The sequence below is a fragment of the Liolophura sinensis genome, chromosome 1 (genome assembly GCF_032854445.1).
Source record: "Liolophura sinensis isolate JHLJ2023 chromosome 1, CUHK_Ljap_v2, whole genome shotgun sequence".
NCBI lineage: Eukaryota > Metazoa > Mollusca > Polyplacophora > Chitonida > Chitonidae > Liolophura > Liolophura sinensis.
The window spans coordinates 57,151,226-57,393,529 of NC_088295.1; the positions used below are offsets into that span (position 1 = coordinate 57,151,226).

A 242,304-nucleotide genomic window follows, 5' to 3' on the forward strand; every position below is an offset into this window, starting at 1 on the left:
ACTCTAAAGGCATGCATGAAAACGAGACTATCAAATAAGAAATCGTTCAAGGTTATTTATGAAAAATATAAAGCACGGTGATTGCTGCGTGCACTTTGTCTAATTACTTGGTTGATCAGGAGCAAACTTCAACTACAAAATGCCACTGATCAACAACGGACATTGCCTGTCTAAAACAAAACGAACCAAGCCGGTTATTGTTTTCTTCTTTGGTATAATACGTTACTGTTTCTGTATCTTTGTAGGCCTACTCGCAAAGTAAAGAATTAGTTCACAAGCACTGCAGCGTAACAGCAGATCATGTTGTGTGTTTTACACAGCTTGGAACATGCTTATGTAGGCGGGAAATGCTGAGCGACCACGCTCATGGGACCAGTGTCTTTTCAGATCTGCTGGCCCTTCTCAATATTAACAGGTCTTTAACTTAAGTGAAATATGATCAAACTGTTCTACGATTTATTCTCATATGCATGAATAACATTCGGTAGAAGCCATATTTTTAGATGAATTTTTCCCCATAGATATACTGTATTGAATTATGTCTCTTGCTTTAGCAACTGGGACCAGTTTTTTGCATCTGAAGCTACTTGGAACTTCTCTATTCAGTACCTGTCAAATGTAACCCAGCAGTTTTGAACGAAAATCTGCTTGGAGACCACAGTGTTGTTATTGTGTTGATAAATGAACTAGCAGCCGATTGATCGATGGCGATGACCGGACGCTGTATTTCGCTTAGATACACAAGATGGCTGATTCCTAGTCAACCGGATGTTACAGGGAGTAATCATTATTTGTTAGACACTACAGAGACCAACAAATAGAATGAAATACTTTACAAGGAAAGGTACCAGCTGCAGCATAGTCTGTGGAGACCAGAAGCCAATTCATGATATATGTATATTGTGTGTACCTCCTTAGGACACAAGCACCAACAAGCAAGAGAGAAACTGTGACACTGATACAAGCAAAAACAAAATGGCAAAAATGCACCAAAGTTAATTTGACACTCTTATTCAAACGAAAATGGAAGTCAACCTGATATTTTTTATTAAAACTGCCCAAGCATTAGCTTTTTAAAACGAAAAGGTACTTAATTATCTGCCCAAAACTACGCTTACAAAAATATGTATCTGGAAAAAATTGTCTTTGTTTTGCAATACACCATGCCTGTATTTATATTTTATGGTATTCAAAATTAAATACTTATTTCACAATGAATAAAAAGAAAATGAATCTATATCCAGAACCTATCCTCAATGAGATTTATCATGTCTTTGTTGGCCTCTTCACCTCCCCCTCCCACCCACAACTACCAGGTAGGGCACAATAACATCAAAAATGCCATTCAGAACACTAATGCCAGCTGGAGGAGCAAACAAACCAAGCGATAGGGCTTGTTGTTTGATAAGCTTTGCATATATCATAGTGAAATGCTTAGAAGGGAAAAAATAAAATGCACCTGCTTCATTGTAACTGAAAAGCGGAGGTAAATCATCGTGTTGTCAAAAGAAATCAACAGAAACTACAAATTATGCAAAAATGACAGCATCGGAGTGACATACATGTATCAGGCTTCTTGCAAAAAAATTTGGTCATGATAAATTGGACATAGATCGATATAGGTAAGAACAATAAAATATTTTGGTATGATTAACTGGTTCTGACAATGACTTTTTTACTGGCATAATCATTTTGTCTACAGATATGGATCAAATTATACATACATATACCATGATGTCTGATTTAAGATTTGAGGAGTCTATAATGGTCAGTTTCAATAAAGATTTATTCAAGCCACTGCAAGTTTTTACCTAACACTGCTATTTTATTTTTCCATGCTGCGTCAACTGGCACCTAATTTGGTTGTAAAAACGGTTGCATCGGGCATCTTCATCGATGTTAGTTGATTTTGTCCAAACACATGATTAAAATTCGATTAAAAAGTAAAAATGCTTGCTTTAACTTGAGAATTAGTTTTGTATATCCCAAAACTGATAGAAACAATTTCTATTTCTTCTGTCTATAATTTGAAGATTCACTGTAGTAAAACCCCCTTACAGGACAACAGAACATATATATATGTATATATATATAAATAAAAATGTTACAACAGAAATTTTAACCAATGACAACAAATTTTACATAGACAAGCAGTCAAATAGACCAATGAAATGTGATGAAACAATGACAAGAGACAGTATTACTGATTGGCTGCTGCGTCTTCATCCTTGTACACTTTGGCCAATATGATCCTGTCTCTCATCAGTTTAAATAACACATAGTAGTTACAGAAGATCATCAGAGCCATGGAGAGAATGTGACTCCATTCTGTGCACTGTAAAAGTCGTATGAATAAATATCCCACAAGAAGCCATGAAAGGATGAGTAACCAGTTTATCACCCGTACCGGTTTGTGGAAGAGAAACTGAAACAGAAGTGCAACACAATCTGTAACCATTGAGAAACATGACTGAATAAATTTGAATTACTTTTAGAGGAAAATAAAGGTCACAAAATATGGTTTAATAAACTAAAAATTTATCAATAACCTAGTGGCTTGTTTTGTTTGATTCTGTGAGTTCTCAGAACTGACATTTGACACAAAGGTGTTTTCAGGCTTGGAAGGTAGGATGATAAGATGAAAAATGTTTCAGCAAAACATATTTATAATATTTTATGACATTTATCTGGTCATTTTTTTGACATTTTTGGTCATTTACTTATGGCGCTGAAACTGATTTTTCTAGCAGGATATCGTCCTATCATCTAAAGAACCTCAGAACCTCTTTAATCAATAGAACTACCCCAATTAGACAAAATGAGTGACAAATTCATGGATGAATTATTACATCTGATACAATAAAACACTTATTCAATTTCATTTTTTAAAAATTTAATCCATTGTGTATTCATGCCACACATAATACCACGTTTCGCAGACTGCAATGTTTAATCAGTTTAACTTGTTTAACTAAATTCCTAAATGAAGGCTTCGAAAATATCACAACTAATATTTGGATAATCAATCTATAATCTTTAAATAATAAAATTTAATCACAAATTTAAATGAAATGCAATATTACTCACATAAAACCTCCCATGCATACTGTTGCCAGGCTCAGCAGTTACATTTACACCTTCAGCTTTAAATAAACCTCTGACATGCTTGACAAGCGCCCCCTGTGGCCACACTTGCAGCTCTGACCATCTGTCAAGGAAGACAAATAGAAAATATGTACATGCAAAAATAACACTGTACAGCCGCAATGTTCACATAGGCAGACTGCTTGTCACAAATTCACTAAAGTTTCCATTTTAGGTCATGCTTCAGTACACAACATAGGGCAAATAGCTTTTTCATAATGAAACAGATCCTTAAAGTTGAAGAAATTATTAACTAGAACTGAATAGTGAATTGACAAGTTTGGCTTCTGTAAATTTAACAGAAGCTCAACTGAAATATAAACCTGGTTTAACAATTTGGGGGGAAAAATGGTTACAGTCAACCATTCAAACAGCTCCTAAAAGGTCTTGTAAAACACCAATGAAATAAATAAATAAATAAACCTCACAGGTTTGATTGGCCCAAGCTTCCCGTCTAAACAAGTCAGTCCCAAGCTGTGTAGAAATGCACCATTCTCTACTGTTGCTTTGCTTTACTTTATGAGCACAACTTTCTTGAAACAGTGACATATTGTAGAGGGGAACACAGAGTGCACCGCTTGGACGGACTTGTTTTGGGCAGGCAATGTTCCCCATAAAGACAGCACTTACGCATTATATGGCACATGGGCATGCCTGCCCTCCACTTTCTGCCATCTGCCCAGGTGCAGGGCACATTTATGCAGCAAGTCAATGTATTTGGGGGTGAGGAAATGGACAATCAGCATGAGAAAGGCGGAGACCCAGGCCAGACAGACGTGTTGCCCCACCCACCATGTGTCATAGTAAAGGGTGTTCTGAAAGATTAACATCAGCATCAACTTTTGCACTAGCCAAAAAAGGCATTTTTTATACATTGCATAACTGCTTGTTACAAGCTACTCTTTCATACGCATAAAGGTTGAAAAGGTTTTTAACAACTGTAAGAATTTAGACCCAAATTTGTGTTCTATTTAGGCAGGCTCCTGTCAAGTAACAGGGCTGTAGAGTAGAACCAGTATGATTGGTAAATGGTAGAAGTAACTTTCTACCTTGAAATCTATTATGGTATTTAATAATCTTGCTTTAGAAATCCCAGTTTTGTCACAATATTCAAGTCTGCTATCCATCATCAGCAGTTTTATTGTAACATTGCCACTAGTCTTTAGCGTAAAACACGAATTGTGTTTCCTTCCACCATAAATCTAGCCGCTGTTGAATGAGTGAAATGTTCTTGAGTAGGGCGTAAAACACCAATGAAATAAATAAATAACTAATCATATACATAAATAAAAACATGGATTGCTGGCCAAAGACCATACTTTGGGGCTTTAACAAAAGACAAAAATCAGAGCTTATTTGGCTTATGCCCAATGAAACCAACAAAGTTATGATTAAGTACACAAGAAAACTGAAACCATGCTGCTGAAAAGAGTGAAATCACACATAAGTTGAGATGAAAAGTTTTCAATGAATCGAACTTGAACCACAATAACCATGCCAGTGTACAAAATACACCAGAAAGCACAAACAAGTACATGCAGCTCCACATTTAAATAAAGGAAAGTTAAGGATTTGGGAGATGCCAAATATTATAAAAAAAAATTTGTAAAAAAAAAAATAACAAAAAACAAAAAAAAGTTTCACTGATACTATCAGCTATCTGTTTGCTGAGTTTCTTACTTATGTATATCTACCTGTTTACTACCTGATTAAGGGCTAGAGAAGGCACAAAAATTATTCTTGGACAAGTTTTAATGTTTAGAATTTTTGGGTCAAAAATTCAGGGAACCCACATGTCAAACTTTGAAAAGCCTAGCCTGACAACTCCACACAAGAATATACCGTGCCACCATGTAGTTCTTGTTCCTGCAAAGGCAGGACAGATTCTCATTCAAGAGTATACATTTTTTAATCAATCCACTTATTCCAAAGTCACCTTGCATCATATCCAATCTACCTGGCCAATAAACAATATGTATAATCTACAGTAAATCAACTACAATTTCATGGATTTTTTCACCAAACAATCACCCTTCTGTACCAAACAATCACCCTTCTGTACCAAACAATCACCCCTCTGTACTACAATGTGATACTTTATGTGATGAACAGTCAGTTATATCGTATGTAACTTTGATGTTTGATGAGGTTTTCACCTTTCTGTGCTACAGTACAAACAGCAGGGGTGAAAAAATTAAAATGAGTTTGTAATTTACTGTAAAAATTAAAATATCACCAGAATAGGAGAGTTTGGAGTTCAAACTCTTTCATCACTGGAGGTAACAAAGTCATACTGTACCATGTGACCCATCAGAAATGTTAGGTAGTTTTTTTTTTATTACATTTACTATAGCATGACATCTGAAAAAAACTTTCACAAAGTTATTTACAGCACACAAACGATGGAGAAAATGGCAGAACTGAGCATTTGTAAAGTTAAGACATGCCTGCCAGTGAGAGTGTCTCCAGAACACTGTGGGATAGGTGCATGGTAAATTAATGTCAACAAAAGTGGCCTAGCGTTCTTGACAAGTCACAAGATACATGACACAAGATGTCTAAGTTGTGCAGAGGGGACAATATTAACAACAATGACTCATGCAATGACCCAGGTCACTTACCCAACAGCTATCACAATTATTTTGGACATGCTAGAAAAAATGCAATCACCAAGCATAAATACATATCTTTAGCAGAACAGGGGTTTAACCTCTAAAACTATGATAATGTAGGAAGTGTTAAATGTTAGTAATCGTTATGTATATATTAAGAATTGCAATATCAAACTGCACTATCCAATATCAACACCATAAAACCAACACCAAGAAAAATGCTTCAGAAGGGCTGACCTTAAGATCAGAGATATGAGTTTCTCACTATAGTTATTTTATAGCTTTTCATAAATGTTCTTCATTAGTATCTTTCAGAAGGTGCCAAATCCAAGGGCATGATTTTGAAGTGTACCTAATATGCAAGTTTTCATGTCAAATTTTCAAAACACATTCAAATATTTATAGATGTTATTCAAGACCAGATTCATACATGTAACCATGATATTCAAGATACAGCTAACAGAACATCAGAATATTAGCCATTCAAATAAACCAAAGTACCCTATTTCTTCTAAATTTTGGGACACCTGGTCTGCACATTTTAGCCAACAGACATGTAATTCCAGCAGGAATGCTGAGTTTCTTTTTTCTCACATGGTTAGACCATCTCATGAGCAACACACTCATATCGTTATGTTTCCAAAAGGCTGATAAAGAAATGTAATATTCTACTTTCAACACTACTAATATCTGTCCCCCAAAAAAAGGAAGAATTAGGGTAAACGGATCAACTGAATGCTGCAATTTCGTAGTGATTAGAGTGATTAAAAAGAAAAAGGAAACAATAACAAAAAAGAAACAGTAAGCATAAATACAATGAGTTCCAGTTCGTTATAAGATGCTCCAATTTTCACAGGGAAAAGGGGCCCCATCAAGGCAGAAAAGAATGGTAAAACAAGCACCTTGCAAGATCAGGACAAAATATCCGATCTGGGTACAACAGCCCATTTTATCTTGACAGGGTTTGGGTTTGAACATTTTGGGTGCACAAAAGGAACTTGTACATTATCGGAATTAAGAGGTGATGAATGCTCAAATGCTGTTTTACAATGCCTAAGATAGTGAACAGCCTTTAGTTTCATTTCATATTGACAATTTTGCCCAACTCATAACTAGAAGCATAAATTTATCACAAAAATTTATCTCTTTACATGTAAATGTGAGAAAATATTCATTGTTTGTTCATTAGTCAAGCGGCCTCTTCAGACTATAAAACACAATTTTAATAGCAATGCAATTAAATTTTTTTGTATGGACACCCAAATTTCAAACACCGAACCTGGGGTATTGAAAGCCACCTGGGCAAATCTGACAAAACATAAACGAGTAACCCAAAATTTCCTTTAGAATTACCTGTGCAAAACAAAGAGGCACAAAAGCCATGTAGTAGGCTGTTAGCATGGAGTTAAAGAGGACTTGTTTGACTCTGTTGTTGAAGTCTGTCTTAAGAGTCTCCACCTCCTCCCTGACTACATCTGGCATCAGAGTACAGGCGTGCAGCAAGGGAGACACCTTGTCCGTGCCTTCTTTAGGTTTATGTTTCACCTGTGCTCCTAATTTGTCGTTAATTATCGAGGGCCAAGCGAGTGTGCGCAAAAACAATGGCTTCAGGGTTGGGCCAAACAGCATAAGATAGGTCGCGGTTCTGTATAAAGAAAAAAATACATGCTTTAAACCGCACACTTTCTTCAAGTAATAAATTCCAGTTACATATTATTATTGTATAATGCCCTACTCAGCAAGTTTTATTTATTCTACATGTATATGACACAGGCCAGTTTCATGGCAGGAGGAAACCAAAGTGCCCAGAGTATATAAAACCAACACCCTTTGGCAGCTACCTGACAAATCTCCCTACTTAAAACCGCAACCAAAATGAGAGCTGGGGGACCTCCAAGGCTCAGTTAGTTAGCGTAAAACACCAATCAAATAAATAAAGAAATGAGAGCTGTATTCCAACACAAGATCTCACCAGTCAAGGGCCTGATTGCACAGAGCCAGTGTTTAAACCATATAAACCAGTGAGGCGTAAATATTTCCTGCTGCATTTTTCACTCATTATATTGATTTACTTATTTGATTGGTGTTTTATGCCATACTCAAGAATATTTCACTTATACAATGGCAGCCAGCATTATGGTGGGAGGAAACCTGGCAGAGCCCATGGGGGAAACCCACGACCATCCACAGGTTGCTTCCCACTTACAGCCAGAGAGGAAGCCAGCATAAGCTAGACTTGAACTCACAGCGACTGCTCATTATATTGACGGTGGTCAGTCTTATAGATGGAGGACTGGAGTGCCTAGGGTAACCCACCAACTTTTGGTGAGTTCTCATGTGACGTGTTACAGTAAGTTCTCAAGTGACGTGTTACATTTAGTTCTCAAGTGACATGTGTTACAGTAAGTTCTCAAATGATACGTGTTACATTAAGCTCTCAAGTGACATGTGTTACAGTAGAAGGCAAACTTGGTTTCCAGCAAACTTCATGCATGATCACACCTGAGAACACAACTGACCGATTACTGCAGCCAGGAACCCGAGAACAACTGAAGCAGGTAACGTTAAAAATTCTCAGTTCGAGATAGGAGATTGGAAGGTGAGCACTCAACCATGACTCACTCTTGTTTCTGCTACAAATTTAATAGTTAATAGAATGACACCATAAATTTCAGAATTTCCTTTATCTTCCATGTGATTCCTTACCAAATCACAGTGAATGTGAACTGAGAAGAAGGAATCGGGGGAAATGAGGACAATCTTTACCAATCCGGTGTACTTACGGATAACACAAAAACAAACAGTAGAGTACTGAGTGCTTGAGGACAACGTGGTAAGCCGTCAAACAAAACAAGGTCACCACAGCCAAGACTACCACCAACTTTATCAGCTGAACAAGCCAGAATAAAAAACCTTTCCGAGAACTTGACCCATAAATCTGAAATCAAAGAGAAACATATTCAGATGCTATCAGCAAAATTTAATCTAGAGCCGCTTTCACAAAACTTCCAAACTCTGATTTCTCATAACTTTCTCCCAAATGGCTTCGTCGTAGGTTAAAGATCAGAAAACCACGTGAGTTTTTACGAAAGATACGAAAAATGATTTAGCTTTTGTGAAAAGTGGATACAGGATAATAATAATTGTGAACTGCCTATGAACATGATTACTTGCATGTATATAAAAGCCAGCACAGTTTTCTACTTATGAACTAACACTTACCACACTATACATTTTATAATTCATTCCGTACTAAAAGAGATATACAAAAAAAAATAAAAAAATAAAGGTATGGCATGTCTTTGTCACAGGATATCAGTTTGTCATCTTACCTCTTGAACAAAGCACCACACCAGCCTTCTGCTCATCAACGTGGCTAAAAATCCCACCAAATATGGATCTATCAGATAGAAGTTCTGTTAAAACAAAAACCCTGGGCCTTTAAACAAATTTCACACATAATACAAGTATGTGATAAATAAAATTGTTTCTAACCTGTTTTATTCCATTCCTGAAACTTACTAAGAGGTTTTTCACAAGAACTTGTGCAGGTAATGCCTTGACCTTCATTTTTAGAATTTTTCAAACTGTATCAGTGGTTGTTTAGAACAGGGTTCACTGACATCAAAACGTTATTAAACTACCATATACCTTATGAGAGGTGATCTGTGGTCATTTTTAGGTGTTTTTTATTTTCAGCCCTATTATACACCCATACTGAATTTTTTTCATGTTTTAAATACTTGGTGCTGCCACTGTTTTTATGGGAAAAAGTACGTCAATGGTTTTCTCTGCTTTGATTTATTTATTTACTTGATTAGTGTTTTATGCCGTACTCAAGAATATTTCACTTATACAACGGCGACCAGCATTATGGTGGTTGGAAACTGGGCACAGCCCAGGGGGAACCCAGGACCATCTGCAGGTTGCTGGCAGACCTTCCCACATACGGCCTGAGAAGAAGCCAGCATGAGCTGGACCTGAACTCACAGCAACCACATTGGTGAGAGACTCCTAGGCCATTACGCTGCGCTAGCGCGCTAACTAACTTCTCTGCTTTGAATGGCACTCACAGCCAAACATAAGTCAACAGTAATCGGCATTGTTCTATCAAGTATTTTTTTTGAAATTGACTTTTTTAAAATTATGTTGATTTTCTCTATCTGATTGCATACTTTTGAGTTTTTGTCATCAATATCAGCTTTTATATATTTCTTTACATATTAACAGTAGTAAAGAGCAAAATCTATGAAGCCATTACAGTGATCTTAATGACTTGCTAATACTGTGTATAAAGTCTATCCTAAACACTTACCAGGGCATACTTAGCATGGGAGTTAGGTAACCACCAGACAGTCTTGTACAAGTGGACGTACTGCAGTAACATGACAATCAAGCCGAATGCATACAACATCACCTCAAACATAAAGTTCCCGTCTCCAGGAATCTCGGGAAGATGGGCATGTTTTGGAATGACGGCCATAGACGCCAGCGGAATCATGTTTTCCCTTTCATCACCAGTGTGACTGAAAAACAAAAAAGCAAACATAAAGAACCTGAACAGACCAAAGCAGGAGCAGGCATGACTATGACATATCTGAATCTTGCTTAATCTAATGCTCTGTGTACTCTGACTTCACTATTATATGGTGAGAAATTCTGTTTGGTCACATAGCAATTTGCTAGTGCCTAGTGGTATATTAACTTTAGAGCTGATGTATGAGTGATATGAGCCTGATTATTAAAGGACTGGCACACTGGAAGTAGGATCTACTGGGGCAAATTGGAATCTACAGTCAAGTAGGCAAGAGTTTAATGGGATGGGAAATGTGTCAGATCGTTTTTGGCCAGATATAAAAACATGGAGATATGACTGTGTTAGAATTATAAAGGATCTACATGTGTGCATGTTGTACAGGACTAATGTTTAATGACAGTGGGCAAAGGTAATCAGAGAAAAATGAATTTATTTGATCTAACTACATAGAATTGGTTGATGATTGTGGTCACTTTTCACTGACATTTCTGCGGCTAATTACATCCCATGGTGTCGTGGTGTTCTGGATTCGGTAGCTATCATTTAAAAAACAGTTCGGAAACCAGTTGGATACGGTACATTTTCTTTGTTCAGTTTTTAATTCTCTCCTGGCAAAGGTTTGAAAATTACAGTTATCATACTTATTCTAATGTTCCCTTACAGCTACACAGTAATAAAACACTAAATTAAATGAAGAAGAAACATATGTTGAGCATGCACACACACACATGGAATATACAACGAGGTAAATACATGTAAGGGTAACTAGAACAATGGACATGCACACTGAAGTTGTGCTGCAAAACCACAGCTTGTGCTCGCTGAGAACACCTTCGGGCTTCCACATACCAAGTTCACGTCTAGACAAACTTGCAAATATTCATGACATTGATTATGTGAACAGATGAATGGTTGTTTATCTCAGAGTTAAGGATATCCTGATGTAGCATTTGTCAGAAAATGTGCATATTTGCATTTGACTGTATCTTTGCCTCTAATTTACACAGCACAACAATCAACCCATTAAAATATTCATCAATACACACATAGTATAAGGAACATATAGAGACAATACACTAATTATATTCTTTTTAATTATATGGCATTCTCTTGTAAGACAATGACATGGACAAGAATGTGCAGAGCTTTCTAAATTTTAAACTTAATGATGCAGAATATGAGAACAAACAAGCCTTGTGCATCCCTTTAGGGCACCCTACCCAAATATTTGATTTTTTCAACAGTGTCAAATTAATCATCCAAAGTTTACGCTTTACTTTTGTTAAATTTCTTTAGCTGTTTAATGATATTAAATCACAGGTGGGGTCAACGCTTCAACCCATGATTGTTGTTTTACATGATAGTTTATACATGTATATGAGAAATACAAAGAGATACACATGTTTAGTACATGCCATTGCCTTTGAACATAATTCGATTAATATTCATCTCTAGTGGTTTTATATATCTTGTATATTATTCACTATTTGGCAACAATTATTTTGAGCCTTTAAGTGTTTTGCTATGTTCAGTGTTAACCGGGATATGGTCAAAAACAAATCTGCGGTTATCTGACATCAGGAGACCCTTAAGCCTGACTGGCAGCAGGCAACGTTTGGCAGATGTTTGAAGGTTAGAAAATTCCAGTCTTCCAGAAGATCTGTCGTCTCTTCATCTTCAAGTCTAATTTCAGAGGGCTTGGAACAGCTTCTAGCAGCGGAAGAGACCAAAGTAAAAAGAGAAGAAGATGACAAACCGATTCCATCTCCTGCCTTCATAGTCTGGATAATTCTGAACAGGTGCGTTGTTGTTGCAAATTCAGACATCATGAACAGCTGACACGTTTTGAGATTTTGCCTACCTTCCACCACTTCCACTTTTATGAGGCCCAGATGGATATGATGAAGCCGACTGGATCCTAGACAGGATTCGTCTTCCTCCTGGCATGACTGACCCTTTTTCCACGAATTAATTTCCAATATTCGGCTGTTTACATCTTCCTTTTGTTAATTACAACTGTCCGGAAGTCGGCTTAGATGCGTACATTTCTAACTACCGTGGATAACCAACTCGTACGTTTCCCAGACGGTGTGCCTTCTTAAAACTACCTGTCCAATATTTTCCATGCAAGTGAGCACTTTATTTGAACTTGGGTCGAGAAGAATGTATCATCTGATAAAGAAAAAGAAAAAAAAAACGTCCAGAGCTTCATCTCCATTTTTCCCAGCGACTACCCTCACCATTACACGCTTAGTACATATGTACCAAAAAACTTTCACAACCTACTCTCAACTCCAAACTTGACATATCACCATATAATCTTGATAACAATAAAATTTGACTTTGCAGTATCACGTTGTTTTCTTCTAACTTTGACTTCGTTATTTTATTTTTGCTGTCTGGACAAAAATGAAAGTTACAGTCGTGAAACAAAGCATATTACTCATTTCGCCTTTTGCCAGTCTTCTGCCACGATTCAAGATGTCTGCACATGATCTGACAGTCAGTTTTGCAATGTCAACACTTTCTACACTCGTGATTTTTTACTCTTTGACTGTCGTTGTCTCTCACTTCACAACTGGATAGCGTTGGGTATGATTAAATCATGATTAACTGGAATATTGCATATGATTCTTCATAGTATACGTTTTGAATTGTTTGAATGAAACCTTGACCGGTTGAACAACAACAACACACGTGTTTTCCTGTTTAATTTTTTTTTATTATTTAAACGTAGATGTTTGTTTAGGATGTGAATGTAGACCTTGGCATAAAGTCTGTTGAAATAAACATCATAATGACTCTCAGACAGAAAAAACAGCATTGATCGACCTCATAGTTTAGTATAATAACTGAGGAAAGCAATTCTGAAGGATTTATTTACAAGCAGGGTCGGCATTTCAGGAGATCCGCGAGTTTGTGCAGGTATGGACAGTATATGCTGGACTGAATATACATCTCGCATAACCAGTTCTGTAATGCTCAACGGCACTGTTAGCGGCCACCGGAAAATCACAACTTTTACCTGCATTTGTTAGTGAGAGCCCCCACCCTGTCTCAGCCAAAGCTACGTGAACTTGCAAGACTTTTGAAATGCCAACTTGGCTTAGTACACTAAGCTGTTCAATGGATCATCTTGATCACAGTTAATTTAGGGCACATCACAATTTGAACTGTCATGTTACATGTAATTCCACCTTCTGTGCAGTAGGCCTTGGAATATGCCTAAATTTAATACAGATAAAGAAATAAGAAAAGACCGTGCGTAATGCAGGCCTACTAAGGGCTTGTCATATTTGTTCCTACATCAAAGTGGAAATGAATATTTTGACTCTCATGGTTATCTTTACTCCTGATCTCTCATTTATGTTTTGGCAGGCTTTCTTCTGCAATTATGGCTGCTTAAGGATGATTCAACATGGCATGTGGTGTGTGAGGGCCATGTACCACAGTGATGGCTGTGGAGGACAGTAAAAGTGTTGTGAGAACTGTTGTCAAAGAAAGTCTGTGATAAACCTAGTCTTCATTTGTGATCTCAGCTTTGTTTATATCTTAATTTATTGCTCTTTGTTCTGAATCAGCATTAATTATTATCTTTACACCAAATACTGCAAATTCAGGGATACAAGGATGTACATAAAGGAAAGATTGATCTTTCTGAGAAAAAGATGAAAGTTTTATTATTTTGCATTTGAGCTCCCGAATTGGAGTTAGAATATAATCATGCCGTTGGCACATTTTGACATGGAATGTGGGCCAAAATGTCGGTCTGAACGGCATGCACAAGATTTGAATGCTGCCATTACTCGAGGCAGCCTCCGAGAAATCCAGGCATACTTCAAGCTTTGCCACAATGCTGGATGCATGTCAGACTCTTTTAGAAGAACGGCCTTGCACCTGGCTGCATCATGTGGGAAGTGTGAAATTGTTGACTGGTTGCTGACGACAAAGAAATCAGATCTGTCTGCTAAAGATGAGGAGTCGGGATGGACGGCCTTACATCGAGCTGTATTCTATGGTCAGCTGGGGGCAGTGAGGATACTGCTACAGGTGGGTATTCACTGTCTGCCTTACAATTTATTTAAAATCAGATAGTATGTTGACTGGTGCTGACTAGTATCTTACACACTAGTTTTCAACTGCTCACAGATGTGCTGCTCGATGAAAGCAGCTGTCCTGGACAGAGATGATACCTAAGGAAAAGAAAAAGTAGATGTAGTGACCAAATTGAAAGATTGAGTTTATGGTTACTGGTTACATGGTAGCTAAAGGCTTATTTAGCTAAGTGAGCTTCATGCAACTGGCCCCTAGACACCCGGCAGTGTATGTCATATTTAAATGGAATGTGACCCTACTAAGTTTGTATTTCAAAATTTTTCTTTTATCTCCCCCTACTGTGTTCTTTCCACCTGTAGGCAATGCCTGATCTTACAATTCGAGACCGAGAAGGTCTTGGACCTTTAGACATCATACAGAAAGATAGGCCTGGCTATGTGACCTACTCATCTAAAGGTAATGCCTAGAAACAAATAATGGTTATGTTAGATAGAATGTTAGAAATTAGTTAAGTAGCACCACTGTATATGACCTAAAAGTTTTGCCCTGAGACTGGTAAAGTGAATCCCAGGATTCATTGCATTGATTGTGGTTCTTACTGACTGGGCGCCACGAGGAGCATCAGCTGTGGTCAGGGGGTTATGTGAACAGTCCCCGAATGTATTAAACAAGCTCATGCTTCACTGAGCAGTCAGTCTAAGAGCTCTTCCTGTACAAAGCTGTAGTAGAACTTAGCACCCGGTAAATCCTTACTTGCCAATTACCAGTAGATGACTCAAACTGTGTTTAAAGCGACAGTTTGCAATCACAGGGCTTGAAATCTCCACCTGTCTATTATACTCGTTGATGGTGTGATTTTTTGCCGCCGAAAGGCAAAAAAATAATCTTACCTGTCTCTGACAACACCTGGGCATATTTGCATACTTGTAATCATAAAAGATGGACTTGATTTTGATATATAGCCAATCAGTGTTGTGCGAACTTCTAATATGTCAACAACATGGACAAATCCTATCTGACTTCCGTTATGCCGAACTTGAGCACAGTGCTACCGAAAAGGGGTCAAATTTAATTGTGGTTGTTTTGGGAGACTATGTTTTCTGTCTTTAATGAGGGGCGAGGTGCTGATTTCAAAATGCGAGAAAGGTAACTCTTTTGCAATAGGAGGACAGTTCCGATTGTAATGAAACCAAACATGTGTGCAGACTGACATACCGGTATTAAATTGGAATTACATGGACACAGGAAGCTGATGACAAACATTTCTCAGTGAAATTCGCTTTTAGCTGAAATACATTTGTTCACATTTTCGTTGCACAATGAGAGCTCTAAGCAGAGCCGGTGTGAAGTGACGTCCACCTATTCATCTGCAGTGTACATTGTGGATGTACATTCCTGGTTTGGTGTGGTCATACTTTGAGACAGGGTTTGGAATTTAAAGGTTTGTTCTAAACAGCGTGTGTCTTGATGCTTGCTTCGATTTCATTCATGAGTATATTTAGAGATGTACATGTAGGCCAACTAGTCAGGAGACCTGCACACCTCAGTGTCAGTGACATGACCCCACGTGGCCAGGATTAGCATCCAGAGCTGCCAAGTGCCATGCAGGGTAATGATACCGGCGGGTGCCTAATTGCTGTCATCTTGCAGCCAACTCGAAAGCACATGACAGAAACTCACGTGCGAAACTTCAGGTCATTTACCATAATATGTTTTAAGATTTAATTTTTTGTGTTGGTTTTATCTAAAAGTTGTTCGTATTGTTGTCAGATCTCTATTAATAATCAGATGAAATAGGTGTGTTTTAAAAATTCATTCAAGGTTCAATTTTTAAATTTTATCTATGGTAGTCCACATGTATTTTTAGATAACGTTAATTTGATGTGATTGTCTTCAGTGCCTTAGAAATCATTGATTAGCACCTTATTCCCAGGATCCCTTCTGTGATCAAGATAGGCTGGCCTTGACTTCACACTCAAAGGCTTAGTCAATTCGGCATATTCTGTGCCAGTAGATTTCCTGTGAACACAATTTTTTTTCTTCTGAGTGACATGCACAAACACCCACGCCGTTAATTTTGCCAGCCCAACAAATTTGTGAATAATCACAAAAATTTATATCAAAAGTTTGTAGATGATACAAGCATAAAGCTGAAATTGGTAATTATTACAAAGCACATCAAACTGTTCTACTTTGCAGATGAGAATGAGGTTTACTCATGGGGAGACAACTCCAACCTGACTCTGGGTCATTCGGTAGAGCAGAGGCGACCTGTGCCAGAGGCTGTGGATACTTTCCGAAAACTACAGTTTAATGTTCAGCAGGTGAATTGAAATGAAAGAATACTCTCCTTGCACCTTTCTTGTTTATATCTTATACAGTGCAGTTACCTTTGTGTTGGGTTTGAATAACCTTTTGAGTATGACATTCTACACAAATTGGTACTTGATAAAATTTGCTAATAAATTAAGATGCAAATGACTCATTTAATCATTTTTGTTCATGAATTGATATATAAAATGTATATTTTTGCCATTTAAGTAGTATGTTAATGATGTCAGTCAAGGTATGAGTCAGTCAAGGAACCAAACTCCTCAACAATTTTGGCCACAAACATAAAGTACTGCACGTTTTGGCATATAAGAAGGCGTTGTCATAATTTCTGTGAAGTTCATAATTGTCCCTTTACCCCAACAATACATGTTGGAATTCAAAATATGACAAATTATGTCAATTTGTCAATTACTGGTCACATTTATTGAGGATTTAGGAATTAACGATTTCTGGTCAACTAATGTGTAGCATGATTATGTGTTTTCCAGGTTGTGTTGTGTAAGTACCACACTGTTTTCCTGACAGCCTGTGGTAAGGTGCTGACATGTGGTCATGGTCAAGGGGGAAGACTGGGTCATGGAGATGAACAGACCTGTCTGGTGAGATCACTGTTGGTGGCACATGTTTGTATCTGTTATAATATCATATGTCACAAGTTCTTATCATGTGTCACAAGTTCATATCATGCCACAAGCTGACATCATGTACTGCAAGTTCATATGCGTCACAAGTCCATATAATGTGTCACAAATTCATATCATGTGTCACACTTTCATATCATGGATCACATGTTCATATCATGTACCATAAGTTCATACAGTGTCACAAGTTCATAACATGTCACAAGTTCATAACATGTCACAAGTTCATATCATGTGTCACAGGTTCATATCATGTGCTACAAATTTTCTGTAAATGATATCATTTTTATGTAATGTTGAAAACAGCTCTATAAAACCTAGAAAACAAAATTCTGCTGTGTTTGTGTGGTTGGGCATCTACAGTTCACAGGGCCTTTTTAGCAGTAAGTGGTTCAATCCCAGACATAGGGAAGGAATTGCCCAGCATCCACAGTTCACAGGGCCTTTATAGTAAGTAGTAAGTGGTTCAATACCAGACATAGGGAGGGAATTGCCCAGCATCCACAGTTCACAGGGCCTTTTTAGCAGTAAGTGGTTCAATACCAGACATAGGGAGGGAATTGCCCAGCATCCACAGTTCACAGGGCCTTTATAGTAAGTAGTAAGTGGTTCAATACCAGACATAGGGAAGGAATTGCTCAGCATCCACAGTTCACAGGGCCTTTATAGTAAGTAGTAAGTGGTTCAATACCAGACATAGGGAGGGAATTGCCCAGCATCCACAGTTCACAGGGCCTTTTTAGCAGTAAGTGGTTCAATACCAGACACAGGGAGGGAATTGCCCAGCATCCACAGTTCACAGGGCCTTTATAGTAAGTAGTAAGTGGTTCAATACCAGACATAGGGAAGGAATTGCTCAGCATCCACAGTTCACAGGGCCTTTATAGCAGTAAGTGGTTCAATCCCAGACATAGGGAAGGAATTGCCCAGCATCCACAGTTCACAGGGCCTTTATAGTAAGTAGTAAGGGGTTCAATACCAGACATAGGGAAGGAATTGCCCAGCATCCACAGTTCACAGGGCCTTTATAGTAAGTAGTAAGTGGTTCAATACCAGACATAGGGAAGGAATTGCTCAGCATCCACAGTTCACAGGGCCTTTATAAGTAGTCAGTGGTTCAATACCAGACATAGGGAAGGAATTGCTCAGCATCCACAGTTCACAGGGCCTTTATAGTAAGTAGACAGTGGTTCAATACCAGACATAGGGAAGGAATTGCTCAGCATCCACAGTTCACAGGGCCTTTATAGTAAGTAGTAAGTGGTTCCATACCAGACATAGGGAAGGAATTGCTCAGCATCCACAGTTCACAGGGCCTTTATAGTAAGTAGACAGTGGTTCAATACCAGACATAGGGAAGGAATTGCTCAGCATCCACAGTTCACAGGGCCTTTATAGTAAGTAGTAAGTGGTTCAATACCAGACATAGGGAAGGAATTGCTCAGCATCCACAGTTCACAGGGCCTTTATAGTAAGTAGACAGTGGTTCAATACCAGACATAGGGAAGGAATTGCTCAGCATCCACAGTTCACAGGGTCTTTATAGTAAGTAGTAAGTGGTTCAATACCAGACATAGGGAAGGAATTGCTCAGCATCCACAGTTCACAGGGCCTTTATAAGTAGTCAGTGGTTCAATACCAGACATAGGGAAGGAATTGCTCAGCATCCACAGTTCACAGGGCCTTTATAGTAAGTAGAAAGTGGTTCCATACCAGACATAGGGAAGGAATTGCTCAGCATCCACAGTTCACAGGGCCTTTATAAGTAGTCAGTGGTTCAATACCAGACATAGGGAAGGAATTGCTCAGCATCCACAGTTCACAGGGCCTTTATAAGTAGTCAGTGGTTCAATACCAGACATAGGGAAGGAATTGCTCAGCATCCACAGTTCACAGGGCCTTTATAGTAAGTAGAAAGTGGTTCCATACCAGACATAGGGAAGGAATTGCTCAGCATCCACAGTTCACAGGGCCTTTATAAGTAGTCAGTGGTTCAATACCAGACATAGGGAAGGAACTGCTCAGCATCCACAGTTCACAGGGCCTTTATAGTAAGTAGTCAGTGGTTCAATACCAGACATAGGGAAGGAATTGCTCAGCATCCACAGTTCACAGGGCCTTTATAGTAAGTAGTAAGTGGTTCAATACCAGACATAGGGAAGGAATTGCTCAGCATCCACAGTTCACAGGGCCTTTATAGTAAGTAGTAAGTGGTTCAATACCAGACATAGGGAAGGAATTGCTCAGCATCCACAGTTCACAGGGCCTTTATAGTAAGTAGTAAGTGGTTCAATACCAGACATAGGGAAGGAATTGCCCAGCATCCACAGTTCACAGGGCCTTTATAAGTAGTCAGTGGTTCAATACCAGACATAGGGAAGGAATTGCTCAGCATCCACAGTTCACAGGGCCTTTATAGTAAGTAGTAAGTGGTTTCATACCAGACATAGGGAAGGAATTGCTCAGCATCCACAGTTCACAGGGCCTTTATAGTAAGTAGTAAGTGGTTCAATACCAGACATAGGGAAGGAATTGCTCAGCATCCACAGTTCACAGGGCCTTTATAGTAAGTAGTAAGTGGTTTCATACCAGACATAGGGAAGGAATTGCTCAGCATCCACAGTTCACAGGGCCTTTATAGTAAGTAGTAAGTGGTTCAATACCAGACATAGGGAAGGAATTGCTCAGCATCCACAGTTCACAGGGCCTTTATAAGTAGTCAGTGGTTCAATACCAGACATAGGGAAGGAATTGCTCAGCATCCACAGTTCACAGGGCCTTTATAGTAAGTAGTAAGTGGTTCCATACCAGACATAGGGAAGGAATTGCTCAGCACCCACAATTCACAGGGCCTTTATAGCAGTAAGTGGTTCAATCCCAGACATAGGGAGGGAATTGCCCAGCATCCACAGTTCACAGGGCCTTTATAAGTAGTCAGTGGTTCAATACCAGACATAGGGAAGGAATTGCTCAGCATCCACAGTTCACAGGGCCTTTATAGTAAGTAGTAAGTGGTTTCATACCAGACATAGGGAAGGAATTGCTCAGCATCCACAGTTCACAGGGCCTTTATAGTAAGTAGTAAGTGGTTCAATACCAGACATAGGGAAGGAATTGCTCAGCATCCACAGTTCACAGGGCCTTTATAGTAAGTAGAAAGTGGTTCTATACCAGACATAGGGAAGGAATTGCTCAGCATCCACAGTTCACAGGGCCTTTATAGTAAGTAGTAAGTGGTTCCATACCAGACATAGGGAAGGAATTGCTCAGCACCCACAATTCACAGGGCCTTTATAGCAGTAAGTGGTTCAATCCCAGACTTGGGGAGGGAATTGCCCAGCATCCACAGTTCACAGGGCCTTTATAGTAGTAAGTGGTCAGCAGTGTTTCGTAGGCCAGAACCCAGGGAAACGAATGACCATCCACAGGTTTCTGACAGACCTTCCCATGTTCGGCCGGAGAGGAAGCCAGCATGAGCTGAACTCACAGCGACCGCATTGGTGAGAGGCTCCTGGATCATTGTGCCGCACTGGCGTGTTAACCCCCTTGGCAACGGAGGCTTCTCTCCAGAAATTAAATTGACTGCTGTCATATAAGCGAATCATTCTAGATCAAATCAAATGTTTGAATTCCAGGTACACATTCCTATGTTAGATTTTGTGTTGTACAGATACCACGTGTGGTGGAGGCCATAGGGAAGGACATGTGCATCCATGTGGCAGCTGCTAGAGGCCACACTGTGTTCCTCATGCAAGGGTAAGAGTGGAGGGTGGAGGGATTGAATGGAAAGATATTGGCCATTGATTGATCATAAGCCTGTAAGAGCATAGGGTAGAGGTTCTGTATGGAAAAATACTAACCATTTATTGCTTGTGCAAGAGTATAGGGTATAGAGCCTGAATGGAAAAATACTGGCCATTACTTGCTTGTGCAAGAGTGTAGGGTCTGAATGGTAAAATACTGGCCATTGATTGCTTGTGCAATAATGTAGGGTATAGGGTCTGAATGGAAAAATACTGGCCATTGATTGCTTGTGCAAGAGTGTAGGGTATAGGGTCTGAATGGAAAAATACTGGCCATTGATTGCTTGTGCAAGAGTGTAGGGTGTAGGGTCTGAATGGAAAAATACTGGCCATTGATTCCTTGTGCAAGGTTAAGAGGCGGTAAGAGTAAAGGATGCGAACTGAATGAACTGGCATTTGCTTCCTCATTTAAGGGTAATAGTTAGTATATAGGCAGGTACTGGCATTTATTAGCATCATTGCATGACCGTTGTTCACCGTTTCTTGACCGGCTTGACAATGTCTTACCTTGTAGCTTAGTATATGTATTACAAGTTATTCCAGTGACCCTACATATGCCCTCCTGGGATGAGGGCAAATTTTACAAAGCCATGTTGGGCTGAAGCCCAGGACTGTGATCTTCTTCATAAAACAAAATATTTGAAACTGGACGCAAGAATTTGGCCAAAATTGTACCACCACAGCAAAGCATCAGCACTAAAAATTGTATTAATTTAATGCATAGTTTAAAGAGTTTAATTGGTATTACAATTTTAGGCTAAAGCCTGTAATTGTTCTGGGAAACAGGTCCCAGTTCCAGTCTTTTTTTCTCTATTTTTCTGAAACTATGCTTGAGTACTTGTAAATTTTGAGTTGTCACAAGGTTCACATTTGCTGACTGTATGACTGTGTGTTACTTCTGAATGCTGTCTGTTGTAGGGGGACTGTTTACACTTGTGGACTGAATGATTGTCACCAACTAGGACAGTTTCCCCTACCCCAGAAAAGCCTGGCCCCGAAACTGGTACAAGCATTTGTCTGTTAAAGGATACATGAAAAGCTTATTTTTTATTAGTTATTTTCTTCATTCGGAGTATATGATGTGGCCTAACATATGAAAGTTCCAAAAAGCATCTCAACTTCTTGTTGGAGTGTTAAAAATGCTTTAAACTGCAGTTGTCCTAAGGTCCCCAGCAGTCAGTCTGGACATTAATTAGCCTCCTATGATGTTGTTAACGGTGATAGGTGCTAACGACTTTGTAGGGGCGAAAGCCTGAATTGTAGGCACTAAGGTCATCACACATTCACAGTATGTTCATCAATAATGTCATTTCTGAATATATCCTATGGAAAATTAACAGAAACAATTCACAGAAAGTATGCATAAATTAGAGGCGTTATTAAAAATTAAAGGCGAAAGCATAGAAGCTTTTGTAGAAAAAATATAATAGATGAATATGGCTTTGAATGTGGTAATAAAATTAAAAAAAATTCTCAAATAAATCCGAGCTATGTTGGGCATTAAGTGTATGTATGATTTGTTGTATGATGTAAAAATTATGGTTTTATTGATATGTTGAAAAATTGCAGTATTCTGTCATTACAGTCCAAATAGAAACACAATGAAATTAACCGGATGGGTTTTGCACAGCTGTCAGAATGCATAGTATCTAAAAGTTTTGGCTACATGTACATTTGTGTGATCGCAGAGAAATAAGACCTGATCACCTGACATCTCATCATATCCATCTACACAGTCTCAAACTATTGTTGGGATGTACGTCCTGTTTACAGGTCAATCATAAAATGTTGAAGGGTAAACGAATCAGTGGCATATGTGCTGGCCGTTTCCACACAGTGATAACCACATCAGACTCGCCCAACGCTGTGTACACATTCGGACTGAATGCAGGACAGTTGGGTGAGTAACTGTTTGCTGTTATGATTGTCATTCGTTCCAAAAAAAAAAAAAAAAACAAATTAAAATTCAGGTTGGTCATGGTTTTCTGTGAAAATCACAAATTTTTTTTCACACAATTCAATACTGTAATCAAATACAGTAAAATTTTCGAATTTTACCCTGGGCATCTATCTGACCAGATTATGTGTTTTGTCCCAAAAATAAATTCACAATGTTTTTCATTCACATGCTAACAGTAATGATTTGAAGTCAGAATAAATATTCACAAAAGAAATGTATTCATTGGAAAAATAGTACTCACAGGAATTCTTGTATTGATGGATTTTAAAGTCAGTTTTTTGATACATTTCTCAGTGGTTCAAATGTTTATATGTTTTTTTTATTATTTAATACATAAAACATAGATAAAATCAGCCTCTGAATCATTCACTGTTGAATATGGTATGTGACCCTCAGGTCACCCTAAGGGAGAGGTGTACCAGAGCCAGCCCAGATTAGTGGCCTACCTCAACCATGAGCACTTCAGCATTGAGATGGTGGCGTGTTCTGATGCAGCCGTAGTCTGTCTGACCACCCAGGGAGATATTTATGTGCTACACAAATATCAGTGCCGTAGGGTTGCTAATAGGTAAGTCCTATGTCCTTTATTGTGCAGAGACCATTTTTTAATTCTCTTTTTTAATACCCTATAATCTTTTCCTTTGAAATAATAATTTGTTGAAGGTGATATTTATGAATAACTTTTCAAGCTCTTTCATCTGAAATGAGCATAAATTCATGGGGGAGAAGTGGCGTCGGTGTTGGTATTCGAGTAAGCTTTTCTGTTTGGGTCAGTTTAGTATTCAGATTTTATGTTTGGTCTGCTAGTCTCACAGTTTTCACATCAGCTTAGTGGGACTGATGAACATGATTCGGACATATACTCATTTTGATGATAAATCTGGGATGTTTGCATTTTTATTCAAATTATCAAGTTTTGGACTTGAGGTTAAGGTTTTTTTGTTTGGGTTAGCTGTTGTGGCAGTTTTTACAAAATCTTGTATTTTTATTCTAATTAGCAGGTTTTTGACTTTGTCATTTTATCTTAGCCAGCATTTAAACTGAAGCCATTACTGGCAAGCTGTCAGGTTTCTCATAACCCTTGTATCATAGCCAGCACTATTCAGTTTTCTTAGCCAGGGTAAGGTTTTATGTTTGGGTCAGATATTCCAACAGTTTTCACATCATTTTTATGAAACTTGGTGGGAATGATGAACAGGATTTGGTGATTTGCTGCTTTTGAATAATTAGAGATATTTGCATTTTTAGCTTGCTGCTATGAAGTAAGATTTTGTGTTCAGGTCATCTGTTAAACTTTTCACGACATGTTCATGAAATTTGTTGGGCTTATTACACATGTTTTGAAAGTGTTGTCATTCTGCTTGATTTTTCTGTTTTTATAAAAGCTACCATGTTTTGGACTTGCTGTGTTCACATTCACTTCAAAGGTGTATATGTACGCTCAGAGTAAGATTTTATGTTTGGGTCAGCTGTTGTCAGTTTTCAACATATCTTCATGAAACTTAGGCTGCCATTTGAACTGAAGCCATTACTGGCAAGTCTTTGGGCTTCTGAATACCCTTCTTATGTTTTAATCTCCTTCAAATTTGAGGAGTTTTTCACGTAGGTAAACCTTGAAATAGTGCAGTGGCTTGCCCTAGGGAATCTGGTTTCCTGCACCCTAAACCAGGATCACTGTTGTATAAGTGAACATTCTTTAACAAGGAATTACAGAGCAGGGGGGATTTATTATGCATGTAAAAGTTACTGGTAAAATGTATGTGAAACGTTTTATTGTACATCTGATGTTACACTTCACTCAGTATTGATTCTGATCAAAGTCTTTGTTGGCTTTTAACTCAACATCAGCAACTCTGCAATGCCTTTTTAGTTTTCAACCATGAACAAAAAATTTCAAAGTATAACTTTGGAAGCTTCTTGAAAAACTAAATAATATAATGTTGAAGACTACAATGCATTGTTTAGGTAGGAGCAAATATGAACATTGAATTTTGTTTTAGGGTGTGAGAGTATATCTTGTTAGCTTTCATTGTCTGTGTTCATTTTCTTGTTTTTTTCTTATGTTTGATTCCCATGGTTCATTATAAAAGGTTCATTCTCATGGTTCATTCTCAGGGTTCTTTCTTGGGTTTCATTTTCATGGTACATTCACACAGTTGATTCTCTGTGTTCCTTTTCTTGTTTTATTCTTATGTTTGATTCTCATGGTTCATTCTCAAGGTTCATTCTCATGGTTCATTCTCAAGGCTCTTTCTTGGGTTTTCATTTTAATGGTGCATTCACACAGTTGATTCTCTCTGTTCATTTTCTTGTTTTATTCTTATGTTTGATTCTCATGGTTCATTCTCAAGGTTCATTCTCATGGTTCATTCTCAGGGCTCTTTCTTGGGTTTCATTTTCATGGTGCTTTCACACAGTTGATTCTCTGTGTTCCTTTTCTTGTTTTATTCTTATGTTTGATTCTCATGGTTCATTTTCAAGGCTCTTTCTTGGGTTTTCATTTTAATGGTGCATTCACACAGTTGATTCTCTCTGTTCATTTTCTTGTTTTATTCTTATGTTTGATTCTCATGGTTCATTCTCAAGGTTCATTCTCATGGTTCATTCTCAGGGCTCTTTCTTGGGTTTCATTTTCATGGTGCTTTCACACAGTTGATTCTCTGTGTTCATTTTCTTGTTTTTTTCTTATGTTTGATTCCCATGGTTCATTATAAAAGGTTCATTCTCATGGTTCATTCTCAGGGTTCTTTCTTGGGTTTCATTTTCATGGTACATTCACACAGTTGATTCTCTCTGTTCATTTTCTTGTTTTATTCTTATGTTTGATTCTCATGGTTCATTCTCAAGGTTCATTCTCATGGTTCATTCTCAGGGCTCTTTCTTGGGTTTCATTTTCATGGTGCTTTCACACAGTTGATTCTCTGTGTTCCTTTTCTTGTTTTATTCTTATGTTTGATTCTCATGGTTCATTCTCAAGGCTCTTTCTTGGGTTTTCATTTTAATGGTGCATTCACACAGTTGATTCTCTCTGTTCATTTTCTTGTTTTATTCTTATGTTTGATTCTCATGGTTCATTCTCAAGGTTCATTCTCATGGTTCATTCTCAGGGCTCTTTCTTGGGTTTCATTTTCATGGTGCTTTCACACAGTTGATTCTCTGTGTTCATTTTCTTGTTTTATTCTTATGTTTGATTCTCATGGTTCATTCTCAAGGCTCTTTCTTGGGTTTTCATTTTAATGGTGCATTTGCACAGTTCATTTTCTTTGTTCATTCTCCTTTTTCAGATGGCAGGACATAACAAAGATAGAAGTGAGCGGTGGACACCTTGACCACCAGGCTGACCGGGATTTGTTACGAGAGTATGGAGGCACTGAGCTGACCATAGCTCTTCTCCACTCGACAGGCAGGGTACTTAAAGATTTCCTTAAAACAGACCAACATGGCAAACATATTTTTGTTTGCCTTTGTTTTGTTTTTTTTTGGACGCTAACAAAAGTTAGTCATGCACTCAATGACTTTGTGGTTTGAGCTACTCTTTTTGGAATGTATTACTCCAGATAGATCCAAAGAAACCAGAATTGTACCAGAAACATCTATTTGGACTAATACATTTCAAAAAGAGTAACTCCATCCACAAAGTCATTGAGTGGCTGACTAACTTTTCTTAGCCTTTGTTTTTTTGGACGCTAACAAAAGTTAGTCATGCACTCAATGACTTTGTGGTTTGAGCTACTCTTTTTGGAATGTATTACTCCAGATAGATCCAAAGAAACCAGAATTGTACCAGAAACATCTATTTGGACTAATACATTTCAAAAAGAGTAACTCCATCCACAAAGTCATTGAGTGGCTGACTAACTTTTCTTAGCCTTTGTTTTTTTGGACGCTAACAAAAGTTAGTCATGCACTCAATGACTTTGTGGTTTGAGCTACTCTTTTTGGAATGTATTACTCCAGATAGATCCAAAGAAACCAGAATTGTACCAGAAACATCTATTTGGACTAATACCTTTCAAAAAGAGTAACTCCAACCACAAAGTCATTGAGTGGCTGACTAACTTCTGTTTGCCTTTGTTTTTTTGGACGCTAACAAAAGTTAGTCATGCACTCAATGACTGTGGTTTGAGCTACTCTTTTTGGAATGTATTACTCCAGATAGATCCAAAGAAACCAAAATTGTACCAGAAACATCCATTTGGACTAATACATTCCAAAAAGAGTAACTCCATCCACAAAGTCATTGAGTGGCTGACTAACTTTTCTTAACCTTTGTTTTTTGGACGCTAACAAAAGTTAGTCATGCACTCAATCACTTTGTGGCTTGAGTTACTCTTTTTGGAACGTATTAGTCCAAATAGATATTTCTGGTACGCAGTTTGATATGGTGTTTAGCCTGTGTACTAAAGTGATTTCTACTGATTCTTCAGCCTTATCAAGCACCTCTGCAACCAATATTTTGAAAATTCTGGGAGAACTGTAAGGTTTAGAGAAACAGTTGGCACAATTTTATAAAGCTTGCATCTTTTTTTTTCGAGACAAATAAATCAGTTTTAGCATCATTTTCATAATAATTTTATGCTTCCACTGAAAAAAGTGCTTTAGCGGTTGAAAGGGTTGAAGATTTACAGTATATGACAGCATTCAGGTTTACGGGTGGAGGAAACTGGTCTGCCCGGAGTGAACAAGCCACCCTCACCTCTTGACAAAGCTGCCGGCAACAAGACCTGGATTTGAACAAATGACTTCATTGTCGAAGGGTCCATGTAGATATGGGGAATCAGGGTTATTGAGGACCACTGGTGTAACTGGTTTCCAGATTTCTCTCCCCTGTTTCTTTTAGTTGAGAACTATATGGTCGAATTTACTATGTGGACAGCAACACAAACCACCAGGAAAGTAAAAAAGTATGTTACCTTCAATTCAAGTATGTTATTACCACCAGGTATTCCTGTGGAAACAGTCGAGCCTGACAGTGAAGCGATGCCACTGGGCTATACGCCGCCCCCTAGTGGTGAGTGACATGGCACTCAGCTCCCAGAACCTGGTTGTTGTCACAGAGGACGGGGAAGGATTTGTGGGTCATGTTAGTCAGTGCAAAGCTCAGGCACAACCAAAACAGCAAGGTACATAAATGTATGAATGTGAGGTGGGAATTGTAATGCCAGGGCTCTGAATTGTAAAGCAAGAGTTCTGAATTGTTATGCCAGAGTTCTGAATGCAAATGCGAGAGTCCTGAATTGTAATGCAAGAGTTCTGGATTTTAATGCCAGAGTTCTGAATGGCAATGCCAGAGTTGTGAATTGTAATACCAGAGTTGTGAATTGTAATGCCAGAGTTGTGAATTGTAATGCCAGAGTTCTGAGAGTTCTGAGAGTTCTGAGAGTTCTGCATTGTTATGGCAGAGTTCTGAAGTGTAATGTCAGAGTTCTGGATTTTAATGCCAGAATTTTGAATTGTAATGCCAGAGCTCTGAATTGTAATGCCAGAGTTCTGAATGGTAATGCCGGAGTTCTGAATGGTAATGTCAGAGTTCTGAATGGTAATGCCAGAGTTCAGAATGGTAATGCCAGAGTTCTGAATGGTTATGCCAGAGTTTTGAATTGTAATGCCTGAGGTTTGAATTGTAATGCCAGAGTTTTGGAAATGCTTGAGTATCAATGACATAGACAGCCAAAACAACAAGGTAGATTTACCAGCCTGACAACCGAAACAATGTTTATTAAATTATAGACAGCATAAGAATCATCAACATGTAAGATATTAAGGTATCCTCTCAATTTGAATCTATGGATTAAAGTAATATTTCTGGTGACCCGTGATTTGTTTTCTCTTTTCTTTTCTCTTGTTTATCAATCAATAGCTCTGGAGTAACAAATGTAAATCTTCATTATCAGGTGTCACTGTGTCAGTTCCATCTTGCTTGATTATGTTTAGAATCGGCAGGAGGAGATAACTTTGCCATGATTCGCCTAATGGACCTGCTACTTAAGGATGAAGTGGAGGAGGTACAGGTTCATCGCATTCCGTTGATTTTCAGGGCGACGCGCGTATCTACAGACAGGAAGGGGCGCAACTACGTTGTGACTCAGACTACTCCGAATTCATGGTATGAATTATATTGGCGTCTTCTCAGCTGTTCCTTCTGAATGTGTGATTAGTCGTAACTGATTGTCTCTTACAGGGATAGTAGTCGAAATCAAAAATTCTTTCAACTAATTGTGCCCCCTTAGCTGCCTCATTCTTGCATAGAAATTTATCTTTACCACACATCATGAACTGAATGAGGTAGTAAATTTCGCCATTTTGAAGTTGTACCTTGAAAGCTACTCAATTCTCAAGACCTGTAAGTCTTAAAAGCAGAGGTAAGTGATAAGAATCGAGATAGCCTGAGCTGCTTTCTAAAATTGTGAAAAAAAAATGCATTGTGTTAAAACAACTGCTCTTAGTTTTTGGGGGATTGTGCAGAAACAAAAGTTTTCTGTGGTTTCCAATTTTTGCCTTGTGTGACATAATGTAAGAACACTTAGCCTCACCTATCACTCACATGTAGCCACAAATGCGGTCAGTCTGTCAAATGCATTATTCCAGTATAACTGCCACAGTCAACATCATATCTGCATGATTCATTGTCACCTAAGGAATATTATTGGGGAAAATTTACCCGAAACTTTTGTTTTTGAGGACTCCTGACCTAACAGGGGTTAAATAATATTATTCATTGTAAGTCTGTATGAGCTGGGTTGTTAGCTCTGTTTCATGGGGTATTGTTCATGTCATATAATTGTATTGGCCTGATTTCTCGTGAGACTGAAATAGCTCTTTGATTTCAGTTTGACTGACGTGCCATCAGTGTCTTCTTCCAGCATGGTGTCTGATCTCAGAGCGTTACTGGAGGAGGCTGATCCAGCAGACACAATCCATGATGTACTGATCAAGGTAAACTTCAGCCAATCACAGTCTCTGTATGCTAACATATGGGGAGTGAGGGAGCGCTTAGGGTTAAACGTCATACTGAACAATTTTTCAGTCATATGATGATGAAGGAGTCCTGCATCCTTGTTGCAGGATGGATTTCCTGCTTCATTGTGATGACTTGCCAAAGGCAGGTAAGCCGCCCCACTCGAGCTGTTATACTGATACGGGTCGACCGGTCATTGCAGTATCCCTTTAATGCTGAATGCCAAGCAAGGAAGCTAAGACTTCCTCTTTTATGGTCTTATGTGTGACCTGACCCCGATCTACTACCACCAAAGCGGATCCTCTACCACCTGAGCCTTCTGGGCTAATGTATTAACATATGGTCCCAATAATTGGTACTAAAAAATGGAATAGATTTCATTTGGGGAGTAAAAGAAGAATACTTGTTTTCCCCTACTTTACTGGAAGAAACTTTATCTTGACTGTGAAACATATAATATACATAAAGTGAAAAATAACGATAGCCTCAAATAGAAATAAAATAGACTGTCCAGAAATACTTTAAATCATTTTTTTTCTAACCAAAAACAAATGTTGTTGTTCGAACCATACTTTCCAAAGTTTTTAATATTATTCTGGGCGGCTGAAAATTCACTAAAGCTAATTTTAATGACCCTGAGGTTGTTCATCAGAGATGAATTTACAGAAAAGATCTACATGTATTTTCAAAATGGTCTGTAAGCAGTGAACTGAATTCTTATGAGGAAAGTGATGTGATTAGAAAAAAAAAAGGCCACCATCATATTTTAGAATTTTTAAAATATTTAATGCGTTCTGTGGTGAAAGATACTAAACGAGAGTTGGGGACAGTTTGCCAGGCACTTTAAATGGCACTTTAAATGGCACTGACTTTGACTCATTGTGCAAGTGTATCGTTTTAAGCATGAGTGGTTTGGTGTTATTTGATGTTCAGATTAACAGAACATCTTTGAACTGATTAATTTTAATTAATTAATAATTAATTTTAATTCATCTTTGAACTGACTAATGTGTCAGTTTTGTTAATCCAGGACAAACATAATGTTGAAATCATGAAACCATCCCCCCACCCCAAAAAAATTTTGATGATGAATGTTTTAACTGGCAGATTCCAGGTAAAAAAACTAAAAATATTTTTCGTAGAGATGATAATCATCATACTAATTTGTCAGTACTGTTAAAAAGGCATGATATCTTTCTGCGTGATAGTGGAATTCCACTTTATACTTATTGCTATAAAAGAGAAATTTGTTGAGAATATGACCTTAACACAAATTGTACCTATCTTTTCAACTTTTTGTAGGTTGGACATGACTACTTTCCAGCACATAAATACATCCTTGCATATCGCAGTGAATACTTCAAGAAGCTGCTTAGTATAGAACAGGATGACGACGACGAAAAGGTTGCAGAGATAGCTCTAGATGATGATGTTCACCCTGCAATTTTCAAACAACTCCTACTGTTCATATACACAGATACATGCGATCTTCTGCGGATAGGCGCGCGCTTTGAGTTGATGCAGGTTCCATGTCTCAGCGCCAGAAATGACATCTTTGATTTTGAGCCGCACTTTAGCGTCAGTGAGACCTCAGCTGTAGAGAAGACATGCCCTGAGGCTGGACAGAAAACAAAAGTGAAACGAAAAAAGAAAAATGGACTTAAGAGTCAGTTGTCTGGTGAGGCCGAGAAAAAACCACAGAATGGTAAAAGTCCCATTAAGATGCTTCAAGACTTGGCCAAGAGATACAGTGTCAAAGCTCTGTCCAAGCGGTACGGTTGGATTTTGGCATTTATTCTGTGGATTTGAAAGGATGAAGCACTTCCTGGTTAAAACATATTTAATTTGAAAGCATACTGTTCAAAATCTCTAGAAAGTATCATACTTTATTTTTCCAATGGGATTTCACTGTCAGGTATTTGGAATATAAGGAATCCCCAAGTCAGTTTAGTTTTCAAAAAAAATGAGAACACCGATATCGGGAAACCCTAATGTAATTCAGACATTGAAACATTTTTATTGGAAAAATCAAACTGAAGAAGGCTATTGTTTGTATTTAAACTTTTGGCAAGGCATTGTGGAAAATGTCTCCCAGATGACAGAACGCGATCTTTCTTTGGGAATTAACATTAACCGAGTGCTGTTTTATCCCTTAAATTTGGATTGTAGGTGTTAATATGTGAAGAGTCTACTGTGTTGTAACAGTAATGCTTTAATAATCAAGAAACTAATGAAGTCTATTGTCTGTGGCACTAATCTGGTTTTTTGCTGAGACCCTAAAACTTGATCTGATTTAACTTGTATATTTTAATGTTGCATACTAGACATAAGTTACAGATATTTGAAAAGTTTTGAGTGGTAAACTGAAAAAAAAAAAACACCTTCTCCAAAGTCAAACTTTGCTGATTTGACTAGTTTTGTAGCTCATTGGTTGAGTATTAAAGTTTTTTTTATATTCATATTTATGTTACTTTTTCAGGCTGGAATCTGTGAAGTTTGTTGATGGTATTGTGCAGTCCAGTGGAAAGTCCATCCCTAAACCAAATTTGAAATTTGATCGGAAAAAGCTGTAAGTTTTCAGATAAAGAAAATCAATATATAATATAATATATATATATTCATATATATATAATATATAATATGAATGATTTTGATGATTTTTGAACAAAATTCATGATGTTTGTGGACTGTTGGTTTAAAGGTGGTGTATTTTACAAAAGTTGACTTCAACACATGTAACATAAGTAATTTTTGTTTTACTTAGTATTTGCTTAAAATTTAGGTTCGCTTTGAAAACTTTCTGTTCGTTTCAGTGTATTCTTTCATTTATAAGAGGCCTCTGTGGCTCAGTTGGTTAGCGCGCTAGCGCAGCGTAATGACAAAGGAGCCTCTCACCAATGCGGTCGTGGTGAGTTCAAGTCCAGCTCATGCTGGCTTCCTCTCCAGCCATATGTGGGAAGGCCTGCCTATCTCTGGATGGTCGTGAGTTTGTGGGTAATGTACAAGTAAAGTATTCTTGAGTACGGCATAAAACACCAATCAAATAAATGGATAAATAAATCTTTCATTTATAAAGACTTCCAAATGTATCTTCATTTGCAAAGAGTTCTTCTCTCTAACAAGTGGTATTCGGTGCACATGTGTCTCACTCTGTGTACCTTGTTCCCAGGGCCTCCCTGTACGATGTTGCCATAGAAGGAGAAGATGGGCATGTGGTTCAGTGTCACAAGTGTATAGCTGTGGCCAGACTAGAGTACTTCCACAGCATGATGGCCAGGGGATGGATTGAGGTAAGAGCTGGGGAAAAAAACGCCTGTTGAATATGGATTGTACTAAAGGAAAGTCTGCTTGTCTGGCAGCTAGCTGTCTGGTTTATTGGCGGTGGAACAAAACTAGCATTGTACTTTCATTTCAGACATAAAACATAGTCTATGAAATATTTCAGACGGCGGACATCTGAGCATTTGCCGTTTTATTCTCACCATCACGCATACTCTTTCACACAGGGTGGTGAAAACTTAGTCTAAATAACATGGGAGTTAATACAAAACTCACAGCTTCACAGCCTTATAAGTCCAAAACCAGGGTTTGTAGACATTCACAATTTATATATGCTAAGCATATTGTTCTCTTGTCTTACACACCATACTTCTCAGAACATTGTCCAATGTTGTTCATTTGTCTGTACCTTCACATGTTATCTTTCACCTCATCGTTTGATTGCTGCTGACTTGTACGAGTGAAATGCCTGAATGTCCGCGGTCTGGAATACCTGAAATACGTGCAGCACCCAGGTGTCAAGGGAGGCTTCTTTTAGAGTTATCAAATTTCTTGACTTTTTATCTTTGCCTTTTTAATCTTTAGCGAGTTATGCCCTATTTTGTGATATTTTTTTCTTTTTTCATGTGAACACTGCATTTAAAGAACTGCTTTTTTCCAAAATTTTTGAAATAGGACGATCTTGTGTATTTCCATAATTAACACCAATCCTGATGGCATTGTCTGTTATTTGTTCTCTGATCTTCTGAGGTTCTGAAACTTTGACACATTGAATTGGTCGAACTCTCTGCCTCTGTTTCAGACATCCAACACTGCAGCCCTGTCTCTGCCCATACCTGGTGACTATCTGGAGACCATTTTAGATTTCCTCTACGCTGGAGATGCACCAGGAATTCGAGGTTTGTGGATGACATATTGAATAAAGCCCCATTCACATTTAGCTGTCTATTGTAAATTCGTGTTCATTCACAAGTATTTTGTATCTATTCTGCCTATTCTGATTTTCGAAACCGTTTTAGTAGTTTTTAGGAATATTTATGAATCATTACAAACTTAAGACCAGTTATTTATTATTTATTTGATTGGTGTTTTAATATTTCACTTTTTTCAAGAATATTTCAGTTATACGACGGCGGCCAGCATTATGGTAGGTGGAAACTGGGCAGAGCCTGGGGGAAACCCACGACCATCCGCAGGTTTAAGACCAGTTATGAAATTCTTTTTGAAATTATCGCTAATATGTAAAATAGAACACAGATTCATTGGGAGCGGTCACAAATCAATACTAAAGACCACAAATGGATTCTGCTACGACGACAATTTTTGACGGTTTGGCAAAAAATTCGTCTGTGGGAACGGGGCTTTAGGCAGCCATAGGCATCCATATTGAGTCCACATTTACTGATCCAAGCAAATATTAAAGAAAATATTGCTAAGTGTCTCAATAAGGCATATAGGTAAAATGTCTTGGGTTGTGGCAACACTACAAATGGTGCTAGTTATACAGTCCATTTTGTAGTTGGTCTGAAATTTCGTCCGTAACTGTTCTACTTTAATATTTTGTCCAATGCTGATAGTCCTTGACTGTCAATTTTAGAAAGTTTTTGACCTGTTTTTAGAAAAATATAAGGTTCAACACAAAAAGTAATATAATGACTGTAATGCTTACACAAATTAACTTTTGGGGCAAATTACAGGACAAAAAAATGCAATATCCTTGAAAAAGGTATAAAACCCCAATCAAATAAATAAACAAGTTTTCCAAAAGCCTTTCATGTCGTCAGGGCAAAGAAAAACAGTTGACCTGCAGATATCAGGCTACTATTATAGCACATTTTGATTCTAGCAAGTGTGCTAAAATATTAAAATATTTCAGATTAATATGTATAACAAATCATTGTTCTGTAGTTTGTGCTTGGTTCGCTTATTGGTACTGAATGTTCATTGATTCAGCCATCAGAGGTGACGTCTACAAAGACCATTAGGCTTTCTAACAAGAAGTTTTGTTCTAGCCCTGCCCTACAGTACCTGGTTCAAATGCTTAATATGTCAAAAAATTTTTTATTTTAAATTTTAGAACTTGGATGCCTCTGACACCACATCATAATATTTTACCTGTGACACATTTATTGTACTAAAGAGTAGATAAAAAATATCATCATTTCTTAACTACATGGATGGCTGACTGTTTACAGGTTGCAGTGACACAGAGAGACTGTGTAATGTACTAGTGGTGGCTGACCAGTTGTTGATAATAGCCCTGAAGGAGATGTGTGAAGTAGCCCTGGCTAGTCTCTGTGAGTATTAACTGGCAGTTGTACAGCTGTATGGATTAAACTACTCCCTCTAGCATCACAAGTACAATTGTACTGATTTTCCTGAAGTCCATGTAATATATTAAGGTAGTCCCAAACTTTTCGAAATAAGACGAGAAGCTATGGAAAGTTTTTAGTTTTTGGCCTGATGATAATTAGTTTACGTCTTGGTTGTTTTTGCTGTGCTTTCTACGCTCACTTTACATCACTGCCATAACCTGACAGGCTGGGCCTTTAGAGCCTATGGGACACACGTACATGTAGGCTAAGCTTCAACACTAAATATCCTTGCACAGAACTGTCATCAGCATTCATCAATAAAATTATTGCATACTTTAGGTGTTGCCCTAATTCCTCAACCTTTTCTCATATAAAAGATCAATTTCAGTGCATTTTGTGTTCATTTGTAATTTAATCTTGGAGACAAAACTACATTCTTGGAACGGCCAGTTTCAGGGTTTCATAAAAAGTATAATTTTGTCAGACAACACAGATTAATGTCTTCAGAATAAACTTGAAGCTTGAATAAACACTTTATAAACATGCAGAAAGGTAAGAATTACAATAAAAGGGAATGAATTCCTGTAAAGTATTATCAAAAATAAATATTGAACCAGAGAGTTTGTGTTGTCTGTCATCACTTCCTGCCTGGTCACTGTGGCCCGTGACCTCGGCGTTGTTCAAGATTTTATGTACAAAATTTTCTAGTGGTGGCAGAGATGTAAATGGAATGTGAAGAGCAGCGCATGCAGTGTAAGGAGTATGATGAACTGTTCTTTATACAGACCAGTTTTATTCTCAGTGACACTACGGAATGCTGGAGACATGCTGGAGTTTGCCTCCATGTACAACGCTACACAGCTGAGAGCCACCTGTCAGCAGTACATCTGTCTGAACCTTGCCAGTATACTGGAGGCCAGGTAAGAAACATCAGACTAATTGGAAGGAAGTGTAAGAAAAGCTCAGTCAGATTTAGTCATTTTTAATAAAATACCAATCTTATCCTGGTTTTATTCTTAATACACTTTTGGATGCCATCTGGGCATAGTGGTTAGCATGCTAGTGCAGCAAAATGATCCAGGAGCCTCTCACCAATGTCCTCGCTGTGAGTTCAAATCCAGGTCATGCTGGCTCCTTGTCCAGTTGTAGGTAGGAAAGTCTGCCAGCAGCCTGCAGATGGTAATGTGTTTCCACCAAGCTCTTCCTGGTGTCCTGCCACCATAATGCTGGCCACATGTCATATAAATGAAATATTCTTGAGTATGGCATAAAACACCAATCAAATAAATCCTCCCGCTAGCGCAGCGTAATGACCCAGGAGTCTCTCACCAATGCGGTGGCTGTGAGTTCAAGTCCAGCTCATGCTGGCTTCCTCTCTTGTCGTACGTGAGAAGGTCTTACAGCAACCTGCGGATGGTCGTGGGTTTCCCCAGGGCTCTGCCCGGTTTCCACCCACCATAATGCTGGCCGCCATCGTATAAGTGAAATATTCTTGAGTACGGCATAAAACACCAATCAAATAAAAATAAATAAATAAATAAATCCTCCAAGATAAATTGAATCAAGTCTTAGTAATGTGATTTGACTTGATCATTCATCTTCAGCTTTGTTGAGTAAGGTGGGGTGCATTTTACCCAGCTGTAGGGATTATACATTTCACTGTCTTATAGAAATAAGGTGTTTTTGTAGAGCAGGGCCTGATTTCGTGAAACTTTGAAAGTTCTTTTGCATAAGCGAAAGTGTTTGCTTTAGCAAAATAATATTATACTTATGAAGTGTTTTGCTTGAGCTTTATTGAGAGACACCCCCATTGGACGTAGCCAAAAAACAAGCTACATACTGAACTTTAGAAGTTTTGTGAAAACAGACCCAGGTAAAAGAACAATTAAAAAGATATGTAGAGATGATGATACAGTTATAAATGTGGTGTATTTTTGACACATGTTCACTCTCCCTGTTTTGTTTTCAGGGGACTTGAAGTGCTCAGTGATGATGTAATGGCAGAATTGACCCAGTATAAATGTGGTGTATTTTTGACACATGTTCACTCTCCCTGTTTTGTTTTCAGGGGACTTGAAGTGCTCAGTGATGATGTAATGGCAGAATTGACCCAGTATAAATGTGGTGTATTTTTGACACATGTTCACTCTCCATGTTTTGTTTTCAGGGGGCTTGAAGTGCTCAGTGATGATGTAATGGCAGAATTGACCCAGTATTACAGGAATATGGTAGGGTGGAAAAACAACATCATGTAGCCATTTTATTGTGTATTTATTTATTTTTTTATTTATTTGTTTAGTGTTTAAAGGCGTACTCAAGAATATTTCGCTAATATAATGGCGGCAAGCATTATTGTTGGAGGAAACCGAGGCAGAACCTAGGGGAAACTCACGACCATCTGCAGGTTGCTGGAAGACCTTCTCATGTATGGCCGAGGATGAAGCCAGCATGAGCTGGACATAAAGGGGGAGTCCTGGGTCATTGCACAGTGCTGTAAATCTGTATATTAAAAGTGTACATAATTGAATCCTTCTTTTATTTATAGGTATTCTGTCTTATAGTTTATGAGGATTTTTTTGTTTTGTCTCCTTTGCATTGCAAAGTGTACTTTTGTGTTATAAGTACATGAATATTGAAATTATTTAACATACATTTTTAAATTATCAATTTTGACCCAAGAAGACACAGTATTTGTACACCTCATAGTCATTTGACTGAAAAATTGCACAACATAGACATTTTAGCATACATACATGTATACATTTTAAATTTTGAAGTCTTTGTCCCAAAGCCACAGTGTGAAGTTTAGCAAATAATAATTGTCAGTTTACTCCGGCTCTGAAATCATGTGAAACTGTTATACTACCTGTACCTGTTTATAGGTGCCGGCCATGTGTCGGCGTCAGATCACACCCTATGACGAGGGCCCAGGGAGAGACTATCTGGAGGCCTTAGCAGCTGACTATCATGGGGATGAGGAGGAGTTTGGGGCAGGGGACAGCGCCAGAAAGAAACCTAAACCAAAGAGGAAACGGGCACGGCAAAAGAGCACTGGAGAGGAGGCTGGTGCAGGCAGCTGCGCGACTAGCCTGTTTGGTAGACGCACAGACAGACAGACGTCCATCAGTTCAGAGACCAGTGTCAGGTCTGAAGAAGAGGAGATGGACGTCATGGGAGAGGAGCAACATGAACTGGTTTGTGATCTGGACACTTTCATGAAACTTTGTTCACATAGTTTTTTGTAAGTTTCTTTATATATCACTTCACTTTATGGCGCTATAACCTAGAGAACGTCTTACACAAAAACAAGATTGAAAAAAAATGAAAAATTTGAGCGAATGTTTCGTGAATGTGGTTTGTGATTTTGAGAAGTGGTTATGTTTAAATTAACTTAAAATATTGATATCTGCCTTTTTTATTGGTTTTATTGTTGCTGAATGCAATAATTAAGATTTTTTCAATTATTTGATGACAGTCATTTTTATGTGTGGGGGAAACCAGAGTGCAAAGGTAAAAGCCAACAACCTTTGGCAAGTTACTGACAGGTATGCACATCAGTTTGGTGGAAGACAGGTTTGACAACACAAATGTAGTCAGGTGTGGTCGACCACCTATTGTCTTTAATACTAACCACTGGCTGTCGATAATTTCATTTGAAGTTCAATTTTTAAGGCATCATGCTAGCTGCAAGTCAGAAATTCTGGACCAATGAAATCACTGGTTCCCCTTGCTTTGATTTGGTGCGTTACGTCATGAAATTTGATAACGATAATAAACATGCTAATCTGAACTACATTGTAAAACCAAATCAGATAAATTCATCAGAATAAATTAGATTGGTTTATATTGTGTTTCAGGCGAAACCATCAGCTGATCACCATGTGACCTCAGCCCGACCTGCCCAAAAACGAGTTGAAAACAACCCATGGAACATGGCCTCCAGTCCTCCTATGTCAGAGTTACCTACCCCTGACAGCCCTCAGTCTGGCGTCAGCCTCCGTGGGATCATGACCGAGGAAGGGGATGTTCATAAACCGGATGGTGCCAGGTCTGCCAGGTACTACTTTGGCTTGTAGTTGTGAACTTGACAGTAAAATACTACATCATTTCTCTGGTAAATCATTTCTAGCTCTCACTTGGAGTTATTTGTAGGTACCTTGTGAAGTTTTTTGTGGTCCTCTCCAAGCAGTCTGCCTTCAGTCATACACCTGACCCGCAGTCATCTGAGTTAAAAACTCTTGAGCCAGGTGTTAAATATCAATCGATCAATCAGTCTATCAGTCAGTCATGACTGATTTCTTAGAGAAGGTGGTTCTTGTGTATCATGTTGTACAAATTGCCCGGAAACATATAACAATGGTATACATTTGTAATGCATGTTCGCTGTAAAGTCTACTGGCCGACTACCTTCAATTTTTGTGGAAGGCCTGTTGGTTGAATGGTCTAGGCAGTTGACATGTATTGCTGGCGATTTGGTGCCTAACTCTGAGGTCCATGGTTCGAAACCCGCAGTGGCCTCGGCCATTTTCAACACTAGAATCTGTGCGATATTCAGGAAGCGTAATCCCTATTAACGATAAAACTGTTACTTAATCCACTTTCTAAAATGACATCTATACCTGTCTAATGGTATAGCAGTGTATGTCAAAGAAGTTGGCCAGAATGTTTGCAATAAGAAGAGGGGCAGTCACGATCCCACCAAGGAAAATGTTTGCCTTTAGGTTTGGAAAGTTCATTTATAATGTAGCTTATCTATTGAAATTCATGTGCAGTGTCAGGCATTATCATGTTGTATTAATGTCGCAATTTCGACTCTTTACGGAAAGAAAAGATAGCACTTTGTTTTCTCTACAATTACTTCTTATGTGCGTTTGTTATACTCTTAAGGATTTGTAATATGTAAAGTAGATATGTGTAACAAGCCTACATTATACATGTACGTGATCCTGGGTTCGATATATTTTCAAGAACTTCGCCAGTTTTTAAAAGTAGATATTCCTGATTACCATGAATATGAATATTTTACTCCTGCTTTGTTTACTTTGTGAAAGTCAACTTTTTTTCTACAGTGTTGCTCTAAAAAAGTCAACAAAGCTGTCTCAGAAAGAAAGGAAGAAACTTCTGGCTGCCAAAAACCGAGTACCCTCAGTAGCAGAGACGTCAGCGTCTAAGGGCCCTGTCGCTTCTCCCTGGGGTGGAGATGCTGGGCATGGGACCAGTTCTGTAGCGACACCTTGGTATGTCTAGGCAAAGTTTGAGATTTGGTACATTCCGGCCAATTTCAGCCAAATTATGGCTGGTTTTGTTGTGTTGTGAGTTTTGAGACACTATTATTCTGACAGCTTCATTAGATAGGGAACATGTATTGTGAAAACAGTGCTTCCAGAATGCTTGTGTTTGTAGCCATTCTTTGACAAAGGGTAATTCAGCTCTGCTCTCTCAGATATTTATGGGTTTTTTTAATGTTTCTTTAATGTTGTAGACATCTGAAAGATTGACAACTCTGGCGGTTCTTTCTACCAGTGTAGACTTATTTCATAAAAAATAGTGTCTATTTGTAGTGTGGGTAAGCTTAGGCGAAAATAAAGTAGTAAGCTATATTACACTTTACAGTTCCCCTGAAGTTACCCACCCATGTGTCATTTTTTATCCTCAGGGGAGGAGTGAGTCGGGTCGTACAGTCTTTCAGGGATCTGATATTAGAAGACAAAGAGCTGGCAGTACCTGCTTCTGTGTCTATAGCCCGAGGTGCAGGACCCTCTCTCAGGACCCCCACATCTCCTTTAGCTGTGTCTATGCCAGCCCGCGGAGTGCCACCCACACTCAAGAGCCCCACCTCTCCAAATAGTGGAAGCATCATCAGGTTAGATTCTGATATATGTAAATCAGTCTTGTGAAGTGAGACCTTCTATTGGGTTGGTGTTATTCTGTATTCAGTCTAAAATTTTGTTCAGCTGTAAGGATTCTGGAAGTTCTGTTGATCTTACAGTGGTGTTTTGAAGTTTGTTTGAAAGACATGATGATATGCAACTGCAAAAAAATTCTACACATTACGTGTGTGTGACCAACTTTGAAAATCTTTCTTGTGCATGCTCTACTCGGTATCTTTCACTCATACAACCAATGACCTTCATAAAAGTAAAATACATTCTTGTGCTGTAGAGTGTGGTGTAAATTACCAACCAAACAAATAAATTTATTAATTTTAATACCATGGTTCAGGGAAGCCAAACAGAGAGATAACAGAAAATTTAGACTGTAAACATACAAAAAAATCTTTCATTGTTCTCTGTTACTACAGCTGGGGGTTACCTATCAGTCCTGTACAGAGAGGCCGTACTGCCAGTGCTAGTGCAGCTCCGACCCCGGTCTCCCCTTCTTCCCCAACGGACAACCCCTGGCTTAGTAAGACCCCTCCAACGGCCGCAGCCTCACTCAGTTTCTCCGAGATTGTCCGTGACGAGATCAAGAGACAGGATAACCTAGTCAGAAATACCAATAAACCGCTTGGTCTAATACAGGTAAAGCCCTCAAAACAATATTGACCACTTCAACATATACCTAAACATACCATATACCTATATTTTACCTAAAAATCAGCATTTTTGAACCAACACATTTTGCTTGATTCTGATAGGTTCATCCACCTCATAGTGTAAGTTTGGAGGTTTTTTTTGTGAGGTGTAATTAATTTCTTTTCTGTGGCTGCTGTGAGTTCAAGTCCAGCTCATGCTGGCTTCCTCTCTGGCCGTACCTGGGAAGGTCTGTCAGCATCCTGCAGATGGTCATGGGTTTCCCCCGGGCTTTGCCCAGTTTCCACCAACCATAATGCAGGCCGCCATCAAATAAGTGAAATAATCGTGAGCACAGCTCAAAACACCAATCAAATAAATAAATAAATAATTTCTTTTCAGAAAAACGTAATGTTGACATCAAAAGTATCATTTGAAGGCCCTCATGTGGTTCTTACAGTGCACTTTAACATACAACTTTAGGTGGAATACAGTATTTGACTTTATGCCAAAATGGAGAACTTCAGCATGTGTCGTTCATAACCCAAGAAGATCAGATTGTGATACATTTAAAGGATTAGTGTCCAGATTTACGTTCTTGTTGTAATATGTTGACTGAGCAGAGTTGAATGTTGTATTTATATCAAGTGATTTCTCTAACTCGTATTGATGCTGTATCTCTCTTTAGATTGAGGAACGAGCAATACAAGAATTACTTCAGCATTATCGGGCAGATGAGAATGTTGATGAGTGTATTACTGTAGAGAGGGTATCCTCAGCTGCGGCTGCGCCCCTGTGGGCAGTGGACAGAAAGTGAGTCAAAGGGCCCGGCACATCATATTGCTTACCGTCTCTGCACACTTAGTCTTAGTGTGTAGACTAAGGTCTGCCAGATTTAATTTTGTAAGACAACCCAGAATTTGAAGATCACGTGATCATGTGATCCTAGCATGTGTCAGATGTAATGTATTGTACTCTGTCAGTGACTAGTATGTTCTGGTTGTACAAAAAACATTACGCATGATCTACAGAAATACTCCGGGAAGCTAAAAATGACACATATACAACGAATGCACGGTCGCAGACAACGACTCAAAAATAGGCAGTTATCTGCGCCATAACATTTTGTTGAAGTTTTAATTTACAAGTAGGTCAATTCTGCGTAGCGCTGGCTTCATCACACATTCAGTCACTCCCCAATTTACATGATTGTCATAATTATACAGGGAAACCTTAACTCTGTGGTTTAGGTGTAGGGAAACCTTAACTCTGTGGTTTAGGTGTAGGGAAACCTTAACTTTGTGGTTCAGGTGTAGGAATTTACATCATTGTAGGTGCATTAGGAGTGGATGGAAATATAGTAATGGCTGTGGACTGGAATCGTTTTGTGAAACAACACATATTCATTTCTTGTTTAGAATGGGTGCTGCCACACGATCTTAAAAGGACAGATTATGCGGGCAAAGCAATCTGAACGCAGTCTCTTATTATACCAAAGAGATAAATTTATCTCGTAAGAAATGTATTATACATTTAACAAATATTTGTGTCAACAACATGTAAAATACTCTTATAAATAGGTGTAGATATCAATTTGATGTATATATTTTCTACAAACTCAGGATGCGAGATTTCACAGGCTGTACCTCTTGTATATAATTGTATTGTATATATAAGTTTTGCATCAGATTATCTTAGTTCTTCAATCTTTCCAACCACTACTGCGACCAATATTGTCAGACATTCTGAGAGAACTATGGGATGCAGAGAAATAATCTGCACAGTTTTATCAAGCTTGAATCTTTTTTGGTGTCATTGGTGTCAACAGATCATTTTATGGTGTCATTCTCATAATAATTGTATGCATAAATTCCGCTAAAAAAGTGCTTTGGAGGTCGAAAAGGTTGAAGATTTAGAGTAATGGTGACTTGAAACTACATACACCCCAATTCCTCAACTTTTTTCATATGAAAGAGCAAATTTCATTGCGATATATGCACCTTTCTAGTTTGACTTTGGAAACAAAGCTACATTGGTCGGGATGGTTATATTCAAGGCTTGACCAAAAGTATAGTTTTATTAGTTCACACAGAATAATATCCTTGAATAAGGGTCTTGCAAACATGCTAAAAGGTTGAAGAATTACAATACAGTGTATATGCAGTGGCATGTATAGAGCATTCATGTAGGGGTCTTGACTTCCTGAAGGAGATTGCATATGTGTATGTGAAATGTTTTATGTTCCACCCCTAAACCGGTTTACAGCCATGTAAGTGGAATGATACTTATATTTTTAATGCTTTAATTTGGTACATTTGCCTTGTCATGTATGTGCAATTGATCTGTTCTGTTCATGCCTACGTGTTGGTGTGTATTCAGACAGTTCTTCAGGTATACTGCTTGGTACTTGTAAAACCCAATTCATCTGGTTTTGAAATCATTTTTTCTCAGATTGTCCTCCATTTTTTTGTAGATTGGTAAATTGGTGCCTGTAGTTTTCATAAAGTGTGCTAAAATCACATTTTGATGCAAGTGAAAAAATGGTCCTTGGTGCTTTTTGAACTGCTCTGTTATGGCATTAAGATGCATAATGAAAATACAAAAAAAAAAAAACACTGCAGTGGCTGTGTGATGGAGTGAAATATTCTTGAGTATGGCATAAAACACCAATGAAAAAAATAAATAGATAGATAAATAAATATGGGAAATCCAAAGTTCAGTCCTGAACTAATTTTTGCACAAGAACTTAAAATGAGCAATATTTCACTTATAACACGGCGGCCAGCAGTATGGTGGGTGGAAACCGGGCACAGCCCAGGGGAAACCCATGACCATCCGTATTTCCTGAATAGATTTGCAGAATAAGGGAGGCAGTTCTTGTGAGCACTGTCAGTATAGTGTGGCGGTGTAAGGTCTGGGGTCTTCTGCCGTTATGTTGGCATGTACACTGGCCGGGACAAAGTGACATGGCCGCCAAATGATCCAAATAATGTTAAGAGTAATGTTAAATTAAGAAAATATCTGCCGAGCTTCATGACTGCCAATCTTTTGTTTTCCTTTATACCAAAGGGTTGTTGCCAGATGTTAATAATGTACATATAATAATGTGACGTATGAAAGTGATGAAATAAAAGTTTCTGTTATATCTCACTTTTCACTGGTCTTGGTTCTTTTACTGCATTATTAGTAAAATTCGAAAGTCAAATACTTTTATATAGTGATTTATTTACTTCTGTAAAAATGGAAAATGGACACCACTCTTCAGCCTTAACATACAACAAATTTCAAATCTCACACACACAATTTTGTTCAAATTCTGACAATTAAATGAAATAAAATTTTAAATTATGTTCAGTATGTCCACCACAATGAGATCCATTTGTTCCAAATAAAGGGATATAGACCGACTGAAAATTTGTCTCCACACTAAAATGCATGCAACATTCTGGAGTTGCAAGATCTACCATTATAATTACTGCATACTGCAGGAATACTGCTGCCTGCTTTTTTTATATAAATCCACACTCAATGGCGATTTTTGTAGCCTACATACATCTACATGTGAATGTGTATTATCTGGAACGCAGATGTAGTAGGTATTCTGTCGTACAACTACATGCTCTGTGACTTGGAGTTTCAGTCATAATTGTGAGAACAGCTTTGTGCTGTACAACCACCAACAAGAGAACAGCTTTGTGCTGTACAACCATCAACAAGAGAACAGCTTTGTGCTGTACAACCACCAACAAGAGAACAGCTTTGTGCTGTACAGCTGTGGACTGAACAGCTTTGTGCTGTACAGCCACCAACAAGGGAACAGCTTTGCGCTGTACAACCACCAACAAGAGAGCAGCTTTGTACTGTACAACCACCAACAAGAGAACAGCTTTGTGCTGTATAGCTGTGGACTGAACAGCTTTGTGCTGTACAGCCATCAACAAGGGAACAGCTTTGGGCTGTACAACCACCACCAAGAGAGCAGCTCTGGGCTGTACAAGCACCACCAAGGCGGGGCGAGTAGCAGCAGTTTATTTATTTATTTATTTATTTATTTATTTTTTAGCCAGCCCTTCAGGGCCTCACTTAATCTGATACTTAGCCCATCTCCCATCCAAAAATGGTTCTGCTTTGAAAATGGTTCTACTGCCACTCATGCAGGACACAGCTCAATGTGCCTGTTTTTATCAGTCTTTCTTGTTTAAAGCTCTACATCGAAACAAAGGAAAACAAAATCACTTTCACACTCCATACACGTTATTTTCTGAACAGCAGCATTCTTTCAGCACACTTCCGCCCAACCAATCTCGCATATTCTTCCACGTCTCTTTGGTCACTGGCAGTTGGCTTCACCCTTCTGTAGATGGAGTATGGCATAGCCTGATGCTCATGTAGTATTAGTGTCTTGTCCACATTGATGACACCGTCTTCATCCACTGTAACACATGAACAAGACACCAGGTTAACATCAGTGCTCTGTTTGGACATAATATATAAATGAATGCATGAATGCTTGGGGTTTAACCTCATACTTGACAATTTTTCAGTCTCCTTTGAGGTGAACTCTGTAACTGCTTGCCCACCGAAGCGGTTGACTTGACACACATGAATAAAGAAACTTTTGCTCAGTGCAAGCATCTTTAAACCAAAGTTTTCATATTATTAATACATTAGCTCAGTTTCAGAGTACCTTTCAAGTTTGCTTAATAACAGATTAAAAAAAAAAGACAAAAATACAACACTTTCACTCACTGGTCACTATATTTATATCCACTTCATACATGACACATCTAATCATACATGTACGCCCAAAAGAAGTGGTCACTCAAGACACTTTTATTCCACTTTCAATCTAATGTGAGCATGTTCTATACAAACGGGCCACTGTGGGTGAAAGAAATCTGAAGGCTGAACAACTGTTGTTCTGTCTGTTGGCAGACTTGTTCTGCACTGATGACATTCATGAAGACAGTTAGAGAAGTGTGATGTTTGGTTTGTCTATTTTAGCAGTTTGTGACAAATAGGAACTTAAATACTGAAAAGGAGAAATCATCCTCACAATTTCAATAGGTGTCCTGCTAGGGTGGTGTGGACCCCTAATAAAAGTCTAGCAGGTGTGTCGACAGCATTTATACTCAACATCATGTTCAACACATTGTTACTCTTCTTTAACTGTCTATCTGTAACACAGCTATATATACGCCATCAACATTCACCATGTTGGCACAATACAAATTACAAGCAGATTACATATTAAACCTTTGCTTCCAACCTAGAAACCAAGAAAGAATTCCAGGATGTGATCAATATCCTTAGTGATACATGGTTTTGAGCTGTGACATAAACTGTGGTGTGTCTATGTGAAGACAATGAATCATGCAAACAATGGTCTTTCCTTCACAGGTATGCCCAAATCATCAAAAATCTGAATTAAGCAGTGTGTGTACCCTTCAATAAGGAGCCCTAGTCCTGTTCGCACAGATACAATATCTTGTATACTCCTCACAGCAAATGTGCAGCTGCTACGCTCATATCTTGAATAATGCCTACGTCACCGGGGTCACTTACGATAATAAGGCCACGCCGATTTTATTTTGTGTTTTACCAGTGAGCTTACACTAAAAAATCAAATGGAATAAAAATAAAATTGAAAAGCCACCTTTTCTTTTATCCAACATAAATATTTTATATAATTTCCCTGTTTTTTCAAGACCATCCAATCATGTAATTATGTGTTTACAGTGACAATCACTGGATCAGGCATATCAGGTGTTATTTCCCATAAATTAGACGACTTTTCAGTTTTCCTTGATATATCCTCTTCCACCACCGAAAAAATATTTATTCTACCGAAAAATTTAAATCGTCATGACCTATATTATAGGACTGTGCAAGGACAATAATTTAGAGGTGAGACTAAACCTAAACAAGCCTGCATGTGTTGCATGTGGTTACACTGTCAATACCGATTACTGTCAGCAATGTAAAGTGAGGCATATGGTCTCGTCACTGGATGTTGTGTAGCTTGGATGAGAGTTTGCACACCATGTCAGACGTACCTTTGTCCCTGTCCTCTTCCAGCCTGCTGTATTTGTTCTGGTCTAGTTTGGGCAGACACTTCTCTATAGGCTGCCAGCGGAATGTCTCTGGACACAGCAGGAAGGACGGGTTATACTGACCCTGTGCAAAAAATCGACATTCGTTTTAAGCCATACTGAACAATTTTTCACTTATACGAAGGCTAAGAGTTTTATGGGTGGAGGAAAACGGAGTGCCTAGGTAAACAACCTACTACTGGAAAACTGATTGAGAAATATTCCCACGTGTGACAAACAGACTGTACACCAAAAGTGCACGATGGCACAAAAAACCTGTGGGCTGCTTACTGTCAACAAAGGCCTCTACATGTACGAACAGTGAGAGTTTGGGAATTTACAAATTCCTGTTCATGCCGAAGGCCGGGACTGAACCCACACCTGAAATGCCTCAGCATTGGGAGTCACACCTTACTCTATGAGCTACATTATGCTTCCTGTAGAACAGAATATCGCGGTTGAAGAGCTACTTTTTTTACAAAAAAAAAACATAAAAGAAAGTAAAATTACAAGTATCAAAATAATCTAGACTGCTTTCCTATTTTCAGGCAAACTGTACATTATAAGAATTATTTATTTCTTTATTTGATTGGTGTTTTACGTCGTACTCGAGAATATTTCACTTATTCGATGGCGGTCAGCACTATGGTGGGAGGAAACCGGGCTGGGGAAACCCACAACCATCCGCAGGTTGTTGCCAGACCTTCCCACATACGGCCAGGAGGAAGCCAGCATGAACTGGACTTGAACTCAGAGCGACCGCATTAGTGAGAGGCTTCCGTGTCATTACGCTGCGCTAGCGCGCTAACCGACTGAGCCATGGAGGCCCCCGTTACAGGAATAAAGTGGCTGAAAACCATAGTCATGTTTCATTTAACCTTGTTATCAAATAAGGATAAGACAAAGAGATTTTCTGGGATTACCAACTTATAATTCTTTTCCGGCGCAGTGAAGGAAAATGCTTGAAAAAAATGTACCTAATATTATGACTTACAAAACATGGCCGAGACAAACTAACATCAATTTTGTTTGTTCATACATACCTTATACCTCATCTTGGGACAAGAATGGATGTAATACCCCATATAATAATACTTCAGGTCAGGATTCTGTTGAGTTAGTCTTCTCGTGAATGCTATCTCTCTGAGCAAGACAACACAGAATGACATCATCATATTTAGTTAGGCATTTGTGAGGTATACTGGTACGCACAGGCATCTTCTATCTTACTGAACAAATCGAGGAGAGATCTCAGTTGTTAATATCCGAGCATACAATTGTAGTTTCATAAAATACATGCAATGACCACAGCAACCAGCAGTTCAAGGATACATGAAATGTTTGATTTATCTGATTGATATTTTACGCCGTACTCAAGAATATTTCACTTATACAACGGCCAGCATTATGGTCGAAGGAAACCGGGAAGAGCCCGGGGGAACCCACGACCATCTGAAGGTTGCTGGCAGGCCTTCCCAAATATGTGAAATGTTCGGTTTTTAAAGTACAGTTCCCCCCCCCCCCCCCCAAGGCCCAGGAGGCAGCCTGGAAATTAAGGAGTATGCACCTGTGATGCACATTTACATAATGTATCTGATTATGATTATTTTGATAAACGGCTTGCTTACAAACACTTAGAATGTGGGTAATATGTTATTAAAAAACCTCAGATAAGTTAGTGATCACTGGAATACCTGGCCAAACATCTGTATACAATGTTTTTGTCCAATATTACAGAGTTTCATGCCCAAACACAATCCACTTTATGCATTTTGGAGTGGCGCACATTCCAAGGGAGTTGTTGACATCTGTCTAAACATCTGCTTTCAATTAATTTGTCAAACATTAAAAAACTTCATGTCGTAACCAGAAGAATACTTAGTTTCATGCATAAACATGAGCCACTTACTGTAGAGCGGTGTAGGTCCCCAGGGATAAGAAATGATATTCAGGGTCATAATACACATAGACTGAGGAGACACAGTAAGGTAGGATGTCCACAACCCCCACGGCTATGATCTTCCCATCCAGGATGTACTGCTGGTGATATGCCCCGTAACCCTCCCGTAACGAGTCATCCATGTAGCGCTGCAAATAAGAAATGGCACACAGTAATATCATTTCAAGTTAAGAGCTACAATGTGATCATCTAATGTCCATTAACATTGCTCACCACTTGATTGATTGACTGATTGATTGAGTGACTGACAAATTGTTGATTAACTACACACCATGGAATTGTTCACTTATCGTGCAAGATGGTGGAAACTCGAGCGCTCGGTGAAAACCACCGACATTTGACCCGTGACTGACAAACTTTCCCACATGCGACCGACCAACTTGCTTGCCATAGTGGTTGAAGACAAGTGGAACCTAAAATTCTACCCCAAACATCTGCATTTTTAGAGGCAATAAATGTCAAAATATATTATTTTTTAAATAGGATATCTTCCCACCTTCCAACCAAACCTCAAAACACTATCGGGGCCTCCGTGGCTCAGTCGGTTAGCGCGCTAGCACAGCGTAATGACCCAGGAGCCTCTCACCAATGCGGTCGCTGTGAGTTCAAGTCCAGCTCATGCTGGCTTTCTCTCCGGCCGTAAGTGGGAAGGTCTGTCAGCAACCTGCGGATGGTTGTGGGTTTCCCCTGGGCTCTGCCCGGTTTCCACCAACCATAATGCTGGCCGCCGTTGTATAAGTGAAATATTCTTGAGTACGGCATAAAACACCAATCAAAAAAAAAAAAAAAAATCAAAACACTATCCTAAGATCAATAGAACTTTCAAACAGGATCAACAGAGCTCTCGGACAAAATCAATGGAACTCTCAGATTAGACAAATACAACTCTCAGATTAGACAAATAGAATTCTCAGATTAGACAAATACAACTGTCAGACAAAATCAATACAACTGTCCGACAAAATCAATAGAACTCAGATTAGACAAATACAACTCTCAGATTAGACAAATAGAATTCTCAGATTAGACAAATACAACTGTCAGACAAAATCAATACAACTGTCAGACAAAATCAACAGAACTGTTAGACAAGATATATAGAACTCTAATACAATCAGACAAAAAATGCAACTTAAGTCATGTGCAAAATGTTAGGTCATTCTCATATATCGAGATGTTACATTACATCTTAAATCAAAATTCACTTTGGTGTAAAACACCAATCAAATAAATAAATAAATAAAATTCACTTTGTGTAATCAGCCAGCTGGATGCACAAGTTTCCCTGTATTTAGTCAGCTGTGGTGCCAACCTGCAGTGATGAATCTACTAGAAACTGATGGAATCCCTTTTTCGTGCATTCATCCGGGGCGTCCTCATGTATTGTCATCTGATATTTCCTGAAGATTTCGTAAGACGCCGCGTCTGATTGCCTGCTTTCCTGAGAAGCAGGATTCGTCCTGATTAGTTTGATCTAGAAACAGACAAAGTAAGTTCAAAAGAAACAAAAAAGAAAAGTATAACTACCTGTAAAGAAGAATCCACCAAAAATCGTTTGTATTGCTTTTTGTTAGGCTTCTCAGGTGGGTCATTGTGAATGGACATCTGGTACTGCATGTAGATATTATGCGATTCGTTGAACGTTTTGTTAAACTCGTCACTACAAGGCGTGGACTTAACAAGCTTTACCTGAAATAACAGAGGGTTACATTTCACGCTGTGCAGAAAATATTCTGACACGCTCACAAATCATGTAACTTAGAACTGCAAGCAACCTGCAGATGGTCGTGGGCTGTGCCTGGTTTCCTCCCACCATATTGTTGGTTGCAGTTGTACAAGTGAAATATTCTAGAGTATGGTGTGAAATAAATAGAACTAAGGCTGTTCCAGAAATATTTATTTATTTGATTGGTGTTTTACGCCGTACTCAAGAATATTTCACTTATATGACGGCGGCCAGCATTATGGTGGGTGGAAACCGAGCACAGCCTGGGGGAAACCCACGACCATCCGCAGGTTGCTGGCAGACCTTCCCACTTACGGCCGGAGAGGAAGCCAGCATGAGCTGGACTTGAACTCACAGCGACCGCATTGGTGAGAGGTTCCTGGGTCATTACGCTGCGCTAGCGCACTAACCGACTGAGCCACGGACGCCCCGTTCCAGAAATATGCCTTATGGTAATTTTTTTCAATCCATAAGCATAGAAGTTGTCCGTAAACTCTGTCTCGCAAATTTTCAATATAAGTGATGTACTTTACATATAAATGTAACCAACATCACTTGGTAATCTTAGTCCATCATCATCAAATATTACAATGAGGGTAGTGTGAAAATAATGAAGCATCAGCCCAGGTCAAAGGAAAGATGTTTAAATAAAAACTCATGGAAATCTGTGCTGTAATTTTGCTGTGTGCCAAAAATATTACATCTGTAAACCATAGAGTACTTCAACAATTTGTAAAATATTGCTGCAAATGGCATGAAAATTGAACAAGTTCATATCACAGAAATTTTTCACTTCTACAATGGAGGTCAGATGTATGGGTGTAGGAAACTGGAACCCCCACTGTAAACCACTGGCTTTTTGTTAAGTTACTGACAAACTTCCTCATACTCGACGTACAAATGTACATGCCATTTCAGAGGCAGATGAATGGTCTTCAATGAATGTTAACATGTGCAGTCTTCAACGTTCAAGCGTTGTCAACTGCTTGCTGTCATCAAGGCCTACCAAGCAGAGAAAGGGGGATCAACAAATTTTCTGTCCAAAGCCGGGATTGAACCTGCACCTGAGGTGTACTCACTTAGGCCACAGCTGACTTGCATGGGATACAATAATGTATGCAAATACATCAAATAAACTCTTACCTCTAATTTATGTGCTGGGTTCTCTGCTTTGAATGGTTCATCTAAAAATTCTTCTAAAGTCTTGGGTTCATTGGATTTCTAGAGAAACAACAGCAAAAATAATAGATTTCATGTTAAACATAGATATAATACAAAAAAATGGTAGTAGCCTGATAGAAGCCTGCTAGTTGAGCACCTGTGTAATGGTAGTAGGCTGGTAGTAGCCTGCTAGTTGAGCACCTGTGTAATGGTAGTAGTCTGGTAGTAGCCTGCTAGTTGAGCACCTGTGTAATGATAGTAGTCTGGTAGTAGCCTGCTAGTTGAGCACCTGTGTAATTGTAGTTAAAAGGCAGTGGACCAGGAGCATGTTACTACTGGCTGATCACTGCGTCCGTAGCAAAAGTTTGTGCCAATTCTAAGCAATCTGTCAAATTACGCTTTGAGGTCTAAGGAAGGTTGAGAGTCAACAGTCAATATTCGTGAAAATCACAAAAGGATCTTAATCTGACATGAAAATAAAATACTGATAATCCCATAGTTTATTTTTGTCCTTCACAGTACGGTACATTTAATATGCTCCTCTGTTTTCTTTTGCCAAACTCCACACAACTCAGATATGCGCATGGGGGAAAACTGTTATACGCACAATTAAAACTAACCTGGTTACTTGTTGTCGGCTTCTGTTCTGAATTTTTACTTTTACTGTTATCTTCAACCTTTGCTGCCAGCTTCTGTAGCTTTCTCTGTTTGCGTAACTCCTTGGCCTTCCTACATGGAGGTTTTTTTTGGGTCGGCTCCTTCACCTACAACCCAGAAATAGGTGAGAATTCAACAAATAATTCTAAGAATTCAATGGAGTACACAATATCGGCGTAATGTCAGTGGCATCACAAACTGAAGAGAGAGGGAAAGTTATAAATTACAGGTGACAACAGGTTATTAGTGGTGTTCTGTCTCTTTTGATTTAACAGATTTCTTTCCCTTGATCAAGAACCTGTTCACTCTCTAAATGGCCTAAAATTTCGTCCAAACAAAAGTGCATTTTTGGAGGTAAATAGATGTCACTTAATATTATTTTGGGGGTTGAAACTTACAATTTTCCAGTAAAATATCATCCCACATTCCAAGCAAACCTCAAAACACATTCCTAAAATCAACAGAACTCTCAGAATCAGGAAAAATGGGTTAGTCATGAACAAAATAAATGGTCATTTAGGTTACTTCATGGTAAATATGCTGACCGTGTTACGACTTTGTATAAAAATGGGCCCCTGAATTTTAACTTAATGCAAAGCAACAGTATGCACATAATCTGCCACTTACAAGGCAACCTGCATAAAAATCCCATGCTAACAGTTATAATTATGAGGTTAAAAACTTCAGTTGCCACACCTTTGTTTACGTACATGTAGAGTTTTCAGCAAACCTGTACCCACCTTTCCTCGGCTCTTTCTTCCTGTCTGTATCGCTTCCTGATTCTCTCAGTCTCTGTTCACTTTTGTCAGCTTGTGGTGGGCCATCAGTGCCTGTCCCCTTGCTAGGCTTCACTTCGGTCTCTTCTGATGTACCGGATTTCTCTCCCTTGATCAGGAACCTGTTCACTCTCTTCAGCACCTTTTTGTGGGACTTGCTCAGCTTGAATCTCAAGGCTTCACAGCGAATGGTGTAGTGAGGGCAGCATGTTAGATTCATGGTAGGCTTGTAGCAATACTTCCCACTCCTGAATTGTATTAATAACAAGACACAAACAAACATGACAAAAGACAAACATATTTTCTCAATCTTCTATGCAAACCTTTTAGAACAGTTTTTACATTTCAGTCATGAAATAATCTTGCTGCATTTGGAGACAAATGGTTGTAAGTAGCTTATTGTCACAGTGGCTCCATAAGCAATATGAGCATATGGGATCTAGACAATCCAGCCTGTAATACATCTTGCCTTGTGGATCATGTAATTTTACCAGCCAAAAATGTGACGAATGCCACAAAATTGAATGCATCAAACACTTCATGAATTACAATACAATCATAATTTTATTTTTCAAGTTAACTTTAACTAAGTTCGCATTCAAACTTCATTCAAAATCCACGTTTACCTTCTCCATCCGCGGTCAATAAGGTCTTGATAGTCCTGGACAGTCAAAACATGAGCCCACATACCTAGTGAAAAACACAGGTTAGAAGAGGATGACCTGGTGATTCAGTGCATAACAAACATTAGGATGGTCTTGAGATGTAAAGGTAAGTGCGAGTTGCTGTAAGTCTACTATTGTCTACTACTGGCTAGTCCTATATGCCTTTGATATTTGGTGATTGCTTTTGTTGGAGTTAGGACACATTCTTATGTTGGGGGCCTCCGTGGCTCAGTCGGTTAGCGCGCTAGCGCAGTGTAATGACCAAGGAGTCTCTCACCAATGCGGTCACTATGCATTCAAGTCCAGCTCATGCTGGCTTGCTCTCCGGCCATATGTGGGAAGGTCTTACAGCAACCTGTGGATGGTTGTGGGTTTCCCCCGGGCTCTGCCCGGTTTCCACCCATCATAATGCTGGGCAACGTCTTATAAGTGAAATATTCTTGAGTACAGCGTAAAATCAAATAAATAAATAAAAAAATAAATAAATATTCTAATGTTTCTTGCAGTACAGTACTGCCAGAGCTCTGCCACCTCGCACCTCAGACATTTACTGTTTGTTTCCTGTGAACCTATATGCAGATATGTACAAATATGTGCGCTGTAATTTTTGTGGCGTCTCCTTCATTCCTTAGGAGCTTGTCGGCCTCAAAGCCTATCACTTCAAGTTAAAACAAAACCTACATTTAATTGAGTAACCCCACTGTTAACAATGTGAATTATTTCATAAAGATAGGACAAAATTCAACAAAAGTTAGGGCTGAATGCTGCAAAAGTATGGATGTCATGTGACATTGTTTATAAAGGGACGCAGTCAACATTATAGGTTGGGTTTGTTTTAAATAGCATGAGGCAATCATCTTCGTGGCTAACAGCATGGTGAAGGAATGAATGTGAAGTTTTCAGTAGCGCTCAAATCTGTGCAGATGTGTACATTTGCAGGGGACATGCTACAGTAAGTGTCTGCAAGGCACCAAAACTATGTCACTATGGGTAGTGTAGTAGAAGTAAGTATAAAGTTGTATGACTCTAATTGCAGAAATCCATTGCCACATACTGCAGCGAAAATGAAGGTATATAGCACTATATATTGGCAAATTTCACCTCAATTTCTTGCATGCAAAACTACAACCCTGGATGGTGTACTGGACCAAAATGTAGCCTAACACACAACTTAAAGCCCTTGGACATCATACAGAGTAGTTCAGTTAAATTAAACGTTGAGAGCCTGTACAATGAATTTTTCTTGCTTGACTGACTGGGCAAATTGTTCGTTTTATTCTACATCCATGATCACTGATGAAAATCATTGTTAAAGCTGTACTTTAAGACTGGCTGCATGACTTTGTCTTGTCAGATTGATTTCTGTATCTTTTGGTGCTTAGACCTGAGATTTAAGTATATGTACACTCAACTCGCCATGACAGCACAAAGTTATTTTAATAGGCCTAAGCGAGAAGGAAATATTTTTGTGGATTTCAACAGCATTTCGACATTGGCGTATGCAGCTGGTTTAAAATGAATTTGAAGTTCCACTTTATTCCACAAAGAGCCTTGCAAAATGAACCTATCGCTTTTTTAATTCAACGATTAAACGTTGAGGTAGGTAAACATCAGAAATTGTTGAAAATTGATCTCAACGTTTAATTTAATTGAACTACATAAGGAGAACCAAGGAGAGCAATTATTCAGTAATTGTAGGCAAGTCCTAGCCTGTGTATGAAACATGAACTGTCGCTTAGTCCATCTAGCTCAATGTGCTGTTTTAACGTTCTGACATTCAGCAAAACAGAACGATGGATGTCAGAATTTGACAGTGTCCATCTGACAGTCAGTGTCGGCAGCGAGTGAGTGACACAGAGAAGCACTATGAGAAGTTTAATTTTAAGTATCGTAGTGCAGTGACAACAGAACGACGTACCATGGGAATAGTTTGAGTCTTCTTGTTTACAATACCCACAGCGGTACCCTTCATGTTCAGCAAACCATTCTACGATGGATGGATTGCTGCGATCAATCCTGGCCGACGCCATAATTTCCTGGTCGTTCGTCGATTGCGAAAGCGGACGCATGCAAGGCTCGCAGTAAATGATACAACTTATATTTTTTCCAGTCGCTAAACATAATATGACAGCAATTTAAAAAAATAAATTTATTTTGGCATCGTTTTACACGAAAATGATGCACTGTAATTTTTACCAATCAATGTCAATAATAAAACAGCAGACGAAAATGGCAGCTCCGATCAGGAGATGTGTGTTTGGTCGTGTCCACACATTTGCTCCTCGTTTGTGCAAGCGAAAAAAATTGTCAAATCATCTGATTTTGAGGACCAATACATCTTTTACATACGTACCAGACACACCGCCCCGAGATGCAGGTGCGGCAATGTGAAGAGGAAAATTTTTACGAACAAATCCCCCTACATACAGACGTTGTTGTTGTCAAGTTTAGCTGCCCAGGCACATAAATGACATTGAACTCTTACTGGACCATTTTACTGCATGTAATTTTAAAAGCGTTCACGTACAGCATTTATTCGATGCGTCCACCTTCGGTTTTGCAAAGTTGGTTTGCTATGCTTCTAAAGTTTTTAACTTTACGACCTGGTCGTGAAGTTTGCTGCTGGTGGCTCATTTTCCCAAGGCTTCGCTCTCTATACTCCCTGCTCTGAACTTATTATATGTCCTACAAACATACAACTTCTTGCCCATCCATGTGATTACAGATGAAAAAAATAATATAAAATTGCATGAAACGAAGTTTGAAGACATATATTTATATTTATTACAGATCAGGTTTTTTTTTTTTTTTTTTTTTTAGGTGAAACAACTCGTATGAATCTCTTCCAGTCTGTGACAAGTGCTTTGGACTTAACATTGGAGAAAGATCCTACTGCTAGTAAGCTAGTTGCACCATCCATCCAACTTTGATGGATCATATCTAACATTTTAATTAAAATGAAGGCTTATCCTGCTTATAGTAACAAATCTTTCTTGATATTGCTTTACAAACTGTATCTTATGATTAGACCCTATGTCGTGCAAATAAGGTGTAGCCTCATTATTTATGTGATGCATGTTAATTTATCATACATTCATGTACCGGTATGTATATACATGTACGTTGTTACTTTTCTTGCAGTCGTGTTTGGAGAGGATGTTGCATTTGGCGGTGTTTTCAGGTGTACAGTAGGCTTGAAAGACAAATATGGTATGTTCACACAAGATCCTATTCATACTAATGTGCTTTATAACGTTTTTGGAGAGCCACCTGTTTTCTTTTTCTAACCTGAAGGACCTGGTGTGACATAGGTGTAAGTATGATATGTCATAGTTTATTCTGTAGCAAGTAAGAAGTAAGGGAATAGTGGAGATGTATCTTACGTGTAGGTCAAGAGCTGTGCCCCTTTTATCACTAGAACCAACTTTTTAAGTAAGTCTTTAATGTAGAAGACTAAAATTAACTACAAAATGTCGTTGTCCTCTGGGACCATTGTCCTTTGAGATCTAATGGTCCTCCTCAATATTAGCTGGTCTTTCAGTTTTGTAAAGGAATACATGTCACTGTTCAATTGATTTATTTATCTTCTAATCTGTTTGTCGCTTTTTTGTTACATTTAAGACATCATCTTTTCACGTTTTCTAAATTCTCCAGGAAAGGACAGAGTTTTTAATTCCCCTCTGAGTGAACAAGGCATTGTGGCATTTGGTATAGGGGCAGCAGTTGCCGGAGCTACTGCTGTGGCTGAGATTCAGTTTGCAGATTATATATTTCCAGCTTTTGATCAGGTAACAGTTTAGCTGATATATATTAGCTTATGTATTGTCAGAGCCATAGCTGAAACGCCCCCCTCCACCCTCCCCCAAAAATGAAGGTTCTGATTCCAAACTTTAGACATGACATTGTGACAATACATACATAAAAATGTTGTAAAATGCAACTCAAAATGAAGCTTTCTGAGAGCATTTAAGTTTGTGAATGAAAGAAATTTGTTTGAAAACTAAGCCTTTTATTGGTAAAGCATCATGTTCAACTTACTTGTTAGTTTTGAGTGCCCAAACGTTTTCTGGACTAGATATGACCCTTATTGTCATCACTGATATTGTCGTCATCATGGACCAATTATCAATAGTTCTAGCTCCCCCCACCCCCAAGAAAAGAGTTACAGGATACCTGAAAAGAACTCTAAAACAAATATGGTGGTTTTTAAAGCTATGCCAAAAAAGTGACACCCCCCCCCCCCCACCCCCCCAAAAAAAATCATTTTTGAGCTATATTTTATCTCTTATAAATTACCTCTTGATGTTATGCATATTTTCCGTTGATTTTAGGAATCTTTGTGAAATGTGGTCAGCCATGAACTTATTGATTTAGCAGGACCACCTTGTCATCCCCAGACAGTTGTTTTTATACTATCACTGTCAAAATCCCAACTGCAGGCTATTTCATTTCTGGACTGACTTCTAGGGCCTCAGACATGTCCGTTAGGAAAGGACTGACTTTTTTATTCATAACCAGTAATATCCTAACGTGCCTTTCTTGTCTTGGACAGTTCCTTTTGGGAAGATCAAATTGTTGTTGGGTTTTATGTATGCTATCATATAATGAAGTTTTTTTATGGTTATTGTTGCAACCATCTGTGGTGTCAGACCCGGGTTGGGTCACATAAAAGACTTCAAAAATGGTACTTGTTGCTGACTCGCTTGGCGCTCAGCACTGTGAGGTTAGAACAAGCAAACAGAACTGGCTGGCCCATTGTCTGCATAAAGTGACTTGGTGAGGTCTGGTGTCTTTTCTGGTGTCTTTGGCATGATACTTCAGTGGTGACATCGCATTGAGAACATGGACTCACCCAGCCATAAGCAGGTACAATGCACCTGATGACACCTCGTAGTCATATGGCTGAAAAATTCTTAGGTATGACATAAAACCCCTAGCCCACATATATTACATGTACCATCATATATGCAAAATTCCAAAAAATTATAGTGTTGTTATCCATTTTGTTTTACAGTTGGTCAATGAAGCAGCAAAGTTCAGGTATAGGACAGGTAACATTTGGGACTGTGGAGGACTGACAGTCCGCACCCCCTCAGGGGCTGTGGGCCATGGTGCTATGTATCACTCCCAGAGTGTAGAGGCCTACTTCTCACACTGTGCTGGCCTTAAGGTCAGTTTGCTGTACTTGTTATACCTTATCACCATACTCCTTACAGTGCATGTGCCACTAGCTACGCTCACTTTACATCATCGCCACCACTGGACAAGCAGTGACCTTTGGAGCCTGTCCAACATGCGTAGGTTTGTGCATGCATAGCCTCACCACTAATGTCCCTGTGCCGAACTGTTTAATCAGCATTCATTAATAAAATTATTCCAGATGTTCGTTAGGAGCATGGTTTTCATACATCAGATAAAGAGAATGCTAGTGTTTAAGGCATTATTAAAAACAAAAGTTGAGATTTTTGTGTTTTTGTGTTTCCTGACATCCCATCCTACTTCGTCACCTTGACCCCAGTGACTACGGCGTTGTTCAAGATTTCTGTATAAAATTTGCTGGTGGTGGCAGTGATGAAAAGGGAATGTGGAGAACGAAGCATGTGCTGTAAGGAGTATGTCAAACCACCTTATCAGCAACTTTCATCTTTGGGTACTATATGTCATCAAATATTACTTGAATGCTGAAACTTACATTTCATAGGGCCTTAGTTACAAGAAATGCTGGTGTGGCTGTTTGCGCAGTGTAACAATGGCTATAATATGACCACTTGTATTCTACCAATATACTGGACTTAATGTCAGTTTAGTACACCTTTATTGTCAATTTTATGCCAGCTTTCTATTCTTGCCGTATTTTTAAAGGCAAATGAATATATGTAATAATATCCTTATTTATCAAAGGTCAATTTACAGTGAAACTGTTCCTCCCTAAGGCCTTCACAGAGAAAACCATGTTTAGGAAACGTGTACTTTGAGCCCAATCCAAAAAATACATCAATACATGTATATATAAAACAAGGTAAAGCATCGTGTAGTTTGAAAAGTGAAGCTACATACATTCATACATACAAAATTTGAAAGTGAAAAATACTGGAACCTCAATCAGATAAATCAGTAAATAAAGGTGTGATACATTTGTACCATGTTTTCTAGCCAGTTAGATCTCAGATAAAAGTTAATTTGAATTTGTCTTCAGACCAGCCCTTCAGTCAAAGCTGAACAATAGGACATTAACCAAAAATGTAAATGAAATACGGATGTGATGAAAAAGGTACTCTCTTCTGTACATTGTGGAACTGACGATAAGGAGCAGATTTCACATGTAAAAATGATGTGAAAAGCATGCTGCCTTTTTTTTTATTCCTGAGCAAAGTGTTTTTATTTTCGTGGAACTGTGTGGAATGAGATCAGTCAGTATATACTTAATGCACACAAATAAAACAGAAATGTCAATAGTTCGTGTTAAAGCAATTTTTGGTATATTAACTTTTACATTTAACTCAAGAAATAAAGGTGGACTTGTTACCATGACAACGTCAGGTGTCAGACAAAGACTAAACATCATGCCATGACGCTTTCTATGATTATTTCTCCGTCTCTATTACTTCCAACTGTTGGTTTCTACTTCCTTTTTACATCTTTTCTCAGAAAACATGTTTTATTTTTTCTATCCTAATCTGTCTTCAAGATTTTACAGCCCAACAAAAAATAGATAAATGTAAGAAAAGTAAGAATTTGAAGAGATGACAATGAAGTCCATCTGTTGTAGGTGTATATCACAAAAAAGGTGTTATGGCAATTTAATGCCTTCTTTCTTCTTTAATATGTCTCTCCAAAGCATTGATTGTGTTGATTGTGTCAGAATTGCTGTAACAGTTGAAAATTATCTCTTCTGCAGAGATGGACCTTGGCCGTTTCCTTCCAGGCTGGTGCTAATTGTCAAAACACGTAGACATTACACTTGTTGACGAAAGCCGCATGAAACGTTTCAATTAACCTAAAGTTTATCATTTGTCAAATAACACATTTTGCTTGATTCTATTGAGTCATCCACCTAATAAGGCCACTACCACTTGAGACATTTTTGTGAAGTTTAGCTTCCACACTTTTACATTCCACACTTGGTGAAATACAGTGCATGATCAGGTTTTAACACTCTTAGCCATAAGCCTGATAACCAGACAAATCCCCCAGTTCTGTGAAAGCCTCAGAAGTGCAATCTTATTAATAGGTTGGGTCAAGGTTATATAATTCAGACTGATTGAATGAAATTTCATATATATATTACTCTGGAGTGAACTTAAAAGTTTCCCCGTGAGCAAATTTAGCAGACACAAATGTAACAAATTAGGCAGACCCAAAGCCAGCTATATGTACTTTACATCAGTCATTCAACACTGATTTTATTTTTTTGTTTTACGGTTGAGCCAACTCTAAAAAAAAAAAAAAAAAATCGAAAAATGAAATAAAAATTAAAGTGAAAATCTGCCTTTTTATTTTGTCCGATCTCAGTGTTTTTATGATTTTTCTGTTTTTCTAGGCTTTTTTGAAAATTGCAAGTATAGTCCACATTTTCCAAAAATGGTTTTCAAGTTTTTATTTTTATACCATCTTAAAATTAAAAAAAAAAAAAAAAGATTTATGCTGGCTGTTAAACAATTGAAACCGGTATGGCCTCAGCTGGTCATTGGCCGACCAACATCTTGAGCAAGTTATCAGAGACATGGACTCCTAGTAATCGGAAGATTCTGTTAACCAGACTCCAGAAAAAGGGGACAATCACCAGTTTTGGTGGTCCATGAGTGAAAGTAAAGGACAATCTCATCAACTACATTAGATGTATTATATCACAATTAACACATGGTTAAAAAGCAGAAGTCATTCAGAAGTTTACGGTGTTAGTAAATGGAAACTTCACCACTGATTGGGATAATTAACGTGTACTTTTATAGATCATGCAGTGTTTAGTAGTCTGGAGTTAACATAATATTGTTACACAAAATGTTTTATCAGCACAGTTCTCACCCCACCCATGAATGTTTCTTGGCAACATGAGAAAGCAGATTAAGCCAGCTTTTGTTCAGCAGTGTTGCAGTTTTGCCGATTTGGCATTTGTTTTTGCAGCTTGTGATTCCCCGTGGTCCTATCCAGGCTAAGGGACTCTTACTAAGCTGCATTCGGGACCAGAACCCTACGATTTTCTTTGAGCCTAAGATTTTGTACAGAGCTGCGGTTGACCAAGTACCCACTGGAGATTACACCATACCCTTATCAGAGGCTGAAATACTCCTGGAAGGTAAGATTTTAGACAGCCAGTTGTGTCGCAGCCTTGTACACTGTGGAAATTACTGATAAAAGTAGACCTGTAACATGGCAACTTTAACTTTTTCACATGGCAACTTTAACCTTTTAACATGGCAACTTTAACTTTTTCACATGGCAACTTTAACCTTTTAACATGGCAACTTTAATCTTTTCACATGACAGTTTGTGTAGTGTGTATACAATTTAAATGCATATTATTCTGTCTAGAAGAGTGAAATGAGTGCAATCAATTTTTAATTTGACAGTCACGTTAAAAAGTAATTTAAAGCACTGAAGTGATATGACAGAGGGTTTGTCAAGATGCAACTATTTAAGTTACATTTTTTATCTTCCAAATTCTTGCGAGCAGTTCCTGCTCTGCAAAACAAAGAATATTGCTGAGTGAAAAATAGTGGTGGGGGAAGAATAGTGCCGAGTGAAGAAAGTAGTAAGTTAAGACATACAGTACTGAGTGAAAAATAGTGCTGGGTAAAGAATTGTGCTGTGTGAAGAGTAGTGCTCAGTACAGACTTAGAGCACTGAGTGAAGACTTATGAACGCTACTTGTTGGGGAAGAATAGTTCTCAGTAAAGACTTACAGTACTGAATGAAGAATAGTGCTGGTTGAAGAATAGTGCTGTGAAAAATAGTTGTGGGTGAAGAACAGTTGTGAGGGAAGGATAGTGCTGGGTGAAAAATAGTGATGTCTGAAGAAATGTGGTGGAGGCAGAATAGTGCTCATTGAATAATTGTGTGAATAGTGCTCATTGAATAATTGTGTGAATAGTGCTAAGTAAAAACTTGTAGTAATGAGTGAATATTTATTTACCGTGTGACGACTTTTAGTGCTGAATGAAGGATAGCACTGGAGGAAGAAGTTACGGGTGGAGAATAGAGTTAAGTAAAGAGCAATAGGGTTTGCTTTTATACAAAATATTTGTTCATACGTGGATTGTTCGTAGGTAGAAGTGATAACCTATAAAACATCACAGAGAATTTTAAAATATGGGACAGTTTGCCCATCACAATACCTGCAGTTATCTTAAACCATGTCAAGTTGAAGGGTCTGTTCAAAACCATGACTCTGCCATGATAGAGGTAAAAACTCTTGCCATAATCATTCTTTCAGAGATCATTCCATCCCCTGACCTACACAAAACCTGCTGCTCCCTTATTAATCTTGCACACTCCCCCTCACGGAACAGGCCCTCAGTACATCCACACTGTCTGTTCATGTACATGCACTCATCTTTATTCACGTTGAACTAATATGTAAATCAATAGGATGCACATTTCAGTCACTCGGAACAAATACTACAGCAGCTGTCATTAGACACATAAAGTGGGAGCGAAATAGGTGTATTGACCTATATGTATGTGCTTTATGGAGTTTTATACTTCTCTAGAAATATGTTTGCATGGCCTTGTCAGTGAATGATTGAGTATTTTTACAGTGATACAGGGTGGGGTAGGGGAAGCAGATTTTCAATTCCAACTCATCCATGAATAAATACACAAAGGCTGAAGGTTGTATGTACAACATGATTCTAACCAAAACCGAAAACAATTGATGAATGCTGATTAAATAGTTCCTCCGGAGGACACACATGATGAGGCAAGGCTTAAAGAAGCTTATGTGCGTCTCACAGGCTCTTAATGTCAAAGTTGTCTGGTGGTGATTTAAAGCAAAAGATAGTGAGCGATGCATGCGCTAACCACCTCAGGCACAGAGGCCCCCTGATGAAATGTATGATTGACAGCGACGCATGTACTGTAAGGAGTATGGGATAGCGAAACAATGTCCCAGGAGCCTCGCTGACATGTGGTCGTTGTTAGTTCAAGACCAGCTCATGTTGGCTTCCTCTACGTGGGAAAGTGTGCCAGCAACCTGCAAATGGTGATGGGTTCCCCTGGACTCTGCTTACTTTCCTTCCAAAACAATGCTGGAGGCTGTGGAAATATTTTTGAGAGGCAAAAAAACACCAATCAAATTAATAAATAAATAGATAAATAAATACATTTGGGTAGTTCTCTGATATAAGTTTGCTGGCATTTTAACCTGGCTCTCTCCGGTTGTAAAGAGATGACCCTTTCAGGTGTTTTACTTGTGTTGCATTTGAAGACGAACTGGCAAACCCTACTTCTATGGAAGATAGTTTTACTAAAGTGAGACTTTGATGCTTTTGAGTTAGAACTAAAATGTACAGTACCTATGCTCCAGTTAAAGATGAGCTTTGCGGATGTGAACATATATAGCTGATTAAATTTCTTAATAAAGTGCTGTATATGTGCATACAATACAATGTATTTGAAATTTAAGAATGAAATTCCATTCTATAAAACAAGGAAGAATGAATTACCGGTATATGAAATCTTCTGTTTCTGATGTACAAGTGAATAAGATTTCCCATGCGTATTAGGTGCTGGGTCTCATTATTTGCTCATGTCTGTTTATAAACTCTGCCTATTAGGTTATGATTTTATGATCATTTATTTGTTTGTCTGTCTGTCTGTCTGTTTTGTATGTCTGTTTGTCTGTCTGCTACTTTACGGAACAGGTTATGACCCGATTTGTATGAAATTTTGTAGCAAGCACCTGTTCTTTACACATAGTGATTAAGGAATTTTTTAACTGATTCTTTACCATGGCCTGATGTGACAGATGTGACACAAAGTAACAATTTAAGTTACTTAGATCTATATGATTTACTCTTGACCCTACAGACTATGGTTTCCTTCACCCTAAAAACTGACTGCAGTTGAATAACTGAAATATACTTGACGAAAAGATGTTTAAACACTAAGCAATCAGATTAAATTAATTTAGTCTCAATTGATATACCTGTTGACCTGACTGAGGGAACAGTCTTGCAGCAATATTTTTTGAGAGCTTGCCATTTGTTGTATATAGATGTGTATAGATGTCTTTGTTTTATGTGTATTCTCTGATTGATTTGATTGGTGGATTGTAGGTTCAGATCTGACAATGATTGGCTGGGGCACCCAGGTTCATGTATTGAGGGAGGTAGCTGGTATGGTACAAGAGAAGTTAAATGTGTCAGCGGAGGTCATTGATTTGAGGACTATTATTCCATGGGATGTGGACACAGTTTGTAAGGTACAGTATCGTTAAAAATTCATGTGAGTGCACAAGTGAGAGGGTAGACAGTAGAAATGACTGTCAGACTCCATGTCAGATTTTGACAGTTAGGGCTTTCCAGTTTATACTGTTGATGGTTAGAGTGTCTGCCTTGGAGTTGGGAGACCTGGGGTTAAAGCCTGATGTGGTCATACCAGACATACTACTTGTTGCTACCTCACTGTGTGCACGGCTCTGATAGGTTAGAGCAAAGAAACAGGACTGATTGGCCCAGTGTGAGTAAAATGTGACTGGGTAAGGTGTCATGTCTGGTGTCTTTGACATGATACTTCATGGAGGCAGCTCTTTGGTGACTTGGATTCACCCTGCCACAAGAAGACACGGCATGTATTTACACGCCAAATGACTCTTCGTCATCATAGTTTTGAAAAATTGTACAACATAAACGCCAGGCCTTCATGCATACCAGGTTTCCATTTTATTTTGTGTTGAACTGATTTAGGAATCCTGGTGTCCTCTGGAGTCTGTCATAAAGCATGTTCTGAATCTGCATGCTCATATATATAAACATTCTGTTGTAAAAACACTCCTTGTGAGACCTGTACATGTATCAACTATTGTTATATAATGCTGGATTGATGTGACTTGGGTCATGTAACCAAGCTCTAGTGTTATGTAAGGTGGATTTTGGCAGTACGGGTCTTTGGGTCAGTGTACATGTATTAACTATTGTTATATAATGCTGGATTGATGTGACTTGGGTCATGTAACCATGCTCCAGTGTTATCTAAGGTGGATTTTGGCAGTACAGGTCTTTGGGTCAGTGTACATGTATTAACTATTGTTATATAATGCTGGATTGATGTGACTTGGGTCATGTAACCATGCTCTAGTGTTCCATAAGGTGGATTTTGGCCGTGCGGGTCTTTGGGTCAATGTACATGTTTCAGAGAAAAAAAATGTCAGTGACGTTATATGTTGAGGCATGAATGGTCCATAGAATTTCTTTCTCTTTCAGGAGATCAAGTAACTTTTTCAAATTGTAGTTTTTATTTTGGGCAAGGTTTTTTTCATTTGAGACATGCACAAAATAAAATTGTTGCCGCCTAAAACAGAAAAAAAAATGCTTATAGCCTTTTGAGTGGTTTTGAGAAGTCATTGAGTGGTCTTCGGTCAGATGGTACTGACTATGAAGGAAATTAGCTTTATGTTATGTTGGGATAAGTTATTTGCCTTTTGCTTACAGTCGGTGGCTAAAACTGGCAGATGTCTCATAGCTCATGAGGCTCCAAAGACGAGTGGCTTTGGTGCAGAATTAGCTGCCACAATTCAGGTATGTGGTTCTTAGTTTGTGCAGCAACCTGCGGATGGTCGTGGGTTTCCAGCGGGCTCTGCCTGGTTTCCTCCCGCCATAATGCTGGTCGCCGTCGTATAAGTGAAATATTCTTGAGTACGGCGTAAAACACCAATCAAATAAAATAAAACTTAGTTTGTATCAGCTATTGAATTTCGCCTAAAATTTCGTCCCAGACTAAGTTACTCAGCTGGCTTGATTCTCAGAGCTCTATCGATAGTAGAAACGTGTTTTGAGTTTTGTTTCGAAGGTTACATAGTACCCTATTAGAAAAATGATTAGTGATTTTCAGCACCAAAAGTGATAATTGATTACATGTACTTGAGCGTAATTTGTCTTTCAGTGCAGAACTACTGTAAACTCCACCCCAAAACTGCATTTTAAAAGCAAATAAAGTCATAAAACATCGCTTATATTGCTGAACTATTTTGAGATTAAAAACACGTTCTTGGAATCAGGAAAAATGAACATCTTAGTTATAGATGAAATACTCAGTCATTTACAACATCTCTGTCTTTCATCTTTTGCCTTTAATATTGCGTGATTGTTTCCATGGGCTACGTGTAACTGATAAGCATTTTAAAATCTATTATGTTCAAAAATGTAACCTTTTCTGCTGAGGCGCAAATTGACACATTGGAAAAGATATCATACATGACTGCTCCTTTTTTTCTGAAAGTTTCAACATAAGCTGGAGGATATCTGAAGAGATCCAGAAATATAGAATGATGCTTAAGCTTGATTTTATTGTATCTATTATAGACACCTTTAACCTGCTTTTTTTCTGTGTGTACTTATTCCCACTCTTGACCCTCCTAATTTTACTTTCAGTCTGAGTGTTTTCTGAACCTGGAGGCTCCAGTGGAGAGGGTGTGTGGTTATGACACGCCCTTCCCTCTTATATATGAACCATTTTATATGCCGGATAAATGGAGATGTTTTGAAGCTGTGAAGAGATTGATAAATTATTGAGGAGGATTGATTGTACCTTAGTTTTTGTCAGGTAAGTAGTGTGTTTATCTCATCTACAAAGATACATATCCGATTTTGATCATGGTTAGCTTTGTACTTTCACTTTCATTATTTTATTGATCTCTTGCTATGTTGAACAAAGAAGCAGGTAATACTGTGAGAATACCTTGAGAAAAAACCCAAGTAAAAATCAATTATTTTCGTATGGCGTCATGTGATTGTGCAATGAGAATGAGACCTGTGGTATGAATTGATCAAAGTTATCTCCCTTGAATTGTAACTGACTTTTGTGAGAGAAGATTGGTTTGAAGAACACATGCATAATGTATACTCAGTGCATAACAGAAAATTGAAAATCTATTCAGTGTTGATCGTGGAGTAGCAGATATCAAATTTCCTTGTATCACATATCACATCCAGTAAATTTTATGGAAAGTGCAGAAGATTTTGTTTTTGAGGTTAATCTGTTATAGGGGTTAAATAGTGTTGTTGAGCGTAAGTGTTCTCAAACCATATGATTTATATAGTGTCAGTCCCAGGTTGTTTCATGGTGGAGAGGGGTTAATGTATGTCACTGTTCACTGAATGGTCATAGAGGCTAAAATTCAAATTGATGCAGTGGTTATTCAAAGATCCTATTTAATAACTGGAGATGGTTACAGGTTCCCCCCAGTTTTAGTCTGGGTTTCTCTTGCCAAAATCTTGACCACAGAAGTGAAATATTCTTAAACCCATCGCAAATCATCAGTCAAATAAATAAATCCTGCTTAATATAACAAAAATTTTGTCAGTGTTCAAGAGTTCAATCCATATGATCATTTGCTCATGTTACCTGCCTTGACCGTCTGATGTGTAAAGTTACAGATGTTAATATCTGTGTGAAAAGGGAGCCTCCATGCTCGAGGTGGTCAGCTGACCCAGAAGCCTATCACCAGTTCAGTCGCTGTGAGTCCAGCTCATGCTGGCTTCCTCCCCTTCTGTAGGTGGGAAGATCTGTCGGCAACCTGCAGATGGTCGTGGGGTTCCCAGAGCCTGGTTTCCTCCCACTAATGCTGACCATCATCATATAAGTGAAATATCCTTGAGTAGGACATAAAACACCAATCAAATATATACTTATTTATTTATTTATTTATTTGATTGGTGTTTTATGCCGTACCCAAGAATATTTCACTTATACGACGGAGGCCAGCATTATGGTGGGGGGAAACCATGACCATCCGCAGGTTGCTGGCAGACCTTCCCACGTACGACCGGAGAGGAAGCCAGCATGAACTGGACTTGAACTCACAGCGACCGCATTGGTGAGAGGCTCCCTGCGCTAGCGAGCAGATAAATAAATCTGTGTTATATTGTCAAGGAACTGAACTATTACATCTGGATAAATTGCGCTTCAGTACTATAACCTTATATTATACCTCTCTGATGAAGGATTTTACTGTACACTACATGTAGCTGAGGAATGAATTCTAAAACGTCTTCTAACAAAAAAAAAGGCTAAAAATTGTGCACTTTCTGTAAGGCACAAAAGAAGTGATTTACTACTACATGTGTAATGTAGAAGAGGATAGTTTCTTACCACTCTGTTGTATTATGAAGACAACCTGTGTCATATTGTGTTTATATGAACCTAGTATGAAGTAGTTTTCCATGTTTTAAAAGAAACTGAAAATTGTGGAGACCTATGGATGGCTGTAGGTTTCCTGCAGGCTCCGGCCCGGTTTCCTACTACCATAATGATGGCCATTATTATACATCTAGAAGTGAAATTTTTCTTGAGTGTTGGGTAAAACAAATAAATCAAATAAATAAAATGTGGAAATTTGAATCCTGATTATATTCACATTCATTATTTATTTTGTTATCAGTTATGGCTAGTTCAAAAATAAAAAAAATAACAAAATTAAAAAAAAATGTTCCAGTTTGTCACATATCACAGCTGTAGGCATATAAAATGTGTCTCAGCATATTTGTCACTGGCTGTTGTACTCTTCTAATTTTATTTAGTGTCAAGCACCTGAAATTGGGTATATGTTCATTTAGTGTGGCTTAAATGATCCTCTTCGTTTTATGCACACTGCTGTTTACAGTTATATTGATTTTCTGTTTGTGCCAAAAGCATTGTATCTGTAATCCTTTGATCCATTGTCCGCACTTAATAACCCGTTTTTCTTCAGGATGTGCGCAAACCAGAATATGTCATCTGCCATGTTGAATCTATATTACAGCAGTTTGACACACACTTCAAAGCTTTTGTATCGAACAAGAAGATTAAAGTCTATTTTTGCGAGCTCACATTTATGATCTGTCCCATTACTCTTACAATATAAATGAAACTCAGACACATAAAAAGATCAATCAGATACAAGCTTCTCAGAAGACTGTGATAAGATTTATCTTCCTCTCTGACGTAATATCCCATATATATGTATCGTTTGTGTTCTATTTTTCAAAGAGCTGCTTTATGTGGTGTACCAATTTACCCCTATTGCAGCCTTAAGTAATATTGTGAGGCTTAAAGGATGGGTTAAAGGGCCCATATCAGCTTTACCGCTTTAACAGCTGGCTCTTAGTGTGTGTCTTCTGCATGGAAATAGATTTACGGGGCTAGTATTGTGTTTGGTTACTGTCCATTAAATTTTGAATATTTCCTCGAACGCTAACAAAACCAATTGATAATGTTTTTAGACTGAAGCAAGTTATGGAAACTTTGATTAGTCACTGGGGGATTGGCTTACTTTTTTTGACGGTGCTCAAACCGAACAGTTTTCTGTCATCTGATTGAGGGTTTTTCTTTCCAGTCTGCTAATTCTTTCATTCATTTCTCCTGTCGCATCCATTTAAGAACCGTTCATTTATTCAGCTGTATACCACTTTTTGTCTGTTCCTTTTTTTGGCAGATTTCCGTTCCTGTTTTTTTTTTATGTGTAGTCTTTATTTAACTGGTAAAAACCAGTTTCCGTGAAAGCTCAGGCTATCAATAAATAGTCAGAGACTTTCCAGTCCAGAAATAGAAAGCTACAACAAACCTCACATGGCATTCTTAGTTGTTTAAAACTAACTGTCATAGATGCTAAAGAGCTAAGGCATGTTTTAAGGCAGCGTGCATTTGTAGTGCAACCAAAGGAAATATTAACAAAAAGGAGGTATTTATTCATTTGATTGATATATTCTTTGCTTTAATTAAGAATACATGATATCAGTTTTGTAGCAGCAGTCAGGTAAATGGTCAAAGGAAACCAGATTTAGAGGAGTAAACCACAAGGTACTAATATAAACTTCCTGATTTAAAGCATTAGCCAAACTGGTGAGAGCTGGATTTGAACCTGTGTCCTCTTTGGTGATTGGCTGACAGATTACGGCAAGGGTGAGGCAGATTAAGCCAGCAAGGGCCAGTCTCATCAGATAAGAGTATTATATTAATTACTGAAATGAAAGGTGAAAAAAGGAGAAAAAATACTGAATTTGTATGAAAGCTTAGGGTAAAAGTGATTATAGTTCTGTATGGGGACAGTGAATTTCCAACACTGTTTTTTCTGATCTTCTAAATCAGGAAGAGATGGATGCAGACAAAAGTTTGGCGTATGTTTATATGTGCATGCTTCCATAAGCGCAGACTGCTTAGATTTTTTTCTGTTATAAATACACATGTCCATAGACAGATGTGTAAAGAAGCATGACTGCTCATTGGTGTTTTGTACCTTATAGTCTGATCATTATGAATTATTGGGTATTGACGTGTCTTCACTCCAAGAAAAAAATAATTGTAGCCTTTATTGAACTGATGCACATTTATGGCCTAAGTCTCGTGCCATTAAAGAGATCTTATACAAAACATTTAATCCTGATGGAATGTAGTCTTAATCAATCAAACACAGCTTTCTTATTCATGCACAATAGCTTTACCATCAAAGGGATCCTGGGCCATTTATCTCAGTCACTGACACCAGACTTAAGAGCTAACCAGTACAGTTCACATGTAGGCAGCGATATATGTATGCCATATTGACCCCATTTGCTATTAGCTAGAGGAGAACTGTGACTGGGCTCCGTTTTTGATGACGGTGATGGACCTGTGTCGTGCGCCTTTTGGATTGTTTTAAGCCAAGCACCACTCGATATTGATAGGCTTGTTATCAGCATGACAGAAGTGTACTTAAAGGCTTCTTCAATTGACCATCCTTCCAGTATTGTGATGTCGTAATTTATCAGGCTTTTTTTTTTTGGTTGCTGTTGCTGAGCTGACCAGCTGGAGAGATCAATACTTGGCTGTGTTTGACATAAAAGTTTTGTCTGGGACTAAAATGCTCATTTTGCCCGGTTGGGAGGGATTTGTTGATCTTAGAAATGTGTTTTAAGGTTTGTTTACGTTAGAAAAATGTAAGATTCATAACCAGTATTCTTATTTTATAAACTTCAGAAAATACTTTTTTTTTAGGGGCATTTTTTGAACAAGTACAGTATTGGTTAAGTGGTCAATGTCACTCAAGTATATATAGCCCATTATTTCCACCTGGTTCATCTCTATTTGTTGTTCCAGTTACTACCAGGTGAAGAAAGAATGTGCATGTAGACTCATTACTAGTGCCTTAATTTATATAAAAACATAATTTGTCTGAAAGTACATGTAGTGCATTAGTTTTAATGTATATTGGCTCATGCGTGCGTAGACAATTTTGTCTGGAAGTTAAGTCTAAACACAACATGTTGTTTTCTAATTTAATTCACCATAACAGTATAACTATATTCAACAGAACATTTGCCATCGAAAAAAAGCCTTACAAATTAATGCATTCTCTGTTAAAAATATTCTGCACACTATTACTGTAATTCCTAAACCTTTTTCACACATGAAAGGGCAACTTTCAGTGTTAAATGTGTGCACATTTATAATTAGATTTTTCTGACAAAACTACACTGGTCGTATTGGTCAATTTCAAGACTTCACAAAAATTATAAGTTTATCAGTCTACACAGAATGATCCCTTTAGATTAGGCTTGAATATGTGCTTTGCAAACATGTGAAAAAGTGAAGACTTACAGTACTTTTGGTTCTAAAACTCCAGTTGAATCTCATTCTACCTTATTCCGAAACAAGCCTTAAAAATAATTCTAAGATAAATTGAACTATGAGATTTAATCAAAATGAGTAAATTGATCATATTTACACATTTCAAGCTTAATCCTGATAGCTGCCATACCCAGAGTATACATACATTTATGTACTTTATATATACCAAAGTATATGGAAGTCAGGGGACCTAGCTGAGATTGAACCTGGGTTGGGTCATACCAAAGACTTTAAACATGGTACTTGTTGCTGTCAGTATAATGTAACTAGGTGGGGTGTCATGTCAGGTGTCTTTGGCATAATACTTCACTGACGACATATGACTGAAAAATTGCTAAGAACAATGTAAGACCCCAAGCATAGATACATACATACATACATATACTGTATTAGCAATTACACTTCCATTTTCACATTTATAGTCCTCATACATAGTTCTGACAATTCCACATGGTGTTTTTCGTCTTCAGTATTTGTGAGAAACGTAATACAAAGGTCAGGCTAGCAGAAAGTTGTGAACCACTGCATACTGTCCCATCAGTCTGAAGTGGCTGTTTTGCCCCCTCCTTTTGTCTCACTGTCTCCCAGCCTTATTTTATCTGGCCATAAAGTTCCAGAGATAATGGAGCCAACTATTGATTATATGTCCGTGGTGCCAACTCAGCTCTGGGCTTGACGTCACGTATTGACCGGCCGCAGAATAACACAACTCGCCACCAGCCTCTCGCTTATCACTCTGGCAAGTTAACGACGCAGAGTTTCTAATTTTAGACTCATCATATGTTCTTTTTTTTCTCGCTCAGAAGGCTCCATTTTCCCTCAGTATCGTTAAGATTAAGATCCTTTTTTCCAAGAAATGGCTCAGTTTTGACAGACCGGCATCCAGCTTTCTTGTTTCTGGTTTTTACTGTTATTTTCTGATGGCAGCTCTGTTTTGTATTTTTTGCATAGATGCATTTAATTAAAAGTTTCTCTATATGAGGATAAAGTGTTAATCCCTGAAAATTTATTTCTATCATTTTCAGGCAGTTTCCATGTAATGAACTATTGGGGATACTGGCATGCATTGTGTTGAGAATTAAGCTTTTATGTCTGAAAGTATCTAATAATTATTTCATTTCAGTTATGGCCTCAAGAAAGTAAAGATTAAAATTGCTCTTTATGCTTGGTTCTGCTTAATCCCACCTCTCCAACAAACTTCTCACCTCCCCCACCAAACATCCCACACCTCCCGCCAAACATCTCACCTCACCCACCAAACATCTCACCTCCCCCTCCAAACAACTCACCCCCCCCCACCAAACACCCCACACCTCCCACCTAACATCTCACCTCCCCCACCAAACATCTCACCACTCCCACAAGAATCTAACCTCACCCACCAAACTTCTTATCTCACCCACTAAATATCCCACACATCCCACCAAACATCTCACCTCATGCACCAAACCCCCCACACCTCCCACCAAACATCTCACCTCATGCACCAAACCCCCCACACCTCCCACCAAACATCTCACCTCATGCACCAAACCCCCCACACCTCCCACCAAACATCTCACCTCATGCACCAAACCCCCCACACCTCCCACCAAACATCTCACCTCATCCACCAGACATCTCACCTCTCCCCCAAATATGCCACAACTCCCACGAAACATCTCACCACTCCCACAAACACCTCACATCTCCTACTAAACATCTCACCTCTCCCACCAAAACATCCCACCTCTCCCACCATACATCCCACCTCACCCACTAAACATCTCACCTCTTCCCCAAATATGCCACAACTTCCAGTAAACATCTCACCACTCCCACGAACATCTCACATCTCCCACTGAACATCTCACCACTCCCACAAACATCTCACTTCACCCACCAAACATCTCACCTATCCCACTAAACATCCCACACCTCCCACCAAACATCTCACCTCACCCACCAAACATCCCACACCTCCCACTAAACATCTCACCTCACCCACCAAACATCTCACCTCTCCCACTACACATCTCACCACTCCCACAAACATCTCACCTCACCCACCAAACTTCTCATCTCACCCATCAAATATCCCACACCTCCCACCAAACATCTCACCTCACCCACCAAACATCTCACCACTCTCACTAAACATCTCACCTCACCCACCAAACTTCTCATCTCACCCACCAAATATCCCACCTCACCCTCCAAACATCTCACCTCATGAACCAAACCTCATCCACCAGACATCTCACCACTCCCCCAAATATGCCACAACTCCCACTAAACATCTCACCACTCCTATGAACATCTCACATCTCCCATCTCCCACTAAACTCACTCACCCACCAACTTCTCATCTCACCCATCAAATATCCCACATCTCCCTCCAAGCATCTCACCTCACCCACCATACCTCCCACCTCTCCCACCAAACATCTCACCTCATCCACCAAACATCTCACCACTCCCAAAAAACATCTCACCACTCCCACAAACATCTCACATCTCCTACTAAACATCTCACATCTCCTACTAAACATCTCACCACTCCCACAAACATCTCACATCTCCTACTAAACATCTCACCACTCCCACAAGCATCTCACATCTCCTACTAAACATCTCACCACTCCCACAAGCATCTCACATCTCCTACTAAACATCTCACCTCTCCCACCAAACATCTCACCTCACCCGCCAAACATCCCACCTCTCCCACCATACATCCCACCTGTCCCACCATACATCCCACCTCACCCACCAACATCCCACCTCACCCATCAACTACCTGATGGTGATTACAAATGCCCTCAGGAACACTGACTCTTGACAATTCTGGCTTCAGTTTGTGTGGTGACAGATTTACCAGTTAGCTATACTGAAGTAGAGTTGTCTGCCTTGTAGGAGAGACCCTTGTGGATATCAGAATAATTGATATAGTGTAATACAACTGTATTACAGTTTATATATACATATATATTAAGAGTGTGCCTGAAGGAAGCCACTTTAGTCCGATAGATTAAATGGAAAAAAAAATGTAAACGTTGGTTGTTATACTAGGACACAGTTTTTCCTGAACTGAAGTGACCGCATTAGGCTTAATAGTTGTTCTTTTTTTTTTTCATTCCATTAATTATATTGTGAGTGGGCGTTTTATGGTAATGATGTACAATTTAACTGAAAACTTTTTTAAAACCAAACAAAATAGAAAATGTGCTGGGGTTTCTTCATTTTGTGGATCTAATGTGTGTTCTTTGCAAAGCTTTATTCTCTTTGGAATTATTCATGGCTGCTGTACTTCTATACAGTTATGGAGATTTTTATTGATTTTTTATGTTCCTAGGGTATTGTTCGCTTAATAAAATTCTACCTTAGTAAGCACTCAGGTCAGTCATAGGGTCCAAAATCTCAGGCTTTTCCTGGAATATTAGCAATAAACATCACAGCTGTGCAGCATCAATACATGGTAAATGTGTTATCCACTGGCCACTATTCAACCTGGGGTTTGGTAGCTATTCCCAATCTGATATTCATTGATTTCTCATTCCATGTGCGTCACTGCTATCTTTTTTCTCTATTAATCCAATGCTGCGCTGTATCAAGCAAGCCATAATCCTTACATGTCTTTTTATGAGCAATTATTTGGACTTTGTACATGTACCACTTTGACCCTCTGATATAATACATGTGTTCTGACATTTTTCTGAATGAAGTACTCTGTCAGATTATTTATTTATTTCTTCATTGATGTAAATTGGCAGTGAAGTTTACTCTCAGAATATTAGGTAAATTATGTTCCATGATGATTTGTGGTCTTTGTGTTCTAATTTATTTTTAAAAAATCATGTTGTTATTTATCCTAAAATACATGTGTGTCCAAAGCCGAGCCTGAATAGATCCATAAAGGTGGAGCATAGCTCGCCTCATGTTCAAGGCTGAAGGCTAAGCAACTTTGAAAACCTGCTTTTAACATTGCCATGTGTTGGTATACATTTTTACAACTGCATCAAGCCTGTACTTGGCCCTGCCACCAGCTCCATAATCATACTATTAAAAAAAACTTTCTGTTTCTGTCAATTTACAGTTAATTTGTTCTTCCTCAAGACCTGACCTGTGACACTCACACAAACGCGCACCAGAAAAACAAGAAACTCCTTATGTATAAAACTACATCCGCCTGGGTGGCCTAATGGTTTGAGCGTCAATCCGCATGAAATCTGGGAGACCTGGGATCAGACACGGGTTAGGCCATACCCAAGAGTGTATAAAGATGTCACCTTGTTCCCTTATTTAATACTTGAAATGGTATAATTTACCAATGCTTAATGTTTCATGGAAGACAGAATTGTCAGATTGAATGGATTGACTGCACGTGCTGTAAAATTTCATACATTAACTATGTTTACTAATTTAGGCTGGATTCTCAATTCCCAGTTTTGATCTGGGGCAGGTGTTTTAACGTTTGTTTGGGAAAATGTTAATTGCAGCATCGATAACAGTTTTTTTTATGACTTTTGTTTGCTGCTGAAATGGACTTTTTGGCATAAACTTTTAGGGCAAGTGCAATTGCACTTTACTTTTTTGTGATAAATATTTCAGTCTTTAATTGAGTGTAATAACTGAAGGTCAAGTAATACAGTAAGTACTAAAAGGTTCTGGATAGCAGCATATAGCCACAACACAAGCATGTGCAAGTACACTGAAAGGTCACTGTGCGCCCCTGTCTAAAAGTCAATGTTTCCCTGTAAGAAACTGTTTACACATTGTCTTTGGGTCAGGTCATGTACACTCACTGATGTCACCTGACCCAGAAAATCTTATTTACCTATTTCCCGGAGAAATTCAGCCTGTGTGCTAGCCACCTGCAGTAACTGGACTACTGGACGCATGCCAAGGCTATAATCACTCTACTTCAGTATTTTGAGCCCATTTTGTGATACTATCTTTAGAAGTCATTCGCTCGTTAAAACATTTGTAATCCAATAGATGGAATTTTTAATTCACAATTAAGTGTAGTGGGGCTTATTAGCCCAGGTTTAACTTTAGTCTGGACAAATGTGTCGTTTACATTGTATGTATGAAAAAATGTGGTGGGTATTACATTGTAAGAATCTTGGTGTAAATGATCAAACAAGCATATAAAAATTCAAGTTGATCAAAGTGACAGCACCATGGATAAATACACACACACACACACACACACACACACATATATACATATATATATATTATATAATATTATATATAATATATATAATATATATGTGTGTGTTTGCTGTACCATTAATTACATTGGGATGTGGCTCCAGTAGGTTTACATGCATCTGATACAATTTCTGATTAGTACCATTATTTGACACCATTATACAGGTGCCTGTAAACCTGTAAAGTCACACGGGGCCTCCGAGGCTCAGTTGGTTAGCGTGCTAGCGCAGCGTAATGACCCAGGAGCCTCTCACTAAAGCGGTCGCTGTGAGTTCAAGTCCAGCTCATGCCGGCTTGCTCTCTGGCCGTAAGTGGGAAGGTCTGCCTGTGGATCAACGTGTGGATGATCGTGGGTTTCCCCCGGGCTCTGCCCAGTTTCCACCCACCATAATGCTGGCCGCCGTCATATAAGTGAAATATTCTTGAGTACGGCGTAAAACACCAATCAAATAAATAAATAAATAAATGTAAAGTCACACATGTTAGCATTTTATAGCCCTACAGTATGTGGTACAGCTCGAGCATGAGGATGTCTCATCCCCTCTTTTGTCAATTCTGATGTATATCAGCTCCTTTTGTCACCATTTTATCATCATTATGGCAGTTTAATTGCCAAGGTGTTTCTGGTAGACTATCATGTGTTTTTATGGTGATGGCATGCCTTTTATTGCAGGATGTTCTATAATGTAAACTTTAAGGCAGTATATTTACAGCCTGTCTTCCTGTCATACTGTATTACAGCCGAGACTGGAGAAATAAGGGGCGATCTAAGATAACACAACAAGACTAGGTGTTATCTCCAATACAGTATTTAAGGCCCCTCAGACATAAATTGTATTTTTTGTTTTGTGTTAGACTCAAGATTTTTGAACAGATTATAAATAAAAGCAGATCTGAAATTGTGAAGATCGTTTTTAACATTCAAATTTCCTGAAATGATTTTTCATACCTGTTTATACTGGTCCTTAAATGGAAAAGAGTGACCATGGAGAGGGCTAAAAATCGTCCGTAGCCGATAGCCCTGCTCTGAATTACCTCCTTGTTACACCACAGCGACTATGACATAACACGAGATTAGTTTTCGAGGCGAAAAACTATGAGAAGTGGGACCGTACCTATTAAAGCTTGTAGTAGATTATGTAGGTTATGCATTACTGGCAGACAAATACTTTCTAGGTAACAGAATGTAAGAAAAAAACATGACGAGAGATGTCGCGAGATCTTAAATGAAGCCCATGTATTTAGGCGTAAGAGTTTGCTGAAGCTGTTTATTGTATTTAATTATAGGTAGGGTCAAATTTACTTCTGAATGGATTAAAAAAATACATAATGTTTACCTTAATCTTTTGAAATCAGATTCTGCCTTAAACCTAGATCTTCAATAAGCTTATACTACTCTAACTCCAAAGCTTGTCATTATCCATTTTCTGAGGTCCAACTTAGTCATGTACAGCTTGCTCCTAAAAAAGTACACCTTTTAAATGGGAGAGTGACCTCAAGGGAGGTAATTTGGTGCGGCCCTATTATAGCTGTCAAAGTCTGCAATGTATGCAGTTATTGTTTGGTAAAAATGAGCAATTTATGCACACTTTTTCAGTGCCTTGATCTATAATTTTAATCTCTTCTAATGGTCATAATGACAAGTTCATTTTAATAGTATACCATGATCATGTGGATAATGTTCATGATTATATCAAGATAAGTTTTAACATATTTAATATATGTTAATAGCTTTGATCCCTCATAACATAATCACAGATTAAACATTTCAAAACTTTTATCGCAACTAAGGGCTTTGGTACTGAAGAGTACAATTCCACCAAGGCAAGTAATACTGAATAAGGATATAATCCTGCAGGCTGAATGAAATGAAGTTACACGTACCTGTAAATGAAATGAAAGTTTTTCTGAATTACTATCTGCTAAAAAAAATAAATGACTGACTTGACAAGTTTTCCACTCAGCAGCCAAGGACGATATCAGTCACGAAACATAACATACACATAGGTGTGGCCTTAAATTTCTGTGGTGGCTCACTCGCATATTTGGACAATGTCACTGTGAGTGTCGACAGAAAATTATCCTATTAAATTGTCCCCAGCGTAGATACTTATTTCTTATAAGTATCAACCTATAAGATTCAACCTGCCCCCACCCAATTTCTTGATACCCCCCTGAGAGACAGTGTTCACAGGTGTACCAGGATGGCCTAGCCAGCCTGTGTTTGTTTATTTGTTTAGCAGAGCACTGGTTCCCAGTTTGTCCTCTCTTTGGGTATTTAAGCCAGAAGGGACCATCTCTAAATTTCATACTTTTCAAGTGCCAAGGAGGTCAGTGTGGTTCACTCACCCTGGAGCCTCTCACTAATGCTGTTGCTGTGAGTTCAAGCCCAACTCATGTTGTCTACCTCTCTGGTCATACGTGGAAAGGTCTGCCAGCAACCTGGGTTTTTTCCAGGCTCTATTTGAAGAAATAGAGAAGATCCCCTGGTGAGGAGAATTTACATAGGAAAAAAAAAAATTATAAAACGCCTTCTTAACTTTCTACATTCTGAAATATTCCAACTGTAGTTTCAAACTTCATGTTATTTTCAAGGAATATGTATATTTATTTATATATATATGCTTGCAGTGTTTATAATATATTTTTATGGAACATGAACATAAGTTGTTGTTGTTTTAATCTCTCAATATACTGAACCTATCACCAGGAGGTTTATTGGTTTTAAATGTTTTACTGTATTTTTTAACCTTTTCACATTACAAGGTGTTTATTCTCTGCTGACTGATAAAATTATACTTTTTTTTGTGAAGCCCTTTCCATTTCAACCAGTGCAGTTTTGCTGACAGAATCAGGTAAAATGTGGATAAATTGCACTGAAAATTGCTCTTTCATATGCAAAATACTCTAGGGATTAGGGTTTACAGCTGATATTGTGTTGTAAATTGCATGATTATGGTTTATGCTGCCATTAGTAAAAATATTGTTGAGTGTTTCGTAAAATTAATGTTGATCTAACTTTCCACCCATTATTGAGTTTGCATATGTTAATTTGCCTGATTTTAAGAGTTCCATTGATCTTAGGAAGGTGTTTTGAAGTTTGTTAGAAAGGTAGGCTGATATCCCATTGGAAAAATGTAAATTGCAGCACCATGTGTCTGACATTTGTCTGCCTCTAAACATTCATTGTTCCATTGTCAGTTGACACAGCCAGTTAAGCTTCCGTTCCCCACTCCATTCAAAACAACTTTTTTTAATGTATCTATTGGTGTATTTCTTTCACAACCTTTTTATATGTTCTCAAAGTTAGATGTTTACATATCTGTGTACCATCAGAGACTGTAAAGGTTTCTGCTGATATCGTCTGCGATCATGGATTGAGCTGTACCTATTTTTATGATTAAAATAACCAATTAACCCTTGTGTGAACCGAAAAAAACTGTAGCCATTTTCAGTATGATTCATCCATTTAAAAGATAACACATGTACACAGGCTGGCACTCCCAGGCAGTTATTTTTTCTATTTATTTTATTGTATTCTTAACCTTTAAATTCTAATTTCCTAGTTTTTTCATTGTTTTTTTTTGTTGTTGTTTTCTTTTGTTGGGAGTGAAAAACAAACAATGCTCTCCTCTTGATGTTTTGACATCATACCTGCTTGATTGACTCGTTACCTATGTTATCTCCGTCATTTCAAAGTTGAGGTGTACAACTCAAACTATTCGGCCTCAAACATATATTATAACTAGAAACAGAGTGGTGGTTTACCGCACTGTAATATTTGTGGTTCATCTATTAATGTTTTCTTATGTCTTATCTTTTTTTATTTAGTGAGGATTATTACTGGCACTGTAATATAATGGGTATTCATGACAGCAGCTGAAAGCCGCACTCACACTGCACACACAAATTTGTCAAATCAGATGACCCCCTCTCATCCATCCCTGGTTATGTCAGGTCAAGCTTAAACCACAAAACCACATCATTAAGGGACCATCGCTATTTCCAAGCAGACTCTCAAATATACAATTAATGAGCTATCCAGTTGGTGTATTTGTGATTAATTAAACATCATATTTTATGTACTCTGCAGACTGACAGGAAAACAAACTGAGCTAAGGCCTGCCAGCGATCTAGATCCATGAGTTGGCAACATTTGAATGGGGAATTTTATTTATGTGTATGAGCAGTCAGTGAAAATAGTCGCCTTGTTTTTTTTTGTTTTCATTCTTACTGGTTAACAGAGCACACTTGCCTGCTGCTTTGGTGGAGATGTGGAGGTGTGAATGAGTGGAGATGTGGGTGGAGGTGTGAATGAGTGGAGATGTGGATGGAGGTGGGAATGGGTGGAGAGGTGGGTGGAAGGGTGAATGAGTGGAGATGTGGGGGAGGTGTGATTGATTGGAGATGTGGGGGGAGGTGTCAATGAGTGGAGATGTGGGTGGAGGTGTCAATGAGTGGAGATGATGTGGGGAAGGTGAATGAGTGGAGAGGTGGGTGGAGGTGTGAATGAGTGGAGAGGTGGGTGGAGGTGTGACTGAGAGGAGAGGTGAGGGGAGGTGTGAATGAGAGAGAGGTGAGGGGAGGTGTGATTGAGTGGAGATGTGGGGGGAAGTGTAAATGAGTGGAGATGTGGGTGACGATGTGGGTGGAGGTGTGAATGGGTGGAGATGAGTGATGTGGGTGGACATGTGAATGGTTGGAGATGTGGGTGGACATGTGAATGAGTGGAGATGTGGGTGGACATCTGAATGGAGAGAGGGATGTCACTGTCTGATGACCTCAAGATATGAGTTGTGCCTTTATGTAATTAGTAAAAATTGTATCTCCAAAACAAATTTCTTTAGATGGACAAATTGCAAATTTAACTTCTTCTGTATATTATGTCATCTGTGTGTATATATATATATATATCTCATTCATTCATTAATTTATATATATGTATATATATACACATACACAATATACACACGTACATGCTTTTCAAGATACACATATATTCAATGAGAACTCAATCAGCCAAGAGAGTATTGAAAACCTTTTATAGTATGTGTTTACACCAGTTCAAGCACCAACAATGCTGGACGATTAATGCCCTTTACTTCTGAATTAGGCATTAATTATTCATCTGAGGTGTTAATTAATTGCCACTGGACACGCTTGCCCATGGGTCTTAGTGAAAACCCCTCATGTATCTGAATCAGAACGCCAGAGTCATTCAGACTGTATTACACCAGCGCTTGATTTCCATTAAAGGTACCAATAACATTTGCATAGAACACGACATACTTGATGTTCAGTCTGAGACAGTGTGACTTTGTCTGCCCTCTTTGGGTGTTTTCATCTGGTCACTGGCCATTCAAGTGGCAGAAAGTGCCAAACACATTGCATAGCAAAGCCTTGCCATATGTGTGTGTGTGTGTGTGTGTGTATATATATATATATATATATATATATATATATATATATGTATATATATATATATATATGTATATATATATATATTGCTTTAGGTAATATATATATATATATATATATATATATATATATATATATATATATATTGCTTCGGGTAATTTTTTTTTTTTTTTTTTTTTAAACCCGTGTGACTGCCGAGTGGTTGTGTGAGTGAATGGAGTGCCTCAGGAAAGATCAATACTGTCATATTGACTGAGTTTGTCACCCTCTGAAAATAAAGATATTATTATTATTATTATTATTATATCAAGGTTTCAGAATACTGTACTTGAGCTAAAATTTCCTTTATGATTTTATTGTTCATTTTGTCTCACAGATTCTGAGCTTTAATTCTATTGATCTGTAAGTGTTTTGATTTATTTATTTGTATTTGATTGGTGTTTTACACCGTACTTAAGAATATTTCACTTATATGACGGCAGCCAGCATTTTGGTGGGAGTTAACTGGGCAGACCCCGCTGTAAACCCACGACCATCCGTAGGTTGCTGGCAGACCTTCCTACAGAGAGAAAGCCAGCATGAAAGTGTTTTGAGGTTTGTTAAGAAGGTAGGATGATATACTACTGGAAGTAAGTTTACTGTAATTCTTTTTCGTATATTTGAAAGGTTTTTATTCATGGACATTATGAAGGAATTATTCTGTTTAAACTGATACAACAATACTTTTTGTGAAGCCCTGAAACTATCCAATCCAACCCATGTAGTTTTGTCTCCAAAATCAAACTAAAAATATGCATAAATTGCTGTTTCATATGCGAAAGGTTAAGGAATTAGGGTAAGTAATATTTGTCTTTTAATTAAATTTGCCCTAATTTTAGCTGAAATTTACAGGGCAAGCACAGTGTGCCACTTGCCACTCAGACTGCCAACACATTCAGACTGCCGGGGACAGGAACTTGTTCTATCTTTGTTGTTACTCCAGAGACAATAAACACCTGCACATACCCTCAGCACAGAAATATGATTTTCCACTTCTCTCAGTGGTCATAATGTGGAGCTAGGTGCAAAATTAGCTTTTCACGCACTATCACTCGAGATCTGTAATATTGGAGCATAGACTGTTAATGCAAGTTACCGTGGTCTCTCTAGCCGAGAAAAGCCAATAGTTCAACTTATTTATAATGTGAACATCGCACAAAAGAAACTACGCTGATCCACTGATTAGCCTCAGTGCATGCTTATGTTTATCTGAATGATTAGGAATTATATGACAAATGTATTTAATGAAACGTATATATCAAGCTAAACTATATACTTTGAGAACATGTCTGCTACAAAAGAAGTTTTCCCCCAACATAATGCTGTTGTATAAGTGAAACAGTCTTGAGTAGGGCATGAAACACCTAATAAATAAATAAATAAATCCTACAAAGGAGCTAGTTTGCTGCTAAAGGTGGTACAGATCATGCTCAGGAACATTTCTGCAGATTAAGGACAAACATTGTTATGAAAAAAAAAAAAAAAATGATTGATGTGCTGTCACGATTCAGCCGCAGCACATGCACATTTACAAAATGCACCACATTTACAAAAGGCACCACATTTAAGAAACGCACCACATTTATCAAAAACCAGAGATAGCAAATCCTAATATTAAAGATTGCTTGCAGCTTTAAGCACGGTGTAATAAGACACTGGCTAAGTACAGGTTATACAAATAATCAATTAGGCAATTAATCTGACATGGGGTAAAATTTATTGTAGAGAATAATCCATTCTGATGAATAAAAAAGAACAACTTTAAGGGGCAGTGCAAGCACAATTTGACCTAATTATCGACAAATGCTGGTAGATATTGGAAATTATAGGTAACGTGAGCCAGATATTGAATTACCTTTCTGTTTTAGATAAGACAAATCTTTCAATGTCAGATGCAAAGCAAAGTCACAGCAATTACTTAACCCCTCTGCTAACAGTGTCAGTCTTAATAATTATCGTGCAGTCCAGAAGCCACGGTAAAAGCGCCGAATATTTTCCACAGAAATATCACCAGAGCCAAAGCGAGATTTTGCAAATATGTCTGACAGAGTTTGGTCCTAGGCCCATTTCCATAAAGCTTTGCATTTCAATTTCTCGTTTCTTTTCTTGTAGGCTGCGTCAAATTATAATGCTGTAACCTAGCTAACATCTGTCTCGAGAAAAGATACGAGAAATTTGACTTACAAAGTTTTGTGAAAGTTTTGCACATCCCTTTCCATGGAAATTTGAATGGACGACAGTTGCTGTGAATGTTAGAGCATGGAAATTGGTGTTTAATTAATACTAATAATTAATTAGTAACTAGAAATTACAAGTGAAAAATTCTTGTGTATGGTGTTAAGCAACAATCAGGTAATTAAATAAAAAAAAATACATGTGGAAATTAGAATCTGTGTTTCCTTAGTGTGGGGTACAAGGTCTTTATACTGGTTAGTGGAGGGTAACTCTCTTTACTCTCTTGACACCGTGAAACTGTGTAAACGGTTAAATAGCTTGTGGACCGCCAAACCAACTCAACTTGTAGCAGCCCTTCAGATCAGGCCAGTCAAAGTCTCGCGTCCCATTGTGTGTGGTCTGCTTGAGATGAGGTGCTGTCAGCGATGGTTGCTATGGGAGACGTAAGCTGGTTGTCCCTGTCACATAGGTCATTGAGTACATGCGCTATTTTAGATTGAAACTGGGCACTAACCCAAGACAGTAATTATGATTCTTTTGCAAGATACTGACGGTCTGCCTTATATTATTAAACGTTGGTGACAAATTAAGGAAACATTTTCAGTAAGAGATTCAATAGTTTGATTATAAATTCTATCCTGGAGAGCAGCTGGTAATAAAAGTGATAACAGACTAGTGGATAAATATATTGACGACATAGCTTCATGCTACGAAAGAGAGTTAAGGGTTGCTCATAACTAGTGAATTTGTAGGGAGTTATCCTGAATAGCCATTTCATAACAAATACAGCATTAAGATTGCAGATCTGTCGCCATTCAATTTATTTATTTGATTGGTGTTTTACGCCGTACTCAAGAATACTTCACTTATACGACGGTGGCCAGCATTATGGTGGGAGGAAACTGGGCAGGGCCCGGGGGAAACCCATGACCATCTGCGGGTTCCTGGAAGACCTTCCCAATTACGGCCGGAGAGGAACCCAGCATGAGTTGGACTTGAACTCATAGCGACCGCATTGGTGAGAGATGCCTGGGTCATTACGCTGTGCTAGTGTGCTAACCAACTGAGCCACTGAGACCCCTCGTCGTTCAATCATCCATGTGAAATGCAGTTACACTTTTCCATCACAGAACATCTAATTGAATAAAACTGTATTGGTTTATTTATTTATTTATTTATTTGATTGGTGTTTCACGCTGTACTCAAGAATATTTCACTGATGCGACGGCGGCCAGCATTATGGTGGGTGAAAAGCGGGCAGACCCCGTTGTAAACCCACGACCATCCGCAGGTTGCTGACAAACCTTCCCATGTACGACCGGAGAGGAAGCCAGCATTAGCTCGACTTGAACTCACAGCGACAGCAGTGGTGAGAGACTCTTGGGTCATTACGCTGCGCTAGAGCGCTAACCAACGGAGGCCCCCGCAAAATGTATTGGTCATATGCAAACACTTATAATGTAATGTTATTAGTATTAATTATCTTATCACCACTGCCTCTCATGAAAGTCATTTCTTCAAACAGGCTATACCTGAGACTGTTGGGAAAAAATCCATATTTTCTAGTTAAATCAAATTTTCGGTATTTAGTATGAATATCTCAGCTTACCTTTCAGTAAATATCAGACTTGTAACTGTACTGTTTAGTGTTGAAATAATGCTAAACTTGGATGATGTTATGATGTGACCTGCTTTTGGATGGTGAAAAGTGCGCAGAAGGAGCTGATATTTTGTAAAAGAAAATTATATGGCTTATTCTAAAATAATAGCAAAAATTTGATTGGGCTTTTACCGATCCTTTTTTTTTTTTTGTCAAAAATCTGTGGTTAAGCTGTAACCTCTTTAACTACCAGTACATGAGAAGGTCTGCTTGCAATGTGCGGATGGTCATGGGTTTCCCCTAAGCTCTGCCAGGTTTTCTCACACCATAATGCTGTCATCTGTCGTATGAGCGAAATATTTTTGAGAACAGCGTAAAACACCAATCAAATAAAATCAGATCTTTAACTTAACCAGCTTCCTTTTCTTCTTATGTTAATAATACTTAATTGCCATGATCGAAGATGTAGGAACTTCCCATCAGTAATGTGATAAGGTGAGTTAAAGAAGCCGTAAATTGGTAGTCAAATTGCAGGGTTTTTCTGCATGCAGTGATAAATGGCTGCTACATGACCCACCACTTTGATGAAATACTCAAGATATCACTACATTAGTGCATTACACTTCATGGCACATATTTCAGACGTATATATAGCGTTGTACACGTATGTGTTTTATATATACGCATCACGTGTTTGATCGGCTGATGCCCTACTGGTGGAAGTCCTCCTCCATATGCCCATGGGCAATACGGGGGTGGGGTTCAAATGCAGCTTCACATGTACCTGGTCGCACCACGAGATATGTCATGTACCTGACCAAGTACTGTGGTTCCTTCCAACCATTTTAACCCGTGTTGCATATTTTTCAATACGGCTTCAGACAACCCGGTTCACGTGCATATGATTTTTCATATACGCAAAATGGCCGGTGCTCGAATGGATCAAAAACTAGAAAGGCCATTGATTTAAATGCCGAAATTAAGAGGACGAGGTTAAAAAATTTTAAGTGCATTCATTCCGATTAATTTGATGTTGAAAAAATGGGATTTAATATTACTACTTTCTACTCAATATCCTTCCTATTGAGTTTAGCCTTATGTTAGATATATTTCAGCAGTTTTGTATCCCAAATTATGGTAACGTACTCTAAAGGGCAGGACAGTTTCAAAATTTGCATTTAACCAAGGTATACCTGAAGATGGTTTAATAAAACCGAAATTTAGAAACAAAGATTCAGAAGTTGTCTTTGCTTTGAGCTGTAACAAAGTCTACAGTGAGAAACTTTTATACGTGCTAAGATATTGTGTTATCTCCTAATACCAACATATATGTATTGGTTATATTTTATTAGCAAACAAATATATTGAATTGATAGATAAATACTGACTGTTTTATGCTGATTGAAGAAGGACACCCTTGTGTTTCACTTTGTCCCAAGCATGTGTTTGTTGAGTACATGTGCACTTGTGGTTTCACCTAGTTTCACAGGCTGACCTGACCCTCGGCAGGTATATATACACACGTCTCGTGATAGATTTTCAGTTGGGTGTAGTTTTGGTTTTTACAGCTACAAAGCTGAACTTTCATGTCAGCCTTTTGCAATCTTGTCAATCATAATGCTCTGACCTTTTTGTTTGTCGGTGTTTCTTTTTTCTCCAACATTATGACAGTTCCTCTTGGTTACATGTATGTGTGTGAATTGTTTATATGTAAAAGACGGATGCGTTCCAAAATTGGACTAAACATTAGCAATTTTGTAACCTGAACAGGGTAGATCGAGGGTAACTTCCACTGATATCTGTTAAAAAAAAAAGAGGTTTAGGCTTGTCCATGGTAGTTTAATCTTGGTTGTTTTAGGAGTTGCACTGGATGAATAAAAGTATTTTGGGTCATTTGTTTTCATAACAGTTGCATTAAAAATGAAGTTAGACTTTAACAAGAATAACTTGTAGGCTCACTGAAAACCTGAATAAAGATTGACACTTTAACTCCAACTTCAAAGTTAAATACTGGACCTTAGTAACTTAGTAACTGGCCATCAGTAGTTAATTCATTCTGACATTAGGAGTTATGGCCACCATGGCTCAGTTGGTTAGCGCACTAGCACAGCGTAATGACCAGGAGTCTCTCACCAGTGCGGTCACTGTGAGTTCAAGTCCAGCTCATGCTGGCTTCCTCTCCCGCCGTACGTGGGAAGGTTAGTCAGCAACCTGGGGATGGCGGACAGTGAAATATTCTTGAGTACGGCGTAAAACACCAGTCAAATAAATAAATAAACATTAGGAGTTGTTCCTGCATCCATCATGTCCAGAGCATATTGACCCCTTACTACTAAGGTTTCATTGGTAGTTGAACTGTGGCATTTAAGAATACATGAAACACTTGGTTCTCATCTGATAATATGTGGTATATATAATGTGGCCTAACACGTAAAACTACAAAAGAGCTTTCTTCTTGGGGGGTGAAAAAATGGCATTAAACTACAGTTTTCATAAGGCCGCAAGAGTGTGGCTGGAAATTAAACAGCCTGCAGTGGTGAAACCAATGTTTATAGCTGTCGAAACAGCTTTGTTAGGTGCACTGCTCAAATTGGAGACGCAAAGTTGGTCCTGAGTTTCAAGAGTGTTGTAATACTGATGTGATTTTCAAATATTCCTGACCATTGATGGAAATTATGCATAAGGTAGATGGGTTGTTAAGAAATATAAAATGTGTGCCTCAGACAGGAAAAAAAATTTCAAATTTTCAAAAATGTTTTTGGCATACATTTTTTTTAATGTTCCTTAAAACAATACTCTTCATTTTATAATATCTTTTCTTGTATCCTGTAGGTCAAAAGGATTTATCAGTCGACTGACATAGGGTCCAGACATTCGTCCATCACTGTTTGAATATATAAAATGAAGAGTTCTCGAATCAAATAAATGAATAAAGCTACCTACCCAGCTTAACCTAAATCCTACATGTGTGTCAGTACTAACGTCATGATCCCTGCTATTTTATAAGGAGGCAACATCAAAATACGACCTAAATAATGCAGAAAGTTACAATATCAACCCACAAGCAAACAGACAAACAAAGAGTTAAACCCGGGTTAACTTCAAGTTGAAGGTTGGATGGATATATTTAGTGAATAAAATAACTACCCTAAATGACCCTAAATTTTGTCCATGACGAACTTGCCCATTTTTCCTGATTCTGAGAGTTCCATCAAAATAAGAAAGGTGTTTGGAAGTTTGCTTGGAACTTGGGATGATATTCTACTTGAAAATTTTGTATGTTTCAGTACCAAAAATAATATTTTGTGATATTTAATCGCCTCTAAAAATGCACTTTTGTGGACGAAATTTTAGGTCAATAGGGTAAACCAAAAATCTTCAAATGATTTGACTAGTAGAGTATAACTTTAAATGCGGATTAAAGTGTATAATTAATAAGATTTTGAAGACTAAACTGTATTCTTGAGGTAGGGACACCTTAAGATTTTCACATAAATTATGAAATAAACTATCCAGATCAGATAACATTTCTTTAATGTGCCAACACATGCAATGTGTCTGTGGTTCGACTTGTTGAAGATTTATGGTAGGAGATAGTAATTTGATTATGCACCTTGTGTGCTCAAATACTAGCCTCCTGTTTGTGCAATGTGAAAGTGTCAACTTACATGTGAATTATAATAGATTTTACCTCAATTAAAATACATGCATATTACCGGAGTTAATTGCTCATCTTAGGCCTTAATTCATAGCTGTAGGACTCCACATGAATTGGCAGTCGTATTGTATTACGCAATAATGTAATGTAATATCTTTACACATCAGTGTAATACAGCATTATGTGAACAGTTGAAAAGAACAGGTAACTTTTAATCATTAGACTGGCGCACAGCTCGTTTGTAGAGAATTAAGTTTAATTTTATGTCTGTTTGATCAAGTGTCTGAAATCTTTGATTTATTGACGATTTTACTTTTATGTGCGTTTGAACGACTGTTTGAAATGTTTGATTTATTGATGCTTTCTTGCTGTCAAGAACAGGTTTTATTAACATTATTAACAATCATTATTTGACACTTTATTTTGGTCAGATAAGGACTTTTTTTTCTTATAAAAATATAAGGTTTTAATTCTTGTCTCATAAAGCGCAAATTTGGTGTTACCGGAGAACACTTTTTTGACTCTGATGAGAATCTTCAGATGATTTACTGGACAGGGGATGTAAACTGATGTTTGGATTGGGCGTTATGAGACATTGGTTACGTGGACAGTAGAATTTTACCTAATAATGCACACATGTATCCATGATCAATTTTTTTTCCTGACATAGCCTTCAGAAAAATCATCCGTAATAGTAATACTGACTGCCATCATGTAGGTGAAAACTGCATGGTGGAGAGCAATAATGAATGAAATAAATACATTGTGTCATTAGAATGATAGAACAGTGATATGTTCATCTATGCTAGCCAAAATGTTAAAATATAATGATTTGATATTACCTGAAAAAAAAAAAAAATACATTAACCTTCATTAGAAGGTGCTACATGGAGATATGGAAAGATGGAGTTGTCTGTTTGTTACAAAGAGTCCTTTGTCTAAATGTCAGTTATGCGACACTGTCTAACCACAGCTGCGGTGTTTTCGTTGCGTCTTGTCGTTTGTAGATTAGTGGCTTAACAACCGCCTTTTTTTTCTTCATCTGACCTTTTTCAGCAGGCCTTTGATCTGTTCCCTGCTCTCCCCCCCCCTTCCCCCCTATCCCTTTTCCGCTCCGTGGAAGGGACACAAAATTAGTTTCATGTTATAATGGGTAACAAATTAGAGGGAATTCAGAGAGAATGTTAAGAACACTATTGTCACAGTGTATCAGAGGAAGAAAATTTTTGTCACATTTTTTCAAACCTGTTTCAAATTGAGGACCCATCCACCTCGTTTGGCTGAAGATAGGACAATGTATTGGGAGATGGTTGTGGTGTGGAGTGTTACAAACAAAAAATGAGGGTTGTTGAGGGTGGGAGTATATGTTATACATTTTCTGAATCAACATCATTATAGCATTTTGATATACAGTTTATAACCTATGTTTTTGCTCCTGGCCCAGTTGCATATTTTTCTTGAGTTTTAGAGTTATATTGGACTTGAAAAGGCATTTGGCAGTATCTTGAAAGGTAGCTGTAGAATGATATCCTATGGGAAAAATGTATTTTTCAGCACCTCATGTAATGTTTTATAACCTTTAATATCCACTAGAAATGATTTTTTTTTTTGACAAAAATTTTAGGTCATTTTCATAGCATGTATGGTAGAATACCGTATAGAAGAACTGCTAAAGAAAAGAAAGGAAATAACATGGACATATTTGATATATATGCACCTTGGGAAGTTATTTTATTCAAGCTGTTTGAAGATGGATAATCATCGACCCATTATGTATACAATACAGTCCGGCTGATTACACATTACATGTTTGCTGTGAGTTCATATTCAGCTCTGGCTGGTTTTTCTTTAGGTCTGTCAGCAGCTGTGGATGGTTGTGTGTTTCCCACTGGCCCTGCTTGGTTTCTCTCCAGGTCTGTCAACAGTTGTGGCTAGTTGTGTGTTTCCCACTGGCTCTGCTTGGTTTCTGTCCAGGTCTGTCAGCAGCTGTGGCTAGTTGTGTGTTTCCCACTGGCTCTGCTTGGTTTCTCTCCAGGTCTGTCAACAGCTATGGCTAGTTGCGTGTTTCCCACTGGCTTTGCTTGGTTTCTCTCTAGGCCTGTCAACAGCTGTGGCTGGTTGTGTGTTTCTCACTGGCTCTGCTTGGTTTCTCTCTAGGTCTGTCAACAGCTGTGGATGGTTGTGTGTTTCCCACTGGCTCTGCTTGGTTTCTCTCTAGGTCTGTCAACAGCTGTGGCTAGTTGTGTGTTTCCCACTGGCTCTGCTTGGTTTCTCTCTAGGCCTGTCAACAGCTGTGGCTAGTTGTGTGTTTCCCACTGGCTCTGCTTGGTTTCTCTCTAGGCCTGTCAACAGCTGTGGATGGTTGTGTGTTTCCCACTGGCTCTGCTTGGTTTCTCTCTAGGCCTGTCAACAGCTGTGGCTAGTTGTGTGTTTCCCACTGGTTCTGCTTGGTTTCTGTCCAGGTCTGTCAACAGCTGTGGCTAGTTGTGTGTTTCCCACTGGCTCTGCTTGGTTTCTCTCCAGGTCTGTCAGCAGCTGTGGCTGGTTGTGTGTTTCCCGCTGGCTCTGCTTGGTTTCCCTCCGCCATAAAGCTAGCCTCCATAATATAAATGAAATATTCATGAGTTCGACATAAAACACATATCAGATAAATCGAATAGGTGTAAATCAACATGAATTCAAACTTATAAACTTGTCATATCACATAACAGGTCAGGAATTGATGTAAAACACGCTTTAGGGCTGCTATATGATAACATCTGTACAGACTGAGATATGTGTGAATGATATTGATTTCTTTCTTATGTTTTGTATTTTGTCTCAATAACCCACACCCATGAAGTCTAACAGATCGAGTTACACAAGTTAACTAAGAATGTTCGGCTTCATGAATGTTAATAGAATCGCACGTTTTTATGATCTGGTACATGATAAAGTTGGAATTCAGACTTCCTCTGCCCTAACTGATCAGATTCCTGATAACTTTGACTACCGGTAGTACTGTTTATTTCTCATTACGACTTTTTATAGCATTTAACTATGATAAAGGTGGACGCTAGAACATTAGTCACCGATAACATTATTCATGCGTTTTGTTCACATGATCATTGACTACAATCATCTTAAGAAGCTTAAGATTTTGTAAATGGGTAAAAAATGTTCTCATGCATTTTTTGTGACCAGAAATGATCCAGAGTATACATCTCCTGGGTCTAGAGAACATGTGTCAGAGAACGAATCATCGTCAGTAGTCGATCAGCCATATTATGGTGACTGAGTAAAAAGAGATGAATGAAAGATGTTCATACAGCAGACAATGTACAGGTGCACAGATTAACTGTATTTAAATAAAAGCTGTGTTGATTAAAATGGTTATGTAGGTGGGAAGGTCTGGCAGTAACCTGCGGATGGTCATGGGTTTGCCTGGTTTCATCCCCCCATAATGCTAGCCGCCGTCGCAGAAGTGAAATATTCTTGAGTAGGGTGTAAAACACCAATCAAATAGAGTGTAAATAAATAAATAAATAGTTTCTCTTGCTTAATTATAGGACCAAATTAAAAAAAAAAACTTGTGTTTTTGCACAGTTCACAAAGATTTTCAAACTGACTACCCAGGTAGACATTTTTTGGGGCACACTGGTTAACAAGTGAGAGCATATATATGCCTCTGTTTATTCGTTATTTCAAAACCTGTGAGACAAGAAATCAGAACAAAAGATATACAGTTAATTTAATCTAGAACCACCCATTACCATTGCCAGGATTGTCAGATGTACGGTTGCATTGATTGTTTTATTGGGTGTGTTGTTTGTTTCAGAATTGATACAGTGATATCTGTTTTATGAAACTAAATTGCAAAAATAAAACTAAAGGACATATAGTCTTGAATTTGAATGAAGAAACATTTTGGAAAGATCAATTAAATTGCTTTAATTTGTGGGTTTTCCAGTTTCCTTGATGCATAAACCTGACAATTGTCATAGAGGTATAAAATTCCTCAGAACAAGTTTAAACATCAACCAATCAAATAAATAAATAAATAATTCTTACGTTGGAAATTTTTGAAAATTAATTGGCCGGTTTTTGGACTTCTGCACAAACTAATGCCCTCAGAATATGATCAAATCACTTTTGCAAACATGCGAAAAGATTGAAGAATTACAGTAACAAAGAAGAAGAGACCAATTAAGAGAACAGCAGATATAGGTGTACCTGTATATATGGCTAGTACAGGTAGGTAGTCTTAGTGACATTCCACAACCGCTCATCCAGCTGTCAAAGGCTTATCAGTAGCTAGTCACGGAGTACCTGCCATAATCACGAGTGAATGCGATCAAAGGACTGAAATTAATCAAGAATAGGTGTGTGTTAAGCACAAGTTAATACCTTCCGTGTTTTAAGATATGAAAGTTTCTGAATGCATATGTATTACCACCAGTACATAAAAACTGGACCCCACACATACTTGTCATTGTCTTAAATGAGTTTTCCAAACCTTCTTAATGACTTGTTTTCTACAAATTCACAAATATTTTGATACTTTGGTTTACCCTTAAAATGAAGAAGGTTATTCTTGAGTATTGGTTATATATTTGTGTATTCAGTGGTTTTAAATGGCACGATCGAGAATTTTGCACTTAAGTTATACGTTGGAGGGTTTATGGGTGGGGAGAACTACCAAGTAAACCACGTCCCTTCACTATGTACTTTATAAAAGATACTGACGCAAAGCTGCAGCTGATGATCCACCAGCGGTAATTTAGTTAATTTGAGCACCAGTCCGTGGTAAGAGTGCTGCATTGCCGGCTGAGGGATAATTATATCTGATGCTGGAAATGCACGTCGTATCGTATTTAATTATTAAATAGCTACTCTAGTTTTATACTGTCTTTTGAGGTCATTCACATTATATTAAACTGTGTTTATCAAACAATGAAGCTTCAGGATTCACAAATCCCATCACACATGGTTGAACCCAAATGTAGAATTACATTTTTAAAGGCTTCAGTTTTTGTGTTGAAATCACTGAATTCTTAAGCCTTTCACGATCAGTTCTATTTTTTTTTTCACCGTGAAGATCGAACTTGTTTTGAATATTTGCCAAGTATTTGTATTATGTAAACACTTTGAACAGCCCGAGAAGTTCCAGGATTAGTATGCAGGTGAAAGAATGCCAGGGGTACATTTTTAAAATATATTGAATTTGTGACTGGGGGTTAACCTTGAAAGCTGCAGGACCAGAGTCACATACAGGTACAAGCCGACTTATGGTTGGGGAATTGGGCTAATGAGACAAGGCTTTCAAAAGTGATATGATGACAGCACGTTTTGGTGACAGAAGAACACCTTTGTACTACATACCAGTTCAGGGGCTGTTAGGGTACAAAACCCTCAGGTTTATTTAATATTTGTTTAAAAGGGCTAGCTTCTGTTGGCCCAGCTACGTGTCGTCTTTTATCTGACATCTATTAGTGTTCGTGTGTGTGTGACTGCATGGCAGGTCATCTGTGGCAATGGCGAGGGCATGCCAACCTGTGGCTGGTACAATGCCGTGGTCGAGGTACCAAAGCAGACTTTGAGCCGAATGTAAAACTTCTAAAAAAAGAAAATAAAAAGAAAATAAGAGGAAAGAAAAAACTAATTGTTAATCTATCTTTAATTTGTCTTTAAAAATACCATCTCCAGTTTGTCATTGATGGGGACCTTCTCGTCTGTAACACAGAGATCCAAGGATATAAATTCTCTTGTTCTTTCTTTTATAATGTTATAATTACATGAAATATGTAGCACTGCAGCATCATATAAGAAAAGAAGGTGTTCTACTGCATTTTGAACCCTTTGTGTAACTTTACCACAAGCCTCCCATTTTCAGTTGTCCAAAATTTTTTAGATTTTATTGTCCAGATAGATCTTAACTAACTACCTCTTCAGATAAATGGTATGGTTTGACTATCGCGTAGTGGTGATTCTTTAGGTGTGTTGTATTACAAAACATTGGTAACATATCAATATGATAATGAAACTAAAACTGCTTAAGTAAATACTGCAGATAACTGAAAGATACCAGTATATTGTAAATTGTCTGGTGGCAGCTAAGGGAACTCATGAAAAAATGTAATACATGCCAAGTAAATGAGTACATAAAAGCAGTGCTCTTCCCTGGTCCGGTCCTTATGTGCTATTTTCATTATTACATTTTAAATGACACATAATCCAGCTCGGCCATTATCTTTTAAGTACGTGGGAAGGTCTTCCAGCAACGTGCGGATGGTCGTGGGTTTCTGCTGGGCTCTGCCCGGTTCCCTCCCACCATAAATGTGGGCTGCTGTCGTATAATTGAAATATTCTTCAGTATCAAATAAATAAGTAAATAAATAATCCTTTAATATTCAAAAAGATCAGGGTTTTTTTTTTCAAGTTTAAATTGGAAAATTGCACTTTCACAAGCATATAAACGCTTTTAAATGATACTTTTGATGCCAACAATTCAGTTTTTTTGTTAAAAAATTAATCAAACTAATCAGCCCCGGCCCCAGAATCGCGTAAAGTGTGTCATTTTGAAAAATGCTAAACACCAGATCAAATGCAGTATTTTGTTGTGCTCTCTTTTAAACATGTGATGCGTGTTATTGTTCACACTTCCCTTTACACAAGGTGGCCCTGTTGTACATGTATATCATAATCAAATGCGTTCTCTCGAACATTTGAGAGCTTGATGATGAGAATTCCTGAGGACCATTCCCAGCAGAGCATGCCATCTGTCAAATAAGAATCCCGATCTGAGAATATTGAATGCGGTGTCATCTTTGGTGTGCCTTTAATTGATGGAACTACAAGGGTTTTTTGTGCATATTAAAATATCTTTTATGAACTTGGTATGAAATAGGAACATGTATTTGAAAAGAACTAAGAAAAAAGTCTGGTCTCATTTCAGATAGATATTAACACTCCATGTACATGTACCTATGTGTGGAATTTCTTCATAAATTTTTAATATTATATTTTCCCACCAAGTTAATTTTATAGCTTAGCAACATGCAGTTATAATAAATCCTTTTGTGAGGGATTATACAGGTTGGTTTGATGTACAAGACGACAAAAGTTGATATTTCAGAGTAACATACATGTATATCTTGTTAATAAATTCTGTAGTTATTACATTCAACCAAGTGTTTTTTCCTCCTTGTCATGTAACTTCAAGCCAGCCAATCAGAAAAGTGAGTCAGTGTGGTTTGCATTAAACTGAAACATTTTTTTTTTGTCTGTGGCTAATTAAGGTTACAGATAGATCATGTAAGTGTTCGTAAATCCTGGATTACATTCTCCAACAAAACATCCTGGTATGAAGCAATAAATTGTTTGTTTTGTTATTTTTATGTTTCGACATTTGTTCAGACACGCAAATGCCAAACTAATTGTTTGATATTTGTTGTTGTTTGCCATGTTCGTTAATTGAGCTGTTCAGGGATTATTTAACTTAATTATATTAACTTAATTAAATCCTGCTTTGAAATGATACATGTTCAGAGGTGTAGGGCATCCATGGGTTATACTCGTGAGAAACTTTAACTGTTCATTTATCAACAGTTCAGACTGCAACATTTTGGTAAATGTATTTTTGTATCTTCTCCCTCACGATATTATGCGTACAGTATGCCCAAAGTGGCTGTAAGCCATGATCGTCCATTCATTCATTTTTATACCTTCTAGCTTCAATAATATAAACTTTTTTTTTTTTTATAATTTCCCAAATTCCTCAAGCTTTTCGCATGGGAAAGAGCATTCACAGCAATTTATGCTCATTTTTAGTTAGAATTTGGAGACAAAACCGCTTTGGTCAGATTGGTCAGTTTCAGGGCTCAACAAGAAGTGTTACATTATCAGTTTACACAGAATAATGACTTCAGAATATGCTCGAATAAACACCTTGCAAACTTGCGAAAACGTTGAAGAATTACAGTAACTGTTTCCCCTCACCATGATGTTGGCCATTTTTGTACATATTAAATACTCTTGTGTGCCTCATAATTAACACCAATCAAATAAATGAATAAATATCATTAATTTATTTTTTGGGATTTTATGCTGTATCCATGTGAATTTCACTGTTAATATGTGATGACTCAAGAGGATCTGCATGAAGGAGGCTGCATCTATAGCATCGTAGAAAAACATGGCTAGTAATTAATATCTCTCATTTGGAGATCGTTGTAGGGAAACTTAGTTAGCTTAAGAAGATTTTTCGATGATATAGGGTGTTGTCTTCCAAAAGCCGTAATTTCGCAACCTTTTTGCATACGAAAGAGCAACTTCCAGCGCAGTTTATGCACACTTTTCATTTGATTTTGAAGACAAAACTACACTAATTGGATTGGCCTATTTCAGGGCTTGACAAGAAATGTAATTTTTTTAGTCTGCACAAACTAATACCTTCAGAATGTGCTTAAATAAACACCTTGCAAACATGCAAAAGGTTGAAGAATTACAGTATCTCCAACATCTTCCATGTAGCAGTTCTCTCATTGAATTTCCGCATAAATTTCTGACTGGATTATCCTTATGTCAGCAGTGCTACATGTACAAGTGGGTATTTTCATGTGACTGGAAACCAGCGGCTTTCATCAGCTGGAAATCTACTGAAAGAGTACTGCTGTTCAGCCGCCATATTGGTGTTAAAGGGTTTAGCTTTGGCAATTTAGCAGCTCTCTAAGTACATGTAGGTTGGTAGGTTTGTCAGTTATTTTGACAAACCATCCTTTAACATGAGGCCTATTCAGACTTGCCAAAGGGCCTATATTAATGTACAAGATGACTCTGACTCTGCACTAGTATTGATGCACTGGTACCTTTAAAGGAGAAGAAAATTTAAATAGCAGTCAAATACCATTAAAAAGAGTATGCATTTCCTTGCAGGTGCGAGGAAATGTGATGCACCTAAAATTGATAAATTATAAATAGTCAGCGCCAAAATCCGCTGTGGGTGACTCCACTTTGCCTAAGAACTAGTCCTGAAGTCTTCTGTGTTAGGAGGAGAATTGCTGCGGAAACCCCCGAAGTGCAGTTCGTACATTTCCGGTAGAACTGTTCTTCCCAGAAGGCAGCGAACAGTACAATTCGTTTTCTGCTTGACAATCCGGAAACCGAAATGTTGGACGTAGGTTCCGAGTTTACACAAACAAGCCGGCAGTTTTAACGACTCTCTTTGGCTGGGAGGCAACACACCCCCAGCATAAATTACAGGGTGTTAAAGATGGAGGACGTTATGGGCTTGCTTTGCTGTTTTCAGGCTTTACGTGTATGGCGAGGAAAAATCGCAAAATTATGCAGCAGACACCACCAGATAGAAAAAAATATGCTCTTTTCAGCCCATAGTGTCATGTTTTAAAGTTTTCTTCTCCTTTAACTTCAAACTATTCAGATGACCTATGCTAAAGACACAGACAATAAGGCATTACCCTGTAGTGCCACTGATGAGTTTTACGTAATACACGAGTAATGTAACTCCGAAAAAAGACTTCATTGTGACTCAATATTTCGGCATTTTATTTAGCAATCACCAGTAGAGTGAGTCACAATGAAGTCTTTTTTTCAGAGTTACACTACTCGTGTATAAGGCATTAATTGTCATTCTCCTCGACATGAAGCGAGACATGTTATATTGATGAATTCGAAATTAGCAAATTTTGGTTGACCGTTGCATATTTGTCGTTATAGCGTGAGATGGTTGATGTAGCTGTAAGAAGATGTACAAGATGTCCAGCTCCATCGTCATAAGTGGGTCACTGTACCCATATACCAGCCAAAATCAGCCTTCTATCTATGTTAGTCCTGTTAGTATGGTTTCAGTCATTGGGTTACCCTGCCGTTAGTTCAAGTCAAGCTCAAGGTGGCTTCTTCTCCGGTCGTTAGTGGGAAGGTCTACCAGCAACCTGGCAACCGTGGGTTTCTGCCCGGCTCAGCCTGATTTCCTCCCACCATAAATATGCTGGCCGCTGTCATATAAGTGCAATATTCTTAAGTACTGTGTGAAATACGAATCAAATAATTAAATAAATAAATTGGGTCACCATGCAGGAAAAGTTACTTACTCACAGCTAGAAGGTTGATTTGCATTTTTAATAGTGGTGATAAAAGTCATAAATATGGGAACATTATTAAAACACATTGGTAATCTTTTTCCCCCATATTATTGTATTACAGTATTTCACCTAAAGTTTAGTATTTTTCGATTGACACATTTTGCTTGATGATTCTGACTGATTCATCCACCTTAACAATTTTTTTGTGAAGTTTGACTTATTTCTCATCAGAAAAACTTAAGTGTTGACATCAACAATAGCATTTTGAAGCATTAATGCGTTTCAGAAAGTGCAGTTTTACATGCAAAACTTTAAGTGAAATACACTATGTGTGTATCTTGTGACACGTTTTTGATGCTGACAACAGCTGTGTCAGCTCTGTACATTTACTACATATGTAAACATACAGCCTATCCATTAACGATATATATTTACTTTTATGTCGTTTTTAGTGAACTTCAATCATCTAAATTCATAGAAATGAGCATTGAAAGGATATTAGATAAGTAAAACTCCCTCTGGGGTTCGTCAGACTTGCGTGTATGTATTAGTGGTACCGATAACCAGCTGTTGTCACTTATGCATAATGTTTCCATAATGGTTTGATATAACCAGTTAGAATTTGCATGAGCTATGAAATCATCGTGATCAAATTTTTCAACCATCTATATATATTTATTTTCTGTATGTGCATTTGTATGCGACCTGCGGATGGTCATGATCCTCTGTGGTCATACGTGGGAAGGTCTAACAGCAACCTGTGGATGGTCATGATCCTCTGTGGCCATACGCGGGAAGGTCTAACAGCAACCTGTGGATGGTCATGATCCTCTGTGGCCATACGTGGGAAGGTCTAACAGCAACCTGTGGATGGTCATAATCCTCTGTGGCCATACGTGGGAAGGTCTAACAGCAACCTGTGGATGGTCATGATCCTCTGTGGCCATACATGGGAAGGTCTAACAGCAACCTGTGGATGGTCATGATCCCTCTGGCCATACGTGGGAAGGTCTAGCAACCTGTGGATGGTCGTGATCCTCTGTGGCCATACATGGGAAGGTCCGGCAGCAACCTGTGGATGGTCGTGATTCTCTCTGGCCATACGTGGGAAGGTCTAACAGCAACCTGTGAAATGTCATGATCCCCTCTGGCCATATGCGAGAAGGTCTAGCAGCCATCATATTAGTGAAATATTCTTGAGTACGGCATAAGAAATTTATTTATTTATTTATTTGATTGGTGTTTTACGCCGTACTCAAGAATATTTCACTTATACAACGGCGGCCAGCATTATGGTGGGTGGAAACCGGGCACAGCCCGGGGGAAACCCACGACCATCCACAGGTTGCTAGCAGACCTTCCCACTTACGGCCGGACGGCATAAAAAAAAAAAAAAAAAAAAAAAAAAAAGCCAAGTAAATAAATTCATGTATATATGTAGCACCATGGTATGTAATCTCCAGTATAGTCTCCTGTGTAGTCTCCATGTACTAATGTACAAGCTATACATGCTGCAATTAGCCAGGGAAACAGTTAATTTACAAACTGTGTTTTTGAGGAGACCATGAAACAGACCAAAGGGTTGTATGAACCATCTGTAAAAATCTGGATTACCAATATTTTTTGGATGTTGATGTTTTTCCCCTTTAAGGTACAGCCGTGTTTAAAAGCCATATGATTACATGGTGGCTTTAAAAGCGCCATCAGGTGATGTTTTTTTCTCTGTTACACTGTTTCATGTAGGTTAAACTTGGTGTCATGCAGATAAATATAAATATAAACAGTGGGTGCAAATAGTGGTTCACTTAGGATTCCATGATGACCAGTACAGATATTGAGTCAGATTTTTAGAGGTTTTGTCTGCAGTAGTGACAAAGTTTGAACATCAATACTGCCACAGTACAGTGAAATTTTCTAAATTGTTTAGAAGGGGGTGGGGGGGGGGGTTAGGGCAAAACCAGATTTTGAAAGCATTTAACAATATACACTCTGATATCCTGTTTGCGTATGTAACATTTTTTAATGCTGGCTGTAAAGAAAATACTTGAAGTGAACTGGAAGTTTCCTGTGTATGAAAACGGATCAACCAGTAATACTCAGTGTACCATTCATTTATAGCCGTGCAGGCAGACTTGAATCATTTTACCCAGCCAGATAATTTGATTTTTGTGGGCAAATCATACATCATATTGGCATGATATACATGTACGTGCCAAATTTAGTAAACTGCAGAAATAATCATTATTTGAATGGAAATTTGCATGTTTCTTTCATTTTGGGGAAGAAAAAAAAATGAATCAATGAAAACTGTCACAATATAGCCCTGTATAAATACTTGAAGTGTCATTTCACGTGGAAAATCCATTTTCCTCGATCCATTCACCTATAAACCTGATCACCAACATACAAGTGAAAATGTCTGCAGTATGGCATTAAACAAGTGCATGTCAAATAAATGAAGAAATTCAAGTGCAGAGCTATCATATCATTAAAGATAAGATGTTTATATAGGACAAGATTTTGGGGCTGCGTGTAATGAAGATGTCTTTATGTAACACCATGTGTTTATCTATCTCCACCCCCCCCCCCCCAAACCCCACCCCCTTCTTCCTTCAAGAGACACACCCACACTTTATTATAAGTATTTTGGGTATTTTGTACATTCTTTCACATACCAGAACGACAACAACAATGACAATGTCACATAATATACAGGTGAACAATAATTGATGGGTTGAGTGGATACAGTTAAGAACGGAATAAAAATTAACACATTGGCCACAAGGTAGGGGTGGATAGCCAGCCGTTTCTCATTCAGAAAGCTTTTTATTAGAGGTATTTTACCCTTGTTGGAGTCGATAGAATTAGGATTCAATTCCAGCTGGGTCTGTCCATCAAGTTACCTGAACCATACACTTCCTATGGTACAAATGCTGAGAAAATTGGCACGGAAGATAAAAAGTACACTAATAAGAAGGAGGTGAAAGGGTTTTTTTTTGTGGGTGGAGAGTGGGTATCATATGTCTGTACGCCTACAACTATCCCAATTGCTTTATGCATGCAGCCTTGTTTTGTGTGTAGTTGGTTAAGTGCTGGATTAGTCCTCTGGGAAATTTTTTTAACTTCTCCTGAAAGTTTTCACATTAAAGTATAGTTAGTTCTGAAAATAAAAATACTTAATTTTCACAGGAAATTTGTGGATCAACACGGTAATCCGATACACCTGTACAATGTTGTAAAGTTTTTCCGTGCATTTTTATACAAATCTACAGGCATGTACCGAATAAAATTCCCATGGCAGATTTTTTCTTCCAAATTTCCGCATCCTGTGTATAATAACTAGTATGGCTTCTCCATCACCATATGATTCTTGTGAGAAACAAACACGTGCTGTATGTATATTTTACAATAATTCTTTTGTAGAATTTGGCATGCACACCTCTTCCACATCAGCTGCTGCCTTCCAGTTTGGTTACTAAAAATTTGCTGACAGCAGAACGTAAGGAAAAGAAAAGAAGATTTTTTACTTCTTCCACATCAGCTGGCTGACTTTCAGTTTGGTTGCTAAAAGTTTGCTGACAGCAGAACGTAAGGAAAAGAAAAGAAGATTTTTTGGCCAACGAGGAACCAGGAGGCATAAATTATGGATTGATGATAGTACGATAGATTATAATTAAGGCCCTATCTGTGTAGCACAAGAATCAAAGTAGAGGATGGCCAGCATATAAACTCAATCCTTTGTTCTGTATTTCTTCTTAAAAATTTCCAATAAAACACATGTGAAATTTTGAGGAAATGAAAAACAAAACTAATTCTGTGTGTTTTTTTTATGTTTCACAACAATTTCCTGATTTTCACTTCTGATCATTGAGTGTATAGCTGAGCTCTCCACCAGATCATGTATAGATGCTCCTGTATGTCGTGAAAAAAAGATTTTTCTCAGTTTTGTGTTAGACAATGGAAGAATTGGAACATGTTGTCACAGTAATAATCAAGCTTTGGTAACATGTTTTTGGAAAACCACTGGTTTTTTTTTTTTTATCTGAGATAAATGGTTCTTTAGGTGTTAGTGTAAGCACACTGTACTCATGTGCCAGCTGATCACCACATATACAATATAGCTGCTTTAAGGAAGTACTTGTATTAATGTATGTACCGTCATCATAGTAGTTCCTGATTTAAGATGTAACTAGTTTAATTTCCATGTGTTCTTTGAAGGTAAATTAGTAGGTTTGATGGCGTTTATGAGACCTGATTGACTATAAAATGTTACCATTGGGTTTTGTCTCCCTCTACAAAACTTTTTACAAATATTGAACACTCTTATCCCCCCCAAAAAAGTTTCAAATTTCAGTAATAGGGATCCTATATCACAGATGTCTTGAGTATGTGGTATAATAGTTCACTGAGGCAACAATATACATTTGATGTAATGATATGCAAGTCTGTATGGCACATAGTAGAAAGTTTGTCTCTGACTTGCCAGAGGTTGGTGGTTTACTCAGTGTACTCTACCCATATATAAAATGACTGCCATGGTATAACTGAAAAGGAACCTGGTCATGGTCATGCACATGTAAGAGGTGTTTACCTTTATTTGATTTATTTATTTGATTAATGTTTATGTCATACTCAAGAATATTTCAGTTATACAACGGCGGCCAGCATTATGGTGGAGGAAACTGGGCCTAGCCCGGGGAAACACATGACCATCCGCAGGTTGTTGGAAGACCTTCCCACGTACGTCCAGAGAGAAAGCCTGCATAAGCTGGACTTCAACTTACAGCGATCACATCAGTGATGTTTACTTTTATGTTGCTCAGTCTCATGACGTGGGTTTATGTTAGGCCCATTCTCTGATAGGGATTTTCTTCCATCTCCTTCCATTGTTCCTGTGGCCTTTGTGTAATAAGACATCAACATTGCTGTCTAATGTGGTCTTACCTGGAGTTTGGGCCTTTGTGCAATAAGACGTAAACAATGTTCTCTTGTTTGGTCTTACCTGGAGTTGGGGTCTAGATGTGAACAATGCTGTCTTGTGTGGTCTTACCTGGAGTTTGGGCATGGACGTGAACAACACTGTCTTGTGTGTTCTTACCTGGAGTTGTGGACCAAGGCATGAACAACGCTGTCTTGTGTGGTCTTACCTGGACTTGGGGCCTAGAGATGAACAACCACACAAGACAGTGTTGTTTACGTCTATGCCCAAACTCCAGGTAAGACCACAAAAGGCAGTGTTGTTCACGTCTAGGCCCCAACACCAGGTAAGACGACACAAGACAGTGTTGTTCACGTCTAGACTGTCCTGTGTGGTCTTACATGAAGATAGCTAGCGACCACTGTAATACCCTTTTTTTTTTATAGCAATGTGAAGTTTCTCTGACGTGGGTGAATTAGCTAGTGACTTCTCAAAGGTTAATGGTTTACTCCTGGCACTTCGGTTTCTTCCACCCTTAAAACTGGTCTCCTAATTAGTGTAAGTGAACAATTCTTGAGTATGGCTTTAAAAAAACAAATCATTTCAATGCAAGTAAAAAATTCTTGAGTATGGTGTTAAAAACCATTCGTATAAGTTTGTTATTTGAAGGAAAAATTAAGACATTATATGGAGTTTGTAAGTTATGTTGTAGTTTTAATTTAAAAATGGAAAAAAAACTGACCAAGAAGTAGGCTTGTTAGGAGGTTTTTCTTTCCTGTAGATATCTTTACCGTTTGTAATCTGAAAGTGCGTACAGGTTAAATTAACATCTTAATGCCTAGCCAGCAGCCAGTTTTATCTCAAATGTCTTACCAAGGTAGTTGACAAAGCACTACATTTGATGTATGCTGGCTGACATATTAAAATAGCTTAAGGCAATTCTGCGCACTGCCTGGGTCAAGTCTTCCATCTCGTGTGTTGGAAACACTGATACAGCTATATAGCGTGGAGGATCATTGTGGTCGTTATTCAAAGCAACGTGACCTCACACCCGAGAGATATCACACCTGAGACAGTCTGCCCACACGTTTGATTACCTCACCTGGTGCCTTCAGACCACTGTCTACCTGATAATCTCTTACTCCCTCCAGCACGCTGTCCTCGTTGCCACGTGGTGGCATTCCCATGTGTGAGGGAAACAACAGCTTGCAGTATGGGTGACTTGTGTAATCTCGCCATGTTTCCACTTAATGACATTGAATATGAACTGATTTCTTCCTGAGGAGATAAGAGTTCACATGTGTGTTATCTAGGCATATGTATCTCCACCTACATGTTTGTACTTCAGCATGCACTTATATTAGCATTATTAAACATGTTAAAGTTTAATTGTAGGAACCCATTTTTAAGAGTCCACCCTAGTATCCTATCGGGACACCTCTTGAAATGGTTTGGATTATTATTTTTGATCAAGTCGTAAAATTGCAATATCTCGAAAACTGGTAAAGGTAGAAAAACCAAAAACCAAATTTCTTAATTTATATTAATTAATATATGTACTACATATATTAATTAATATAAATTAAGAAATTTGGTTTTTGGTTTTTCTACCTTTACCAGATTACGGTATGCTAAGCCTCTAATATGACATGTACACCTATTGTCACATGTGTATTGGAGAACACTTACACTTCATGTTTCATGTGTTAAATTAATTCCTATACATGTACGCTAGCAGTGCAAAGGTACCTGTAGAAACCTAAAGATGAAACTTCTTGAGCTAGCCTAACCTTATGGCTTTAAAATTTAATAATTAAGGCAAATATCCTTAGCCTTTACCTGTAATAATTGTATTTTTCAGATGCAAGTCAGAATTTATTTCATTGGGCTGACTCTGGGTAAAATGGATCCAAAGAGACAGCTGGTTTAATTTTTAGCCACAAATAATCCAGAAACAAATGGTCTGGGTTCAGATGTGGCCCATGCATGTGGTTGATATCCTGGATAGTTTGAGATTGTCATCTACATCAACCAGTCAGCATTAACTGAAATATTATGTGAATATAGCTAAAATGGTCAAATAGTGCTATTTTGTGGCATCACATGGCCTTGAATGTATCATATTTATTTATTTATTTGATTGGTGTTCTATGCCGCACTCAAGAATATTTCACTTATAGGATGGCGGCCAGGATGAACAGGATGCTGGCAGACCTTCCCACATTCGGCCAGAGAGGAAGCCAGCAAGAGCTGGACTTGAACTCACAGCAACCGCATGAGAGAGGCTTCTGGGTCATTACGCTGCGCTGGCGCACTAACCAACTGAGCCACAGAGGCCCCTGAATGTATCATAAGACGGTGTTTCATTGTTGAGTCTTCAAAAACGGGACTGGCCTTGACAGCACAGTTGGTAGAGCGTCCACTTCAGGAGCAGTAGATCCAGGGTCAATCCTGTGTCGAGTGACACCTGAGACCTTAAAAGAGGGAGTTGTAACTTCTTTGCTTGACATTCAACATGAAGGGATAGTGCAACGACTGGTTGATCCATACCAGTGTACTGTCTAAGTGAAGCAGCACTAGATAAAAGAGCGGTGGAAATCTGTCCTGCCACAAGGAGGCACATGCACTCTAAGGATTTCTTCTTCGTCATATGACTGAATAATTGTTAAGTACGATGTTAAACCCCAAGCACTCACTCACCCAAAAACGGGTTTCAGCAAATATTTACCATGTGCAGGTACCCGATGTACTCTGAATCATTTGACAGCTAACAGGATCTGAAAATCACGTTTTCCACAACAAATGATGTTCATGTGCACTGGGCTTTAACCGTCAAAGTGATAGCTTCTGTGTAGAGATGAAAGACTTTTCATCATTTTATATACTCCCATACATATTTGTTCGTGTTCAGATAAACACATACAGGTATAATAAATAAAAAAACTCAAAAGATAATATGCACAAAGGTAATACATATACATATTGCTTTTTAATGGATTTTTGAAGAGAAAGACTGTACATAATTTAGTTACATGAATTTCAGATGTCATACAGATCCATGTAAAGGTTTAGAATTTTCACATAAAACACAAATACTGTTTATTGATAACTTTAAAACTTTTTTTTGTGGATCATTGGCTATTTCCACGATCAAAACTGCTATATATTTATGAAGCATTGCTTAATGCGTTTGTTACTGCTGATGGTAGCTAAATAAAATGCTAAAATAGTGGCTACAAAAGCAGTCTTAGTTCCTTAACATTAACATGCACTACTTTTTGTGTTTTGTCGGATGATTTTGTTACGTCGTTTTGGCGAAATGTTACATGGCAGAATACATATGATTGTCATCCCTTTATGTTAAGTACTAGGAGAAATGTTACATTTTCAGATTTTAAGGTACACTATATATGTATGGCTAGATTTACTCAAACTCCAAATGGTGCCAAGTATACAACGTCTTTTAAGAACCTAAATAGTACACAGAGTTTGAATGGAATCCTTTTGAATTTACTTGGTTATTCTGTACCCTTCTATAGTTAGCAAGGTGTATAATTTATAATTCCTTGATACTTAGCCCAAGGTCAGTTTGATTAGAAATCACGGCATCAGAATTATATTGACCAATTTCCAGCCATGCTTTCAATGAGTCTTACAAGCCCTTTCCATCGTTGACGTCATTGGGAATTTAGCATTCGATGTTATCTTACATCTATTGCCTACATGTCTGCCAAAACATTGATTTATGGGCAGATATTTGGATTTGACACTGATAATGTACATAGTTTAATGTTAGGTGTTACTTACAAACATGTGGGTTTTTGATGAAAAGAGCGGAATAAATGACAGTAGGCAGATTCAGTTGCTATCGGTCATTTATTCTGACTTAAAGTAATAAAGTTATGGCTTTGTACCTGAGATTATACACCTGTAAATGATTGTTTCCATTATGTTTTAATTTTAAGCCGAGTACAAGAGAATGCAGCTAACAAGAAGTCAAACCTCCTCATTGGTTAAATGTTTAAATTAGCACATTTAAAAGTCGACAAAGGAACGATACTCTGCAATTCTGTTGTATATGCCAATGGTTTATTTACAAAATGGCTGAAAAAAGTTCCCTTATCCGAACCATCAGCAAAATTTAATGGATAATTTGTCCAAGGTTAGCCCAAGATCAACCTGTTATACCATATTGAAATCTCTGCATAAGCTTTCCGATAAAGTTGATGATAAAGAGACTGACAACTAAATGCCGGAGAAAAACATAGCTTATTTCCTTTGCAAAAGTTATAAGACTAAAAATGCTGATTTGGCAAGAAGAGCTGTAGTCATTTATGTTACATTCTCAACATTCTCAGACTGAATAGAGTGTTTGTATCTTGTGGGTTTGGGACTATCTGGCATGTGGGCGCAGTATATAACCTCTCTGCTGTTCATTGGTCAGTTAGTGAGTACTGACCCCTCAAATGATTATTTATTTTATTTTGTTTATTTGATTGGTGTTTTATGCCCTTACTCAAGAATATTTCACTTCTATGACGGCGGCCAGCTTTATGGCGGGTGAAAACCCACGGCCATAAAAGAAGGCCAGCATGAGCTGGACTTCAACTCACAGTGACTGCATTGGTGAGAGACTCCTGGGTCGTTATGCTGCGTTAGCGCGCTAACCAACTGAGCCACAGAGGCCCCAGCGACTGTATTAAAGTTCTAGATTTGTGGGACTTAAACAAGCCAACTAAATGAGCTCCTGATTAAGAGAAAGCCAGGAACTGAGGCTTGATCTCATTTGTGAATTTTTGGCCTCTATAGTTTACTTTTTTATATCTTTACTTTAATACTTTGTCTGTTCAAACTTAATAATGACCAAGATCTAGATAGGCAAGATAATTGTTCAGAGCATATTAAATTACTTTATGCTCTAAAATTATGATTGCTGAAATATTAATTTTGTATTATTTTTATTTTTTTTCAAGTGTAAAAGATAACTCCTGACAGTTATTGTCCAAGGACAGTTCTTCCTTAATATCTAGGACTTTTCCGTTTCCCTAATTGTCCTCATGTAGTCACCACCCCTTCACAACACCCCCACACCTCAGTCTGTCACCCATTCACACAGCACACACATTTCCCTAGCTCTCACCCTCCAGTGCATGAGTGACTTGGAGGCCAGCACTAGCTGAGATCAAACATTTATGAAGTGCATTACCATTTACATTTATTGAAGTGCATTATTATTTACATTTATTGAAGTGCATTTTTTTTACATTTATTGAAGTGCATTATTATTTACATTTATTGAAGTGCATTATTATTTACATTTATTGAAGTGCATTGTTATTTACATTTATTGGCGGTCATTAATATAAACTAGGCAGTGAGCAGTGAATTATTGGAATAATAAACTAGTACATATAAATAGATAATAGTTCTGGAATAGATGCTGCATTTTTCTTGTCTTTTATAATTTGTTTTCTCAGTATATAGAGATTCAAATAAACGTGCATTGATTTGAAAGCATATATTGGAAATTAATGAATTTACGTGGTCTAGATAATGAGAATTAAGCTGGTGGGATATTTGAGTATCAAATAATCAGCCTGTGTGAAAGGTGTATGGAAGTGTCTGATATAAAATCAGCAGCCTCAGATTTGTGTGGCCTTTACAGGAAATTAAATGCTGAAATGAGACAAAATACCATATGTCATACATAAATGGCGTACATGTGTGTGCGGTGTATATATAATGTCCAAACAAATTGTCTGATTTACATAAAGCAAATATCAATCCTCTTGAAAATAAAGCATACAGTATAGTGATATCTATATAGAAGTAGATGAAGAACGTGAAGTTGTCTTTTTGGACTACTGTAATTCTTCAATATTTTGCGACCGCTTCGGTGGCCTTTGGTTAGAGAGCATCTGCCTCGAAGAGGAGACCCAAAAAGCTTAAAAAAAACATATTACAAATGGTACTAGTCACTGCCTCGCTTGGTGCTCAGCACTGAAAGGTTAGAGCAAGGAAACAGGACTGGTTGGCCCGGTGTCAGTATAATGTGACTGGGTGAGGTGTCATGTCTGGTGTCTTTGGCATGATACTTCAGTGGCGGCATGGACTCGCCCTGCTACAAGAAGACACGCTATATGTACCCACACCTAATGACTCCTTGTCGTCACATGACTGAAAAATTGTTAAGTACTATGTTAAACCCCAAGCATTCATTAATTCACCCTTTTTGCATGTTTGCAAGGTGTTTATTCAAGCATATTCTGGAGGCATTATTCTGTTCAGACTAATAAAATTATACTTTATGTGAAGCCCTGAATCTGGCCAACCCAGTGGGTATAGTTTCCAGTATCGCATTAAAAAGGTGCATAAATCGCACTGAAAATTACACTTTCATATGTGAAAAGGTTGAGAAATTAGGGTCATTGTTACTTCATTTGCAGACTGTAAAAATGCAACAGAATGGTATGTTGTGTGTACATTGTACAAATCAGTAAAAAATGCATTTTATACCAAAGATTAAAGATCAATGACTAAAGAATGGTTTGCTAGGTGTAACCTGATCAACGCTTATCAAAGATGGCATTACACTGGAGTGTTTATTTGGCTTTTGTGTCTCAGTGTTACTTTCTCTAAAATCCCTACCTATTTCATTACCTAGAATTCCATGCTGACTGACAATTTTTTTTGCTGATAGGCCCAACAGAGTATTTTTATAGGATGGCCTGGTGTAGACTGCCGACCACTAGGACTGTGAGGTCGCATGTTCTAATCCGTCTCCTCCTGGCTCAGCTATTCAGAGATTTTGCAGGTTCTTGATATTAATGGTGCTGTAGTTTCGCTTGAGACCCATCTATGTCCCTTCCACCCATACATTTCCATTGTGTACTCAGTGATAGCCATGAAATATTCTTGACAGGTGCTTAAAAACAAACACAGAAAGACCAATCAAATAAGTAACTAGGTGAGATGATATTAAGGCATTGGCATCCTGACATGGGCCTTTGAGGGCCCAGCATGACACACAGATTCTACACATGTGTTGAATACATTTATGGCTGTTTTGATTATAATGTGAGAGGGGTGCATTGGTGTGTGAGAGGGATGCATTGGTGTGTGAGAAGGATGCATTGGTGTGTGAGAGGGATGCATTTGTGTGTGAGAGGGATGCATTGGTGTGTGGGAGTTAAGCATTGGTGTGTGGGAGTTACGTATTGGTGTGTGGGAGTTACGCATTGGTGTGTGGGAGGGATGCATTTATGTGTGGGAGGGATGCATTGGTGTGTGGGAGTTATGCAATGGTGTGTGGGAGTTATGCAATGGTATGTGGGAGGGTTGCTTTTGTGTGGGCGTTTACAATGGTATGTGGGCGGGTTGCATTGGTGTGTACGAGTTACGCATTGGTGCGTGGGAGGGTTGCTTTTGTGTGGGAAGGATGCATTGGTGTGTGAGAGGGATGCATTGGTGTGTGGGAGTTACGCTTTGGTGCGAGGGAGGGTTGCTTTTGTGTGTGAAGGATGCATTGGTGTGTGGGAGGGATGCATTGGTGTGTGGGAGGGATGCATTGGTGTTTGGGAGGGATGCATTGGTGTGTGGGAGGGATGCATGAGTGGCTTTAGATTTATTCAATATAATTTATTTAATTATAATTTGGTTGGTGTTTTGCTGTACTCAGTGATGTTTCACATACACAAAGGTGGCCAGTACTTTTTATCCAACTTTCAGTGATTGCATTGGTGAAAGGCTCCTGTCAGCCATTGTGCTGCGCTAGCATGCCAAACACTCGGCCACTCCAGCCCCTGGTCATGCTGTTTGGTCGGGTTAAAGTCGTCAGCTCATACAGCACAGTGTTTTCCAATATGATGTGATACTCTGCCTACTTCTATACATTGGCAGATATAAACAGTCTTTAATTTAAATTGTTTATTTTTCATTCTGGTGGAATGACAATGTAAGGGAAAAAATGTTATGGTACAGGCATGAGAGATATGAGAAGTATCAGTTTTATTGGCCACATAGCTGGGTTAAGATGTATCCAGTGTTATAAATAATATTCATGTACTGTGAAGAAAATGACATTAGAATTAACTTCTCAGATACTTCATAGTCCCTCTTTGTTTAATCGCACTGAAGTGTAGTATTATACGGTTTTGCCATTGAAAGACTCCTCTGTTAGCTATTTTTGACATTTTGATGAAAGCTTGATTTCATACCAATGCTTATTTGGGGTTATGTAGAAAAATGCATGTGGCAAAAGTTCGTCTACATGTTTCTTGACTTGTACATCTCTCAACTAATACGTACATAAATCGCTGTGACCTAATGGTGCAGGAGTTGATTTTGATTTATTTATTTATTTGATTGGTGTTTTACGCCGTACTCAAGAATATTTGATATTCAAGAATACGATAGCAGCCAGCATTATTACAGGTGGGAGGAAACCGGGCAGAAACCAGAGGAAACCCACAACCATTTGCCGGTTGCTGGCATGTAGGAGTCGATCTTCCCTACTTGCATTGGGGCTCGGACATAATCTCACTCACAAGTCTGAATTAGGTCATAAATCTTACGTCATTAAGTTTCCTTCACCCCAAAAAGCTAACTGCCTTAGTTTGCACCAAGGACAAACTATTGAAATTAGGTCATAAATCTTACGTCATTAAGTTTCCTTCACCCCAAAAAGCTAACTGCCATAGTTTGCACCAAGGACAAACTATTGAAATTAGGTCATAAATCTTACGTCATTAAGTTTCCTTCACCCCAGAAAGCTAACTGCCTTAGTTTGCACCAAGGACAAACTATTGAAATTAGGTCATAAAACTTACGTCATTAAGTTTCCTTCACCCCAAAAAGCTAACTGCCTTAGTTTGCACCAAGGACAAACTATTGAAATCAGGTCATAAAACTTACGTCATTAAGTTTCCTTCACCCCAAAAAGCTAACTGCCTTAGTTTGCACCAAGAACAAACTATTGAAATTAGGTCATAAATCTTACGTCATTAAGTTTCCTTCACCCCAAAAAGCTAACTGCCTTAGTTTGCACCAAGGACAAACTATTGAAATTAGGTCATAAGTTTTAAAGTCATGATATAGAAGGGCATAGCTAGGTATAATGTGAGTTTGTGAAACTGTCCGATGTTGCAAGTTTAAACTTTTGATGAGAGTAGAGACATACATTGAAAAATCTTTATAATGAAATAGGGACCTTGTTCATGCAGTGACTATGGAAGACAGTAAATTAAAATTGTTCCCAACTTTTGGTAAACCGAATCATGTAATCAGACGAACATTCAGCAGGTGTTACGTACCTGTACGGTTAAATTATATTGCTGTCACCACAATATGGTGGAAATATTATGATCATTCTGTGTACATATACATTATAGATGTAGGTCTGTAGACCTGTTACAGACACAGGTTTTGTACATATACATTATAGATGTAGGCCTGTAGACCTGTTACAGACACAGGTTTTGTACATATACATTATAGATGTAGGCCTGTAGACCTGTTACAGACACAGGTTTTGTACATATACATTATAGATGTAGGCCTGTAGACCTGTTACAGACACAGGTTTTGTACATATACATTATAGATGTAGGTCTGTAGGCCTGTTACAGACACAGGTTTTGTACATATACATTATAGATGTAGGCCTGTAGGCCTGTTACATACACAGGTTTTGTACATATACATTATAGATGTAGGCCTGTAGGCCTGTTACAGACACAGGTTTTGTACATATACATTATAGATGTAGGCCTGTAGGCCTGTTACAGACACAGGTTTTGTACATATACATTATAGATGTAGGTCTGTAGGCCTGTTACAGACACAGGTTTTGTACATATACATTATAGATGTAGGCCTGTAGACCTGTTACAGACACAGGTTTTGTACATATACATTATAGATGTAGGCCTGTAGGCCTGTTACATACACAGGTTTTGTACATATACATTATAGATGTAGGACTGTAGGCCTGTTACAGACACAGGTTTTGTACATATACATTATAGATGTAGGCCTGTAGGCCTGTTACAGACACAGGTTTTGTACATGTACATTATAAATGTAGGCCTGTAGGCCTGTTACAGACACAGGTTTTGTACATATACATTATAAATGTAGGTCTGTAGGCCTGTTACAGACACAGGTTTTGTACATATACATTATAGATGTAGGCCTGTAGGCCTGTTACAGACACAGGTTTTGTACATATACATTATAGATGTAGGACTGTAGGCCTGTTACAGACACAGGTTTTGTACATATACATTATAGATGTAGGTCTGTAGACCTGTTACAGACACAGGTTTTGTACATATACATTATAGATGTAGGCCTGTAGGCCTGTTACAGACACAGGTTTTGTACATATACATTATAGATGTAGGCCTGTAGGCCTGTTACAGACACAGGTTTTGTACATATACATTATAGATGTAGGCCTGTAGACCTGTTACAGACACAGGTTTTGTACATATACATTATAGATGTAGGCCTGTAGGCCTGTTACAGACACAGGTTTTGTACATGCAGTCATGCGCACATCATGAGTGAGTCTGATGTGAATACCCTTGTAGGCTACTATGTTAATGGTACAGTCTACTTTCACGCACGTTCCCATTTCAGCATGTCAAACTGACTATATCAAAACTACCCAATGAAATTCTGTGGATTTAGCATGTGAAGAAGTGTTTTTAGGTGTAGTATTTGAATTTTAATGACTTAAGCACGGGAATGGATTTTTTTTTTTTACTGTAGTGAGTGATAGTTTTGCATAATCACGATCTTCAGGTCTTTATTACTCAATCAGTCTACCCCAGGCTAGAACACTCAATCTGCTCAAAATATGCACAAGCTTGCATTATGTAAATTTTCAGGGGAATTAAGAATAACAAAAATTAAATGGTTGGCTAAATCAAAGAAGATTTTTGAAAGTGGGTGGGAAATGACATTGTATTTCGTTGAATTAAAAAAAAAAACAACTAATTTTGGTTTTAGACAATGTGCATCACGGTGAAAGAATTTTTCATAGGTGAAAAAACCATGTGTTTTTTATTTTATCAGTTAATTTTTTCAGGACATGCAAAAATGTTATTCCTTAACATTTATATTTTGTATTATTAAGAATTCTCATATTTTGAAAATCAGATAGTTCCCATGGAAAAATGTCGTCAAACACCATATACAAGCATACATTTTAATTTGTCTCCAAAAAAGAAAATAAATAAATGAAGAGAAGAGTGTAAATCGGTGTTTTCAGTTGTCAATTGATGTGAAACTCAAATCTAGCCTGAAGGTACAAGTAAATATTCAAGTAGAAGGTAAACATGCTGAAGTTTTTTTCTTTTCTTTTTTTTTTTTTTTTTTGGCTCACTTGTGTGCTTAGCTCAGTGCAGTGTGACATCGCCTCGCTAACCAATGAGAAAGTGATCTATAAATAGCTGGCCAGGATTAGTTTGTTGTTTTACTTGTCATGATATGGTTGATCTTTACACATCTCTGCTAATTAGACATAGATTTAAATTCCACACCTTGTAAACTCCCAACAGATACTGCCAGACTTAAACCCTGGTGAGAGCTTTTCTTTTAGCTCTAAGAGAAAATGATCCTGTTCGGGTTTTTTTTTCCCGCATCAGGTATGAAAAGATACATACACTTTGTTCAGTTAGTTTGTAGCAGTTACAGTGTAGGCCTTCTTCATGCATGTTTGTAATACTAATTCCTCAAGGTTTTCACATATGAAAGAGCAACTTTCATTGCAATTTATGCACATTTTTAATTTCATTGTGGAGAAAAAATTGCATTGGTTGGGTTCACCAATTTTCAGGTCAATTTCAAAAAGTATACCTTTTTCTATCTACAGAAGATGTTGCCCTCAGAATATGCTTGAATAAACATTTTGCAAACGTGCGAAAAAGTTGAAGAATTACAGTAAATACATGTACCACAAGTGTGTTGCCAGTTTATTGTGTAAAATGTCTTGCCGGTGACTTCCAGGACATTATGACCCACTCTAAATGACCTAAAGGTTTGCCCCAAAATATGAAATTAAACTCCATGTTGATTTCAAATATATCTTTCATCTTCAACACATAATTGTGTAAGGCCTGATTATAAAGGATAGAATGATGATTTAATGTAGAAATTGGGTTGATCATTATGGTGTCATTTAAAGCAGTTTATTCAGGCTCTCCCTCACAGGTTGGGCGATTTATATCCAGAACTGTATTTGCCCTAAAAATTTCATTTTCATTTTTTTTCAGAAAATTCATTTCAAGAGGCTAACAGAAGTAAAACAATGTTACATTTCATGCTGGAAATTTAGAATTTTTTTCAATAGCATAAAATCATACTTCCTAAAATCATACATCATAAAATAAAAAAGCACTTTTATAAGATCAATGGAACTCTGAAACTTTATAATAGGCAAAATGAGTGATAGTCATGGACGAAATTTTAGGTCAGAGACAGTATCACCTCATTTGTATGCTAATCAACCTCTGACCTCCTCACCTAATTTAAGGATATCAGCTCAGGTGGGAGGATGATTTTGATTGGTTGTTTAGCTTGGGTGATGGTGCCTGCACATCCTATGTTGTCACCATAACCCAGCAAATTATAGCACAATATCACAGTGTATCTGTCACAATTTTTCTGTGCAAAACAGATTTGTCCTTTCTAGTGCCAACCTTTTTTTCTCCATGCTCTGAGGGAAAAAGATGATGAGCAGCCAGTATTTAATTGTCTCTAATGAGTCATTCCTTTGTGGGCCTTGGCGTGTGAATGCATTGGATGCATCTTGATTTCAGGCCCTCTTTTGTTTTGAATTATCGTATGACCTGACAGATATGAAATGTTCTTGAGCACAGCCTATAACAACAAACTGGTTTCTGTTTACATATCTGCATGGCCAGTGGCTTTGCCTTAAAATGAATCTGAATTGGATTTTAAGCAGAACTGAATAACATTTCATTGTTATGATGGCAGTCAGGTTTTCTCATTTAAAAAAAAAAAAACTGAGCAGAGCCTCAAGGAAACAGTGGCACCTGACACAACTCACTGACCTGAAGCTGCAGCCTTATAGGGGCCTCCGTGGCGGAGAGAGTTAGCACGCCAGCATAGCACAATGACCCAGGTGCCTCTCACTAATGTGGACGCTGTGAGTTCAGGTCCAGCTCATGCTGGCTTCCTGACAACTCCCTGATGTGAGGCTGCAACCTTATAACTACATGTTGTGGCAACTGGATTCAGATATGGGTCAATAATGGTTTACTGTATGCAGTAGAAAATGGAGCATGGCCTACAGACAGCATTTATACCATATGACTGTTGCTTTGAAGCAGATTTAGATTTAGCCAGATTTTGAAAGAAGGGCGTCCCCTGTCCGTTTTTTTTTTTTTGTTTTTGTTTTTTTTGTTTCTCGCATGTTGATTTCATGAGGATAGGTGTCTCACTTAGACACGGAGACACCTCTCATCCCCTCCCCCCTCTGGCTAAAACGTACATGTGTGTTTCGAACCTTGTCTTTTGAAATAATTGCCATAATAATTGAGGTTCGTATCATTTTGTTTGTGTATACATTGCACACTCACGATTTTCTTCAGCGTAATCGCAAAAAAGTTTGCCCCATGCTGACATACATTGTTTGCTAGAAGTTACACCGTCATTAAGATGATGGATCTATTTCAGTGGAGGACATTTTTTGAGAAGATACATGCAGGCATTCATAATAATTGCCTCTACAACGGATGTCTGTAGGAACCGTTGTATAAATAGGTGACAGTTATATATGGCAATGTATTAACATAACTGTCCATACTCATACTGACACACATCATGTCATGAGATGTAGGATAAAGTATATTTGTAGCCATACAGAATAGTTAGTATGGAGGAAGAATGAAAAAATTGATTTTTTTTTTTTCTTTAAAATTTCTAAAATTTTTAAAATTTTAAAATTTCTTTAAAAATTCTTCAATTTTTGAAGAATGTTCAAAAAGTTAGGTACTTTGAGTGCGAGAGTCAGAGTATTAAAGCTGAATTTTAGGTTATATTTATTTAACCATATATAAACCAGTGCGGAGGGAGGCCTCCATGACTTGGTGACTAGTGTGCTAGTGCAGCAGAATGACCCAGGAGGCTTTCATCAATGTGATAACTGTGAGTTCAAGTCCAGCTAATGCTGGCTTCCACTTTGGCTGTATGGGGATGGTCTTTCAGCAACCTGCGGATAGTGGTGGGCCACCATAATGCTGGCTGCTGTAAGGGAAATGCTCTTGAGTGTGTTGCAAAAGATTGATCAGATAAATAAATAAATAACCTGGGCCGAGGCCTTAACCATTGAAATCCTAACTCTGCTATCAGCCAATCAGCATTGATTCTGTAAACATTTATGGTAAAACAGAACGCACTGATTTCAAATCACAACTTTAATTCTCTTTCATATCTAGCTACATGTACATTTACCTTAGTATTCAAGTCATCTACAACACCACCTCCCAGACTCGTGACCTTGCCATCAAATTCAAAATCTCCTAAATACACACACGACAACGCTTAAAACCATGCGCTGTTCTACTTCTGCAAAAACGCAGTGTGTACATTGTATGTAATGTACACAGGCACCAAAGAGAGCAGACCTCAAGCACACGTACATGTAATTATTCACATTTGCAGTGTATACATAGCTGACTGCAGTACGCGTAGCTGAAGTACCTTAGTGCGTGGCTCTATAGCAGTAATCATCCAGAGTATGTCAGTCCCCTGGATCGAGACAGTCTGACCTAGGCTTGTCAACATAATTACTTGTTGCTTCTAATTCCAGTTGCCTAATTGCTGGCCCTCTGTAGTGCTATTTCGTAAATAGATTAGGAATTAAGACAAGGCTGTATGGTACTGTGCAGGCTCAGCATTCCCATGGTATTGTACGAAGTTTACTCACTTCTGCTATTTGTCAGCGGAAAATACAGAAGAGCACAGAAAAGGATTTTTCTGAAAAAAAAGAAAAAAATTTCATATATATTTGCCCTGAAATCTCAGTGAAAAAAGTGCAATGCAATATTTTATGGGCCAAGAAAGATCATGCATAAAACATTACTTTTGGGGCTGACACTTAACGATATCCAGCAGGACATTCAGCCGTCCAATCAAAACGTCTTCTCAAAGATTGAGAATCAGTGGCTGATTCCACAAATCCATCTCCGTGGAAATTTTAAAATGTGAGTTTAGAGTTTTGTTTTGTGGCTTCATAAATTAAAATTTTGATCACCTGATAAATGTGATAGGAGGACAAATGTGTATTCAGTAGATTTCAATTCCCGGTACCGAACACCAAGCATTGTGTGGGGTGGTTTTAAATTTTGACTTACAGGTAAGTCAGAAAAGGTGCTGTGACATTGACCCCCAGATAACGGGAGTATAAATTGATAGTCATTTTTACATCACATACAGTATTTGGAAAATATGGAAGGGAATTGAGTCAGTTGAGCGTAGCAGATTTAATATTGAGTGGAATACTTTGACATGCATGTAGGCTTTGTTTCAGTGCATGTGTACATGCAGACATATACATGTACAGGTGCATAAAATTCACACTGAGCTTAACTATACCAGTTTATCGGTTATTTGAACTGGCTGAGATTGATATGCAGTGTATATCGTGTGTGGTTCAAAAGGGCCTCAAGGAAGTGTAAATTGTTCATTTTGACAGGTTTACGCTCTTTAAATAAAGGCTCCAATTCAATTCAGTGCAATATACCTCCCCACATCTTTCTTTTATAGACATTATTTATCACCTGTTGAATGTTTTTTTTTTTTTTTAAGTATTCATAGAATGCCCTTTAGCTTGATGAGCCTTTACAAATGATGTTTACCTCAACTGCTTGTGATATCACTTCACCAATACTTGATAATTAACATTATCAAATACGACATGTCACATAACTTCTATTCAGTTCTCAAAAGATCACTTGTAAAGTTTGTTGGAAGCAGTATTAGGGACAGTTTGGTTACTTTGAAGTACAGGGTTTATGCTTATCATGATGGATGTTCAGGTTCACTGCAGTGTTTAAATAAGTCTAACTCTTTCGATCCCACAACGAACATCTCCCAAAGGTAAACAACAAGAATACTGGTACATGTATGTGAAAAAATGTTAAAGAACGTCTGATTATCGCACGCAAAATTTACATATGACTGGGGATAACCAATACGAGCCGTAATCATCGCTGATGAAAACTAGGTCATATTAGCTGAAACATATGCAGATTTTTTCATCGCTGTGCTTATCAATTGAGACAAGAAAATTTTTTATTAAAAAGTCAAGAATTGCTGATTTTCAATTAAAGACAGAGATTCTTTTTTCACTGGCTCCTACAAGTGCCATTACATGTTTTTATTATTTTTTTTTGTTGTTTTTTTTTTTTTTTTGGTTCAAGTATTTTTGTTGTGATTATCAATGAAAAGTTAACTATATATTTAAATGTAAAAATATGTTATTACCAGCTATTATAATGGAAATTTGTTTTCATGTTTTCAACATACCTGTGCAGAAAAGGAAAGTAAAACTCCAAAAAGAAGAAAAAAAATGTATTCTTAGAGACAGTTAATCGAAGGTCAAATGTTTTCCTTTTTTTGCTAAAACTTAAATTTTTTCAGTTGGATATCATCCTTCATGTATCATCTAAACTAACCTCAAAACATCCATCTTTTATCATTAGAATCCTCAGAATATAGCAACGTGTGCGACTTTGTCAGGGGCAAAATTGTAGGTCTCTTAATCGTAGTTTGAATGGAATTTTGTAATTTCTTTTTTTTTTTTGGTGTTTTTATAATGAGGCATTATACTGTTCTATTGATTCTCTTGTGTCTACTGTATCTCCATGTAGAAATAGTAATATAAAATATTAATTTTTGGTGCTGAAATTCAAATTTTTCCATTCGGATGTCTTTAATACCGTTGAAAGAAACCTTACATCATCATTGTGAGATGAATAGAATTCTCGATCAAAAGCAGTAAAATGAGTAACTTTATTGCTGTCAATGAAGTTGAAATTTTAATTCAGTACTGTATGTGTTCATGCGTGTATAAAAATGAATGTGTATGGGTACATGAATTCATGGATCTGCTTAATCTGCTTTTAAAACAAAACATGAATAAATTGTGGAATATTATGTGTTAGCATTTTTTGTCAAAGTTTTGAAAAACTTTCGTGTGTAAAGGGTTTAGAAAAAATCTGTCTGATGAACCTGTTTTTGCCTGCATGCTGTATGCCCATTGGTGATAAGCTAGGGGTGGAAGTGAGTGAATGACAACTGTTTCTGGATGCCTTTTTTGTTAATCTATCAACTTTTGACCTTGATGATGTCACATGAAATATTAACCAATGAAAGACGAGGTCACATTGGTGCTATATTTATGAGCCAGTAACAGCCTAAAAGGTCCAGTAGTCTCCAGCAGAGTTTGTAAATAAAGCATGAATAACTATACTGTTAACTCAGTATTGTCATTTGTGGGTGAGTTTGTATTCTGTGTAAGTTTGAGTGACATTGGTGTCACATGAAAAAAAAAAACCCTGTACAATGATGGAAAGGATATAGCTGACATGAATTTGTTAATCTATTGTGCATAAAGCATTATGTGCATTGGATAATTTGTGTACCTCTAGGCTGCGTGATATTGCAGTTTTTTTATAATTCCTGTAGCCTAATTCGTGTAGTCTATATAATATTTGCTAATATGTAATACATACATTCAGAAGAGTTTCAGCTGATAGGAAGAATTCCTTGAGACCATTACACCTTGCAAAAGAATGGATTATAAAAAAAAATATTTTAAAATTTCCTCAGTAATATTTCACCTCTCAACACAAGCCTGCCTAGACTCACAAACCTCCCCAAGGGTGTGGGCAAAAGCCCCACTGGACAAAAACAATCACCCCCCACCCCCCCAGACAAAAGCCCCACCGGACAAAACACCCACAATCAACATTATTTGCGATGAATGATATATGCTGAATACTTGCTTGTTCGAGAAAACTTGAAACTCTCACCAGAGTAGCGTATCAGTTTTAAATGTAAAGAAAACTTTACATAGCAGAAATAGTTATTGTTATTTTTTCTTGGAAAGGGTTGATTATTGTACACGGGGAAAGGAATACCATGATGTGTTACGTGTGTACCTGAGGGAAAGGGAACCCTTTCTGACATGTAGCAGGATGCATACATGTCTTTAAGGCTTTTATAAAGCTGTGTTACCATAAAAATGTGATGGCATTAGTTCTCGTGATTGCCTGTCACACTTTTTTTACAATGTATCCATGCATTAAGAATCTGTAAACACTCTGGCGTATTCATCAAATTCCCATTCTCAGAGGAATCAAACGTACTTGAAAAATGTACTGAAATCTGTATTATATGCCGTGAGTTTAATAGTGGAGCATCAGCGTCTGTTAGAGGGTCATCCTGGAAGGCGAAAGAGCTTGAATCAAAGCCAGGTCGGGTCATTTAAAATGGTACTTGCTGCTGCATTGTTGGCGCTGGGCACTGAGAGGTTAGAGCTAGGAAACAGGACCCAGTCTCACAAAGATGTGGTACGTATATGATAATGGCACATATAGGACAATGGTACGGTAATAGTGACGTACAAAAATGTTGTATGGCAAATGTACGATAAAAAAAATGTTGTACGCCGCTTTGTGAAACTGGGCCCTGGACTGGTTAGCCCGGTGTCAGTATAATGTGACAGAGGGGGGAGGTGGGTGAGGTATCAGGTCTGGTGTCTTCCGGCATGATACTTTGTGGCGGCATGGACTTGCCTTGCCACAAGAGGACACAGTATACAAACACCTAATTACTTTTCATTGTCACATGACTGAAAAATTGTTAAGTATGACGTTTAAACTACAAGCATACATTTTTACATAATGGTGGGTTATCAGTAATACTGTGTGTTTAATGGTGTGCCATTAGGTATTTGTATTACTGTGAGTTTAATGGTGGGGCACCAGGTATCAGTAATACTGTGAGTTTAATGGTGGGGTATCAGGTATCTGCATTTCTGTGAGTTTTATGGTGGGGCATCAGGTATCTGTATTACTGTGAGTTTAATGGTCGGACATCAGGTATCAGTTTTACTGTGAGTTTAAGGGTGGTCCATCAGGTGTGAGTATTACTGTGAGTTCAATGGTGGGGCATCAGGTATCTGTATTACTGTGAGTTTAATGGTGGGGCATCAGGTATCTGTATTACTGTGAGTTTAAGGGTGGTCCATCAGGTGTCAGTATTACTGTGAGTTTAATGGTGGGGCATCAGGTATCTGTATTACTGTGAGTTTAATGGTGGGGCATCAGGTATCTGTATTACTGTGAGTTTAATGGTGGGGCATCAGGTATCAGTATTACTCTGGGTTAATGGTGGGGCATCAGGTATCAGTTTTACTGTGAGTTTAATGGTGGCGCACCAGGTATCAGTATTTCTGTGAGTTTAATGGTTATTTATTTATTTATTTGATTGATGTTTTACTCCGTACTCAAGGATATTTCCCTTATACGACGGTGACCAGCATTATGGTGGGAGGAAACCGGGCAGAGCCTGGGGGAAACCCACAACCATCCGCAGGGGTCTGACAGAACTTCCCACCTACGGCCAGAGAGGAAGCCAGCATGAGAGTTTAATGGTGGGTCATCAGATATCAATATTGCTGTGAATTTATTAGTGGGTTATCGGATATCAATATTGCTGTGAGTTTAGTGGTGGGGTGTCTGATATCAATATTACTGTGAGTTTAGAGGTGGCGTGTCTGGTATCAGTATTACTGTGAGTTTAGTTGTGGGTCATCTTGTATCAGCATTACAGTGAGTTTAATAGTGGGGCATCATATCTGGGGTCAGTTTTACTGTGACTTTAATGGTGGGTATTCTAGGTACATATATATTTTATGCATATCTATAGTATATACTGGAACTTCAGGTCTGTATCCTGTGATATAAATATTAGGATTTCATATATAGTATTGGAATAAATTCCTGGGCTGTATAGTTCATGTATTTTCTGCATTCTGAATCATGGTTAGGGCAGTTTTCCCTCATTTTTTGTGTCCTTTAAGACCTTTAAAGTGTAGATGTGGTTGCCTCATGCCTCTTTTTTTCCCCTTTGGCTGCAGATGTGCAGTTAAGTGCATCATTTGTGCTGCCTTTTAAAATACTTCCACAAAAACCCCAGTGTATGTGAGTGGAATGTTTATTCAGAAATGCATGAACTGCTGCTGAAGCTTCACTGCTGGCCTGTTTTCTTTTGGAGAGCTGATCGCTTTACTATATGGTACTACAAATAATGTTACAGCACAGAGACAAAAAAAGATGAAAGGATTGCATTTTGTTAAGAGGCATTGACTTATCTTCATTCAGTGCATGTAATATGCAAATTGTAATAGAATAGCTGATTCCACCGACATTGAGATACCTCATTGATCTCTGATGGATGACTCTATTCATGTGGCCTCATGAAAGGCTTGTCATCTTTTTGCAACATATGTAAATGTTCAGCTGTGGTTTAGTCTACCATTTATGTGGTTTTTTGGGAGTGTACCAATATCTCTCTGCTGGTTCCCTTTTTATCAGACACGTGCAATATATAAGCTACAGGTATAGCTGTGTATATGTACGTGTTTGGAATAGCAATTCCAGAAATATGGACACCCATTTAATTGTGTTCAGGTGTGGTACTGTAAGTCTTCAACCTTTTTGCATGTTTGCAAGGCGTTTATTCAAGCATGTTCTGAAAGCATTATTCTGTGCTCATTGATAAAAGTTTATTTTTTGTGAAGCCCAACTTGGTCAATCCAACCAATGAAGTGTAGTCTCCAAAGTCAAATTTAAAATGTGCATAAATTGCACTGAAAGCAGAGACAAGACTGACACAAGGGGGTTGGGGGGAGGGGGTGGGGGGGGGATGGGGGAGGGTGGTGAGAGGAAACTATACATCATAATTACAATGTTGACTTGTTTGGCATTTCTGAATTAAATTCTGGTCATTTTTCTTATGCATTTTTTTTGTATAAATAAACAAAAAAAAGAGTACACATCTCGTGCCAGTGAAAATTAATTTTTCATATGCCAGAAGGTTGAGGAATTAAGGCTTTGTCATACATTTATCCCATATGAACTTCTTCTGACAAGTTTTTACATGTAGATTCTCAGAGTTCTTCTTCGTCATGCAACAGTTTGCAACATCCATGCAATGTTTGCTTTGCTTGTAACAGGAGCTAGGGGGAATTTCCCTCCAACTCGGTACCTAAGTGCTGGATTTCAGATGTTGAGATCTGAGGTCAAATCCAGGTGCGATGTACGTCACAACTATTTCAGTTATGGAAGAGCATTTTTGACTGGTCTAACGAGTAGGTATTCATCAAGTTCTACAGTTTGTTCCCTTTATTGTACGTTTTTGTTAGGATTTCATTTCAAGTTCCTACAGATTATGCAAGCAATTCCCATCTGGGCCCTTTTTTTTATTTTTATTTTTTTTTATTTTTTTCTTAACATTTATATACACCTTTATGTAAAATCGATCAGTGATCATCAAACAATCCTTCCCTTTATTTATATACTGTACCAAGGACGAAAAGCAAAAATGACAGGGACACCAAAAAACTGAGAGGCCTTCTTGGGTCATTGATTATGTAACTGTGTGCATGTGGTGATTCATTTTGCACTTTTATACCTGTTTGCTATAAACGCCCTAGGGACATCTTGATATGCACCTGTCTGTAGCTACATGGGTGTGTCAGTGTGTTCGTGTGTGGCATAATCGTGGGAGCAGCGAAAACTAATTAATTGTGACACCTTGAGCTGGTCTGAAGTTAGCCCGGTGTATGTACATATAGGTAGGTGCATTTCAATATATTCCCCCATAACTACAAGGTGGGAGACAGCTATTTGTTTTGTAAAAAGATGGCTTTGCCTCAAGTTTTGACCTTCACACTGTATCTTTAAGAATGTTTGCATAAAGCTAATCAGCTTAATTAACATAAAGTTTAAACTGATTGAGCTCATTTTTTTGTTCTTTTGATTAAAAGCGATTTCTCTTCATAGAAAAGCTACCAGTAACAGATGTAGATCCAGGTCTTGAAAAAAAAACACTAGACAGCAAAACCAAAGGTTATTTGTTTTTATCTTAAATTTGAAAAATAAATAATTTGGCCATGAACATTAAGGCTTACAATTAGGCAATCAGTTGTATTTGGTGAAAAACCTCCAATCTACAGGTAGCTTCAGTAAGCTACTTCAGCAGTATCAATAGAGTATTTACTCCTGCAGAAATTTGTTTATTTATTTGATTGGTGTTTTACGTTGTACTTAAGAACATTTCACTTATACGACAGCAGCCAGCATGATGGTGGAAGGAAACTGGGCAGAGTCTCAGGGAAACCCAAAAACCAACTCCTGCAGAAATGAAAGATTTTGTATGACACATGTGCAACATTCAACTAATGTCGTACTATATTTTTTGCATCAAATCTTTAATGACATAAACAAATTATTTTGAGCATTAATTTCCTAATAATTGTATGCATAATTTCATGCCCTGAAAAGAGTGCTTTAATGGAGGGAAAAGTTGAATACTTACAGTCAATATGTATATTTTACTCTAGTTTAATTTTGCCTTTACTATATTTTGCTCATTTACTTATACTTTTTTTTTTTTACATGCACATGCATTTTGATTCTGGATCTCTGAAAAAAAAAGTTCAGTAATGAGTAAAATAATCAAGGCAAAGGTAGAGATGCATATCTACACATTTGTGATCTTTTTCATATCGCTAATTTTTTTTGGAAATGGTAAATTATCGCTCTCATTTGATGTACATACAGCTGTATGGCATGGGACAAATATTGTCAGATGACTTCGTGCTTATCACTTCTGTCATTTCTTGATCATAAAATTTTTATGGCAGTTGGCAGCACTTGACGAGGCAGCTTTATTATTGAGGTAGTGTGGAAACAAGCAAGGGTTAAAGAAGGATAAACTCATTCTACTGGTTGTTTTAACATTTGAACACCGTGTTTTAACATTTGAACACCGTGTTTTAACATTTGAACACCGTGTTTTAACATTTGAACATTATGTTTTAACACAAATCTTAATCATGTTTTAACATTTGAACATCATATTTTAACATTTGAACATCTTGCTTAATGAACATATTTGAACATCATGTTTTAACATATTTGAACATCATGTTTTAACATTTGAACATCATAAGGTTGAAGAATTGAGGTACATGAGGTACATATGTACCCTAATTCACATAGACTAAATTTTTGCATAATATATACGTGTATATGTAGTTTATGTGAACTGTCATGGATGTGTGAAGGCATTTCCCGTATGTACCACGCCTGTAATTTTTAGCTCAGCAAGACCACAATTTAAAACAATAATACTGTTTTTCACAATTGTTTTGAAAATATACTAGGTGATGTACATGTATATCAGCCAGGAAAATTCTTTTCAACTTAAGCAGTTTACAGTGTACCTGTACCAAAAGAACCGAATGCTATGAAAAGAAATAAATAATTACGTAAAAATGCATGGAGTTCTCACATTATAGAAATGCAAAACCCACATTGTGTGTTATTATATTACATGAGCTGTGGCGTAATTTCCACTAATTATGAAAGCATAAATATATAATTTATTTGGGTGGTTATGAGATGAAAGTAATTCAAGGTGTTAAAGATGTGACCTTGGATTCAATGATGCACTGTAACATTTTTCTGCCTCTTTTTGTGGGATAAATACTTGAGATGTTTGACCGGTTATGGTGTTCAGGTGAAGTAGTTTTTCTCATATGATACTGCTAATTGCTTTAATTCCACAGCTCAGATGTATTTACCTATAAATATCTGATGCACTTCAGATCATTGTTTAAGACCAGAACCTTTTGTTGTATTTATTACCTCATTAACCTGTGGGCTCTAGCAAACTTACAGTGTAGTTATTTTTACTTTATCTGTTTGACAGTGAATGTCAACAAGATTCCCTTTTTACATTTTTCTATTTTTTTTTTTTTTCTCCTTTTTATAAACTGTTGTAAATAGCCTAAAATTTTGTTTGTGACTACATTAAGTTACCCATTTGTCCTGATTCTGAGAGGTCCAGTGACCTTAGATGTTAGAGGTCAAGGTTTATTCTGAAGATAGGATGATCAGTTTCACCACCAGAAGTCATACTTTAGGACGCTTATTTGTGTTCAGGTCTAAAACAACACTTTTATGCCCCAAGTAAAACAAGTTCGAAAATAATGTAACGGTTCTTTTATGACAAATTCTGCTGTTTAAACCCACTGATTTGTTTGGTTTGCTCACTTTCTGACTGTCAAATTCTTTACCAAATATTACATAACACTGTCTGCTCACACTAAAATTGGGGTCGACTCGAGGTCGTGTGTACCCAGAGTTTAGACTGCTGTAATTTCCATGTACATTGAAGTTGTCGCCAGAGGCCTCCATCTGTCGACTTTCATTCTGGCACCATGGTAGTTCAAGCACTCCACCTCACCCTCACTCCTCCCCCCCCCCCAGCTCTGTTCCCCCATTATCCCATCCACTCTCCACTTCACCAGTTTTTTCGTCTTCCAGAAGCCCAGCTGTATTTGTCAAAGATTTGCACTTTCATTTACTCACGTTGCCCATGGCTCAGCAAGGCTTTCACCGAATGCAGATTTCCGCATCTAGCGGTTGCACATGTGACCTGTGTGTAAACCCTAACAAACAACAGTGGCGGGAATGCCTGCTGCGACCGTCGCCTGCGTGTAGCGCCCAAGACTGTAGGCTTAGTAGGGTGAAAAACAAATGTGCTAATTGTGGCTTGCACAACACAACATTCCACAAACCTGCAGTGAAACCACATTGAGGGCCAGATTATTTTGTCTGGCATTTAGCAAATGTGTCCCAAATTTGCATCATGTGGAAAAACAGTCACTGAGAATTTCCATCATTAATTATATACATTAAGGATTTTTCAATTCTCCATTTGACATACCTCAAACAGTTTTCCCCAGATTTGGATGCCACAATCACAGAGGCTTGCCTTTTAACTACTACAACAACTTCTCAGACAATGTTTGGGTTACAATTTACATGGTATAGAATCCTGTTGGATATTCCGTTGGTGATGCTTTTTGACCTTTAAAGTTGCCCTTTTTTTGGGTGTAAAAAAGTGAACTTGACTACAGCCATGGGCTTGCTCAGTTTATTCTCTCTCGGTTTTATAGCTTCGTATTCTCTCAGCCACTATTAATCTGGCATGAATTTTTCCATAGTTATTATAAATGAATCCAGCTGATGCAGTATGCATACAGCACAGTTGATATGTGTCTATCATGTGGGAGTAATGAGAAACATTAAACAAGTGGCTTACGGTTTAAACGTTATACCCTAGAGTTCCCTCAGCTTTTATCGGGGATGGCTTGAAGAGTACCATCTGCAGAGCAAACTCCTCTATTGCGTAAAAATAAAAAAGGAGACTGTTGTGTCGGTCGGCATCTGGTTCACATTTTGATGCCTGTGTTTGTTTCCATTACCGCATTTCCGTGCTCCAAATGGGCTTAGAATATGTGTCAAAAGTTTTTCATGAATGAAGTATGCATAGACACATTTAGAACCTTTCTTCTCCAAAGGGGTTGAGCGGCTAGGGAGACACGCTAGCACATGGTCTGTAAAATGATATTTGTGTGGTTGGATTTAATATGAAATGGTTTGGGGGTTATGAAATACACATGTGACCTCTGGTGGATTGTCAAAAACATGGCACATGTAGGTGATTATATATGGTAATTATAGAAGGTGTCCATGTAACAGATTGAAATATAACAGGGAGTACAACCATACAAGGTGTCCATGTAAGAGATTAAAATATAACAGGGAGTACAACCATGGAAGATGTCCATGTAAGAGATTAAAATATATCAAGGAGTACAACCATTGAAGATGTCCACGTAATAGATTAAAATATAACAGGGAGTACAACCATAGAAGGTGTCCACGTAATAGATTAAAATATAACAGAGTACGACCATAGAAGGTGTCCATGTAACAGATTGAAATATAACAGGGAGTACGACCATAGAAGGTGTCCAATTAACATAGAAGGTGTCCAATTAACATAGAAGGTGTCCTTGTAACAGACTGAAATATAACAGAGTACAATAGTAGAAGGTGTCCATGTAAGAGATTGAAATATAACGGAGTACAACGATAGAGGGTGTTCTTGAAATATGGTTTATATTACTTTGGTTTATTGTTGAATTTTGCCTGTTGTTTGGTTGCACAAAGATTATATATCAAAAAGTAAGCAGCTGCTAAATGAGGTATGACACTGGCTAGAGAAAAGAAATAACATAGAATTTGTGAAGTTAACTCACTGTTAGATGCCCAGAAATGTTATTTGCATTTGACCTTGAATTGATCTATGCAACGTGGTGATTATATAACTTGAATATTAATACATGATAATGTCTGAGAGTAGTCATGTTGCCTTGTCAGATAATGTCTGAGAGTAGTCGTTTTGCCTTGTCGGATAATGTCTGAGAGTATAGTCGTGTTGCCTTGTCAGATAATGTCTGAGAGTAGTCGTGTTGCCTTGTCGGATAATGTCTGAGAGTATGGTCTTGTTGCCTTGTCGGATAATGTCTGAGAGTATAGTCGTGTTGCCTTGTCAGATAATGCCTGAGAGTATAGTCGTGTTGCCTTGTCAGATAATGTCTGAGAGCATAGTTGTGTTGCCTTGTCAGATAATGCCTGAGAGTATAGTCGTGTTGCCTTGTCAGATAATGTCTGAGAGTAGTTGTGTTGCCTTGTCAGGTAATGTTTGAGAGTATAGTCATATTACCTTGTCAGATAATGTCTGAGAGTAGTCGTGTTGCCTTGTCAGATAATGTCTGAGAGTAGTCGTGTTGCCTTGTCAGATAATGTCTGAGAGTATAGTTGTGTTGCCTTGTCAGATAATGTCTGAGAGCAGTCGTGTTGCCTTGTCAGATAATGTCTGAGAGTGTAGTCGTGTTGCCTTGTCAGATAATGTCTGAGAGTAGTCGTGTTGCCTTGCCTGGTAAGAGTTGTGGTGTCACATTGTCTGATAATGTCTGAGAATATCCTAGAGTAGTTGTGTCACCTTGTCCGATAATGTCTGAGAGTAGTTGTGTCATCATGTCTGATAATGTCTAAGAGTAGTTGTGTCACCTTGCCTGATAATGTCTAAGAGTAGTTGTGTCACCTTGCCTGATAATGTCTAAGAGTAGTTGTGTCACCTTGTCCGATAATGTCTGAGAGTAGTTGTCTCCTTGTCTGATAATGTCTGAGAGTACAGTCGTGTTGCCTTGCCTGATAATGTCTGAGAGTAGTTATCGTGTCTGATAATGTCTAAGAGTAGTTGTGTCACCTTGCCTGATAATGTCTGAGAGCATTTGTGTCATCGTGTCTGATAATATCTAAGAGTAGTTGTGTCATCATGTCTGATAATGTCTGAGAGTATAGTTGTGTTGCCTTGCCTGATAATGTCTGAGAGTAGTTGTCATCGTGTCTGATAATGTCTAAGAGTAGACGTGTTTCCTTGTCTGATAATGTCTGAGAGTAGTTGTGCCACCATGTCTGATAATGTCTGAGAGTATAGCCGTGTTGCCTTGCCTGATAAGAGTAGTGGTGTCACATTGTCTGATAATGTCTGAGAATATCCTAGAGTAGTTGTGTCACCTTGTCCGATAATGTCTGAGAGTATAGTTGTGTTACCTCTGATAATGTCTGAGAGAGTTGTCATGGTGTCTGATAATGTCTGAGAGTAGTTGTGTCATCATGTCTGATAATGTCTGAGAGTAGTTGTCATGGTGTCTGATAATGTCTGAGAGTAGTTGTGTCATCATGTCTGATAATGTGTGAGAGCATGTGTGTCATCGTGTCATGAAGTATGAGATCTACATGAGGTCAGACTTGGCTATTAAAGCTTCAATCTCTGTAAGGTCACCTTGACAGAGTCTGGCCAAGGATCCGGGATTCGTGGTATTGCTGACTCTGTCACACCTTACAAATTGTTTTATTAAACGGCGTTTAAATTTATGTAGGTTGTGTTATTAGAATACCTCTCAGTCAGCACGTAAGCAACACTCAGTTTAAAATTTTAGCCTTAATTACCACATAAGCAGAGACAAGACCACAATCATTTTGTTCCCTCATCACAACCCCTGATTATAAAGAAGGGAATGATATATAAGGCTTCTTGTTTGCTAATCCCAACAATGTTTTGTAAATTGTGCACCTCCCAAAGACAAAACAGATGGCCATCATTATATATACTTATGTGTAACGCAGTGAGACAACAGCTATGTATACACACACTGGTACATGGGAAGGTCTGCCAGCAACCTGCGGATGGTCGTGGGCTTCCGAGCCCGGTTTTCTCCCTCCATAATGCTGGCTGCCAGCGTATAAGTGAAATATTCTTGAGTACGGCGTTAAACACCAATCAAATACAAATAAATAAAATATACACACATTGTATGAATCGTTCATCTTGAGTGTGTGAACGAACATTGAGATTATCCATTTCACATGGATAATTCACGTGGAGCCTAAGGTCCGTGATAATAGGATCAGGATAATAGATAACAGGATAATATCACACTGAAATGAGATATTTAATTCTGTACCTGGTTGCTCTGTGAAATGCATACTGATGGGAGATATATCATAAGTCATCAAAATATTTACCATGGGTTTATGTGCTGCTGACATTAGATAAAATGCAGAATATGTATCAGATGCAGAAGTTGGGTCAATTTATAAAAAATATTGGTCCATCACCAGACTAAGATTGACCAATGAAAAATCAAGACAGTTTTATGAATATTCATAAGTTATAATAAACATAGGTGTATGTACATATAAGTGCCTTATATAGTGAATAATGTCAGTGCATACTAATGACACATGGTTATGTATATGTTTGTTTTTTTATCAGAGAGTTTTCTCAGAACAGTGCTAAGTTGGGATAAAACAAAGGCATGACATGAGATGACCTATAGTTAAAAATCAACAATACAACAAACACATGGGGCTGATTTCACAAAGCCGTTTCTGACTGAAGTCAAAATAAAAATTCTGTCAGAGTGCTTCGTTTTCGATGCTGAAAGTTTATATTTTGATACTTTTGAAACATTTATGAGGTGGCTCTGCCCGGTTTTCTCCCACCATAATGGTGGCCGCCATCATATCTGTGAAATATTCTTGAGAACGGCATAAAACACCAATCAAGTAAATAAATTTGATTCATTGTTGTTTCAGCACACATGTTTAATTGCCAGTTCATTTCTGTATGCGCAGATTACTTTATTTAGCCATCTTCTATTTCAATCCATAGGGGCTCACGAAGCGATTTTAGACTTAAGTTAAAATTTCAAATCACTTTAAAATTGTTATTTTTTACATAACAAGGTCAAAATATTGCTTGACTATGTAAATTCTGGGAAAGTTGTTTTAAAACAAATTTCAGCTAAAATAATGGAAAGGATAACGGTTGAAATTTTAATTTAATTCCAAGATCGCTTCATGATTCCTGGGCCAGAAATCATAAGGCTGTCTAAGACTTACCGTACTTATTCTAGAAATTCGGACACTTGCGAAAAGCCCCACCTCAACAGCCAGGTATTTAAACTTCTGAGAATACTGCGGGATTCCTAGTCTTATTTCTGAACTTAGACTTACACTTATGAACTGATTTCTAATTGTGCCGTGAAGAACTAAAACAGCTCTTAACACTGAAGTAAAAGCTTGTAGGGTAAATCACAATTTTAGCTCTGTACACTATTGTGAAGTTAAGATTAAATTTGAGTGGAGTCTAAGACAACTTCGTAACCCTGTTGACTTAACTGTTCCACTTTTTTCACTGCATGGTAAAACTGTCTGATATAATACTGCATGGTAAAACTGTCTGATATAATACTGCATGGTAAGACTGTCTGATATAATACTGCATGGTAAAACTGTCTGATATAATACTGCATGGTAAGACTGTCTGATATAATACTGCATGGTAAAACTGTCTGATATAACACTGCATGGTAAAACTGTCTGATATAACACTGCATGGTAAAACTGTCTGATATAACACTGCATGGTAAAACTGTCTGATATAACACTGCATGGTAAAACTGTCTGATATAACACTGCATGGTAAAACTGTCTGATATAACACTGCATGGTAAAACTGTCTGATATAACACTGCATGGTAAAACTGTCTGATATAACACTGCATGGTAAAACTGTCTGATATAACACTGCATGGTAAAACTGTCTGATATAATACTGCATGGTAAAACTGTCTGATATAATACTGCATGGTAAAACTGTCTGATATAACACTGCATGGTAAAACTATCTCATATAACACTTCATGGCCAGATATTTTTGAGTATGGCATAAAACACCGATCAGATAAAAACAAAATAAATATAACAAACTGCCATTATATTTTTTATTTATTTCAGTGGGTTTTAATACTTTACTCAAGAATTTTTCACTTTAGTGATAGCATGGACTTTGTCATGTTTATTGGCACAATTGGAGGCTATCATATTAAATGAACAATGCTAGTGTGGATGGTACGTTAGTTTTAAAACCTATATATATATATATACCTATTTATATTTTTAGGAATGCTTCTTTGTTTAAATTGACTTGTAATGAGTTAATTTTCCATACAAGAGCTTTTTCACTGCCTCAATCGCATTTTACCTAGCACCGGCCCTGCTGGCTCAGTTCGTAGAGCATCTGCTTTGGGGGTGGTGGATCCAGGTTCAGTTCTGGGTCAGGTCTCACCTAAGACCTTAGGAGAGAGGTTTTAGTTTCCTCGCTTGGCGTTTAGCATGAAGGGTAAGAGCAACGACTGGTTAACTTGTATCAGTTTGATGGCTTGGGCGGGGCGCCTTACTTGCCTTCGGTAAGTCGTCTTAGTGAAGCAGCACTGGATTATAGATCAGTGGAAATCCGCCCTGCAAACAAGGAGGCTCATTACATACACCCTAAGGATTCCTTCGTCTTCATATGACTGAAAAATTGTTAAGGAGGACATTAAACCCCAAGTACTCACTCACTAACTTTTTACCTGGGTTAGTTGTATACCAATATTTGAATGGACAAAGAACTATATGTGCTGGCGCACTAACCAACTGAGCCACAGAGACCCGTGAATGTATCGTAATATGGTGTTTCACTGTTGAGTCTTCAAAAATGGGACTGGCCCTGATAGCACAGTTGGTAGAGCGTCCACTTCAGGAGCGGTAGATCCAGGGTCAATCCTGGGTCGAGTGACACCTAAGACCTTAAAAGAGGGAGTTGTAACTTCTTCGCTTGGCATTCAACATGAAGGGATAGTGCAACGACTGGTTGACCCATATCAGTATACTGGCTAAGTGAAGCAGCACTAGATAAAAGAGAGATGGAAATCTTATCTTATATTCATATGACTGAAAAATTGTTAAGGAGGACATTAAACCGCAAGCGCTCACTCACTAACTTTTTACCTGGGTTAGTTGTATACCAATGTTTGAATGGACAAAGAGCTATAATGATAGGATTCACTGCGCTATGATAAACTGGGTTGTCAGTTAAAGTTAAATAAAGGCTTTTCAAGCAATTCTTTATGTTATTATGGTGCTTGCGTAAACCCGTAAGAAAGTGGCAGCCTATAGCTAGCTTGAATTAAAGCATATGGTACATGTAAATAACCTGAAAAAATTTCCCTTACCGAGTTGCTCATTTTGCTGGATTCTGGGAGCTCTGTTGATCAAAGGTGTTTCAAGTTTTTTGGGGGGATCTTACTGAAAAGCATTTCAAGATTAAGCTCCAAAAGTAATATTTATTTGCCTCTGAAAAGGCGCTTTTTAGGGGCAAAAGTTTAGGTCGTCTACTGTAGGTGCCTTATGAAGGTATACAAAATAAATAACAGATGCCCCGCAAACAGGGCAATGACTTCCTTCCATGCAATTTTCATGAATAATATTTCGCCAATGCATAAATTATGGTTGAATGTTCAACCACCTTTCCCATGCAGTTCTGCTTCATTTTATGCTGTACTTAAGGTTAAGTGTAGGCAATCGATCACTTGAATTATAATGTAGATCACAGGGATTTTAGGGTTAACTGTACTAGCTGGGTGGAGATCGAGTAGTCATGTACCTCACTGGATATCTGATTAACCTTCATGTGGATATATATATATATATATATAATATATATATCTACAGACGAGCTCTTACAAGCCAATCTTCAACATGTGCAGTAACACTTTAGACCAATAGTAAACTTTACAAGATGTTACAAATATGGGTCACAGTTTTCATGAGCTTTTCACGTACTGGGCATTTTGACATATTTTTGCCCTTTTAAATTTTCTACAGAATTAAGGTTCTCCACATTGTGGATGGACTATTGCTGAAGGGGGTACTTGAAAACGATGAGTATGGTTTTAAAGGAAATTGAAGAAAGACATGCCAGAAAAATGAGGAAAGGAATTTTTATTTGTGTTACATATTTTATATTTCTTAATAACCCCTTTTATGCATCAATTCTCTCAGTGGTCAGAAATATTTAGTAATGATGTTATTCTTTGAACATTATCACTGGGGACCTGAAACCAGTTTAGCCCCCCCCCCCCCCAAATTTGGGCTCCGAATAAAGTTGTTTTGACAACTATCAGCATTGACATCACCGTAGCAGGCTGCTTAGTTTTAGGCTGCCATATTAAGGAATAAAAACAAAGCGTTTCATGTATCCATTAAGCCATAATCATTCATTTATTCAATCATTCTGCTAATGTGTACCACTCGTATGTACCAATATCGAAACAGTGTCAGGGATTAATCGGTATGTCTGCAAGATGCTTGTTTAGGCATATTCTGAAAAAATTATTCTGTGTAGACTGATAAAACTATACTTTTTGTGAAGCCCTTGAACTGGCCAACCAAACGCATGCGAAAAATGTTAAGGAATTAGGGTAGCAAATGTTTGTTTAAAGATGCCTTCTTGTTCATGCAATAAAACTTCAAGAAAATGGTGTCCAGTTATCCCTTCAGCTGGTTTCACTTCTTCATCGTCAGTTACTTTTCTTTTACACAAAAATTTTATGTCAGTCACTGGGATACGCCTAGGGTGAGTGAAAGGAAAAGCATTTTAGTTCCTTTTTCATCTCTGTGTTACAATTCACATATGTCGGTTACAGAACCTGTCATGGTTTGTTTACCATCTGAACTTTACAACACTATGCACGAGAAAAGATGTCGGTGAATGTTTAAAGCATTGCAGTGTACCGTGACTATTATACCCACAGAACTGTAATTCTTCAACCTTTTTACATGTGTTGATTCAAGCATATTCTGGAGGCATTACTCATTTTTTACTGATAAAATTATACTTTTTGTATAGTATAATACTGAAACTGGCCAGTCCAACCAACATAGATTTGTCTCCAAAATCAAATCAACAATATGCATAAATTGCACTGAAAGTTGATCTTTCACATGCGAAAGGTTGAGGGTTCATGGACCCCATCTTTTCCTGCAAAATTTGGTCAGATTCAGAGTCAGCTCACAAGAGTTTTGTTTGGAATCCGTTGACATGCACTTATTCCATTCTTGCATAGTTCTTATCCTTGAATTCTTTTGCAATACGTGTACATATATTGCCCTTTAGGTTGGATTTTAGGTTAGAGCATCACAGTGGCTCTATTGTGAGGAAAATCTAAAACCTCCAAAGTAGTCGGCAATTTTTAAAGCCTGATATAATATTAATTAAGGCTATAGACATAAAATGTGGTTTTTTTTTCATATATATATATTTTATATATACTTTTATTTATTTTATTTTTTTAAATGAGAGGAAAAAACACTTCAATGTAAATTATGATTTATTGGTATGTGTGATGTGTTTCCACAGTTCCACAAAGTCATAAGGTATGCCTGTTAAAGGTGTTGTAGAGCCCCAAGTTGTGATGCTGACCCAATGTGATCAGGGTATGGTTTAGGTTCAGTCATCAGAAAGCAAACAACATTGTACCAGCTCTACAGAGTCGACAGAAAGCAAAACAATATTGTACCAGCTCTACAAAGTCGACAGCAAGCCGACAACATTGTACCAGCTCTACAGAGCTGACAGAAAGCAAACAACATTGTACCAGCTTTACAGAATCGACAGAAAGCAAAACAATATTGTACCAGCTATACAAAGTCGAGAGCAAGAGACAACATTGTTACATCTGTAATAAGTCTACCTCAAGCAAACAACATTGTACTAGCTCTTATGTTAGAGGTCTCCTTGTGTTAATTAATGTCACATCATATTACATTGCTGTATATTGGCAAACCAAATTTTAAGAGCACTTTTTTGCATACTGTATTTCTTTTCAAGTTTTGCGTTTTTCATGTGACACATTTGCCCTGATTCTGATAGATTCATTCACCCTATAGCCCCACTTAAGAGTTTTTGAAGTTATGCGCTCCTGAAAGTGCATTTTGCATACCATTCTTCAACTGAAATACAGTAATTCAGTTGAGTTCAGTTTGTTGAATGCATTTAAAAAGTACATGCAGTTTTGTTTCTTTTTCTTTTGCATATAAATTATACTTATTAAGAAAGTCTTTTGTTCCACTTGAAGTGTTAGAAATAAACCTTTGATCCCTGATTTTTTCTACACAATTCTATTGTCCTGCATTTGCTAGCTTTCATGAAAAGTTTTAGATTAAGTGTTTTTGAAATTTGAAGTGAAGCTTTTTGCACAATTAGACCTGTAAAAATGTTTATTTGAAGGATGTCCTGCCCTTTTCCACTGATATACACTTACATGCATGTGTATAAAAGAAATTTACAAAATCAAGTTTTTTCTTTCAAGTTTAAGGCTTCCTGTAACAGGATATTTAGAGAATGTCCTGCTGGATACTTTTAAAAGATTTTATTTAATTATTTATTGGAGTGGTGTTTGATGCCGTACTCAAGAATATGTCACCCACACGATGATGGGCAGCATTATGACGAGAGAAAACCAGTCTAAGCCCGGGGGAAATTACAGAGATTGAGGATATTACCAGTACATTGGCTTACATGAAACATAATAGAATGGTGGATGCAAATTGAGTTGGTTTAATGCTATTAAACCATGCATCAATCAAGTGTCAATGTATATACTGACGTGAGCATTTATCAGACCAGGATATATTTGCATTTAGGGAGTAAGGGTCATTTTCGAGTAAAATTCTTAGATCATATCTTTTGAAACTGTTTATTCAATGTTCATACATCATTTGACAGCCACTTCTCGGGAAAAGTATAGAAGGGTTCAGCCTTCTATTTATATTCTGTAGCATATCCTGGTAGAGGTATACCAACCTGTTAAGATGAGCTTAGTTGGATAATGCATTAGGGTCAAATGTTAGCTAATTATGCGTTAGGGCCAAATGTTTGATTAAAATATGCACACTGAAAACTCTAGAAAAATTGTACAAAACAAAATTTGCCATCTTATGATATTTTCCAAAAAGGAAATGTGTTTCGTAACTAGTTTTCATGAATGCATGAATAGACAAGGCCTTGTATTGAAAAGGGACGACGCCAGTTTCTGTACTAGCAATTCTGTATAGCTTTGGGTTAAAAGACTATGATTGATAAACTGCTGAATTCCTCCTATGCCATCATATGAGTGGATAAGAACTGAATAGTGCTGTTTTTTTTCATGGTAATGTTGTATGTCTGCTGTGTTCATGCTACATACTGAGTCATATTAACTTTTACAGAAAGATGGGGCCTTTGCTGGTTATATAAAGCACATTGTGGATGATGTGTGGTATATACCCAATACTTGACTCAATGAATTTTGGTCATTTTAATAAAGTGAAGTTTAAGAAATTATTTATGTATTTAATGAAGGTTTGAGGCTAAATTTACTTGAAACATGTAAAGGAAAGTAGATTGATAAAATTAAACCCCTGGCCTGTGGCACAGTGTAAGACCTAGGATCAGACAAAGGGCCATAACACAGACATTAAAAATGGTACTTGTTGTGTAATCTCTTGGAGCTCAGCATTGAAAGGTTAGAGTAAGAAAACAGGACTGGCTGGCTCAGTGTCAGTATAATGTGACTAGGGGGGCCTCATGTCTTTGGCATGGCACTGCAGTGGAGGAAGCACTTTGGCATCATGGACTCGGCCTGCCACAAGAAAGCACAATATATGTACATAGACCTGTAAATGACTTCTTATCATCATGCATATGGCTGAAAAAGGGTTAAATATGACATAAAACCCAAGTATACATTCACTAGGATGTCGTCTTAGTCAGCCTTTGTATTTAGTGACAGCAGAATAGTCTTAAAAGCTGGCTTAATACTTTAAGCTTTTAGGTCAGCATTTTTTGTTTTTTTTTTGCAGTCACCAAGTTAAGGAAATGTGCTGTTGTCAAGGTCAAGAGGGAAAATATGTCAACTCTTTTGTTTTGATCAAGTTGTGGTGTGTTAATTGCGTTAATTAATCAAGTGCGAGTGCATCTGTGACGAGACTTTTGGTCTCAGTTTGTCACTAGGCAAGTCCGTTAAATGTTCATTCGAAGAATACAGTTTGGTGTCCAGGATACGAATTGTGTTGGGACTTGTGTGAGTCTGCTTTGTATTGCAGTAAGCATATTAGTGCATGGAACAAACCATATATGTGGAAAACAGTCACGCAGTCATTTCAATTTGAGTGATGGCAGGTGATGGATGCATCTTTGTCATTGTCATGGTAACAACAGTAGTAGAAAGGGGGTGGGGAGGTGGGGGTGGTGGATTTTGTGCATCAAACTGGAAAATGGCATAAAATATAAACTCTACCTGCAGGAAACAACTTATTAAATTTTGATCACAATTAATAACTTAATTGTCACACGTAAAACTGTAGCCAAAAAAGTTCAGTCAGAGTTATTAAACAGATTGGGAAAACCTAGCAACAACCACTAGTCTTGTGATGTACATATACAAAATAAAGCTTTAACTTGAGTATAAATAATAGTCAATTCATATTTTACTCAAAATTATTTGTTTCCACGTATCACCTCAGGAGATGATCAAGCCTTATGTAGATTTTTTTTATGGATGGATGCCTTCATAAACAACTCAATCATTCATCAGCAACACAAGTGAGAACTGAAATTTATATATTAATAACTGCGTCTTTTCATTGGTCATAATCAGCACTAACCTGTACATAATTTCTGAATCAACAAAGCAGAATAATTATAACCAATCACACTTATCAGTCATTCACCGAAAAAATGTTTTAAAAAAACCTATTAATTAATCTTTATTAATCTTTAATTTGTAGCTTTAGGTAAAGTTAATTTTGTACCTTGGCCTTCTTGGGTATTCATGTATGATCTTGGGTACATCTTGATGTAATGCTTCTTTAGGTTATTTTAAGTATTCGTTTATTGTGTTCGAGGTGTTTATTATTATTTATTCGAAACTGATATGAAAAGGACAGTTCAGAAAATCTGTTGTAAAATGTTCAAACATCTGAAAGTAACAGATATGGTAAGTTATACAGGGTGTCCCAGAAGTCGTGCACCACCCTGATTTTCATTTTTTGCGTGTGTTTCAGATTTAATTCTGATTTAAAATTTTCTTTCTCTGTCAGAGTTAATTATGGCTAATAAACTAACAGTACAAGAAAGAGTTGAATTGGTTTTTATGTTTGTAAGGGATGGGGCAACACACCGCTCTGTAGCTCAAGCATTCAACCTCAAAAGGATTTGTGCACGACTTCTGGGACACCTGTATATTGAGGACATACAGCCACGGGTTCAGTGAATAAAAATGTAATCAAGGGTGTTAACTATCATTGTAAAGGTGTAATAAATAGCTTGATTGTTCATTTTGGAACAGTAGAGATAATTGTTCTGCAGAATTGCTCATGTGCTAATGAGAATATAAGGAATTAATGATGGAATTGCTTAGACTCCATGATTTTCGTATTTAACGCCTGACTCGATTCATACCATGATCATTATATAACTGGGGAGAATCAGGGATCATGTTTTCTACTCTACAGGTACATGTAGCTCAGGTAACACGTGCGGTGCAGGATTCCCTCACAAGCATGCTGTAATTAGCATTAAGTACTAATTATAAATAGTTATTTTTCATAATTCGGGATGTTATGTACAAGAATATTTCACATATATGACGGCGACCAGCATTATTGTTTGAGGGATCCGAGTAGAACCTGGGGGAAACCCACGACCATCTACAGGTTACTGGCAGACTTGATTTTCCACATATGGAAAGGAAGCCAGCTTGAGCTGGACTTGATCTCAGAGCATCCTGCGTCATTGCATGCACCGCACTGGCACGCTAACCACTTCAGACCAAAGACAGAAGATTAAAAATGTTAGTTCTTGTCAAGAAATTTATGTTGTGCGTTTATATAGTTGAGCAGGAAGTGCATAGATTTCTGTGATGGTAAATCAGAGTGAACATATCTGCTTGAATGATCACTTTGATGAGACACGGTTGTTAAATGTGTCAGCATTTATTTACATACATATTCCTGATTGTGCATGGGTCGTGAAGAACTAGGCTATCGAGGAGTAGTTCAGTTAGTCTTTTTTTTTGTTTTTTTTTCCCCCTGTGTGATAGGTGTTCCATACAAAGTGGTTAACTATATAGGTTTAATACATGTTACCATACTATTAGGCCCGTGCACATGTAGTAAGTATTTTGCGCTCTGGACTGTGACTATGCTGTAGCTGTTACTCTACCACAAAGCCTACATATCATAGGACAGTTATGCTAATCCTCATAACATATATATATATATATATATATATATATATATATATAAATCCTAATTCTTCTCATTTTTAGGGCAGATATTAGTAGTTATGATAGAAAAGAATTAAATTTCTCTCCCAGTTTCTTTGAAAAAAGTAAATGTGGTAAAAACCCTCACCAATGCGGCTGCTGTGGCTTCAAGTCCAGCTCTTGCTGGCTTCCTCTCTGGCTGTATGTGGGAAGGTCTTCCAGCAACCTGCAGATGGTCGTGGATTTCCTCCGGGCTCTGGCTGATTTTTTTCTCATCATAATGCTGGCCGCCGTTGTATAAGTGAAATATTCTTGAGTGCGACGTAAAACACCAATCAAATAAATAGATAATCAGTTACATGTATACTGGCTAGAAAGAGCTTACCAGGTGTCCCCTAAATAACTCAGAACTGCTGTCAGAATTTCGACCCAAAAAATGAATTTTTAAATGAAGATGAAGATCATACTGTATGTATTATTTCTGGCACTGAAACTTTCATTTTTCCAGCTGGATATAATCCCTCCCTCCAAGCAAACCTGAAAACACCTTTCTCAGATCAGTAGTCTCTGAAAATCTGTACCTGGCAACTGGGCCAGATTTTAGACCATTTACCTTTGTATCCTGTGGGTACAGATGAGCTGTTTTGAGTGTCAACAGACCGTGACGGAGAGAGTGATACCTCTCCTTGGTAATAATCTCACCGTAGCTGACATTAACAATTAAAATTTAATCTATTTGTTTAATCTATTAAACAATGAAATAGATTTAGAGAAAATCTAGCTGTCTTGCAGAGCTTTAGGGCTGTTAGGTCGTGATGTATTGTGATATATTAAAGCTAGCACAAACAGGCTTCCGTAGAGGGCATGCTTAGCGAGTATATGGGTTCAAACAAAGTAATGATATAAATTTATGTTTATTAAGTCTAATTCAGTATCTTGCTTTGAATTCTGGTGCGAGTGATGTCACTAATGAATTAAATCTTATCTCCTTTGTGTGTTTATTAATTAACTCCCTTGTTAATTAATTGATCAGTGTTTGTTCTACCGATCAGTCTGACCTACAAAGTGAGTAGTCTTATCTATAACTATTGGGCAAGCACAGATAGATTTAAGGCTTCAGCCTCTACATTTCTGCATCCTTCTTTTTCTGATAATGGTGAACAAATTTTGCCGCCATCGAGGAATAAGGATGATGAGTCAAACTGAAGTTATCTCTCTCGGTTGTCCGGTGTAACACCACTCATGTACTATTAGGTTGTTATCGGGTCTAATGACTTTCGTCTCCCTTAAAAATAATGATCACAGATTCAGCGCTTAAAATCCCAAGTCGCTTTTGATCTTCGATTTAGTATTTTGCAAAATTCAGAAATCAATAAATAATGAAATTTATTCCCCGTCAACATTTCCTCATCAGTGTTTACAGAAACGCGGAGAGCAAACGATAAATACAGCAGCGCCCCCACCAATACTTTTAACATATTAAGTTACCTCCCTTTGCTACTGTACCAGATGAAAAAATAGGGCTCTCTGGAATCCAATATCACTCCAAGTACAGGACGATCGCATGGTACAATCCAACTGATTTCACTGGACCACATTTATACCTATACAATAAAGGTATGTTATTTACCCTGTACTTTGCCGGGTATCTGATTCCCGATTATAATCAGCAAGCACAGCACCTCAGATGCGCAGCCTCTTCGATCAAGGCATTGTCTTCTTCAGGGACCTCCGATTACATAACAATTTTAGGCCTTTTTTTTTAATGCAGTGTAGATTATGGAAAAATACTGTTGAATGTGTTTAAGTGTTAACTGGTTTGATGGTAACTAGTATGAACGTATTCGTGAGCTTGTGACCTTAGGTGAATGATGTAAATAGATTTGGGAGAGCAATTTAAACTTTCATCTATGATTTAGTTACTCATTTTGCCTTATTGTAGAGTTGGTCTTAGAAAGGTGTGCAAATAAGGTTTTGAAATAAGGTTTGGAGGGTTTTTCTTGCTGGAAAAATTTAAGTTTCAGAAGCAAGAATTTTATGTTATGACTATGATGTTTAAAAATGTTACTTGAAAATTACTGTTTATACCAACAATAAGAGAGCAATTTAAACTTTCGTCTATGATTTAGCTACTCATTTTGCCTTATTTTAGAGTTCTATTGGTCTTAGAAAGGTGTGCAAATAAGGTTGTTTGGAGGGTTTCTTGCTGGAAAAATTTAAGTCTCAGCACTTTTTTAATTTTTTTATTGAAGTTTTATGTTATGAATACAATAAAAATGTTACTCTAAAGTTACTATTTATACCCACAATAAGATGGAATAATCATTCAGTAATATCGCACACCCTTGGGCATGAATCCAATATATTTATGCTATCGCTATTAAAGCTGCATGCGGAGGTCAACTTAGCGATCTCTGGACTTGTCTGAAATCTGGAGCAGGTTTCGCTTTCAAACTCTTTAGTCTGTTCTCGTCGTCATCTGGTTCATTCAGCTACTCTGTGTGACGCTGAGAAGTAAACAGACCACACCTCTTTGGTTGTATAGCCGGGCGTTGTGTGAGAAAAACGCACAGGGCTTTGTGCCCTACGTAAAGGTGTCACGACCCAGCTTTGGCCAGTTTTAAACGAGAGTTACAAAGTACCGTCTTTCCTGAATAAAACAACCTTACAGTGTTCTGGCAAATAATCAACCTTTGGTGGTTTTGAAAAAGTGTAACAAGTACACATACAAATATTATGGAAATCAAAAGTACCTGTATGCACGTCAGAATTACTTCGTGATTTAATTCGGATGGTAATGTATGGGTGAGGCAAACAACCATTAATATAGCCTATTAGCACAGCATTGATTCTTAAACAGATATACAACTTTTTATATGTCTTCACACCTCATATTCTCCTATTAAGGCGGAGTGAAATTTAGAGATACAGCAGCTAATGTTGGGTCTGTAATGGTTGGCAGTAGAGACCTTCAACTGGTTGGTTTCCGAGTGTTTTTTTTTTTTCTGGAGGAACTTCAAAAAGAAAAAAAAGAGAGATTTTTTTCTAGTATTCTGCTTTTCTAGTTTTCTTATGCACTGTACAGATATATCCTAGCTTGAGCTTTCTCCTAGCTGATTATATATATATATATGTGTGTGTGTATGTATATATATATATATATATATATATATATATATATATATATATATATATATATATATATATTGGTATATAAAAATCATTCAGTGAAATCAACCAGTCAGCCTCATTAGTAAAGTTGATATCTACTGTTATATTTGAGGAAAACATAATGTTGAAAACGTTCATTATTTGCGAAGCTTTGTGCACCTTCTGGAAAAAGAAACAGGTGAAAAATGAACTATATTACTATGTTGTTCTTGGGTCGGACATTTATAATTATTATTATATAATAGTTAAAGTATATCCTGTTTGCCCTATTTTTAACTGGTAAAAAGTTTCCATAGAAATTTTTTTATTTGTTTTGAACAACTGGACTTGGATTCTTACCCGTACATATTCAGACTTACCTGACATATGGGCTTTTTGCTGACAGAAGATGTCTTTGTTGGAAAAAGAAGCAGCTAGCAAGCACTTGGTATAAAGAATGTAAAACAATCTTTGAATGACGTCGGTTTCTTCTGCAGCTGCATGCTGTTACTTGTTTGGTTATTTCACACATGTACATGTCTGTCAGCCTATATTAACAGCTTTCTGAATCATGCCAGGTGTTTATAGAAAGAGGCGAGTTACACAGGTGCATTGGAGTAAAGGTCATACAGTCTGTCTGGAGAAATGCGGGGTTAATGAGCTTGTTAAGTTCATTTAAATGTGGTGAGGCTTCACCCAAAAGTTTTCTCAAAAACAGTTATGAACTTGTTTTACTTTCTCTCTCAAGTTCTTGAATGTTTCAGTCTCCAAGTATATGGGCTGGTAATGAGCTCACAGGGACTGATTTCACAAAAGGATGTTGGACTTATATGAAAGCAAGGTGTCTCCAATTTAAAGGTTAAGATTTTGCTATTTTTATCTATGTAAAATAATACTAGTTAAGTGATGCCAATTTTAACGACCAGAGCATAAATAGTGTTTCAAGATAGACTTCAAGTCAAAACTGGCAGCGTGTAATCAGCCTAATGTAGCCTTTGCCTAATTCTGAAGATACAGTTGTATGTCTGATGTTTATGAATCCAATGCTTTACCCTAATATAAGTTGCATGAGAGGTGTGTTTTCAAAGCCCTGTCCCTATATATGTCACTATTAGGCTAATGCCATTGCGCTAAAAATCATCAAGTGTGTATTACTATCTGTGTAAATGTCAGCGCACACATGTAATTGAGGTGCCATTCAGGAAGGAAACAGAACTTGAGAACACACTCTTATGAAAGTCATTTTTCTCCCCTGATAAGGGCTGAGAATTAGAAATCGGAAACTTGGTAAATGTGATGCATCTCTGCAGAATTGCTATTGTGTCAACATGACACTAGCATAGCTAGCAATGCTCCAGTAATTCTCTGTCCCAGATCCTCACTGAGAAATATATAAAGTGCTTCTTGTATGGCTACTTGTACTCTGGCATCTGCTTGTACTCTGGCAGCTACTTGTACTCTGGCATCTGCTTGTACTCTGGCAGCTACTTGTACTCTGGTAGCTACTTGTTCTCTGGCAGCTACTTGTACTCTGGTAGCTACTTGTACTCTGGTAGCTACTTGTACTCTGGTAGCTACTTGTACTCTGGCAGCTACACTTATCTAAACAACCTGTAGAGAACCAGTCAAACTCATCATCTTGCATGGCAACTCTTGACCATGGCTTGCTGAAACCAAGTGTTTTAATTCTCAGATCCTTACATTGGATGTTTTAATTGATGTTTCTCTTGCCTTTGTGTGTGTGAGATATATATATATATATATATATATATATATATATATATATATATATATATATATATATATATACTTATGCATAGGTGAAATTTTGTTTAAAACAGTTCTAAAATACACGATATCTTTCCCCCTTATTTAGGACCAAGTTTGTCACTCAAGCTACGTGGACAGTACCTGGCTAAATAAGACCACATATAATATAAGTAAATGTTTTTTATACAACAGAGTGAGCTTTTAAACATCATTACATTTTCAATAGAGGCAGTCTCTCAGTATTAAATAGCGCTTGGCAGTGGTTCTTGATTAGGTCAGGTAGGCCTTCCATAAATGACGTAAAATTTCACCCTCAACAGTGCATGTTTAGAGACAAATAAATGTATCAAAATATTTTTCACAGTGCGGAAACTTTCAATTTTCCAGTAAAATATCAACCCCTTGGCCAAACTTCAAAACACCTTTCTAAAATTAATGGAACTCTCAGAATCAGGAAAAATGGGCAAGTTAGTCATGGATGAAATTTATGGTCACTTAGGGTAGATAACAGCTTAATTAGTGTTGCCAAGTTGGTTGGATATTTGCCAGTTTGCTTATGGATGGATGCAACTTACAGGTAGATGTAAATCTTATACATCGGTGAAATTTTCTTGATTGGTTGGTAAATCTAATGTAAGTCTAATTCTTGAATATGGCTATAAACCTCAGTCAGAGAAAGAAAGAAATTTGAGTTAGTTTGTATGTAAGTGTGCACTATAATGTCTGTGAAGGCATGAATGTAGCGGAACAAAATTTCAACTGGCCAACTTAGAACTTGATATGACTGTCAAGTTGACCTGATGTGCTTCTGTCCTAATCAAATAAGACTTCAGTTATCTACATCATTATTGTAGGGCCTCCGTGGCTCAGTTGGTTAGTTCGCTAGCGCAGCGTAATGACCCAGGAGTCTCTCACCAATGCAGTCGCTGTGAGTTCAAGTCCAGCTCATGCTGGCTTCCTCTCCGGCTGTACGTGGGAAGGTCTGTCAGCAACCTGCAGAGGGTCGTGGATTTCCCCAGGGCTCTGCCCGGTTTCTTCCCACCAATGCTGGCCATCGTTGTATAAGTGAAATATTCTTGAGTACGGCATAAAACACCAATCAAATAAATAAATATATCATTATTGTAAACCATATTTTTCATTTTGCTGTGTTTGAGTGAGTATACGTGTTGGCGTGCGTAAAATGGCAAATGCCCGGATGTCCGCAGTCTCGAATAGGGGAGCTGTTGGGCTTTCTGATCAGTTTTACACAATTTTAAATGTTCTCTGTATTTATGGGTTTTTTTTTATATTAAATGATAATAATACCTTTAACTTTCTACTACATGTATATGGTGAAGTCTTTGTTATCTGTCGTATTGACATTATTCAAAGTGTCATCCAACAAGTAGGTGATCATGATATCTGTTATCATGACCTGGGCCCCCCCTCCCCCTTCCCACTCCCCCTCCCCCCCTCCCCCTTGTACAGCCCCACCAGGTATGTACACACACGCTTACGGTTGCTTGGGGCCTTACCTGTTTTAGGTGACCACAGCCTTGGGTCACAGTCTCAAGAGGAGAGAGGGGAAAAGGGATTGTCGAGGAGGGGGGGTGGGGGGTGGGGAATGCTGTTACTAACCCAGAGGTAAAAGAGCCTGTCAATTTTGGTTAGCCGGTGCACATAAACTGGTAAAAACATTATCATCTGCTTTATCTGTAGGTGAACTGGAACTTGTCAAACAATTTGACACTGGGAAATTATGCCTCAGATAACACCAGGGCTTTTTAGTTCACAAGTGAATGGCAGGTAAAGACAGCTTTAATTTGTGATAATGAGTGGGTCATGTAGTGTCACCCAGCTCTTACGCGTTTTCGAGTTTGAAGTTTAGCTCACAAGTGAATGGCTGGTAAAGACAGCTTTAATGTGTGATAATGAGTGGGTCATGTAATGTCACCCAGCTCTTATGCGTTTTCAAGTTTGAAGTTTAGCTCACAAGTGAATGGCAGGTAAAGACAGCTTTAATGTGTGACAATGAGTGGGTCATGTAATGTCACCCAGCTCTTATGCGTTTTCGAATTTGAAGTGAAAAGTCCAAAAAGAAGTTAAAAATAAAAATGTGTGTTAACATATACTGTAGCTCAGGGCTAGAAGAGTTTCAGCGCATATATACTGTAATTCTTCAGCCTTTTTGTATGTTTCCAAGGTGTTTATTCTAAAGACATTATCCTGGTTGACTGATAAAATTATACTTTTTATGAAGCTGGCCAGTTCAACCGTGTAGTTTTGTCTTCAGCATGCATCAATTTAAAAATGTGCATAAATTGCGCTGAAAGTTTATCTTTCATATGCGAAAAGGCTGAGGGATTAGAGTATGGTATGTACGTTAATACAGTGGACTACAAAATTATTGTAGGACACAAGAGCTGATAAAAAATGAATATTGTTTTTAAAACCTGCTACTAGTGTACATTACTACTATCATGTTGTTACTGGGTTAGATTGTCGGCCCTCAAGGTGAAAAGCTGTCATAATGTATATAGGACATTGACAGTAGATCTACCATATTTGAGCAAAAATTTTGTCCATGACTAATGTACTCATTTGACTATTCTTCTTAGAAAGGTTATTTGTGGTTTGCATGGAAGTTAAGGGGATATTCTACTGGAAAAATATAAGTCTCAGCACTAGCAGTAATGTTTTATGACATTTCCTCTGAAAATGCAATATTGGCAAAATGGCAGATAGGAATTTGATAAAATGTAGATACCTTTATCTCACAGGACATGGCTAGGTTATGGGGTAAACTAAGAATAACTCGATCTTATATGATTATTTAAGTTATATTCAACGAATAGGGGATTATGTAGATAAGTTCTGTTTTTAATATATATAGGAATTTGATAAATTGTAGATACCTGTATCTCACAGGACGTGGTTAGGTTAAGGGGTAAACTAAGAATAACTTGATTTTGTATGTTTCTTTAGGTTATATTGAATGAATACCGGATTATGAAGATGAGTTCTATTTTTGTATGACCTCAGAGTGTGAATGAGCTTGTGATTTAACACTTCCGCCACGAAAGAACAGAACTAGTGAATATTACTTCAATAATATATTAATTATGCACCAAATATTAGTCAATTCAACTAGGAAACAAAATTTTATCGCCAAAATTAAGATAGTAAGTTTCACAATTTTTTCTTTTGGAACGGAGCAAGAATATATACAAAGAGAAAAAGACACAGTGTCATCAAATGATATGTGATGTTGCTAATGGCGACATGCAACATTCGTATGAACATTGGTAATAATACCAATGCTAATATAAAGGCCGCTAATGTCAGCATGTAGCATATCAAACATACCCAGCATCAATGTTAAAACAAAGACAAATGTAGAAGTTGTGTAATAGTAACAGGCAGATAAGGTCATGATGGTTGTCGGCTTTCAGGATGTTGGGATAAGCATGTGTCATTCTGTCACCCTTCCTCACAGTATGCGTGGGTTCCCCCAGGCTCTGCCCAGTTTCCTCCCACCATAATGTTGGTCGCCGTCGTATGAGTGAAATATTCTTGAATACGGCATTAAACACCAATCAGATAAATAAATCAAATAAATAAATCCTTACATTGTACAAATGTATTGAATAGGTCCACGGACATTTTATATCAGTAGCATGCAGTTAACATCATAGTGTTTTTTTTTCACCTGACTCTGCTTAAGCCATTGTGCTATGGGACATGTAATTTGGTATCATTTAAGAATTTACATGAACAGTTAGAATAACACCCTGACTAAGGTACATGTAATTTAGAAAGGGGCGTTTTTTTTCACTGGTTACATGTGACCATTTGCCAGGTATCGCTGCTCTTGTTTTAAGCTCTCAACAGTAATTAAGTCTTTTACTAAAACGCGAATATATGTATAAAGATCAGAAGCATTGCTGTATAAAACCAGTTGTAATTGTTTCATGCATTCATTTAGGTACATATTTGAACTCCCAATTGTTGTAAGTTATAATAGGATATGACATTTGTTAATAATTTCACATAATAATTTACATAAGACTGTATGTAGTAGGCCTACTTGTATGGGGTTAAGTCAAGTGAACCATGAGAGACCAGGTTGTCACCTGTGTTTATCAAACTGAAGACTCCAGGGGATGGTAAAAATGATTGTAGATAATAATTCAGGGTAGATTTATGTCCTAGTTGTTCATCCCTGCTCCCCATCTTTCCATGACCCTGAGAGAAAATTTGAAGATCAAAGGGTGAGGGTATAATGCTAGACACATTTACAGGAACGCCATCCGATGGCTGAGATAGGTGATTAACTTGAAGATGTGTCAGGAATTTCAGGCCTGATGACTAATCATAAACGTACATTTACTAGGTGGCAGTTCTGCCTGCATACTAAATGTTCAGTATTTAATTAACACTAGGTTGTCAGTGTCTTTGTATGAATCGTCAGTATGTGTTATCTAGGAAATAAGGTGTTGTCCTGATTGTACAGGGGAATGTTGTCAGTAAGGTTTTCTGTACTGTGTGATATTGCAGTACCACCTGCCACTTCATGTCATTATCAGCTGCATTCTAATCTGCACACATGGAATTGCAGTTTTGCTGTCTTTTTGTCTGAATGAGGAGCTTGCCAAATAGATATGAGACAATTGTCCCAGAATATGGCTATGGAGTTTCATGTTTGTCTTGCTTAACAATATAGGATTATATGTTGCTCGTCATGTGATAAAAGCTGATGTAAATGTACTCCATGTCCTGTTTTACTTCCTCCATATTTGAAACTGTTCTCGCTGGATCATTTAGTGAAGACTGTGCTTTTGTTGCGGCTAATTTGACCCTGACCACTAAGGTTGCTTGCTCGCTTTCAAAAGCCCCTTGCATGTTTGGCTGTGACTGTTTGTGGAAGTTTATTCGTTGCCATCACTCAGAAAACAGGGCACACAGGCATAAAACTTCACAAATTAATTTTTTTGTCACTTTTCTCCTAATTCAGCGTTACCTTATGGCGCATCCAGACATTGTTATTTATGAAAATAGTAGTTACGAGATATTTGATTTATGTGAAAGTTTTGTGAAAGTGGCCTCTGACTATCAACACATCACTGAAACTTTCTCAAGCACAGCACTATTGCTATTATGTCTATCTAGTTCTTAAAATGGATATTTTAATTGAGCCCATCTTGAGCATCAGTGAACTTTTAAATTTAATAGAAAGCTTTTTGTACTAATACTTTCATACACTGCTGCACCTTTTCCCTGATGAAGAACCCATACCTCAGTTCTGATGAAGTTCCTTATGCTGTTGTATGAGGTTGGTTAATTGTATTTCAAAACTGTTTATTTATGTATTAATCCTGGCTCTGCGTCATCAGTTTGAAGTAGGTTTGTCAGTTATACTTGCCAATGCAGCGGTGTTTTTTGTCAGGGGTTTCAGTTTAGCTGAAGCATGAAAATGACTGCCGTAATGGAAGTGAAATATTGTTAAGTAAAGTGTGAAATACATGTATGCGATCAAATAAATTACTTACTTTAAGATATCACGTCACCCCTTCATTAATATTTAATACACTGGACCTAGTCTTTATTGGGAAGAAAACATTTTACCCTACTTTTGATTTACTATATTCATGCAAATTGCCCCTACGCAATTTGACATTGTGCCTTATTTGCTCTTTGTACTGTTCTCTATTGGTTACAGAATTTCTCAACCTGAAAGTGAAAACTTTTGAAAAGCTGGGGATCAGTGGGAGTCACTCTCCAATAGAATAGCAAACAAAACTTGGATATGACTCAAACTCAATAGACTAAGATGTGAAGTGGACCACAATTGTACCCAAGTCTTTTGATCAAGACCAGTACATTGTCTGCATTGCAAGTGTCTAAATAAAGCGGGACTAAGCATTGCTCCTTGCATTAGTCAGAGCTTTTTTTCTGGTAGCCACATAGCAGGCGAGACGTTTACTTCATTGAACAGCGGGGTCAGAAACTCTTTTCTCCGTTTTTTTCTGGGTTATGTTGTGTTCCAGGAATTGTTCAGGAAAAGCCTGAGTGCATGAACTAAATCCATTTTAAGAGAAAGTTTATTTGGTTCTATGGATCTGTTGGTTTCTTTATTCCAGTTTTTCACAAAAATCAGTCCGAGCGTACTGGTTAGATTCAGTGCATAGCACTATAGCCTAACACATGTTTCTGTGTAAAACGACAGCGAAGAATGTGGTTAAGCTCAAATAATAGAGGTTATAAGGTAACCAGGGTTTGTGACAGTTAGGCTTGCTGAGGTACAAGTAAATCTGTTGTAACGTTTGTAATGGCATAGCATACACTATGTGAAGCATGTCACCTTTCTAAACTTTAAAATGTCATACCTTGACAGTTGTTCTGGTAAAGGATTTAGTAAGAAAGTGTTACATTCCGTTTTCTTCTCCATGACAGGTGTTTGTTGTAAAATTTATTGCTTTTATTATATTTCTTTCTGTGTCTATAGCTACTAAACATATTTGCTGTATGCCCGCTGTACGGGGGAAGGTCTGGCAGCAACCTGTGGATGGTTGTGGGTTTCCCCTGCCAGGTTTCCTCCCACCATAATGCTGGAGGCTGTGAAATATTCCTGAGTACGGTGTAAAACACCAATCAAATAAATAAAATAAATATTTGATATATGGCTGCAAGTTTGTAGGAGTTCCATGTCTGACAGCAACCTGAGGATTTTCGTGGGTAGCCCTCCATCATATTAGTGAAATATTTTTAAGTACAGTGTTACGTTACACCGATGAAATAAGTAAATTGTAGTAGCTAGTTAATGTTTTGATGAACATTAGTCACCTCTTTATTACGGTGCCTAGCTTGTCTGTTTATGTCTGTCATGCCTTAATTTGGTTTGCATGCAAAGACTTATCCAAATAGTGTCCAGTTTTGATAAAAGAAAATTTTGTGCAACCGTTATATGTTTTGCATATTTAATGATTTCCTTGGTTTTGATTGGTCATTGGTTTCTGTGCAACAGTTGTATTGCCCCCCCCCCCCCCCCCCCCACACCATCTTGAACAGTGAGTCTCTTGGAATTGTGAATCTGGCATCCAGACGGGATACAATATTGTTCCATCCATTACATTAAAATGTGCCTTTCGGTATGCTTAAAAGAACAAATTCAGGTATAAAACAGTTTCAGGGAGCTGACATTGAAAGTAACTGTTGCAGGATGACTGCATTGAAATGACCTGCTTTTCATGCTCTGGTCAGGAGGTTTGTTTGTTTGGCATGCTCTGGTCAGGAGGTTTGCTTGGCATGCTCTGGTCAGGAGGTTTGTCTGCTTGACGTGCTCCGGTCAGGAGGTTTGTCTGCTTGGCATGCTCTGGTCAGGAGGTTTGTCTTCTTGGCAGGCTCTGGTCAGGAGGTTTGTCTGCTTGGCATGCTCAGGTCAGGAGGTTTGTCTGCTTGGCAAGCTGAGATCAGGAGTTTTGTCTTCTTGGCATGCTCTGGCCAGGAGGTTTGTCTGCTTGCATTTACTTCATGGCTCTGTGTATATAGGCTAATGGTGGTTAGACAGGCAGGGTGGGGGGTTAGACTTGCCATGTAAGACCATTGAACAGGGTGGAGTATACAGATAACACACAAGTGTGTCAAGGTACCCCCACCCTCTATACAGCCAGTATAATTAACCCAGTTCTGAACCACTTTTTTAAAGAAATGTTTGCTACACTTTGACTCACCTGAGTATATCTCTAAGCAAACCCTATGAAGCAAATAACCTCTCAAATTTAATTGAATAATATGTTATTATTTAAACTGAAGAGCTATCACATTTTAAAATAATGGATTTTTTGGGTTTTTTTTTTATTTTTTTTTATTATTTTTTTTTTTTATTTTGATATACCTAATTTAAGGTTTCAAACCATTCTCTTTTACATTTATGTGCCTTCAACAAAAGAGCTGTTTCCTTGTCACCTATCTGGTTACCTATTACCATGAAATTGTTTGCACAAAGAAAGAGTTTAGAAAACTAGCTCAGCAATTTAGTTGGAGAAGAGAATATATAGAGTGTGACAAGTACAGTTGTTTACATTACACTGAGAGCTTAATGGGTTTAGTGGCTTAATTAAATTGGTACAAGGCCTATACCCTAATTCTTCAACCTTTTCGACTGCCTCTGCTAAAAGTATTTTGAAATACTGTGAGAGAGCTTATAATAGGATATAGAGAACTAATTTGCACAGTTTTATGAAGCTTACAGATTTAATGACCCAGAACGAATGCTTTTAGCATCACTTTGATAACAATTGTATTTTTGAATTTCACTGAAAATAAAAGCGGTTTAGAGGTCAGTAAGGTTGAAGATTTACAGTTATGTGTTAAATAAGGATTAAATTCAGCAGATAGTAGATGGTGTCTAAGATTGTCTTGCTGGTTTGGAAATGGTGGAAATGCCTGGAGAGATCATGTAGTGTCATAATAAGTATATTTGACAGAAAAATCTGGACATATTGGTAACTGCATATATTTGTGCAGTAAAAAATTGTAATTGTCTTTAGCCATTGAACAAGACGGTTTGATGCTGTGCAACCCGTTCATGTAGTGCTATTTGTCAAAGCAATGTCTGAACTTGTGCAGTATCAGAACATTACTGACAGTTTGGAGCTCTTCAGTGTTTGTTTACAGCTTCAATTCTAGGCTGTAGATTCTGGGTCAGTGATAAATATAGTACCCTAAATTCTCAACAAATTTGACCAGTAAAGTATTACCTTAAGATGCAGTTTGAAAACATAATTCACGAGATTTTGAAATTTAAACTTCATTGATCAGGGGCTAGGGCACATTGAGCTTCACAGAAAGTATAAAAGTTTTATAGCTAGTCCAGGTGAGATGACATTCGTCTGATACACCTAAAATTGCTGTATGTCAGGTTGAATTTTGTCACCGATTTAGGGTACATGTCACATGTTCTCAGACGTGATATCAGTGATTTCTCAGCAGTTTTCAGCATGTTGTGCAATCACCAACTTTTGTTCATTGTGAAACCGAAACAGGGATGCATGATCATGTGTCCATGTGGCTGAGGTTAAAATAGGACGACTGTACAGGTGTAACATATCCCATGTCCTTCTGATTTTGGCTGGATATTTGCCAAAGAGATTGTGTCATGTGGCGTCGGTACGTTGTCTGGCCATTCGCCGTGCACAGCTCCCCGAAGATACCGAGCTGAAGTGATTTATGGAGTGCAGAAGTGTGTGGTTTGACACTTGTACCTAATTAAACTGTAGGCCTACACAGTGAGGAGCTGTGGCCAGGGTGAATGGCTCAGCATTGTACCTATTGTATACGACAGCTATACACTCTGCGACTCAACAGAGCTTGTGTAAATATTATCTGTACATGCATATCAGATTTTTTACGTCCTTTTTGATTTGATTGTGTTATATATACTGAGCAATTTCTTGTAAATTCAGGGAACTGATCCCGAGTAGTGTATTTGCCTTAAAAAAAATCATTATTGAAAAAAGTGCATTTTCGGAATTGAAGGCGGTGAAATAGTACTTGTGAAACATGTTGAAATTCACAGTAGAATATCATTCTACCGTTCAAACTAACTTGAAAGCATCTTTTTTCAGAAAAAAGGATATACATGAACCAGAAATATGGAAAATGAGTATAACCATGGCAATCAGCTCACAGGACTTGAAAATTTTATTCTGAGCATTTGGTTACCTTATATGCTGTCCCAGTTATCAAAGAGGGAATTAAGCTGCCCAATTTTAGTCACAGGTCAGTTGAACTTGGTGACAAAAAAGTAGACCTGAGTAAAGGTCTGCCTTCATGTCAGGTCTACAAGGCTATACAGTTTGTGATGTGACTAGTTGTATGATCTGATTGTAGGTATAAAATAACTTAAATTTCTGGACTGAGATTTGACCTTTAAGTATGGTGCATTTTTGTCACCATAGCTGTGTTAAGCTATAAAGACAAATATGTCCATGCTGTTTAAATTATTCTTAAAATATTCATATTTATGCGTCTACATTATGTACTTTATTTTTATACTTTCAGGGTACCGGTACCCAAAATAAGCTGTTTGCTAGTGAACCAGTGCAAGGAGAAAAGTAAGCTTCTGCCGTACTCCTGCCAGATGAGTTTCCTTCAGAATTGGAACTTAATTTGGAACTGATACTCAAAATCAAAATGTCGAACGTTTTGGAATGATCATAATATATGTGTATTTAAGACATCGTAGATGTTATGGACATCTATGGAGCCGATTTCACAAAGCCATTTTTGGATTAAGTAAAAATTTAAGTATTCATCAGCTTGCTTAGTTTCATGCCCAGTAAGCGCAAATTTGTACAGACCTGTCGTAACAAAAAGACCAGAAAACTGTTCCAAATTTTCACTCGGGTCCAAGAATAAATGCTTCAGTCAAGTGTCAAATTTTGACATAAGTAAAAACTGGCTTTGTGGAATCTGCCCTTTCGTGATTTATTTATATAAAGGGTGCATGTTTGCTGTTGGAAATTGGCTTATTTTACAGCAATAGCTATAGTTTCATGAAACACATTGGTATTTAAGGGTCAATTAAGGTGGTGGGCACTCATAATGTTTTTAAGGAGTTAGCTGTTAATTATGTGTCCTTCTCAAGAAAAAACAAAAAAAAAAAACAAATATTTGCCGTTTCATATGAACAATATAGTGAAAGGAATCTCGGGGTTAAAATGATTTTTAAGGATTTACTTGTACTCAGTGTATTAATGAAGAGTTGCCGGTGCTTGCATTTGTTGTGTGTAATATGATGCTCCAAACATTGCTTCATTTCCTGTTCTTCTCCTGGTTTAACTAAACTTCTTCTGAGTTCCTCGAGCTTGAGTATCATAAGTCCTATATAGTGTTTAACTTCAGTTTTTCTCAGCAAACACTCCAAGCTGGACTGCGGGTACCGACTTCAGTAGCTTCCTGAACTTTAAGTTTTGTTGAACAGGTTCCTAATGTGTACAGCTGAACTTTGAAATCTTGTCTGACACAAGGTAGGCCTGCATCCTTCCTATTGAAGACCATCTGTCAGTTTGATATCTAAAACTAAACGGCTAAGTAGTGTGTAAGTTGCGTGTGAATTGTAAAATCTCTTGATCCACATTTGGATCGTTTTTTTTTATCTCAAACTTTAACATTTAAAAAAAAAGGCCACCTAGACAGTGCTTGGTATTGGAGACAGATTAGCTATATAACTTAATGGTCAGCAGGCTACAGTACCAAATCACATGCATTACCTCACATGCACTTACCTGCATAGCTACATAGCTACTAGGAGCTCTTGTGTCAGTGTAGCAATGAATCCTTCATGCCAGTGTCCAGTGTGTACTTATCGGTCATTTTCTTCTGATCTTGTCATGTATAGTAGTGCCGAAGCAGGTGTATGTAATTTCTTTTCATGTAATAAGATTGCTAAATATTGCAATTTCGCAAAAGTCAGTTGTTACACCTCATACATGTGTATATTGTATATAAAATTTGGATTCGTCAACTTTCTGTCATTTACAGAACGACCATCATTGCATGAGTCAGTATTGTTATGAAGATGTGTTATTAATTCAGGGTCTTCTTTTCTACACCAAAAGCAAGAAACGGAATTTCATTGTCATCTCTCTTTTTAAGAATCCATTTTTAGTCTACTTTCCTGAGACTAAATAATCTATAGGGGTGCTTAATTCGGAAAATGTCTGTTTGACAGACAAATACATTGTGGGCAGAAATAAGCTCGAACCCTCAAAAGTATTTTAAGACAGTTTTTCGTGAGATCATCTGGTTACTCTGACTATACGAGTTCTTTATTGCTAGCTCCTGTATCCTGTAAAATAAAGACATGAGCTGGCCTCAAACTTTTGTATATACAAACCAACATCTCGAAATAAACTTCACAGAATCGGTTGTAAAGAACGCATTAGTGTGTTTGAATTTTTGAACCCACCTCCAGCTGACAGTCACCGCAGCTAGTCGTGTTATGTTTTGTTTGTGGAGCTGTGACATCATGTGATACAAAGGTTGTGTGAAGTTCAGTGTAAAAATGTGCCTCATGACCTAAGAACTTTACATATGTGACATATCTGTTGTCCCTTTTTTATGTAAAAAAGGGGGTTTTTTCAGTATAGTTTGGTGTATGACATGGTTAGAATATTTGCAAAGACGTATGAAATAGCGATATAAACGTATGGGTTTTTGTCAGTCAGATCTTCAAATAAAAGTGTGAACTATGAGTCATTGTGTGGAAGGGTTTTTTTTTGTATTATTTTTTTACTTTCTTGAGTTGACTAAAGTGCTTGCCGTTCGCCCAACTTTCACTAGGCCTGCATCATGCATCTTATTTCACAAGAATTTTACACCGTATTCAGGAATATTTCACTTATATGACTGCAACCAGTTTTATGGTAGGAGGAGACCATGCATAGGCCGGGGAAACCCACGACCATCATCGAATCGCTAGTAGATCGGAAGCCAGCATAAGTTAGACTTACACGAGAGACTCTTGGGTCATTGCTCCGCGCTGGCACGCTAACCCATCTGGGCAACGGAGGCCCCATTAATTAAACAGGCGCGGGTGCCTAATTCTCATACACTTTAATTTGACTGCGTAACACCTGCACTATAGATTGATGTCAGACTCCACGGAGATACGAACCCATGCCAGGTCGTTCCAAACTGTATGTCCTGTCACCTATGCGGCATTACACCTGCGTGTGTGGTATAAACAGCACCTTATTTGAATACTATTTAGGATGCGCTGTGAGTTCAATCCCAGCTCATGCCGGCTCTCTCTCCGGTTGCACATGGTTGTGGGTTTCCCCCGGGTTTTGCCGGGTTTCCGCCTACCATAATGTTGGCCGCCGTGTTGTAAGGGAAATATTCGTGAAAACGAGGAAAACTCCAATCAAATAAATAAATCGAATATTTCAGGGAGTTGAGTGTAGTATCGAATTCACACAGGGTGTAATTCAGCACTTACAGTTTCATACACTACTTGTAGCAGTGCGTGCACGTTACCTACCACGGCGACATAATGCTTACACCACTGCTTACCAGTTTTACGAATTACCTGTAGCACTTGTGTACGTAAGCACCATGGTGACATAATGCTAGCATATCAGCTTGCAGTTTCACGATTCACTTGAAACGCTGCGTTCACACAAGCAACATAGCAACGCAATGGTTACATCGCAGGTTGTTCGTTTCACTAATTAATTGTAGCAACCTTACAATGATGGTTTGGTTTCCTGATGATGGTTTTTATAGTCGATATGGTTGGTCTAGAGGTTAGGAACAATAAAATCATAAACGATAACCGCGATAGGTGATATTTAAGTTGTATTCCCCCCACCCACAGCTGACGTATACTGAATCCCGCTGTGTTGAATCAAAAGCCTTTCTGTATGGTTATCTGACATATACTGAGTCCACCTGTAACGGAATCAAAGCTTTTGTGTACATTTAACTGACGCGCTGACTCCAGTTACAACACATAACAACCTTTCTGTAGGCCTAAGGTTATCTAACATACATAAAGAGTTTGGCTGCAAGGGGAAAATGCCTCTATGCGGTACGCTGACAACTACTGATTCTGGTTGAAGCGGATTAAAAGTTGGCCGACATATAGTTAATCCAACTGTTACGGATTAAAAGCCATTTATGTGGCTAACTGACATATATGTAGTTGTAACGGATGAAAAGCATGTCTGCACCATCAGTTAAAAAAAGTACTGAATCTAACTGTAACAGATTAAAGGCCTTTCTACACGGTTGCGTGCTTCAATCTCTTGGACTCGGTTGCGACTGTACATAAGTTTGGTTTACCTGTACAAGTCAGAGTTATGGTCCATTTATCATAGGTCATGCTTGCTTTAGTTAAATATCTCGAGTATACTGCACTAAACGGTAATCAAATGAGTAGGTTAAATAAATTCTGTATAAGGTTTATCATTTGTGATTTCAGGTTATATAGTAACCGGTGCATATAGCCCTAGAAGTAATGTCAGTATATAAGAGATTATAAGAAGTTATGTCAGAGATGAGCTATATGATATAGGCCTGTACAAAATAATGCCATTTCTCAGAAATAGGCTTGGATCCTAAAATTCCAACAGGATGTTCATTTTTGCCGGTGAAGATAAAGAGAATTTTGCCTTGATTGGAAATACCGAATTAGATTTATTCATTTATTTGATTGGTGTTTTACGCCGTCCTCAAGATTATTTCACCAATAAGACGGCGGACAGCATTATGGTGGGAGCAAACCGGACAGAGCACGGGGGAAACCCATAACTGAGCGAGAAATTTTGTTTTCGTGTTTAAGCCAATCGACGACTACATAGCTGGGTCATTCCACTGATCCATTCGGAGCGTTTAAAAGTTCGCCAGATTTTGAAGTGTCGACGAAAAAAGCATCATGCAACAATTTTTCAGCAGTAACGAATGGGAAAATAAAATTACTTCCGCCTCCGTCGTATTAGAGAAGCTTAATACTGACATTTGTTTTTCTTTTCATATCCATGTTTTAATTGTTTCTGTCTTTTATTTTTATACCAATATATCGGACGTTTATGATGTTTTACGTAACCTGCTATCTTTATCAAACGGCGTGGCCTATGTATATACAGCTTTAATATTTAATGTACATCAACAACTTGATAAGACAAATTTGTATAGAAACACCTTTGGAACGAGTTCGTACAATGATGCTTATATATTTTTGTTCAATTTTTTTTTTTGATATGTTTGTTTTAATTAAATGTGAGCTGACAAGCTTGGTAATATATCTCACGTAATATCTTCCTAAAGGGGTCATAAATTTACAGACGAAATTTGAACTGTCATATTATACAGTTTGTCGCCGGATTTGTATCATATTGATCATATTGGGCAGACGTCCAAGGTCTTTGCTGGAGGTGATTCCTGTCAGACTGACAGACCCTTAGATTCTTTCAGTTAAAAAGAGTTTATATAAATTTCACAGTCCATGAAGGACTGCGTATATACAAGATGACCCTTTTAAACCGGTTTTTTGGCTGAATGTCTTAGAATAAAATCTGTTAACAAGACGTCGATTTCACAGCTCAGGTGACCATCTGTGCCAACTATCATATTGTCCTCGTTGCTCTGCATAAATCAAGGCCAGTATTCATCAAACTACTTAAGGCGTAAGTCATAAATTGCAAGTCCTTAAAAGCCAAACCAAGAACATGAAAGAGCTAAAATTGCCGTCAGAAAATTGATCAGCAGTAAAGAGCCAGTGTATAAATTTTAGCGGGAAGTATTTAGTTGTAACTGTGCTTGAATTTTTGGTCTTAAGACGTTTTATAAATGCAGCCCCATAATTCTGCTGGGGGGCTAAGCATCTCCGAGACCGAGGCCCGAGATCACGAAGCAGTCCTGGACTTAATTCAAAAGTTCAACCATTACGTTTGATATGTTCCTTTCCGTTACATTAGCTGATATTTGCGGTACAATAACTTAGCCAGAACTTATGTTGCCAGGCAATATTTTGACCTTGTTCCTTAAGAAATAACAATTTTATATAGGGGTTTGAATTTTTGACTTAAGTCTAAAATCTGTTCGTGATACCTGGGCCTGGTCTCTTTGCATTGTTTTAATATTAATGTATGTTAAATCTGATGACAACACAGCATTTTGATTCATTCCTGATCAGTGACGTCTAATAAATTGCAAATGCTGTGAAGTCTTTCTTATCTTCTTAGATAATTCCAGACCAATGATTGCATGGCCGATTTTCAAAATTTCCAGCAACGTTGATATTCCCATATATTCAAGAAACCGGGAATCCTGGAGTTTCCGATGTAAACCATCGACCCTTGGCACGTTACTGAAGACCTTTCGCACGCGTGACGTACAGATATATGTATGCATACCATACTGTTGAAAGACGAGTAGTTCCCAACAAACATTAATAAGTTTGCGCCAACAGCAGCATGATCATCGTCGACCGCTTATTGTCACTAAGATCCCGTGAACAGTGAGATATGAAGCCTCACGTGTATAGCTATCTGGGTTGTGTACATTTAACTTCTTTACTATTGAGCCTAGCCGCCTACTGTTGAGGTTAATGATGTTAACCGCTCACTGTACATTGTCTACAATATAGCGGATGAGGGCCTGATGCTGAAATTCTGCCCACTGAATAGGCCTAGATTGTCTACAATGTAGCGGATGAGGGTGTATGATATTGAAATTCCACCCACTGTATAGAATGTCAGCAATATAGCGGATGAGGGCATTTGATATTGAAATTCCACCCACTGTATAGAATGTCAGCAATATAGCGGATGAGGGCATTTGATATTGAAATTCCACCCACTGTATAGAATGTCAGCAATATAGCGGACGAGGGCATTTGATATTGAAATTCCACCCACTGTATAGAATGTCAGCAATATAGCGGATGAGGGTGTATGATATTGAAATTCCACCCACTGTATAGAATGTCAGCAATATAGCGGATGAGGGCATTTGATATTGAAATTCCGCCCACTGTATAGAATGTCAGCAATATAGCGGATGAGGGCATTTGATATTGAAATTCCACCCACTGTATAGAATGTCAGCAATATAGCGGATGAGGGCATTTGATATTGAAATTCCACCCACTGTATAGAATGTCAGCAATATAGCGGATGAGGGTATATGATATTGAAATTCCACCCACTGTATAGAATGTCAGCAATATAGCGGATGAGGGTATTTGATATTGAAATTCCACCCACTGTATAGAATGTCAGCAATATAGCGGATGAGGGTAAATGATATTGAAATTCCACCCACTGTATAGAATGTCAGCAATATAGCGGATGAGGGTATTTGATATTGAAATTCCACCCACTGTATAGAATGTCAGCAATATAGCGGATGAGGGTAAATGATATTGAAATTCCACCCACTGTATAGAATGTCAGCAATATAGCGGATGAGGGTATATGATATTGAAATTCCACCCACTGTATAGAATGTCAGCAATATAGCGGATGAGGGTATTTGATATTGAAATTCCACCCACTGTATAGAATGTCAGCAATATAGCGGATGAGGGTATATGATATTGAAATTCCACCCACTGTATAGAATGTCAGCAATATAGCGGATGAGGGTATATGATATTGAAATTCCACCCACTGTATAGAATGTCAGCAATATAGCGGATGAGGGTATTTGATATTGAAATTCTACCCACTGTATAGAATGTCAGCAATATAGCGGATGAGGGTATATGATATTGAAATTCCACCCACTGTATAGAATGTCAGCAATATAGCGGATGAGGGTATTTGATATTGAAATTCTACCCACTGTAGACTGTGTATATAAGCAGATAAGAGACCAATATCATCAAGGAAGACCTGTGTTTCATAGGGGTTTCTCTTCCTCTTTACCTCGCTTACATCCTGTCTGAAGCTTCCTCCTGGCAAACGAGGCACTCAGGTCCAGTTCCCAGTCGGGTCACTTGTGTAAGCCAAGACTTTCAAAGACATAATCTTGTAACCAAAGTGGCTTTAAATGATCATTTTTCTTTGTGTGTTCTGGAAGGCAGTCAGTATTTTTTCTGGCGCCACACTAGTTTCAAAACGTTATCTTATTTAACTGATTGACAACTCTGATTAATTGTGTACACTCCAATGTTTTATGGCACGCTTTGTGAAGGCCTCATTAATGGAGAGCACTTCTTCAAACTTCGAGGATTTCGTGACAACTGTTACGGATGTTGACGCATAGAGTTAACCACTGTAGCTTGGTCATGTTGTTATCTTTTTTTCAGCTGTGAAATGCGTGTGGCGATGAAGTGTTCTAATTTTGGAGGGACACCTACTTTGTGTTCTTACCCAGAGGCTACAAGTGGTGTTTTCATCCGTCAGCCATGCGTTCACTTTGCTCTACTTAACCAAAGATCGGTTTGCTCTACTTAACCATAGCTCAGATTCTGTACTCTAAAAATCCCCTGTACCACTTTGTCTCCTACAAATGTGATACAAATGTGATGAAGTCTGTTTGCTCTATTTAACCAGAACTCAGATGATGTACTCTTAAATCCCCTGTATCACTTTGTCTTCCACAAATGTGATGCAAATTGCATGGGAGCCAAAATAGTCAAGTTTCGAAAGTTGATGAAGATCTGTTTGCTCTAAATTATGTCCAGAATTTAGATGAAAATCTTCTGTATCACTTTGTCCTGTACAAATATGATGCAGATTACATGAGAGCAAAAATAGTGAAGTTGCGAAAGATGATGAGATCTTTTTTCTCTAAATTATGTCAAGAATTTGGATGAAAATCTACTGTATCACTTTGTCCTGTACAAATATGATGCAAATTACATTGGAGCAATCTGAAATCTGTAAGTTGGCCCAAATGATGAGAAGTAAAGATGTGTTATCGTTGTTATTAAGCGGAAATACATGAAATGTACGGATAACGTCTAGATCCAAAGCAAAGCTGATATATAGCCTTATATATTTTCCTTTTCTTGCGTCAGTTACAACAGATTACATGTTATGCTCATGCTAATTGATTTCAAACGAAACAAACCATAAACAATAATTGCGTTCGGCGTGAGAATAATGTCTACTTACATATCCTTCCTGGAAGAATGGTTTAAACCTGCAGCTGTAGGGGATCTGTAAGCATTCCTGTTTATTGCATCAACACATTGTGGTGTTTTTCTGAACAGTTGCAATCGAAGCTCGCCTAAACTATGTACTTGTATTCAACCTTGAAATTATTCACGAACTACGAGTTTGAAATTGAATGTCATGTCTGGCAGGAGCACCATGGAAAACTATCTATACATGTTTCTCTCTTACCAGTTTTATTTACTATCTAATGAATTATTTTTTACATATTCACTTGGAAACGCAACATTTTATTAATTTATTTGATCGACCAATGTTTTACGCCCTACTCAAGAATAATTCACTTATATGATAGCGGCCAGCATTAGGGTAAGATGAAACCGGACAGAACACAGGGGAAACCTATGACCATCCGCAGATTGCTACAAGACCTTCCCACGGCCGGCCGGTGAGGAAGCCAGCATGAGCTGGACTTAAACTCACAGCGACTGCACTGGGGGAGAGTCTCCTGGGTCTTGCACCGCGCTGGCACGCTAACCACCTCGGCCACGGAGGCTCCCGGTGAGCGTTAATTTGTTTTGGAAATGGTTCTTGAGGTTAACCGCCTTATTTTGGAGCGCTCCTTTCTGGTCTACGAGTGGTATTCGTCCGAATGTCGAACTTGACGCTAAGATATATAGCGCCCTCTGCTAAACTTCTAACAGTCTAATTCGAGCGCATGTTATTTTATTGCTTCGGGGAATTTAATTGAAATGCAAATGCATGAACCTGTTTTTTTAATCATGGATGATGGTAATATGTGTTTCATAGATAGAATACATGTATTTGCGTGTGCTGTAGAATGTATATACCATTTGTGTTTGCGTGTGCTGTAGAATGTATATACCATGTGTATTTTGAAATTGCCTGTTATATGCGTGCTAGAAATGTTCAACATCTTTTGTTCCATTAAAGCATACCCTTTTATATTCGTAGGAGTAATTTTCCGCTCCTCTGTTTCTATTAAATTAATTATAATCGCACGAAATAAAAATTTAAATTTTGAAATAGAAAGGAATTTTAAAGTGTGACAACAGGTGGAGGACAGGTGGTCTTCAACAAACCGTGCAAACATCCCCGCGAATGTCGCCAAAGGCTTATTGTCACCCAGAGGGAGCGCGGTATCCCTCTCCTGCCATGCAGTGACCACCAGGTCGTGCCCATGCACATTAGTGCTAATGTGTTGTTTGTCAGGTGACAACATGGATGATGCCCTGATTTTAGACCACACTGACAGGTTACAAGTGGCTCCGATTTATACTGACGGTCTTTATCTTAATTCCAGCTTCGAAGTCGGGAGACCTGGCATCAAACCTGGTTCGGATTAAACCAAAGAACTTTAAAATGGCACTTGTTACTGCCTTACTTGGCGTTCAGCACTGAGATGTTAGAGACAGGGCTTGTTGGCTTGGTGTCAGTATAATAGGACTGGGTGAGGTGTCTTCTTAGCACTTTGGCGGCATGGGCTTGCCCTGCCACAGGAAGACACCATATATGTACACACACCTAATGACTCTTCGTATGACTGAAAAATTGTTAAGCAGGACGTAAAACCTCAAGCATAAATATGTGCATGCTTAATTTCAAACCACTAGTCACTTAACACCTGATAGTATTTCATATAGAATATCATTGTCATATTTGTAAAGTGAAAGTAACTTGTAAATTATAGGAGATTGCAGTTCTTTACAAAAAGGCAGTATATAGCAAACATTGATGGCAATGTACAGACAGCACCATTTTAAAGGAGAAATATATAGCAAAACACTGATGGCCTTGTACAAAACGGCGTCATCTTATAAGAGAAGTTTACAGTAAATCACTGATGGTGATGTACAAATAGACATCATCCTATAACAGAAGTTTATAGTAAATCACTGATAGTGATGTACAAAACGACACAATCCTATAAGAGAAGTATATAGCACAGCACTGATGGCGATGTACAAAACGACCTCATCTTATATGAGAAGTTTACAGCAAATCACTGATGGTGATGGACAAAAAGACATCATCCTATAACAGAAGTTTATAGTAAATCACTGATAGTAATGTACAAAACAACACCAACACCAATCGTATAAAAGAATTATATAGCAAAGCACGTGTTGTGCTATACAATGCGGTGGTATCTTACAAAAGGGACAGTCAGTGACGTATCATTTACAATGATATACAAAACGGCAAATGCGTACAAAAATTAGTACGTATATGATAAGCAGTTACCGGTGGTGCTATACAAAGCGGGATTTTAACTTCACGCCAATCTTTATTACCAATGTTTCATGAAACCGACCTCCAGAACATAAACTCAGGGAAATATTTGAAAAATTGACTGTTACAGGTTACAAAAACTGTAAAAATAAAAAATAAAAAGTAGATCAGCTTATGTTAAAGACCGCCTTTAAGGATAATATGAGCGACAAGGACCTATATATGAGAACCCTATCTTAAAGCTGGTGAGATATATAGAGCACATATCGGCATTATATACATTCATATTTTGCCTGTGATAAATATGTATAGCATAGATATAACTGAACTCTCATATATTTAGGCTAGAATGTTCCCAACACCTGATAACAACTGAATCCATCCCACTCGGTCACTATGTGCTCCTATAGATACCAGATTTATACCCTATTATTTCTTGGACGACAACGACAATGATTTATCGGCAATGGCTAACGATTTGTTACTGAATGTCTCTTTTATATAACATACATAAAATCCCGCTTTGTATAGCACCACCGGTAACTGCTTATCATATACGTACTAATTTTTGTACGCATTTGCCGTTTTGTATATCATTGTAAATGATACGTCACTGACTGTCCCTTTTGTAAGATACCACCGCATTGTATAGCACAACACGTGCTTTGCTATATAATTCTTTTATACGATTGGTGTTGGTGTTGTTTTGTACATTACTATCAGTGATTTACTATAAACTTCTGTTATAGGATGATGTCTTTTTGTCCATCACCATCAGTGATTTGCTGTAAACTTCTCATATAAGATGACGTCGTTTTGTACATCGCCATCAGTGTTTTGCTATATATTTCTCCTTTAAGATGGTGCTGTCTGTACATTGCCATCAATGTTTGCTATATACTGCCTTTTTGTAAAGAACTGCAATCTCCTATAATTTACAAGTTACTTTCACTTTACAAATATAACAATGATATTCTATATGAAATACTGTCAGGTGTTAAGTGACTAGTGGTTTGAAATTAGTGGCCATGAAGGGTTAGTGGCCATGGGGGGTGAGTGATCATGAGGGGTTATTGGTTACGGGTGGTTAGTGGCTTTGAGGGGTTAGTGGTCATTAGCGGCTAGTGCCCATGCGGTGTTAGTGGTCATGAGGTGATGTGGAGTAGTGCTTTTGAAGTAGTACCTCGTGAGCGGTAACGTTCTTGAATACGACGGAAAACAACAATCAAATAAATAAATAAATAAATAGTCTTTCAATGGTGGTCGTAAACTGGTGATTATAAGATCGCGATTTTGGTCTAGTTTGTCACGCGTTATGATGCTATAGGTAAGGTTTGGTGGTTACTGGACATAACACAGTGGTTACATGTATTTATTTATTTATTTGATTGTTGTTTAACTCCACCCATGCTTAAGACTTTTTCATCTATACGATGGTGGTCATTATTATACATGGGTGTAGGGAACCAGGGTGCTCATTATAAACCACTGGCGAGTTATACTACGTACAATATTGGTGGAGGACAGGTGGTCTTCAACAAACCGTGCAAACATCCCCACGAATGTCGCCAAAGGCTTATTGTCACCCAGAGGGAGCGCAGTATCCCCTTCCCTCCAAGACCTGCCATGCAGTGACCACCAGGTCGTGCCCATGCACATTAGTGCTAATGTGTTGCCTATCAGGTATACACGTTATGGAAGTATAGTTTAGGGCGGGTAGTTAGTGAGTAGTGACCATGCTCAATGCAGTCCATTGTCTTGGTCATGAACTGTAGTAGCCAGGGCGTGATCATGGATTGGTCATAATCCACTGATCGCCACGCGTCATGTCGGTCATGGCCACGCCGTGATCATAATGTGACATTGCCTCATGCGTCATGATTGTTACATGTATTATCATTTCATGATACGCCCGCTTCGTCATGACGGCAGTGATAGTGCACTAATCGTCATGACTTTTACGATCATTTACCGGCCTCCGTATATATGGGTCTTGCGTCATGACGGCCATGATAGTGCACTAATCGTCATGACTTTTACGATCATTTACCGGCCTCCGTATATATGGGTCTTGCGTCATGACGGCAGTGATAGTGCACTAATCGTTTTGACTTCTACGATCATTTACCGGCCTCCGTATACATGGGTTTTGCGTCATGATGACCATGATGATATACTAATCGTCATGACTGTTATGATCATTTACCGGTCACCGTAAATATCTGTGTTGCGTCATGACGGCCATGATAGTGCACTAATCGTCATTTTTACGATCATTTACCGGTCACCGTATATTTGGGTGTTGCGTCATGACGGCAGTGATAGTGCACTAATCGTCATGCCTTTTACGACCATTTACCGATCACCGTATATATGGGTTTTGCGTCATGACAGCAAGGATAGTGCACTACTCGTTATATATATGGGTGTTGCGTCATGACGGCAGTGATAGTGCACTAATCGTCATGGCTTTACAATGATTTACCAGTCACCATGTATATATACACCTTTGTCACGGTTGACTTGTTCACATATTCCATGGCTTTCAGGCCACTAAAAGATGGTCATTTGAAAGTGATAACCAGGATTTGAGAGCACCTGTCATCCACGCGAATATAGACACATAAATAGACATACATAAACTTACAAAGACCCTCCTTAGAAAAGGTGGGTGGATACGGGAATCGCCCGTGACCGACGAGAAGTTTTCTGTACCTTTATGGTGGAGGTCACTATATACGCTATTTGCTGACACGGTATGCTGAGATGGCGAAACCATTCATGAAAGTCAGGTCTATTATGAGGTCTCATGTTTAATGAGACGGAACACAAAAGATGCCACTTATCCCCTCACCACACAGGGCTAAACACATTCGACTGAGAAACTTTGGCGAGTGCGGGTTGATAAACTCAACCCACTATTATACGTGTACATATAGCCTCAATCCTGATCTGCGACTAAGATTACCATTTGTATATATAGCTACATAGTTTAACAAAATGCCCTGCTTCACCTTACCCACGACCCTCCGCAGGTTGCTGGAAGACCTTCCCACGCACGGCGGCAAAGCTCTTGATGCTCTCTCTTCAGCTCACCAACTTTCTGTATCGACTGTTTTTTTATATTTTGGTGTTTTCTTGTCCAGTTTTCCGTGACTTGCAAGTTTTGAAGACATTTCGGTTGATCTGTAAAGTGAAACCGATGATGTCCATATTACTATCACGAATGCCGCTTGTTAGTTCCATGTTATATGCATTTAAAAGTCTAATTACTAATAACGACGAGTTAAAAATCAATTCAGCAATCAATTTTTTTTCTCATAGATCATCACAATCTGTCTGTCTGTCAATCAATCAATCAATCAATCAATCAATCAACCAGTCAATCAACCAGTCAGTCAATCAGTCAATCATGGAGATAACTCCATCTATATATTCCTTTGCTTAAACCAGGCCAAAGCAATATAGAAACTTCAATTATTATCGTAAAAGATCAAACATTGCATGTTATGGAGGGACAATCGATGACAACTGTACACTGCTCGTCACAAACTTCATAGTATCATGATTTTATTGTATTTATTGAAAATATTGTCCTTTGTATCTTTATACTGAATGACACTTTATCCTTGGACGTTTGTTGAATATATATTATTATACAATAATGATAATAACGAATAAATATTTAATAACATCTTAAAAAAGTAGAGGGCTCAACGAAACAACTGGTACTAATAAATATTTATATACTTACGTGAATACATCATATGCATAGTAGTTCCACAATTATGGTAATATATGGTGCTGATGTATGATGTTTTTTTGTTTTTTGTTTCATTTTTAGGCATAGTGGAATATAGCTCAACACGTGTATGACCAAAACAAATAAACGAAGGATACATATTAAACATAAGCTTGGGACAGCTAGTCATTGTCTCAGTGGCTACGTAATTCCCTGTTAATCAATCATTTCTTAAAAATTCCCACTGTATATATAGAGAGAAAGAAAAAGATAAAAACACGACTGATCCAAATCAAGTATCACGTGCCTGAAAAATAGTGTATAAAGAACTTTATGTCATCGTAATAAAATGTATTTTAATCGTGAATGTAGGATGTATTCAAAGCTGAACTTAACCATAATTTGATTGATAAATTTAAAAGGTTACATACTATTATAATGAATGATTGAACGATTGATAGATATACATGTATAGTCTTCTCAATGGTTGGCGTAGTCACTGAATGACAGATCTAAACATTGGTCGACGATTGAAGACTTGGAAAGGCCTTGGAATTGTTATATATATATATATATATATATATATATATATATATATATATATATATATATACGGTACTTTTAGCTTTTGCCGGAAATGTATTTGGCGGTTATTAATACCTTACCATGTTCGAATACAAATCGATCTGAATCAGTGAGGAGGCGACTTTGTGTCAGGGAGTTTTTCTGGTATCTGGCAATGTGGGGTTCAGGATTACTGTATCGCGTTAGATATTAACACATTTTTTTTGTCCAGTAAAGTTTTACATATCAGTGAAGGCATTTATTGCTACAGGAACTAATTTCCCAATCCTGTCATTTTTATGCAATTTAAATCTGTTCTGCAAAAAATATCTGCATGGCTAAATACATACATAAGCATAGGCCTGCACGCATATGCATGTATATGAGATCAAACACAGTGAAGTTACTGTTATCGAATATATGAGGTTTGATAAGAAAAAAACGGACTCCATACTTGTTCAAAACCTACCCATGCAAATGCGAAATTAGATGCATGGAACCATGTCTGTATACAGGTAGAACTGAATACATTTGATTTCATTTAAATATCTCAGTTGTGTTGAATGTTGCTGCCATTTTTGTACTTTTGTTTTCTTAATCCCTGCTATTTCACTATCGGGCCCTGTTGAAGAGTAAGGTGCTCTGCGAGTCCTAAAGCTGATTTGTATGTGTGATTTCAAAAGATGAAAACATTTTGGGAATGATGTAGCTGATGCAGGGAACTATTTTCAAGGAGAGAATTTCAACTTGGGATTAACTGTTTATCAATAAAACTTTATATGGGCTAGTACCTTTAGATGATACCGCGAATTCTTCACAAACACGGATTCAAAATCACAGTCGTTCGAAGGCAAGCGATTTCCCAGGATGTTTACCAGTGAAATGGAATTCAAGCTCCATTTTGAAAACTTATATATCAGAAATTTACTAGCTATTCTGAATACTTTCATAGGTTACACTTGCTTATACTTTTTTTCAATGGATCGCTACATACACACACCTTTATATTCATACATATATGTTACAGGGTCTGCACACAGAGCTATGTCTGCAGTGTGGTAGTCCAGTTATTCCGCTTGCGTGAGTTATTCCCTATAAAGGTACCAGTCGTGATGATTAACAATTACATAATTGGGTAAAAGGCCAATGTATTATCTGAAAAAAAAGAAAAAACGCATGCTCATATTTTATTTCTTGAAGCCGATTAGGCCACCACTGTTCTATAGTACATGCATGTAGCGACTGTGGTCGCAACGATGGGGCGATAGGACGAAGCGATGGGACGATGCTATGAAGCCATGTCCATCATTTCCTCGCTTTTCATCTTCGTCCAGTCGAGTCGAGTCATCGTCCCATCACTTCATCCTCTATTGTCATCGCTTCCTAACATCCTGTCATGGCTTCATCTCTCGTCCCAACGCTTCGTCCCTTCGCTCCATCATAACGAATTATCGAGCCATCGTCGGGCGATAGTACATGTAGGATGGAACTATTGTACGATGATGGCTTTATTTTAAGTGAAATATTATTGAATATGGCGTTAAACACCAATCAAATAAATAAATAAATAAATAAATAAAATACCTCTGATACACGTATATAGATTTAAACGACCGTGATAAGATGCGTGTTGTAGGAACTTCTATGACTAGAAATGACTAACGGCTTCAGAGCATTTCTCAGTGACTCACTGACTGTACAGCCTACCTGTCTTTCTGTTTGTGTTTGTGAGTCTGTCTATCTGCTTAAAGTGAACATAAAGTCAGCCACTATATATTCACAGCAAAAAATGATATAGGACAGTTAGCACTGAAAAATATGTAAAAAACACTATAAAGTTTTGAAAGTCGAGAAGATGAAGTTCGGCATTGGGAATATGGCACTGACGGACAATTCACCCGGAGTAGCCATGTTGCAGAAGCCCTTACGAACTTGACCAATCACTAGCGCTGAAAGCGTCGCGTGATAATTGGCTGTCACGTCTAAAAACCTATTAGCTCTTGATTGTCAGTGTGGTTTCTTATAGTGGACAGATAGATATCGATGCAATAAATTGGATTTTGTGGTTAGTTTAAATGATAAATTGGTGAAAAATCTGAATGAAAGGGTTCATATCAGTCAGGAGGTCCTGCTAAGTTCGGTAAATTCCCTGAAGTCGGTACAGCCAGCTAGGCCAAATGCCTTCACCTATGCAGCACGAGGACACTCAGGGCCTCTAAAACACGACGCTTGTGTCCACGAACATCACCCTAACCGAGCGCCAAACTGAAAGAAACATCGGCCCTTTGAACACGGAACAAAGCTGATATTCCTTGGTTGGTTAACAGTCGTTTTTGTTTGTATTTTCTCATTGTCACATTGTTTAATACCGATGGTACGGGAGAGCTCCTAGGTTTTGTGACGTCACTCTAGATGAGGTCACCAAATGGGTGGCTAGGTACTGGCGATTGTTTGTCATTTATTTTGTTGATAGGGGGTGTAGAATTTTTAAAACGTGTTTAGAACATTTCTGGAATACTACTTTTTTAATTACTTCAGCTTCAGTGATTGGATTTATGCTCACTTTAACTGTTAGCCTGTCTGTCTGTTTGTCTGTCTTCACTGACTAACAGCACGTGTACGCCGGGGTTTAAAACATACAAATACATTATAATAGCGGTCACGCAAAACTTTTAAGGTCACAGCTTTACGAATGCTTTTTAAACTTTTAAAACCAGGCTTCTGTTGCTACAGGCTATAGCATCTGGCGGGTTAGCTAACCATGGCAATATTGGAACATCCGCACTTGATATCTGGTGTCATTTTACTATGACTGGGTGGGATGTTATGAGTGTGTCGTGTCTTGATGTTCCAGTGAGGCAGCATGTGGAAGAACACATCTTTGTGATGTGACCTAAATAGTGTTAAAAATGAAGTCAAACCCCAAGTGGGCGCACACACGAAATCAAGCGTTGGAATGACGTAATGATCATGTAATGCACGGTCGTGTTCGCTAGGAACATCTAATCCTATACACAAACACGTCTTGAGTTGCCATTAAATCAGCTCTATAGTTAGAGTCCTGATCATGGTTTAACATCCTACACAGGGTATTGAGAGTCACGCATACTAAATGACACATTCACGTGTTCCACTTTCAAAGCAAATCAGCGCGAGTAACATAGTCGTCCTATATATCGTGTGGTGTACGGGTACAATTGTAAGACTTGTGACTGACCAACAGTAGCTTTGTCAATTTCTGCCCCCCACCCATCGCCAAACAGCGCGCATCCGTTGATAAACAGCCGTAAAGAAAAGCCGAATCGTGTCTAACCATGGACAGATATAAGACGGACTCAGCAGGTCAAGTGTACACTTCAAGGCCTTCCTGTAATCGCGGTCTCCCGCAATACCCGCTTTTTCCGCATTACTGCGCCTGCACTGAAGTTTCCGTCAGTGCATGGACGACAAATGTAAACACACTGCTCGCAGTGCTCGTTCGGAAAACACGACGTCCATGCTGTACATGATAACACGGGACTGGAGCGGCGAATTCCAAACTTGACAACTACCTCACGCTATCGTGCAATCAGGGCAGAGATAGGCACTCCGTATTTCGTGTCGACTGTTTGTTTCCAGATTTAGACAGATTCGAATAATTTTAAAAATAAATCGCTCTTCCACGAGATGTAAATGTCATGGCCAGGGCGCCTTGGGTTTGGTTTCGCCTGACTCTGTTTGATCGCGTCTTTACACTCGAGTTTCGCAGCTTTCTTACCACTTGTTCTTTCTATTCATCCTTTCTAAACAGAATTAACCTTCCGATTTCGATCTAATTTCAGATAAACGTTTCACGACATGTAGGTAAATAAAGAAACATTTTAATCTCTCCTGTATACAAATATCATTTATTCTGAACTCTCCACGTGATCAAATCGTGTATACGTTATGATTTTCCCCCAATTTTTAATTCATAGAAGGAGAACTTTGAAAACCAAAATTGTCTACCCAGTTTACATCGCAAACGGGATAAAAAGAGAGAAAGAGAGAAAAAATAAAGCCTCTCTTTGAATGGGCCAATGGTCATAAATCTAGTATCTCCAATAGACTATAAACAGATTTTACCATTAAGGATCATTAAGGATTTAAATTTACTGCGTGTTCCCAACAATTAAAAGTGGAATAATTATCACGCACATTATGTAACATAAGATGCCAGTTTATCTTAAAATAAACCATCATCAACATGCAATATACAAAAATAGAACAGCGTTATTAGAGTCACGCTGTGAACGGCTGTGTAACTCTGACAACATAAACCGACAATTCAAGTTAAACGAGCATGGTTTGTTTTTACTAAGGATATGTTTGTTATTTCCCCATACGTGTCAGATTTGAACTGCTCCAACGCGATGTCCACCTGTGTATGTGTGGGTAACATTTAGTTTTTGAGCCCCTTGGCGAGCGGGCATGAACGAGATGAGTGCATTCGAGCTAGAGGGAATTGTTTGGTATGGCAGGCGTTTAAACCTATGGTTTAAACGCCCTTCCATAAAGGCATTGTTCGACGATGCCACGAGGCGATGACACGATAGCGACACGAAGTGAAGATGACACCATATATACCTCCATGATGACCCGATGCCACAACGGGGAGGCACGACAGTGCGAAGTGCCATCGCTTCTATAGCACAGCATCGCAGCGTGTCATCGTTATGTACCATCGTGGTACTTTGTCGTTTGTCTAAACAGCCTTCTTATCGAATGGGAACTATACACAGACAAATACTACAATGCTCAAGTAACTTTATGACTGCGAAAAGGTCGATGATACAATGGTACGAAGCGATAGGTGCATAACTGAAGAAATGGAACGACTATACATGTATATAAGATGATTTCATCCAGCTTAATAATTTGGATCTTCACATATACCATATAGTTTATTAAATCAGGGCATACCGAAGTTCACCAATAAACAATCCTGCAGCTATTCCCCCACATTTTGGAACAAACACAACGCACTATTGAGTGTAAATGGTCCCTTTCAGTGTTTGGAATGCCCGGTTGGCAATTATTTAAGAAAATCTTTCATTTAGCATGCCCTAGGTACACTTTGATCTAAATAAACTTTAGTGATTGATACAGAGCTGATTGATTCGTTTTATTGACGTAATTTATACTTATAGCTGATTGATTCAGTGCATGAGCATGATTGATACTTACTTGATTGATTCACTGCAGGGACGTGATTAATGCTATAGTTGATTGATACACTGCAGGGACGTGATTAATGCCATATCTGATTGATTCACTGCAGGAACGTGATTAATGCTATAGTTGACTGATTCACTGCAGGGACGTGATTAATGCCATAGCTGATTGATTCACTGCAGGGACGTGATTAATGCTATAGTTGATTGATTCACTGCAGGGACGTGATTAATGCCATAGCTGATTGATTCACTGCAGGGACGTGATTAATGCTATAGTTGATTGATTCACTGCAGGGACGTGATTAATGCTATAGTTGATTGATTCACTGCAGGGACGTGATTAATGCCATATCTGATTGATTCACTGTAGGGACGTGATTAATGCTATAGTTGATTGATTCACCACAAGGATGTGATTAATGCTATAGTTGATTGATTCACTGCAGGGACGTGATTAATGCCATAGCTGATTGATTCACTGCAGGGACGTGATTAATGCCATATCTGATTGATTCACTACAGGGACGTGATTAATGCCATATCTGATTGATTCACTACAGGGACGTGATTAATGCTATAGCTGATTGATTCACCACAAGGATGTGATTAATGCTATAGTTGATTGATTCACTGCAGGGACCTGATGGAGGATGATGCTGAGCTGATTTAGTGCATGGCCGAGATTGATACCTAACTGATTGATTCAGCCTGATCGAGGTTGATGCTGAGCTGATTTAGTGCATGGCCAAGATTGATACCTAACTGATTGATTCAGCCTGATCGAGGTTGATACAGAGCTGATTTAGTGCATGGCCGAGATTGATACCTAACATGTTGATTCAGCCTGATCGAGGTTGATGCAGAGCTGATTTAGTGCATGGCCAAGATTGATACCTAACTGATTGATTCAGCCTGATCAAGGTTCATACAGAGCTGATTTAGTGCATGGCCAAGATTGATACCTAACTGATTGATTCAGCCTGATCGAGGTTGATGCTGAGTTGATTTAGTGCATGGCCGAGATTGATACCTAACTGATTGATTCAGCCTGATCGAGGTTGATACTGAGCTGATTTAGTGCATGGCCGAGATTGATACCTAACTGATTGATTCAGCCTGATCGAGGTTGATGCTGAGCTGATTTAGTGCATGGCCGAGATTGATGCCTAACTGATTGATTCAGCCTGATCGAGGTTGATGCAGAGCTGATTTAGTGCATGGCCGAGATTGATACCTAACTGATTGATTCAGCCTGATCGAGGTTGATACAGAGCTGATTTAGTGCATGGCCGAGATTGATACCTAACTGATTGATTCAGCCTGATAGAGGTTGATGCTGAGCTGATTTAGTGCATGGCCGAGATTGATACCTAACTGATTGATTCAGCCTGATCGAGGCTGATACTGAGCTGATTTAGTGCATGGCCGAGATTGATACCTAACAGATTGATTCAGACTGATCGAGGTTGATACAGAGCTGATTTAGTGCATGGCCGAGATTGATACCTAACTGATTGATTCAGCCTGATCGAGGTTGATACTGAGCTGATTTAGTGCATGGCCGAGATTGATACCTAACAGATTGATTCAGCCTGATCGAGGTTGATACAGGGCTGATTTAGTGCATGGCCGAGATTGATACCTAACATATTGATTCAGCCTGATAGAGGTTGATACTGAGCTGATTTAGTGCATGGCCGAGATTGATACCTAACTGATTGATTCAGGCTGATCGAGGTTGATGCTGAGCTGATTTAGTTCATGGCCGAGACTGATACCTAACTGATTGATTCAGACTGATCGAGGCTGATGCTTAGCTGATTTAGTGCATGGCCGAGACTGATACCTAACTGATTGATTCAGCCTGATCGAGGCTGATGCTTAGCTGATTTAGTGCATGGCCGAGATTGATACCTAACTGATTGATTCAGCCTGATCGAGGCTGATGCTGAGCTGATTTAGTGCATGGCCGAGATTGATACCTAACTGATTGATTCAGCCTGATCGAGGTTGATGCAGAGCTGATTTAGTGCATGGCCGAGATTGATACCTAACTGATTGATTCAGCCTGATCGAGGTTGATGCAGAGCTGATTTAGTGCATGGCCGAGATTGATACCTAACAGATTGATTCAGCCTGATCGAGGTTGATACAGAGCTGATTTAGTGCAGGGCCGAGATTGATACTGAGCTGATTTAGTGCATGGCCGAGATTGATACCTAACTGATTGATTCAGCCTGATCGAGGCTGATACAGAGCTGATTTAGTGCATGGCCGAGATTGATACCTAACTGATTGATTCAGCCTGATTGAGGTTGATACTGAGCTGATTGATTCTCAGGTCTGTTTAAAGATCCTTTCAGATGACGTGATGAAATGACCAAATTTGTCAGTGTGAAATGGAAAGGCCATATTCATGAATATACTGTCATGTTGTATGATTAATCAATCAAGTTTTAAATCGATTCCATGCTTAATACTTGACTGATTCAATGCAAATCTGGTTTATTTCGCTACTGTTTGATTCAGACTGATGTATAGGGCAATACGGACATAAACATATATTTTCTTCTGCGCCAAACACTCTTATATGTATTACAAATACTTATCCCCATACATAAAAGTAATAATTGATGGATAAAAGGGTCGCTTCTTTCTTTATGTATATCACATCTTGCGGCGAGGTGCATTTACAGCGGAGCAAAATGTAGACTGTTAAAGAACGATTCAGAATCAGAATATCAGTGCTATATGCGAAGTATGCTTTATTCTAGCCCGCTCACTCTTGCCCATGTACACTGGGCTATGTCTGGCTTAAGACCGTTACTTTAAGTTTTATAGGCCTGAGTCGTCGCCTATATAGCTCAGACAACCTCATAACCAAAAACGTATGTTTGACACGGTAAGCGTACATTGGAAGCCAGACGGAGAGCACATGCCTGTATAGTTGCGTTTTTTCCCTACTCCTCCACAACTCGTTGCGAAGGTCAGTTATGAGCAAGTTCACGTTCTTTGCTTCTTTCGTTAGTCATAATTCCCAGGGGTGAAGAAGAAAGCCTTGGGTATATACCTCTGTGATGTTGACACGCCTTTGCCTCAAAGGCCCTTTGGGTGGCAGATTTCCCATATGACTAAGGGACGCATAACCTCGCTTTTCCCAACTAAGCGCACGTCCCGTTAGTTTGACATGCATGGGCAGTTACTCTCCAACATGCAATTCGCATTGTAATTAAGTGGTATAGTATATAATCTGATATTTCTTATTCGAAACCAGCTTCATAGTAAAAACATATTTAATATCAATTTATTTGATTAGGCATGTGTATAACTTAACGCCATTCTCAATTTTTTTTAAGTAATACGATGGCGTTACCATTATAAATTGAAGTTTAGGTCTTTGTTTTCACGACATACGTTGCATTATTTCCAAAGAAACATTGAGTTCTTCGCTTTTACTTTCTAAACAAGACTGACCACTGTGTGGTTTTATGCAGGAAGATAAGTTAATTCTCAGATCTTTTAACTCACCTCAGCTTTTATACATTTACATTAATTGGGATTATCCAAGTCTTAAACGTCCAACGTCCATTGATGTGTCTGAAAAGCGTGATGGTTTATGTAGCGGCCTATACACATGCGGTCGCGTTGTATTCTCAGCTCAGTCAGAGAGAAAGCCCGTCAGTTTTTGTAACAGCTGTACTTACCAACGTTAATCCAGTTCAAGGCCTTTTTAACCGACATAGTTTAATTTGGGATGTATCCGACGACAAAAATAATCCACCATAGTATAAATTTATTTCTTGCATATATATACGATGGTATAGTCTAGATAAAATTGAAGTGCAAAACATTGCCCTTATTATAAGAGAGCAACGGTGCCAATAACACAGCTCTAGAATAGCTTTCTTTCATAACACAGGATATGTTACTACAAATGTGCCTCCTACGGATTCGATCTCTTGATCGCGTAGAAAATGTTGGTACTGACAAGTATTAAGCACGTTCAATACATGAGTAGCATACTAACGCGAATAAAACTATTAATAAAAAATTCATTTAAATGGGTATTGTAATATTAAAGTCAGATCACGTTTTATGCTACTCATGGTTGAAAACCTTATGTTTATGGTATGACGAAAGAAAATGCAGCTCGCAGGCCTTTTCATATGCACCTTGCAGGCCTTTTCATATGCACCAGTGCCTTTCAAGCTGTACTATATAAGCCTATAGGTTTCACTGTAGAAGTCGCGAGCAACGTCTTTGAAGAAACTATGGACGTATACAAGCAGCCCCGACCCCAAGCCACCCCCAACCCCTTCTCCCCTACCAACTACATACACCCTATTCTGAACAAACTTACAATACGAATATGTTATATCCATCACGGTACCCGACCCAAAACGTATCCGGGAGTCAACTTTCATTAGCAGACACTTTATTCGTTTACATCTTTACACAGGTGTCCGCGTATAGCGAGCAGGTTAATTTGGCTTACTTCAGCACGTGTGTGGATAAATCGACTCGCATTCAGCGCAGCTAGTGCTCGCTGCAGCCCAGTGCTTCATGCAGGAAGCGCTCTACATACATTTGGCATGCAAGTAATGTTGGCGATCGTCCAGTCAGCCAGTTCTTGAAGGATTAGCCCACTTCATCGTATATATCCTTACCGCATGTACGCCTTTTGTACTATATATACATACTCTGCATGAATAACTCTTAAATGTTTGTGAGAGGCTAAAGCTCATACCATACTATAACGGTAAACACAGGTATACATACATGGAAATATGAGGTCTGTGCATGATCGTCAGAATAAAAGTCATGAATTAAAGCACTTCATTAATTAAAAATACACCACACACACACACATATTAACGACATATTACGTGGTTTCGAACTCATGTCAGTAGTATAAGTAATGCAATGGACCTATACGAATAGGCCCACAATTCGTTCGTTGGGTTCATGCAAGGCATCACTGGCACATGTGCATGGCCCTTAATATCTTCATTCTGATATAATTCCGGTGTGTTTCGTCGTTAGCCCGTTTGCCTGGGGTTTAGTCCAGGTGCCAATATTATGAAGCAATCTTAGGCTTAAGTCAAAATTTCAAATGACTTTTAAATTGTTGTTTCTTATGTTATAAGGTCGAAATTTTGCTTGACAACGTAAATACTGAGATTATGACTTATGTCTAAGATCGCTTCGTGATTCCGGGGCCAGTGCTACATTTGAACATACACACACGTTTACCTACGGAGAGGACATGGGTCAAAACCAGTGAAATACCAAAGTAATGTTTTCCAAGGATGCCTGAAGGAATAGTAGGCTTGAACTAGGTCGATATTCATGATTGGGGAAAAAATTAACTAAACGTAATCCCAAGATACTAGTCATTAATTTCGACCAGCTTTGTTTGGTACCTACATGTATATATTACCTTCAACATGGGGATCTCGGTGGCTCAGTTAGTGCGCTAGCGCAGCGTAATGATCCAGGGGTCTCTCACCAATGCGGTCGATGTGAGTTCAAGTCCAGCTCATGCTGGCTTCCTCTCCAATCATACGTGAGAAGGTCTGCAAACAACCTGCGGATGGTCGTGGGTTTCCCCGGGCTCTGTCCTGTTTCCACCCCTCCATAATGCTGACCGCCGTCGTATAAGTGAAATATTCTTGAGTACGGCCTAAAACACCAATCAAATAAATAAATAAATCAACGAGAAATATGTACCCCAAAAGAACGTTTCACTTACACGAAGGAGTTACTCAGATTTCCGGGAAGAAAGCATATATAACATGCAAAAGAGTATGATTTGTTTAATTACTGTTTAACACCATATACTCAAGACTATTGGTGGAGGAAACCACACTGCCCAGGATAAACCAGTCACCTTTGGCGAGATACTAACAAGCTTGGCTTGACCACAGAATTGCTCGGGATAACGGTGGAAGAGTGAGTGAGTGCTTGGGGTTTAACGTCGTGCTCAACAATTTTTCAGTCATATGACGACGAAGGAATCCTTAGGGTGTATGTAATGTACCTCCTCGTTGCAGAACAGATTTCCACCGCACTTTTATCTAGTGCTGCTTCACTGATACTACGTACCGAAGGCAAGTAGGCAGCCCCGCCCGAGCCATTATACTGATACGGGTCAACCAGGCATCATGCTGAACGCCAAGCGAGGAAGTTACAACTTCCTCTTTTAAAGTCTTAGGTGTGACTCGCCCCAGGATTGATCCTGGATCTACCGATTCCGATAATGGTGGAAGACAAATGCTCTCCAACAAACGTATAAGACTACGCAAACAGGTGCATGAGGGCCCGGAACGGTTAATGTCACCAAGGCCCAACGAACAGTTAGAGCAGTGCACGATCGTGATGAGGGATAATAGTTGGTCGTGTTGAGAAGTTATTTATTTATTTCATGTTTTACGCCGTACTCAAGAATATTTCACATATACGACGACGGCCAGCTTGCATTATGGCGGAAGAAAGCCGGGTTGATCCTGAGGAAAAGCCAGATGGTGTTGAGAATTTACTTATTTGACTGGTGTTTTGCGCCATATACTCAAGAATATTTCACTTACACGACGGCGGCCAGCTTGCATTATGGTGGGATGAAAGTGAGCAGATCCCGGGTGATATCCACGACCACCAGCAGGTTGCTGGAAGACCTTCCCACGTACGACCGGAGAGGAAGCCAGCATGAGCAGGGCCCACTGGCACAAGACGTAACTACAACCAGCACTGTTGGCATTATGTCGTCAAAGTAGTTACGTGCAAATCGTGCAAGTGCGTGAGTGAGTGAGTGCTTGGGGTTAACGTCGTAGTTATCAATTTTTCAGCCATATGACGACGAAGGAATCTTTAGTGTGCACATAATGTGCCTCCTTGTTGCAGGACGGATTTCCACACTCTTTTATCTAGTGCTGCTTCAGAGAGACGCCTTACCGAAGGTAAGTAAGCGGTCCTGCCCTGCCCTGATACGGATACGGATACGGGTCAGCCAGTCGTTGCACTATCCCCTTCATGCTGAACGCCAAGTGAGAAGTTAGAACTTCCTCTTTAAGGGCTTAGGTGTGACTCGATCCAGGATTGACCCTGGATCTACTGCTCCCGAAGCGACGCTCTACCAACTGTGCTATCGTTGGTTTCGTGCAAGTGGGTGATGGACTTGAACTCACAGCGACCGTATTGATGAGAGATTACTGGATCATTGCACTGCGTTCGCGCCCTAACCCTACAGTGATGCGCAATCCACTGTCACGGAGTCCCCGTTGTGTTGAGGAATATTACTGTGCAAGTAAATAGAATGCTCGTAACAACGAATATTGAGATTCCTACCATTGGTGACTTATTTCGACAATATTTACGTCATCATTTAGTTAATTGATATGTGGTTAACCAATTGCTTGAGAACTTTTGACTCGTATAACGGTGTATATGACGGCGATAATGTTTACTGGTGGAGGAACCCGAAGTGTCCAGAATAAACCACGGACCTTCGACAGGTGCCTGACAAACCTCTTGACTAATTAACGTACTCATTAGAAACAGATAATTAAATACACAGACACCAACGTATACATGCTACGCCAATGTCTGTACAGGCCCAACATTTCCACCACAGCCATCAATACCCCTTCCTTTCAACTATGTATCAGTCGTAATCTTGTCTACAATTAGCCAGATCAAAGGTGATTTTTACGGCAAGTTTTTTTTCTCAGGATATCCTGATCAAATGATGGCCTGATTGAAGTACTGGATTAAACATTCAAGCGCGACTCGGCATAGCAATAAGGGTAAGATCTACTTCTCATTGGCGTCATTACAGCTGTGCTTCTGAAGTGGGTACTCCAAAGGCCGTGTGGACCGTTAAATACCTGCTGATCAGCAATAATGTACACTACGATATGAAGCCAAGCTATAAATCAACATATGGCCGCATTCACGCACTCAAGTTCAGCGCGACCTTCCTCGTGTTTGTCGTGTATTGTGACGGTCAAATATCAGCGGCTCTAAGACATTATATGAAAGGCATTCTGACCGGGAAGCCACACACGCAACAGCACCTGTTCTGTCCGTTCATCCAGATGACCTTCCGATGACCCATGGCTATATACCAATGAACATTGCAAATAACAACGTTGCATGCCACGCAATATGGTTGTCAAATGTATTAATAAAGCACAACTCATTTGCTAAATCAAAAAATAATTTATTTGAGTCCTCCCTTACAAAATAGAGAGACATCCGCTTTTATGGAGACATCAGTGCTCTCTTATACTCTCTTGCATGCACGAGATGAACATTATGTCGAAATATTTCCACTCTAGATACCGAAAAAGTGTAACTCGATCATAATTACAGCAATTTACATCTTGAAACTCACATTCATTAACTGTAACCTTCACTCTAGGTTCTCGGCTGGACAAAGATAAAATGAACTGATATTACATTCTATACATTACTCCGTGCAAGAATAATGTTGCATGCAGACGAACGCATCTCTGTGATCTCCCACTTCATTTTTGTTTTTACCTGTACACGCATATAGCACTATGATGTAAAGACAATAAACACTGCAACAGTTGCAATTGAGTGCACCACTTTGTCTCATCCTGCCTTGGCGATTGTCCAACAACTGTCATTTTCTCTCTACACCCTTTTACACAATGGCATAATCATTTAGAGGTATTTTTACATTGATAACCATGCGGCACAATGGAAATAAAAAAATCAAACCAATTTTCAGCACAGTGAGAAAACCCCACTGCAAGCCGGACAGAGCATCCTCATAATAATTAATGTTAAGCAGGTAAAACTTCATGAATGAATGAATGTGTCTTATAGCCCAACTACCTTGAGATTTAATGTCTTTTGACATGATGAAAAAAAAATACTATTTAAATAAACAATATTAAGTTAGAAATCAGTATCCTAAACCAACATCAAAGAATGCATTGATTGACAAAACGACATGATCGAGGCATATTATAAATACAAGTGTTAAATCAAGGTAGAATCATTCCACTGGGTAATTCGATTTATATTAACGCATAATCCGTGTTAAGTATTTAAATTAGTACTGTGTACCAGGACAATATTATGTCAACAGTTTGGCTCAAAACAGCATGACTAGAAACTAAAATTTGAGACTACAGGCTTGCTCCCATCCTAGCAAGGTCTTAAACCTCTAAAGAAAATGACATTTCTTGTACTACGATAAAAAGGAAACCGAGAACAGAAATAAATGTGCAGAACACTAACAGAACAATGTGGACATTACTGTCTTAAGACCACAGTTGGAATTGTCTGTTGGACATATTGCGGCCTCTATGTCGAAGTAAAATTAATAAACATAAAAGCACCAAATATATGTACAAATTAGAACAGCTAGAGGCCCAGTTGAAGGTTGTGCAAGCATAGTGACTTTATCAACAAATTGAATGCCAGAATGGATGAAATGAAAAAAACAGTTAAAAAAAAGAAAAAAAAAAAAGACAGTGAAACTGCTTCCAAGATTGTCCTATAACTTCAACATTTTGAACATTACATAACTAAAGACATAAAAAAAAATTCCCAATAATAAAAATGTAACACCTCAGTGTGACCAATAATTATTAAAGACAGAAAAAAAAAAGAAAAAGAAAAAAATATAAATATAAACTTAACAAGCATTTGATTAAATCTTATCTGGCCAAGGTATGTACACAATAATTGTTTTTGTAAGCTCCCTTTTTCCCCTTTTGCTGGACTACTTGCACTGACAGTTTACAGTAGTGAGTGGAATTTAATATGTGCGACTTGTCAGTTAAATGACCCAGTTTGCGGGTCAGTGATGCAGTCAAGTTATTGTGGGAGCCCTACACTCATCATTAGCCAAAGAGCACTCAGCAACAACATAAAAGGGAACAAAGAAATTGACAAGTCATGCGAATATCGTACCCATGATCAGAAGATGTCCGCCAATGATGTACATTACATATATATATATACTCGTTAGAATGTGTATCACCTCAGAGCCAAACTGGATTTTCATGATGTACTGAATATGTACAACTCAAAATAACACAAAAGTTAACTATAATGAATAACATTTTATACCGGGAAAGTAGAGATGGAAAGCCCTCCTAATGGTCATTCAAGATTCACATAATTAACATTCTGCCTGGTTCGTTTAGAAAAATTAAATGATCATTACCAGACTGAATATTTAATTTAATGTCATGATGCTCTTAACTATGCAATTCAATTCACTTAAAAATAATTCATAAAAGTGCCACATAACTGGTGGCTTTTGTGTTGGACTAAATTAGGGGGAAAGAGAATAAAACGTGAAAAGTGTTAGAAGACTGATTGCATCTATTTCATAGTATCATTTATCAGAACAATGGGAGCGAGGCAAGACAATGGTTATCAGAATTTGACCTTACATTTGGATCAGTCAAAAAATTATTCAATCTCTTCAATAAGGCTAGGCCATATGTGCATTGCTTAGTTTACATTTCTAGTTTTACAGACAATTCGTGACAGACTGAGGTTTGCTTGATTTTTTTTTTCTGCTTTATTACAAAATACCTGTGTAACAGTGTCTACTGTAAGTCTAGTTGAGTACATATTCAACAGCTATCACATATGTCAGATTATGACAGTTTTTTCCTTTTTTGTGTTTCTTGAAGATAATTATATACACATGAACATACGCATTTAACGATGAAGTTTTCAACTATCTAGTTGAATGACTGGGTTTACTTTCAATTCTGTACATAAATCACAACTATTTTTTGCATCTATCACAAGACATTGTCAGTTGAGCAGTAACAAGGAAGAGATTCCAATGTAATCTAACACAGGCATGTGTAAGTATATGTATATATGCATTGTGTTTACAATGACTTAACCTTTGTAGTTTAGGACATCAACATATATATATGGTAAAAAGAGGAAAAAATTCTATTGCTTATTCCTATCGTATCTAAAGAATTTTGTTTGGAAGAATCCTGACAAGGGTTGACATTAAGATTTCTGCATCTAGCTATCGATGGATTTAAAGCAAAAAAAAAAAAAAAAAAAGCAATGAAATTGAAAGACAACTATTATAATATTTCACCATACGCAGCTGATTGGTTATCCGAACATCACTTTCTGATGCAAAGAGATTCTGGCTGCCATTACAGTAGTAACATGTATTAAATATCACATTCATTTTAAAATATTGAGACATTTTCAAATTGAAATTAAACCATCAATTAGAACAGTTCCAAGCAGCCCATAGGCATGTCATTGTTTTTTGTTGTTTTTTAAATACTCTTTGACATTTGGAAAATATACACATGTATAGTATGCTTTGCGAAGACAATTCAGCCACATGAGTCTGTATCAACACTGCTCTGAACACGCATCTAGTGCGCTTTTATAAACTACTTCATGTTGAACATCCTTTGATTACATTTAGACATAGGAAAATGGTTAGACAGAATATATGTGTGTGTGTATATATATATATATATATATATAGATTTCAATGTGGACATTTATCATAGCTGTATTTAGCTTTTTACTATCTTTCATAAAAAATATTTGCTTTTTTTTTTCTTAAATTTCGGAGTCATTCAGTATACTTATGGTATCCCCTGCATGCACAGTTGTGTTGTCAATCATAGCTCAAAAATCTACACTTTCCACGGGGTCAGTTTATAACAGTCTTAAAACGAGATCAGTACATAACATGCTAGCACTCCATCCGAACTGGCATAACCCTTTCTCCTGCAAACAGCCTCTCGTGTAACATAAAAGCCACATTTTCCGGTAAAATGATGAAAAAGGTGTACAGATTGATTCCCTCAGTTCCAGAAATGACTGCACAGCCAGGTAATTACAGTAAATGTACCCATCATTGATTGGATGCTTGGGTAACATATGTCCCTCTCAATTGAAAACATGATCACGAGGGGAAAAAAGAAAATGTGAAACAAATTTTCCCAAAACTTATGTACAGACACTTCATCCACAATGCCATCCATATCAATACAGTTCTTCAGAAAACATCAACTGACCGGGTTGTCTTTGGCCCACTCATTTAATGTACAATAATATCCATATGCCACAAATGTCCACCTAAGGCTGTGTGGACACGAGTACTATAAAGTCAATATATATATATATATATAATATGTGATATATATATATTTGGGTATATATATCCACCATGGGTCATGTAAAACTAGTAACAGAAGTTAAAGTTCATCACTGTACATGTACACACCATCTTTTTTAACATTCGACCATGTCTTCCAAGTGAAGAGATCCATACGCTTGGGGAAAAAATCAATTATCAACATATGGCAAAAAAACAGGAGACAGCAGTGTGATAATTCAACACGAAACATGCGATCCCAATGAAGAAAAATATGGGGGAAAAGATGAAAAATATGAACCATTGATGCCAAGCTTGTCATACCAAGTCAAAATGAATGATGAAGTTGCTCCGGTCGAGGATTTTTTAGCACAAATTGTAAGTCTCCTATGAGCACTGTAGGTAAGTGGGGCACAACGGGCAGTTGCTTGAACCATTGTACTGATACACTGTTGGCATATACCCATAATACTGGCTGAATGGGGTGCAGGGGCCAAAATAAACCTGGTCTATGGTCAGGTTGTTTAACTGGTCAAACTGTTGCATCTGTAGATACTTATTGTGCGCCTTCTGTTCCTGTTCCATGAGAACCTGGTATGCCAGCTGGTGAATGAGGTTTAACGTTTGTCTCCGCTCATGTCCCATCAGACATATGGTACTTTCATCAACCACTCTGTACAATGTCATTAGGTATTCGTACTTCAAGTCTTCCTCTCCAGTGAAATGGTTGGCCAGATAAGCTTCCAGTTTTTGCTTCTGCTGGCCAAGATCGCTGAAATCTATGAAAAACCTGGAGCACATGTACCTCTCCAAGCCCCGTATATCAACGCTCTCTGCCGAGGTGTAACCCCGCACCAGCAGATTGCAGTACTTCAGCAGGCCTCCCCCGCGGATCTCCTCTGGATTTCTCGTAGCTATTAATCTTTTATTCAAGTGGTGCCATGCTTCGCCGAAATTCCCGAACACGCTCTCAGCCACCACAGTTGGATAGAAATGTTCGCTCATCGGGGTCTGAGCGATCTCGTAGAATGTCATTAAGCTGTCCAGTATGACCTGGAACGAGTCGACACTGAATTCAAACTGTCGCTTCATCGTATCCACGAATTTCAACTCCACGTTCTTGCCGCTGTTGTTGGAGAGCGAAATCAAGCTCCACCGGTCGCCGTGCTCATTGCAAATTTTCACCATTTTCTGAACATATGCTTCCTTCAAACTGCAACTACTCATTCTTTCTTTGCTCACGCCCTTTGGAAGAAAGTCAGTCAAGCATCCCAGAACACAGTTTTTGATTTTCTGCAGCTCGTTTTGGTTTGACAGGTCCACGCCGAAAATCAAGTCCAAGTCATTGTAAGGCGGTATTTTCGTATTGTCAGTGCCCAAAACATGGCTTGCAGCCCCTCCGTTGAGGCGCACATCTCTTACATTCACCCCTTCAGATTTCAATTTTTCTCTTACAACTTTCACCAAGTCTTTAAGTTTGATTTCAAGAGTGGGAAAGTTACCTCTGCCGTGGATTGGAACGACGTCTTCCATAACCTCGTGCAGCCGGACGACTTGTTCGTAACACAGCACTTGGAAACGATTTGATCCCTCGTCAGTTGCCATATTTCGTCTTCGTTCACTTGCCGTCGCCGGTTTTCTGAAAAAATGAGGAGAGGAGGCAGTTAGCACTTTACCCGGTATGTTTAAAGTCCGACGGTGAACGAAGCAAGTCCCTAACGCTGTTGCTCCTCTGTGTCCGCCTCGCTTGTCTAAATTCACTCAGCTGCAGACAGCACGGCCGTTTGATAGACCGACTCACTACCACAAATATAACTACTCGCTGGACTAGCTCAACCGCATGGACGGTTGGTGTAGGGAAAGCACGGTACACAGCTAAGGGTTACCGACTGGAAACACAAGCTTACCTGTAACAGAGCTAGCTTTGATATAAAACAGATGAGCAGCGGTTAATAAGCGTCAGCTGATGCTGTTGGGACTACGTTTTAACCGCGGAATGTTTCTCACTACTTCACAGCTGATTGTGACAGCTATTTTTAACCCGTGCTCTGATTGGCCAATCGTATCGCAGCAACGGTAGATCGATTGCCGCTTCTTTCGTAAGATGTTAAAATACAGCGGAGTGGGCGACACCGTCTTCGGTGATCTATTACCCCTGTTCCCGGAATATTTGTATTTCACAACTGACAGACAGTACTATAAGTTACAGGCATTCGATACGTCATTTCTATGGCCAGAAATACAACTCAATCTTTAAAGTAATAAAATTATGTGTACAAATACTTGTATTCACTTTCAAACAGGTAGACTAAAATGTGCTGCGCACAGCTGTTTCTTTTTTTTTTTTCCAAATATAATTGCGCCTTCGTGAGCTGTACGTACTTAGGTAAAGTGTAATGACAATTTTCAGTATAGTTATTAAAGCGTAAATATACATGATACAGTATATCTCACAAGGGAATAGCCCAATACAGAAATTAACACGTGGACCTGTATATGCATATACGTGTAGCCTGTACAAATATCTTTAACATTAATCATTGTCTATTTTATGCTGTACCTTGGAATTTTAACAGTTATGAAATTTTCGGTTATTCTTTTATGAAACGGAAGAAAAAATGTTCTTTCCACCTCTTTCACATCTAGTTAGAATAACTAATAACATATTGGTGACTTATCTCACGGAAGAACCCACCATATTGTTGCAGGAAAACTGCCTCACTCCTAACCAACCATGTTAACACTAAGTTATCACGAATAGTTATGCCACACACACGCAGAAAAAAACCCCAATTTCTTTACATTTAGGGCCCTATATGCGCTTCACTAGCGGATAAGGAAGCAAAAGGGATTCAAGCAGTGTGTAGCAGTACCGGTAGTGATCGGGCCTTACTATCATGCTTACAAGAAAAAAAAATATCCAGAGACACTATATATATAGCTTGTATGCTACACGTAGAACAATGTAAAGTTACCCCGTAAACAAGTTGTTCCTTGAACAATAGAAAATGTAAAGGCTGATAAATGTGGATTAATTGATTCTAGCTTACCTGTAAAAATTTAAAGTTGTTTCCCAGGGAATACTGCAGTATATGCAGTTGTGTAGCTTCACTGTATATGAAATTACTTCAGATGGACTTTTGATGAAGGTTCCAACTGTCTATTTCCGCGTAGCATGTTTTTTGAAGATTATGTTGATATATGTCAACTCCGGCTGACTGGTAGTAAGTTACAATTGCATAGGCCTTATAGTATACTCCCTTACATGCATATAGTATCGTTCCACTCGGCGCGCCTTTCTACAACAGTGGGCCACGATCAGCTGTCCCTCTCTCTATATATCCTCAGAAACTCGCTATTATTTCGATAACACAAGACACTCAAGTCTACACGTTCGTTTTGGCAGCACGTCTTGCTATGTCCACTTTCACTCGTGGAATAAAACCGCGTAAACAACCACCTCGTCTTGCGTCAGAGAAAATTTTAATAATCTATGCAATTTTCGGTGTAAGCCATTTCTCCACTGTTGTCGAAACCTATACCCACAGCTGGAAGCCAGCCAAAGAATAAGCGATGGTCCTATCGATCGCTAATAGACTCCGTTGGCTTTGTTCACCCGCGCAGCTGAATGAACGATCAATGAGCCTACATATATGGGCAAAGCGACTCTTCGACGGTTTCTTTCAGCCAATCGAATAAACGCATTTGCCTCTAACGTAGGTTTGACGTCATCATTTCATCAGCAGCATCCATGTTCCATTCATGCCGATACGAAGCCTATTGATTACTGGCCATACAATGTTCAGGGAATAAATGTTGTCGGGAGATGACGCCAACCTTTGGCAGGCGCCAACTCCTGTCGTAAACATGCCTGCAGGCCAGATTGACTGAGCAGATCTCGTGTGGAACTATGTATACATAAATGTGTTTGGCAACCATCGAGTATACACATGTATACCTTCGATCCATCCCATATATATATACGCAACACATGCAGACATTTTAAAGTCATTTTGTAATTTTTAAATTTTCAAATATAACCGCCTACAGGTCTATTCCAGACACGCAGTAAAAAAGTCTACTAAATAAATTTTCTAAATATAAAGTTATATAGCAGTTAAATATATTGCAGTTCAATATAATTTTAATTCATTGACCTTCAGGTTGCAACAATCTGCACCAAGCATATTCGTTCATATCTAACATTCAGTAAAATCAGAAGCGGAATGCAAACCTAACAATATGACAACCAGATGACACACCGCAGCACTGTCGTGATTCTACATGCTATTGGGCATATCCTTGTAAATATCCTCATTTTTCATGTTATATAGTATTTTTGTTTTCTGTGAGTATAGTCTGTATCGTAGCAGGATGGCCGTGGATCTATATATAGACGTTTAACATGTAAACACTGGGAAGTAGGCCAACCCCTAAATATAACCGATCGCTGACCCAATTTACCCGCGGAGCTCTGAGCTTTTTGTGGAATTTTCCACCCGATCCTGACCCATGGTTGCCCAGGCAGCCCGTCCTGTTTACGAGTTCAGTGTTTCGAGAATGGTCTCTGCGCAAAAAGTGTATGTAAATAAGCTTAGACCTAAACTGCAGCAGGCAGCATTCGTGCTTTTGTTTATAAGCTACCGGAATAATTATACTGCATATTCGCGGTCGTGTTCTTGTTTATAAGCTAATTATCCTGCATAAACGTTCGTGTTTCTTGTACACGCTTCTCTAAACCTTCGATCTGCGTACAGAAATGTTAAGCGTCTGGAGTAGGATGGCTCAAGTCTGAACCGGTTTGAGCTATAAATGTATTTGAACCGGATTTAATCTATATGTCACGTCACACGATCACAACCAGGTGACTCGATCATCCTTAAGGCAGAATACATGTATATACCGGTTTAGACGTTACTGATTATAAACGCGAGGATGAAAACTGGATAAGCCTCAGGGATTAACTTGATGTGCCATATATGCATGGGTCAGAGGCCACTGTCGGTTTAAACCGGATTGTCAGTTTTGGCCAATGGAGTATGTTCTTGAAATTACTTGAAATATATCGTGATGTCGAACTGGAGTTCCTCTGGCCCAAACACTTTTTATATATCGATAACAAGCCTATAACCACATTCATGCAGGTGTCATCGATGTTTATAGAGCTATGTATTTTAATTAGGATTACATGCCCAACGATAATATGTATATTCAGGGAATCAAAATTTTCGCCATTCAATGCAAAAATTACCTGTCTAAGCGTGATCAGGAGCTCGTTTGAATATTATATCAGTGATACAGTTAATCTTAGAATTATATAATACACTGTACGTATCTATAGGCTTATTTGTGTTCAGACTAATGTCTTAATTGTCACTACATATACACTTTATACACATGCAAGTGCAAGTACTTGATCGACCGGATATCATTCGATTTAACTATGATGCAACTGTGTTGATCTATGATTATTTCATTAAATAATACGCAATTCAAAAAAATTAATAAAAAATAGTTTTAGTCCAATGATAAAAATGCACAGGCTATATGATCATAACATTGTACAAATGTATCTCCATGCGGGTTTATATATATACATAAACTGTATATATATATATATATATATATATATATATATATATATATATATATATTTTATAAACTGTATATATATATGCATGCACGTGCAAGTAACGCGATATCTCCAGGTTGAGACTTATATATATTAACACGTAAAATTAACACAATGCAACCCATTCAAAGATGATCATAACTTGACGCTTGTATACACAAGGCACCATTTACACTACACGTGTATATCTGCATGGTCATATCTACTTATTTATTTATATATTTGATTGGTGTTTTACGCCGTACTCAAGAATATTTCACTTATACGACGGCGGCCAGCATATGGTAGGAGGAAACCGGGCAGAGCCCGGGGGAAACCCACGACCAACGTACGGCCGGAGAAGAAGCCAGCATGAGCTGGACTTGAACTCACGGCGACCGCTTTGGTGAGAGGCTCCTGGGTCATTACATTGCTCAAACGCGCTAACCAACTGAGCCACGGAGGTCCCTAGTCATATATAAGGTATAAATGCAAATATAAAACCAGCTGTCCTGGGTTATTTGTTGGGTTTTTTTGGCGTAACGATCTATAAGTTGTATATATAGGCCTATATGTACAACTCCACCAAGCTGATTTCGCGTAAAATCCCAAGCACGTATACAAAGTTGGCTTCTTGTCGTTAAAATCCCCATCAGCAACATAATCATTGCGATTGGTTACTTGTATGTATATGATTTCACCACAGTTACTGAAACAGTTTGTTTGAAGTGCTATCATGTTTTTCGTGTAAGGTCAGCATGTTTGTATACATGTTATAAATACAAGCGGACCGAGATCCGGGTTCAGTCCCCAGTTGAGATATATTTTTACTTATAACAATTTAAAATTAGCAATTTTGTGCATCCGGCATTTGCAGCTCAGCATAAGAAAACACTGAGCATTCGCGTGGCAGTGACTGGATGTCATGCATCTGTACATGTCTTAATTTATTACAGTGAGATAGGCAGGGCAATAAACAACATATGAATATACAAGTCGTGATTGTGAACTGTCGGTTACAAGGAGTAACGTCATGAGATGGCTGAATACTAATGAGGGGTGAAATCAACATTAAAAAAAAAAACAAAAACAAAAAAAACAACAAGCTATAAGATGTTCATGCATACAGTATTGAAAAACAAAACAAGATGAGGAACTGCACTTGAACTTTTATATTTACCTGCATGCATACCCTTCCTCATGTCTGTTTTAGAGTGTGATACCGGTCCATCAAATGCCGTTAGGTTTGCATTCATGGTACATGTGACGATGCAATGCAAAGGAAATTTTATGATACATGGACGCAAACTAATAAATATCGCTGATGCAGCTATGGAAGCTGGTTAAGGCCATAGTCGTACCTTCGTACTATCGTACCACCTCTTCGCAATATGGCTCCATCGCCCTGACGATAGAACGATAAATACGATGATGGCCTACCCGGCTTCCATACTATACTTAAATATATCGTTTATAGCCCTATATCAGTGGGCCCCAAAAGTTGCACATACGAAGTACTATCATAGCTGTTTGCATGCCTATAGCTGTTTGCATGCTTGGGGGTTCTGCTGGGAGACGGGCTGTGCTTGTTCAGATGCCATGGACTGTGCACTGATTCAGGTGTTCCGTACCCTACATAGGCCGTGATGTAAGACACGGCGTACACGATGCGTATAAGTGAATCAGAAAATACGTTGATGTTATGTTGATGATATGGTATTAATTTTTCAGTATATGACCATGCAATGCAGAAGATTAAAGATATTAAAGAACATACACTTAGAAAGCAGAATGTAAAAAAAGGCGTGAAAGAAGAAAACTCAACAAAAGTGATTTTGCTCAGTTTGTTTGCATACATGTAGAATATAACGTACATTGTTCACTGTAAGCTGTAAGAATTAAACCAAGTGTCTGGTAGGTTGAATCATATTATTATACCGTGATACTATACACACGCCCCAGTCACTCACCTGCACCCTTAACATGGACTTTGTAGAGAGTAGACTTGCCACATTAGATTACACACGTGATGGTCAAGATGATTTGTACACGTACAGTTGCAAGGTGTGTTTACAAGGCGTTTATGGCTGTAAGAAGGGCGAGGGAGCGAAGTGACAGACCGTGATCCGGACATGAGGTGGGAGGTGAGGTGCATATGGGGGCTGATGGAGGTGTTGTGCATATGGAGGCAGGTGGAGGTGGGAGCGTTTTCGACCCTTAATTACAATCCTTAACTCTGCAATGAGAATCGATTCCTAGGCTAATGGCTTTGTTTTTCGCGTTTAATCACTGTTACACAGGGGCCAGCATGTCGGTGATTAGATCGGCGTGACAGTAAGCTAACCCCTGCTAAAATTCCAGCTGGGGATTGTCAGTTATGCCCAAAGCACGCACACATTATGCAGTGAATTTATCTCCGACACCAATCCAGCTGCTTAGTATGACGCCTTGGAAGTGTTATCCCAGAGTACCTGGCGTATCCAGGGTTTTTATTAACTGTGTATAGACCCGATAGGGACTCAGCTAAACTGAATGTAAATTGTACTTGTAACAATAATGATTTATTACTGCATGTATATGTACATTTATTATCTGAAACTGGCTATGTTTTCCAATTAAAGGCGGCTATATAAGACGAGGAATACACACAAGGCTATATAAAGCGTTAGTCAGCCGTCTATACGTCCGTTTTATTGCAAACATTGCTCACGATCAAACTCGGGTCGGGCTGGGTCTTATGAAGGACTTTAAAATGGTACTTGTTGGTGCCTCGCCTGGCGCTCGGCACTGAGAGGTTATAAAGCAAGAAAACAGGACTGGTTTGCCTGATGTTAGTATAATGTGACTTGGCGGAGTGTCATGTCTGGTGTCTTCGGCATGATATACTTCGGTGCATGAATGTTGCACTTTGGCGGCATGTATTCCTCCTGTCACAAGAACACACAGTATATGTACACTCACCCAATGACCCCTCGCGTCGTCATATGACTGAAAAAGTATTAAGTACGACGTAAAGTCTCAGGCATACTGCTAACAGTTACATTTATGTGTGATGAGCAAAAAACTACATATAAATATCAACACAAACATATACGTAGCGTAAACGACACCAAGTCGATTAAATCACGTTGAAATGGCTAAGCGGGTCAGAGGTCATAACGCCCCAGTCCTGTGTTGGAATGCGGTTCTCACTGAATCGGTGACATCCGTGGCATCCGTAAATACGTCAGGTATGTGTCTTGTACTGGCTAAGAGGTCAGAGGTCATAATGCATCAGTTCTCATGTTGTAATCAGCTTTTTGCTGGTTCCCCTGTTTTATTCGGAGGCTATCTTTATGTCCGTGAATTCGTCTGGTATAACATACTTAAATGTCATATAGAACAAGAGGTCAGGGTCATAACGTACCAGTGCTAGAATCCGGTTCTTACTAGTTCTGTTGTTTTCATAGGCATCATTACATACGGAAATTCATCATGATAAACATGCCTTGAACTGTCCAAGAGGTCACAGGTCATAACGTGTTAGTCCCGGCTTGTGCTGGAATCCAGATTTTACTGGTTTTCACATCGTTATCCGCATGGTTACATCCCTAAATTTGTCATGTATATTGACCGAGGACATCAGCCTTGTGTTGAAATCCAGTCCATGTTGGTTCTGACATTTTCATCGAAATCGCCATGTATCAGGATTCGTCATGTTCTCGTTTCTTGTTCTGACCGAGAGGTCAGAGGTCAAAATGTATCAGTGTTTTGTTCCAATCCAATTCTTGCTGATTCTGACCTTATCATCGGAATCGTCGTATATCCGGAAATTTCTCACAGGCCTATATACGTGTCTTGTATTGACCACAGTGTAAGAGGTCATAACTTGAAATCCTGTTCTGGCTGGTTCTAACCCTATCATCGGAATCGTCGTATTTCTCATAGGCCTATATACGTGTCTTGTGTTGACCACAATGTAAGAGGTCATAACTTGAAATCCTGTTCTGGCTGGTTCTAACCCTATCATCGGAATCGTCGTATTTCTCATAGGCGTATATACGTGTCTTGTATTGACCACAATGTAAGAGGTCATAATTTGAAATCCTGTTCTGGCTGGTTCTGTTGCCTCGTAAATCAAGAAACTTATCAGGTATATGTGTACTGTATTGACGAAGAGATCAGATGTCATAATATATTAGTCTGTTTTGGGATCCAGTTCTTACTGGTTGTCTTGTTTTTGATCAGCTTCGCTACATCCGAAATGTACTGGTATGCAGAGTTTTCTTGTTTTCCTACTGGTTTTGGCATGTTTCTTGTTTTGCTATTCATCTTAACTATTTTATTCAGAAAAAAATCAACTATAATATTAAATTAAAGGAAAATAATTTTGTCACTTGTTAAATTATACTTCTACATGTATATATTTACTTATATGTTTGAAATCGGGTTGACTTTTTCCGCCGATTTTTTAGAATAAATTCTACTTATATTTACTCAACATTTGTTCCCGATAGTTCGTTACCTTCAGATTAATCTGTTTGTTCACTACCGGAGGTCAACCGTGTCGTAATTACAACAGTGGCCTTCGTCTATAACCTTCTCGCTAAATCTAGACTTCTGCAATCCCCGTGTTTCATTGTAATGTCACAATTTTACACACATGTATGCTGGCGGTATAATGGTAATCATGTAGATAGTGTTGTTAGTACAAGTTCCTGTAATGATGTTACTTGTTATTTTTTTATACTAGAACATTTCATCCCATTGGTAATTATACGTGTAGTTGACAGATATGTTTTTTCGGGTGTGCTCAATGAAATGCCAGTAAGAAGGCAGTGGACCTTATAGATCTCATAGATGCCAATATCGTTATTTTGGAATTTGACATTGAGCTCGTGGGTCTATGCATATGTATATATACTACAGTTGAAATCGGCGAAATTAATGAACAAGCGGCTTTGTTAATTGGCAGATGTGATTATCCCATTTAGACCTCACATGTCGTAGTATCATAGTAAATTTCCGACATGATAAAGCTAGCTCCCCTCCCCCCCCTCCCCTTCCTATATCACCTCTTTCCCAACCCCTTAATTCGGTTTTTGTGGCAGTCTGTTGAAACCAACCTCGATTTGGCTCTCTGCGTGGCACACAGCGTTCCAGTGCTCGGAGATTTTGCGTAGGCGAAGAAGGGTCGATACTCGACTCTAGTGACGTATTGAGAAGTATCGATCTATTTTGCTAGTTTCGCTATAGCCCAAGCGACAGGGCACATCGGGCATGGTTAAATTCACGTCACTAGTGGCTATTTTTGGCAACAAAGCATCTTTAAGGTGCAGGAAACAGCCCTAAAAATAGCCTCTGGAGGAATTTGCGGTGCCATCTCCCAAGAATGAAAATTCATCAGTTACCGGATCAGAAAGACCAATTTATATCATCATTGCCATTAAATAGAAGACTGGTTCGTTCAGGTAGAAAGATATATGACATCACAGAGGTAAAGGTTGTCTGTGTCTTTCTCCCGACAGCTTATAATGTGTTTGGAAAGCTAGCTGCTATACCAAATCCCATCCCCATTCATACCCTTACGTTACAAAGTACAAACCGGCACTATCCAGCCTGCAGCGAAAAAAATGTCATCAATCCTGTAACCACGACCGAAATTGTCGTCCAAAAAAAAAAAAAAATAGGGGGGAGGGGGTTGGGTTGAGTTGGGGAGAGGAATCCCGCTGACTCTCATTTTGGCCAAGGTTATCCGAAAACAACATGCATTCATTTTGTACGACAACGGATGAGCTTGAAAATGACTAGATATAATGTTACAGAAAGATTACTAATTAGCCATACACTGGACCCTAAATATTGTAATGTGCGTAACATAATATGGTGTACTTTGTTGGAAAGCACAAAGTCTGCATGGGTTATGCATTACATGTATGTGTATATACTCTGCAATTGTTGACCCGAATCCCAGCTTTGGGAAAATTTGATACATGGACTATTAAATATATAAGTTTGGTTTGGATTTCAAGCATACGTAGGGTATACCGGTACGTAATATTTGAACCACAATGACAGTAAAATAATGGTGTGTATAGTTATTAGCTTGCCTTGTCCCTTTGCACCCACACACCCATACAAAGTCCTGAATGCATGGAGACTTCACGAACAATTATTACGTGGGTATTATAACGTAGTTTAGTGTGATTCTAACGGTGGCGTACAAATCTGAAATAAAGTGAGACAGCTGTAGGCTACTAATGCAGTATACGCCAGATGAACGCATTAAGCCCTTTTGAAGTTCAGATCAATGTAGTTCTTTGTGTGTACGAAACTGTTTTATCTTCTATAAACCCTACTGGAACTGAGAGGAATACTAATTTTGTGTACAAATTCAGCATGTCGAAGGCCATAAACCAATTACAAACATTTCTGACGTGATTCATTGCCTAATTTGCTTGCACGCAATTTTGATACTCCACACTGCATATCACTGGGTCCCCAGCATTGCATCTGACAAATGTGAAGTCAGTCTCATTGGTTGTGGAGAAAATTGAAGGACAGACGCACTGACAAACAGACAGAGATTCTCAAACAACATATAACGACTATGAAACAATTACACTTTGCATTACTTGGCGCGTAAGCGAACTTAATTCGACACGTGACAATGCTTGTATAATAAAATTTACTTACCACCATGATAAAACAGCATGGCGGAGTGATACGTTGCAACGCTTGTAAAGCAGTATGCGTACACAGTGTACCATCATGGTATATATATCGCGTATTTAATGAATCTGAAGCAAGTAAGGTATGCCTTGGCACCAAAGAGGATTTTGTTGTTCGTTGCAATGCGTGTAATGCAATGTGCCTTAACAAAACTCTGCTTATCAAAATGCACAATTAACAAGCAAATGGTATATATTTGAAAGTCAACAATGCACCATAGAAAACATTACACATGTGCCCTTTGCCCCAACGAAAGTTTGCCTGGGCCCATGCTGACAAATATACTTGAATGTATAGTTTCTCGTTTTTATTAAGTCAGTGCACAGATACATATTAATTATTGTTATGATTGCGATTATAAAGATGAAACTCTAGTTTATGATATTCTCCATTTGCTGTTTGGAGACTACACATGCATTTATTATTTGTTTGTACTGTATTTCGATGGAAGACTCAGTAACAGTTGGGGGCCTCTGTGGCCCACTTGATTAGCATTTCAGCGCTGCGTAATGACCCAGGAGCCTCTCACCAATGCGGTCGCTGTGAGTTCAAAACCAGCTCTTGTGGGCATCCTCTCCGGCCGTATGAGGGAAGGTCTGACAGCAAACTGCGGATGGTCCTGGGTTTCTTCCGGGCTTTGCCAGGTTTCCTCACACCCTATTGGCAGCCGTCGTAGAAGTGAAATATTCTTGAGTACGGCGTAAAACACCAATAAAATAAATAAATAAATCAGTAAATAAATGGCAGTTGTTCTGAGGAGTCTTGAGTTCAGGAGTGGCCTTGTACTAACTTTAACACTCTCCCGCTCTTGCTGTTCGTATGGGATTTAGGGAAAGCAAGGAGTCGGCAGTCAAACGTATACGACGTACAAGTCTATGCCGTAGTAAACTTTGTCAGTAATTTACCAATGGTCCCCTGTTTTACACCAGGAATGGGATACCGGCAGAAGTCCGAAGTGGGGTGCATTACGTCATTTCAGTGAGGCTGGACATTCCACTGCAGTTAAAGATGAAACTGTAGCACGCAGCATGTTTCGCGTCGAGCAACAAAAGACTTGTGCCGTGCAAGTTCTATGTCACACTAGTGCCACCTAGCGTGAAATGAAAATCTGCCAGTATTCCATTCACTCTGGTTTCCTCCACCATGAAACTGATCCCTGTTATTAAGTGAAAATATCCTTGAGTATGGCGTCTAAGTATAAGCACATCAACCAATCAATCAATCATTTAACTAAAAAAGGGCTTTTGAAGGAAGGAAACCCAAGTCCTCACAGAGTGAGACTAGTGTCTCATACTGGACCATGTGCGAAAGTCAGTATACAGTATTGTAATCATGGGGCGGAATTATCAAAGTTTATCTGTTCTATTAAATGAAGGTTGTTATTGATGTTGTGCTCTCACAAAACAAATTACCACCACAATCTTCGTCCTTCGGACAAGTCAACTTTTCCCTCATGCTTTACGTGAAGTGGAGGATGGTATGGCCTCATGAAAGGTCAACGTAATTATGCCTATTAGGGTTATCTCCCCTTTTTGATAATGAGGTGCTGAGATTATGTTCTGCGTATATAGCTTGTACGTATGTATGTACGTGCGTATACAAGAATTAGGCTTACGTCAACACCGCATATATGCAGTCTAACACGTTTTCAAAATTGTTTTCTAAATCAAATGCGAGATGTGACGTCAGTGATTTGTCGCAGTGCAATATTTCAATCATAATTGTGATCGGTCGATAGATATAGCCAGGAAGATATGTATATTTGATAGTGTGCTTTATTTATTGGAAGATTTTCTTGCGTATAATGTCATGTCTAGCCATGCTATATGTATGTGTGTGTATCTTCCTGGCCGAGGGGATTAGCTCGCCAGTGCGGCGCTATGACACAGGAGCCTCTCACCAATACGGTCACTGTGGTTTCCAGCTCATGCTTGGTTCCTCTCCGACCGTACGTGGGAAAGTCTGTCAGAAGCCTGCGGGGGTGTCGTGGGTTCCCCCGGGCTCTGCTAGAGCACGGCGTAAAACACCACTCAAACAAATAAATATATAAATATATTTATATATACTTTGTGATAACACATAAATGCTTACCCTAAGTGATACGGAATACATTATATTAAAATTAACGCTTAATCTAATCTTAACGAGACTAAACCGCAGATTTTTGGCAAAAAATCGATCAGAGCAAAATCCAATCGAAATTTTGCTCTTATTAATACCTCAAATGAATATCTTTTACATAATGTCATCCTCGTCTGTGCACGTCTAACCGTATTAGGCATTAATTTCAGCTATTCTTGAGAGTAATAATACAGAGAATTTGATTTTATTAGCGACTATGGATTTTCCTCCCCAAAATCTCCTGTATATAAGCGCCTATATATTTACTCTAACGTAACGTGAAATCTACTTCGTCCTGTAGGCATATATATATATATATATACATTAGTGTCTCATCTTACTTGTAAACATCGGAACATTTATAGCATTATTATCTGGCTGTAGGCCTATACCAGAAGATAGATTGCGTAATCGGTTTATAACACAACTCTGTGTAATTCAACTCAGTTTAAATAAACATGTTCCTATTTACCAGCATAAATTTTATTCTAAGCTGAGCATCGCTATATATATATATATATATATATATATATATATATATATATATATATATATATATATATATATATATATATATATATATATATATATATATATATATATATATATTAGGGCTTTGAGCACATTCTTCTGTACATATATTAGTATATGCCCATTGAACATCATACACCTTTCAATGACCAATATAGTTTGCCCCCCACCCCCTGACGAATTTGCCTCTACCATCTGTATATCGAGCTGTTCAAGGTTGTATAGATTTCTGGATGGAGAACAGCTGTTTTCTGTTTTAACCATCACGCACGGCGATATATGACATCTACCAGACTCATAGTTACAGCGTAGTGAGAACCACCGATCGATATCACGTGTCCAGAATACAGCCGTCCATATGGCGCGTCAGTTAATACGTCCATAGTATATACAATAGGACTATCATTATTTATGGCGAACAAATATGTAGATATTATATTTGTCCACCCACTCTTCATTAATTTAGGTAACCTTTAGAGGAATTTACATGATGTACTGTTATACTTTGTTATTTTTCTAATATAAATTATTCAAATAACTGCATTATTCTACCCATAAAACTGACCGTCATCGTATAATCGAAACAAAGTATAATGTTCACACTGCAAATATTAAAACAAATATAAAAACACACAAGTATTAATGTGCAAAACGCCTTGGTGTTTTTATTTGAACGCAGACGTCCTATCCACAACACGCTAGATGTGTATGGTGGGACGATACACGCTTTCGTTTTCATTAAAACACAAGATGGTATCCTTTTATAACACTGATGTTTTCAAAACATTGGTGTTCTATAGAAAACATATGACATGTCTACCGGAATGGTCAATTAGCCGTTTTGATTTTAACATGTACAAGTCCATCAGTTTTTTCTATGGAAAACGTCCAAAACAGGAGGCCGTTCATTATGGACATTATTTACATTGTTGACATCTGCTGTCACTAAACTGTGCGCTAGATTTTGGGGAAAGGCTATATTCAAGAAGTTGAATGAACCGGATGGAATTCTAAGGTGAGTTTGCTATTTTCAGTTTGTTCAGTTTATTTCGGAGACATTTCCAAAGTTCATATGAATTTACGTTTTGCTCAGTTGTTCATGTACGCCTGTCGGAATTGGAACGCGAGTGCGAGTTAATCGGAACAGCTGTCAGTTATCGACGAATCTCGCGATGCTTTCAGATAAATTAATGCCGCGCCATCTTTACTAGATTTAAACTTTAATTACTAAACCAAGCTTACCTGTATTTTGTTGGTGCACTCATTGTAATTTTGTCAAATGAGATAAGCCAACAGCTTAAAGAACCATGCCGTACCTGGACACAGGTTTTGTGGATTCCCCTCTCAGTATATTCGAGACCACTTGTCTTCCACCAACTAGATATACGTGTCTGGGCCCATTTGCACAAAGCGACGGACGAAATTTTTTTTTATCGTACATTTGTCGTTCGATATTTTATACGTAACTACTAGTATTAGCGTACCATTGTCCTATATGTGCGATTATCGTACATGTACCACATCTTTGTGAAACTGTACCCAGTACTTCCCAAGTGTGAACCTTAGCCAGTAATATTCCAAATGTCGAGGGTTTTACCTCGAGCACTTATGTATCTTCTACTCATAAACTAACCGCTATCGTAAATTCTTGAGTATATGGAGTTCAACAAATATGAACTCAAATCAAATCCATATGTCCACATGTATTAATATATATTTATAGCGTATATACTTGACGCTTGGGCAGGTGTTGAAAACTTGAAAGTGTGGTTGTTTTGTTTCGTTTATTTATTTATTTTTATTGGTGTTTTACACCATACTCAAGAATATTTCACTTATACGACAGCCTCCAGCATTATGGTGGGAGGAAACCGGACAGAGCCCGGGGGAAACCCACGACCACTCGCACGTATGCTGACAGACCTTCTCACGCACTGTTTTGCTTTAAGAGTGTTGTGTATGAAGACGGTGTGGATGGAAAATACTGTGACAGTTCTATTCCGGATAGACTTGAACAACTACCTGCAAACAAAACCGTAGACATATATACTTCCCGTCTACATGACAGGTAAAATAGATCAAGCATGATTCATTGCTTTCATTTGAACCGGATATACACATTTTTGTAAAATGTGTAAAACTTGGAACAAAAAGTTTCCAGTTTGCATGCATGTCATTGTTTGCAGGTTACAATCACGTTAATTAAAGCTTTAATTGCAATATCATTTTTCAAATTTTGACAGGTTACAACATATGCAATATAATAAAGCGATTGGATACAAAATTCTTTATGGTAGTAAGCATGTTGGCCCTCAGTGATGTACAGTTCTAAACGAACACAGCCTATACCACTTACCTATACTGCAGTAATCTATATTAAAGAGACTGTATACATAGATTTAGAGCTACTGCAATTTTGACTACCTAAACCGTGCCTCCTGTTTGTAGGATTATTGATTGTAAGCGTTTTATTGTGGGTGGCTGTGCATGGGAATGTCACATATTGTAAAGATGGGAGCAGAGTGTAGCAGTGTGTGTGTGTGTGTGTGTGTGTGTGTGTGTGTGTGTGTGTGTGTGTGTGTCACTAAAATATTTTTAACTAAAATTATATATCGCTAATATATATATATCACTAAAATAATCTGTTAATTTTAGCAGAAAGTCTCTTATCTGATGCTAGAATGTACTCTATTGTTATAACATAATACTGTGTTATATATGCAACATAATAACCTATTATTTTAATACAAGCCCTATGTTGAATCAGTCGAATGTTTGTGCTATACTTAGTAATAATTTGCTGCAATAACAGAATATATGTCAGTATCATTCAGACAACAGAATTTCTGATGAATTTAAGAGTATAAGTTTGCTTTCGTGTCATTTTGTGTTCTTGTAATTGAGTATGCGTATAGTTCGGTCCTCCAGCCTCTGAAACTTTAATTAATTTAGAATGCAATCCACGATCGACTGAATATGCATTTATAATGCAGTGGCCCATAATCGGCTGAACTTTCCAGCGACAACAACAACGGCATTGCCAATCGCAGTCATTGTATTCTTGACATTTCCATTTTTGTGGAATCTTACATGTTAACCTTTATGTTGAGACCCGGCAGGTGTGAAGTCAATCTGATTAGGGCGGTTGTTAGGAAAACTGAAGGACAGACATACAGACAGACAGAGATGTAACGCATTCGTTGGCCTGAATGTGGACAGAGCGGTATGTTCCAATGCTTCCAGTGCAGTGTGCACATAGCATCACGATAAAACCCGCGGCTCTGGAGTAAGTGTGACATTGGTTGACCAAAATGTGGACAGAGTGGTCCGTTGCAATGCATATAATGCAATGAGCTTAACACCATGAGAAAACCCAGCCACCTGCGGATGGTCGTGGTTTTCCCACGGGCTCTGCCCGGTTTCCTCCCACTGTAATGCTGACCGCCGTCGTATAAGTGAAATGTTCTTGAGTACTGCATAAAACACTAATCAAATACATAAATAAATAAATGATAAAACTCATAACACACGCGGCCGCTCTGAAGCAAGCGTGTCACTCCTGGGAGATGAAAAGGGTTATATTTCTTTGGATGTTTGTTTGTTTATCTCTCTGTCTTGTCTGTTGTTTGTCTGTCTGTATGTCTGCCAGGGTATGTCTGTAAGCATGTTTTTCTGTAATTTTGTCTATCTGTTTATGTCTCTGTTGTTAGTCTTTATGTCTGCCCGTGTATGTGTTTGTCTTCTTTCTGTCATAGGTACGCTTTTCTGTCATTTTATCTGTTTTTTTTTGTACCGGTACTCCACCTTCGGCCATTCAGTCGATGAAGTAAGCTAATTTATGTAGAGTACAAGCCACCATAATCGACTAAATACCTTTAGAAGGTACTGACGAACAATCGGTTGAACTTTCCAGCGATAACCGCATCAACATTGACAATTGCAATTATTATGATCTTGGCATTTCGATTTTTCTGGAACCTTGCATGTTAACCTTTATGAAGACAGGCGTATATGTAAACTGTTTATTCGATAAACGGCCTGTTTTTCTTTCTTAAATGTCACGGTCGCTGATCTATGTTGTATAACGTTGAAATGGCATGTCCGTTAATTTGCGTGTATTATTCAAAATGGTTTACTGGGGTTTCAGCATGCAGATGCATGGTTGAATAAATTTAAGGACATTCTGTGCGATAGCTTATTTCAAACAAGGCACAAAGAAATATGTAACTGATAACACGTATAGTGCTTAACATGATCATTGGCTCCCTCTGTGGAGATGGCCGTATCCTGATGTTTATTTATGTGTTGGCGGTTTAAATCTAGTTCCTTTTAACCTTATCTTCTTTATATGTCATGATGGTACCACGTGAAACCTGAATAATATCGCAGAACTGAGCATTAGGCAGACCTTAACATTGTCGCAGAACTGGGCATTATTGCAGACCTGAACACGATCGCAGAACTGAGTATTACTGCAGACCTGAACATTTTCGCAGAGCTGAGCATTAAGGCAGACCTGAACATTATCGCAGAACTGAGGATTACCGCAGACCTGTATATTGTCGAAGAACTGAGCATTACTGCAGACCTGAACATTGTCGCAGAACTGAGCATTACTGCATATCTGAACACCATCGCAACAATGCGCATTATCGCAAACCTGAACAGTTTCGCAGAACTGAGCATTACTACAGACCAAACATTATCGCAGAATTGAGCATGACTGCATCTCTGAACATTATCGCAGAACTGAACAATATTACAGAACTGAACATTACCGCAGAACTCTGTATCATCGCAGAACTGATATTATCGCAGAACTAAACGCTATCCCAGAGCTGAATATTATCGCAGAACTGAGCATTGTAGCGGAACAGAGCATTGTCGCAAGCATATGGGTCTGGCTCAGTTCACCATAAAGGCCGCAACAAACCACCCTCTCACCAAAGAGGTCGCTGGTTTGAATCCAACTCTTGCCTCTTCGACAGAGGCTTTGACTCAGAACACTGGCCAAATACCTTGGTAACACTCTAATTGCGCTTCGGCTTCCTCCACCCACAAAACCAACCGCCGTCTTAAATATAAGGAACAAAATTTTGAGTTGCTTGTCAAACAGCATTGGAATAAATAAATAAAATGACCACGCATGTCTCTTCGGCATTTTCTTCAAATGCCTTGGATGCTGAACTGTTTCTTTCCTTATTTTAAATCCCCAATTTCCTTTCATTAGGGGATAATGTTTATATGCATGGGTAAGTCGTCCTGTAAGAAAGATACTAAGTGCTTCATATCTCGTGCGATCCATAATTTTGCTATTTGTGGAAGTTGCTTGAGTAAACATGACTTTTAAAATGTCACCACCTGTGACGCCCATTATCGTATTCATAGCTTGGTGTCCAGCTGTATATCTGTGTAACAATAATTATACAGGAGTACATATGTACTGTTGTGTGGGCCCGATACGGACAGTTGTACAATTACAGCGCATTACCGTCCGCTAACATCTGACTTATCTATCTGGATCACGAAGCGATCTTAGACTTAAGACAAAATTTCAGATCGCTTTCAAATTGTCATTTCTTATGTAACAAGGTTAAAATATTGCCTGACAATGTCATGGTAAAGCTTTTGTATTACAAATTTCAGCGTGTTTGTGAGAGACATCTCATTGATTATTCTAGCACGCTTACCACTTGGCCTCGGACCCCCAACAGAAAACAGAAATCAGACAAAATATGCTCAAGATTTCTTTGAGTGGAATGTTGAAGATTACTTCTGCGTTTTCCATCACGAGTCCCGTACATGTACTTGGATGTCTGCTTCACCTACATTTTCTGTGTACATGTTAGATCATGATACCCTTACATAAATAGTGCTATGTTCATACAGACAGAATTGACGTTCCTTTCATTAATTTAGCCGATTCCGGAAAAGAAATAATCCAATATACAAAACCAAACTATAATGGATTCCTTTACTGAATATATTGAGTCAAACACACAAAGACACACACATATATACGCTTTAAGTAGTTAGCTTGTAATATGGTCAGAGTTTGAATGTGACAAATGAGGCTCGATGTATCAAAAGCAATATTAACGTACTTTACGCTGGAATCAGTTATCCTGCGGGCGTCTAAGCGACATCTATTTATATTGTAACAAGATTTTAGTCTCTTATAACGGTTGTAACAAGAATCCGCACGTGATATCTGTTAACGCCCACACCAGTGATAAAGTTACTCTGATTTAATTCATCAGCGGATTCGATGAAGTTTCATTTAAAATGTATAATGTTCTGCACCTAAATCAGCGAAATCATATGTTTCCAAGTTAATGAAATATTTTCTTGGATTGTTGATTTACATTTATTATATTAACTGCTTACAACATGATGTAACTGCTCATCTATATTTTAACAACGGATCCATAGAATGTATACTCTCCAAAGAAGAGTTTAAAGTGTGTTTAGAACACCTTATTATTTATTTATTTATTTGATTGGTGTTTTACGCCGTACTCCAAAATATTTCATGGGTGAAAACCGGACACAGCCCGGGGGAAACCCACGACCATCCGCAGGTTGAAGGCAGACCTTCCCACTTAGGGCCGGAGAGGAAGCCAGCATGAACTGGACTTGAACTCACAGCGACCGCATTGGTGAGAGGCCGTTGGGTCATTACGCTGCACTAGCACGCTAACTGACTGAGCCACGGAGGCCCCTAGAACACCTTAAGAGTTGTGGGATAACAACCAATGCATGATTTCATAGAGCATTTTTTGGGCATCACATTCTTAATTGTAGATCCTGACTCCTCAAAACACTGAGGAACAACAAGCCTTGTAAGTACTAAATTCCTCAAACATTAGGTGGCAACAAGCCTTGTAAGTACTAAATTCCTCAAACATTAGGTGGCAACAAGCCTTGTAAGTACTAAATTCCTCAAAACATTAAGTGACAATAAAGCCTTGTTAGTACTAAATTAGTCAAACTATTAAGTGGCAACAAGCAAGTATTGTAATTCATCGAAGCATTAAGTGGCAACAAACCTTGTAAGCACTAAATCCCGCAAAACATGAAATGACGATAAGTTCTTGTAAGCACTAAATTCATCAAACATTAAGTGGCAACAAGCGTTGTAAGTACTAAATACCACAGAACATTAAGTGACAATAAGCCACATATCGGTAATTTAGTAGCCATATTATGGCGGGCCAACGTGTATGAGGTGTAGCAATACGCTGATCAAACAGACAACCCGGCTATGTAGCCTGCGTCAGTCCATCTAGAAGACAGTTCTGGTTATCATTTTCCACGAAATGCGAGTTTTCTGATACTCAGTGAGAACTGCGTTTTTTTCTCGACTGTAATCAATCCGACAGCAATTTGGTTTATTATTCGCCACAGGTTTGAATCTTCAGAGACACGAAATAGTTATCAACAAGGACGCCACGTGGGGAGAGTGCCACATGATCGGAGTATAAGCTATTCCATCAAATCATTCGAACGGTGCCCCAGGGTAAATCAAAATAACCATTAGACTCATTTTGCTGATGTCAATTGGGGTTATGACAACCCAACGGCAATATAATTCGCTTCAAATATTTTTATTTATTGCGGCTTGGAAATGGATGTTCCACAATGTCCCAACAGAAATGCTGTCGCAGGTGGTTGCTATGGAAACCGCGTTGCTATGAGAACAGACCACGGCGGCATTGAAGAATTTGGAGCTGATAACTAATTTTAAAATTTTTGCAGCATTTACCTGTAACAATGGTCTAGGATTTAATTTTCTGATAGATCAGACACCAAGATAACAGTTTGTGTTCTATATATGTCTATATCTGCAGGTTCATACCACCGAAATGAAGCTGATCAGAGAAAACGTTGTCCTCTATCGACCTGCATAGCAACACATCTATTTATGGAGTGGAAAATCCCAGACGCAATAGAAACGCCACTGCAGCAAGAGATATATAAATGTGGAAGTAACTCTGAGATTGAAAGGCACGGCTCAAAAGAAAATTTATATAACGTTCGGCGTATGGGATCACGTGACGTCTTACACGTTTAATAATAGATAGGCATAGAATAAAGTATATATTTATATCTTTATGTCGAAGAAAAATAGATTAACTGTATATAGTTGGAGTATTTCTGTATCCGAGATTTGAAGTATACTTAATGTGTCCAGTGGAGGTATCCTTTGATTATTCTAGTATGATGTTTCTTGGACAAGAAACTTGGAACGCAAATCAATCAATCAATCAATCAATCAATCAATCAATCAATCAATCAATCAATCAATCAATCAATCAATCAATCAATCAATCAATCAATCAATCAATCAATCAATCAATCAACTAACCTCTTAAGTCATCGATCAACCAATCATTCAATCATTCAACCAGTCTATCAATCAATCCAAGGTTTCAAATAAAACCACATCGCAACACAGCAAAAAAGTGTATACAGTGGTGCCAACAAGTGTTGAACTAGCCACGTTGTGTTATGTGTTGGGGGGGTCCTCTTTTACTGAGCATGCGCTGAGTGAGCAGTCTTCAGTACCATGATTAGGGGCATTAGGGTAACGTGTTCGAAACCAGCCTTTGCCTGATCAGATATTGCAGTCTGACATTAGTGGGGGGGGGGGGGGGGTTGTGTCGTTCCCTCTGTGTTGTTTTGTGATGTGCCCATCTTTTGTTATAATACGCAATATTGTAAAGACGCACCAATTATGACACCTTTCCGAGTAATCTGGACCAGAGCTGTGTAGCCTATTGTTCTATATATGGGTAAACTTGTAAAGCGTAGTGCCCAAGTACATGTATCACTAGAGAACAACAGGAACTCCGGCATGGGCCATTGTCGCCAGAGCGCGGGAATTACAGACATCGTTGGATTCTCTATAGTTTTCTGGTGTCATTCAAGCAGCATATTCCCAAAGTTCCTCACTAAATCATAATAGCCTTATTAACAAGCGGTAAGCGAGGAAACCTTTGGAGACTGGACACAAATCTGGCTTCCTCAAACAAATTATATTCTTAGCTCTTATATTCAAGGCGTTAGGTCACTTCAGGTTTCGGGCGCCATAAGAGGCTTTGATATATGGACAGTAACGATGAATAATGACCCTTGTGTTGTCTGATGGAAATAACCAGCTGTATAGCTTGAAGTGCAACAGAATACCGAAATAACCTCATGGAATTAAAGCTCATTGAATATATGTTCTTTTTGGTTTAACCTTTTCTTCTTGATGTGGGTTTACATCTATTTTGGCACCACGCCCTACATGAGCGAGCGATTGCCTTTTTGTCAAGCTCAATTCTATACAGCTTGTGACGTCACGAGTTTTGTACGATCAGATCGAATACGTTAAATAACTTACATGTATATGGAATGGGGTTCGCCCAGGAAGTAAATGTGTTCACTTTGTCATCCTTTTTTAAACTAGAAACGGTAATATAGTGAGGGACTCATTAAACCAGTGTCTTTGCTGAGTTGTATCAAGTCACTTTGCTATTAATTTGTTTCCTTGTCAGAGGGTGTGTGTGTTCTTGTTTTTTTTAATTGAACAACCATAACTGTAAATTTTTCGTGGGCATCGCTCTTGTCTCCCTTTGTTCTGGGATTGGGGGTTATTCCCAATAACGTTTGTCGTCTGTCCATACTTTCACACAGGTTACCATAATACTCTGACATAAATTTATCTCATACCATAATACTCTGACATAAATTTATCTCATACCATAATACTCTGACATAAGTTTATCTCATACCATAATACCCTGACAGAAGCTTATCTCATACCATAATACTCTGACATAAGTTTATCTTATACCATAATACTCTGACATCAGTTTATCTCATACCATAATACTCTGACATCAGTTTATCTCATACCATAATACTCTGACATCAGTTTATCTCATAACATAATACTCTGACATAAGTTTATCTCACTGATTAACTCAGTCGCTTGCCAAAGGTCGGTGGTTTAAGGCGGCGGGGCACAAATAAATCCTTTTTTAAATATAACATCAACATTCAGAGTTTATGCAAAAGATTGTATCATTAGCGGTGTACGTACTTCCTTTGCTTGATACACTCAATGAAGGGAATGATCAACCGCTAATCGTCCCGGCGTCAGCCGTCTTGGAGTATTCGGCAAGGGGTCCGTTAGGCGTCATGTCGGAAAGGGTGTATTCGGCCCGGCGTCAGTTCGGCGTCATGTCAGTTTGGGAATGTTTGTCCCGGCGTCGGCCTGGCGTCACGTCGGCATGGGAGTGGTCGGCCACATGTCTGTTTGGTGTCATTTCTGCGTGGGAGAATTCGTCCCGTCGTCATTTGGGCGTTATGTCGGCGTGGGATTGTTTGGCAAGGCGTCAATAAGGCGTCACGTGGTCCAATGTCTTTCGTGATATATTTTCACAAAGACACAAAGATTATATTTGCCATCATATATAATCATTAAAGGCCGAAAGGTTGCAACTGGGAGTACAGATTGTTTCTTGAAAAATAATAGACTTACTGAATTATCGGATTTATTTATTTATTTGATTGGTGTTTTACGCCGCACTCAAGAATATTTCACTTATACGACGACGGCGACCAACATTATGGTGGGAAGAAAGCGGGCAGAGACCGTGAGAAACCAACGACCATCCGCAGGTTGCTGTCAGACCTCCCACGTACGTCCGGAGAGGCTGAAATATCGGACACTGCAATGTCTCAAAAGCCTTTTGCACATTCTAAACGTTCTGTCCTGTTTCACTTTTCCCGATAAACTCGTACACAAGTTTATTCTTATCTACAAAAACTGATGAATCCTCGAGGAATGGTGGCCCAATTCAGCGCGAACCAAATATGAGTATTTCAGTGAGTATCATATATAAGTATTTCACACTAAATGGCTTTAACGCACATTACATGGACGAACACAGTCGACATAGGCAATCTCTCATAATCTAAAATCAATGTAATAAAAAAAAATACTGATAAAAAAGTAGATGACAGTAGGGACATACGGCTGCTTCAGCCTCAAAGGTCAACTCAAAGACAAAATCCGATCTGGAGATGTCGTCCTGTTGACTACAACAAGCGGTACCGCGTAGTCAAAATGGCGTCCGCCTGGAGCGACAAGCTTGGCATTTAGTGGCAGCGAGTCGCTAAAGAATCGATGGCCTTGAAGCTGTAACAGGAAATGTCATGTAGAGAAATTATCTCAGATATTTGCGTTAAGATGTTTGAAATGGAATCCCTGGTCAGAGATGAGTTCCCTCTTATGTAGCTCCAGCTGCGAGGATTTATCATGGGTCATTTCAATAAGTCAGTCCAAGTCAGAAATGTGGGGCATTTTATTTTTATTATTATTTTTTTTGTTTGGGCTCGGGGGGTTTATTCATTACAATCTGATTCCATATATTTAATATTGAAATGGATTTATAAGATTCGTAAAGGAAACTATGGAAGATGAATATGATCCGTCGGCTTTGGTTTTTACGTTTCACTTACGTTCTACAGCGGGGCATGACCCACTTAAGGCAAACCTCTGTGTCAGGGCATGTTTCTTGCACTGAATGTTGTACAAATAAAAAATTGCTCTGCAAAACAAATAAGGCTTTCAGTTTAATGATCTCAGGTTTCAGAGATGAGCAATGGTTTTCTTCAGGACTTGTTTTCTTCTGCGGAATGCCCAATCAACCAGGAAAAAATCCAATTTTTTCTCTATTATGTTCTACACACGGAACCTAGGGCTGAGCAAAAAATGAATTCTCTTTTTTCCGGTTGTCTTCACTACATAAATTTTTGAGAGAGGACCGAAATGAAAATGTCATCAATCATAATGCCGTGTAGGTGTGAGTAGGGTTGTGTGGACGTCAAAGGTATTAAATTCCTATGAAAACCTATTGCGGTCATCGCCACGTCGTGCCGTTTATTCGATATATACTTAACAAGAGAGAGACGCCCCAATTACCGTTAAGCTGGCCCATCTCTCTCCAGATGAAGTTCATGGTGTCAAAAACCAAACGCGACATGTAAGTAAAAATATTGCATTGGCGCGGAGAACGACACCATTTTAATGTAAAATGGTGTGGTTTTCTGGCTTTTGGTTCACACACTGATAGGGCTACAACGCGTCGACAAAACATTTTACACATAAAATGCCGTCTTCCGGTTATTGTTTTATACATGCCCATTAAACGACTTCATGCGATGAAAATCATTATGGCTGAAAGCAATGGTTGCCTTTTTTCTCTTCACCAACGCGCCGCCAAAAAACATGGTCTGTAAACACGACAAGACGACCACACAACCACACAACAAGCATTTTAGCTTAAAGTACCGCCTTGCGGTAAAAGATATGCACATGCGCAGGGTAGATCTTTGATCTCCATGAAGACCAATCCAAGGAGTTTGAGACCAACAAAACTTTATAAAATACTACCGTGTGGATCTTCCAGCAATGCGCTAATGTGTTACCGGAAGGCGACTTTTGAACAAATAATATGTTGTGTTGCCGCGTTGTCGACGTTTGTGGTTTCACTTAGAAAAAATGTGATAACAAAAAGGATGATGAAGTAACAGGGCTAGAAACAAAGTGCTGCGTTGTCGAGTTGTGGTGCTGCCCGACGGTGCAACGGAGCGATGGCCGCAATGGGCTTCCATAAATAAAAGGCTGTCTTTTGCTTTCATATGATCAGGGAATGTAGGCCTAAGCATGTAAGTGTTACGTAGTGCTATGCGCACCATACATCGGTGGAGCACAAACCATTAGGTAAGTGTGACGTACGGATATGCACACCAGATGTCGCTGGAGCATAATCAATTAGGTGAGTGTGACGTACAGATATGCACACCATATATCGGTGGGGCACAACCATTAGGTGAGTGTGACGTACAGATATGCACACCATATATAAGTGGAACACAAGCCATTAGGCGAGTGTGACGTACGGATATGCAGACCATACATCGGTGGAGCATAAGCCATTAGGTGAGTGTGACATGCAGATATGCACACCATACATCATTGGAGCACAAGCCATTAGGTAAGTGTGACGTATGGATATGCACACCATACATCATTGGAGCACAAGCCATTAGGTAAGTGTGACGTACGGATATGCACACCATATTTTGGTGGAGCACAACCCATTAGGTAACTGTGACATGCGAATATGCACGCCATATATCGTTGGAGTACAACCTATTAGGTGGGTGTGACGTACAGATATGCACACCATATTTCGGTGGAGCACAACCCATTAGGTGGGTGTGACGTACGGATATGCACACCATATTTCGGTGGAGGACAAGCCATTGGAGATTTGCACAAAACGGTCTCATGGGCAACGGCTATCGCTGAAGCCGAAAACTTCTTATATCTAAATACTCCGTTTTAAGAAACAAAAACCAAGCTTTTTCACGTATCCTTTAAATAATGAATGGTTAACAGCACTGGGCTTGAGGGAAGCACACAATTACAAAAAAACGCCGCTCATGCACATAAGCAGTGAGCTGATGGGCATTTTTACACCACTAGACCGCGCTCGGCAGTTTGAAAGAGGGTGGGTACATGTATGAGCGTCTACATCATTGAATTAATCATCATTTGTCTCTTTGTTTTTTTTGTTTGATGTTTAGCTTTGGACATTATTTCTGTAAAGTCACGATGTCTGCTCGAAACAGATGGAACACAATGGCGATTTAATGTGCTGCCACAATGGAACGGCTTTCATCAGTGGATTAATAAACAGCTTTCATCATTGGAATGATAAACAGCTTTCATCACTGGATTGATAAACAGCTTTCATCACTGGGTTGATAAACAGTTTTCATCATTGGGTTGATAAGAAGATTTCACCATTGGGTTGATGGACGGCATTCATCATTGGGCTCATAAGGTGCTTTCTTCATTGGGTAGATGAGCAGCTTTCATCACTGGGTTGATAAGCCGTTTTCATTACTAAATCGTTAAGCGGTTTTTACCATGGGCTCATACGGACCTTTCATCATTGGGTTGATGAACGGCTTTCATCATTGTGCTCATAAGTTGATTTCATCATTGGATTGATGATCGGCTTTCATTATTGGGTTGATAAGCCGTTTTCATTACTGGGTTGACTAGCGGCTTTCATCATTGGGTTGATGATCGGCTTTCATCACTGGGTTGACAAGTGGCTGTCATCATTGGATTCATATTCGATTTTCATCATTGGGGCCATAAGGTGCTTTCATCATTGGGTTGATAAAATAGCTTTCATCATTGGGTTGACGAGCGGCTTTCATCATTGTTTTCATCTTTGGCGCTCACCTCTGGCGCTCGTGGCTGACGCCACAGAATTCATGAGCGGATTACGTTACCACAAGGTTTGTTTTCTTGTTAAATTAAATATATGCTGTTACAGAAGGAGGTTTAAAGCTTTCTTTTCCTCTGTCTTCTGGTGCTTCCTAACTTCACGTAAATATAGCTCTCCTAAATTCTACATAAGTTGCCAAAAAAATTCCGTCATTTTTTTCATGTGATAAACTTACAGATCTTACGAATGTGCCATCTTGGATAGCGGGTGTTGTAGTTATCAGGCGTTAGGAAACCTGAATGTTGTAGATTTGTGTTTCACTCTGCTACGGCAAGGAACATTTCGTCAAGTATGACGGTACACTGATAGTACATTGCATGGGCCTGGTCGTGGGTTTGCCCGGTTTCCTCCCACCATTATAATGCTGCCCGCCGTGGTATAAGTGAAATATTTTTAAATACGGCGTAAAAAGCAAATTAAATAAATAAATGTATACGTAAATTCACAGTGACCATATTATATGAAATCCATGGTTATATTTATAACCACGCAGTTCATTCCAATAGCCTGTATACCTGTATCTAGCATTTTAATTTAAAACGGACCCGGAATACTATTTCAGGATATTGTGTATTCCATATCTATAATAAAATCAGGAGTTTTTGAAACTTATCATCGCATAGTATATAAATGAGGACAAACCGTTGGTTTTCACCCCCAAAATCCAATATCTCATTCTGTCGGTCTCGCAGTATATTTTGCCGTTGGCAGTGTATTCTGAAACGAAATTCTGTTTTGATTGTGAAAAAAATCTATTTTCTTTTTGGCACTTCGTTTTGAAATAGCACGCATATAGTGTTGCATTCACTATTCGCGCACTTGTTTTTGCATGCTTTGCTCAGTTGAATTCTATTGTCTTTTACAGGATGAACGTGGGCGTGATTCTTTCAATATTTTTCTTATTCAGCTGACGTCCTCAATTGTTATTTTGACACCTTGTGTAGTTTTGGAAAACATAAACAGAGCAACTTAGTTTAGGGAACTCTAATTACACTGTAACAAAAGACAGGGTATTTTCACGGTAAAATTGGCTGGCAGTTTGGGCGGCAGTAGATAAACATATCTCTTTTGACTGTATCTTTACAGGCATTTGCGTATAAATACGTAAACAAGTAGTACGGCATTACAGTATACTATGCGAAAACACCAATCAAACTGCTGAACCATGATTGGATGATGTGTCAATGGAGTAATTCCACAGCTGGTGCTTGTATTTGTGATTTTCGATAGATCTTCTCCGTTTGTCCGTTTTGTAAAGTACGTTTACTTGTCATAAAATGCAGCAAATTATTGTGTATATATAGAGAGAATTTATACAGTATGGTTAGGGATTTGTGTTAGTTCTATGCCATCGACCATCCCAAACAATGCTTGGAGATTATACTATACTTACATGTAGTACAATGACCCTAAACGTTTAAAGCTTCAAAGGTTAACATTTTGTTGGCATAAAATTATGTCGGTCAACCGTTCGGCACATCACTTCGGTATTTCTCTATGCACTTACTTAAAACGCAAAAGGCAACAATTTTAAAGTGTTACAATGAAAGAACATTCATAAGAAGTTCATAATGATTTGAATCAGACCTAAACTTGAAGTTGTGGAAAACGTTTGGGGACGACATTGAACGAATGTATGCATACGCTTGGGGTTTAACGTCGTTCTGAACAAGTTGGGTGTTTGTACATATGGTGTACGTTCTTGTGGAAAGGCTAAATTGCTGCCGCCACTGAAGTGTCATGCCGAAAACACCAGACATGGCACCCCACCTAATCACATTACACTGACACCGGGATAACCAGTCCTGTTTCCTTGTTCTAACCTCTGCTGAACGTCAAGCGAGGTAGCAGCAAGTACCATTTTTGGTCTTTTGTATGGCCCGACCCCTATTTGTATACCAGCCGTCATACCAGATAAACGTCCCAGGTCAATATTCGCTAGACCAATATCCAAAACGACTTTTAACACAAAGCATCAAGGAATTAAGAAAGTATATCAAGTACGAAATTAGGTCGGAATCATATAAAATGAAACAGTCAACAGTTTTCAGTTATGATGGAAACTTAGCATTGGAAAGACGCGAGGTGCGTTTTCTGCAGGCGAATGTATTACATCAGTATCCAAATCGTGTGCCATTCTGGTTTAAATCATAAGATTTCGATAATCAAAAGATATATATGTGATAGAATTGGAAGAAGACTGTGAAAATGAATTCATTTGGTTTAAAAGTAACATAGACCCTTATGGTAATATTGCCAAGTGCCTGTGGCCAATTCCAGAAAGCCATGTCTGGCCTAAGACAAAACTGGAACTTTGATTTCAGCACTTATTTAGTATCCTTGGGGTAATATTGAGCAGAATTAATAAGGATCACAATTTAAACCTTTTGGGGCCGTAAACGTTGTACTCTATTGGATTTTTTAAATTTGACATACTGGTAAGTCACAGAGTTTGCGCCTCTTGCACAATTACGCTTACTCGCGTTCATAATAAGGAGTACAGAGTTGGTTTGAGGTTGGCTTATAAGAGTGAGAATGGTGGCATGAATGAATAACGATGGCTTAATTCTTGTTCACATACATTTGATACAAAATACACTTGATTTCCACCCGTAGAACTAGAACAGCAAATTCATGTTTAATCAACGTTTAGTCGATAAAAATGACTCTGTTATATTCATTTATTTATTTACTTGATTGGTGCCTTACGTCGTACTCAAGAATATTTTACGACGGCGGCCAACATTATGGTGATAGGAAACCGTACAGAGCCTGGGGGAAGCCCACGACCACTTATATCTACAGTTCATATAGTTACAACGGGTACGGGAAGACCGTTTAGCATCGGATACGGTCACATGGGCAGTAAGACATGATTTCATGACGTGCGTATAAAAGGTACATCAATTTTCAACCAGTATCGACGACTTTGTCGTACATATTTGAAAGCTCTCTCCAAGGCATATCCATAGCCCATAGGAAGAAATGAATATTGTTTAATATATAGGCCTTAACAACCACACGGTTATATCTGTAGTATATGTGAGATAATCAGCTCTCTCTCTCCCTCTCTCTTAGAGGGACACTCAAGGTCTTCAGCTGGTAGCAAAGTCAGATCAGATGATGATTGTATATACACAGTGGACAAGACGTGGGAGTCCCATCCATCCTGACAGCCGCTCTATAGTTACCGTCGCGTGGGAGAAACAAGTGTAGCGGCTTTAGCATGTCGAGGCGAAAAAAAAAAAAAACCCGAGAAGCAAGGGGATGGCTAAGTGGCATGGTCTCTGTTAGCCAGTCTGACATTGCGATTAAATAGCGATAAGTATAGGGTCAGGGGCATACCTACCTCCGGGCAGCACCAATTTTCGGCTCGCTGTTTTACACCAGAATGTCAGGCAAGTAATTACGGCTAGAGAAAGTGCAACGCCCACGCAAAATAGTCTTAATACCAACATTTCTCACCGAATGTATGTGTATATACCTCCACCAAGAAACCCATCTCTCTGGCATGTATACGGATTCGTAGAAAATCGAAATATTGAAATAATGTATAGATATACTTGGTAAGAGTGCATTCACAGCGATGTGATCTTGTTGGATATGTAACTCAGGGTAGGTAATTTTAAATCATACTTACTATATGCTTACTTATACTTACTTATACTATCATACTTAACAAGACTCAGTCTTGTGTGAGCGTGTGTTGTCTTCCGATCAAGGTATGCATGACAGCAGTTATAAATAACCTACTCATCTGTATACAACAAAATAATGCAGAGGGGAAATCATACAAACTGAAAGTGAGGAATACTTAACGACCTCAAGAGTTCGAGTCAGCTTTCTGCTGATCTTTTCTTTTAAATTTTTTGTGACAGAACATTAGTTAGGTCTCCCAAAAGTGTTCAATTCGGAGTCATGGTTAATTAGTCAGTCAATCAAGCAATCGGTCCATTTATCATAATGTCAAAATGGTGTAAGTGTGATATTTGTTTATCCATGTCAATCCATCTGTGACATCATGTATACATAACAGGAAGAAGTTTAATCGTGAGGGCATTTGACGTCATCACATTGCACCCACAAGCTTCGTCCGTCAAGCATCCATTCCCTCTTCCGTGTCACGTGATCTCTCACGTGTCACGTGATGAATCCCGTCCGTGTACACGATAAATTTTTCATGAGACTCCCTGTGTCAATTTCACATTGAATTAGAATAATGCCTTACTTATCATGTCTCAGTCCAGGTCAGGTATGAGTTTCAAGGCTATACCTAATCAATATCCATGCCTACGCGAGGTATCCTGTCAATATCTCCGCGCAGGCCAAACCTAGAAAGTTCTGTGCTGTCCATACCCCGATATTCTATTCTTCTCTACAACAGCATACGTAACAACTGTTGCTTCTCCCTGTGCTCTTTATTTTTAAGGGTACTCCGTCATGTGCCTTCGAATCCCTGTTCCTTCAATTGTGCAGCGGGTGTAACACTAATGTCTGTAGATATGGGCAGCGTGCTGAGAATCTCTGACAGGATATTTCATATGGTTATAGGCCTATGCATTTCCACTTCAATCGTATAAGACAGCTCGGGTCTCTGTATGCATAGCCTTTTAGGATATTGCCAGGAAATCTATGTTAATATAAAGCACATAGCGCATAATATGGCAGTTTTAGCCGTTTCTGTATTTATTCCCTAATGATACATATTTACATATTTTCTTTTCTACATATGAAAAATAAAAGCTTAGTTAACAGGTGAAATTAATTTTTTTTGTTGGTACATACACACACTTGTATTTAAGCGAATAAATCAACACCGGCCTCGCCATACGAGCGCTGACTACACGCATCTACTGTACAACCAGTATACAGGAAAGAATCTCCGTACGTCTGTCCTTCGATTTTTCTCCACAACGGTTAACCTGCTGGATGTCACACTTGCCGGCTCCATCGCTGAGGGCTCAAAAAATTAGGCAATTGTAACGTCTCAAACCTGTACTACACCATTCAGGACAAATCGTTTCATTGGTTAAAGGATATATGAAAAGGCATAAAACAAAGTGTATGGTTTTAAGGAACATATAGAAAGATATGCCATAAATAGGCCTATGTCTCGTGTCTCTTAATAATCACTCTATTTTATGCATATTCTCAATCAATGATCGGAAATATTCGGAACTTTCAGTGTTCAATCTGTACTAATCTGTGTCACTTTCAGTGTTCAACCTGTACTAATTTGTGTCACTTTCAGTGTCCAATCTGTACTAATTTGTGTCACTTTCAGTGTCCAATCTGTACTAATCTGTGTCACTTTCAGTGTTCAACCTGTACTAATTTGTGTCACTTTCAGTGTCCAATCTGTACTAATCTGTGTCACTTTCAGTGTTCAACCTGTACTAATTTGTGTCACTTTCAGTGTCCAATCTGTACTAATTTGTGTCACTTTCAGTGTTCAACCTGTACTAATCTGTGTCACTTTCAGTGTCCAATCTGTACTAATCTGTGTCACGTTCAGTGTCCAAGTGTCACTTTCAGTGTCCAACCTGTACTAATTTGTGTCATTTTCAGTGTCCAATCTGTACTAATCTGTGTCACTTTCAGTGTTCAACCTGTACTAATTTGTGTCACTTTCAGTGTCCAATCTGTACTAATCTGTGTCATTTTCAGTGTCCAATCAGTACTAATCTGTGTCACTTTCAGTGTCCAACCTGTACTGATTTGTGAAATGTATATACACTCAAAACGTCGCACTGAACCAAAACTGACAGGTTGTACATCTGGACGCAACGCAATTTCCATGCTGTCAGGATCTCCACGACATATGCTTGGCCTGAATTTTCGCTTTGCTTCGCTTAAAGTTTTCCTTTAAGTCATTCACTGGATGAATTGTGTGTCTAGTACTATGATCCAAGATGCCATTTATCGAAATTGAACAGAGATTAGTCTTGTAAACATATTGGCGTGTAGTTTTGAGGAACTTGTCAAAGATCCGTTGTTTACCACGCCAATGCGCTTTCCCCCACCCACAAAATAAATTGTTATTGTAAATGTGAGAAGTTCAGTCTTGTGTGAGTGTTTCATCGAATTCAAACAAGGTATGCATGACAGCAGTTATAAATAACCAATACTACCTTTACAATAAAATAATACAGTCTGAAAATTTTCCAAACCGAACATGAGAAATAGTAAGCGACACCCTGAATTCGAAATCAGCTTTCTGGTGATTTTTTTCTTTCAGATTTTCAGACAGAAAGTTAGTTAGGTGTAACAAAGCTGTCGAAATCGGAGTCATGGTTGTCATTCGAGTTCTTGAATAAGGTGATGCACCCAGTTAACCAACCAGGTAATCAGTCAATCAGTCAATCAATCAATGCATAACTACGGACAAATACACTATTCAGCAGTGTAAACAATCATGTTGTATTGCCACAGAAACCATATTGCATATACACCAGAGGTTAGGGACAAATATATCGCACTACTAAAAGGACGGTCATATTATGCAGCTAAACAATACATTGTACAGCTATAAGGACAATCATATTATACAGCTAAACAATACATTGTACAGCTATAAGGACAATCATATTATACAGCTAAACAATATATTGTACAGCTATAAGGACAATCATATTATACAGCTAAATAATATATCGTACAGCTATAAGGACAATCATATTATACAGCTAAACAATATATTGCACAGCTATAAGGACAAATATATTATACAGCTAAACAATACATTGTACAGCTATATGTATCCGGGGAGAAACATGCTACAAAGCCAGCAACATCACTGAATTGATGACGACTTACGCAGACTCGAGGAGGTCAGAGTGACTCGATGCTTAAAAGTACATGTTGGGCTGTGAGAGTGTGTAAATACACCTTTAATTTTATAGAGCCAAGCCTGAAAGACGCAATTATCGGGAAACCGGCTCAAATTGCATTACTTTTTGTTCAACATGAAAGTTTAATTCCAGGTCAAGATACGTGGGTTTGTTTGTTTTGAGGCTTAACGTCATTTTCGATCTTATTTCAGTTATATCAGATCGATGCCGATGAAGTGGCCTTATGGTGCTACGTACATGTACTTCACAATCACGTTGCATAGGCGATAAAAAGTCCGGTTTCATAAAATGATTTATAGGTCAAGTTACTTGTAAAAATACCAATTATAACCAAACCTAAGTCAGGTTAATCAGTACTTAGCTAGGTGCCAATCAGCTTAGGGGTACCTTTGGTGTTCGACGATTTTTCCTTGGATTCGGCCTTTCACTGACCATTTTTACCAGACTGACTGCAAAAACGATATCACGAAACAAGGAATGAATCAACAAGGCCCGAAATACCTCAGACGAGAGAAGTGTGTAAACAACGGGCATGAATGAGTTTCGCACCGTCACATTCACGTTTACAGATACAGATACGTCATCACTTTGTGCGGTCTTAGTGACGCATATCCGGTGTATACATGCGTTTCCCGATTGCGTATGTTCAACAGATATTAGCCGCCATACACCTTAGTACGGAAATGAATATCTTGTGAGGCACGTATAGTTTTATTCTACCGTAAATTGTAAGGAGACTATTCTCATACCATTTATTGTGATTTGGCTTGTAAAACTGTGTCAAATGTTTGATTGAGAAATGAGCAAAAAACCAGAATTTACTAAAAATGTAATAAGGGGAAGTCCATAGATGTACACATACACATACCTCCTCGGATGACCACGAAAACAGTGAAACTTTCTTAAGGTTAACTGCTTCGTATCCTTTTGTGTAGATATTAGCCTTTTGAAACCCCCTGTTACAATTAATATCCCGTAGACGTTAAACAGAAGGGTTAAACAAGAATTGAATGGTCAAGTTGCACCGCCTGGCTTATTTACCAAACCGTGAACGTATGTATCGGAATATACGTCCTTGGCCATGAAAACTTGCTTCAGGCTGCTTACATCCTTGGTGCGGCACCACCGCGAAGTTTGCTTTCAAATCTTGTTTAAAATTGTATTTTTGCTGTTCGGTGAACACCTTTCACTTTGAAATATTTGTTCAGGGTGGGAGAGGTGCAGGAGAATGTAACTTTGAAATGTTTATTCTCCAGATAATATGTCTCCTTATATATTTTTCAAATTTCCAAGCTGAGCTGCTGGTCAAGGAAATCTTTTTAGAATTTATTTTTCTCCTGTACTCCTACAGATAGGACTCTCAGACCGCTCTTGGGAATTTATGCTCAATGTTTTCCATAATACATGATATATATGTTTAGCCTCTTCAGATTGGTTGTAATCACTATTGAGTCTTTCAGAAGCTTTTGTTTTACAAGGGCCCTACGAATGGCATCTTACAAGCACGCTTATCGCACGTCATTGTATGCAATACTTGTAATACATTCTTCCTCCCACCACAATGCTCACCACAATGCTCACCGCCGTTGTATAAGTGAGTGAGTGCTTGGGGTTTAACGTCGTCATATGACGTGCATGACGTTGTTGCGGGAGGGATTTCCACCGCTGCTTCACTCAGACAACTTACCTAAGGCCATCCCACCCGTGCCATTATACTGGAGTCGTTATACCATTATACCAGTCATTATACCAGTCGTTATACTTCCCCTCAATGCTGAACGCCCAGAGAGGAAACTGCAACTTCCACTTTTAAGTGTCTTAGGTGTGACGCGACCCTGGATTGACCCTGGATTGACCCTTAAACGCCCCCGAAGCGGACGCTCTACCAACTGAGCCATGGGGGCCGGTTGTATAAGTGAGTAACTAAGGGTACCACCTTTTATACGGCGTGAAGAATATACGGCGTGAAGAATATACGGCTTGAAGTACGGCGTAAAGTACGTAAAGTACGGCGTAAAACACCAATCAAGTAAATAAATAAATAAATGTAATACGTTCTGGGATGCTGCTTGTGAACTCTTTGTGAACTCTCAAACCTTATTAAACAATTGTGGTCAGAGTTTTCGATCCCATGAGAAACATGTGCATTTCGTTTCACGGTCCAATTGCAAGAAGCCCTCTTGATATATCGAACATGTCACTGTCATGGCGACGTAATGCCAAAGTGTGGATTGTTATGAAAATTACATAACGCTAAGAAAGCGTCATGCAGTGGGGTTCTAATGACGAGAAAATACAGTTAAATTTATCTGTTTCACTAATAATTGCCAATTGACAACGCACAGGCTACGTTCCATTGAATTCATTGTCAAATATCACAATGTTTTTAGGCCAACACCATTGCTTTAAATCTTCATCATTGCCTGTACTTCAGATGTACACCATTGCTTGCATTTCAGATCTACACCATTGCTTGTATCTCAAACCTACACCATTGCCTGTACTTCAGACCCAGTCCATTGCCTGTACTTCAGACCCACACCATTGCCTGTACTTCAGATCCACACCATTGCCTGTACTTCAGACCTACACCATTGCCTGTACTTCATACCTACACCACTGCCTGTACTTCAGACCCACACCATTGCCTGTACTTCAGACCAACACCATTGCCTGTACTTCAGACCAACACCATTGACTGTACTTCAGACCCACACCATTGCCTGTACTTCAGATGCACACCATTGCCTGTCCTTCAGATCCACACCATTGCTTGTACTTCAGATTTACACCACTGCCTGTACTTCAGACCAACACCAAGGCCTGTACTTCAGACCCACACCATTGCCTGTACTTCAGACCCACACCATTGCCTGTACTTCAGACCCACACCATTGCTTGTACTTCAGACCCACACACCATTGCCTGTACTTCAGACCAACACCACTGCCTGTATTTCAAACCAACACCATTGCCTATACTTCAGACCTACACCACTACCTGTACTTTAGACCCACACCATTGCCTGTACTTCATACCTACACCACTACCTGTACTTCAGACCTACACCATTGCCTGTACTTCAGACCAACACCATTACCGGTACTTCAGACCCACACCATTGCCTGTACTTCAGACCAACACCATTGACTGTACTTCAGACCCACACCATTGCCTGTACTTCAGACCCACACCATTGCCTGTACTTCAGATGCACACCATTGCCTGTCCTTCAGATCCACACCATTGCTTGTACTTCAGATTTACACCACTGCCTGTACTTCAGACCCACACCATTGCCTGTACTTCAGACCCACACCATTGCTTGTACTTCAGACCCACACACCATTGCCTGTACTTCAGACCAACACCACTGCCTGTATTTCAAACCCACACCATTGCCTATACTTCAGACCTACACCACTGCCTGTACTTTAGACCCACACCATTGCCTGTACTTTAGACCCACACCATTGCCTGAACTTCATACCTACACCACTGCCTGTATTTCAAACCCACACCATTGCCTTACTTTAGACCCACACCATTGCCTGTACTTCAGATCCACACCATTGCCTGTACTTCAGATCCACACCATTGCCTGTACTTCAGACCCACACCACTGCGTGTACTTCAGACCCACACCATTACCCGTACTTCAGACCCACACCATTGCCTGTACTTCAGACTTACACCACTGCCTTACTTTAGACCCACACCATTGCCTGTACTTCAGATCCACACCATTGCCTGTACTTCAGATCCACACCATTGCCTGTACTTCAGACCTACACCACTGCCTGTACATTAGACGCACACCATTGCCTGTACTTCAGATCCACACCATTGCCTGTACTTCAGACCTACACCACTGCCAGTCCTTCAGACCCACACCATTGCCTGTACTTCAGAACCACACCATTGCCTATACTTCAAACCTACACCGCTACCTGTACTTCAGATCCACACCATTGCCTGTACTTCAGACCAACACCATTGACTGTACTTCAGACCCACACCATTGCCTGTACTTCAGACCCACACCATTACCTGTACTTCAGACCAACACCATTACCGGTACTTCAGACCCACACCATTGCCTGTACTTCAGACCAACACCATTGACTGTACTTCAGACCTACACCATTGACTGTACTTCAGACCCACACCATTGCCTGTACTTCAGACCCACACCATTGCCTGTACTTCAGACCCACACCATTACCGCTTATTCTTCTCGGCTTTTATGAAAACACCAGTGCCAATTAATCCATGTCAGTTTCATTATGCATCTGACGGGCATGTTGATTTCACTCAGGTTTGTTGTCGATATCTGCGTGTCGCTGAGGACTAAATTAATCGGCTGACAGAGTTGGATTATCGGAAGGTGGAAATTTACAATGGAAAGCTGGTTCTCTAATCAATAGATCCTACTGGTTATATCCCCTGTAACATCGAACCGTTGCTTTTATTCTGACTGACTACTATTCAATAAAGGTATGAAATGAGCAAAAACAACGAACGGAAAAATAGATTTATTTTTATCGCTGGCATTTCTGGCACTTGTCGCTGGTGTACGTTTCCTTCGGATTTCGTGTGGGTGGACATTGCAGAGCCTGAGTTATGAAGTTAATTGCTGTTTGTGTAACCGGTAAACAAGTTTTCGGAATTTCCTTTGGGTTCCCGGCTCTCCAGCTGGTACATTGTGTGCGTAGGATTACACGGGGGCAATCCCATCGGCACTTCAGAGAGCGATCACTGGACCGTGGTTTACAGTTATATCGGTCTACATCAGAGTTGTGACGGTGTCATTGCAGCCCTAATTTTGTGTGGGCTTATTTGAACGTACTCCCAATTCCCAACGGCGTAATATGTGACAGGAGTCAATTGTCGATGTGTGGTTGGCCTATAGCGCAAGTCTAGGGGTCAACGAGTGCTTTCTGAGAGCGCAGCGCGCTTCTCATCAGTCCGTGTCAATACGACATCGCCATGGCTTTACAATAGACTATTTGTTAAATCACTTAATAGTCCACACTATACTCCCACTGTGTACATCATCCTTGTCAATGGAAAATTAAAAGGACGTGAATGAGCTTACCAAAAAAACGCCCATAAAAACCCAAATGCAGAAAGGGCTTGCCTAAAAACATAGCACTTAAGTTTTTTTCACGATATTTTTATCACTGTGCCATGTGTTGATGAGATAATTTAAGAGTGACCTTGGTTGCGTACATCTTGAAACGTGGATGAATGAGTGGAAGAGTTGCCCGTAAACGGTTAATTTCTGGAAGAGGGAAGGCGAGCACTATATTTAGGCCACATGTCCTAATCTCATTGATCCCGCTGCGTGGATTATTTGATCAGGTTTGTCTGATCTGGTATAGAGCGTTTGTATTAATCGCCATGTTATATCACCGGCATCCCTTCCTCCAACCATATCAACCTCAGGCACGATTCCACTGTTTTCCTTTGACTATGGACGGCACAAGCTTGATTCTAATTAATCAATCAGTCAATGAATGAACCAATTAATCAAGCAATCCGTCCATCCACCCGTGCATTAATCCATCAGTCAGTCAAAGGTTCTCTAAACTTCACTATCCGCAGGTTTTGGAATAATTATGACATCCCCCAAGGCAATGGTGTCTTGCTGTCTAAACCGAACTTATGGACTTTAACATTATAAATGAGAAAAAGTGTTCGACTTTTATTTTCCTTGCAGTAATGTGAACTTCAAACATATGAATGTGTAGAGCTTATGTTGTTACGTGTCACCAACTAAAGGCAATTTTGGTAGCAAGTATGACTGATTTTACATACAGCTAAATATAGGCGACTCTTTAAAAGAAATAGACTATAAAGGAAAATCAACTACTTAAACAGCGTTTGTATATCTACTGGCAGTACGCCAAGAAAGATTTGTCACATTACGGATGGTACATATAGTGACGTACACATCACAGACAGTACACAAAGAAACCACAGACAACGTTTGCCCAGTTACATACACACTGGGGACAACACATACACAGAACGTCGTACCAGAGGGTGCGGGCTTTGTAAACAGTACTTCTACAGAGAACCTGATTTTCCTCGATATGTGTTGTTGGCGTTTTTACAGTTGTGCCTCAGAGTCAGGTACTTCATCTTTGATGACAAGATGTACTCTATATCGATTGATTACTATATCATCAGGGTATTAAATAAGAAACGCAAATTCCGGATCGACGGATGTCGTTAATGTAACAGACACGGAACGGAAAGCACACCTACATCTGAACTTTTGTGACGACTGAGTTATCGGTGAGCACGAAATTCGATAATTTCGGTCACTCTATACAGGTGCGCTACCATCACTCTCGAGGAAAACGTATTGGAGTTTCTCTGTGGATGGAGTTTGTACAGTTTCATTTGAGTTAGTACCAGTGAAATAAAATGCATTAACACGACACTTTTTCATCAGTTCTATAGGGTCTTTATACTACAATAGCAACCTTGTAAATAGATGCCTGACAAACCTTAGGAAAAATGGTAAGGCCCATATTGTTCATGTTCCATAATATTGGCTGCTTGGGTCACATATTTAGCCTAATGTACTTGGGTTATACCACTTTCGTCAAAGCGTTTTCAAATTAAAATGTCTGGAAACATTTTATCGGCCCGCAATGCTGACTTGTGCAAAATCAAATGATCGTCCTAACGGGTATCTCTTCGAGGCAAATTAAGCCATGTGGCAAACTTATTTAAGGAAAATGTTTTTCTGCAGATATTGAGTTTATTTCGGGCACGTGCACTGTCTATGTCAATAGCGTATCGGAATCTTCTTGAATTTTAGAGAATGGTAATATAATCTGGTTCATTTAAATTCGTGATTCAGAATGACATTAGTTTAAGAATTGTTTAAGTTGTATGATCGTAAAACAGTGCAAAAATGTGTTGATGCGTATACGAAGCAGGCGATCTCATTTATATCGTTACGTAGATTTATATCGTCTTCGTATTGTTGCACGGATGGGTTAAAGATATAACGAATGAACAACAGACTAGAAGGTACACCGAGAGTGCAAACATTCTTCTAGCCAGCAAAGAGGCAAAGGGGCAAAAGGGCAATACTGTGCATTTCTGTCTAGTCTCTTAAAAGAGATCAATTCCCGTATACCTAATCGTCTACCGGATTACCATCCACATTTAATCTGTTGTACCTTAGTTCAAGATTAACCTGTGCACAAAACTTCATCTAAATCCGTGTATAATTTTCCATCGATGATATTAGTACGCAGACATATAGACAGATAGACGGATAGATAGATAAAGGCTGGGAATAACATAAACTTCCTTTGAACAAAATAACGGACGAATAAGATTATTTGTTATCCTGTACACGCTGTTAACATTGCCATGTAATTTGCTGGATGGTAGAATATCCGTCTGAATTGTCAAGGTTCTCAAACGCTCCTGTCATCGATGATCAAACATAACATTTATTGCCTCTCGTTTGAAAAAACGATCAAATTACCTCTCGTAGAAACGATTTCGCCAAAAGCTTTGTGAAGCAGAAGTCAAAATGGTGCCATGAATATGTGTCCTTCTTGGAAAAGTCTAAGAATATTATCGTGGCCATGGAAACGCGTTGATCTTTACTCTGGCATAACATCGCCGAGAGTTTTGATCAATTTGAAAGAGGGGAAATTCGTTTAGAAAGCGAATAACATCTGACAATGAAACTTCTTGCTGGGAAGCTTCCCTCCAAATCCATCTCGCTTTCTGTTCGAGAGGATGACGTCAATACGATATCTCAGTTCACACATAACTGACGTCAATACGATATCTCAGTTCACACATAACTGTATTAACATTGGCTTTGATGGTCACCTTTGGGGGAACCTGGAGAAAATTCAGAGCTAATCGATATTTTTATTTGGAGGGGTGGTGGGGAGAGGGATTTGAAGAAAAATAATGGATACAAAAAACTAGTCGGTTTGTAGAAAGGATTACATCATTCTCTCTGTGTCATCCAGAATCAACCTGGCCAATTTGAGTTTCTCGTCGAGGTCAATTTAGGAAGAAAAACATGACAAAGAAGAAGATTTAAATTCCTTTTCAACTCAATGCTCAATATGGTTGATGGGTCAACGTTAGGAATTCCAATTGAACCGGATATGACGTTAGAGCTGTTCTTTTCTTATGTCTATCCAAACAAGCTGACCCTTCTACAGCAATAGGATCTTCGTGCCACAATTACGTCTTGCACCTTGAGTGCGACATTTGATTAATCAAATTTGGTTAATGAAGAAGAATTTCCAGGAAAAAAGCTCGTGCCACAGTTTAGCTGTACCCCAGTGCCCTATATTCTCTTTTTAACGCCTTCTAAGTGGATGCCTATGAAGAACGACTTAGCCTTTGGCCTCAGCTGTTCAACCCCTTGCATCGGCATTAATAAAATTAAATCTGAGCTAAGCCACTTGAGTTAATGGCGAAAAAAAATATCCATCTATCAGTTTACATCTGGCATAAGAACTGGTAACCGATCATTTCACACCATTGTAGCGATTTTAACAAGACACTGGTATAATATTAACTATTTATGCAGGGTAGATTAGATCGCTTTAGCGTTCCCGACAGATTAATACATCTGAAACAAATTTAATGAAAACTTTCGAAATATAATTAAAAAAAAGTAGAGACATCATTTCAGATTTTTTGATGGAGGCCTTCAGTTCCAGTGGTATAATAGTCAATTGTTTAGCTAAACTCCATAGCCTCTCTATAAGCGACGATCTGTATCTCTCCAAGCGCAGAGGGGCGATGGTCTTTTTTCTCTTTCAACATTTCCTTGTAACACTGTGAAAATAAACAGCGTATCTTTACAGTAAACTTGGTGGAAAATCGTCTCGTGTTTCTCTCACAGTCAATTTAAAGTACTGTGCAGGTACGAGCATACAATTATAACATATAACATATAATATAACGGTAGGTACATCTAACATAGCTATATTTAATTCGATGACAACTTACTACTGTACTCGTATGTTCACGAAATTTTTGAAGATGTATTCCGTTTGTTTTTGTTAAGTATTTACGGTAGTTTACTCTGCCGTAAAATACGGCAAACTGCATACACTTTGTATGTATGTATCCATGCAAGTTCGTGATTGACGCAGTTATATGCCGTGCGTCGTATATTTGTAACATGATTAAGATTATATCGATCATCGCTCTTATGTTCATATTTCAAACCCTTGGCCAATGAATTCGCATGTTGCTCCCACGTTCATACCTCTAGCCCTTCACCAAAGAGCTCGCGTGTTGCTCTCGCGTTCATACCTCTAACCTGTGGCCAATGACGTGGCGTGTTGCTTCCACGTTCATCCCTTCACCCATTCATCAATGAGGTCACGTGTTGCTCCCACGTTTATACCTCTAGCCCTTCACCTATGAGCTCGCGTTTTGCTCTAGCGTTCGTAGTTCTAACCCTTAGCCAATCAGGTCGCGTGTTGGTCCCACTTTCTTACCTCAAGTTTTTCACCAATGAGCTCGCGTGTTGCTATCGCGTTCATACCCGTAACCTTTAGCCAAAGGGATCGCGTGTTGCTCCCACGTTCATACCTCTAGCCCTTCACCAAAGAGCTCGCGTGTTGCTCTCGCGTTCATACCTCTAACCTTTGGCCAATGAGGTGGCGTGTTGCTTCCACGTTCATCCCTTCACCCATTCATCAATGAGATCACGTGTTGCTCCCACGTTTATACCTCTAGCCCTTCACCTATGAGCTCGCGTGTTGCTCTCGCGTTCGTAGCTCTAACCCTTAGCCATTCAGGTCGCGTGTTGGTCCCACTTTCTTACCTCAAGTTTTTCACCAAAGAGCTCGCGTGTTGCTCTCGCGTTCATACCTGTAACCCTTAGCCAAAGAGGTCGCGTGTTGCTCCCAAGTTCATACCTCCAGCCCTTCAAAAATGAGCTCGCGTTTTGCTTCCGCCTCATACCTCCACCTATTAATCAATGAGGTCGCGTATTGCTTCCACGCTCAGACTTCTAACCCTTCACCAATGAGAGGGAGTGTTTGGATCCAGCTCTCACCAGCTATGCTGCTGTCTCACGTTAGGAGGTTTGTCAGGTATCTGCATGGCTATGTGCGGTTGTTTCTTCCTGGTTCTGTGCATGCAGTTTCCTCCACCATGGCACCTGGCCACCGTGGGTTGAAATATACCACAGAAGGCCAAAAACTTCAGTCAAGCCGATAAACAAATGTCTACAGCCTTGATATGTACGAAATCTGGTTTTGACGGAAAACCTGCCAGGAACTTGTAGAGCAATGAAGTCCCGTTTCGACGGATGCCTTCAGTCTCTTTGTCTTAAATATCTATTCTTTGCAAATGAAACGCATGAATGATTAAGTATGCGAAATCATTGATACGTTTGTAATTATAATTCAGCTTTGATGAATTTAGTAAAAGTTGGTTGATAATGATACAACAGTGCCATTTGCGCCATTGTGTTCATTTCGGCTCAAGCCAGCGTAAAACTTCGTCAAAGACAGGCTCAAGGTGTCATATCAGTGGAAGGAGGTGACCATGGAGGTATGTTGATGCTTCATATTTCAAACCTTTGGCCAATGAATTTTGAATCTGACTTTTAGACAGATTGCGTGAGAACATTACGATCTGTTGCTGTGTATATTTTGTGAGAAAAATATGTGCGCCGAAGCAGACATTCGTATACCAGCCCTTAGTCAAGGTCGTTCAAGGTCAAAAATCGCAAGGCCAATTTCCAAAACGACGTTTAACACAAACGACCAATAAACTAATAAAGTATATAAAATTTACGTTTTTGTGTTTACAAGACGTTATCTTGTGGATTCTTAAGACCGCGTTGTCATTTAGGCTAACAATGACCGTGTTAGAACACGCGTATAAATCCGTGTTATAATCTACGCCCGAAACGCCGCCGTCAATAAATAATTATCAAAGGGGTAATCTAGACTGACAATATGTCTTTAATCTATTTTCACGCTGATTTATTCCTTATATGGTTTTTTGTGAGTATCATGCCTAACCACATGCTTCTGTATGTAGCCCTCCCTGATTGATTCCCCTCTATAAAATGTATGCGGTCTCACATCTCGTATTTAAGTGATGAATCGGTGTCCTCGTCACATATATATCCGACCCATATGCTATGGACAGAAATAATTTACCCCCCTCATACAACTCACTGAGTTAACAAACCATGGCACTAGGCTCTTCACTCTCAGAGTTCAGCACATATAGGGTAAGGATTCCGTCACACTATTAATTTTAAAAAGCAAAGAAAAAAAAAAAAAGAAAAACAGCGATTTATATTCCGTATTTTCCCCTTCGCACTTCGTCTGTACGCTTTTTAGTGTATAGTTTATCTTTCAAACGCAGGTGCCGTCCTTGAGTATATATACGTATGTCAGCGTTCATCTTCACAGAAAAAAACTTGATATCTTATCATCTATTATGCATTAATTAACACGTTCGGTATGCATGAACATATGTTATAATCTTTATCATTATGTTAAGACAATATATCTTGTTTGGAACTGTATTCTTTGTAAAGAAGGTAAATTAAAAAATGAATGTCCTTCATTGTCTTTCTTTGATAATTTAACTTAACAGCCGCGAGTTCGAATCTGACTCTAGCCCATTTCATCTCATGTTATTTTATTTCATTTGATTAGTGTTTTTCGCCGTATTCAGTAGTATTTCACTTGTATTTACTTATTTATTTTTTCATCACTTGATTGGTGTTTTACGCTGTACTAAAGAACATTTCACTTACACGACGGCGGCCAGCATTATGGTGGGAGGAAACCGTGCATAGCCCAAGTGAAACTCATGACCATCCGCAGGTTGCTGGAAGACCTTGTCACGTACGGTCACGAGAGGTCATCTCATATGACGTTCTCGGAATCATTTTAATAACTGGAAAGAGGTATGCAATAGTTAACGACGGTACTGCAACCAAGCGATTTTCCAGAGATCGCGGTGTCCGCTTTGGATTTGATGGATCTTAGGGGAATACATGGCCGCCAGCTTTTCTTGAAATGTCATCGTGCTAGTACTCATAGCCATGTTGTCACGTAAATGACTTGTTGCCCCAAGTGGCACAAATGTACGCCCGGGTTCAATGACCAACCCTTAACTTGAAATGCCAAGGCTGATTATAAATCCTTCAAGAGCTCTGCTGTTTCCGGAAACATCATCGTCGGAAAATGGAAGATTTCCAGCAGGAGAAGTTGGCGTTATTTCTGCGATCATGTGACCTGGTCAGTCGACGTGAAAGTCAGTGGCGACGTTTAAAACCGCTCGTAACAGTCTTTATTTACCTTTTCCCACAACATTCTGATGCTAAAGACTCGTTACATCTGATTCGATTGACCGGAGAAGGAAAAAACGATAGTGTAAGTGGGTTTCGGTTCTAATTTGTTATATCCTTCCCAGCGTTCCTCGGGGAACCACATGCTCTCGATCACGTCCGCACTTTGTGATTTGCCCAGTACCTAGGAGCCGGATATGAACGATCGCCTCCTCCCTGTGTGGGATGGCTAGGAGATTTGTATTGTGCAAATAGACTTCTTTTTTTTGGTCATGAGTAAATTACTTTTCATAACCAAACGACTTAACTGATTGACAACCGACATTTTCTACGAGTATCGAACGCCATAGTGATATCAGACCTTACGTTAATGGCTTCACTATATTTAGCTGATTCGTCCTT

The 242,304-nt window shown here is 38.5% G+C and overlaps 5 protein-coding genes across 8 annotated transcripts; 2 read left to right on the plus strand and 3 right to left on the minus strand.

Moving 5' to 3' along the window:
- Positions 1 to 2,096: 2,096 nt before the first annotated feature.
- LOC135469665 (transmembrane protein 39A-like) lies at positions 2,097 to 12,431 on the minus strand. The gene is made up of 8 exons (XM_064748218.1): positions 12,155 to 12,431; positions 10,072 to 10,282; positions 9,089 to 9,172; positions 8,540 to 8,694; positions 7,110 to 7,401; positions 3,775 to 3,959; positions 3,088 to 3,208; positions 2,097 to 2,425 (listed from the first exon to the last, which is right to left on the minus strand). Exons 1-8 carry the CDS (start codon positions 12,238 to 12,240, stop codon positions 2,201 to 2,203), a joined length of 1,359 nt encoding a protein of 452 aa, XP_064604288.1. The 5' UTR covers positions 12,241 to 12,431; the 3' UTR covers positions 2,097 to 2,200.
- Positions 12,432 to 12,789: 358 nt separating this feature from the next.
- LOC135462307 (inhibitor of Bruton tyrosine kinase-like) lies at positions 12,790 to 44,249 on the plus strand. The gene is made up of 26 exons (XM_064739647.1): positions 12,790 to 12,885; positions 13,672 to 14,343; positions 14,709 to 14,805; positions 16,549 to 16,673; positions 17,172 to 17,282; positions 20,995 to 21,080; positions 22,046 to 22,130; positions 22,901 to 23,027; positions 23,484 to 23,655; positions 26,372 to 26,495; positions 28,030 to 28,210; positions 29,022 to 29,193; positions 29,918 to 30,023; positions 31,348 to 31,817; positions 32,525 to 32,614; positions 33,215 to 33,335; positions 34,127 to 34,223; positions 35,520 to 35,621; positions 36,442 to 36,559; positions 37,807 to 37,867; positions 38,522 to 38,833; positions 39,497 to 39,696; positions 40,709 to 40,876; positions 41,296 to 41,502; positions 41,941 to 42,160; positions 42,840 to 44,249. Exons 2-26 carry the CDS (start codon positions 14,017 to 14,019, stop codon positions 42,966 to 42,968), a joined length of 4,008 nt encoding a protein of 1,335 aa, XP_064595717.1. The 5' UTR covers positions 12,790 to 12,885; positions 13,672 to 14,016; the 3' UTR covers positions 42,969 to 44,249.
- Positions 44,250 to 46,196: 1,947 nt separating this feature from the next.
- LOC135462324 (arginyl-tRNA--protein transferase 1-like) lies at positions 46,197 to 57,227 on the minus strand. The gene is made up of 11 exons (XM_064739648.1): positions 57,107 to 57,227; positions 55,150 to 55,213; positions 54,488 to 54,771; positions 54,146 to 54,198; positions 53,711 to 53,854; positions 53,073 to 53,150; positions 51,516 to 51,677; positions 50,153 to 50,331; positions 49,287 to 49,386; positions 48,208 to 48,328; positions 46,197 to 46,584 (listed from the first exon to the last, which is right to left on the minus strand). Exons 1-11 carry the CDS (start codon positions 57,216 to 57,218, stop codon positions 46,406 to 46,408), a joined length of 1,476 nt encoding a protein of 491 aa, XP_064595718.1. The 5' UTR covers positions 57,219 to 57,227; the 3' UTR covers positions 46,197 to 46,405.
- A 208-nt stretch (positions 57,228 to 57,435) lies between these two features.
- Positions 57,436 to 163,097, plus strand: LOC135468496 (2-oxoisovalerate dehydrogenase subunit beta, mitochondrial-like). Of its 4 annotated transcripts, XR_010444232.1 has the most exons (11): positions 57,436 to 57,565; positions 58,009 to 58,086; positions 58,330 to 58,398; positions 58,843 to 58,976; positions 60,203 to 60,358; positions 63,313 to 63,484; positions 66,465 to 66,610; positions 67,839 to 67,925; positions 68,778 to 68,949; positions 128,347 to 128,481; positions 160,918 to 163,097. XR_010444232.1 is itself a non-coding variant. In XM_064746780.1 (10 exons), exons 2-9 carry the CDS (start codon positions 58,023 to 58,025, stop codon positions 68,916 to 68,918), a joined length of 969 nt encoding a protein of 322 aa, XP_064602850.1. In that variant the 5' UTR covers positions 57,436 to 57,565; positions 58,009 to 58,022; the 3' UTR covers positions 68,919 to 68,949; positions 160,918 to 163,097. The 4 variants fall into 4 exon arrangements, 3 of the variants coding, with proteins under 3 accessions (XP_064602850.1, XP_064602867.1, XP_064602858.1); XM_064746780.1 differs by lacking the exon at positions 128,347 to 128,481; XM_064746797.1 differs by lacking the exons at positions 128,347 to 128,481; positions 160,918 to 163,097 and adding an exon at positions 105,578 to 105,861.
- Positions 163,098 to 190,909: 27,812 nt separating this feature from the next.
- On the minus strand, positions 190,910 to 196,982 carry LOC135476848 (terminal nucleotidyltransferase 5C-like). The gene is made up of 2 exons (XM_064756993.1): positions 196,428 to 196,982; positions 190,910 to 195,016 (listed from the first exon to the last, which is right to left on the minus strand). Exon 2 carries the CDS (start codon positions 194,980 to 194,982, stop codon positions 193,765 to 193,767), a length of 1,218 nt encoding a protein of 405 aa, XP_064613063.1. The 5' UTR covers positions 194,983 to 195,016; positions 196,428 to 196,982; the 3' UTR covers positions 190,910 to 193,764.
- Between the last annotated feature and the right edge of the window lie 45,322 nt (positions 196,983 to 242,304).

Bases quoted from the DNA above. Each gene is read 5' to 3' on its own strand.
- LOC135469665 (XM_064748218.1), bottom strand. From the start codon at position 12,240: ATGCCAGGAGGAAGACGAATCCTGTCTAGGATCCAGTCGGCTTCATCA. The intron at 3,960-7,109 runs GTAATTCTAAAG...TTAATCTTTCAG, and splicing joins TGCCTCTTTGTTTTGCACAG to AACACCCTTTACTATGACAC. The intron at 2,426-3,087 runs GTGAGTAATATT...CTTCTGTTTCAG, and splicing joins GTATGCATGGGAGGTTTTAT to TTTCTCTTCCACAAACCGGT.
- LOC135462307 (XM_064739647.1), top strand. From the start codon at position 14,017: ATGCCGTTGGCACATTTTGACATGGAATGTGGGCCAAAATGTCGGTCT. The intron at 14,344-14,708 runs GTGGGTATTCAC...TTCCACCTGTAG, and splicing joins CAGTGAGGATACTGCTACAG to GCAATGCCTGATCTTACAAT. The intron at 34,224-35,519 runs GTTTGTGGATGA...GACTGTTTACAG, and splicing joins AGATGCACCAGGAATTCGAG to GTTGCAGTGACACAGAGAGA.
- LOC135462324 (XM_064739648.1), bottom strand. From the start codon at position 57,218: ATGGCGTCGGCCAGGATTGATCGCAGCAATCCATCCATCGTAGAATGG. The intron at 50,332-51,515 runs GTTGGCACCACA...TCTTATTTGCAG, and splicing joins TAGTAGATTCATCACTGCAG to CGCTACATGGATGACTCGTT. The intron at 49,387-50,152 runs GTAAGTGGCTCA...TGTCTTGCTCAG, and splicing joins GGGACCTACACCGCTCTACA to AGAGATAGCATTCACGAGAA.
- LOC135468496 (XM_064746780.1), top strand. From the start codon at position 58,023: ATGAATCTCTTCCAGTCTGTGACAAGTGCTTTGGACTTAACATTGGAG. The intron at 58,087-58,329 runs GTAAGCTAGTTG...CTTTTCTTGCAG, and splicing joins GGAGAAAGATCCTACTGCTA to TCGTGTTTGGAGAGGATGTT. The intron at 66,611-67,838 runs GTACAGTATCGT...TTTTGCTTACAG, and splicing joins ATGTGGACACAGTTTGTAAG to TCGGTGGCTAAAACTGGCAG.
- LOC135476848 (XM_064756993.1), bottom strand. From the start codon at position 194,982: ATGGCAACTGACGAGGGATCAAATCGTTTCCAAGTGCTGTGTTACGAA.